This window comes from Myotis nattereri (assembly GCF_964212035.1).
Source record: "Myotis nattereri genome assembly, chromosome: 9".
Classification (NCBI taxonomy): domain Eukaryota; kingdom Metazoa; phylum Chordata; class Mammalia; order Chiroptera; family Vespertilionidae; genus Myotis; species Myotis nattereri.
In genome coordinates, this window is record NC_138084.1 from 4,960,913 (window position 1) to 5,235,570 (window position 274,658).

Sequence of the window (274,658 nt, forward strand, 5' to 3'; positions counted from 1 at the left end):
ATAAAGAGAGTTTCCTCCATACTGGGGGCCCAGAATTTGAAAGACACGTTTTTCTCTGGGCCTCCACAGAATTTAATGATGAAATGTAACTCCTGTAGTGGGCACTGCAGTTCAGCCTCAGCTTCGGCGGGGTGCTGTAACTGTAGTCGCTGGCCAGCTTAATAAAGGCTCCTAAATCTTAATCGGAGTCCCTGGTGGTCGTCTCCATGGGTCGCCCGCCCTGTTACACTAGTTAACCATTACCCCAGGATGGCCCTGCCCTCTGGCTTCCTCGCTCACTGTCAGGGAAAGTGAGGGGAAACCCTGCAGGGAGGGCCTGGAGCTGCTCACATCACCACAGTGTCTGTACCTTTCACCTGGAAAAGACCTCCAGGGGCATGACCTCCGCACAGGGCCACTGAGGCCCAGGGAGGGACCCCGGTGTCTCAGTAACACGGAGGCCCGGCCAGGACTCCGAGCCCGTGTCCAGACATCCCTGCCTGTCTCCTCGGTGTCACTGGTTTCCAGCACATCCAGCGCTGGCTGCTTGAGCAGGTTTGCGCTTAAATCCCATTCTTCCACCCAGCACGTGGCTCAGTGGTTGAGCATCGACCTATGAACTGGAAGGTCAAGGTTTGGTTCCTGGTCAGGGCACATGCCCGGGTTGGGGACTCGATCCCCAGTAGCAGGCGTGAGCGAGGCAGCGGATCCATGATTCTCTCTCATTGATGTTTCTATCTTCCTTTCTGTCCCCCTTCCTCTCTGAAATCAATAAAAATATATTTTTTAAAAAGTAAAATTGCCAAAACCGGTTTGGCTCAGTGGATAGAGTGTCGGCCTGCAGACTGAAAGGTCCCAGGTTCGATTCCGGTCAAAGGCATGTACCTTGGTTGCGGGCACATCCCCAGTAGGAGATGTGCAGGAGGCAGGTGATAGATGTTACTCTCTCATCGGTGTTTCTAACTATCTCTCTCCCTTCTTCTCTGTAAAAAATCAATAAAATATATTTAAAAAAAAAAAAGTAAAATAAATCCCATGGACTCCACCATATGGGAAGTGCCCTATAGAAGGAGGACCATGTGCTCCCAGTGAGGAGAATGAGGAGTTCTGTCTGGCAGGGACCATTGGAGGGGATCTTCCCAGGATGAGAAGGAATTTAGATGCAGAGGGCGAGGGACTTCGCTCCATGTTGCCAAATCCAGTTCCGTCCTCTTTTTTTAATTTTATTTTTTATATAAAAATCTTGCCGAAACCGGTTTGGCTCAGTGGATAGAGCGTCGGCCTGCGGACTGAAGGGTCCCGGGTTCGATTCCGGTCAGGGGCATGTACCTGGGTTGCGGGCACATCCCCAGTGGGGGATGTGCAGGGGGCAGCTGATCGATGTTCCTCTCTCATTGATGTTTCTAGCTCTCTATCTCTCTCCCTCCTTCTCTGTGAAGAATCAATAAAATATATTTAAATAAATAAATAAATAAATAAATAAATAAATAAATAAATAAATAAAATAAAAATCTTGGAGTTAGGTCTTACTCCGCTTTCTCTCATATCCTACCTTGGGCCTATGTATCAGTAAATCCTGCTGGCTGAGCCTCAAAAGAAACCTGGAGGTCATCCTGGCCCCAGCTCCCCATCTCGCCTTTGGGGAGCACCGGGAGGCGCGCCCCGGATCTGCAGAATGGATGGAAAGCCGACCTGAAGCAGCTCAGGTCCTCGGCACTGGGCGCTCACGCTCCAGCTGCCTGGGATTTAAGGAGTGTCCAGGGCAACAACAGGGATACAAAAGCACCCCTGGGAAGTAGACCCCAACACCACTGCAGCCATGGTGGGGCCTGCATCACACAGGTGCCCTCAGGAGACGAGGACGTGGGACCTCACAGGCCTCCAAGCAGACCTTTCTGACGGGTGATGCCATGGGATGGAGGGGATGCTGCCAGATTGCAGGGTTGGGCATCCTCAGGCGGGAATGGCCGGACCTTGAGGCTGGGCAGGAATGGGGAGCCTGCTGGGAGCACAGGTACCCCAACCTGCTTCCCCTGGGCCTCTCAGAGGTGTGGGTAGATCCACTGGAGGTCAGCTCATAATCGCCGACGTTCACTGAATGCTAACAATTCCCCCGGCTGAGGTTAGGATTCAGGGTAGGCCGCACCTCCTGCAGCCTCATCCAGGAGCTACACCACCTCGCGGACACGAGGCAAGAGAAAGGGTTCCATTCCACGCCTCACAAGAGAGAGGGGGCCATGGGGACACACAGGACGGGGTTTGCCAGCCCAGCCCTGGTGTCTTTTCTTTTCTGTTTTCTAACCCAGCCTCAGTGTCTTTTTAAAAAGTATATTTTTATTGATTTTAGAGAGGAAGGGAGGGGAGAGGAACATTAATGAGAAGAGAGAATCGTTGATTGGCTTCCTCCTGCACGTCTCCACTGGGGATTGAGCCCGCAACCCAGACATGTGTCCTGACTGGGAATTGAACTATGACCTCCTGGTTCATAGGTCAACGCTCAACCGCTGAGCCACACCAGCTGGGTGCAGCCCCAGCGTCTTAATAACAGAGGCCTGGGAGATCTGAGCCAAGCTTGTGACTGACACAGTAGCCTACTTTGACTAGCAGTTCTGGGAAGAGTGTGTGTGTGAGAGCGAGCGAGAGCGAGAGCGAGAGCGAGCGAGCGAGAGAGAGAGAGAGAGAGAGAGAGAGAATATTAAGAGACTGGTACTGTCCTAGGGCCCAGGGCCCAGGCAGCTTTGCTTTGGGAGCTCCCCTTGAAAGGGCCTTGCTGACTGGGCTGCAGGGCTGGTGGGACTGGGTGTCAGCAGGAGTGGCTGTTAGGGACTGAGCTCAGGGCAGTGCAGTGCTGGGGCCTGGGCCACTGGGCAGTAGCCAGGATGCACTTAGGGCATCTGTCAGCAATTTCTGTGGTTTAGAGACAAGTGGGAAGCGGGGAGGGGCTCTGTAACAGACTCCATTCCCTACAGCGGAGTCTTATCAATGTAGCCATATGGGCTTGCTTTCCCAGGCTGAGATGCTAGAGGTTTCTAGAGGAAGCAGCTCAAATGGGACCATCCTGATGCCTATGTATTGTTGCTAGAAGTCCTTAAGTGGTTAAATGTATTTAACCATTAGGCTGTTGGTCCAACTCTCCTCCCTCAATCTCAGCATTGGATGATTCCCTTCGGGAAAATGGGTCACTGGTCGGCTGGAACAGTGGTCCGGAACTGGTCAGGAAGTGATATGAGGGATGCCTGGGACACCTAAAGCCATCGGGCAAGGAGGGTGGGTCTTGGGAGGGGTGGGCCGCTAAGTAGAGCTCTGCTCGGCTCAGCCTGAAGCTGTGACCCAATCAATCCTTCACTAATCAAGTCTGTCATCAGTTACTGGTCTGGGCACGGTCATGGGTCTGGTTTAAGTCAGGTCTGAGGAGGGGCCACAAATCTGATTTCCATCCTCTTGGCTAGTGTCCCCCTGCAGAGGGTATAAAGCAGAAAAATGGTTACAGCCCTTTCCATGATGTACTAGAGGATTTCTTCCCAGTAAGTAATGTTACCCTTAGGGTTATAGGGCTTTGAAAAAACTACCCTATATGGTATTGACCAATTTTGTATCCAATTTAGCAATATTTCAGGATTCCTTCTTTTTCCCCCCGACTTGACTACATGTGTCAGTTTCTTGTATTCTCCTTTAAACTGCCTTTGTCATCTTGCTGTTATCTCTCTTAAGAAGTTGAAAATAAAAAACAAATAAAAAGATGGGAGCACAGTCCTTGTCTAGTTGTATGGGAATTATCGCTAAGTTTCTGAATATTCTACCTATTCTCTCTCTCCTTACACCAAGAATCATGGGGCTAGAAGGAAAGGCTCCCTGGGACTACACAGACGCTGAGGGCAGCAAGGCCAGTGGACACAAACCCTGAAGGCCTATGGATGACCAGGACACAGTGACCATAGCTGGGAGCTCAGGAAGCCAGTCCTGAGGAGGGTAAGGTGGCCCAGGACAGGGAGAGCCCTATAGATGAAGGGCGTGAGGTCTCAAGGGAGGCCCCAGAAAGCCCTGGCTGGAGGGTGAAGGTTGGGTGGGAGCGGGGATTCAAATTCCATTTGTAACTCCAGCCTGAAGGGTGCTGGGCCCCTGGGGAGCTCTTACTAACTGCCCGCCCCCCATGACATGACTGACAAAGGGGAAGAGACGGACCCAGTGGGGTCACAAGGTAGGAAACAGTTCTTCTCGCCCCTCCCTAGAATATCTGCCCTTTGGAGTTAGACCTGGTACCTCATCCTCCTCGCAAGGGGTGTGGCCCCTCCCAGTCCTGCCCCAGTGCTTATCACAGGTACATGACCTTGAGGCTGACACTAACCAGGCCTGGAACCTACTCAGGGTTGGGAGAAATTCAGCACCAGTAAACCACGTGGGAGACACAGGAGGGCATCCAGGAACCAAGCTCGGTCTGGAGCTGGTGGCCTCCTGCTCCACCCACTTTTCAGGGTCTCACACACACACAGGGGAGCCTCTGCTCAGCTCTAGGGAAGTTTATTGCTGTTGAGTGGCTTCCTGGCCTCGGGCCATCCAAGGCTGACCCTGGTTTCTGTGGTCATGGGCAGCCTCAGGCTACAGGGTGAGCAGGGCTGCCTTCTGGACGCTGGGTTGCTGCCGGCCAGGGGGGAGAGGTGTCCCCCCCTCACCACTCGCCGTGGGGCTCCCTGTCCACCTGGAACAGCCCTGTTCCCTGGATGGCCGGCTCTTCCTCCTGGGCGTCCTGCTCTTCCTCCTGGGCAGCCTTCCCTTCCTCCGGAACAGCCTTCAGTTCCTCCGTTAGGATGTTATACAATAAGCCCGGCTTGAACAAAGGGTTGCAGGGGCGAGAGGTGGGTAGCTGACCTGGGCAGGACCACCTGAGGCTCCCAGCAGGGAGCTGGGCTGGGAGGCAGGGAGGAGGCATGGAAAAAGAAGGGGGTCCTGGCTGAGGGTCTCACCAGGTTTTGCAGCTTCTCCCTCAGGGCCACAGTGCCTGCTTGAATAGTGCTCAGTGACTCCTGAAGCCTAGGGGTGAGAGATGCCCCCTGAGTCCCCAGGCTCTTGTCCGAGGCAGCCCCACCCCGCAACCCAGGCCTCCTGTGTGAGCTGGGTGACCTGGCACAGCCACCTGAGACCAGAATCTCACCCACAGTCCAGTCTTATTGAGGGGAACCAAAGTTTACCACCCCAAATATGCCTTTTGGGATATTGATTTTTAAGCTGGTTGTTAAGAGATTGCCCAATAAGCAGACATATGGGCACACAGTCAATTGCTGGGGAAGAGTTGTGGCCCCCACACCTGTAGGGCACCAACCTACAAGGACATGATGCTTGGGAGGAAAGAGACCCGTGGGCCAAGGAGGTCTCCAGAGTAGAACAGGGAAGGAGAGAAGAAAGAGGGGCAAGAAGGTGCAAGCCCGCAACCATCAAGCCCCGGGCCAGGACCTCCTTGGGGAAAAGTCCTGTCACCCTACCTGCCTGCACCTGCCTGCACCTGCCCAGACCTGGCTCACCTCATGCAAGCATTCTGCAAATGGTTAATTTCCTTCAAGGTTTGCTGGGTGCCCCAGTCTTCCTTATCCAGGAACCGGCTCTCCAGGATCTCCAAGTCCCTAGGATAGGTTTGCAGTGAGGGTAGGACTGGAGGACCAATAGGCTGGGAGAGAATTCGGCGGTCAGAGAGGTGGGGCAGCCCAAGGCCCAGGCTCCTTCAGTCCTATCTCAGCTTCCCCTCTGTCCACCCCAGGGCTGAGTCCTGGCCCAGATCTGAATGCTAATATGGGGGTTGGGAGTAGGGAGAGAAGCACCATGGGCCTCCCTCCCCTTCACACACTCACACAGACTTACTCTTGAGGTTCTTTGGGCTCAAGGGGCTCCACCGAGCTCAGGAGTGTAAACAGGAACTTGACCGTGGGTTCTGGTTGCAGGTCCAGCGTTGACTCTGAAGAAGATGGCTTTGGCAGAGAAGGTGTCATGGTGAACAAAGTGACATGGGGCTGACAGCCCCAGAGCTTGGGTCCTCCCACACCCTGGAGCGATGGCTGGGAGTTCAGCTCTCCACCCAGCAGGGAAAGAATTTCTCCAGCCCCCCCACCACCTCTGCCCAGCTCCCCACAGACCTGAGGGTCTTCCAGGTTCTGCTGCTCAACAGGTTGCACCACTGGCTTCTCAATGGGCTCAGAAAGGGCTCCTAGACTGCTCTGGGGAGACTGAGGAAAAGAAGCCCAGTTGGTGAGCCACATCCATCAACCCATGGGCTCCCCTTTCCAGCCTCATCTGGTTTTCTTGGGGCAGCCTCCAGCCTGGAGAGTCTCCATCACCAATTCTGTCCAGCAACCAGATCCCTGCAAACGCAAGGGATGGGGGTGGGATTTGGGGGCTGGGATGGCCCTATTTAATGGAACCCTAGAGAGACTTACAAAAAGTGGAGAATGCTTCTCATTTTTGGTATAGAAATCATCTATTAGTTGGACATTGAGAAGTAATTAATATGGCATTCAAGACCCTCTGTTATGAACATCATTGGTTCTAACCCACATAATACTCTGCTCATACCAGCCAGGAATCTCACTTCCGACACCAGGCCAATCCTTCCCCAGTGCCATGCACTTGCCCATAATGTTCACCCCTCTCCCATTCCCAACCCCTTCTGCAATGTGAATTCAGACCATATTTTTCTCTGCTGAGCAAAATTGCTTCCCCTGGGATTCCCTAGTTGGGTTGGCAGAGGAGCCGGAGCTAGGCTGGGCCTGAGAATGCTTCTGAGGTAACTTCACTTTAGAAACTAGGTCTAAAGAAATGACTCCGAAAGAAATAAAAATAATTTATACAGAGGCCCACAGTGGCTGATTTACACCAAGAAGAAAAACTGAAACTGGCCTAAAGGGCCCAAATATACGAAAAGGTAAACAAATTATGATGTACAAACATAACAGAATACAATTCACTCTGCAATTAATGGTCCCCAGTAAGCACTGGTTGACCAACAGGTCTGCAGGACAGGCCTCAGGCCGGGTACTGAGAACATAGATAGATGATCGTGATCTGGTTCTGCCCCAGAGAAGCGTCAGGGGATGCCAGAAGGCCCATGTTCACAGGGGATCCGATTGCAGGGAGATGTGCCATCAAGTGGCCTGGACAGAAAGCCCTGGTCTTGAGAGGAGCGGGCCACACACTTGGCTCCAGGCAGACTCCATCAGGGAGGTGCTGCTTGATCTTCAACAAGTGGGGTATCCTGGCCAGTGAAGGGCAATCCAGAAGGAACAGCTTGGGCAGGATGATGTTGAAGGTGTGGGGCACTCCGCTGGGAAACAGTGTGAGCTAGTTAAGTTTAAATGCCAGAAAAACAATGAACAATTTTTGTGTAAGCATGTCCCATGCAGCCAGCTCACTTATAGACTGAGACACTGGGCAGCCAAAACCCAGTAACCATCATTATGATAATGCATGAACAATGGAAAGTCACCAAAGGCTGTTTTTAAAAAAATTTACTGTGACAAAATACATAACGTAAAATTTACCATTTTAACCACTTTTAAGTGTACAGTTCATTGGCATTAAGTACATTCACATTGCCATGCAGCCATCACCACCATCCATCTCTAGAACTTTTTCATTTTCCCAAACTGAAACGCTATACTCATCCTATATAATAAAAGCCCAGCAACCAAATGACAGAATGACCAGAAGGACCAACCAGACCACCAGGGCACAGACACTCAACGCAGGAGCTGCCCCCTGGTGGTCAGTGCATTCCCACAATGGGAGCACTGCTCAGCTGACTGGGATGAGCAGCTGCTCCCACAGCAGCCAATCTCCGCAGGCCACACTCCCCACCAGTGCACGAATCCCGTGCACCGGGCCTCTAGTTAAATAACAATCCATTCGTCCTCCTCCATTCCCTGGCAACCACCATCGTTCTACTTCCTGTCTCCATGAGTTTGACTGCTTTCGGTATCTCTTATTAGTGGAATCATATTTGTCCTTTTGTGTCTAGCCCATTACACTTATCATCGTCTTTTCAAGGTTCATCCATGTTGTAGCATCAGAATTTCATTCCCTTTGAAACTGACAGAGCTGAATAATATTCCATTGTACCTACATACTGCATTTTGCTTATCCATTCATCCATCAATGGATATTTATGGTGTTTTCCACCTTTTGTCTATTCTAAGCCATGCTATGAACATGGATGTACAAATATTTCTTTTCTTTTTTTAATATATTTTATTGATTTTTTACAGAGAGGAAGGGAGAGAGATAGTTAGAAACATCGATGAGAGAGAAACATCGATCAGCTGCCTCCTGCACATCTCCTACTGGGGATATGCCCGCAACTCAGGTACATGCCCTTGACCGGAATCAAACCTGGGACCTTTCAGTCCGCAGGCCGACGCTCTATCCACTGAGCCAAACCGGTTTCGGCACAAATATTTCTTCAAAACCCTACTTCCAGCTAGAACCGGTTTGGCTCAGTGGATAGAGCGTTGGCATGTGGACTCAGGGTCCCGGGTTTGATTCCAGTCAAGGGCATGTACCTTGGTTGCGGGCACATCCCCAGTGGGGGGCGTGCAGGAGGCAGCTGATCGATGTTTCTCTCTCATCGATGTTTCTGGCTCTCTATCCCTCTCCCTTCCTCTCTTTAAAAAATCAATAAAATATATTTTTAAAAAAACAACAAAAAAACCCTACTTCCAATTCTTTTGGGTATTACACCCAGAAATGGAATTGTAACAAAAGGCTTTAAGCAGCCCTAGCTGGTTTGGCTCAGTGGATAGAGCAGCGGTTGCCAACCTTTCGGACCTCACAGACCACCAGTGATCCACGGATCACCGGTTGGCAACCACTGCTCCAAAGGTTTCCTTAAACCAGCGGTCACCAACCTTTCAGACCTCATGGACCACCAGTGGTCTACAGACCACCAGTTGGCAACCGCTGGGATAGAGCATCAGCCTGCAGACTGAAGGATCCCAGGTTCAATTCCAGTCAAGGGCACATGCCCGGGTTGCAGGCTCAATCCCCAGTAGGGGGCGTGCAGGAGGCAGCTGATCAATGATTCTCTCTCATTGATGTTTCTCTCTCCTCTCTCCCCTCCCTCCCTCCCGTCACTCTCTAAAAAAAACAATAGAAAAAATATCCTTGAGTGAGGATTAGCAAAAACAGAAAAAGACAACAACCAACAGAATAGCTGTCTGGTATGAATGAATCAAAATTACACTTTTTTTTTTGGTCAGATCAGCAAGGAATTTATTTTTTTGGTGTGCTGCAGAATTTTAGTAATTATGTGTCATGAGATGAAAAAGATTGAAAATCACTAGGCCAAGGTAATTGTCCAGTAGCCATGGGGATGGAGGGATGTTGCGATTGGGCTGAGGGGATGGGGTGAGGGAGAGTGTGGAGCTGCAGATGACCCCCAGTGTCCTGGCTTGTGTGACTGGGTCAGCTCGAGGTGATGCTAATGACATAGGGAGCACAGGAAGAGGCAAGCTGATGGATAAGCTAAGTTCGAGAAAACTTCTGAGTTGAGATACAGTTCTAGAATATAGTTCTAGATTCTGGTTTGAAGTTCAGGAGAGATATGGGTGGGAGGGAAAGATTGGCAAATCTTGGGCAACAAGGTGGCCTGGAGAGCTTGAGGTCTAGCAGATTGAAAAGGGTCCAGAAACTGATGAACAACAACAAAAAAATCCAGACAGAGAAGCATCGATCAGACCGTCAAACCTCAGAGGGAAGGGGTAAGGGGGAGAGATCAACCAAAGGATTTGTATGCATGCATATAAGCCTAACCAATGGACACAGACACCAGGGGGTTGAAGGCATGAGCTGGAGGTGGTGGGGGACAATGGGGGGATACGGACACATATATAACACCTTAATCAATAAAGAAAAAAAAAAGAGGGTCCAGGACTGAACCTAGGTGTCCTGACATTTCAGTGGAAGCAAAGAAAGGGGCCAGCAGTGTGGTGGCCCCAAGGAGGGTGCTCTTGGCCCAGGGTGCAGAGGCCTGAATCTGTAGCATTGCGAATTATGTGGTCACCGAGCAGTAAATGAGTGAGGGCAGGCACCTAGAGTACATGGGACAGAAGCAGCAATTTCCTAACATTTTTTTCAAGGAGCTTAACCTCAAAAGGAATAATGGTAGTAGCTAAAAGGAGAGGCTGGTCAAAACTTTTTTGGGTTAGGGTGGTTTCTAATAAAATGAACACAAGCCTGTTTAGGACTTGTGAGAGGAATAGGGCTCAGATGACAGAATTGGATCAAAAGCCAAAGTGGAAAGCTTGGCCTTGAAAAAAGGGACCTGCTTTCCTCTGGGTGAGGTAAGGAGGTAGAAGGGAGATGTGGGAAGGCTGTAGAAACTTAAAAATTTAAAGGTCTTGATTTGCTCGGTCTAGGAGGCAAGGACAAATGTAGAGACATGATAAGACTGGTTTGTGCCACCTGCATGGAAATGCATGGAAATCTGACTAGTTCCCCAGGGGCTTCTGCACCAGGCTGGGCCAGTGTGAGGAGCAGGCTCCTGGGGACCGGTAACAGGAAAACAAGGGCTTGACTCAGGATGGGGGGATAGGGTTTGTTCCCAGGCTCTGGACGAAGCTTTTGGCAGCCTCATCCTGGAACTCCCCTTGAGGCAGGTAGCCCAGACTTGGAAGAACGGTGTGAGCATCTGGACAGAAAAAGACATGGGGGATGGGGCAACCCTGTGACACAGCCCAAAGGCTTAGCTTCCTGGGCCTCACACCCTCAGCTCTGCCTCTGACCCAACGAAAGAAACACAATCTCAGAACAAACAAACGCTTCAACCGGGTTTATTAATAAAACAAAGAACAGATTTCCCCTTAAACTCCACATTCTTAGTTTTTCAGGAAGAAGTTTGCAGCAATGACATCAACTCAACATCATCTGGCTACTCCTGACTCTGCAGGACTAAAACAATTCTCAGGAGTCCTGCCCACCAGCCGGTGAGGACAAGAATTCTTCAGGTGTGGTCCAGCTCAAGGCCATCTGGCCCACCCTGACAAAGGGGCTTGCTTGCAAGATCTGACAAAGCACAAAGCGTTGAACAGGTAGTCTGGGACTCCCAGGCATCGTAAAGAGTTTCATTAGCGCCGTTCAGGTAACTGAACCAAGCATATCTTCCCTGACACTCTGCTATTCACTAGCCTCTACTTCCACAAACCTGTAAATGTGCAAAGGTTCAAAACATGGGAGGTGGAGCAAAGTGTGGTTGGGCAGCCTTTGAAAGCACACCTTTACCAGCATTGAGAAGAGAAATGGTGGGAGTGGGGTTCCCTGAAAGCACGAAGATGATCTTTCTCTGCCCCCTAGCTCAACTCCTAGCACCTGCCTCAGGCAGTGTCCTCCTGTGACAGGGCACTAAGGAAGCTGAAGGTTAACACTGCTATCAACCCCTGCCCCTTCTGAACCGTGAGAAAAGCTTCCTAGAACTTTACATGTGTAGCTGCAAAATGCTAGTGGGACTAGAACGGCTTAACTTATATGTTTTTGTTCTAGAGCTGAATAGACTGTGAACTTTAGTTTGTAAGAAACAGGTGTGCATGACAAGAGGGGTCACCTCCTGCCATGGGCCCCTTCCCCGCTGAGCCTCAGGTTCTGTAGAGGCTGGAACCTGTGGTACCTGGGGCCACACCCCCAAATGCACCCTTTGCCCTACACAGCCAGCACTCCATCAGCCTTGTTTTTAACCAAATACCTCAACAGCAGAACACAGGAATATAAAATACAGCTTCTAAGGAGCAAACGCCTAGGGTCCAAAGCCAACTAAGGCTTTCCCACGCTCCTAAACCCGACTCTACTGCCTGAGTGTCCAGCTTCTTCCTCACAGACAGAACTGTCCCAAATCCACAAACTCTCTCCTGGACCATCTACAGAATCTAAGAAAACCCAAGCCTTTTTACATAAATGGAACCAAGCCACCAACAGAAGGCAACTCAGGAGAGAAAGCCTGAGGCAGCTCTGGCTGCGGATGCCAGTTTCTCTTTTTTAAATATACTTTTATTGACTTCAGAGAGGGAGAGTTGGAGAGAGAGAGAAACATCAATGATGAGAATCATTGATCGGCTGCCTCCTACACGCCCCACACTGGGGATTCAACATGCAACCCAGGCATGTGCCTCGACCAGGAATCGAACCGTGACCTCCTTGTTCGTAGGTCGATGCTCAATCACTGAGCCACACGGGCTGATGCGTTTCTGTTGGGGCTGGCACAGGGCAGCCACACATCCCCCAGCAACAGGAGAGATGCTCTCACCCACAATCCCCAGCCCTGTAGCCTCCTCCGGCTGGGCTGGGGATTCTCCCTCCCAAGTCTGTAGCCCAACTGGAAGCTGGCCAGGACACTGCAGGAAGTGGGGAGGAGACGATGGTGGGTCACTGACTACAGCCAGGACACCGGCCAGGCGAACCCTATTTCCTACAGCTGCCACCACACAAACACTCAAGGGCAGACCTCACGTGCAGCAACAGCACATGCACAGGTAGCAAGGCCAGGGAAGGGGACCCCAAGTGTCTGTTCCATAGGAAGAAGAGGCTATGTACAGGGGGAAGGAGGTCTGGCTAGGTGCGCCCCAGTTTCATCTCATTCAACCAGGAGATCAAACTGCTCAGCAGCTTCAAACTCAGCATTCATGGCTGCAGCCCACTCATCCAGCTCCGATTTCTGGGGGAAGAGAAATGGGAGGCAGGTGAGTGGGGAAGAGGACACGTTGTCTGGAGCATGTCTACCCACACCCTGCACGCAGGTGCTGTCTTTCCCCCAAAACAACCAGAGCTGAGCCCCAGCCCAGCATGTGCCCGGCATCTCCCCGTTTGTCTGCATGACAGCAGAGGAAGGCCCCTGCCCCACTCACCAGGATCTCCGGCACCTTCTTCTTCTTCTTTTTCTCTTTCACGGGTGGGGAAATTCCGGGGAGAGTCGTGTCTGGGGCCCAAGGGTTCCCAGGGACCCTGGGGACCTCGGTTAACTTTGAACACACCAAAGGTGAGACTCCGGCCAGGTCTTCTGTCCCCAGCAGCCTCTGGAAGCCAAAGCAGGATGGGCGGCCTGGGGTGGAGGTGGAGGTGGAGGCACAGTGAAGGGGGTCCAGCCGGCTGTAGGACCGCCTGACTTTCTTGGACATTTCCAAGTCTCTGGTGTCCAGGTCTCCTTCACTGGAGTTTGACTGCTCTGGGCTTTGCACGGGAGTGGCAGGGACACTGCATTGCCGGAAGAGGTCCTCCTGAGCAGGCTCCGTGGTAGGAGGATTGTTTTCTTTTTCCAAGGAAAAAGCAATCTACCGGGACAGGAGAGAGAATGCCTCCCTGTTACTCAGACCTATTGCTTCCAGGAGGCCCGAGGAGATTTAGGGTGGAAGGAAAGAGCCACTGGACACACACTTTTAAAAGGAAAAGAGGAGACGGGTCAGGAGAGAAATGAGACTAAGATAGACGTGGGGAAGGGGAGAAAAGAACAGCCGGTCATTGCTTCTGAGGAGTGTGGTTTTGTGACTCAAAAAGACTTGCCGCCACCTACTGGCGCTGCCAGCTCTGTCCCCAAAATGTGACCGGGGAAGAAAACATAGAAAACCCGTCTCCATGGAGCAGTCTAGTGGAGAAAAGTAGACAATACGTAGGGGAGGGTGGGAAGAGATCAACCAAAGAACTTGTATGCACAGCCCATGGGCACAGACAATAGAGGGGTAAAGGCCTGGGGGGGGGGGGCTAGAAGGAAAATGGGGGAGGACACCAGGGTATCAAGACCTAGTAAGTCTAAGGAGGAAGCAAGATCAACAACGCATACAGATGTCCAAAGGCAAACTTTCAAAATACTGCAAACAGCGCCCTCCGCCGATGTGAGCGGACACCACGCCCCCTCCCAGCTCCAGAAGGTCCTGGACTCCACGCAGCAAAGCAGGTGAAAACGAACTCACCCGAGGGCTCCTCCGAGGCGAGTGCACAGACGGGATCTGTGGAGACAACGCTAACGGATCACACAGCCAGCCCCCAATTCTGCTCCCCACCCACAACCCCTCTCTCAGCCCTACCTTTACAGCATGAGCCACAATCTTCTTCAAGACGATGGGCTTTCTGACGGGAGTCGCATGAGGTGCCTGGAGAGGAGGGGTGACCATGAGTTCCACACTAGCCCAGGGGCCTCTGGGGAGGGCGGCGCCTGGGGAAGGGCCTGAGGAATCCCGGGCTCACCTTCGGCCAGATTTCAGGGAGGATGTTGGGAAGATCAGAGCCTGATTTCCGCTGAGACCTCCGCAGAGACTGCGTAGGAGGTGAGGCCCTTCGCCCTGGAAAAGAGAGACCGAGGTTCCCAAACAGGCCCGTCGGGGGCGCCCTCCCGGTCCGAGCCTCTTCAGGCGGTAGGGGGAGGGCCTCCCTCACGGAACGGCGTCCCTCAAGCACCTGGGCCCCATCTCTCCCGCGCGCCCTCCGCTCACCGGAGCCCTGGGCGGCCCCGCCGGACCGCGTCCGCCTCTCGGACATATCTTGGTCTCGACCTTCGCCGCGCCGCCACCGAGGGTGGTGGGGCTCGCGCCAACCGCCAGGCTCCTTCGAAGCAGAAACGTTCGAACTACCCGCCTCGCCCGTGAGGAAGCGGAAGTGACGCAAGGCGGGAGGGGGAAAGACGGTCCGCTCTCCGCGTCTCTTCCCGTCACCCACGTAAAGCGTCTCAGGGGCGGGGCCAGTGGCGTGCTGGCGTCATCAGCACGCGCCGCACCCGGAAGAGACGTGGCAGCGGAGGGATAGTCGGGGCGGCCGGCGCTGGAAAGAGCTGAGCCGGAGGTCGACGGGGCGCGGTGTCTACCCCTCGGACCAGCGCTCCCGCTCGCCGGGACCGGTGCCGCGGTGCATCAGTAACACTGAGAGTGGGGTCTGTGGAGAAAGGGGGCGGGGCCTGGAGGGGTGGGACCCAGGAGGCGCCCCTGGGGGCGGGGCCGGGGGTATCGGAGGGGCGCGGCTGGAGGAGCCTGGCCGGGGCGGGATTCAGGAGGAATGAGGGGGGGTCTTCGGGGGAGGGATTTATGCTGGGGGCGTGGTCCGGAGTGAAGAGGGGCGCCGGGCCGGAAATTGGGGCTGGCACCAACAGGAGAGTGTCCAGGGGAGTAGAAACGAACTTGGCTGGTGAGTGCCTAAGTGGCGGCCACCAGAACCTGGCTGCCTACCAACTCAGACCCCTTCTTCAGGGTGGACCATGGGCCTTTGCAAGTGCCCCAAGAGGAAGGTGACAAACCTATTCTGCTTCGAACACCGGGTCAACGTCTGCGAGCACTGCCTGGTCGCCAATCACGCCAAGGTGATTGAAAAGAGCGGCTGAGCAGGGCACTGGGAGGGCAGGTAGTAGTGGCTTCTTCCAAATCCATGAGGCGCCAGGCGCTAGAATGGAAGCTCCACGAGGGCAAGGACTTCATCTGATTCATTGCTGTACCCCTAGTCCTAAAGACATAGTCCGGCCCACAGTATGTGCTCAGTAAACCTTTATTGATTGAACGAACGAAAGAAGTCTCTGCGATGAGAGCTAGACCATTGGGTCTCAGGTAGCTGGGTTGTGGAGCCCCTGCTCAGTTTTGACCTCTCTCTCCCACTCCAGTGCATCGTTCAATCTTACCTGCAGTGGCTCCAAGATAGCGACTACAGCCCCAATTGCCGCCTGTGCAACACACCCCTGGCCTCGCGAGAGACGACCCGCCTTGTCTGTTATGGTGCGTCCTGGGGGTTTCAGGACAGGCCCAGCTTGGTGGCTGGGTTCCATGCCCTCCGCAAACAGCAGGACAGTGAGACTGCCTCGCTAAGGAGGTTGGAGCCCGAGCTCCCAGTCTTGCTGGGTTACTTACATGTTGTGTTTACTAAGGCAAGTCATTTTCCCTTCCTAGGCCTCGGTGTCTTTCCCTAAAAATTAAAGCTGCTAGCCCTCCAGTCTTGTGGGTTGAGGGAAAGTCAGTCAAACTTGTGGGTGTGTTTGTGTCTGTGAGCACTAGCTGGCCAGACCAGGCATGAGCTGAAAGCATGGGGCTTTCAGGCATTCAGGATTCATTACTGAGCTCTGGCCAGTTTTGCTCAGTGATTAAAGTGTTGGCCCAAGAACTGAAGGATCTTGGATTCAATTCCATCTTGGGCATGTACCTTGGTTGCAGGTTTGATCCCAGGCCCAGGTTGGAGTGCATGCTGGAGCCAACCAATCAATATGTCTCTCTCTTTTTTTATTGATTTCAGAGAGGAAGGGAGAGGGAGAGATAGAAACATCAATGATGAGAGAGTATCATTGACTGACTGCCTCCTGCATGCCCCCTACTGGGGATCGAGCCCACAACCCCAGGCATGTGCCCTTGACTGGAATCGAACCTGGGACCCTTCTGTCCACAGGCTGGCGCTCTATCCACTGAGCCAAACCAGCTAGGGCTCAATGTGTCTCACATCAATGTTTCTCTCTCTCTCTCTCCCCATTCTCCCTCCCTCTCCCTCTCTTAAAAATGAATGGAAAAATCCCCAGGTGAGGATTAAAAAAAAAAAGATTCTTTGCTGATTCCAAGATTGAACAGAGAAGAAATGAGTTTCCCACAGTAAAGTCTGCTGAAAGAAGTCAGCAAACGTGTCATGACATTGACCTGACTCTGGTCTAAGAGTCTTAGTTCCACTTTTTTTGTTGTTAAGCCTCATCCAAGGATATTTTTCTATTCATTTTTAGAGAGTGGAGGGGAAGAGACAGAGAGAGAGAAACATCGACGTGAAGGAGACACATCAGTTGGTCTTAGTTCCACTTTTTGAAGGAGCTAGTGCAAAAGAGTGAGCTCCACTTAAGTGTTTTTAGTGTCAGGATGTGGGTACATGTGCATGAATTTTATGTGCATGGTGTCTTCACATAAGTGTTAGTGTGTTCATTAGTACTTATACGTGAGTGGGTAAACGTGTGTGAACATGACTACAGGTGTGTTGTGGAGTTGCAGGAGAATGTGTGGGTGAGGGCGCTCAAGTGTTAGCAAACAAGTGAATGTATAGATGTGTACGTGTGAGTTGATGTGTCTGTAAGTACAGCCACCAGGATGGCATTTGTGTTTGATTATGTATCTATAAGCCCATGTATATTTGTGCCCATGGGTGTGTACAAGCACACGTGTGCCTGTGTGCATGTCTAGGAAGCTTTTCTGAAACTGTTGTTGATTGGCAAATTCTTCCCACCCAGACCCACGCCACAGTGGGCTGGGGAACTTTGTGGCATCTGTTTTGACTTAGGGCGATGGCGGTAGCCAATAAGGCTGAAGGCTTAGGGAACACTGATGACATGGACCTAGAGTGAGGATGGGAAGGAGGAGGCTCTGGGCTACACGTATGTGTGTGTAGATCCCTGCAGGGGGCTGGGGGCTGTTGCTGGGCGAGGAGCCTAAAGTGTCTTCTTCTTCATGCCTCTTCTCTGCTATTTCACGGGCCCTAAGATCTCTTCCATTGGGCCTGCCTCAATGAACGTGCTGCCCAGCTACCCCGAAATACAGCGCCTGCTGGCTACCAGTGTCCCAGCTGCAGTGGCCCCATCTTCCCCCCAAGCAACCTGGTTGGCCCTGTGGCCTCTGTGCTGAGAGAGAAGCTGACCACGGTCAACTGGGCCCGGGCAGGACTGGGCCTTCCTCTGGTGAGAGTCCCTCTGTCTGTCTGTCCATCTGTCTTGGGCCACATAAGGGAGTGGGGACCGCACTGAGCAGCCTGGTGAGACAGGTTCCTTCCTCCAGATCGATGAGGTGGTGAGCCCGGAGCCCGAGCCCCTCAACACTTCTGACTTCTCTGACTGGTCCAGCTTTAATGGTGAGTGGTGGTCTCCACCTACTGTTGGGGCCCTTGCCTCCCTGCTCTGCTGACAGCTGTCTTCCTGCCACAGCCAGTACCTCGGCACAAGAAGAGGTAGCCAGCACTTCCACTGCCCCCGCCTTCTACAGCCAAGCCCCCCGGCCCCCTGCGCCCCCCAACCGACCTGAGCAGCACACAGTGATCCACATGGGCAGTTCCGATCCCTTGACTCACGGTGAGCCAAGGATTGTCTGGGCCAGGGGATGGAGTAGGGTGGAGGGAGCTCAGGGCCCCAGAGACCCACCAGAGGGACCCTTCCTCACTCCAAGCACAGACGTTACCTACCCACAATTCTGAGATACAGTGTCAGGCTTCGAAGGGCCAGGATCTCCTGCCTCCCCTCGCACCCTGCGGTGGAGCAGTTCCCTGAGCCTGTGAATGCTCGTGGCTCTGCCCTTGCAGCCTCGGCCCCAAGGAAGGTGTATGACACACGGGATGATGATCGGGCACCAGGCCTCCACAGGGATTGCGATGATGACAAGTACCGTCGCAGGCCTGCCCTGGGCTGGCTGGCCCAGCTGCTCAGGTACACCGGGTTACGTGGGGTAGGATGCCAGGAGGCGGGAGGAAAGGCAGTGAGAGCCAGAGGCCCCGGGCACAAAGATTTCATGACAAAAGGGGCTTGACCGGGGTACCCAGTGTTGAGGCTGTGTAGAGAGGCTTCAGCTTGACAATAAAAGTCTTGGGTCTGCCCTCTCGGGCTCTCGCTTGGCCCTTACATATGAGGTTTGCATTCAGGCTCTCTGAGGCCCCTTCCTGCTTCAACACCATCCAATCTATGCCTGTCCCCATGCCTGACACATTCCAGTTTCCAGAACAGTCATCGCCTCAGCTGGTTCAAGCTGCACAGTCACCCTTGTAGTGGGCAGAGACAGGATGGTCATCCCCATGGCACACTTGAGGGAATGAGTGAGGCTCAGGAATGGTGGTGCTGGGGCCCGAAGATGAGCATCATGACCAGGGCTCTTCTCCGGGCCACAGGGCCACCAGAGACTGGGGCCTGGTCTGACTTTCCCCTCGTCCCCCCAGGAGCCGGGACGGGTCTCGTAAGCGGCCGCTGACCCTGCTCCAGCGGGCGGGGCTGCTGCTGCTGCTGGGACTGCTGGGCTTCCTGGCCCTTCTTGCCCTCATGTCTCGCCTGGGCCGGGCTGCAGCTGACAATGATCCCAACCTGGACCCACTCATGAACCCTCACATCCGTGTGGGTCCCTCCTGAGGCTGGGCCAGCCTAGGACCTGGGGCCCTGAAAAGGGGAGCTGGGCCGGTCTGAGGGCCCTTTGCTGCTCCTCTTAAGTCTGAGACACTAAGATCCCAGACCCAAAGCCGAGTCCACTAGAGTGGCTGTAGACTGGGCCTGGGGTCCTTGCAGATCAAGTGTCTGTCTTGACCTGCTTCCCCTGGGTCTCTGGCCTCCCACCCCCAACCCATGAGGGAGCTGACAGGTGGAAATAAATGGCAGACTTTATTCAAATTCCCAAAGCCTCCTTTTCCTTCCCCCTTCTCAACCCAATCCCCCAGCCTCAGTGGCTCTCCTCCCGGTACTGCATGGCCAGAAACTCCAGGGACAGACGGTTGAAGAACATGGTTCCGTTGAGCACTGAGCGGAGGAGAGAGCCCCCATCAGGCTTCCCTGCCACTTCTCAGGGTTCCAAAGGTCCCCGTTCCCTCACTCACTCAGGATGGTCAGGGCAAAGCTCCGAACAAGCTTGTAATCTTCCATCTCAGCGTAGAGTGACCCCATGGCGGCCCAGCAGATGCTGATCACCTTGGAAAACTGTAGGCCCCATCCAGTGGGATAGTGACCCCCTGGCACAGCCGGGGTTTCCATCAGCCCCTGGGCCTCCCCCAACCAGCCCTTGAGCCCCTGCCCTGGCCCACCATCAGGACAACTGTATAGCGGAAGCTCATGCGGTCGTAGCGGTAGGTGAAGCAGAAGTTGTACACGTCACTGGCGAAGATGCCCAGGTGCATGAGGAAGAGCAGCAGTGCAGCCACGGTGAGCATCATGCCTTTCGGGAGGAAGAGCACAGCAATGCGGTCCTGCCATCGCATCCTGGCGGCAGCACAGACGGGGCGGTGGAGCTTGAGCGAGCAGACGACGCCCAGGAAGAGCAGCTGACCCCTCTGCTTCTAGAGCGTGCCATCTCAAATAGCAGTGGGATTCTAGAACCAGGAGATCATTTAGGAGACAAGGTTCTAGAACACAGGCTGGTTTCAGCCAATACAGGAGTTTCATGGGTGGCCAGGGGCGCTCTGAATTGTGGAGGGGCGGTGGGCTAAAGGTATAGATCAGTAGGGTCTTGTGTTGAAGGGACAGCGTCTCCACATCCCATCTCTGCACTTTGCATGTCTTCTCTCCGAGTCCTCTCAACAGTTCCACTGAGGAGTTGGTGTGGGCACGCTACAGATGGAGGACTGCAGCTCGGGAAAGGGGGCGTGGGAGGGGGTCCCAGGAGAGGTGAGGCCTGGGCTCACAAGCTCCAGGTATTTGCTTCAACACCTAACAGAGAAGAACCGAGGGGAGGAGAGGGGTGGCAGATCTTCCATGGCTGTCCTGGGACCTTCCCCATGCCCCTTAGGTGTGGCCCTAAGAAAAACTGGTTTTCATCCTCTACCCACATGTTCAGGGACCTGATCTGACCAGCTTCCCCCTCTGCCGCCTTCCGGCACTCAGAGGTTTTCACACCCATGTCTCTCATCCCAAGAGTCCCATGAGAAAGCTGGGGCTGGTGGCATAAATTCTATTTTACACACAAATTGGGGGTACAGAGAGGGCTTGTTAGCTCAAGCTTTCACAGCTGATGAGTGAGGGAGTCAGAACTGAGACTACAATCTAATTCTACCTGTGGCTGTGGAATGAGAAGGGACAGTTAGAAGCCAAGAAAAAAACATTTCCTCCCTACATGTAAGAGGAAAAAACTCCCCTGACCAGTGTGGCTCAGTGGTTGAGCGTCGGTCTATGAACCAGGAGATCATGGGTTCAATTCCTCACATGCCTGGGTTGTGGGCTCAGCACCTAGTGTGGAGCACGCAGAAGGCAGCCAATCAATGATTTTTTTTTAAAATATATTTTATTGATTTTTTACAGAGAGGAAGGGAGAGGGACAGAGAGTTAGAAACATCGATGAGAGAGAAACATCGATCAGCTGCCTCCTGCACATCTCCCACCGGGGATATGCCCGCAACCCAGGTACATGCCCTTGACCGGAATCGAACCTGGGACCTTTCAGTCCGCAGGCCGACGCTCTATCCACTGAGCCAAACCGGTTTCGGCCAATCAATGATTCTTATTGATGTTTCTCCCTTCCTCTCTGAAATCAATAAAAATATATTTTTTTAAAACCAAAAACTCCAAGCCCTAACTGGTTTGGCTCAGTGGATAGAGCGTCGGCCTGCGGACTGAAAGCTCCCAGGTTCAATTCCAGTCAAGGGCATGTACCTTGGTTGTGGGCACATCCCCAGTTGGGGTGTGCAGGAGGCAGCTGTTCGATGTTTCTCTCTCATCGATGTTTCTAACTCTATCCCTCTCCCTCTCTGTAAAAAAATCAATAAATTTATTAAAAACAAACAAACTCCAAGACTGTCAACAAAGTCAGCCTGAAAAATGGCCAGAAATGGTGTAAAGGGACGTGTAAGTTCCCAGCAACTGAAGTAGAAGAGGGAGGACTTAGTGTTAAACGTGTGCACCCCCACTGCCACCCGCCTGTCTGCCCGGGACATCAGGTCCCAGGTCAGGTCATGGCCCAAAGTCTTCCGCCTCCAGTGGGTGGGGTTAGAGCCTGACCTCTCCGTCCATGCTTGCTGCCCAGTGGCACTCATCACGACAGCCCCTCAGAGCTCCCTCCTGACACGTTGAAGGGGCGATGACCCAATGCCCGGCCATGGTCCCACTGTTGAAACAATTGTTTGCACCTCAGTTCTCCTTTGAATACAAATAAATATTTTTATATTAGGGCTCCCAGCTCGGTGCCATTTAAAATGTACATATACATATATATGCTTTTGTTTATTTTAGAGAGAGAGGAACATCAATTGGCTGCCTCTTTCATGCTCCCTACTGGGGATCGAGCTGGCAAACTGGATATATGTGCTGTGCTGACTGGGAATTGAACCTACAACCTCTCAGTGCATGGACCACGCCGTACCAACAGAGCGTCCTCCCCTGCACCAAACGGTCGCGGTTCCATTCAACTTAGCAGGTCTCAGTGTGAACTAGTCACCCCCTGTCATCTTGAGCTCTTCATCTTGGTGAGCCGGCCTGCACCTTTACCCAAGTCAAACCTGAGAATTATAGTCGTCTCCACTCGACCCCTCACTCAGCACATCCTATCAGTCACTTAAGATCTAAACACGGTATATGTAAGCGCACCAGAATTCCCTGGGGACTTTTTAAAAAGGAGCTAGGTCTGGAGGAAGCCCAGTCTCAAAACACACCACAGGTCATTCTGATGCACGTCAGAGAACCAGGCTTCCAGAGGCTGCTCTAGAGGCTCCGAGTGGCGTACTGTAAGTGCATTTAACACTCGCAACTCCCCTGTGAAGAATGTACCCCAATTTTGGGAATTGGGGTGGCAATGGAACCCAGGCAGTGGCAGGAGGCCAGGCACAAGCTCTCTCTGGCTCTACAGAGAGCGGGTCCTGTCTTCGGGGTGGGGGGGAGAGCGGGGTAGCAGTGGAGTCGGGGGGCCGGGAAGCGGGGAAATGGGGGAGCCGGGGAGCGGGGTTGGGAGCCACTACCTGCCTTCCCTCCACCTGAGAAGCTGGGGTAACCAGGGCTCTCTCGGAACCTCTTCGCTCGAGGAAGAAAGATGCGGGGGAACTCTAATCTGGAAGGACCCAGGACGGCGGGGGAAGGTTTCACCTGAAGGACTACCTCGTTTCCACCACTTTAGGATTCCCGGAAGTGCCTCCTCCCAGGCCCCTTCCCAGCCTCACGCCGGGGGCTGCAGTGGGGGCGATGGCGGCTGCAGCCGCGGGGCCCGGCCCGGGCTCTGGCCCCGGGGACTCCCCGGAGGGGCCCGAGGCCGAGGCTCCGGAGCGTCGCAGGAAGGCGCACGGGATGCTGAAGCTTTACTACGGCCTCTCGGAGGGGGAGGCGGCGGGGCGCCCCCCGGGGTCGGACCCCCTGGACCCGACAGACCTGAACGGGGCGCACTTCGACCCGGAAGTGTATCTGGACAAGGTAAGTGTATGTGGGGGGAACCAGGCCCCGATATAGTGCACCCCCAGAACATGCCGCCGACTCTTACGGAGGTGAAAGAAGCAGGGGGTCGTGAAAGTAGCCGACCCTCGGCCAGGCAGCCGGCGCGAAGCTGGAGCCCGAGGGGGCGTGGGGAGTCTGGGTGGGTCTGAGCCCCCTGAGCTGACGGGCGGGTCGCGGGCGTGGCCCCGCCGCTCACAGCTCGGGGCTGGGCCTTGGGTGAAGCTGAGGATTTCAAAGGCTGACAAACCCCAAATATGGTCCCCCAAACCTGTAACTCCTGAGCTGTGCCACTATAGACGCCATTTCGGGTTCCTGACGGGGGTGGGGAAAGGGTTTTCTTGCACCGAAAGCCTTCCAGTTCGGGGCAAGGGTTGGGGACACGAGAACCCTCTGACCTGAGCACTACACACCCCGTTTCCTCCAGCTGCGCAGAGAGTGCCCCCTGGCCCAGCTGATGGACAGCGAGACGGACATGGTGCGGCAGATCCGGGCCCTGGACAGCGACATGCAGACCCTGGTCTATGAGAACTACAACAAGTTCATCTCGGCCACAGGTGAGTCCCCCGGGGGCGCGCTCCCTCCGTCCCACCTCCCCGTTCCTCCCCTGAGAGCTGTCAGGGGCTTTAGAAGGAGGAGATCCAAATTCCAGCTGCTCTCAGAGTGTTGTGTTTGTTTGTTTGTTTGTTTTTTTAAATATTTTTATTGATTTGAGAGAGGGAGAGAGATAGAAAAATCAATGATGAAAGAGCATCATTGACTAGCTGCCTCCTCCATGCCCCCCCACCCCCCCACTAGGGATCGAACCCGCAACCCAAGCATGTGCCCTTGACTGGAATCGAACCCGGGACCGTCTAGTCCGCAGTCCAATGCTCTGTCCACTGAGCCAGACCAGCCAGGGCCAGAGTGTTGTTTTGAGCACCCCAGGGGAGGAAGGAGAAAATGAAGTTAATGAATCTGCTGTACCTGGAACACCTGGCACTAAGGATGCCGCAGCCAGGGTTAGCTCCTTTCATTCGTGGGAGCTTTCTTCTCTGGTCCAGGTCTGTCCTGAGGAGGGGCTTGCCTCTGCCCTCCTTCCTTCCTTCTTTCCTTCATCCTGTCCTTAATTCCCAGAGAGGAAGGGAGAGGGATGGGAAGAGAAGCATTAATGGGAGAGGAACCTCATCAGTCGGCTGCCTCCTGCAGGGCTCCGACTGGGGAAACCAGGAATCAAAGCAGCAGCCTGTTGGTTCCTGGATCAGTGTTCAGCCACTGACCCACACCGGCTGGGCCCTTTCGTCTTTGTAATTAAGCAGAGAAACAGAAAATGTGTGCTATTAGGGGGCACAGAGCTGCCCTGGCTGGCTAGCTGTGTTGGTTAGAGTGCCTCCCCAATATGCCAAGGTTGCATGGTCAAGCCCTGGTCAGGGGAGGCAGTTCTTGCTGAGGACGAGGGGAGGGTGGCACAGATGAGGCAGAGGCGAGAAGGTGGAAGCGAGGCGGTCAGAGGACAGAGAGTCAAGGATGTCCCCCAGGCTCATCTAAGGGGTGTTTGAGTCCACAGGGAGGTGACTGATCAGAACCGAGAGGCATGGAAGGAGGACACAGGGACAGCAACGGGGAGGGGGATCGTTTGATGGCGTGGTCTTCAAAGAAGCAGGGGTCTTGCAGGGAGGAGTGGGACTGTCTGGGAGCGTTCGTGAAGGGGCCAGGCCCTGAGGTGCCTGGGTGTGGGAGGAAGAACAGCCTCCTTGGTCAGGTTTCTGTCGGACAAAAGGGAAAGACCCTTCCGAGAAGACCGACCATGCTCTGGAGGCAGGTGGAGGGTTTGGGAAGTCTGAAGGAGATAAAGGTGGACAAGTATTTATTGTCTCCTCAGTGCCAGGCAGTGCACTGGGCACGGAGGATGCCCCTGGGAAAGAGCAGACAGGTCTCTGCAGGTGCCCTGTGCCCTCCTTTGGCCCTGGGCGTCTCCCAAGGGCAGGAACTGTGAGTTGTCTCCCCACTGCCCCAGGGCTAGGGGCACACAAGGGGTGCTCGGGAAACACCTGCTGCGTTGACATGATACCCCTCCCCCACTTACTGTGACCCGGCACCATTGCAGCCGCATCACGCCAAACGTCAGTGCAGCCGTTAGTGCCTCAGGGCGGTAGTGGGCTCAGGGCCTTTGGGAAGAGGGCGTGTGTGAGAGCACCTGTGCTGTGTCCTCAGGCTGAGTGCTGCACCTGTCACTGCGCCCCCCCATCTCCTTTTCCCTCTCCTGCGCCTTTGCCCTGGCAGACACCATCCGCAAGATGAAGAATGATTTCCGGAAGATGGAGGATGAGATGGACCGGCTGGCCACCAACATGGCTGTGATCACAGACTTCAGCGCGCGCATCAGTGCCACACTGCAGGACCGCCACGAGCGCATCACCAAGCTGGCAGGTGGGCACTGCCCCAGAGAAGGTGCTCAAGTGAGCCGCCCTCAGGGCTTTGAGGCTGACACCACCTGCCCTCACCCCCCAGGGGTCCACGCTCTGCTGCGGAAGCTGCAGTTCCTCTTCGAGCTGCCCTCGCGCCTCACCAAGTGCGTGGAGCTGGGCGCCTACGGGCAGGCGGTGCGCTACCAGGCGCGTGCGCGAGCCGTGCTGCAGCAGTACCAGCACCTGCCCTCGTTCCGTGCCATCCAGGATGACTGCCAGGTCATCACAGCTCGCCTGGCCCAGCAGCTACGGCAGCGCTTCAGGTGTGGCCTCTGGGCCCCCATCCTACCCCTGCCCTGCACTTTCCCTTCTCCCCCAGCCCCACCCCAAATTCTGTCTTCTTGCTCTACCCTGCCATCTTCCTCCTGGTAGGGAGGGCGGCTCCGGTGCCCCTGAGCAGGCGGAATGCGTGGAGCTGCTGCTGGCCCTGGGCGAGCCCGCAGAGGAGCTGTGTGAGGAGTTCCTGGCACATGCCCGAGGGCGGCTGGAGGAAGAGCTGAGAAGCCTGGAGGCAGAGCTGGGGCCCTCCCCTCCTGCCCCTGACGTGTTAGAATTTACCGACCACGGAGGCAGCGGCTTTGTGGGTGGCCTCTGCCAGGTGGCCACAGCCTACCAGGAGCTGTTTGCGGCCCAGGGCCCGGCAGGTGCGGAGAAGCTGGCGGCCTTTGCCCAGGAGCTGGGCGGCTGCTACTTTGCGCTGGTGGAGAGGCGGTTGGCACAGGAGCAAGGTGGCAGTGACAACTCGCTGCTGGTGCGGGCACTAGACCGCTTCCACCGGCGCCTGCGAGCACCTGGCGCTCTGCTTGCTGCTGCTGGGCTGGCCGACGCTGCCACAGAGATCGTGGAGCGAGTAGCCCGGGAGCGCCTGGGCCACCACTTGCAGGGCCTGCGGGCGGCCTTCCTGGGCTGCCTAACGGACGTGCGTCAGGCGCTGGCTGCACCTCGCTTGGCCGGGAAGGAAGGCCCTGGCCTGGCCGAGTTGCTGGCCAATGTGGCCAGCTCCATCCTGAGCCACATCAAGGCCTCGCTGGCTGCTGTACACCTCTTCACCGCCAAGGAGGTGTCTTTCTCCAACAAGCCCTACTTCCGGGTATGGCCTGCCCCTGGGCACTTTCTTTTTCTGGGCATTCTTTTATTCATTCTGCAGATTGGTAGCCACCAGGGCACACAGTGCTTGCCCCCAGGCACTCTAGGTGTGGTTTCAGGCAGTTGTGAGGAATACTGACAGAGCCTGGAGGGATGGGGAAGGGCCAGGGCATTTAGATTTAGGGTTCCAGCAGAGGATCACTAGCAGCCCCTGCCTGGAAGAGGGGACCTGCTGTATACCCGGCCCTTCCTCCTCACAGGGCGAGTTCTGCAGCCAGGGCGTCCGTGAGGGCCTCATCGTGGGTTTCATCCGGTCCATGTGCCAGACGGCTCAGAGCTTCTGTGACAGCCCTGGGGAGAAGGGAGGTGCCACGCCACCCGCCCTGCTCCTGCTCCTCTCCCGCCTCTGCCTGGACTATGAGACGGCCACCATCTCCTACATTCTCACCCTCACTGATGAACAGTTTCTGGTGCAGGTGAACGGCCAGCTCATAGCAGGATAGGGGGTGGTGGTGCTGGGAAAGCAGGAGGCTAGGCAGTGCCCTCACGGTGAGGCCAGCTGCCTGTGCGCAACCCAACCTCCCCTGTGCCCAGCTCCTGGTTGGCAGTGGCCCCTGAGCTTCCCCCAGCACCCACTACCTTTTTGTCCTCTGCATCCCTGGCTCAGGACCAGTCTCCAGTGACACCTGTGAGCACACTGTGTGCAGAGGCCAGGGAGACGGCACGGCGGCTGCTGACCCACTATGTGAAGGTGCAGGGCCTGGTCATATCGCAGATGTTGCGCAAGAGCGTGGAGACGCGGGACTGGCTCAGTACCCTGGAGCCCCGGAACGTGCGCGCTGTCATGAAGCGGGTGGTGGAGGACACGACGGCTATTGACGTGCAGGTGCTGGTCAGGGGAGCCCGAGGGTGCAGGGCGAGGGGGTGTTGGGAAACACCCTCTGAGGGTCACGACTTCAGGGACCAGGCAGCACCTGCATCCGTGGCCTCATTCCTCCTCAGCCCCAGATTGTGGCATCATCACCCCCATTCCTATGAGGAAGCCGAGGCCGAGTCACCCAGAAAATAAGGGCCTCAGTGTCTTTATGTCTCGCCTTTACCCCACTCCACTACTTCTGTAAATAGAGACTGGGTGACAGTGAGGTACCAAGCCGGGACTACCTGTGATTCTGGTAACAAGTGTGACTTGTAGTAAGTGAGTGTAGCTTAGGGCATCCTTAGCCCTTGCCCAGGGCACCTGGTGAGCTGGAGGTCCCCTGTACTCTGGCCTCTTTGCAGTGTCTCCTTCCACCACCAGGTGGGGCTCCTGTACGAAGAGGGTGTCCGCAAGGCCCAGAGCAGTGACTCCAGCAAGAGGACCTTCTCGGTGTACAGCAGCTCCCGGCAGCAGGGCCGCTATGCACCCAGCTATACACCCAGGTCTGCTGGTCAGACTAGCCCCTGGGGGAAGGGACAAAGGTTAACGGGTGCAGGGTGGGCTCTGAATGCTTGTCTCCCCTCCCCCCCCATCCAGTGCCCCAATGGACACCAACCTCTTGAGCAACATCCAGAAGCTGTTCTCTGAGCGTATTGATGTGTTCAGCCCTGTTGAGTTCAACAAGGTTTGAAGTCACCAGTGAACCCCCCTTCCAGAGTCCCCACACCGGCCAGGGAGCCCTAGCGTTCTATCCCCCCAGTCTGTCTGAGGGGTGTTTCCGGGAGCGAGTATCCAGAGCCCCACCATCACCATCCCATGGCCCTTTGCCCCGGCCTTGGTGTGCTCCCCGCCTGGGTGTGGGTGCTGCTCAGCATGTCTCTCTGGCTCTTTGCTAGTTCCCACAGCGGTCCTGGGTCCTCCAGGGTTCCTGTTCACACCATGGTCTCAGTCCCGCCCAGCCCACACTCGGGGACCCCGTGTTCTTCTGACTCAGTAAACCCCCAGCCCCCCGTCATTGCTGACCCCCATCTCTGCCTATGGTTGCTGGACAGTCCCTGTGTTTCCCTCCAGATGACGAGGCTAATCTCGTATCCCTCCCTCCCTCCCTGGGCTTTCCATGCCATTGCAGCTACTGGCGTCTTACTGTGTCCCTGGCCCTAACGTGGGTGCCCTTCCCCCACACCCACGGTCCTGAGCCGCATCCCCGTGTCCCTTCCTGCAGGTGTCAGTGCTGACGGGCATCATCAAGATCAGCCTGAAGACGCTGCTGGAGTGTGTGCGGCTGCGCACCTTCGGGCGCTTTGGGCTGCAGCAGGTGCAGGTGGACTGCCACTTTCTGCAGCTCTACCTGTGGCGCTTCGTGGCCGACGAGGAGCTTGTGCACCTGCTGCTGGACGAGGTGGTGGCCTCAGCTGCCCTGCGATGCCCGGACCCAGTGCCCATGGAACCCAGTGTGGTAGAGGTCATCTGCGAGCGCGGCTAGGCCAGGCCATTGTCATGCACAGGCTGGCCAGCTGCCCCAACCCGCGCATCCCTGGACCTCCAGTCCCCGCGGCCCTTCCCCTCTTACCGCAAGACCCGAAAAATAAAGATGTGCCGTCTCCTCCCTCTGGCTTGCAGGGGCGGGACTTGAGGGGGTGGAGTTGTGAGGCTGAGACTCTGCCTCCGAGATGCTTGCGTCGGACTCGCCCCCAAGAGCCGATTGGCTCATCTGCTGGGCTCAGGATGGGCCGGGGGCGGGCCCGTTTAAAGACCTCAGGGTGGACATGCGCTGTGTCCGAGCGCCGCCCGGGACAGGTGCTGGCCACAGGGGACGGATTCGTCACCGAGTCCATCTGGGGGTTGGGGTGGAGGGTGTTCCCTTGGCGGATTTTTGTGAACCCCCACCTCCAGGCGGAGCGGAGACCATGGCCCCTCAGGGCTCCCGGGCCCCGCTGGAATTCGGGGGACCCTTGGGTAATGGGGCAAAGAAGGGGGGACCTGGAGCCAGAGGGTCCTCAAAGGGAAACTGGAGGAGTGAACTACGAGCGGGATGGGGCGGAATCGGGGGGCTTTGAGGGGTGTCGGGGGGCAGGGGGTTGTGGGAGTGTCTGGAGGGGGGGTCTGTGGAGAGGGGGGAGTCCGGAGGCGGGACCAGGCGGAAGTTAGGGAAGGGTGCTGAGGCTGGGAACGGGGTGTGGGCCCCGGCGATGGGATGCTGACGGGGTGGGGAGAGTTGGGGAGCGGGCCCCTGACGCGATCGGCCCCTTCCCCAGGCGCTGCGGCGCTGATGCTGCTGCTCCCCGCCACCATGTTCCACCTGCTCCTGGTGGCGCGCTCCGGGCCGGCGCGCCTCCTGGGCCTGCCCCCCCACCCGCCGGCGCCCGGGGCGCTGTGGAGCCCGGGGGCGCTGCTGCTGTGGCTCACCTGGCTGGGCCTGCAGGCGGCCTTCTACCTGCTGCCGGCGCGCAAGGTTCGGACCTGCCTCGCGGTCGCGCGTGGGAGGAGGGCGGAGGGTCGGGCTCAGCGAGAAGAAAGGCACCCTCAGCCCTCATCGGAGCCCCTTTGTGCCTGCAGATGGCGGAGGGCCAGGAATTGAAGGACAAGAGTCGCCTGCGCTACCCCATTAACGGTGCCTGGGGCGGGGCCTTCGCTGGAGTGGCGCGGGTGGGGTGGGGCTGCAGGTCTAGGGGATCAACCCGACCCGGGCTCTGGTGCCTGCGCCGCCAGGACAGACCTGGGGCCTCTCTCCTGCACACCCCGCCCCTCCACCCTTTCCTGCCGCATTTGCTGCTGCTCTCGCCACAGCAGCCGCTGACGTGACCTAAAAGCTAAGGTGTCAGCCAAATGGCTTGGGTCGAGGTCTGTGACCTCTTGGCTTAGAGCAGTGTTTGGGGGGGGGGGGGGGTGGGGGGGGGCTAGTCCTCAGGACTCACCCTGTGCTGGGGTTCAGGCTTCCAGGCCCTGGTGCTGACAGCCCTGCTGGTGGGCCTGGGGGTGTCGGCTGGGCTGCCCCTGGGAATGCTCACGGAAATGCTCCTGCCCTTGGCGTGGGTGGCCACCCTCACGGCCTTCATCTTCAGCCTCCTCCTCTATCTGAAGGCGCTAATGGCCCCTGCCTCCGCCCTGGCACCTGGAGGGAACTCAGGTGAGAGGGGCTCCAGTGGGGACAGATGGAGGCGGACAGGGGTGCTAGCTTGCAGCCTCACTCTCCATTGTTCTCCAGGCAATCCCGTTTACGACTTTTTCTTGGGACGGGAGCTCAACCCGCGCTTCGGTTCCTTTGACTGCAAATACTTCTGCGAACTGCGGCCTGGCCTCATCGGCTGGGTATGCTGGGCATGACCCAGTGGGACTTGCGCCAGCAGGAGGGGTGGGGCGGGTGAGCAGTTCCTGGGCAGGACAGGTGCAGTATTGCCCAGACATCATTCATTCATTCCACAAATATTTGTTGAATCTAATATGTGTCCTAGGAAATACTGTAGGTGCTGGGATATGAGAAAATTACAGGAAAAAAAAAAAAAAACTGTCCTCATGGAACCTACATTCTAATGGGAAAGACAGACAAAAAAAGTATATATAGCAAGTCAAGGGATGCTGCGTACCATGGAGAAAAGCAAGTCAGGAAAGAAAAGGTGCAATTTTTTTTAATCCTCACCAGGGCTATGTTTCTATTGATTTTTAGAGAGAGAAATACTGATGTGAGAGAGAAACATTGATCCGTTGCCTCCCGACCAGGGATGGAAACTGCACTGACTGGGAATCAAAATCCAAACTTTTTGGATGATGCTTCAACCACCTGAGCCACCCAGCCAGGGCGAGGTGCAATTTTAAATGAAGCAGTCAAGTGCACAAATCTACTTCAAGAAGGGAGAGTGGTCCTATGCTGCTTGCTCGTCAAAGTAGTGCAGAACTTAGATCTGAGCAGAGTTTAGCAACCTGTCCATCACTGGTGTCTTTGACTGACATACCAACTGTGTTTCTTGGTGATAGTCAGTGCTGGACTGTGGTCAGGGTTTCCCAAAGGTTCCTCATGTCACCCTGGAACCCTCACTCAGAGCCAGGAGGAATGCCAAGTGCCAGACTGTGTCCTGATGTATGACACGGGATAAAGAGCTTCTTCCTTAGATGATTATGAGGATTAGAAGGGGTAACAGCACCTAGCCTGCTGCTGCCAGATGGGGGTGCTCACTACAGGCTGACTGCTAGCCACCATTGTCGAGCACTTCCTGTGTGTCACTCCCATGAATCCTCAGGCAATTCTAAGGGCAGGTCCCTAATTATTTCCATTGCCACCATGAGGGTGGGGAAGGCGGGCTTTAGAGAGGTTAAGCAACTTGCCCAAGCGGGGACGCTAATTCAAAACCAGGTCTGTTTTAACTCTCAAGCCTGCAGCACCCGCCTACACCCCATGCTGCTCTCCCAAAGGGAACAACACTACAGGATAAGGCGAGAGAAAACAGCTGGAAACACCTCCATTGCAGGCTCTCTGGGAACCGGCTGGGTTCATTTGACAAAGAGCTGGAGAGTTAGTGGCTGACACTTAGATGGGGAGAAGCTGGCCACTGCCCCACCCGGGTGCTGCCCACTCAGTGGAGATGGGCTAGGGACAGACTGTGGGCTGTCTCCTCCCAACCCCCAGGTCCTCATCAACCTGGCTCTGCTGGTACAGGAAGCAGAACTTCGGGGGAGTCCCTCCCTGGCCATGTGGCTGGTCAATGGCTTCCAGTTACTCTATGTGGGCGATGCCCTCTGGCACGAGGTGAGCTTGGATTGCTCAGGGGAAGAAGGGGAAACTGCCTGAGGACCCTGTAGGGACTACAAGTGCGTCTGGGTCCTGTCCCTGCAGGAAGCTGTACTCACCACCATGGACATCACACACGACGGGTTTGGCTTCATGCTGGCCTTTGGGGACCTAGCCTGGGTACCCTTCACCTACAGCCTGCAGGCCCAGTTCCTGCTGTACCACCCACAGCCCCTGGAGTTACCCACAGCCTCAGTCATCTGCCTTGTCAATGGTCAGTCAGGAACGGGAAGCAGCCTGGGTGCATGCATCATTCTCCCTCCCCTTTCTTATGTTTTATATATTTTTATTGATTTCAGAGAGGCAAGGAGAGGGAGAGATAGATAGAAACATCAATGATGAGAGAGAATCATTGATTGGCTGCCTCCTGCACGCCACACTGGGGATAGAGTCCACAATCTGTGTGCATGTGCCCTGACCAGGAATGGAACTGTGACCTCCTGGTTCATAGGTTGACGATCAACCACTGAGCCATGCCAGCTGGTCTTTCATTGTTTATTCAGCACCCACTAGGTAGGTGCTAAGCATCACGCTCTTCTCTAAAGCCGGGGGCTGGGTCCCGGGGTCCAGGCAGACTGGGTTTAGGCTGTGTGTGGGGATGATCAGGGTCAGGCAGAAGCCTGTGGCCCTCAACCCTGACTGCCTGCTCATGCTTTCCCGCAGCTGTTGGTTACTACATCTTCCGTGGAGCCAACTCCCAGAAAAACACCTTCCGAAAGAACCCTTCTGACCCCAGAGTGGCCGGTGAGCTGTTTCTAGGTTGCCATGAGTGAGGTGGGGCAGCTGGGCTTCCTGGGGGTCACCCATCCCACTACCCGTCTTCCCCCAGGCCTTGAGACCATCGCTACAGCCACGGGGAAGCAGCTGCTAGTGTCTGGGTGGTGGGGTATGGTCCGCCATCCCAACTATCTGGGAGACCTCATTATGGCTCTGGCCTGGTCCTTGCCCTGTGGTGAGTAGGTTGGGTAGGTACTGCATGTGTGTGGGGGCAGATGGATTAGAAACCACAGGATACCCAGTCTGGGTGTAGAATGAATAGGGGTGCGCCTTAGTGGGGGGAGTAGTCAGGGGGCTGGAGATGGACTCAGGATGTGACTGGAATAGACAGACTGTTGACACCTTGCTGCAGACCCGGGACCTTTCACTATTGAGCCCTGATGCCCACGAGCTGTTAGGTATGGAAACCTTTGTGAACTGGGGGTCTGGCTGAGTGGTCACAGAGTGCCCTGCCCACAGGGGTGTCCCACCTGCTGCCTTACTTCTACCTCCTCTACTTCACTGCGCTGCTGGTGCACCGTGAGGCCCGGGACGAGCAGCAGTGCCTGCAAAAGTACGGCCTGGCCTGGCATGAATACTGCCGGCGTGTGCCCTACCGAATTGTGCCTTACATCTACTGAAGTGGCTCCACCCACCCAAGGTCGAAGCCCGCACCCACCCATCTGCCAGCACACCCTGCAGCAGGAGCCTGCACCGTCTGGGACTCTAGGACTCAAAAGCCCGCACTCAGTCCCGCCGAGTGCCAACAGGCAGGGATGACAGCCTCAGAGCAAGGAGAACATGAAGGCAGTACCCAAAACGGAGTGGAGGCTGCTCTTCCTTCTTAGATAAACATCTGGAACCCTTGGTACCTCTTCTCTCCCTTTCTGGGACAGGGGTGTTTCAATCTTGGCTGGGTCAGCCCTGATTAGGGAGAGGTTGAGAGGTTTGCGGGCCCAAGAATCTGCGGGTGGGTGGGCACAACAGCCGTCTCTCAGAAATGGGCACTCCCAACAAGGTCAGACCATTCACAGGTTTATTGATGACAAGGAGCCCACAGTTCAGCCAGGGAGTTCCTCAATGAGCGTCCTCGGGGCAGGTGGTAGGGGACCTCCCCAAAGCCGCTCCAGCTCCCCAGTGAGGGCTGCCACCTCTTCCGCCGCTACAGCGTGAGCTCGGTGGGCCCTGGCACAGTCCAGAGCCAGGGCTGGGAGGGCCACCTCATTCTCGTTGGTCCAAGCCATCAGGAACTGGCACTTCTTTCGGGCCCGGTAGAGGCGATCTCGCACCTCAGTAGCCTCGGCCCGTTTCCGGGCCCGGCCCAGAGTCTGCACCAAGTGCCCCAGGGCTGCCAGCGTGTAGCCCTTCTGGTTGGCAGGGCCCTCGCCCAGCAGGATGCGGGCGGCCTCGCGCATGGCACCCCGTGTGCCCAGGGGCCCCGGGGGATGCTCGCCCGCTTCAAGCACGTGAGCGGCGGCCTGCAGGGCTTCTTCGGCAGAGGCAAAGGCCTGCTGGGCACCCAGGGCTCCCGAAACGCCGAGCAGCGTGGCGCAGAAGTCGGTGAGCAGCGCGTCGTCGCCGCCATGATACAGGACAAGGGTGTGCGCATAGGCGAACAGCACGTTGGGCAGCTGGAAGCGTACGAGCGGCGAGACCCTGCCGCGGCTCAGGCTGGCCAGCGTGGGGATCCGGGCGGGCACAGCGGGCGTGCGGGCCCCCGGGGCGTCTCCGAGAGCCGTCTCCGCGGCGGCCGCATCCCTCGCGGGTTCCGGCGGCGCCTTCGCAGGGTCGGGCTCCAGCTCCGCGGCCTCCCCGCCCGCCGGATCATCCAGCTCCTCCAGAAGCCGTGGCCCGGCCCCGCTCCCCCACCACCACGGCCGCCACGGGGGCAGCAGCCGCCCGGCCTCGCCGCGGTTCAGCAGCTGCTCGAAGGCCGCCTTCTCGGCCGGGGATAGCCGCTCCCAGAGCCCCGAGAGGCCGCCGGGCGCCGGGCCCGGGCTAAGGCCTGCGTCCTGCGGCTCGTCCTCGGTCTCGCGTTGCTGGCGCAGCCGGCGGAGGGCGCTGGCTAGGCGGCTGGGAGAGGCGCTGCGGCCGCGGAGCTCTCCCAGCACCTGGTCCCGGTAGAAGTCTTCGGCGCAGGTGCCATGCGCCCGGTAGCAGCGCAGCGAGCAGTAGGGCACGTTACAGCGGGGGCAGACGTAGCGCGCCGGCTGGGCCTCGGCGGCCGGGCAGAAACCGCAGGGCCCGGCCGGCTCCATGGCAACTGGCGCCGCCGGCCGCCCGCGAACGCAGAGGCCGCAGCTCGGCAACCTCCGGCGCTCCTCGGTGACTTCCGCCTCTCGGTGGGGCCCACCGAGCGCCTAGTGAAAGCTCCCCGAAGACTCTCGGCAACTTCCGCCCACACTCGGAATCCAAACCCCGCCCTCGCGTCGCGGCTGGGCCGGCGCAGGAGGCGGTGGTGAGGTGGGAGCGCGGTACCAGCCCCAGCGCGGCCGCTTGGCGCTGCGGAGCGCAGAGGCAGGAGTCGGTCTTTGCCACGCACCTCCTCTGGGCCGTTAACTGTGCCGGTCCCCGCGCTGTAGGGACAGCCATTATACTAGACAGCCATAGAGAGGACGAAGGGGAGAGAGTGAGTGGAAAGGCCAAGGTGGGTACCTCGCCTAGACGGGGTGTGTGTTGGCGCCATTTTCCCTCTTCAAAACAAAGCAATATTTAACAAACATCTGAGCTCCTGTTTGATTTCCTCCTCCAAACCCATCGTTCATCCACGTTAAAGTGGACCACGGTGAGCAGAGATGCGGCCCCATCATAAACGAGCTTACAGGTTGTGGTAGAGTGGGGAGTTGGTCCAGGGCACCCCTGATAGTAAGCTCTGGTTCTTTAGTCCCTCATCTTACACATCCAATCCCAGCTACAGTCAGCTCTGCCTTCAAAATACCTTGTACTTATTTCAATATCAATCACGTTTCTCTACCAAGATCGAGATGGGTTTGATGACCTGCAAGTCTGTTTAAAGTGAGTTGATGAGTGAAGCAGTGAGACAGTCAAGCCTGTTCATTTTTTTACATCTCCACCACCACTGGTGCTCTAAGTTCCTTGCCAATCAACTGGATGACACCCCCTTAACTTTCTTGCCGGCCCTCCAGAAAATCAGCCAGTTTAAATGTTAGGTCACAAGTCCGTTCACATCAGGCCCTTGCTGAGAACCCAGCCCTGCCCTTGATGACTCTCCACTGTATTTGGACCTAAACTCCACTCCATGTCTGACTGCGGTTCTTTCCGTTAGAACTTTCACCATCTTACCATCTGATTAACAAGGATAGTGTGTTTACCCAACCCCCTTCATTACACTTACTTTATGAACACTTTAGTTTCCTCACTTTCTTCTATGTGTCCTGACCAGGGATCAAACCTGCAACCTTGGCTTATTGGGACAATGCTCTGAGCTACTTGGCCAGAGATATTGAATAACTAGAGGTCACGTGCATGAAATTCATGCACAGGTAGGGCCCCTAGGTTTCCTGCCTCCCCATTCTCTTGCCACCCACCCCAGGTTCCCCATTCCAGCCCAGGGCCCAGCCACAATCAGGTGATCGGGACCTGCCAGCCAGGGGGAGGGACCCAGGAAGTTGGCTCCTGGCTCTGAGGAGGGAGCTGGCCCTTGGCCCCCCTGGGAAAGGGGCCCTGTCTGCTGCCACCCACCCTCAGTTCCCTGTTCCAGCCCAGGTGCCCGGCCACGCTCTGGTGATGGGGGCCTGCCAGCCAGGGGGAGGGACCTGGGGTTTGGCCAGCAGGCCCCATTGCCAGTGGGGGCCTGTGGGCTGGGGTAAGCTCCTTCATTGAGTGTCTGCCCCTGGTGGTCAGTGCACATCATAGCAACCAGTTGTTCCAATCATTCCATCATAAAGGTCACTTAGGCTTTTATATGTATAGATATAGATTATAAATGGAGCAAGGATCGAAACTCAAGGCAGTCTAAGTCTAGAGCCCAAGGTCTCTCTTTACCCTATGGGCTCTATTCTAAGAAGCAGCAGGTTAAACAACCTTAGAATAAATGCATGTGTTGCTAGTAGGAAACCTTGTATCAGTTCAAGAGAACTCAACTTTTGGGAACAGTGAAACAATCAACTGACCAGCCTGAGTTCTGATTAGGTTAGCAAGACCAGTCATGCCATCAGAAGTACAAACAAGGTCACCACAGTGCCAATATAATCAGGATACTTTCCAAAGCTGGGCAAACCAAACTTCTGCACTGAGCCCCACTAAGGCCATAGCTGGTCCAAGTTCAGGAAAAGGCCAGATTGGCATTCCCTGACATTTTTTCTCCTAGAACTCCTCCCCTTCCATTGCTGCCTCTATAAAACACCCACAACAATGATTCCTATCTTGTTTAAAAGAATAGGAACAAAACAAAAACAAAAACAAAAAAAAAAAGAGAGAAGGATTTGGGGGAATTATCAAGTTATTTGGGATCAGAAGTTTCCCCAACTCTCCATTTGAAGGAAGGACTGGCACGTTTTCTTGGGAAGCCTTTTCTTGTACTTTACCACCTCCTTCTCACCTCCTCTACCCATCAAGGGCCTCTGCCTCACTTGACAATATCAAGAAACCAAAATGAGGCCTCGCTGTTCCAGTGGACATACCACCAGCCCTAGGAGCCTCCTCTCACCCTGAGGCCCTGCAAATTAAGATGAAATGAGATGACTGGGCTAAGTGGCTTTATTAGAGAAAACCAGATTACAAAGGACTTTAAGAGTTGGCATTGGGGCCCTTCTTCTTGCCAAAGGTGGGCACAACATTGACAAAACGCCGGTTGTACTGCATCCGTCGCTTGGCCCGACCAGTCTTCTTCTTCTTTTTCTCCTGTTTGGCCACCTGGGAAAGGGAAGGCTGATCAGACCCTGGTCAAAAGCCAAAGGTCTTAGCTTATCTGTGAGAGTAAAAAACTAAGTCCAGCCGAAACCGGTTTGGCTCAGTGGATAGAGCGCCGGCCTGCGGACTGAAAGGTCCCAGGTTCGATTCCGGTCAAGGGCATGTGCCTGGGTTGCGGGCACATCCCCAGTAGGAGATGTGCAGGAGGCAGCTGATCGATGTTTCTCTCTCATTGATGTTTCTAACTCTCTATCTCTCTCCCTTCCTCTCTGTAAAAAATCAATAAAATATAATAAAAACAAACAAACAAACAAACAAAAAAACTAAGTCCAAAGGACACCACTAATACTGCACTTACCTTGGGGGTCTGACCTCTTACTTTCCCAGCACGGGCCAGAGAACCATGGACTTTACCTGTGGTGGAAAAGGACAGCAAGGGGTTAGGAGCAAGAAGGCCCCACCCAGCAGAATTCTCTCTTCCTCAACTCAAGCCTTTAAAGGTGAGCTGGGCTCAACAGGAAATGAGAACAAAATTGCAGAGATTTGACATCTGACCAGGAATTAGACTGGCATGTTCTAGGTTTCACTTCAGGATTTCCTAGCCCCTTGACTTTAAGTAAGAACTGAACAGCACCTTGGGGATCTGGTCTAACCTCCTAATTTTAATGAGGAAACTGGGAAATAGGCAAAGATCTAGTAAGTGACTGAAATAGAACTACATTCTAGTTCAGTCTTCCAGGGACCTCTCAAGAGTTAATTCTGCCAAAGGACAGAGATAGTAGGGGGTCAGGGACATGTGCTGGGACGGGGAGGGGGGAAGCAGGCAGGGAGAGATCAATGTGGAGGAAAGGAGACATGTGTAATACTTTCAACAATAAAGTACTTTTAAAAAGGAGTTAATTCTGCCCTGGCTGGCATTCTCAGTGGTTAGTGCCAAGCCTGCACACAGAAGGGTCACTCGTTCAATTCCTGGTCAAGAGCATGTACCTGGGTTGCAGGTTCCATCCCTGGCACAGTGGGGCGGATGTGGGAGGCAACCAATGGATGTCTCTTTCTCACATCATTGTTTCTCTCTCTCTCCCCCACCCCACCTCCCTCCCACTCTCCTGAAAACCAATGGAAAAAATATCCTGGGGTGAGGATACCAAAACAAACAAAGAGTTAATCCCGAGGTAAACAGGAAGAACCACCCCGGATTAAGGACACTGATGTCATTATGTGCTTACAAGCAGTTCAAAGGACAGCCCTCCCCAGCTCACCTCCAAGCATGCGGGCGGCTACTTCCAGAGTGGACAGCGCCTCCACCCCACACTGGCCCAGGGTAGCCTCATCCTCCAGGGGTGTGCCCGCCAGGAGCACGACTTGATCTTCGGGAGCGATGCCCTCCAGCGAGGCTACATGAGCCTACAAGCAAAAACGAGGCTCATGAGCGTCCCCGCAGGGAGCGAGGTTAAAGAGCTCACGAATACGGCGCCCGCGGTGCACCACGCAGCCTTACCTTGATCTGGGAGACAGTCTCCCGGCCGGTCACCTCGAGGGTGTGTAGCTCCTGGGCGCGGACAAACAGCTGCATGTCGGCGACTGAGGAAAAGGAACGCTTGTGAGAGAAGGAATATTCTGGAAGGGCGGGCGTCGGGGAACGGTGGCGGGCCGGGGGCGACCGCAGGTCTCACGTGGGTAAGACAGGGCCGGCCGGCCTGCCCGCCTGCCAGGGAGGTCGGGTGGGGACAAGAACCCGGCCCACGCAGCAGCCTCTCCTCCTCTGTTCTTCCCGCGCCCTCTGACCTCGCAGCCAACCTGCTAGGAAGCCCCCCGGACTCAGCCGTGCCCCCAACTCTACCTGATCTGCGGCCTGTGCCGCTCCCGCGAAGATGGAGTCGAGAAAGAGGAAGGAAGAGGAGCGTACGCGTCCTAAGCGCTTGCTGCGTCTAACGTCACTGCTGCGCGCCGACGAGAACCTCGGATACTTATGCCGCCCACGGCGTCTTAACCCCGCCCCTTGACGCTCGCGTAGGCGTTTTTCCGGTCTCGCGGGGTGTGCGCGGGAAGCGTGGGGCTAGGCGGGTTTCGCGCGCAGGAAGCTAAACTGGGGGAGTTCAAGATGGCCGCGGCCGTGTTCCCGGCTTTGCTGCGGCGCTGGAGGGTCGGCGTGCAGCCGGGCGGCGCGCTGCGGCGGCTGGTGAGAGGACTGAGCATGGAGCGGGGGGCAGAGGGCTGGGTGTGAGGCTCGCTGTTCTTCCTTTTAACCCTGAAAATCGCATTCCCGTTGGGGCCGTCGTTTTCCCTTCTGATGAGGGAGACCTTTTCTGTAGCTGAGATGCAAGCTTGAGAAGGAAGGTGACAGGACCTGGTGCGCGCTTCCGGGGGTGGGGTTAGAACCTGATTGGAGGACAACCTCGGTGAGTGGGAACTGGGCGGGGCCGCGCTGCCTAACTCAAGGGGAATAACGGGTTCACAGAGCGACCCGATCATTGGCGACACTACTGGGAACCTAGAGCTCATGACATACAGGCCGCTGCACCCTGCTTCCCTGGCCTCATTGTCACCCGGCGCCTGTCAGGCAGGACTCCGGGGTATCTGTCGGGATAAGTGTCCAAAAAGGATCTGAAAGCTGCAGGATGGGAGGACAGAATTTGGAGTGTGACCTTAGGGTAGATTGCTGAATGTCTTGATCTTCCTTGGATTAAAAAAGTGTGTGATAAAATACGCCGCGTTATAGAATTAAATGAAAACAATACCTGCAGAGCACTTAGTATGATGCCTGGGCGTGCGTGTATGAGGCCGAAACCTTCCAGGTAGAGGAGGATCACGTGGGGTGAGTGTGAGTGGAAAACTATCAGGGTTGTTGAAAGTGCCTAACCCAGAACTAGATAGAATATTTCAGTAGAATATTTAAAAGAAACTTTCCATGTAGGTGCTAACAATGAAGCCTCTTTTGCAACCCAGAACTCATTGCTCAGTATGAGTTTTGATACATATAAGAAGGAACATGATACCTAAAACACTGGGTCCAGGACTGTAGGATTAATAATTTAAAAAGCATAGAATATAAAGGAAATATTAACCATACTGCTTTAGTATTTTAATTTTGCTGCTTTTTGTTTGTTTGTTTGTTTGTTTTTATCTTTAATTTCTTTATTGGTTAGGGTATTACAAATGTGTCCTCATCCCCCCATTAACCCCCAACCTCCCCCACCCCCACTCATGCTCTCATCCCCCTGTTGTCTGTGTCCATTGGTTTGGCTTATATGCATGCATACAAGTCCTTTAGTTGATCTCTTCCCTTTACCCCCACCCTCCCCTAATTTTGCTGTTGATAACACTATAAGTTCTTTTTTTTTTTTTATTATTAGGGTTTTATCTTGGAGAACACAATATCTGGATTTATGTCTTACTCTTTAGGTATTTTTGTATATCCTGAAGATCTGTACTATTCTAGGGAGTGATAGCTTAGGAGTGAAGATTTGAACTTACTCATGTTTAGAGGGTGTCTGAAATTAAAAAACCAGGCAGATCCATTTACTCAGACCCTAACGGCCGCCCTAAAGTAAATTGCTTGAAGAAATTAGTTCCCAACGATTATAGGACTGACTGAAATGACATCAGGATTGAGCAAAAAAGGGAATATGATGATTAAGACTCAAACTCAGGAGGAACTAAGGCAGTGGAAGAACTCAGAACGTGAAATTCCTTAAATAAAAGTTTGTCAACTTAAAAAATAAATAAATAAAAGAAACTTTCGATATTGAATTATGCCACATTGCTCAGATTTCCAGTTGTCTTTTTTTTTTTTTTTTAGATTTTCAAGGAAGGTTTTTTTTTATTAATTAAATCTTTATTGTTCAGATTATTACAGTTGTTCCTCTTTTTTCCCCCCATAACTCCCCTCCACCCAGTTCCCACCCCACCCTCTTCCCTCACTCCCCACCCACTGTCCTCATCCATAGGTGCATGATTTTTGTCCAGTCTCTTCCCGCATCCCCCTCACCCCTTTCCCCCCCAAAATAGCCAATCCACTCCCGTTCTATGCCCCTGATTCTATTATAATCACCAGTTCATTCTGTTCATCAGATTATTCACTTGATTTTCAGATTCACTTGTTGATAGATGTGTATTTGTTCATAATTTGTATCTTTACCTTTTTCTTCTTCCTCTTCTTAAAGGATACCTTTCAGCATTTCATATAATACTGGTTTGGTGTTGATGAACTCCTTTAGCTTTTTCTTATCTGTGAAGCTCTTTATCTGACCTTCAATTCTGAATGATAGCTTTGCTGCATAAAGTAATCTTGGTTGTAGGCTCTTGACATTCAACACTTTGAATATTTCTTGCCACTCCCTTCTGGCCTGCAAAGTTTCTGTTGAGAAATCAGCTGACATTCATATGGGTGCTCCCTTGTAGGTAACTGAGTTTCTTTCTCTTGCTGCTTTTAAGATTCTCTCTTTGTCTTTTGCTCTTGGCATTTTAATTATGATGTGTCTTGGTGTGGACCTCTTTGGATTCCTTTTGTTTGGGGTTCTCTGTGCTTCCTGGACTTGTAAGTCTATTTCTTTCACCAGGTAGGGGAAGTTTTCTGTCATTATTTCTTCAAATAGGTTTTCAATATCTTGCTCTCTCTCTTCTTCTGGCACCCCTATAATTCAGATGTTGGTATGCTTGAAGCTGTCCCAGAGGCTCCTTACACTATCTTCGTATTTTTGGATTCTTTTTTCATTTTGCTTTTCTGGTTGGGTGTTTTTTGCTTTTTCGTATTTCAAATTGTTGACTTGATTCTTACGATCCTCTAGTCTGCTGTTGGGATTCAGTATAATATTCTTTATTTCAGTCAGTGTATGCTTAATTTCTAGTTGGTCCTTTATCACAACCTCGAGGGTCTCATTAGATTTCTTGTAGGTCTCATTAAGTTAATCGGCAGTTTCTAGAAAATTCTTGAAAAACCTTAAAAGTGTGGTTTTGAACTCTATATCCAGTAGTTTGCTTTCCTCCATTTCTGTCATTTGTGTCCTTTTTCTTTGTCTCCGCATTTTTTATGCTTCCCTGTGTTGATACAGTGGTTTTCTGTGCTAAGTGTCCTCTAGGGCCCAGTGGTTCAGCCTCCCCAATTACCTGAGGTGGACACTCTTGGTGCACTCCCTTATGGGCTTTGTGCACAGTCTTGTTGTAGTTAAGCCTTGATTGTTGTAGGTATCACTGGGAGGAATTGACCTCCAGGCCAGTTGGCTGTGAGAATCAGCTGTGTCTGCAGTGGGAGAACTTCGGTGCTGGAGACACCCCTCCGGGGCAAGACTTGCTTCAATGGGGCTTTGGTGCTCACTGAGTGTGCCCCCTGAGTGTGTCCTTTATGGTTCCACGGAGCTGCAAACTGGATGGTCCCACTCTGACCTCTGGATATACTGGCTCCTGGATCTCTAGGGAGGTGCTAATCTAGCCTCTGCCTGAGGCTATCCAGCAAAAGCTTCCCTGCAGGGCTTGGGCAGGGTGGGTCCCACCGGATCAACAGGGCAGGGCTAGCAGTTATGGCTGCTCTCAGAGGCTCCGCTTCTCAGTGTCCTGGTAATCACTGCAAGCCCCTCCGAGAGAAAGCTGCCCTCGAGTTCCGACTGATGCCAGCCAGTCCCGCTTCTCCCGTATGAGTCTGGGTCCCCAGAGACTCGCCCAGAACTGGAGCTCAGAGCCTGAGACTCACTCCCGATTGAAAATGACAACCGCACCCTCAGCCGCCAGCCCGCTCCGCATGCACCTCCGCACCTTAGTATTTTACTTCCGCACTGCGCCTCCTCTGAGTCTCGGTATGCTTTTCTCTTTCCTCCTAGTTGTGGAATTTCCACTCAGCCAGCCTTTATATGGTTCTAGATGATGTCCGTTCCGTCTTTTAGTTGTATTTTTGAAGTGGTTGTTCGAGGCAGGAAACTCCGCTGTTTACCTATGCCGCCATCTTGGTTTCTCCTTTCCAGTTGTCTTGTTATTTGGGTCCCAGGAGGGACTGAGAGGCAGGCCTTCAGAATGCGTGAACTTCTTTTCCAGTCCCATCTGCATCCTGACAAACTGAAGTCTGGTACTTTCCTATCTTCAGACATTCATTTATACTGTTCTCTCTACCTGTAATGTTTCCTTTCACTACTTACTGAGGTTCTATTGTGGTGAGTGGGTGGGTGGTGAGTACGCTGATGGTTGCTTTTTGTTTTTGCCTCAGAGCCAGACCCAGGGGCCTCCCAGTTACCCCCGCTTCGTGGAGTCTGTGGATGAATACCAGTTTGTGGAACGCCTGTTACCCCCCACCAGCGTTCCGGAGCCCCCGAAGCATGAACATTATCCTACTCCTAGTGGCTGGCAGCCCCCCAGAGGTGAGCTAGATCATGGGGATGGCTTGAAGGTGACAGGGAAGTACCCCTCCTTGGTGGTTGGCCTGCTCCAGCTGCCACCGAACTCAGTGGTTTCAGGACTTGTTTTGAGGACTAGTACCTGTTTCATGTTCAAGGAAGGGCCCAGGAATGGAGCCCTGTTTCACAAATAACCATCCATCCACACTACTGGGATAAGGTCTTCCCATGCAGGAAAAGAAGCATAGAGAGAAGACCCAAGAGCTTGGACTCCTTCTCTCCCCACCTCCACCCCCACCCGCAGGAGTCCATGTACCATAATTGAGAACTCAGCTTGGGAGTTGGGCAGTTCTGGGTCAGCTTCTCCCAACCTCAGTCTCAGCAAAATGGAGATAATCTGCCCGGCACCATAAAGCACTTAGTGCAGAGCCCAGCATGTGGTGGTGTTCAGTACTTGTAAATCTCCATGCCTTTGTGCCAGAGATTCATATTAGTCTCCCTGACCCCAAGGAGAAGGGCAAGGATTGGTCCCACAGGGGGACCTGAATATCCAGGGAGGAATGGCCCTCACTTAATTTCTTCTTGAGCACCTTCCGGTGCCAGGCCCTGTCTGGGCCTTGGGCTACTAGAGTCCTGGCTCTAAACTTAGGGACGGAGCAGGTCTCCTGACCTGAAGTCTGGAGGTGGCTTTGCCGTAGACTTCTGCAGACTGAGGAGAAAGGCCTTGGCTGAGGTGGGATGAAGCCTGGGAAGACTTGGCTTATCACCATCCCTCCCTGCCCCAGATCCTCCACCCAACCTGCCTTACTTTGTGCGGCGCTCTCGGATGCACAACATCCCTGTCTATAAAGACATCACACATGGCAACCGTCAGATGACTGTGATCCGGAAGGTTGAGGGAGACATTTGGGTAAGTGTGTGGGTGGGTCAGGGTCTGAGTGTGGCCTTTTCAGGGCTGAAGGGATGGGAGTCCTCTAGAGGTGACGGGTCTCCTGACCAGGCCTGATTTGTCATCTTCCCCCAGGCCCTGCAGAAGGATGTGGAAGACTTTCTGAGCCCGCTGCTGGGGAAGACACCTATCACCCAGGTCAATGAGGTGACAGGTACCCTGCGGATCAAGGGCTACTTTGACCAGCAGCTAAAAACCTGGCTCTTAGAGAAGGGCTTCTGAGGCCTAGCTGAGCAGCCTGCATGACAGCATCCCCCACAGACTGGAGTCCAGGGGACCTCAGGAGGGATGCAGGTGTTAAAGCAACTAGGATTGGGGTACAGACTAGGGCTGAGGGCTTGGGCAAGGTAGAGTGAGGGCTAAAGGGCTTTGGAGCAGACCTTGCTTGCATAAAGCGGGAAACAGGACCATCTGCACAGATGCCAGACTGAGGGAGGGCTATCTTACATTGGAGACCCACTAGAAACAGCTGAGCTAGTCGGGGGCATTAGTTGCTGTCCCCCCTGCCCCTGATTTTGGTTTATTCCTGCTTTTTCTTCATTGGAGCTACTGGGGTCAGTTATTCAAATTCTGGAGGTTGTTGACTGCCCCTCTGGTGTTTCGGGGAGCGTAGCACAGGACAGAACCATTGGGAACTTTCCTTCCTTGGTCCTTAAGACTTCCTGCTGCAAACATTCCCAAGCTCTTCCTCTAGCCAGACCTGGCTTGTGGAGGCTACGGAGAACACAGATGAATGACATGGGTCCTGGAAGCCTTCAATTCCATGTGCAGTGCTGGGCATGGGGCACAGCCTGCCCTTGTCAGCCCCTGAGCTCATCTTTTCTACCTATGGTGAGGCAGAAGGCTCACTCACTTCTGCTCTATTCCAGAGTTAGGCCTGGTTGGGTTTCCAGCTCCAGTAATTAGTGATTCCCTGTAGCTGATCTGCCCACAAGGGGGTGCTTGCGAGCTCTTAGCCCAGCACATGGCATGCTTCCCAGCTTGATGACCTGGTATCAAGGCTGGACGGGGTTTGCAGGCACGAAGATGCTGGCCTTTTGCCCCTGCCATCCCCACCCAATGAACCTTCACACGTGTCCTGTCATGAGGGCCAAAAGCCCATCCCCACCCCAGTATCAGACTAGCTAAGTCAGGGTTCAGAGCCTAGCTCCCTCTGGGCTAAAGCAGGGTAATCTTTTTAGAGGTGTTTTTTCCTATGTAATATGGGTATATCTTCCTAATAGTTTAATAACAATGTGCCCAAGGACAGTGCTAGGTTATATAAACCCTCATCCCAGAAGATTCCAGGCCACTCTCAGGTCTACAGCCTGAGCAAGAAAATGAAGCCCAGCTCACTGATGCGGACAGCAGCTCTACCAATTGTTAATGCAAGCTTTTATTTGGCTGTATATACAATTCAAGCTATTAAAATTTGTACAATATTTACAAATTAAATAATCATCTGAAACTCTCCAGCAACTCACTTAACACAAAACCAAGGGGGAAAGACGGGCAGGCAGGCCGTGGCTCCCGTGTTCCCTACCTGCCCAGAGCCTTTTCTGACGGGAAAGACCAGGAGTCTGGGCTCCTGCTCCTCTTCCCTGGGGTCAAGCACTCAAATCCAAAGACAGATTTTAAGCCAAAGAAAATACAAGGAAGTTACTCCAATTCTTTAAACTTAAGACAAGTTCTGTGAGTTGAGAAGTGGCCTTCCGCAGTGGTTCCGGAGCAGACGCACGGGCCCTCAGCCTGGAGTGAGGCTGGGCAGTGGCTGCTGGGTGAGAGCAGGGACAGTCTCACTTTAGACAAGCTACAGGGAGAGGGGCCTTGTAGGCAGTGTCCCTCGGTGCTGCCCTCCTGCTGCTCTGCCCCCAGGCACTCCTTTCCCTGAGTTGTGTGGTTGCCAGTAAGACATGGAAATGTCACAGGGCGTAAGGGACACAGCCACCACCACAAAGGGCTTCCAGGGAATTGAGGGTAAAAAATGGACACCGGTACCAGTCTTGGTGGGCCAGGGAGCAAGTTCCCGGCCTGCCCCCAGACCCTCGAGTCCACAGTTAGGAACGGGAGCTAATACTGTCCGGCACTGCAGTGACTCCGCACACGCCGAGTGGGCTCAGAGGGCTGCCCCTCCTCCCAGAAACGGGGAGGGGGTCAGAGGGCTTCTTAGAGGCTGTGCTGTTCTGCCTTCATGGCCCCAACAGAACACAGGGCTGCAGGGCTGGAGACACTGGAACTGACTCCAGGTCCCCTTGGCTGCCCAAGGACTGTAAGGGCTGGAGTCAGCTGGGCCTTAGGCCTCTTTCCACTGGGCCCAGGGGATGCCACCTCCTTTGTCTCAGATGTGGGGTTACTTCTCCCTGGTACAGAGAGGGAGCTGGCACTTGGTGGCGGGACATGTTCCAGCAAGGGCTGCTCGAGAGGGAGCAGCGGCCGGGCCTGGAGCGGTGTCAGTGGGCGACGGGGGACTCCAGCTTCTGCAGGCGGCGGCGGCGGAGCTCCGCTGCGTCAGGCTCCCCGTCCTCAGGCAGCTCCTCGGTGCCCACGGACTCAGGACCTGGGGACAGAGCGGTCAGAAGTGGAACACAGAGAAATCCCTTGCCCTACCCCCCTGTAGGCTGCCCACAATTACCTGAAGGCTTTTCAGGTTCTGGGGCTGGTGGGGAAGCTCCTGTGGATGGGGTGGTGGCCTCAGAGCTGGGGATGCTGGTGGAGGAGGCAGCAGCAACTGTAGGGGCAGTCTCCTCAGTGGAGCTGACTGAGGTGGCTGGCCGGGGGGGCCTAGGAAGAGGAGGGACAGAGGTGAGCCCAGCTCTGGTACCTGGTATGACTGGCAGATGATCCCGTCCTTGGCAAGCCTTGCAAAAATAAGAGTCCAGCACTGTCCTAGCCGGTTTGGCTCGGCGGATAGAGGGTCGGCCTGCAGACTAAAGGGTCCCGGGTTCGATTCTGGTCAAGGGCACAGGCCTGGGTTGTGGGCTCCAGTGGGGGGAGGGGGGGCATGCAAGAGGCAGCCAATCAATGGTTCTCTCTCATCATTGCTGTTTCTATCTCTCCCTCTTCCTTCCTCTCTGAAATCAATAAAAATCAATAAAAGAGTCCAGCCTGACGTGTCTCTGCAGCTCAGTGACCACAAGACACGAGTGACCGCATGCAGGAATTCTTGTGACTACATCAGAGTAATCAGAAACCACTTGCAGGCAGGGACTGAAGGCCTGTTCACTTACACTGCAGTCTCCACCCCGGGTACCTTAAAAGGTACCAACTAACACCTCCCACTGAATCCAACAGAGCACTCGGGTCTCAGCTCCCCTCCACACCTGTGCTATCACTGCTGGGCGCCAGGCACTTTGTACATATGACCTGTGAACAGGAATGAGATCCTCTTCCATTCAAATAAGGTAATGGTGGCCACAGAGCACCCAAGTGTTGGTACCAGGATTTGAACGTGAGTCAGGCTGCCTCCAAGTGACTAACTTTTTTTTTTTTTTAATATATTTTATTGATTTTTTTACAGAGAGAAAAGGAGAGAGATAGAGAGTTAGAAACATCGATGAGAGAGAAACATCGATCAGCTGCCTCCTGTACACCCCCTACTGGGATGTGCCTGCAACCCAGGTACATGCCCTTGACCGGAATCGAACCTGGGACCCTTCAGTCCGCAAGCCGACGCTCTATCCACTGAGCCACACCGGTTTCGGCAGTTTATTTGCTGTCTCAGATCAGGAACACTGATTCCCAGTCACACTGTCACCACATATCAGGAGGGTACAGGTAATGAACTAAAACACTGAGAATTGTGAGAAATTTGACTTGAGAAAAAGATAAAGTAAGAAGATTCAAAGTCAGCTCTCTAATAATCCACACTTCTACTGTACTGAGATCCAGACAGGCCTGCATTGGAGGATAAAAAGGCACCAAGAGTGCCTACAGATAGGTGGCCTGAATCAACAGACATCTCAGGATGGCACAAGAAAAAGGGCAAAAACCACTCCTGGGAGCCTTCTGGCAGCTCCATGCCTCTGCTGCCCACCCTGGTTCCCTGTGCAGACGTACCCCAAGGAGGCGAGCACGGTGAGGTACTGGTTGATCTGCAGCATGGCAGCATCTAGCAGCGTGTGGATGTTGCGCAGGCTCTGCAGCCGAGCCTCCAGGTGCTGCCGCTCGTGGCCTTCCAGAGCCCGCAGCTCCTCCGGGGTCAGCCCAGCAAAGCCGGCAGGGGGCACAGGCATTGGGGGGAAGGCTGGAGAGAGAGAGAGGCTCAGCCTGGGTTGCCTGAGCCTGACACCCCCCACCCACCAGAACAACCCCGAGAGTCCCCGTTTACCAAAGGGTGGCGGCAGCGGCATGCCCATCCAGGGAGGGGGGAAGGGGAAGCCCGGGGTGGGAGCAGCCTCGGCGGTGGGGGCAGAGCCAGGTGCCGGGGCAGAGGCAGCAGAAGCAGCTGTGGTTGTGGCTGCTCCACTGGGCCGAGAAAGGGCTGCTAAAGAGCAAGAACAGGAAGTTGGTGAGTGTCGAGGGGCCTCTGCTTCCACTACTCCCGCCCCCCTGGTTGTTGCAGTACCCGAAGGGCTCACCTGCGCTGGTGGATGGAGGGGCCGCAGCCTCTCCTGAGCTGGGAGGAGGTGGAACGGGTGGAAAGGGGCCCATGGGGGGCCACAGAGGGAACATGCCTGGTGGAAAGGGAGGTAGGAGGCCCTGGGGGACTGCAGAGAGAGGACAGGAGGTAATGAGAAAAAGTCCAAATCACACGCAAGGCGCTGCTTGTTGGGAGCTATGTCCTCTGCTCCCACAGGTCCTCTCTGAGCTCAGCACCGACTACACATGACTGCAACCATCTATGTCTCCTCCCATGACCTCCCCATCACCACACCCAGACTGAGCTTCTAGTGGGCAGGGACTCTGATTTCCCATACCCAGCCCAAGGCAAGTACTAGACAAGTGTCAAATGGCCAAATGAGGGGTCACTCACAGTTGGGGGGCTGGGGCAGGAGTGGTGGGGGATGGGGGGCAGGTGGTGGTCCCTGATCCGCAGGTTCAGGGGGTGGTGGTGATTGGGTTGGCAGCGATGCACGAAGGACATCCATACGGCAAGTAGGGCAGGTCTGCTGCCGCTGGAACCAGGAGCGCAGGCAGCTGGGGGTTAAGACCAGGCAATGATTAGCAGGTCCCTAGGGACCTGCCCCCCAGAGCCTGTCCCCTGATGCGCAGACTCCCCAGGGCTCCTCCCACCTGGTATGGAAAATGTGGTTGCAGGGCAGTTTCTTGGCACCAGTCACCATCTCTTCTCGACAGATGATGCATACATTGTCCATTGCCTGGAGTTCCTCTGGGGTGGCATCTGGGTACCTGGTTAGAACAGGCCAAGGACATGTCAGGACCAGAGCTGGAGGCTGGAGGCCCAGAGCTGGGGCAGAGCTTAGGAGAGCACCTAGGCCAGGCCCACTTACAGCGTGTTCATGTTGCGGATAGCTCGGCGAGACATGATGGCGTCTGTCACAGCTTTCTTGAACTGCCTGAAAGGACAGGTTCAGTGGAAGTTGGGAGAGGAAGGGGTGGGATCAAATAGGGGTTAGGGGTGTGGCAGGGCCCGGCCCAGCTGGGCTCACCTCATGGCCAGGTACATAGGCCGGATGGCAAACAGAGGGAAGGTGTGCACCTTGATCATGATGGTCATGAAAGCCAGATAGAGCAGAACCTTGATGAAGCCTGCGGGGAAAAGTGTGCAGAGAGCAGGTCACAGGACCTGGGAGGCAGAGCTGGAGAAACTAGGCCAGGTCAGGGGAGGCCCAGGCTCCTCTCACCTGTAAACAGCTCTGTGTAGAGCATGTACACGGCCTTATTGTCCCAGGGGTTTTCGCTCTGAAGGTCCACGGAGTGCAGCACGTATTTGATGAAGATGGTGAGCACCATAGTCATCAGGATGGCGTACTGGAGGGAGGGGAGAGGGGGAGAAGGCATAAGCAAGCAGCCCCTGCGTGCTCCAGCCACACTGCTACCCCAGGCCTCTGCACAGCAGGTCCAATAGTACAAGCACAGGCTTGGACACGCCGGGGTCTTCCTAGCCCCTCCGCTCACTAGCTGGTCTGACTTTTGGCAACCCATAGACCTCTCTGAACTAGTTTGCTTGTCTGTAAAATGCCGGAATTAACTGTTCCTTCATAACAATGCTGCTTCGCTAATTACAAGAGAGGCAGGTCAAGTGCCCAGCACAGGCCCGGCATACAGTCAGCATTCGGCAAAGGGAGCTGTGGTCAATGGACACTCTTCCTCTGCCAGCGACACGCCTCCCCAGCTGCCCGTCAAGCTGACTCCTCTGTCCATCAACAGCCAGCTCTTCTGGCATCAACTCCCAGGAAGCCTTCCCTGAGCGCCAGGTCGGCCCCTCCTCCACACGCGCCTCTTTCTGTGCCTTCCCCTCTCCTGGGAGGGTGTGCAGAGCTAGGACCCACGCAGGCTGCTCCTTGGTGGCCGCATGGGGCTGGCCGCAGGGCAGGTGCTCATGAAGTTTGCTGGGTTATCAAGGCACATGCAGTGCCACCTCAGGCTTGTCCTCCCAACTTCCCGAGCCAGTTTACCTCAAAGCCAAACACCAGCTGCACAGAGGCCCCACGGGTCAGGATGCTGTGATAGGCATGGCTGACGAAGAGGAAGTCCAGGATACCCAGGAGGAACATAAGGGCTGTGGGGACCCCCACATGGGGGTTGGGGGGGTCAGCCCAGGGCCTGGCAGCCATTTCATGCTCTAAGGCAGCTCCCACCCTCAGGCCCACGATGGATGGCCCCAACCTCTAGTCAGGTGGGCACAGACCACTGAACCTGGCCCCCTGGGAACGCCAATCCTGCCTAGTGGGGCACTGGGGCAGCCCAAGCTCCAGGTGAGGAGGCAAAGAGCTAAGGGGCCAGGCAGCTGAGAAGCTCTGGAGCGGAACAGGGCAGAGATGATGCAAATTAATTTCCTAAATTATCTTTCCTGTACAGCTGGGGCTGAGGGGGCAGCCTGTGCTCTAGCGTACAGGTCCCGGTGCCTCGAACCCCCGCTCCCCTCCCCGGGTCTCACTCACAGACAATGCGGCAGTGAAAGAGCCAGGAGATGTTGGGGCTGCGTTCCATCTGAGGCAGAGCAGAGAGGGGTCCCGTCAGGGCGGCTGGGACTCACCCCACACCCCCAACCCAGCCCCCCTCCGTCCACAAGCCTGCCCACTGGCCGCTCTCTGCTCCAGAGAACCCCGGCCCTACTCACAAAGTCCACGCGGTCCTCGGCCAGCCAGTGGAAACACTTGAGGAAGAGGAGGAGGGTGAAGAGCGCCACGAAGCGCGGGCTGAAGTCGTCCCGGAAGACGGTGAAGGCCAGACAAGTCTCGGTGACCGCATACCAGGAACGTTCCAGAAGGTGCTGGGGGGGGGGGGGGCAGGGCACGATGTCCAGCGGACAGGCTTCCTGCCCAGCTCCCCGGCCCTCACCTCGGGGCCACACCGTCTTACCTCCATCTCCGCCGCCCTCAGCTGCCCGAAGAACACCTTGCCCATCACCTTGCCCAAAAGGAAGACAAGAACGAAGGCCTGGATGTACAGGACCTGGGAGCAGAGAGGCGAGGGTTTGGGCTTCGCTCCGCCCGACGCTCAGCACTCAGGGGCGCCCACGCCCCCTCGCAATGCAGTCAAGTCCGGCAGCTGGCGGCTCCCCCCTCTCCCCGCTCCAGCCCCGCCCCGCAGCCCCCCCCCCCGCCGCCCGTCCCCCCAGCCCTCCACTCACCGCCATGCTGGGGCTGGACTTGGTCAGGTACACCACCGTGGGGTAGAACTGGTGCTTGAGGTAGTAGGCGTGAGCCACCACGGCCCCGGTCAGCGCCAGGCTGGCCGCCATCATCACCGCGGTGCGGAACATCGCCCCGCCGGCGCCCTGCGCGGGAAGGAGTCACTGTGCGGTGCCATACGGCGCGGGCCGCCGGCGCCGAGGCGCCCAGTCGGCACCCAGGCGCGAGAAAAGAAAGCTCATGCCGCCCTGACACTCCTCACATGGGAGCAGCACAGACGCCCCCATCTCACAAACGGAAAACGGAGACTCCGAGCGGTTAGCCGATCCGCCGCCAGCCCCGCAGCCGGGTCAGTCCTGCGTCCCGACCCGGGCTCTGTCCCCGCCGCGCCCCCGGGGAGGCAGCGGGACAGAGCATCGCCGGAGCGGGGCGAACTGCCACCGCTGCCCCTGAGTGAGGGTGAGCGGTGGGCGCAGGAGGCAGGCACCTCCCGCAGCGGGAACGTGCGCGGGGCAGGGAGAGGCCGAGGCGCCGGGGCGCCGCCGGGCCGGTGACAGCTCGGCCGGGTGGGCAGCTCCGACCCGCGCCCTGCGGGAGCGGGCGGGTCCGTCAGTCTGGAACCCTGGTGCCCCCAACCCTCGGGGAGTGTCCACTCGGGGTCCCCGAGGAACGGCCGACCGACGGGATGCAGTGGCGAGGGTGAGGGGGACCCCGGGCGGCCCCGCGATCGCGCACCTGGATGCGCCCGGAGCTGCGAGCGTCGCCGGCGGGCCCAGCCACGGAGAGCGGCCGCGCGGCGCCGGCGGTCTGCCGCCCGCTGACAGACCGAAAGCGGGCGGCGGGGCGCCCGACCCGGAGACCCGGGGGGGAGGTCCCGGTCCCGACTCCAACCACACCCCGGCCCGCCCGGCGCACTCACCAGGAGCCCACCGCCGCGAGCCCGCTCAAACCCGCGACTGCGGAGGCGGCCCGGTTAACAACACTCCTCCACCCCCTGCGAGCCGGAACTTCGAGGGTGAGACACCTCACTTCCGGGAGCGCGGGGCGCGGCGTGGGCCGTACCAAGTGCTCACTTCTCTGGTCCTCACGGCGTGCCTTCCTCGGTGCCGGGCGCCGTCGTCCCCCCGCCAGGTCTGGGGTTCGTGCCCACGGTCCGAGCAAGAGGTGCAGTAGGTGGCCGGTGCGGAACAGGGCAGCCCGGCGGTGGCTAAAGCCCCCCTGTTTGTTAGTCACAGATGGTATCGCCCCGGCCGCCGGTGGCCTCTGCCTAGCGGAGGACTCGGGCGCTCCGAGTGGCTGGGAGGTGGGGCGTCCTGGGGGCCGTGCCCCTGGGAGTGGGGAGCAGGCAGGGGATAGACAGGCCTGGGACATAAAGTGTTTTGAAACTAATTCCAGGGGAGTCACAACAGTTTGACAAATAAGATGCTTTCTGGGAAAACTGCATTCAGAAGAGGAAAAACTCGTCTCCAAGTTCACCCCAAATTGTGTGGAAGTAAGTTGGATCCCCGTGGCTGCTTCGGATTGGTCGAGATGTAGTTACGCGGACCAATAAAAAAAAGAAAGGAAATGTGCTGGCCTATAGGAAGAGAAAAGCAGGTGAGCGGTTGCTAGGGGCGGAAGGCAGCGTTGCCTAGGACTAGGTCCAAGCCCAATGAGCCGAGAGTGGGGAAGGCGCTGCCGGGGCGGGTGGCGGGTGAGTCTGCCTTGGGGGGACGTTTGCTGCGCTTTGTAGGAGCGGGGCAGTCAGGTGTGCCACGGAGGGAGCAGAAGGCAGACCTGCAATGCCGGGTGGGAATGTCCAGTGAAAAGGCTTCACTGTCCTGGTATTGTTCAGTTCTGGGCCAGAGGCACAGCTCCCTCTCGTCTCGTGCTGCCCGGTATCCAGTTTGTGCCAACCCGGTCTGTTCATTGGCAGAATGAAGCTAACGCACCCACTTTGTGCCTTGCAATTTTGTCATCTCATTTAACTATCGATCATTAAAGTTTATGAGCTAGGTGGTGCTATCTTCATTTTATACGTGAGACAGTTGAGATCCAGAGATTTAACGAGACCTGCCCTGGGGTTGGCATGGAGTCCCGTCCTGTTGCCTCAGCCACCTTCCCCACCACCTGTTGACCTGGATTGAAGTACTGCTACATGCTACAACATTGACCTAGTCTGTTGATTCCCCATGAAGCCATCCATGACTTTCTAGCAACTATTAGAGTTAATAAACAAGTTCAGTAAGGTTGTAGGATAGAAGATTAATATGCAAAATTCAATTGTATTAAAAAAAATTCAATTGTATTTTTTATACACTCGTAATGAAAAATCCAAAAATGAAATCAAGGAAACATTTCCATTTACAATGCACACAAAAATGCTTATGATAAATTTAGCAAAAGAAGTATAAGATTGGTACACTGAATATTACAAAACATAACTGAAGTAAATTAAAGACCTAAATAAATACCTCGTATGCATAGATTCTAAGACTTAAAATTGTTTGATAGCCCTGACTGGTTTGGCTCAGTGGATAGAGCGTCGGCCTGCGGACTGAAAGGTCCCAGGTTCGATTCTGGTCAAGGGCATGTACCTTGGTTGTGGGCACATCCCCAGTAGGGGGTGTGCAGGAGGCAGCTAATTGATGTTTCTCTCTCACCAATGTTTCTAACTCTCTATCCCTCTCCCTTCCTCTCTGTAAGAAATCAATAAAATATATTAAAAAAAATTGTTTGATAGCAATATTCCCCAAATTTAATCTAAAAATTCAACAGTCCCGCCGATGCCGGTTTGGCTCAGTGGATGGAGTGTCGGCCTGCAGACTGAAGGGTCCCAGGTTCAATTCCGGTCAGGGGCATGTACCTGGGTTGCGGGCACGTCCCCAGTAGGGGATGTGCAGGAGGCAGCTGGTCGATGTTTCTCTATCATCGATGTTTCTAACTCTTTATCTCTCTCCCTTCCTCTCTGTGGAAAATCAATAAAATATATATTTTAAAAAAAAAAATTCAACAGTCCCTATCAAAGTCCCAGCTGCCTTTATTGCAAAAATTGACAAGGTGATCCTAAAATTCACATTGACTGCTCACTTCAGCAGCACATATACTAAAATTAGAAGATACAGAGAAGATTATCATGGTCCCTGTGCAAAGATGACATGCAAATTCGAGAAGCATTCCATAAAATTCATATTGAAATGCACGAGATTCAGAATAGAGAAAACAGTTTTGGAATAAATAAAGTTGTAGTATTCATACTTCTTGATTTTAAAACTTACTACAAATCTACAGTAATTAAGATAGACAAATAAATCAATGGAGTAAAATTAAGAGCCCAGAAATAAACACACATTTATGGTCAGTTTATTTTATTTTATTTTTTTTTAATTCTCAGCCAAGGATGTTTTTCCATTGGTTTTTAGAGAGAGGGAAAGACAGAGAGAAATATTAATGTGAAAAACACATCAATTGGTTGCCTCCTGCACGAGCCCAGGCCAGGACCCAGGCCGGGGAGGTGCCTGCAACTGAGGTATGTGCCCTTGACCAGAATCAAACCTGGGACCCTTGGGTCCACAGGCCAACACTCTATCCACTGAACCAAACCAGCCCGGGCGGTCAATTGATTTTCAACAGGTTGCTAAGACAATGCAATGGAGGAAAGGATAGTCTTGTCAACAAATGCTGTTGGGGCATCTACCCTACACCACACACAAAAATTAACTCAAAATGGATCAGAGACCTAAATGTAAGACCTAAAGTTATGAAAGTATTAGAAGAAAACTTAAGCATAAGTCTTCATAAGCTTGGGTTGGATAATGGTTTCTTTCCTATGACATCAAAAACACAGCAACAAAAGGAAAACTAGATACACTGGATTTTATCAGAATTTTAAAATGTTGTGCCGAAACCGGTTTGGCTCAGTGGATAGAGTGTCGGCTTGCGGACTGAAGGGTCCCAGGTTCAATTCCGGTCAAAGGCATATACCTGGGTTGCGGGCACATCCCCAGTGGGAGATGTGCAGGAGGCAGCTGATCGATGTTTCTCTCTCATCGATGTTTCTAACTATCTCTCTCCCTTCCTCTGTAAAAAATCAATAAAATATATTTAAAAAATTTTTAAAATGTTGTACTTCAAAGGACACCATTCAGAAAGTGAAAAGACAACCCACAGGATGGGAGAAAATATTTGCAAATCATATATTAGGTAAGGGACTTGTATCTATAATATATAAGGAACTCATAACTCTAATAAAAAGACAAGTAACCCAATTTTATGGGCAATGGATTTGAATAGAAACTTATTCAAAGGAGATCTAAAAATGGCCAATAGGCACATCATGGTTATGCAAATCAAAACCACAATGAGATACCAGTTCACACCCACTAGGATATTATAACTAAACACAATAACAAGTTTTAGGAAAGATGCCGAGAAATTGGTACACTTATACATTTCTGGTAAAAGAGTACAGATGCTTTGGAAAACAGTTCGACAGTTTCTCAAGAAGGTAAACATACAGTTTCCACATGACCCAGATATTCCACTCTTAGATACATATCTAAGAGATTTGAAAACATCTGTTCATAGTAACACTTGTACATGAATGTTCATATCAGCCAAGCAAGCTTTCAGGTGCCTGCAGCCCTGGGCAATATCTTGACTTCATGCAACCTCATGAATGACTGTGAGTCTCTCCCAGATAAGTTGCTCCTGAATTCCTGACCCACAGAACAACGAGATAATAAATTGTGTGTTTTTTAATTTAAACCACAAAATTCTGAAGTAATTTTTACACAACAGACAACTAATACATCTCTTTGACAGAGAAGATCAACTGTAGGTCAAGCTCCCACCTGATTATTGGAGAACCCAGGCTCTTTCTATCTTGTGGCTCTGCCATTTCCTAGGGGCCCTTGGAGTTCCTGGGAGATCTGCATTTGGCTGGAAGTCAGGGATATAAAAAGTGAGGTAGCTCATAAGAGAGGGAGGTTTTCAAAGGCTACACCTGGCAATTAAGAAGAAAAAATAATAAAAATGGGATGATGAAGTGACATTTTAGATGAAACCATAAGATGATTAGAGGGTAGGGTGGGTGGAAGGGAGAAAGGAATAGGATCAGTCAGCGGGAAGACCCTCTGGCCTGCGTGGAAAGTCCAGGTGTACATTAGGGAACAAAGAGAATCCCAGGGAGACTGAAGCTTGGTGAGTGAGGCTGAGAATGGCAGAAAATGAGCCTGAAGGTGAGCCAGATTCAGTGGGCCATGAAAACAGCCGCTGAATGACTTCGGGGTTTACACTAGGGTCAGTGGAAAGATACTGCCAAGGGCTAAGCAGGAGATGGCTGAGCATAGCTGCACTGGGAGATACTATCCTTGGCCTCAGTAGAGGGGGGACTGGAGGAGGGAGGGGAGTGCCAGTTGGAGCAGGAGGAATGGTCAGGAAGCTAATGCAGCGGCTCATGTAGGAATAAAGATAGCCTGCTCTGGGCTGGACAGGGTGGACGGAAGTGCCAAAGGTGTGGAGGGCCAGATTTCAATATCCGATTAAGCGTGGGGGAGAGGGAAAGGGAGAAGCGGAGGGGCCCCGTGTGGAGGATAAAATTATTCTCTAAGATGGAGAATCCCAGAGAGAGCAGGTTTGGAGGCAGCATGTTGAGTTCACTTTTTAAAATTATGACCTATGTGATATGTACAAAGTAATTAATATCAATTATACATAAATAGTGGAATGAATAATTAAATAAACCCCCAATTTGACAAACAGAACATTAACAATATCACTAAGTTTCCCTATTTCCTCCTCACCATCACATCTCTCTGTCTCCCACCCCAAGATACCGCACTCCCAATTTTATATTTCTCAATTCATTACCTTTTATTTTTCTCATAAACTCAGTGGTTATCCTGTATAATAAAAGGCTAATATGCAAATTGACAGAACAGCAGAATGACTGGTTGCAATGATGTGCACTGACCACCAGCTGGCAGACACTCAAGGCAGGAGCTGCCCCCTGGTGGTCAGTGCGCTCCCACAGGGTGGGGGGGGGGGCACTCAGCCAGAAGCCGGGCAGCAGTGCTAAAGATGTCCTAAGCTGGCAGTCGGACATCCCCCAAGGGCTCCTGGACTGTGAGAGGATGCAGGCCAGGCTGAGGGACCCCTCCGAGGGCACAAATTTCGTGCACCGGGCCTCTAGTTTTATTATAATTATAACTATGCTTATAAAAATGTTCCAGTTAAGAATGGAAAGGATTTGGTTTCTCAGTGCAAAACTGCACTCCAGAGAAAGCTGCCAATATCTAGATCCCATTTCAACAACTGGCTCAAACATTCTGCCCAGCCACTGTCTCTCCTTTTGCTGTTAGCCACTTGTCCCCTACTGGTGTATGTGCCCTTTGGGTCTGTCTCACTGGGCATGGCAACATGCACTCTGGATTCAATGAGATGGTACAATTTTTCTCCTCTAATCTGTTAAAGGAGTAAATTGCATTAATTACATTTCTCATCTCTAACCTCGGATTTTTAGAATAAATCCCACTTGGGCACAGTGTGTTATTTATTTTATACATTACTAGGTTCCGTTTACTGATAAGCTGTTTAGGATATTTACATCTATGTTTATGAGCCTGCAGTATTTCTTTCTCACGCAGTCCTTATTTTTTAAAATATATATTTTCATTGATTTCAGAGAGGAAGGGAGAGGGAGGTAGAAACAATGATGAGAGAATCATTGATCGGTTGCCTCCTGCACGCCTGCAACCTGGGCATGTGCCTTGACTGGAAATGAAACCATGCTAACATCTTATACAACCATAAGACTGTTTTAAAACCAGGTCAATGCTCAACCACTGAGCCACACTGGCCGGCCTCAGGCAGTCCTTGTTAACGTTTAGTGTCAAGCATGCTACCTTTATGACATGTGTAGGGGAAGTTGGAAGAATTTGTGTAAGATAGCAGTATTTGTTCTTTGAATGTTTGGATAATCTCACTGGTGGAGCCATATGGGCCTGGAGATTTTTTTGTGATAAGTTTTTTGTCTACTGATTCAATTTGTTTAATATTATAGGACTAACCCAGGTTTCTATTTCTACTTGTTTTAGTTTTGCTGAGTTACATTTTTCTATAGAGACTTGTCTATTTTCATATAACCTTAAATATAAGCATATAAAATTAATAAATATTTTACAAATCCTATATAATAAAAGGCTAATATGCAAATTGTCCCCTCAACCAGGAGTTTGACCAGGGGGTGGGGCCGGCAGGCCAACCGCCCGGCAGCCCCCTCCCCGCAGCCGGTCTGGCCTGATCAACCCCCAATAGGGGTAAGCTGGCCAGACCCCACCCGTGCATGAATTCATGCACTGGGCCTCTGATAAAATAGAATATAAAGTTGGCATAGGTTGTTCATAATATCTTCATATCTTTTATTGTTTAACAGGTGTAATTTTATCTTTCTTTTCATTTCTTTTTTAAAATATATATTTTTATTGATTTCAGAGAGGAAGGAGAGAGAGAGAAACATCAATGATGACAGGGAATCATTGATCGGCCGCCTCCCACATGCCTCCCGCTAGGGATCGGGCCCACATTGGGGATCGGGCCCATAATCCGGGCATGTGCCCTTGACTGGAATCGAACCTGGGACCCTTTAGTCTGAAGGCAGATGCTCTATCCACTGAGCCAAACCAGCTAGCACTTTCATTCCTGTTATTGTTAATTTGTGCCTTCTTTTTAAAGTATTATATCTGAATCCATGTTGCTAGAGGTTTGTGAATTTCACTGGTATTATTGAAGAAACATTTTTACTTTTTTTTAAAACATATTTTATTGATTTTTACAGAGAGGAAGGGAGAGGGATAGAGAGTTAGAAACATTGATGAGAGAGAAACATCGATCAGCTGCCTCCTGCACACCCCCGACTGGGGATGTGCCCGCAACCAAGGTACATGCCCTTGGCCGGAATCGAACCCGGGACCCTTCAGTCCACAGGCCGACGCTCTATCCACTGAGCCAAACCAGTAAGGGCAACATTTTTACTTTTTAAATTCTTTCCATTATATGTTTTCTAATTTATTAATTTCTGCTCTTTATCCTTTTATTCCTTCTACTTTCATTAGGTATATTTTTCTGTTCTTTGTAAAATATTTATTTATTTATTTATTTTGAAACAATTGCAAAAACTGTGCAGAGATTCCCTATACTCCCTTCATCACACATTTCTTAATGCTAACATCTTACACAACCATAAGACAGTTTTAAAACCAGGAAATTAACATTGCTATAACATTATCTGTTAGCTCATCTACAGACCTTATTTTGACTGTGCCAATGGTCCCACTAACATTTATTTCCTGGTCCAGGATCCAATGTAGAATTCCAAATTGCCTGTAACTGCTATATTAGTCATATCCTGTTGTGTCACAAATACCCTAAAACTTAGAAGCTTCACACAACAAACATTTATTATCTCATAGTTTCTGTGGGTCAGGAATTTGGGAGCTGCTTAGCTGGGTAGACCTTGCTCAGGGTCTCTGGTGAGGTTGCATTCATGACGTCAGCTAGGCCTGCAGTCACCTGACCTCTAAGACTGGGGAATCTGCTTTCAAGGTGACATAACGGCAGGGGGCCTCAGTTCCTCATGGGTCTCCCCAGACTGCTGCTTGAATGGCCTCGTGACATGGCAGCTGGCTTCTCCCAGGGAAAGCAAGGTTGAAGTTGCAAAGTCTTTTACGACTCGCTTCAGAAATCAGTGTCATTTCCACAGTATCCTGCAGGTACGCAGGTCAGCCCTACTCCAGGATGCTGGGATCACTGGGAGACCATCTTGGAGGCTGGCGGCAACAGTTGTCATATCTCCTTGGTCCCCTCCAATCTGGGATAGTTTCTTGGATTTTTTTTCTTCCATGAACTTGACATGTATGAAGAGTACTGTCCAATTATTTTGTAGACTATCTCTTGTCGATTTGGATTTATTTGATGTTTTATAATGATTACTTTGAGCTTACTCATTTGGGGCAAGGAGAGTAAGGAAGTGATGTGTTCTTCTCAGAGCATATTACATGGTACATAATGTTGGTATGTCTTCTTCTGGTCACATGAATTTTGATCACCTGGATAAGGTGGTATCTGCCGGGTTTCTCTACTATGAAATTACTCTCTTTTTTGTGTGACTAGTAAACATCTTGTGGGGAGATACATCGAGTTTACGCATATAAACAAGTAATAGATTTTGGGGTACAGTTTAGATTTACAGAATAATTGAGTAGATAATACAGAGTTCCATATCCCTTCCCCCACACCTCCACCTCTGATTACAGTTTCTTCTATTATTATTTTTTTAAAGATATATTTTATTGATTTTTTACAGAGAGGAAGGGAGAAGGATAGAGAGTTAGAAACATGGATGGGAGAGAAACGTCGATCAGCTGCCTCCCGCACACCTCCTACTGGGGATGTGCCCGCAACCAAGATACGTGCCCTTGACCGGAATCGAACCTGGGACCCTTCAGTCCGCAGGCCGACGCTCTATCCACTGAGCCACACCACCCGGTTAGGGCTCTTCTATTATTTTTTTTAAAACTAATTTTGTTCAATATTGGCACTTTTTTTTAACATGAAGATTTATCCTTTTGTGTGTGTGTGTGTGTGTGTGTGTGTGTGTGTTGATTTCAGAGAGGAAGGGAGAGGGAGAGATAGAAACATCAATGATGAGAAAGAATCGTTGGTCGGCTGCTTCCCGCATGCCCCACACTGGGAGCCCGCAACCTGGGCATGTGCCCTGACCCCTGGTTCATAGGTCAACGCTCAACCACTGAGTTACGCCTGCTGGGCTTGGTTGATTCTTGTATGTGTCCTGACTGGGGATCAAACCCACAACCTTGGTGTACCAGGATGATGCTCTAACCAACTGAGCTACCCAGGCTGGGCTTATTTGTTTTGTTTTGTTTTGTTTTGTTTTTAATCATAGCCTCTGTTAATTTTCTTCCTGTTCATTTATGTGATATTGGGGCATTTTACAATATTCCTAGTTCAATAGCACACTTTTTTTTTTTTTCCCCAATAGCACACTCATGTCAATATAGCAAAGACCAGATATTTTATTTTTTTTAATTTTATTTTTAATTTTTATTTTTTTAAATATATTTTATTGATTTTTTACAGAGAGGAAGGGAGAGAGATAGAGAGTTAGAAACATCGATGAGAGAGAAACATTGATCAGCTGCCTCCTGCACATCTACTGGGGATGTGCCCGCAACCCAGGTACATGCCCTTGACCGGAATTGAACCTGGGACCTTTCAGTCCGCAGGCTGACGCTCTATCCACTGAGCCAAACTGGTTTCGGCAAGACCAGATATTTTAGTGGATTTTTGTTTATTTGGTGAGAGGAGGGATTTGTGTCTTCCAATATTTTTGTTTCTCTTTTGTCTGGCAAGACCCTACATTTCCCCCCTTTTTTTTCCCCTCCCTTTATCACTCAATCGCCTCGCTGTACTTCTCTCTCAGTCTCTCTTTTCTGGCTTTTATCCCATATCCCAGAATTTATGCATTTTTAAGACGAATCCTTCCAATCCCACATGCCTTCTCTGTAGTCTGAGCTTTTCCTGGTATTTTAACTGCTGAAGGACCTCGTCTTTCCTACAGAAGTTCTAGATCAGATCAACCTTGGGCCAAGCTGCCAACTTTCCTGTTCCCTCTTCCGGTTTTCTTGGCACAAAACCTTGTGGCAGGTGGAGGTGAGGCGGCGCGTGAGGGGTCGGCACTGGGATTCGGTGTCTCTTTTCATTTACGCTTATTCTGAACTTCGCACGGTCTCCGCTTTCAAGTGTGCTGAGGCTGTGTTTCCGGCAGACTTTTATTCCCCATTCTTGTTCTGATTTGTTTTAGAAGGAAACGAAGATGGAGACTTAGGCAGCCGCTATGGCCCTCAGCTAATTGCGGCCCTCAGCTCCCATTTTGTGCCTTTTTAAGACAGAGCTTAGCTCATTAGCTTGAATTCTCTTTTTTATGATCCAATATTGTATATATTTGAGGTAACAGATTCCTCTCTAAGAACTGTTAGTGTGTCTCCCAACTTTGACAATCAATATTTTCATTATGATTGCAACCTGAAACACCACAAATCTATTATCTATTTTTTTAAATTAAATCTTTATTGTTCAGATTATTAAATTTGTTCCTCTTTTTCCCCCCTATAACTCCCCTCCTCCCAGTTCTCGCCCCACCCTCCGCCCTCACTCCCCACCCACTGTCCTCATCCATAGGTGCACGATTTTTGTCCAGTCTCTTCCTGCATCTCCCACACCCCTTTCCCCCCCAAGAATAGTCAGTCCATTCCCTTTCTATGTCCCTGATTCTATTATGATCACCAGATTATTTATTCACTTGATTCTTAGATTCACTTGTTGATAGATGCATATTTGTTGTTCATAATTTGTATCTTTACCTTTTTCTTCTTCTTCCTCTTCTTAAAGGATACCTTTCAGCATTTCATATAATACTGGTTTGGTGTTGATGAACTCCTTTAGCTTTTCCTTATCTGTGAAGCTCTTTATCTGACCTTCAGTTCTTAATGATAGCTTTGCTGGATAAAGTAATCTTGGTTGTAGGTTCTTGGTATTCATCACTTTGAATATTTCTTGCCACTCCCTTCTGGCCTGCAAAGTTTCTGTTGAGAAATCAGCTGACAGTCGTATGGGTACTCCCTTGTAGGTAACTGGGTTTCTTTCTCTTGCTGCTTTTAAGATTCTCTCTTTGTCTTTTGCTCTTGGCATTTTAATTATGATGTGTCTTGGTGTGGTCCTCTTTGGATTCCTTTTGTTTGGGGTTCTCTGCGCTTCCTGGACCTGTAAGTCTATTTCTTTGACCAGGTAGGGGAAGTTTTCTGTCATTATTTCTTCAAATAGGTTTTCAATATCTGGCACCCCTATAATTCTGATGTTGGTACGCTTGAAGTTGTCCCAGAGGCTCCTTACACTATCTTCGTATTTTCGGATTCTTTTTTCATTTTGGTTTTCCGGTTGGATGTTTTTTGCTTCTTCGCATTTCAAATCTTTGACTTGATTCTTGCGCTCCTCTGGTCTGCTGTTGGGTGTTTGTATAATATTCTTTATTTCAGTCAGTGTATGCTTAATTTCTAGTTGGTTCTTTATCACAACATCGAGGGTCTCATTAGATTTCTTGAGGATCTCACTACATTTATCGGCGGTCTCACCAGTCTCTTCGAGGGCCTTACTAAGTTTATCGGCAGCTTCTAGACAGTTCTTGAGAGACCTTAAAAGTGTGGTTTTGAGCTCTATATCTTCCATTTCTGACATTTGCGTCCTGTTTCTTTGTCTCCGCATTTTTTTATCTTTTCTTGGTGCATCCCCTAGTGGTCTTTGTGGGCAGTCTTGTTGTAGTTAAGCCTTGATTGTCGCAATACCAGGGGTGATTTGACCTCCAGGCTAACTGGCTTTGAGAGTCCGCTGTGTCTGCAGTGGGAGAGCTTCTGTGCTGGATCTCTAGGGCGGTGCTAATCTAGCCTTTGCCTGAGGCTATCTGGCAAATGGCTCTGCGCAGGGCTTGGGCGGGGTGGGTCCCTGGAGATCTACAAGGGGGCGGAACAAGCAGTTATGGTTGCTCTCAGTCCAGTCTGCAGAGGCTCTGCCTCTCAGAGTCCCAGCAACCGCTGCAAACCTTGGAGAGAAAGCTGCCTTCGAGTTCCGACCGAAGCCACACAGTCCTGCTTCTCCCGTTTGAGTCTGGGTCCCTAAAGACTCGCCCAGACCTGGAGCTCAGAGTCTGAAACTCCCTCCCTATTGAAAACAACAACCTCGCCCTACGCCGCCAGCCCGCTCCACACGCACACTCCGCACCTGAGTATTTCACTTCAGCACTGCGCCTCCTCTGAGTCTGGGTATGATATTCTCTTTCCTCCTAGTTGTAGAATTTCCACTCAGCCAGCCTTCCTGTGGTTCTGGATGATGTCCGTTCTGTCCTTTAGTTATATCTCTGAAGTGGTTGTTCGAGGCAGCAATTTCCGGCGTTAACCTATGCCGCCATCTTGGTTTCTTTGACAATCAATATTTTCATTATGATTGCAACCTGAAACACCACAAATCTATTATCTATTTTTTAAAAAAATATTTTTTCTTGATTTCAGAGAGGAAAGGAGAGGGAGGAAAAGATAGAAACATCAAGGATGAGAGAGAATTATGGATGGGCAGCCTCCTGCACACCCCATACTGGGATGGAGCCTACACCCTGGGCATGTGCCCTGACCGGGAATTGAACCGTGACCTCCTGGTTCATGGGTCGATGCTCAACCACTGAGCCATGCTGGCCGGGTGTCTACTTTCTAACTTATGTTGTGTGTTTTTTTTTTTACCTTGATGCAGGATTCCCCCTTCCCCACCCTAACCCCTAATTTACCTGTTTGTTGTCAATGTTTGACTTAATTGTCTTGTGGTAAAAAACAAACACCACACAGACGGAATGATTTTAATTTTTTAAAATTAGTTAAGTTACTTTATGGTTCAGAATTTGAGACTTTATTGGAAAATGTTCTGCATATGTGTTTTTCTGCATTTGTTGGGTATACTGCTTCTTATCTGTCCACTAGGTCATATTTGTTAACCATATTCTTCATACCTTTTAAATCCTTGCTATTTTCCCTGACTGGGTAGCTCAGTTGGTTAGAGCATCCACCAGATATGTAAGGTTGGGAGTTTAATCCCCGGTTAGGGTTCATACAAGAATCAACAGTGAACGAAACAAATCCACAGCCTTTTGGTGCATGGGACAATGCTCCAACCAACCGAGCCACCTGGCCAGGACTAAATACAGATTTTAAGTCACCTTCACTACCTCATACTTGTTAGGATAACTATTATCAACGAAACAGAAAATAACAACTGTTGGCAAGAATGTGGAGAAATAAGAACCCTGTGCGTTGTTTGTGGAACGTAAAATGGTTCAAACGCTGTGGAAAACAATTTGATGTTTCCTCAAAAAGTAAAAATAGAATTAGCAAATGATGCAGCAATTCCACATCTGGGTATATAACCCAAAGTACTGAAAGCAGAGTCTCAAACGAAATGTGGCATCTGCATAGAATCAGTATTATTTAGTCTTAAAAAAGGAAGAAAATTCTGACAAAGGCTATAGCATGAATGAACCAATTGACAGTGTGCTAAGTGAAAGAAGCCAGTCACACAAAGACAGATGTTGTATGATTCCACTTACACGAGGTGTCTGGAGTAGTTGAATTCATAGGGCAGAAAATAAAATGGTGGCCCTGGCCGGGGAGCTCAGTTGGTTAGAATGTCACCCAAATATCAAGGTTTCAGGTTCAATCCCTGGTTGGGGCACATACGAGAATCAACCAATAAATGGGACAACAAATCGATGTCTCTCTCTCTCCCCCTCCTTCCCTCTCTTCCTTTCCTTCCTCTCTTTCTCTAAAATCAATAAATAAAAATTAAAAGGAAAAATTATTTTAAAAAGACAAGAAAAGAAAATAGAAAGGCGGCCCCAGGGGCTGGGAGAGTCAGGGTTTCGTGGGCACAGAAATCCAGTTTTGCAAGATGAAGCGTTCTGGAGATGAATAGTGGGTGTTGATTTCACACCAATAGGAATGTACCTAAAACCAATAAACTTAAAAATGGTTAAGGGGGTAATTTTTTATTTATTTTTTTTAACCCTTGACCAGAATCGAACCTGGGACCCTTCAGTCCGCATGCCGACTCTCTATCCACTGTGCCAAACCAGTCAGGGCAAGGTAGTAAATTTTGTTATGTATATTTTACCACACACACACACAAAAGGAAAAAAGAGTGACCTGTCTAGGTATGATTGTAGACAGTAAATGAGCCAGTTAAGACTGAAGCCCAAAGGGCCTAATGCTGCTGGCCCAACGGGGTGGGGTGGGTCGGGGAGGGGTGGGCAGGGCAGCGGTAGCTGAGTGATTTTGTTTTTTGCTTTTTAATCCTCACTGAGGATATTTTTTCAATTGATTTCCAGAGAGAATGGGAGGGGAAGAGAGGAGAGAGAGAAACATCGATTGGTTGCCTCCCACAGACGGCCCTATCAGGGCTGGGGAACCTGCGCCCTTGACCGAAATCGAACCCGTGACCCTTCAATCCGTGGGCAGAAGCTCTAACCATTGAGCACGGTTCAGGGTGGCTTAGTGGTTTTGGGTAAAGGCCTCCTCTACCAGCTCTGGGCCATCGGTCAGGCTCTCCCTCCTTCTCTCAAAGGATCTTGGGAAGGGGATGTAGCCTCCTGGGATTCTCACCCAGGACCATCCGCTCTCTGGCTCCCAGGTTTTGGGATTCCTGGATCTGAAGAAAGCACGGGCACACCCAGCGACGCTGCCCCGGCGAGGCACAGTCAGTGGATTTTAACTCACACGTCACGGCCTCACCCCCCTGCACCTGGCTCTGCACCTGTCCGGCGGTGGGGAGGGGCCTGCCGCCCGCAGGCCCTGGGCTCCAGCTGGCCGCCTCTTTGCAGGTGGGGAAGCTTTGGAGTCTGTATCTTGGGCAGCTGGTGGAGGCTGGATGTGCTCCTGGCAGAGGTAGGCGGGCCGGCCCAAATCCCCACTCCCAGGAAGGGGCGGGCGGCAGCGAGCTGTGGGCGGGCCGCTCTGAGGCTCTATAAATGCAGGCGCTGGAGGCTGCTGGCCAAGCTGTAGGTAACCCCTGAGCTCAGGTGAGGCTTCTGGAGAGCGAAGGCGGAGGCTGGGCTGCCGGTGGGGTCCTAGCTGGAGGCTCCCGGGTTGACCACGGGGCGGTGGGCGCACCTTCTCCTGAGTCCTTTAGGTGGCGTCTCTCTCCAGAACTTGATAAGTTTGAGGTGGACCCAACTCAACTTGCTTAAACCCAAGCATTGGCATAACAGCATCCCTCCTTCTGGGCCTCAGTCTCTCCCTGTGAAATGAGGGCTGAGTGGTCCCGTAAAGTTGGCCACTTTGGTGCATGGTGAGAGGGTGGCTGTGAGCTGGGGAGCATGGGGAACAGCCAAACTCTTCGGTTTGGGGAGTCAGACTGGCTCCACTTTTAGGTGGCCATGAGTCTTCACACTTGTTTCCACGTTTGCAAAATGGGTCTTCGGTTCTGTCTGCGTACCAGGGGGAATAAGGTGATGCCCTCAACGCATTTAGCACAGCTCTAGGCACTTAGGGTCCCTCAGTGCTGCCTGCTGCGGCTCTTACTCTCTGGCCCAGCCTGGAGGGGCCTGGGCCGGGGGTGGGGAGCTGCAGCCTCCAGGATCTCTGCTCTTTTCTGGCCTCCCCACCCTACAACACCCCCCCCAGTTTCCTTCTCTTCCAAGCCCCCAAGTCTCCATCTTCATCTGTCCACCTTCTGGAGGGCCTCTCTCAGACCAGCCTCACCAACCCCTGACTTGTTGGGGGCGAGGGGAAAGCTGCTAAGTCCTGGGGCTCCTTTCTCTACAGGTCACCCGCCCCAGCCCCGCCCCACCCGCCCCCGCCCCCTATGAGATGAGCAAAGCCCAGGCCCCTGCCCATGAGGTTGCCATCCAGGTGAAGCTGTGGGGCTGGAGCTGTAAAGATGGGGGCAGTGGGCCTCTGGCTGCCCGCCAGCACCTGGAACTCCGGGCCTTCCTCCGCCTGCTGGGTGAGCTGACGGGACTGGCATGGGAGGGCCCAAGCTGGAAGCAGACATGAGAGGTGGGCTCTCCCTGCCCCTTCCCTTCCCTTCCCTTCCCTTCCTTTCCCTTCCCTTCCCTTCCCTTCCCTTCCCTTCCCTTCCCTTCCCTTCCCTTCCCTTCCCTTCCCTTCCCTTCCCAGGTGGCCCTGGTTTGGCAGGTGGGTTCAGTGGAGTCGGGCTTTGCAGCTTCGTGCCGCTCTTGTCTGGTGGGAGGTGGGTGGTAACCCCACTTAGCCTTTCTCCTCTCTGCCCGCAGAGCACAGCTGCCTTCAGGAATTCCTCGCCAGAGACCCCTGTTTCCAGGTTTCAGATAAGGTGAGGGGACACTGGGGGAGGTTGACTTGGTGGGGATCGCATGCTGCTGACTCACTGGGTCCCCTGGTCGGGTGGAGGGGCCGCCTGCTTTTTTAGCCCATGTCTCTGCAGGCCCCTCCCCCCCTTTAACCCCGGTTTCTCTAACCCCCACAGAACTTCCTTGGGTGCAAATAGGCCTGGCGCAGCTCCCCTTTCCCCCCAGTGCCCAACTCTAACCTCCCCCCCCTGCTGTGCCCGCAGTACCTCCTGGCCATGGTGCTGGTCTACTTCCGGCGCGCCAACCTGAAGCTCAGCGAGTACACCTGCAGCAACCTGTTCTTGGCACTGTGAGCGCGCCGGCGGGGGTGGGCACACGCTGCCCATCCTACTTGCTGTAGGATGGACAGGGCAGATGCTTCTAACCCCTGCCCACCCCCACCCCTGTGGCCAGGTACCTTGCAAACGATATGGAGGAGGACCTGGAGGAAGCCAAATGTATGATTTTCCCGTGGGCCCTGGGCGAGGGCTGGCACAATCAGGTGGCAGACTTCCTGCGCCAGAGGGACAGGCTGTGGGCGAGGATGGGCTTCCGGGCTTTAGTGAGCCGCCGGCACTGTGAGAAGGTGAGGCCCTGATGGCATCCTGGGGTGGGAAAAAGAGGCTGGGGACTCCCCCAACCCCCATTTACCGTTTACTCCACCTCTGCCAGGTCATGGCCATGGAGCCATCCCACTGGGCCTGGACTCGGGAACGGTGCAACCACCATGGCGGGGCTCATAGGAGCTACTCAAAGGCCGGGATCACCCTCCCCGGGGGCCCTGGCTTCTCACCACCCCGCTGCTCCCTCTGTGGCTCGCCCCCTCTCCACAGTCACTACTCCCACCAGCCCTGCCCCTTGCCTGTCTTACCCGAGAGTCCTGCCCCAAACCCCGAGTGGTACGGCTCTCCTTCCCAGGCCTGTCTCTCAGGGGCTGAAGACCCCTGGGCTGGGGGCTTCCTCATGGTCCTGCCCTCCCAGCTACTTCTGGAGCCAGGCACCTACACCCTTCACAGTGAGTTGAGGGCAGGAGCTGGGGGTGGGCTTGGGCGCCTGGGAGACAGGTGTGAGGCTGACCGAATGAGAGGAAGGGCCGGGACCACAGGTCTGGGCGCATGCCCCAGCTCTGCCAGCTCCTAGCTGTGTGAGCTGGGAAGTTTCCTCTCTGAGCCTCTCTTCGTCCTTCCCCCAGTCCTCTCGGAGCCGCTGCCAGTGCCCTAGGCGCAGACGGATGGACGGATGGACGGATGGACGGACGCTCGCAGGGTGAAGAGCAGCTGGCCTGCCTGTCCTGTGGCCCGCTGCCCTCCTGTCTTGTTGACTGCAGGCTGTCAGTGCTGCCCAAGCCCCCGGCCCCTCCTCCCGACCTGCAACTTGCACCCACCCTGCCCCTGCCCCCCTCTAATAAACTCATGTCCACTGTGCTTAGGCCTGGCTCCGTGCCCAGGGTGGGGGAGGGAGGGAGTGAGGCGAGAGGCGTCTGGCAGGTTCAGATCTGTGGTTGAGACCCATGAGCACAAGGTCTGTCATCGTTCTTCTCCTTCCCGTTGGTGGCGGTCATCCTGAGCCTCAGTTTCCCCTCTCTGGCCTCCCCTGTGGGTGATGAGATCTGCTGTGTGGATGGCACTGGATGAGATGAGGTGTCCGCAGCCCTGGGAAGAGGGCCTGGAGCCTACTGCACACAAACAGCTCAAATGAAAAGCAGCTCTATACTTGTCCGAAACGCCCGGGGGCAGGTCTGTCCAGGAATTAGATTAGGCCCTTGCCCTGGGCTGAAACCCAATAGAATGTCCTGGTTATGCTAGAACACCCCTCCCCAAAGGGTGTTTGTTAATGACCGGCAGGGCGGCTTTCCAGAGGAGGTGGGGTTTGAACTGGCCTTGGACAGTGTCAGGTTTGCATGAGGGCTGGCGAGGGGGGTGGTTCTGAGGAAGGGGGTTCTTAGAGAGACAGCCTATTGTACTGACTGAGTCTTGGCCTCTGAGCCAGGCAGCTTCAGATTCCAGGTTCCTGCGTGACCTGGGCACGTCACTGACCCTCCCCGACTGCCTCCTCTGTAAAAGGGGCATTGCACCAAAACGGGTTTTGAATGATCTAATCCTAGAAGGGTTTAGAACTGCCTCAAGAGTAGAGCGCAGCCCTGGCCGGGTAACTGGATTGATTGGAGCGTCGTCCCGATGTGCCAAGGTTGCGGGTTCGATCCCTGGTCAGGACACATATAAGAAGCAACCACTGAATGCATAAATAAATGGAACAGCAAACTGACGTTTCTCGCTCTCCCTCCCCACTCTCTTTCTAAAAAATAATCAAAAAAGGATGGAGCGCCGAAACCGGTTTGGCTCAGTGGATAGAGCGTCGGCCTGCGGACTGAAGGGTCCCAGGTTCGATTCCGGTCAAGGGCATGTACCTGGGTTGCGGGCACATCCCCAGTGGGAGATGTGCAGGAGGCAGCTGATCGATGTTTCTCTCTCATCGATGTTTCTAACTATCTCTCTCCCTTCCTCTCTGTAAAAAATCAATTAAAAAAAAAAAAAAAAAAAGGATGGAGCTCGAATATGTGTTACAGCCCTAGCAGGTTTGCTCACTGGGTAGAGCGTCAACCTGCAGACTGAAGGCCCTGGGTTTGATTCCAGTCAAAGACACGTGCCTGTGTTTCGGACTCTGTCCCCAGTAGGGGGCGTGCAGGAGGCAGCCAAGCAATGATTCTCCCTCATCCATTGAGGCTTCTGTCTCTCTCCCTCTCCCTTCCTCTCTGAAATCAATAAAAATAATTTTTTTTAAATCAAAGGAAAAATACCCTCGGGTAAGGATTTATATGTGTGTGTGTGTGTGTGTTACAAATAGAGGAAAATTCTGCCTACAGAACAGTTTGGGGCTGGAACAGAAGACAGAGAATAAAAATACATATATTTGGTCTTTGTCCCTGGTTCCTGGCACAGAGCTCCTTAAATTCTTAGAATTTCCTGAGTCATAGGAGTAGAGCCAGTCCCTTTGGACCACACCTGCGTTTATGCTGAGTGACTTAGAGCAACCTAGAGCAGCGGTTCTCAACCTGTGGGTCGCGACCCCTTTCGGGTCGAACGATCCTTTCACAGGGGTCGCCTAAGACCATCGGAAAACACATATATTGCCCTAACCGGTTTGGTTCAGTGGAAAACACATATATAATTACATATTGTTTTTGTGATTAATCACTATGCTTTAATTATGTTCAATTTGTAACAATGAAAATTCATCCTGCATATCAGATATTTACATGACGATTCATAACAGTAGCAAAATTACAGCTATAAGTAGCAACGAAAATAATTTTATGGTTAGGGGTCACCACAACATGAGGAACTGCATTAAAGGGTCGCGGCATGAGGAAGGTTGAGAACCACTGATCTAGAGGGTGCGGGAACTTTCAGCACCACCCCTCCCCCATGTCCAGCAGGGGCCGGGGACTGGAGAGCAGAGCCTGGGTTGGTGAACGCAGTGTATTGGGAGGTGGCTCGCCTGGAGAGGGCATGGAAGCTCTGCACCCATCCCCCCACACTGAGACCGGACCACCCAGGGGTCTGGGCTGCCTGTCACTACTGGAGCCAGTTATGCAGAGTCAGGTTTGAATCATAGGTGAGCGTTTATTGCAATAATGCCTGCATTATGGGAGAGCAGCAGGTCATCCATGAAAATCTGCTCCGCACCCCCCATAAGCCAGCTGCTGATATGGACTAGGACAAGGATTACATGGGGAGGTAGGCAAAAGGGATAAAAAATGGGTATAGGCCGGCTGGTGTGTGCTCAGCGGTTGAGCATCAACCTATCAACCAGGAGATCATGGTCAAGGCAGATGCCCGATGGCAGGCTGGATCCCCAGTAGGGGGCGTGCCAGAGGCAGCTGATTGATGATTCTCATTGATGTTTCTATCTCCCTCTCCCTTCCCCTCTGAAGTCAATAAAAACCTACTTTATTTTTTAAAAAATGACAGAAAAAATATATAAAAATAAAAAAATGACAGGAAGAAAGGTCATATTTTCTTTTAATGGATATCATGGTTACAGATGACAGGCATTGGGGGCTGAGGTGGGACTCCATTGTTGGGGCAACAAGGTTGTTAATCTTGCCGTGATAATAGGCAGTTTGGACCACATTCCAAAGTTGACTCCCAGGTCCGGGGGCGTACAACACCCAGCCAGGTTAGAATGTGCTTGCTTTCTTTTTTTATGATTAATATTTCTTATAACTAATAGCTAGTCCTCAATATTCTATTTCTGCCCCTAACAATACCTTGCCCCACGCATCTCTTCTGTTTGGCTGTTCCTGAGCTGTATCCTTTTTAATAAACTGGTAATAGTAAGTAAAGCACTTCCCTGCATTTTGTGAGCCTAAGTACTAAATCATCAGCCCTGAGGAGGGGGTGATGGCACCCTAAAATTTGTAGTTGGCCAGAGTGTGGGTCGCCTGGGCATCCCTTGTGTGGCTGGCATCCTGTGGGACTGAGTGTTTACCCTCCGAGGTCTGTGCTGACTCTGGGCAGTTAATGTCAGGACTGAATTGAGTTGTGGGTACCTAGTTGGTGTTGGAGAATTGGTGTGGGGAAACCACAGGTATTTGGTAACTGGGAAAAAAACACTTTTAGTGTGAGAAGTGGTGTCAGAAAAAAGACACCACAGCAAATACGCATTTCTGTCCCCCCCCCCCCTTTAAAAAAAAAACAAAAAACAACTGAGTCACACTGGCCTGGGTTTGCTGGACAGATTTTTAAATCTAGTAAGGTCAATTTTGTGTGGCTTCTGGGTTTTGTGTCATAATTAAAAAGATCTTTTCCACACTGAGGTGATTAAAAAAGCTTCTCCTTGCCGAAACTGGTTTGGCTCAGTGGATAGAGCTTCGGCCTGCAGACTGAAGGGTCCCAGGTTTGATTCTGGTCAAAGGCATGTACCTGGGTTGCAGGCACATCCCCAGTTGGAGATGTGCAGGAGGCGGCTGACCGATGTTTCTCTCCCATCGATGTTTCTAACTCTCTATCCCTCTCCCTTCCTCTCTCTAAAAAATCAATAAAATATATATTAAAAAAGCTTCTCCTTATTCCTGGCTATATTTGTTTTCATTTTTATATATATAAATCTCGAGTTCATCTGTAATTCATCGTGTACAAAATTTCCTCCCACTTTCCTAACAGTTTTTTATTGAAAACCTTATCTTTTTAAATATATATATTTTTTTATTGATTTCAGTGAGGGAGAGAGAGAGAGATAGAAATATCAATGAGAGAGAATCATTGATTGACTGCCCCCTGCATGCCCCTACTGGGGATCCAGCCTGCAACCCAGGCATGTGCCCTTGACCGGAATTGAATCTGGGACTCTCCAGTTCGCAGGCCGATGCTCTATCCACTGAGCAAAACCAGCTAGGTGAAAACTTAATCTTTTATTAAGGCATAGTTGACATGCAATAAACTACATACACTTAAAATGTACATTTTTGTTTTGACATGTATATACCCTTAAAACCATTACTGATCAAGATAATTAACATATCCATCATCCAATAAGTTTCCTCAAGCCCCTTGATAATCCCTCCCTCCCACCCATTGCCATCTGCTAGCACCTCCATCAACTACTGATTTGCTTTCTGTCACTAAATTGGCGTCCCTTTTTTAGAATTTTCATATAAGTAGAATTATATGAATATGTACTCTCTCCTTTATTTTATTTTATTTTTATTTTTTTCTCTCCTTTTTTTAGTATGTACTCTTGTCTGGCTTCTTACACTCAATATAAATTATTCTGAGATTCACCCATTATTGTTCCTTTTTACTGCTGAGTAGTATTCTATGCTCACAATTTGTTGATGAACATTTGGTTGTTGCTAGTTTGGGCCATTACAAGTAAAACTACAATGAATATTCATGCACAAGTCATTATACAGACATATGCTTTTATGGGTAACACTAGAGATCCAGTGCATGAATTCATGCACCAGTGGGGTCCCTCGGCCTGGCCTGCAGGATCAGGCTGAAACTGGCTGTCTGACATCCCCTGAGGGGTCCCAGATTGCGAAAGGGCACAGGCCAGGCCGAGGGACCCCACCAGTGCATAATTGGGGCCAGGGAGGGGCACGGGCAGTTGGCCAGCTGGGGAGGGACTGTGGGAGGGCTCCAGGGCATGTCCAGTCCGTCTCACTAAGTCCGAATTGGCTGGACCCCAGCAGCAAGCTAACCTACCAGTCTGAGCGTCTGCCCCCTAGTGGTCAGTGCACATCACAGCGAGCGGTTGAGTGGCCTAAGCATATCATTAGCATATTGTGCTTTGATTGGATGAACGGACGACCAACCAGACACTTAGCATATTAGGCTTTTATTATATAGGATTGCCTAGGAGTAGAATGGCTGGGTCATATGTATGTTCAGCATTTTTTTTTTTCTTTTTTAAAGATAGACTGTTTTTCAGAGCAGTTTTAGGTTCACAGAAAAATTGCTCAGCGGGGACTCTCTCCCCCTCCCCACGTGGGAGTCTGTACTTGTTCTCCAATAAATTGCCACTTTTACTACACAGTCTTCTGTCTGTGATTTCATTCTTCGACTCCAACAGACAAAGAGCCCAGGGAAAAACCATCCTGCCCAGGGGAACACCACGTGTTTCCAGTCCAGAATTTCCGTATCATCACGGTGCACAGGCCAGGAAATGCATACGTCTCCTCTCTTCACAGCGAGCAAAATAGAGCCAAGGTCAAAAGCTGAACAGACCTCGACAGGAAAAATTGGTACCAGAAGAGAAACACTTCGCCTGAGATCCAAAGACCCTGCCACTGTGGGAGAAGTGCCCTCTGAAACCAGTGCCCCGGCAATTGAGAAGGTTGATGATCATCTTGACGTGTGCATGGGAATTCGAGGCGTTGAATGAGCCACCACAATGTCTGAAGCTGGGAAGGGCAAAGGTGATCCAGACGGATTCGCTGTGGCACTTGACAAAGCTCTTGGAGACGTTACCTTCCCAGATGCATTTGCCTTTGATGTTTGGGGGCCGTTGGTGATGCCAGACGAGAAGGATTATGATGTGGATGTCCGCCACTGGAGAAATGAGCCATTGTTCCTGTGTGTGTATCTTTTAAATAAACCAAAACAATCTGCTTTTAGGGGAAAAAATTGCTCAGCAAGTAGAGAGAATCCCCATAGATCCCCTCTCCCTCTGACACACTGTTTCTTCTATTACTAACATCCCGCATTACTGCGGCGCATTTGTTACAACTGATGAACCAATATTGATACATTATTATTAACTAAAGTCCACAGTTTACATTAGGATTCACTCTGTTTTGTACATCACAGGGGTTTGACAAATGCATGTCATGTATCCGCCTTCACAGTATCATATAGTTTCACTGCCCTACAAATGCCCTGTGCTCCCCTATTCATTCCTCCTTCCGCCCCTGAACTCTTGGCAACCACCCATCTTTTTTAAAAAAAATCCTCACCCGAGAACACCCATTTAGTGATTTTTAGAGAGAGACATCCACGTGGGAGAGAAACACTGACCGGCTGCCTCCTATAAGCACCCAACCTGGGGTTGAACCACAACCCAGGCATGTGCCCTGACTGGGAGTCGAACTGGTGCCTGGACCAACTGAGCCACACTGGCCAGAGTGCACCCTTCTATTCATTTGCATTTCCCCAGTGAATAATGTGTTGGGCAATTTTTCGTGGCTTATTTGCCATTCATATATCTTCTTGAGTGAAGTGTCTATTCAAATCTTTTGCCCATTTTTATTGAATTATTATTTTTTTGTTAATCCTCACCTGGGGATATTGTTCCATTGATTTTTTAGAGAGAATGGGAGGGGGAGAGACAGAGAAAGAGAAACATTGATGTGAGAGAGACACATCGATTGGTGGCCTACCACAGGCGCCCCGACCAGGGCTAGGGATCCAGCCTGCAACCTCGGGACCCTTCAGTCCCCGGCCGATGCTCTAACCACTGAGCAAAACCAGCCAGGGCTATTGAGTTATTTTTAAGTGGTAAAAGTTATTTATGTATTCTAAATACAAGCCCTCAATAATTTTGACAATTATTTCCTCTTCATTTGTGGCTCTTTCATAATAGTACCTTCTAAAGAACAAGTGTTTTTTGATGAAGTTAAACCTTTTCTCTTTTATTGTTTGTGCTTTATGTACATATTTATGAAATCTTCGCCAAACCCAAGACCATTAAGGTATTTCCTAAGCTTTCTTCTAGAAGTTTCATAGTTTTAGAGTTTACATGTACGTGTATAATCCAGTGTGAGTTAAATTTTGATGGGGTGCATCCTAAATAGTCGTCAAGTTCATCTATTTCTCTCTTGTGCCCATCACCTCCCTGGTTTGAAACACCAGTCCCTTTCCCTGGTGTTTCAAACCTCTCTCGCCCACCCAGCCCACTCCCATGCATCCTCCTCCTGCATTTGTACAAATCTGAGCTCAAGTAGAATAAAATCTAAACTCCCACAGCCTACCCGGCCCCGTCATAACCTTTCCCTTCCTTTCTCTTTCTGCTCAAGCAACACTAAGCACATCCCTATACCTCCCCTCCCCTGTGCCCAGGCCATCCCCCCCACGCCCGCCTCAGCACCGATTCTCCTTCCAGTTCACTGAGGGGTGACAACTGAGTCATGTCTGCCTCCTTGGGGGGCTGAGGCCATGGTCTTCACCCTCTTACGCCCAGGCCAACACAGTGCCTCGGACACTGGGAGGTGACGAGTGCCATTGGGTGAACAATGGGTCACAGGAGGAGGGACAGGTTTGTGAAGGTGATTCTGGAGACGGTGGGACACACAGGTCGAGCCCGAGGGCTTTGGCGGGAGGGGTGACCTTTGGTACCTGCCCCCAGCATCCTTCCTCGTCAAGGTCCCTGTTCCCTGTGATCTGACCACAAGGCGCTGGACGTTCCCCTCATTGGCCGGAGCGGCCCTGGCCTCTGGACCTCTGCACCTGCAGCTTCCGGCTGGGAACGCCCTCGCCAGCACCTCCCCGCCAGCCAACTCCTAGACTCACGGGCTTTATCCCCGGACGGGACCAGCAGGGCCCCCTCCCCCAGCTGGGCTGGTCGGCCTTAGTCACGGGTCTCTGTGCAAGGAGCTGCCTGCCAGAGGGCTGAGTCACCGCCAACCGGACACACAAACGCCGAACGGTGGACGGTGAGGGGCGCTGGCTGCAGCTCTGACTCACCAGGTGAGGGAGCCACACCTGTCCGGCTGCAGTTTCCCTCCTTGGGAAACGGGAGTGACGGTGGAGTCCGATGAGCTGAGTTGCTGAGTTGCTCTTAACCTGCCGGGTGTCCTAAGATGCTAGGAGCGCTGTGCACTGTCCCCCCGGCCCCCCAATGCTGTGTGTGCACCCTACGGGCGCTGCACAGCCGCTGGGCTGGGCCCCCGAGGCCAGGGCGAGGACCTGGCAGAGGGATCGCCCCAGAGCCCCTCCCTCCTCCGTGGCCCTTCAACTCCTCGCTGTTCCGGAGGCCGGGGCTCGGGGTCCGGGTGGGCCCAGGCCCAGCTCGCAGCCTCGGCTGCCCGCTCCTGGGTCGGGTGGCACAGGGCGCTCCCAGGGCTGCGGGCCGAGGTCCCAGGGGAAAGGGCAGGGATGCCCACCGCTCGCAGCTTCCCGTTCGCGCCGCGAACCGGGAAGCCGAGCGGCCGGGGAAGGACTCATCCAAGGTCACGCCGCGAGCTGCGGCCGGGGGGCCGGTCCCCCGCGCCCCGCCCGGGGGCAGGGACCCGCCAAGGCGGGTGGAGGGCCCCGAGCCATTCCCGCGGGGCGCGGGGGTGGCGAGGGCGCAGAGCCGAGCTGGGCGCGGGCCGGGCCGGGCGGGGCGGGGCTGCCGGGAGCCGAGCGCCCCGCAGGGTCCGCTCCCCGCCGCCCCCCGCGCCGCCGCTGCAGCTCCGCCCGCGGCCCCCGCAGCCCCGCGGCCGGGACTCCCGTGGCGCGCGGGGGAAGGCGGGCGGAGGAGGGGCCGCCGCGGCTCCGCGCCCGGGAATGCCCTGGGGGCCCCGCGTCGGGGGGAAGGGGGGGGCGCGGCACCGCAGCAGCTGCCCCTGGTTAAAAATACCCCTGCCCTGCCCCCGCTGCCCGCTGCCCTTCGGCCCAGCCCCAGCCCTCCCCGCCCCGCCGGCCCGCCCCTCCCCGGCCCGCTCCGCCTTTTGCTAATTCGTCCTCGCGCGCAGCTGGCCGCGGGCCCGGGGGCCGGGGCGGGAAGACGCCGAGAGTGAGAGGCAGATAGTCGGGGAAGGCGCCCGGGAGATAAGGGGGAGCGAGGGGAAGGGGCCGGAGCCCAGGAGGAGGAGCAGGGGCGGGCGGGCGGAGGGCGGAGGGCCGCGGGGGCGGGCGGGGAGAGCGCTCTTCCTGGTTGGGCCCTGCCCGGAGCTGCCACCGGGGAAGCCGGCCGCGGGCACCGCAGCGACCCTGCCCAACTCCTCCTCCAGGTGAGGACCGAGTGGCGGGGCCGGGGTCCCCGATCCGGCCGCCGCGCCCGGCGGAGGGGCTGCCCCGGCCCCGGGCACGCGGAGCGCACAGCCCCGGCGCCCGCCGCAGTCAGCGCGCCCCGGGGCCCCGGGCTGGGCTGGGCTGGGAGGCCGGAGGGTCAGGGACGGAGGGCCAGCGCTGAGCGCCCGGCCTGTCTCGGGGCCTGGGGACGGACCCCGGGTGCCCGGCGCTCGCCGCCCTCACGCCAGGGAAGGGGCAGTGAGTAGGGCTGGCCTGGCTTGGGGAGGGTTGCAGGCCGACAGGGTCCGAAGGCCTTTCCTGGGGTCTCCCAGCTCCTTCGTCCCTGCGGTTCCTCGGGCCCCGCCCTGCCCCACCTGGCCGGCGGGCGGGCCGCCCAGGGCTGCAGCCGGCCCAGGACAATGGGCTCCGGGGGAAGGTGGTGGCTCTGTCGGGGGTAGCGAGGGCGTGGCCCGCACACCCCGGGCTGGGGAACTCCTCTCCTGGGAGCAGAAGGAAGTGGCGGAGCCCTGCGTTCCGTGAGGGGAGCGGTGATGTGGGTAACCCCAGGTTTGGGGAGGTCCCCGTTGTAGTCCTGGGGAGGCCTGGGTGCTGAGGAGGCCTGTCCTCCCGCAGGATGGCCGAGGAGATCATCACCCCCGTGTACTGCACCGGGGTGTCGGCCCAAGTGCAGAAGCAGCGGGCCAAGGAGCTGGGCCTGGGCCGCCATGAAAACGCCATCAAGTACCTGGGCCAGGACTATGAGCAGCTGCGGGCCCGGTGCCTGCAGAGCGGGGCCCTCTTCCGCGACGACGCCTTCCCGCCGGTGACCCAGAGCCTGGGCTACAAGGACCTGGGCCCCAACTCCTCCAAAACCTACGGGATCAAGTGGAAGCGCCCCACGGTGAGAGGGGCTTCCCCCTGTGGGGCTCAGTTTACCCCCATCCTGAGTGAGGAATGGGAACAGGACTCCAGGTCTCAGTAGGGAGTGGGCCTGGGGGCTGGGCTCGTTTCTGGGAGACAGGACTCTGGGTCTCTTGCAGGAGCTGCTCTCAAACCCCCAGTTCATCGTGGACGGAGCCACCCGCACGGACATCTGCCAGGGAGCCCTGGGTAGGCCCTAGCGGGTCCTGGGTGTTTTTTCCACAGGAGTTCCCTCTGCCCGTTCCTTCTGGCTCTGCCCCAACCCCTCCCTCCTGCAAGCTCAGACAGGCTCTGGCTGCCCGTGCTGGGGCTGGTTTGCCCAGATTCCTGGGGCTTTCTGCTAGTTGAGGAGTAGGCCACCCAGAGGACCCCTGGTTCTCCCCAGCATGGGCAAGCACTAGCAGAGCAGGTCTGACGGGGGTCTCCCATCCCAGGGGACTGTTGGCTCCTGGCTGCCATCGCCTCTCTCACCCTCAACGACACCCTCCTGCACCGAGTGGTTCCACACGGCCAGAGCTTCCAGGATGGCTACGCCGGCATCTTCCATTTCCAGGTGAGATGCAGGGGGCAGGGAGAGTGGCAGGAAACACCGGGGAGGCGAGGACAGGTGACCCTCAGAGCCACACCCTCCAGGGCCCGCCCTCCCTCTGGAAAGAATGTGCCCTCTCAGTGCCATCCGGGTGGTCAGCTGTGGAGCGGTGGCAGGTATTCTGCTGGCAGCGTTCCCGGGTGGCTGGCTGATTGGGGGAAAAAGTGCCGGGAAGGGTAGAAAGATCTCTGTGTCTGTGTTACGTCCTGTGGGACAAATCCTTTTTCCTTCCAGGGTCTCAGTTTCCCCTAAAAAAAAATTAATGTTCTGCTGGGTGAGGACAGACCAGCACACATGGCCATCCCCACCCATGGTGTCCACACCCCCGCCCCCAGCTCCTCCTGGCAACCCCTAGCCCCTGACAGCCCTGCAGACAAGAACAACTTGGGATTAAGTCTATTTAAACCAGATTTTCCTGACGTTTGCACACCAAGCCCATTTTTCAAGTCAAAGACTAATGAATTCTTAATGAGCTGGTGTTGGGAGAGACACCACCCCTCCCCCAGCAACCCTGGATGAAACCCTGTGGCCCCAGCCCTGCCCTGGGAACTCCCCCTCCTTCTGCCTAGTCAGGGAGCCCCTTACTGTCCTCCCTCCTCACCCACCTTGGGGCCCAGGAGACAGCCTACAGCAGCGGTCGCCAACCTTTCAGACCTCACGGACCACTGGTTGGCGTGGCGACCGCTGGCCTACAGGATCCCAGCTGCTGTCCACCGTGGCCAAGTGCCACACCTGCCCAGGCTGTCCAGAGGGACTTGGCCTCACCGTCCCTTTCCCCGCCCCCTTCCCTCTCTCTTCCATTCCGCTCCTTTCTGCCTCTTTTGGCCGGTCCAGCAGCCCCCCCCACTACCCGTGCTACTTGGGTGCACCAGTCCCCCTTCCCCCATTATTCTACACCTTCCTTCTCAGCAGCACGGGGCTGCTTCTGGCCAGGGGCAACCGGAAGCCTCCCTTCTGGGGAACCTGGCCTCTGGCACCTCTGAAGCAAGCCCCAGGATTGCAGGAACCCCGCCCATCCTGTGGTTGAAGGACTGGGTGCTACATTTTTGGTCCACGCCCACTTTGCATATGTATCCCCCACCCCCACCCACACACACACCCTGGTCTAGAATGCGGAGGGGAGAGGTGGGGGCTGTGCCCTAAAGGGGGCTAGTTCCCCAGAGCCCAGGGGGGAGCGTTCCAACCTCTCCACTGACGCCTGGGGCTGTTTCCGGAATAGGGATCGGTTAGTGTTCCTCGTGAGGAAGGCCCCGCGGCCCCCTTGTATGAACAGGGAAACTGAGGCTCGGGGGGCATAACTTGCTCTGGGACACCTGGTCTCGTAAGCAGCAGACGGAGGCGTGACCTCAGGCTTGGGGACCCCATAGCAGGTCTCACCGTGCCCCTTCCCCCCACAGCTGTGGCAGTTCGGGGAGTGGGTGGACGTGGTCGTGGATGACCTGCTGCCCACCAAGGACGGGAAGCTGGTGTTCGTGCACTCGGCCCAAGGCAACGAGTTCTGGAGCGCCCTGCTCGAGAAGGCCTACGCCAAGTGAGTGGGGCCGGGGGCAGCTGCGGGCCACCCCGGGGCAGTGTCCTCTGTGGTGCCCGAGCACTGACCCGGGGCCGCCCACAGGGTGAACGGCAGCTACGAAGCCCTGTCGGGGGGCAGCACCTCCGAGGGCTTTGAGGACTTCACCGGCGGCGTCACCGAGTGGTATGAGCTGCGCAAGGCGCCGAGCGACCTCTACCAAATCATCATCAAGGCCCTGGAGCGGGGCTCCCTGCTGGGCTGCTCCATCGATGTGAGTGCCCGGCGAGCCTCCTGTGCGCCTGGGCCGGCTGGCTCTGGCCAGAAGCGGTGTCAGGGTGCCCAGCCCCCCACCCTGCGGCATTGGCGGAACCCTCGGGCAGCCCCCTTCTAGCGGCAGCATCTGCACTTGGAGGTGTTGGGTTAGATGGAGTCGGGGTCTCTGCCTGCCGCTCCGTTCCATAACGGGGACTGTCCAGGACCCTCATGCTCGGGCTCACCTCTGCCTGGGGGTAGGGATGCTGACTGGGTCCCTGGAACCTCGCCCCTGACCAGAGCACCTGACCTTGCAGATCTCCAGCGTCCTGGACATGGAGGCTGTCACCTTCAAGAAGCTGGTGAAGGGCCACGCCTACTCCGTGACGGGGGCCAAGCAGGTACCCTGGGGCCTTCCCTACAGGGTGCTGCCCGCGTCTTTGCCTGACCTTGCCCCTCGGCCGAGACCAGGGCTGTGGGAGGGGCTGGCTCTCCTGCAGTCGCCCCTTATTTGCCTCCGGGGGACTCTTCTCCTGGGGCGTGTGTCCTGGCCTGCCTCGATGGACGGTCGTGTGCATACGTAGCTGCTTCTCCGCTGGGTCTGGTGCGCCTGGGTGCCGCACCGGGACCCAGGGTGCGGTCTGGGCCTCCTCCGGGATGCAAGGCTCAGGGTGACGTGGCGGGAAGGGGTGTCGCAGTGCGTGCCGGGCAGGTGCTGATGGGAGCTCTGGGGAACAGGTGAACTACATGGGCCAGATGGTGAACCTGATCCGGATGCGGAACCCGTGGGGCGAGGTGGAGTGGACTGGAGCTTGGAGTGACGGGTGAGGGGCAGGGGGCACCGGCTGGGGAGGCTGCTCAGTGCCCCTGGCATTTCTGCTCAGGGCGCTGCCAGCCTGGGGTGGGCTCAGGATTGAGCAGAGGGGCCCGTCCTCATGTTCCTGGGCCCAGGGACCAAGCTCAGGCCACCTGGGCTCCTGGGCCCAGCCTGTGAGCCTCATCAGGCCACCCCTGGAACTGGGATCTTGGGGCTTGACCTTGACCATGACCTGGGCTAGGGGAGGACAGGCCCCAGGGACAGAGGCCCTTCTCCCCACAGCTCCTCAGAGTGGAACAACGTGGACCCTTACGAGCGGGAGCAGCTCCGCATCAAGATGGAGGACGGGGAGTTTTGGTGAGCAGCTGCCTCCTCAGCCTGGCCCAATCGGGACCTTGCACCTGCCGCCCACACCCCAGGAGCTGCGCCTGCTGCATCCCCGGGGGTCCTGGCCGGGGACCGGGGCTCACCTCTGCACCCCGACCCCCAGGATGTCATTCCGAGACTTCATGCGCGAGTTCACCCGCCTGGAGATCTGCAACCTGACCCCCGACGCCCTGAAGAGTCGGCGGTTCCGCAAGTGGAACACCACCCTCTACGATGGCACCTGGCGGCGGGGGAGCACCGCGGGCGGCTGCCGGAACTACCCAGGTGACCTGAGCCCCCGCATGCAGAGCTAACAAACGGGGTGCGGTCTGGGCCCCCCTTCGGGCTGGAAGGCTCAGGCAGGGCGCGTCCTCGCTGAGCCCCAGGTCCTTGCGGGGCATGGGGATGCGGGTGCTGACCTCTCGAATTGCTTTGAGGAGTAAAACGTTGAACGTCCTTGTAAATCTAAGGAGCCACGCTTGCCTCCCCATCCTGCCTGAGTCCAGGCTGCGAGCCAGGGAAGAAGACTTTGTTGCCATCCAGCCAGCACTTGCTGTCACTCCTCCTTCTGAGACCTGCCCTGGGGCCCACAGTCCCCCCTGACCCCTCTGTCACCTTTCCCTGGGCTTCTGGACCCATGTGGGTGACCCAGTCCACTGACGGGCCCCTCAGTCCCTTGCCATCCTCGCCTGCAGCAGCCTTCTCCTTCCCTCGGTCCAGCCAGCACCCTGAGCGGATCCAAACCTCCCTCCCTGGCCTCGCCTTCAACCCTCTCAGCCCCTCCCTGCCGCCCTCAGCCTTGACCTCCCTGATCTGCTGAGCCCCCTGCTTTTGCGAGGTCCCCTTCCTCCCTCCCTTCCTCTCCTTCCCGGGTTAGAGTCATCAGGTTCGTCTTGTCCCTGCAAACTGTTTCCTGGCCCCTGGCTCCCTGTGCTCCTCTCACTGGGCACAGCCACCGTCCTAGCTGAGTCACCCATGTGGCTGGGGAGGAATCACACGGCCACAAACCTCAAATGAGCCCTTGGCTCGCCCCCGGCAATCCCACTGCTCAGCACCGACCGCTCTCCCTCCCTGTTACTCATCTGCACACCTGGCCTGGCATGTCATTGAAAGGCCTGATCACGCGGGACACCCCTCACATTCCCTTCCCACCCCACATCCCCCAGCCTGTCTGGCCCTGCGCCATCCTGACTGCTTTCCCTCCTGTGACCGTGGCAGAACTGTCCCTGCCCATGGGGACCCCGTTCCCCCCACCTCTGAAAGCCTTGCTCCTTCATCCATCATCTCTCTCTCTCTCTCTCTCTCTCTCTCTCTCTCTCTCTCGTCATTATGCAGACACCCTCCCATGGCCCCCCCGCCCCATCCCCAGCCATTTCTCAGGAATTGCCCCGCTCCTGTCTCCTTCCTTCTGGTCCAGTGTTTCACCCACTCCCGTCCAGCTGCCTCCTCGCCACGCTGCTGCCATTGCTCTATGAGGGTTACTCAGCCTCGGCTCTCCCCTGCGGTTCTCACGCCCTGCGTGCTCCCCGCTCTCAGCGCCCAGCCCTCTATTTGAAGCCTTCTCCCTCGTGGGGATCTGCTTTCACTTTTCCCAAATAGGCAACCGCTGTTCCCTGTACGTTTACTGAGACGCCTGCCCTTTCCTCCCTGCCCTGCAGGGCCAGCCCCTCACAGAGCTCCCGCAGTCGTCCGCGTGGGTCTGCTTTGGCCTCGCCGAATCGCCCCTTGGTCCGTCCCTCTGCCAATAGCACGCTGATGTAGTTTTGTAAGAAGTCCTGCTGTCCGACAGGGCGATCTCTTCTTCGGGAGTCTCTTCGCTATTCTTGCGTTTTTTATTTTCCTTGTGGATTTTAGAAGCAGCTTACCAAGTCCTCCGAAAAACCTCTCTGAGAATTTCATTGGGAACGGCATTATAGATCAATTTGGGGAGGATTGCCATCTTTCCAGTTTTGAGTCTTCTTACCCAAGAACGTGGTGCAGTAGTCCCTCCTCTGCGTTTTTTGTTTTTAGCAAGTTCACTTACAGTCAACCGTGGTCTGAAAATATTAAATGGAAAATTTCAGAAATAATTCATAAATTTGAAATCGTGAGCCATTCTGAGTAGCGTGATGAAATCTTGGGCAGGCAGGCCCAGGACGTGGACCATCCCTTTGATCCTCACCGGATCTGCTGCCTGCCCGTTGGTAGCAGCCAGGTCATCAGGCCCCTGCCGCACCCACAGAGCCGTGTCCCAGTAGCCCTGGCAGTCGGCTGCTGCTGCGGACGTCACAGTGCCTGCGCCGCCACTCACTTCATCTCATCACATAGGCGTTGTATCCTCCCCCCACCATAAAAAAGAGGAGGAGTACAGTGTAAGGTATTTTGAGAGAGTCCACGTTCACATAACTTTGATTACAGTATATTATTATAATTGTTCTATTTTAAGTGGTGGTAATTTTTGGTTATCTCTTACTGTGCCTAATTTATAAGTTAGACTTCATTACAGTATGTATTTATAGGGAAAAACATAAGACTATATAGGGTTTGGTACTCTCCGGGGTTACAGGCACCCATGTGGGTCTTGGAATGTATCTCGCATGAATAAGGGAGGATTACTGTATATCTCTATTTTGGCCTTCTTTAATGTCATGTGACAAAATTTTATAATTTTCATCATTACAGGGCTCACATCTTTTGAGGTTTATTCCTAGAGACTCTATCAATCATCTTTTTTAATTTTTTATTTAAGATTTTTAAATTGATTTTTAGAGAGAGGGGATGGGAGAGAAAGAGAGAAACATGGATTGGCTGCCTTATGCACTCCCCCTGCCACAGACCAGACGTGTTCCCTGACCGGGAATTGAACTGTCCACCTTTCAGTGCCACACCAGCCAGGGGGAGATTCTGTCATCCTGTTGCTATTGTCAATAGTATCTCTTTTAAAATGACATCTCCTGCCTGAGTTGCTGATTTGTTTGATCCTCAGCACCAATTGATGTTTCTCTTTCTTTTAATTTTATTGATTTCAGAGCGGTAGGGAGAGGGAGAGAGAGATAGAAACATCAATGATGAGAGAGAATCATTGATCGGCTGCCTCCTGCGTGCTGATTGGGGTATGAGCCCACAACCTGGGCGTGTGCCCTGACCAGGAATCAAACTGCGATCTCCTGGTTCATAGGTCTATGCTCGACTACTGAGCCATGCTAGCTGGGTTCTTCTCCCTTAAATTCATTTTGTATCCAGCAAACTTGTTATTAATTAATTTTAAGGATTTATCTGTAAATTCTCTTTGGTTTTCTAATTGACAGTATAGCATCTGCAAATAATGACGAGTTTGTTTCTTCTTTTCCAATTCTTATAACTTTATTGTTATGCATTCTTGTTTAATATGCTGGCCAGGACTGTGGAGTGTTGTTTGTCTGTCAAAATGGAAAATTACACTTACCACTTTTATAATACTAAATCAGCCTTACATTTTGAGATAAAAATCATTCATAGCATATCATTTTTATTTCATTTTAATTATTGATTGATTTTAGAGCTAGAGAGGGAGGGAGAGAGAAACATTGATTTGTTGTTTCACTTATTTATGCATTCATTGACTGATTCTTGTATGTATGTGCCCTGACCAGGGATTGAATCTCAACTTTGTCATATCGGGAGGACGCTATAACCAACAGCGCTACCGGGGCAGGGACCATCGCATAACATTTTTATACAACAGCTTTACATCTGCATTAATGAGTGAGATTTGCCTGTAATTTTCCTTTCTTATCCTGACCTTGCCTAGCGTTGCTGTTGGTGCTATATTTATATTTGGCTTCTAAAGTGAACTGGGAAGTGTCTCTGTTTTCTAGAAGAGTTGGCGAGATGGGGATGATTGGTTGCTTGAACGTTTGGGGGAACTGGTCTGTAAAGCTGTCTTCCTGTGAAGATTAACTTCTGATATTGCGAATCTTTAATGGTGATAGGATCACCCAGGTTTTCTATTTCCCCTTGAGCCTATTTCCATGAGTTGTATTTTTTTAGGAGTTTATCCTTTGCATCTGTTTTCAAAATTATTGGCATAAAGTTATCCTGTACGTATTCTGATACCTCATCTGTTGCTGTCCTCTGTTCATAGTTTGCTTATTTGCGCTGCCTCTTTTGTCTTTGTTAATGCTGTAAGGAATTTGTCAATATTAGACTTTACAAGAAATGTCTTCTGACTTTGTTGATCCGATGTATAGTATTTTTTTAAAAATATGTTTTTATTGAATTTTAGAGACAGAGGAAGGGAGAGGGATAGAGAGATAGAAATCGATCATTCCGTTGGCTGCCTCCTGCACGCCCCCTGCTGGGGATGGAGCCTGCAACCCAGGCACGTGCCCTGACGGGGAATCAAACCGTGATCTCCTGGTTCATGGGTCAACGCTCAACCACTGAGCCACCAGTCAGGCTGTTCTGGACAATATTACCAATATTATTTAATATGTGTCTAGTTTCTTTCACTTAGCATGTTTTCAAGGTTCCTCATGTTATGGCATGTATCAGTACTTCGTTCCTTTTTATTGCCAAATGATATTCCTTTGTTCGGTTATACCACCTTTTACCATCCATTCATCAGTTGATGGAAAATTGTTTTTTCCTACCGTATGGCTATTATAGATAATGCTACTAAGAACATTCACATATGAGTTTTTGTGTGGACAAATGTTTCCATTTACCTCGGATACATCCCTAGGAGTGGAACAGCAGGGTCACGTGGTAGCTCTATGTCGGCCCATCCGAGGGACTGCCGGGCTATTTTCCAAAGTGGCTGCGCCATGTTTACATTCCCAGCAGCTGTGCGTGAGGTTCTGATTTCTCCACATCCTTGAAAACACTTATTGTCTACCTTTTTTATTAATGTCAACTTTGGGGGGTGGTGGTGGTGCTGTGCCTTTAAAAAGAAATTTTGCATATTCTATCCAGCACTTAGTTGTTTTAGCCAAGGGGGTTGTTCAGGCAGCTGAATCACCAAAGGCCAGAAGTGCAAGTCCCGCCTTTGCAGCCCCGGGCCTCCTGTCAGACCCTGCTTTCCCTCACGCTCTTCTCAACCATTGGCCACGGCCGCTCCAGCCGCCTTTTAAGATCCTGATTCATTTTAGGAACAACAAATTCGTCAACACCCTTGTCTGAATTTAAAAATAAGTTAATTAAAAAATCCTAACCCAATCATGCCCCTTCCATGCACATCTGTCAGAAGTTCTTTTTCTTTCTTTCTTTTTTAAAATATATTTTTATTGATTTCAGAGAGGAAGGGAGAGGGAGAGAGAGAGAGATAGAAACATCCATGATAAGAGAAAATCATGGATCGGCTGCCTCCTGCAAGTCCCCCACTGGGGACCGAGCCCACAACCTGGGCATGTGCCCTTGACCAGAATCGAACCTGGGACCTTTCAGTTCACAGGCTGACGCTCTATCCACTGAGTAACCAGCTAGGGCAAAACCTATTGAAGTTTATTTTCAAAATCCTTGAAGTGACTTAAGGCAGGACACAAACATGCAAAACAATGTCTTCATTTTAGAGATTCACCACTATGGAGTTTCTGCTCTACAGAATATTTCATTTTCTTGAATTTTTGAAACAATGCTAGCCAAGAACAGTGAAAATGGGTCAAATCTGTCAGGAATAGATTTGACTTCATTAAACAAAACCTGGGGAAGCCCCCACCGCCGCAGTGTCTGTCCATTGGTTATGCTAATATGCATGCGTACAAGTTCTTTGGTTGCTCTCTAATACCCCCCCCCCCACACACACACACCTCCCCTACCATTTGTCTCTGGCTTTATTTTTGTTCATCAGATTATGTTGATCATTATATCCCACATATGAGTGAGATCGTGTGATATTTATCTTTCTCCAACTGGCTTATTTCGCTTACCATAATGCTCTCCAGTTCCATCCATGCTGTTGCAAATGGTAAAAGTTCCTTCTTTTATATAGTGGTATTATATATAGTAGTATTTTTATAGTAGTAGTCCATTGTGTAGATGTACCACAGTTTTTTAATTCACCCATCTGCTGAAACTTAGGCTGTTTCCAGATCTTAGCTATGGTGAATTGTGCTGCTATGAACAGAGGGGTGCATATATCCTTTCTGATTGTGTTTATGGTTTGTTGGGATATGTTCCTAGAAGTGGGATCGCTGGGTCAAATGGGAGTTCCATTTTTAACTTTTTGAGGGAACACCATACTGTTCTCCACAGTGGCTCCACCAGTCTGCATTCCCACCAGCAGTGCATGAGGGTTCCTTTTTCTCTGCATCCTCGTCAGCACTTGTCGTTTGTTGATTTGTTGATGATAGCCATTCTGACAGGTGTGAGATGGTACTTCATTGTTGTTTTGATTTGCAACTCTCAGATGATTAGTGACTTTGAGCATGTTTTCATATGTTTCTGGGCCTTCTGTATGTCCTCTTTCGAAAAGTGTCTATTTAGATTCTTTGCCCATTTTTAGATTGGATTATTTATCTTCCTTTTGTTAAGTTGTATGAGTTCTCTGTAAATTTTGGAGATTAAACCCTTAATTGGAAATATCATTTGCAAATATGTTCTCCCATGCAGTGGGCTTTCTTGTTTTGTTGATGGTTTCTTTGTGCAGAAGCTTTTTATTTTGATGTAGTCCCACTTGTTTTTTTTCTCTTTAGTCTCCATTGCCCTAGGAGCTGTGTCTGTAAAGATACTGCTATGACATGTCTGCTATTTTGCTGCCTATGGAGTCTTGTAGGATTTTTATGGTTTCCCGTCTTACATTTAAGTCCTTTAGCCATTTTGAGTTTGTTTTTGTGTATGGTGTAAGTTGGTGATCTGATTTCATTTTTTTTTTTTTTGCATGTATCTGACCAAATTTCCCAGCACCATTTATTGAAGAGATTGTCTTGACTCCATTGTATGCGCTTGCCTCCTTTGTCAAATATTAATTGAGCATAATAGCTTGGGTCGATTCCTGGGTTCTCTGTTCGGTTCCATTGGCCTATATGTCTGTCCTTGTGCCAGTACCAGGCAGTTTTGAGAACCGTGGCTTGGTGATATAGTTTGATAATCTCGTATTGAGATTTTTAAAAAATATATATACTTTTATTGATTTCAGAGAGAGGAAAGGAGAGGGAGAGATAGATGGAAACATCAATGATGAGAGATAATCACTGACTGGCTGCCTCCTGCACGCCCCCTACTGGGGATCCAGCCTACAACCCAGGCATGTGCCCTGACCGGGAATGGAACCCCGACCTCCTGGTTCATGGGTCTACACTCAACCACTGAGCCAGGCCAGCGGGCTGTCAGAAGGTTCTTTTGCTCTTTGGTTCAATCCACACTCCTCAGCACCGCTCCGGCTTCTGCAGACCTCTGCCACCTCCCTGGGTGCCCGGTGCTCAGTGGAACTTGGAGCCCCATTAGACACCGGCGCCCCTGGCCCCAGCTTCCCAGGGCTTCCCAGGGCCTCCCCTTCACTTCCCAGCTTAAACGCCCCCCCTGACCATCCGGCTGCGTGTTCTCTGGGATTGTTCTGTTCGCTGACCTGGCTTTGCCCCCCTGTCAGGAATCTGAGCTCTCCAGGGCGAGGACAGTGTGCCCGCTGCATGTCTGCCACGGGGGTCACTGTGGCACTTGGTTAAACGAGCGGATGAATGGAGAGGCACACGGGGGAGGACAAGGCTTGGGGGTCCGGCCTGGCTCTGCTCCTCTGATCCTCACCTCTTCCCCTCTGGCAGCCACCTTCTGGGTGAACCCCCAGTTCAAGATCCGGCTGGAGGAGACAGATGACGTGAATGAGGACGACTATGGGGGTCGAGAGTCCGGCTGCAGCTTCGTCCTGGCGCTCATGCAGAAGCACCGCCGCCGGGAGCGCCGCTTCGGCCGGGACATGGAGACCATTGGCTTCGCCGTGTACGAGGTGAGCGGGCGGAGGCGCCAACACCCGGCTGAGAGGCTGGCGCCCGCCACAGCAGGCGAGGCCCGCCAGGGGGCGCCGGAGGACAGCGTGCCCGTCCCGAGCCACGGGGTGCATCACGCCCCTGAGCAGGAGCCCAGGAGCCCAGGGAGGCACCTGCGGAGGCCCTCTGCCAGGCTTGGGGCGGGCAGGGGCCTGAAATTCATCCCGTGAGGCGGGGGGAGGGAGGAAGGTGTCCCAGAGGCTGCCCTTGGGAAGGGGGAGCTGACTTAGCTGACACCTGAAAGGCAGCTTCTGGGGCCAGACTTCGGCTCCGATTCGCTAACTCCCCCTGTCTCTCTCGTAGGTTCCTCCAGAGGTAGGTGTGGCACGCGATTCGCCCGGATTCACACGCCCCTGAACACACATGCCTGATGGTGCCCAGAGGGGAGCAGTACTGTGGCCAGCCCACACTAAGGAGTCACCTCGTTTTACTGCTCACCGAGTGCCCCCGACCCTCACCCACTGTTCCGTGGGCAGAGCAAACTGCTCTCCTGGGAGTCAGAGCAAGTGACACGTGAGGGAGCTGGATTGGAACCCTGGCCCTCAGAGCCCCCCCCCAACATGCACACCCCGGCTCTTCCTGTCTTCCTGTTTCCACTGCATGAGTCTTGGCTGCAGCCTTTGGGGCACTGGTTAGGAGCAGGGGGTGGATGGCTGAGCGTTCTGCACGTTGCTGAAGCTTTAAGCCTCAATGTCAGTGGCTGTGAAATGGGCACGGGAGCACCATCCCCCAGGGCTGTCATGAGCGTTAAATGAGGGACGGAGTCTGACACGGGGAAGCTCCGAGTGGTAATGAGAATGTTACTGCATGGTTGCCATATCTGCATCCACCTGCTCCCCGTGCGGCAGGCAGGAGCAGTAGCCCATTTTACAGGTAAGGAAACCGAGACAACATGACTTGTCAGGGTCATGCAGCCAATGCGTGACTGAGCCCTGATCCAGCTCTCCAGGCACTTGGCCAGGACTTGGGGCCTGGGCTCTGGGTCTGGGGGCAGCTCCTCAGGGTGGGCTGAGCCAGCAGCTGCAGCCCCCACCCCCTCCTTCCCCTGCACCAGCTGGTGGGCCAGCCGGCCGTGCACCTGAAGCGAGACTTCTTCCTGGCCAACTCGTCTCGGGCCCGATCGGAGCAGTTCATCAACCTGCGGGAGGTCAGCACCCGCTTCCGCCTGCCGCCTGGGGAGTACGTGGTGGTGCCGTCCACCTTCGAGCCCAACAAGGAGGGCGACTTTGTGCTGCGCTTCTTTTCGGAGAAGAGCGCCGGGACCGAGTGAGTCGTGGGCCCTGTCCTTGCCTCCCGTCCCCACAGGCTCCCTGCTGCCCCCTGACTGGCCCCTTTCTCCCCACCCTCCACAGGGAGCTGGACGACCAGGTCCAGGCCAACCTTCCTGACGAGGTGCGTGCCTGTCCCGTCTCCCCTCCAACCCCACCCCCCCCCGCCTTGCTCCTCTCCTCCGCCCGGGGGTGTGATGTGCCCTGTCAGGGTGCTGTCACCCTCGCCCTCAGCGGGAAGCTCGGGTTCAGAGAGGTTAAGGAATTTGCTCCGGGTAGCACAGCCGGAAGCCAAAGCTCACCCTTCATCACTGAGCTGAACTGCACCCTCCTCACTTAAGCCACAAGAATCCTGAGCAGGGGGTAGAGTGGGGACTAGACCCCCATCTTACAGAGGAGAAGAGCGAGGCTCAGAGAGGTGAAGTGACAGGCAGCTAACGGGGGGTCCCAGCCCTGCCTCAGTTGCTGCCCATGCGGGGGCCGGGCTGGGGGGTCCCTGACCTGCTCCCCCTTCTCCAACCAGCAAGTGCTCTCAGAAGGGGAGATTGATGAGAGCTTCAAGACCCTCTTCAGACAGCTGGCAGGGGAGGTAGGTTGGGGCGTGGTGGAGGGGCCTCTGGGCGTGGGGGGCAGCCTCTCCCCAGGGCGGGTGCCATCCTCCCTTCCCCCCCAGGACCTGGAGATCAGCGTCAAGGAGCTGCAGACCATCCTCAACAGGATCATCAGCAAACGTGAGCGTCCCGCCCCACCCCCACCCCACCCCGTTTCCGCCGAAGTCCACAACCCAGGCGTCTGCTCCCACGCTGAGCTGACCCCGGCCCCTTGGTCTTCGTGGGTGGGGAACCTTCCGCTACCTTCCTGAGCCCTGCTCACCCCCACTTTCCTCCCAAACGCCTCGCGCCGTCTTGCTGGGCCACGTTCTCTGTGCCTGAGCGTGGTGCCCTGTGATTAGAAGCTGAGCCGCTGCCAGCACCTTGGTGCCAACATACAGGACCCCTTCCTTCCGGAAGATGCACCCGGGCCAGGCCGAGTGGCTTGGGAGCAGAGCTGGCTCACCCCCCGATGTGCACAACTGAAGGCAGATCCACCAACCTTCCCTTTGCCCCCCTTCTGACCTCCAACCGCCAACCCTGCTGTTCCCTAGGCTCAGAACCCTTCTCTTCTCTCCCTGGAGCCTGAGGCAGACCCCTACCTGCTAGATTTTACAGCCAGGCGACAGGATGGTGGCTCCCTGATCCTGTCCCACCTGGTGGCACCGCCAGGCGACAGGGATCGTGCCTCCCTGATCCTGTCCCACCTGGTGGCACCGCCAGGCGACAGGGATCGTGCCTCCCTGATCCTGTCCCACCTGGTGGCACTGCCTCGGGCCGGGCCCAGGAAGCTCGCTGGGCCGGGCGCTGGAACTGCTTTTTCTTGCAGACAAAGACCTGCGGACCAAGGGCTTCAGCCTGGAGTCCTGCCGCAGCATGGTCAACCTCATGGATGTATCCTGCCGCGGGGCATGCGGTTGGGGTGCAGGCGTGGGAAGGGGCTGGGGGACTCGTCCCAGGAGTAGTGCAGAGAGAGGGACAGAGCTCTGTGCAGTGTGGGTGGACCGGTGCCTTCCTGGGCGTCATCCCATCGATTGGGAAACGGAAACTGAGTCACGGGCCTTGTGTCAAGTGAGAGGTGGAGCAGGGCCCGCATCCCCGAGAGACCCTCAGGCTGGTGCTCTTTCTGCACCTCCCCAGCCCACCCAGGTTCAGAGGGCAGGGCCGGCCTGGCCACGGCTGACTGTCCTCGGGTCCTGCTGCTCCTGGCGCTCTCTGCGGCCACTCTCCCCTTCTCCCAGCTGTGGGGTTTCAGCTGTGGGGTTTTTCCCTTAACGGCTGCCCAGCGGGACGGCAACGGGAAGCTGGGCCTAGTGGAGTTCAACATCCTGTGGAACCGCATCCGGAATTACCTGGTAGGTGGCCCCTGCCGGCTGCACCGCCGTCCCCCTCCTCTGCGGCCTTAGTTGCAGCAGGGCCAGGCCGGGCTGCCAGCGGACGGCCCAGGTCCCACCTCAGGCCTGGTTCTCCGGAGCCCACATGCCCCAGCAACTGAGCCACCTTTTTGGCCTCCGTCCTCCCCTCCACAATCCTCACCCTGGGGCGGACCGGAAGGGCTGGCTGTCTCGGCTGAGCCCTCACCCTCTGCTCCCCGCCCCAGTCCATCTTCCGGAAGTTTGACTTGGACAAGTCGGGCAGCATGAGCGCCTACGAGATGCGGATGGCCATCGAGTCTGCAGGTGAGGCTGGGGCACCTGTGGGGCCCCAGGCAGATCCCTCTTCTGCCCTTTCCCCACGGCTTCTGAGCTGGGTGGTAGCAGCATTTACGTTTGTCCTCGGCGCAGCTATGAGGGTAGAGGCTTTTATTGTTCCCACTGTGCTCAGAGGAATGTGAGGCTCAGAGAGGGAGAGTGACTGGCCCAAGGCCACACAGCAGGGAGAGGTGGAACAGCCTCGGTTGGAGAGACCTGAGGGTTCACCCTTCAGCCCTGGTCCCCTCCCTGTCCCCTGGGGCTGGGCTGTGCCTCCCTGGCTCTCACCTGCTCCCCTGGGCCAGGCTTCAAGCTCAACAAGAAGCTGTATGAGCTCATTATCACCCGCTACTCCGAGCCTGACCTGGCCGTGGACTTCGACAACTTCGTGTGCTGCCTGGTGCGACTGGAGACCATGTTCCGTGAGTGTCCCGTTCAGCTCCTGCCTCCAGGTGTAGACCCTGCATGGCATCTACCAGGGAGGCCAAGGTCTCGGGGCGGAGCCCCAGGGGCTGAGTGCCCGGAGACCTGTGTGTGTGTGTGTGTGTGTGTGTGGTCGGGTGTGTGTGTGGGGGGGTGGCTCTTGGGCAGCAGGAAGAGCCTCTAATGGCTGTGGTGGGTGAGAGCTTGGGGTGTTGTGGGGAGGTGGGGGTGAGGCAGGAGGGGAGGACTGCAGGAATGCCCCCCCCAGAATTCTCAGCCCCATGTCATCTTTTCTTAAACCACAGGGTTTTTCAAAACTCTGGACACAGATCTGGATGGAGTCGTGACCTTCGACCTGTTTCAGGTGGGAACCTCCTGGGCCAGGTCAGGGAAGGACCTCAGGGGGCGCTGGAGCCTGTGGCCTCAGAGCCAGCCCTAAAGGCCAGGCCACCCGAGTCCTGGAAGGATGGGGTGGGGTGTCGGGTCCTGGGAAGGGAGGCCAGGCCCCTGGAAGCCTCTGCAGGAGCCAGCAGCCGGCCTCCCAGGGTGGAGGAGGTAGAAAGTGGCCCTCCTCTACCCGCCAAGAGGGTCGCTCTCAGGGGGCTGAGAGATGGTGGTGCCTGAGCCATGGGGCTGGGAGGCTGGGCTTGGAGTGGCCCCCGCTGACCCGTCTCCTCTCTCCCCTCCCTCCACCGGCAGTGGCTACAGCTGACCATGTTTGCATGAGCAGGGGTGAGGCCCCGGGCTGCGTTCCTCTCCCTCGTCATCCGCCAAGCTCTGCCTTCCCACCGCGCCATGCCCGGCCATGCCCGGCCACGCCAGCTGCAAGTGCCTTCCTCGGAGCGGGCGGTGGCCTCTGTTCCCTCACCTCCCAGCCGCCACGGTTCATCTGCTCTGGGCAGAGCTGTGTGGCCCCCCTGCTCCTCGGACCATGGGCTCAGGTGGACGCCCCCAGCCCCTCCCGTCGCCAAGCCAGGAAGGCAGCTTTCGCTTGTTCCTGCCTCAGGGTGGGGCTCCTGGGGGCGCTGACAGCCCTGGCCTCCCAGCATCTTAATGTGTCCTCTGCCCTCACTCCAGAGACCAGCCACCTGGCCTCACCTGCGGACTTTAAACCATAACCACTAGCTCTGCACCGTCTGTATCATAGTGTGCAGAGCCCCCTCCCGGCCGGGCCCCCGACCCAGGGCTGGGAACGCCTGTCCCTTCCTGTGCAGAAGCCAATGTCCCCCTCTGCCCCGTGGTCTGGGCCCCAGCCTTGTCTGCTGACCAGGAGCTGCCTGGCCCAGGGGGTGGTCAGGTCCTCCCTTCTCCCCTCCCTCCCTCCTTTTTTATATCGGTGACTTTAAAGGGGACTCTGGTACTGGTATACTACTTATGGGGGTGCCAGAGGCACCTGGGCCTGGGTGTGTGTGTGGGGCTCGTGTTTCCATGCAGAGAAACCTCAAGTAATAAAGGAGAAAGGCCCCGTGTCTGTGTCTGGACTGTGTTCCTGCCCCAGGCTGCTGCCCCGGGACCTGGCAGGTGGCCTGCTGGCCCTGCCCACCCTCCTGGCAGCCCTGGAGGCCCAGCTCCTGCCTTCCTGGCTCGCTCCTGCCTGTGAGGCTCTGGCTGAAACCAAAACCCCTACTTAGCACAATCCCGACCCCCCAGGAAGCTCCCCAGAGCACAGAGCTTCCTTCAGGTCCTCCTGGGGGGACTCTGACCCAGACACCTGCAGCTTATGTAAGCTGCTCTGGCCCCTCTGGGAGCCTGGCTTTCCTTTCAGAGATAAGAGTGGTTGAGGGGAGGGGGTGGTGGGGGTGTAGAGGGAGCCACAAACTAGGACAGTGTGTGCGGGCAAAGGCGGACGGAGCCCAGGGGTGGGGGCTGCCCTCGGCTGCTGGGAGCCCCAGGTGGAGCCCCGAATGGCAGACGGCCTCGACTCCGCCCGCCATGGGCTGGCACAGGGCCGGGAGTGGGCCATCGCGGGCCCGCTGGTCCTTGCGGTCCCTGGGCCAGGCCCTCGGGGCCTGGGTGTCCTCAGCAGGGGGACTTGGCCCATCGCTTCCTGGGAGCCTGGCTGGTTGTGAGTCAGGTGGGGAGTAGGGGCAGGCGCGCCGAGTTCTCTGTATTGGGTTTTACTTGATGAGAACACCATGGGGCTGGAGGATCTGGGGGCCGAGCCTCTCGCAAAACCCCATTCAAAGGGAAGGGGAAGGAGCATTTACCGCTGGGGTCCTCTGGCGAGGGCAGCGGGCAGGGCGGCTGGGCCCGCAGAGCTGGGCGATGGTTGTGAGCCAGCCCTCGGGGACGCTCACTGTTCTAGGGGTAGGGGGGGTGAGAGATTGAAGAATCCGGGAGGAAGGGTCTGGAGGGGGCAGCGCTGCAGACATGGGGACACCTGAGGCCGCCTGGGAGGTGTAACCGGACCCTCTGAGCTGTGGGCACAGGGCATCTGTGGTCCTGACCCCGGGCCTGTTCTTCCACCTCCCAGGGCGCGTCCCAGCCCCTGTACATAAGGCCCTGCCGGCCGGGCTGGGTCAGGCCTGAGGCATGGCCTTCACCGACCTGCTGGACGCCCTGGGCGGCGTGGGCCGCTTCCAGCTCGTCTACACGGGCCTGCTGCTGCTGCCCTGCAGCCTGCTCGCCTGCCACAACTTCCTGCAGAACTTCACGGCCGCCGTGCCCCGCCACCACTGCCGGGGCCCCGCCAACAGCTCGGAGGCCTGGCTGCGGGCCACCGTCCCCCGGGACCGGCTTGGGGCCCCCGAGCCCTGCCGGCGCTTCACGGAGCCCCAGTGGGCCCTCCTGAGCCCCAACGCCTCGGCCCCCGGGGCCGCCACCGAGAGCTGCCGGGACGGCTGGGTCTACGACCGCAGCGTCTTCCCCGCCACCATCGTGACGGAGGTGCGCGGGCGGGCGGGCGGGCGGCGTGGGGAGCTGCTGCCGAGGCCCCGGCTGAGGCGTCCCCTGTCCCCCGCAGTGGGACCTGGTGTGTGAGGCCCGCACCCTCCGCGACCTGGCTCAGTCCGTCTACATGGCCGGGGTGCTGGTGGGCGCCGCCGTGTTCGGCAGCCTCGCGGACAGGTGAGGCTTCGGGGACCAGGGCCCCGGCCACCCAGCACAGGCCGGACCCTCCCCCTCGCCTCCTGGCTCATTTTCCTTATGAATGTTCATTCGTGTGCGTGTGTGTGTGTGTGTGTGTGTGTGTGTGTGTAGATTGATCATACCTGTGACGCATCCACATTCCTCCCCGTTCCAGAAGGCAGGAGGGAGTGTGTAGGGAAGGGGCCCTCGTCCACAGCCACCCCCCTCCAGCACCTTCTGGGGCTGCCTCACCAGAGACACTTTATGCAGCCCGAGCAGATGCGGGTACCTGTGCTTGTCCGCCTTCCTGCACCCATGGGGGCGCGGCCACAGGGCTCCACGCCGGCCTTTTCCTCCCCGAAATGCCCCTGCATGTTCCTTCAGAAAGTGCTTCCCCTCCTCCCTCTGCCCGCGTGCGGCCCACTCGGGGAGGAGGCAGAACTGACTGTGCGGCCCCAACTGTCCACTGCGGCCCCTCCAGGGAGACAGCAAGAAATGCAACCCGATGCGGGGCCCTGCCAGTCAGCTCCCGCGCCTCCTTCTCTGGGCCCCTTTCTCCTTCCTTCCTGTCTCTTCCTCCCCTCCGCCTCCCCCTTTCCTCTCCTCTCCTCCCCGCTGCCCCTCACCGTTGCCAGTTCAGGTTCTGGGGGGCCTCCTGGACTCCAGACCCCACCCTCCGGAGGGCGCTTCAGGCCCGCGGTGGGAGCTCTGGCACTGTGACACCACACAGCCTGGTCTTTCTGGATATGAGTTCGAGTATCTTATCCATAGTGTCTTATCTGTCACCAGTCCCAGCTGGGCCTGTCACTTAGAGGTGGGGGATGAACTTTTTTGCAACACAATGAATGAGTGAGCGAGTCTGTCATGGGGTGTGTGTGGAGAGGAATATGCAGCCGCTCCTGCTTGGCCTGCTGCCCTCCTGGACCCTCACAAATGGGGGTGCGATAACCCTGCTCCCCTGGCCTTGGACCCCTCTGTGGTGTGACAAGCCCCCCCAGCATGGCCTCCCCAGTGTGATCAGTTTAAATGAAGACTTGACCCTGGGGCCCCGCTCCCCCTGCCAGGCCCCACCAAGAGCTCACCGCCACCCACGGCTCCTGCCTCTGAGCCTTTGCAGAATCCCCAGCCCTGGCATGAGCTGGCTTGGTAGTGGGGCCAGAAATACTCCTCAAGTGAAGGAATGAAGGAGGGAGCACATTCTTCATTGTCAATTTTCTTCCACCCTGTGCTGCTCCCTCCCTGGCCAGCCTCCACCACCAGTGCCCAGGCCCCAGGATGAGGGTTCTGGTCTGGGGGGGCAGCTTCGGGTGGCAGGGGGCGGGAGAGCTTCGTTCACCCTCCTCCAACAGTCTCTGCGGGGAACCCTAACGCCGTGCCATGGCCCGGCTCAGGCTGGGCCGCAAGGGCCCCCTGGTCTGGTCGTACCTGCAGCTGGCAGTGTCGGGGGCCGCCACGGCGTACTTCAGCTCCTTCAGCGCCTACTGCGTCTTCCGGTTCCTGATGGGCATGACCTTCTCTGGCATCATCCTCAACTCCCTCTCTCTGGGTGAGTCCAGCCGAGGAGGGGCGGGGAGGGGGCTCGTGGAAGGCGGCACGGCAGCCCCATCGTCAGACATCTTACCTGTGTCCTCGTGTGGGATTCTCACCCAGTGACCTCCACTCAGAGCCGCCCAGCAGGGCCCTGAGCGGGCTGGGCTCCCAGCAGCAGCCCCGCTGGCCTTGACCGTGGGCCTGGGTTGTGATTGGCCATCAGTGAGTGAGCTGAGAGGGTTGGGTTTATTTCCCGTGTGAATTAGTCAACAATAACCACTTACTAAACACCTACTGTGTGCCAGGCTCTCGGTGTGGGGGCGCAGAGGTGAGGTGAGACCATGGTCCTAGGGCTGCAGGCAGCGCCGAGATTATGTGGATCCAAAAAGGCTGGGGTTCACCTGGGCTGCAAAGGTGCTGACTCATCATTGATGGTGGCGCCATGATTTCTTTACCAGCCCCCTGGGATGTGCTGGTAAAATGTAGGCTGTTTGCACATTTTACTATTTACAAAAAAAATCATGAAAATAAGAATCATTATATTTCCTTTTCTTTCAACTGTTCATGTCCTTTGCCTGCTTTTCTGTTTGTTTTGGTTGTTTTTCTACTGATTTGTGGGAATTTTTCCAATTTTAGGGAAATTTGCCCTTTATCTGTTGAGTTGCAATTTTTTCCTTTGTCATTTTTTTTTTTTTTTTTGCTGGTGTTATGACTTTGCGTATAGTGGGTTTTGCTGTTGTTTATCTTTTTATTTATTTTTTTAAATATATTTTTATTTATTTCAGAGAGGAAGGGAGAAGGAGAGAAGATAGAAACATCAATGATGAGAGAGAATCATTGACTGGCTGCCTCTTGCAAGCCCGCTCCTGGGGATCGAGCCCACAACCTGGGCATGTGCCCTTGATCTGAATCGAACCTGGGACCTTTCAGTCCGCAGGCCGACGCTCTATCCACTGAGCCAAACCCGCTAGGGCTGTTTGTCTTTTTTTTTTTTTTTTTAATATTTTTATTGATTTTTTACAGAGAGGAAGGGCGAGAGATAGAGAGTTAGAAACATCGATGAGAGAGAAACATCGATCAGCTGCCTCCTGCACACCCCCCACTGGGGATGTGCCTGCAACCCAGGTACATGCCCTTGACCGGAATCGAACCTGGGACCCTTCAGTCCGCAGGCCGATGCTCTATCCACTGAGCCAAACCGGTTTCGGCGGCTGTTTGTCTTTTTAATGCAGACACTTCTTATTTTTGAAAGATCAGACGGAGGCCTAAAACCAGGACTACAGGCTTTATTAGAGGAGAAGGACCTCCCGGACTGTCTCACCAGGGGAGGACAGCAGCACGTGCAGGGGTGGGCACGTCTTTTGAGGGGTGGAATGGGAAGGGGTGGAGGCTGAGTGTACTTGGCGCACACTGATTGGTGGCTTACTGCATTGTCCATATAGGACAAGGGCAGGTATGGATTGGTGGTCCAATGTATAGTCCATATAAGGTACCTGGTTAGTCACTCAGGTATTTCTGGGCTGCAGGTTACTTCATACCCCGCCCACCAGTTGGGGGAAGGGAGGATCTATCAATTTTTATGAAGTTGAGTTTACTGATCTTTTATTGCTTCTGGGTTTTGTGATATTCTTAGAAAAGCCTTTCCTGACTCTAAGATTGAAAAAACAACCTATCATGATTTCTTCTACCATGTTTGAGGTTTTGCTGTTTCATTTGGGGCTTTGGTCCACCTGGAATTCCGCCGGGTGCACGGAGTGAGGAGGGCGCCTTGGCCTGTCTCAGCGGGCCTCTGAGCTCCTCTCGACGACCACAGCGGGGGCGGGTGAACTCAGCAGCCTCCGGGCGGGCATGGCTGAGCCTGCGTGTTCTCCCCGCAGTTGTAGAGTGGATGCCCACCCGGGGCCGGACCGTGGCGGGCGTCCTGCTGGGCTTCTCCTTCACCCTGGGGCAGCTCATCCTGGCCGGAGTGGCGTACCTGGTCCGGCCCTGGCGCTGGCTGCAGTTTGCCGTCTCTGTTCCTTTCCTCATCTTTTCCCTCTATTCCTGGTACGTCTTGAGCAGAGTGGGGGGAGGGGGCGTGGGGGAGGGTGCCCCTGTGTGGCCGACCTGTCCCTCTGGCGGCCTGGGGTGTGCAGTGACTGGGACCTGCTGGGTGTGGTGGTGGGCGATGCAAAGGAAGGCGGGGCCGTGGGACCTCGGGCTCCCTCAGTGCGTCCCTGTGTGATGTGCTGTGAAGTCCCGGCTCTGCGGCCAGCAGGGCATTTCACCTTAAGGCCTGAAAGAAGGTGAATGAAGCCGTGTTTGCGTTTGGGGAAGAGCGAGTCCCACTCAGCCCTGGTCGCTCTCCATCCTCCTCCTGGTCTCAGGTGGCTGCCAGAGTCATCCCGATGGCTCCTCCTCCAGGGCAAGTCCCAGCGAGCTGTGCAGAACCTGCGGAAGGTGGCCGCCATGAACGGGAGGAAGGAGGAAGGGGAGAGGCTGACCCAGGAGGTAGGCGGGTGGGCGGGAGGAAGGGCAGGAACGGTTTGCGGTCGCTGGTGGCCTCCAGATGTGCTAGGATTTACGCAGTAGCTCCCGGGACTCACCCACCCTCCAGGTGAAGAGGCTGGGAGTAAACAGAGCGGCAAGAGGCCGTGCAGCAAAGGTGCTGACCATTGAATGGCGGTGCGGTCTGGGATAAAAATGTCAGCCGCTTTGTCCGTCAGACTACCCGACTGTATAATGGGGAGATTGCCATTCACACTGACACCCAGCCAAAATGTCAACAAAATGACAAAATGAAAAAATTAAAATAGCGATCATGAAGTAAAATTATTGAAGAATTGATAATAAAAGTACCATTTATTATAAATAAGTACCATGTATCAAGCCCTATGCTAGGCACTATGTATACTAAGGCCTTTTTACATACATGACCTCATTTTTTTTTAAAATATATTTTTATTGATTTCAGAGAGGAAGGGAGAAGGAGAGAGAGATAGAAACATCAATGATGAGAGAGAATCATTGATCGGCTGCCTCCTGCACGCCCCACACTGGGGATCGAGCCCGAAATCCCAGGCATGTGCCCTGACTGGGAATCGAACTGTAACCTCCTGGTTCATAGGTCAACGCTTAACCACTGAGCCACGCTGGCCGGGCTACGTGACCTCATTTAATGTCTCACTTTTGCCGATGAGGAAAATGAAGTTTGGGTGGGTCAGGTAATTTGCCTAAGAACACACCATGGAAAGGGGCAGAACCACTCAGAACCCCTGCTCTTCAGCATTGGCCACGCCTGTCTCAGAGTCTCCACCGAGGATGGGGCGTGGGGGCTTCAGCCTAAGCAGCAGGCAGCGCAGGAGCCGTGGGACTCGTGGGAGCCTCGGCTTCATCCCAAATCCCCGGAAACAGCCAGCGGAGGGCCAGCAGCCCCAAGACAGAGATAGCGTAGGACCATCCACCTTGCCAGGGCCTTTGACCTTGGCCCTCCTCCCGTGGGTGAAGGGATACCCAGCAGAGAAACATGGTCTCAGGTCCCTCCAGCCCCCTGATCGCGCTTTCCTGGCCCAGGTGGTGAGCTCCTACATCCAGAGTGAGTTCACGAGCGTCCGCACTTCCACCTCCGTCCTGGACCTCTTCCGAACCCCGGCCATCCGCAAGGTCACGTGCTGTCTCATGGTGGTCTGGTAGGTGACAGGCTCATGCCCAAGACTTTGACCCAAGTTAGAGACATAACTTTTGTCCCCACTATTTTTAAAAAATATATTTTTATTGATTTCAGAGAGAAAGGGAGAGAGAGAAACATTAATGATGAGAGAGAATTATTGATCAGCTTCCTCCTGCATGATACGGGGATCGAGCCTGCAACGTGGGCATGTGCTCTGACCGGGAAACGAACCATGACTTCCTGGTTTATAGGTTGACACTCAACCACTGAGCCACGCCGGCCAGGCCACTGACTAACTCTTAAATATGCTTAATGCACCGAGCAGGTGAGCCTTGTGAATCCGATCCTGCTCCACACCCTTCCTCCGGGCCCTTTGGCCTCCGCCGGTGCTGCGATGTGGCCATGGAGGAGACAGCCATGCTGACCCTGGGGCCCCACATCTGGGCAGCGCGTCTCACCTGGGTGGGCACCTATTGGAGGCATCTGGGCACCATGTCTCATTCTGCTCTGCCCTCGGGCTCTCCAGGGGGTCTTGGGGCGGAACCACTTTGGAAAACCACTTGTGGGTCCAGAAGGGGACAGACAGGAAAACAGTAATTTCCGTGAGGTATGACAAGTGTCCCAATAACAGTTCCCTTACTTGGGGCTGCCGAGGGCTTCACACAGGGGATGGCATTTAGGTGGGTTTGCAAAGACAGTTAATAGCCGGTTTGGCTCAGTGGATAATGTCCGCTTGTTCGATTCTGGTCAAGGGCATGTACCTTGGTTGCAGGCTTCTCCCCAGCCGGGGCTGTTGTCAGGGCACATGCAGGAGGCAACCAATCCCTGTGTTTCTCTCACATCAATATTTCTCTCTCTCTTCTACTCTCCCTAAAAATCAATGAAAAAATATCCTCGAGTGAGGATTATATAAATAAATAAATAAATAAATAAATAAATAAAATCAAAGGCAGTTAACAGAGTTCGCCAGGTGAGCAGGGAGAACTTCCTGACAGGTACGTAGATAGGCATAAAGCTGTGCAATGGATAAAAAATACGAAGGCAACCCCTACCTGTTAGCACAGACTGGAAGCTAGCAAATGCCGAGGGAAGGGGCTGATTTAAAAAAAAGAAAAAATTAAATTTGCCTGACTGGGTGTCCTGGACATAAAGATAATAGGGGTTGATATTGAGGAAGCGTGGGCTGCAGGCCATGCACTACCTGAGCTCTGGAGCAGACCAGGCACTGTCGGTAAGGTCGCCAGCTGGGCTCAGGCTGACAGGCCTCCTGTGCCTCAGTTTCCCCCTTGTGCCCCTGCCCCTGAGGTCCTCGTGAGGACGGAGAGTTGACCTGTGAACCCACCTTGGCCCGGGAGACGTTCAGGGGGAGAGTCTGTTCTCGTAGCTGAGGTGGGAGCGGCGCCCCCCCGTGTGCTGGGACCTTCCCCAGCAGCCTGCTCTGCTGCCTCCCCCAGGTTCTCCAACTCCATGGCTTACTACGGCCTGGCCATGGACCTGCAGAAGTTTGGGCTCAGCGTCTACCTGGTTCAGGTCCTGTTCGGGGCCATAGACATCCCGGCCATGCTGGTGGCCACCACCACCATGATTTACGTGGGCCGTCGAGCCACAGTGGCCTCCTTCCTCATCCTGGCTGGGCTCATGGTGATCGCCAACATGTTTGTGCCAGAAGGTGAGCCGCGGGCTTCTGCCATTACCGCCTGGGAGCCTCCGGGGTCTGGGGTCTGGTGGGCAACAGGTACAACAAGGGAACAAGGAAGAGAGAGATCTGGGAAGAAAGTGACTGTCCATCAGCAGGGGTTTCAATGAGCACTCGGTGCCTAGGGTCAGCTCCTGGTTGTAAATGCCCTCAGGGCATCTCCCATCTTGTCGGGGAGGTTCGACAGATGCATCAAACCAACCAAAGGGCTGGCTGGTGTGTGTCCACCTGGAGCCTGGCCAGGCAGCATTTCCAGGGCCGAGAAGTTCAAGTGTGACCCTCAGCTGCTGGCCCTGGAACAGTGGTCTGCAAACCGGCCTGGAGACCTTTGAAAACTCCCAGTGCCCAGGGGCCCCAGGCCAGTGCAGTTAGCCTCAGGAGGGGGACCCCACCCCTTAGGATTCAGAAGGCTGTCCAGTGATTCCAGCGAGAAGCCAGGGTTGGGTATCCCAGTCGGAGAGCGTGTGCTGAGCCGAGGCCTCGCTGTGACAACCGTGGCAGGCTGTCTGACTTCTCTGTGCTTCAGTTCCTCCCTACAAAATGGATCGATTATTACTATTGGCATTTGGACAAATTTCTTCCAATCTTTTTTCCTATTTGTTGATTTTGTATTTGATATAATCAAGATACTATTATATACATATGTAAAAAGGATTATATGTGTGTGTATATGTGTGTATATATTATATATAATGTATCCCTTTTCACATTGTATGTTGTCTAGAAACGTGCTTTCCCATGTTATGCTGCAACATAAACACTTTTCCATGTTAGGGCAAATGCTTCATGGCCCTAATTTGATATTGCTGTGTAATATCCCATCTAGACGGGTGATTTTCAACCCTGGCTGCCCATCAGACTCTCCTGGGGACCTTTAAAAAAATTACCAACTTGAGCCCAGCCCCAAGAGGCTTTGCAATCACAGAGATGGGCAGGGCCCAGGTGTGGGCATTTGATAAACTATCCCCTCCACTTGCAGTGTGCAGCCGGAGTGGCCACAAAGGATGTGCCACCGTTTCCCTGCCCACTGCCCATGCTGGGCATGGGCACTGGGGCTGAGCTTTTGTGAGCAGCAGCATGGGGAGCGTGTGATAACGGTAACAGCGAGCATGTGATGGGCGCTAGCACCTGCGCTCATGGCGTCCTGTCAACCTCAGGACAAGCCCGCGAAGCAGGTGCTGCGTTTTCCTCATTCTTCAGAGGACGGGGAGGCTCAGAGAGGTTGCCTGACAGTGACCAGGGTCACCCATCTGGGTCAGAGCCGGGATTTGAACCTGAGCCCAACTCCAAAGCTTGTCCCGGCTCCCCAGCAGGACCTGGTGACCGGTGGAGAGAAGGGGGGAAGGAGGCAGAAGTCAGAGAAGGGCCGTGTGGGGACTCTGGGTCCCAGGTGGGGACGTGAGGTGGTGGAAACCCTGATTCACCCCCTCCAGGTTCTGGGCGCCCTGCCCGCCCCGGCTGGGCCCACCCCACGCCCTATGCCTCCCTGTCTCCTCCCCCACAGCACCCCGTCCCATGGCCCTCACCCCCACCCCCACCCCCACCCCAACCCCCACCTCCTCTGCCTCCCTGCTCCCCCTTGGGCTCTGAGCCACCCCTCCCACAGCCTGTCTGCCCTGCAGGTATGCAGACCCTGCGCACAGCCCAGGCAGCGCTGGGCAAAGGCTGCCTGGCCAGCTCCTTCATCTGCGTGTACTTGTTCACGGGAGAGCTCTACCCCACGGAGATCAGGTGGGTCTGTAGGGGGAGGCGGAGAGCACCTGCCCCAAACTGGGAGCCCCGGTGCTCCTGGCTGACACCTACTGGACTTGCCAAGGCAGGTCCCCCCTCCTTCCTGCTCGGTCCCCCAGCACCCCCGCCCTCTGGGGGTCTAGGCCACGGCCATGGACCTGTCCACATTCCTCGCACAGGCAGATGGGGATGGGCTTTGTCTCGGTCAACGCCCGCCTCGGGGGGCTGGCTGCGCCCCTGGTCACCGCGATCGGGGAGTTCAGTGCCATCCTGCCGCCTGTGGCCTTCGGGGCCACCTCGATCCTGGCCGGGCTGACCGTCTGCTTCCTGGCTGAGACCCGCAACACACCCCTGGTGGAGACCATTGAGGTGATGGAGAGGAGGTGAGAGGCCTCTGGGCACAGCGGGGTGGGGGCGACCAAACAGGCTGTGGTCCCCAAAACAACTGAGGGCAGAGTGTCCTGTGGCTGCTGCTAAAACGTCACCGCTGAGCGAGAGCTGGGTGTCCCCATGCCCGGCTCCTCCATCGGTGGAGGCTTAGCTTTCACAAGAACAGACCCAACGGCGAATGGTGCAATAGAAAGAAGAATCCGCTGTAGCCCGGCCCGTGTGGCTCAGTGGTTGAGCGTCAACCTATGAACCAAGAGGTCACAGGTTCAATTCCCAGTCAGGGCACAAGCCCAGGTTTCAGGCTTGATCCCCAGTAGCGGGCGTGCAGGAGGCAGCGATTGATGTTTCTCTGTCATCGATGTTTCTATCTCTACCCCACTCCCTTCCTCTCCCTAAAATCTATAAAGAAAAAAGAAATGTGTCTGGGCTGGTTGCCTCTCCACCTGGGGCAACGTAGGAAGGGCCCGGCATGCCCAGCGCCCAGGTCTCTGCTGTGCCCTGTCCACGCTGAGTCCGGCCCAGCAGGGTGGTCTTGGTTGACTGTCTGGCGTTGGGTCCTCTTTGGAAAACTCTTTGACCAGCAGCTTTTCCAAGTCTGGCTCTTACTAACCAGGCCAGCCTCTGCCACCGTGAGACCTCATAGTGGAGCCAGGACGGGGCAGAAGGGACGGTGGAGACACGTCTCGTGCGTGACACAAACACCCTCGATCGTCACGCACGCATGCCCTGCCCCTCACCACCTCCCTTCCACTTTCTTTCCGCGTCAGTGTTCCATTTGCCTTCTCATTCCACAGAGCCAAGGGCCTCTCCAGGAAGGATGCGGGGGGGAGGAGCGAAGACATTTCCCTTCAGCAGCTGGGAGCTTCTCCCCTCCTAGAAACCATCTAAGGTGCCCAGGGCCCGGCACACGCTGGTCGTACCTCAGCCGGTGTCCGGCTTCCTGGCGCTGACCGGGGTCGGGGTTGGCCAAGGACCATGGTGGCCCCATCAGCCCATGTCAAAGAGCCACCCAAAGCCAGTGCTGGGGCTGCCGGCAGAAACCAGACCAGCAGCCACTGGCATCACAAATGGATAGAAATTGAGGAGAAGCCACGCCCAGGGACCGAAGGAGGGCCGTTTTCCTTCCCACCTCCAACTCTGCCCCTGAAAACCTCTCTTTTCATTCTTGTTCCACCTGAAAGGGCTGGGTCCTTGCAGGGTTAGGGTGACATTTTGGCCCCTGGTTGTCCCTGAAACGGCCCTGCCCACTTGTCCTTGAAAACTCACCGTGCTCCATTCCTGACACATTACTCTCTCCTGCCTTGAGGATTAAAGCTCTCTCCCCTGTGTGTGTGGCTTACCTCCTCGAGGGCACATGTCCCCATGCCAGAGCCTGTTTGCCCCTCACAGTGGGCCTCGCAGATGGTACCCGCTCAATAAATAGTTGATGAATAAACGAAGCCAGTCCCGGGCGATGGAGAGACCTCTACCCATGGTTGCCTTCTAGCGATATCACTTTGCAGAAGACATACAGAGGGTGAATCCCTGGCATAGCATAGCTCCCCTCTGACCTCAGATCATTTCCAGCCCAGATGTTCCATGTGTACCTGCATTCCTGACCCTGACCTTCACCAGAATTCAGATTAGATTCATAAGGGATTCAAATCTTGGCCCATCGGGTAGCCTTGGGCAAGTCTCCTTGTCTAACCCCTTCCTCCTAGAGTTTCCAGGGAATCAAACAAGATAAACAGCCCCCTACAGTCCGAGGGAAGAAGTAGGAATACCATAGTTTGGGCAAAAAACACCGCAACCTGACATTTCGCCGAGGTCAGTCTTTCAGCAGCCCCGCCCTTGGAGCAGAGCTGGAGTGAAACTCCGCCGGACGCTGTCCCAAGGCCCTGGCCTTCATGCACCAATCCCCCAGGCCCTCCCATAGAAGTAACCTCTCTTTCAACAACCCGATACATGAGCTTTCCTGCCTGAATTGTTCTCAACTCACAGCCCTCAGCAGATCAGTAAATTTGAAAGGCGGAGGGCTGCTGTGCCTGGTCATGCTTTAAGATTCACCTCTTCCAGGAAGCACTCCCTGACAACCCCTGCCTACCTCTGGGCTCCAGTCATGCTCCCTACATATCCTCCCTACTGTGTTGTAATGGATCCATTTACATGCTGGTCTCACCCGGTGGCTCCCTGAAGGCAGAGTTAGGCCATCTTGGCCTGGTTCTGTGGCCTGCACATAGTAAGTGCTCAGTTCACATTATTGGGGTGAACGAAATAGTCAGGACACTAAAAACAAAAGTGATCTGTCACTGCTGAATGCTGAGGAGGAGGTAGAAAAACTAAATGGAAAATCCGGGTAGAATAACAAGATTTTGTATGTATTTTAAAAACCAATCTGTGCCCGGCCGGCATGACTCAGTGGTTGAGCGTCGACCTATGAACCAGGAGGTCACGGTTTGATTCCCGGTCAGGGCACATTGCCTGGGTTGTGGGCTCAATCCCCAGTAGAGGGCATGCAGCAGGCAGTTGATCAATGATTCTATCTCACCATTGATGTTTCTCTCTTTCTCCCTCTCCCTTTCTCTCTGAAATTAATAAAAATAAACACATAAATAAAAATTAAAAATAAAAGGGCACTTTTTCAAGTGTCCTCAGTTTGTTTAAAAATATATAAATAAAAACAAATCTATTATAAACACCATTTTCTTTTTTGAAGAAAATTTAAATAGTGATTCTCAACCCTGGAATCGGCTGTGAGCTTTAAAAAAATATCAGTGCCAGTGGCCACTCCCGAGAATTCTGATGTCTTTAGTTGGGTTTGAGAGCCACTGTCTAGAAATAGTTTTCCTAGCCAGTAAAAGAATTAACACAACTTAGTCCAGTGGATAGTTAATTAAAACAATACCATGAAATCCTAGGACAAAGAGAACACATACCTTTACATGAACAAACCTGATTTTCTATGACAAACATTCTGACAGTGAAGTTTCCTACAACACGCATAAGTAATCTTGAGGTTACAGGTCACAGTCCCTGGGGTAAAACCACGGAGGCTTGACTACTCTTGGTCTTAGCACAAAAACACTAGCCAGCCGCGCTGGTGTGGCTCGGAGGTTGAGCGTGACCTATGAACCAGGAGGTCACAGTTCGATTCCCAGTCGGGGCACATTCCTGAGTTGTGGGCTCAATCCCCAGTGCGGAGCATGAAGGAGGCAGCTGATCAATGATTCTCTCTCATCATCCATGTTTCTTTCTCTCTCTCCCTTCCTCTCTGAAATAAATAAAAATATATTAACCCATTAAGCGCCCAGTCAGTCACCGGTGACAGGCTGGGCGCTTAACGTGTTCAAAACAAAAAACACTGGCCAGAAACTGTTACGTGAAGACAAGTTCGTGATGATGATGCATAGACTGCACTGCCTACACAGGATTCCGCTCGTCTGACGCTCCTTATCATCATCTTTCTGGCAAACGACCTCCAGACTTCTTTGCCTTGGTATCCTAAGGCACTGACCAGCTGGCACATTAGTTTTCAGGAGTGTTTGACAACCATCTTCCAGGCATCTCTACGTTTCTCATTAAGTATCACTGGGCCTTGTGGCTGCAGGGAGATGGCTGCCAAGGCGCCTGGGACTTCCATTTATCAAAGATTGCCCGGGCCAGGTAAGAGCCGCTAAGGCAGTGATGGCGAACCTATGACACGCGTGTCAGAGGTGACACGTGAACTCATTTTTTGGGTTGATTTTTCTTTGTTAAATGGCATTTCAATATATAAAATAAATATCAAAAATATAAGTCTTTGTTTTACTATGGTTGCAAATATCAAAAAATTTCTATATGTGACACGGCACCAGAGTTAAGTTAGGGTTTTTCAAAATGCTGACACGCCGAGCTCAAAAGGTTCGCCATCACTGCGCTAAGGGAACCGGGAAGGCTGATGGTGTCCTGTGCCTCCGCTACCAACTATGCACGGAACAGTGAACTCTGCTTAATGGGCAGAGGCGGGCTGTGCAGCTTACCTGGAAAGCAGCCCCGGGTGCACCTGCCCACATTTTCACTGACCCATGGGCCGTGTGGCCTGGTGCCTGGTGCCTGGTGGGAGGACTGGAAGACTGGGCGAGGCCCACAAACCCCCATTCGTGATCCACAGGCAACATCAGTGGAATCAACACGCCGATCGGACCCTGTGCTGCCAGGCAGCAGGTACCACCAAAAGATGGGCTTAAAGGATAAGCTGCAAAAGACAAGGGCAGTTCTGTGCAAGAAAGGATGACTACACAGAATTTAAGAAAAAAAGAACCACCAAAACCACAGCTTCAATAATGCTACCATTGTTATCGCTGCGGGACAGACTTTCGTCGCCGGCGGGTCCTGCGCCTGGCCGCTTCCCTCTTCAGCAAGCACGGAAGGGCAGCCCGAGGTCAGTTGTCACAGCCCACACCCAGCCCCACCTGAGCGAGAACCCAGCCAGGCCAGGGCGTTTCCTAGCACACCCCTCCCGTCTCCGGGGCAGCACCCGGTCTCAGGACTGGGTGAGGTTTTAATAAAGACCCAGGGAGCAGGAACAGAGCAGCTGAGAAGCCCAAGTCAAGCGGAGGGCAGCCGGCCCATGTGGTCCTGGCCCAGGGCTGGCTTCCAGCAAAAGGCCCCGCTGCCATTAGCCAGGAATGACTGTGAACACGGCGGCTTCATGGGTGTGCAACTTGTGCAGCTGCACCGGACCCCACGCTCAGAAGGGCCCCCCATTTGGTTCAATGCCCTGCTGTCATCCTGAAAATCTTAATCATTTCCATTTCGCACTGGTCTCTCCAATGAGGCAGCTGAGGTCTGCACAGAGTGAGTGGGAAGAGCCCAGCCCCAGGGCCTGGGTGCTCAGGTATTAATAAGGGGTGAGCGCTTGCTTGTTGCAGATACGTCATTATTCAGAGAAACTGATGACTCATAACAAGGGTTTCTGTGTACTCACTTTGCTTCACCATAATGTTGACAGTTCATTCTCTTCCCAAACCGTTGCCTAACTTGAGCTAAGTGGGTAAAAACTAAGACCTGAAACATTCCTTAATGTCCATTTGAAACAAAAATTTCAATGTTTGGAAGTAAATCCAATCAGCAAACTGGCAATTATACTTTTTCGTGCAATACATCACACAAGGTATTTTCTTTATCAGAAAGCCGTACCACATGCAGTACATTTCTGATGTTCAGAAAGCAACAAAGTGACGTTAGAACATAAGGGATATCTATGATTTTTTTTTTTTTGCCTGATTAGGAAAGAAGATATAACTAATAAACTGATTAAATACATTAGTCAAAAGAAAGCAAGCCTGGCCCGTGTGGCTCAGTGGTTGAGGATTGATCCCCAGTACAGGTCGTGCAGAAGGCAGTTTATCAATGATGAGGCATCCCTCATCATTGATCTTCCTATTCTCTTCCTCTCCCTTCCTCTCTGAAATCAGTAATACATATATGTATTTATTTATTTTATTTTATTTTATTTTTTTTTACATATATGTATTTAAAAAGAAAAAAAGGGACATTATCTTAGTGGACCTGACTAAAGCACCGGCCCTTTAAAGACGGAGTTTCTCTGGCTGTGGAACAAGCCCCTAGAAAGGAAAGCATCCTGGCCAATTCCTTGACTTCAGCCTTGCTGGGTGGAGAACCCAGACATGCTGTGCTCAGACTTCTGACCCACAGAACTGTGGACTAAGAAATGGGTGACGTTTTAAGCACTAAGTCTGTGATAAATTATTACATGGCAATAGAAAGCTAATACACCCTTTATTGCCTATACCCAGGTACCGCTCCCACCCTCCGCCCTTGGTCCCCGCCAGGAAGAGATTTTAGGGGAGGGTAAGGGTTTCCTCTCTCCACAAGGCCTCCCCAACTCCCTACCGTGGTGAATATGCAGACTACAACCAGCTCCACACTGCCCCACCGAGGCCAGGACAGGGTGTCTCACTCTGCCTGGCCCTGGTCTCTCATCTCACGCCCTGAGGTGTCCCCGGGAGTCTGGCTCCTTTGGCATAGTCTTGAGAATCATTGCTTTGGTAAAAACCCCTACCTTTGCATGTTCCGGAAGTTTCCTTTAAAATATTTTTTTTTAATATTGTAAATAAGGCCACGACAAATATCATTGTACATAAAACTTTGTCTGGACTTTGGCTGCTTTTCTTGGGATAAGAAATGTTGAGTCAAGGAGGAATAAACATTTTTAAGGCTCCTAATATATGTTGCCAAACTGTTTTCCACCAGCCTACCATCCCATTGGCAGAGTGTAATGCCTAAGGTTATTTGATCTAAGGTAAGCCAATGGAGATTTTGGCTCAAAGAATTAGAAGATGTTAGGGTTGGGGCTAACCCTAACACAATTGGCCAGGGAGCTCAGTTGTTAAAGTGTCCTCCTGATCATCCAACATTTCGGGTTTGATCCCTAGTCAGGGCACATAAAAGGAGCGACCAATGAATGTATAAATAGGTGAAATAATAAATGGATGTTTCTCTCTCAAATCAACCAATAAATTTTTAAAAATATATTTTTTGTTGATTTCAGAGAGGCAGAGGGAGAGAGAAACATCAGTGATGAGAGAGAATCACTGATCGGCTGCCTCCTGCACGCCCCCTACTGGGGACCAAGCCTGCAACCCATGCATGTGCCCTGACCAAGAATCAAACCATGACCTGTGTCATAGGTCGAGGCTCAACTACTGAGCATACTGGGTGGGAAATTTAAAATTTTTTTTAAGTTATAAAAAAGGAATTAGGAGATATTTCTGGGGGAAGGCCCTCTTTTCATTTCACCTCTAAACTCTCTTCACTCCCAAGCTCTCAGTCACGCTCTGGGTACGTCTACCTGGAAATCCCAAAGGCACCAAAACCTAACTTCCAAAACTAAGTCATTTGTCACCTTTCCACTCCTTTTCTACCAAACCGCGCCAGATCCAGAAAGCAGACCTATCACTATGGCTGGGACCAAAGTGCCAACTATGATGATAACCAGGGCAACCATATTCTCTAATGAAGTCGCCCGTTTAAGATGAAGGAGGTGCAGAAATGCCAGGACAGAGAAGGAAAGACATGCCTTCCTCTCCGGGGTAGGGCACAGAATGTTTGGGACATTTGGAGGAACACATGCACCATGGCACAGGCCTGAAGGCTGATGATCGTGCGTCATGAGCCTTCGCCGGAGGCTGGCACGGAGACGCGGTTCCGGCGCCAAGAGCGGGGTCCCGGCTTCCTAGGCTTGGGAGAGACACTGCGCAGCCGCTGTAGGACCCGCCCACCGCCCGGTTCGTGCGCGCGCAGGCGGGCTGGAGTGTGTGCGCACGCGCCCTCGGACGCGCGCGGAGTCCGGGAACCAGCAGGAAGCGGAGGGGAAGGGGCGGGGTTAAACCCTGGTCTCGCGCATGCGTGCGCTGCACAAACAGTTTGGCGGGTTTTTCCTGGCTGCTCCGGTGTGTTCCGGCTACAGAGATGCTCAGCGGGAGCTTTTAGGAAGGAGGCCGTTCTCCCCAGGGGAGCGACTTCTCGAGATTTCTGCTCCATTCCTTCGGGCTTCGGGGGCTTCCTCCACATTAAAAAAAAAAAAAGGTTTCTCCGTGACTGACGCCTGCGGTTTGGGGCTATTTGGTCACCTTCCGCCTCAGTCCCCTAGAGGGCGAAAGGGCCAGAGGGACCTCGTCCCGCTCATCCATCTCCCGTGGGTTTCTTGGCCTCGGTCGGAGCTGGGTGGACCCGTCCCCGCTCCTGGGTCACCATGGCCGTGTCCGTCCAGCAGCTGACAAAGGAGCTGGAGATCTTCGGCGTGGACTGCGAGGAGTCTGTGACTGAGCGATGTGAGTCCCTCGCCCCCTCCCCGGCCCCCAGCCGAGGTCCTCCCCGCTCGGCCGGCTCGGGGTTCCCAGCCGCCTAGGCCAGGCCCTAGGACCCAAAGGGAGCGCCTCCACGGCCGCCTCCCCTAGACGAGCCCCCTCGGGGCCGGAGAGACGAATTAAACTGAGTCTTGAGACGTGGAATGTGGAGGCTTGGCAGTGCTCACCGAGTACTGCTGGGACCCCCGGCTCAGAAATGAGAACGTGAAGGACGGTGTTGCGTCCCTGCCGTTTCCGAGGTGGATGGGGGCGAGCCGGGTTCACACTAGGCTCTGGGCATCTCCAAGTTTGGACATTGGTTAAGCCGCTAGGACAGCGGTTCTCAACCTGTGGGTCGCGCCCCCTTTGGGGGTCGAACAACCCTTTCACAGGGGTCGCCTAAGACCATCGGAAAACACATATATAATTACATATTGTTTTTGTGATTCATCACTATGCTTTCATTATGTTCAATTTGTAACAATGAAAAGACATCCAGCATATCAGATATTGACATGACGATTCATAACAGTAGCAAAATTACAGTTATGGAGTAGCCACGAAAATAATTTTATGGCTGGGGGTCCCCACACCATGAGGAGCTGTATGAAAGGGTCGCGGCATGAGGAAGGTTGAGAACCGCTGCCCTGGGACGAAGCGGGAGGTGTGGGGCTCTGAAACGAGGCTCTCTCTCCCTGGCTCCTCTCTTCCCAGCAAAGCGGTGCGTAGTCTGTGCAGATAGGAGTCCCCGGAGGTGGGTTCCTAAAACGGAAGGTTAGCTTTGGAAGGGACTTGGGGGGCGTGTCAGCCGGGGACAGACGGACAGACGGAGAGACAGACAGGAGAGGAGCAGCCCGAGCTGGTCTGTGGATCCAGCCCCCTTTCCCCAAACCTGGAGCTCCGTCCGGGGGGTCCATGGTGCGGTCCGGCGCTGGGCAGGGTAAGGACTCCATTGTAGCTCCTCTGGGGAGACGGAGAGTTCTCGGTCTTAGAAATGGGGTGAGTGCACACCTGCCCTAACCATTCATCAACACTTGGAACTTTTTAAACATTAAGGTGTTAATCTCTTACGAGAGACCACAAGACTCTTATGCCCCGTGCATTCTCTTCCTAACGGGAGACTTAAGTGAGAAACCCAATGATAGTCATACATTTATTATATGAGCTTTTTACTTTTTAATTTATATTTCATTGATTTTTTTTTTACAGAGAGGAAGGGAGAGGGGATAGAGAGTTAGAAACATTGATGAGAGAGAAACATCGATCAGCTGCCTCCTGCACACCTCCTACTGGGGATGTGCCCGCAACCAAGGTACATGCCCTTGACCGGAATCGAACCTGGGACCCGTCAGTCCGCAGGCGGACGCTCTATCCACTGAGCCAAACCGGTTAGGGCAGTGGTTCTCAACCTTCCTAATGCCGCGACCCTTTAATACAGTTCCTCATGTTGTGGTGACCCCCAATTTCATTGTTACAAATTGAACATAATGAAAGCATAGTGATGAATCACAAAACAATATGTAATTATATATGTGTTTTCCGATGGTCTTAGGCGACCCCTGTGAAAAGGTTGTTCGACCCCCAAAGGGGTCGCGACCCACAGGTTGAGAACCGCTGCGTTACTGATTTTAGAGAGGAAGAGAGATAGAAACATCAATGATGAGAGGGAATCATTGATAGGCTGCCTCCTGCATGCCACCTACTGGGGATCGAGCCCACACCCTGAGCTTGTGCCCTTGTCACCAGCTAGGGCAGTGATGGTGAACCTTTTGAGCTCGGCGTGTCAGCATTTTGAAAAACCCTAACTTAACTCTGGTGCCGTGTCACATATAGAAATTTTTTGACATTTGCAACCATAGTAAAACAAAGACTTATATTTTTGATATTTATTTTATATATTTAAATGCCATTTAACAAAGAAAAATCAACCAAAACAATGAGTCATAGGTTCGCCATCACTGGGCTAGGGCTATCATGTGAGCTTGAAGTCAAAACAAGAAAAAGGTTTCCGCCCAAGATGGCTTCCATCTCACATGGGACTGCCTTGGCCGTGGCGTTGGAATTCTAGGCTTGGAATTCATAGCCCCTAACCTCAATGGGACTCTAGTATTGCCTGACAGTTACACCATCTTTCCCTGGTGTGTTCCCTCTGAGTCTTCCCGGCGACTGGTTTCCACCTTTGACATCTTTCTTTCCCACTCTCAGTGGATGAATTTACTTCCTGTTTTGCTGAAAAAATAGAAGTTATTAGTAAACTTCAGTAAGTTACTATTCTTGCGTCTTCCTGCCTACCTTGCCTTCTTTCCTGTTAGAGTGAATATATTCCCCATGTTCCTGGCAAAAGCCACACCTCCCATTTGAATCCTAAATCCCATTCCTTGTCACCTTCTTAGGGACATCACTCCAGTCATTCTCCGCTCTAACATATTTTGTATTTTAATCTATATAAGATGTTTTCCCTAATAGCATAGAGATGTGGTTCTTACTACTGCCTTTAAAATACTCGATTTGAGCCCAGTGGGGTGTGGCTCAGCCGTTGACCCAGGAACCAAGAGATCACGGGTTTGATTCCCGGTCAGGGCACATTCCTGGGTTGTGGTCTCGAGCCCCAGTGTGGGGTGTGCAGGAGGCAGCTGATTGATGATTTTTCTCTCATCATTGATGTTTCTATTTCTTTCTCCCTCTCCCTTCCTCTCTGAAATCAATAAAAATATATTTTAAAATAAATAAATAAAATACTCTATTGATTCCACTTCCCACTTCAGTTCTTTCCTTCCCAATTACAGCAAATGTCTTCAAAAGGGTTATCTAGATTTGTCTTCGATTTTTTTTGTCCTTAAAAGCCAGCTTTTTCACCTCCGCCATTACACTGAAAATGGCTTCTCTCCTGGTCATCAGTGACTTTCACCTGGCTAAAGTCCGTGGTACATTTTCAGTCCTCATCTTGAGTTATCAGCAACATTTAACACTGTTCCTCATGTTTTCTTTCTTCTCTTAGCCTCTCGGACACACTGGCTGTTCTTCCACCTTGCTTACTGCTGCCATTCAGGCTCTGCAGATCCATCCCCCTCCGGTCCTGAGCCTCAAGATGCTCTTACTTTCTTGGTGGTCTCACCTGGTCTCGTGGCTTTACAGCCCTGGATTTCTGATGAGTTCCAAATTCATATCTTAGCCCCGACCTCTTGCCTGAACTGCAGGCTCGTCTGCCCAACATGATGTCTCCAATTGGATGTCTAACTGGCACCTCAAACTCTAGTCTTCTAAAACAGAGTTCCTGGTGTCTGCTCCCTCTCCTCAAAGTAGTTCCTCCTGTTGTCTCCCCCACCTCCCTTCCAGGTGCTCAGGCTAAAAACACAGCATCATCGCCTTTCTTCTTTCAGACCTCATGTCCAGACAGCAAACCCACTGGCTTTACTTTCAGGATGTTTCTTCTCCAGAGTCCCACCACTTCTGGCCACCTCCGCGGTCACTGCCTTCACTGTCACCACCCCGATCCAAGCCACCGTCATCTCTCGCCTGGATTTTGCCATGATTCTCTTCGTTGGTTCCCCTGATTCTGCCCATGTGCCCTTCAGTCAGTGGAAGTCAGATCATGTTACAGTTTTATTCTTGTCAGACCCTCTCGCGATTTCCCAACTTGCTCAGAGTACTACCCAGAGTAGTTGTAATAGCAAACACTCTGCACCCCCTTTACCCTCTCAATTCTGCCTCCTCCTCCCAGCATTCCAGTCACGGGGCCTTGCTGATCTTGCTGGGCCTTGGGGTGTTTGCCTGAAAGCTCTTCCCTTAAACACTGGCTCACTCCTTCACTTCCTTCAAGCCTTTACTTAAAAGTCTTCTTCTAAATGAAGCCTTCCCTAATCAGTGTATTTAAAAGTGCCAAACCTACCCTCGCTGGTTTAGTTCAGTGGATAGAGCATTGGCCTACGGACTGAAGGGTCCCGGGTTCGATTCCAGTCAAGGGCACATGCCCGGGGTGGGGGCTTGATCCCCAGTAAGGAGTGTGCAGGAGGCAGCCGATCCATGATTCTCATCATGGATGTTTTTATCTCTCCCTCTCCCTTCCTCTCCGAAATCAGTAAAAAAAATATAAAAAATAAGTAAAAGTGCCAGGTCCTTCCCCATCTTCCTGATCCCTCTCCTGGCTGTACTTTTCTACATAGCACATTTAACCCTCTGATACACTACATATTTTATTTATTTGTTCCTTTTCTGTCTCCCACCAATAGTAAGCTTCATGAAGACAAAGATTCTCTGTTTTGCTCATTGCTGTATTCTCATGCCTCGGACAGTGCCTGGCACTAGTAGGTGCTGAATAAATATGGATTGAGTAAATAGAGGGTTATTTTCTCTTTTCAAGGTGAAAGCTGCAAGAAATAAACTAAGTTTTTACTTGTCCAATGTTCCCTCCACAGTGGCGGAGCTGTGTGCTCGGTATGAACAGAATGAGGAGGAAATGGTAGGCGAGTTCGTAGCCTTCCTCACCAGCACACAGAAAGACTGCCTTAGCTCAGAGACCGTGGACTCTTTTGAGAATGAGGTAAGAGCACAGTGTAAGGGACTCATCGTGTAATTCTCCATTTCTGCCTTTTAGGGGAGGCAGTATGACATATTGAGAAGAGTGTGGGCTTTGGAATCGACCTGGCTTCCAGTCCCAATGTGGGCTTGGACAGACCAATGTCTCTGAGCCTTGCTTCCCTCTCTGTCAGTGGTTCTAGTAATGCATATTTTTTAGGATTATTGTCAGAATTACATGAAAATGGCTGTAAATCACTTAGGACTATGCCCAGCAGGTGGTGGGTCTTCAACAAGTAATTGGTGTTATTACTAGAATTATTGTTGTAGAGAAATTGTCACAAAATAAGTCTTTATTTTTAGTTGAACATGTGTCTTCTTAATTCTTACTTTGAGGAATTTCATATCTTTATTTATATTTTGAATGCCAGTTATCGCGTGACTGTGGAAAATACCTCTTCTAGTACTTGACTTTGGAGTAATAATATATTCAACATCTTTTATTCCTCAGTTTCTGAACAAAAGATTGTCCAAAGCCCATCACAGTGCCTCCAAGGACAGTGGGCATGCGGGAGCCAGAGACATCGTTTCCATACAAGAGCTGTATCCTTTCTGTGGAAGGTCTTTGCCTCAAGCCATATTCTATTTTATAATTTATTTACAGTTGCATGTGTAATTTACAAACAAAAATAAAAAGTCCCTTCTGTTCAGATTTCTATTTAATCAACCCTTGTCTTAGATTTTGAGAAGTTTATTATTGTTTTTCTTAACCAATATTTTTAGAATTGAAGTGGAGGAAGAAGAGGAGATCCTCTTGAACTCTTACACCACGCCCTCGAAGGTGAGCTTACAGTGTTTGGAACTGCATTCTGCAAATAGTGTTTTTGTCTTTATTCTGAAAACATCATGACATTTGAATTTCCGAGAGAAAATTAACCACTCATATAGTTTCCACGTATTTCCTACCACATTTCCTCTAATGCATCTTCCTTCCCTTATGCATATGTGTTTTTACATAGTGGCAGTTCTTGTGAACATTTAATTATCCTGCTTTTCTCAGTTAGCGTATCATAGATTTTTTATAAATACCATTTCTCCGTAACTATTCTTTTTAATGGTTGTATAGTTTCATATCTAAGTGGAGGTACTATAATTAAATAATCTAATTCTAGTGTTGGATTCAAGCACAACAGAGAGTAGGGTAGTGGAAAAGTATTGTCCTCAAAGCCTGAGTCAAAAGGCCTAGATGACCTTGGGTAAGTTGTTAGCTCTCCGAGCTGCAGTTTCCTTACGTATACAATTAGGATTCATTTTCATCTACTGAGCGGCTACTGTGTGCCAGGTGCTACACAATGAATGAAACGGGTGTGGAGGGGCTCTGCCCTCCAGAATCTATCTCAGGGGGGTCAAGAGGGGAAAAAGAGACATATGTAAAACTTTAGACAATAAATAAAATAAAATAAAATAAATAATAATAATAATCTATCTCAGAGGGCTTGAAGATGAAATGAATATGTAAAGTGCCAAGCCCAAAGCAAGGTATTCAGTAATAGTAGTTACCATTTATACAAAATAAATTTATATTGTAGAATTGTGCCTCTGAAACTTGTATACTTTTGTTAACCAGTGTCACCCCAATAAATTCAAAAGGGGAGGAATAAATAAATTTGTGGAAATACATAAACATGGAGTAAGCCTTAATTTTTCAAAGTAAATACATTGTAAGAAAGAAAGTAAATAGTTTAAGTGTGTCTGTGGAGACCAAGAAAGCTAAAAATGTACTTTGTAAAGTTGCTAACAGCCCTGACCGGTTTGGCTCAGTGGATAGAGTGTCAGCCTGCGGACTGAAGGATTTCAGTCAAGGGCACATGCTGGGGTTTCAGGCTTGATCCCCAGTAGGGGGTGAGTGGGAGGCAACCGATCAATGATTCTCTCTCGTCATCGATGTTTCTATCTCTCTCCCTCTCCCTTCCTCTCTGAAATCAATAAAAATATTTTTTAAAAAGTTGCTAACACAAAACCAAGTGCATATAATATTAAATGGAGTAATGAGATTTCCCTTAGAGATTATAAAATCAATACTTGATCTTCCCCTTAAAGATGGTTCTCTCCTAGAGTCCACATCTCAGCAAAAGGTACCTCCATTCTTCATTCGCTCAGGCCAGGAACTTTGGAGACCTCCTTGAGACGTTCTTTCCTCTCATACCCACATGCAACTCATCCGTCAGTCACATCCTTCCAGGATCTGGGCCCCTCTCACAACCTCCACCGCCACTACCAGGCCCCTGGCTTCACCGGCTCCTTCTGAATGAGTAGGACAGCCTCCTAACCGGTCCCCTGGCATCTGCCTTGTCCATTTCCAACCAGTTCTCTACACAGCAGCCGGAGTGCTCCTTTCAGCCCTAGCCGGTTTTGCTCAGTGGATAGAGCCTCAGCCTGCGGACCAAAGGGTCCTGGGTTCAATTCTGGTCAAGGGCACGTACCTCGGTTGCAGGCTCCTCTCTGGCCTGGGCCCTGGTTGGGGCTTGTGCAGGAGGCAACCAGTCGATGTGTTTCTCTCACATCGATATTTTTCTCTGTCTTTCCCTCTCTCTTCCACTCTCTAAAAATCATTGGAAAAATATCCTCTTATGAGGATTAACAAAAACAGAGTGCTCCTTTCAAATGAAAGGCCAGGTTTCCCTTGTTCACAGCTCTCCACCAGTTCTCCATCTTCCCTGGTAACTTAGCAACCGCGTAAATTCAGAGTCTGAAGTGTGAGGTTCTGTCTGAGCTGGCCCCTATTCCTTCTGGCCTCCTTCCATGCCCCTCGTCACTCTTCAAACACACCAGACAGGTCCACCTCATATGTCCCTTTGTCAGAGGGAACAAACTTGGCTAAAATTGTAGCACCGTCTTTTTATTTTTATTGATTCAGAGAGTAAGGGAGTGGGAGAGAGAGGTAGAAACATCGATGATGAGAGAGAGTCATTGATTGGCTGCCTCCTGCACGCCCCTTACTGGGGATTGAGCCCGCAACCAGGCATATGCCCTTGACTGGAATTGAACCTGGGACCCTTCAGTCCACAGGCTAATGCTTTATCCACTGAGCCAAACCAGCTAGGGCTCTTTCTTTTCTTTTTTTTTTTTTTATATATTTTTACTAGATGCCCAGTGCACAAAAATTTGTGCACTCAGGGGAGAGGGGGTCCCCTCAGCCCTGCCTGCGCCCTCTCACAGTCCGGGACCCCTTGGGGAATGTCCACCTGCCAGCTTAGGCCCACTCCCTGTGGGAAGCAGGCCTAAGCCACAGTCGGACATCCTTAGCGCTGCCAGGGAGGCAAGAGAGGCTCCCACCCACCGCTGCACTCCCAGCCGTCAGCCTGGCTTGTGGCTGAGCGGAGCTCCCCCTGTGGGAGCGCACTGACCACGAGGGGGCAGCTCCTGCATTGAGCGTCTGCCCCCTGGCTGTCAGTGCACCGTGTCAGCGTCATACTGTTAGGGTTAATTTGCATATTACCCTTTTATTATATGGGATGGATTGTTTTAGAGAGAGAAAAAAACATTGATGTGAGAGAGAAATATTGATTGGTTGCCTCCAATACGCACCCTGACCAGGAACTGAACCAAGTGACCTTTTGGTGCACGGGACGGTGCTCAACCAGCTGAGCCACACTGGCCCAGGCCTCTCCTTTATTTTATTGCTTTATTTTTCTCCATAGAACTTACTACCATGAGACATGTTATATGTTTGCTCTTTGGTTTAGTCTGTCTCTCTCCATTAGAGTGTAAGCTCCGCGAGGACAGAGATTTTGCTTTAATCACTGCTGTTCTCCCAGTGCCTGGCACAGCAGTGGTTGTTGAAGTACAGACCGTCTAAAAGAGGACAACTGGGTGGCTCTCCAGGTAGCATCAAGCAGAACTGTAATACCTGTTGGGGCCACCATCCTGTTGATCTGATTGACAGCTTCGCAGCTCCAGAATGTATCTGACTTGCCTGTATATCCAGAGTTAACCATATTCTTGGGAATTGACTCGTGGTAACCCAGCTCTCAGTATTCCGATGTGTAAGTCGGATGCAAATTTACTGTTGAAGTGTGTACCCTCTCAAAGACTGAGGTGCCACATGGGGACACCCATTCCTACCATAGAGGTACTTGGGAGACTCAATTATAAATCAAAATCTGTGACCATGGAATCAGAGCTCAGTCAGTGGATTGAAATGCGCAAACAATTTGAAATACACGTCTGAAGCTCAGAGAAGATACAATATGGTCTGGGCTAGAGATATGTCATATGCTGAGAACAGTACCCATCTCGTGGAAACTGCTCAATCACTGTACACCATGCATCAGTAGTTCCACACAGTCAGTGCCAGGTGAGGTTGCCTGACCCTTGTCAGGTCTTGGGCAGGTGTATTTCATTTACAGTGGTGAATGTCAGTGGGCTTGCTTATCGTCATTAAATATTTGATTTGTGCACTTGGCAGCTCTTCTTTTGCCTACATGCTCACCATAAATCTTGTTATAATTTGGGTTTCCACATGTCCTGCCTGACAGGAAAGGGTGTATTAACCTAAGAATATGAAGTTCCCATACCATTGGCATAAAATTTCTAGTAAATTAATAAACTGGCATCTTTGGTATAATTTGGGTTCCCGTGTGGTGTGAGAATGTGCTTATATGAGGATAGGGTACCCACTGTATTTCTCATTACAAGTGAATAACTGGCGTGTAGTGGTAATAGTGAATCTCATGACCTTGGGCAGAGTGAGCACATCCCTGAGGAGTATGAGGGCAGTTGACTTGTTGACAATCAGGTTTTATGACAAGGGCTGAGGATGAGAGAAATGAGACGACTGGCAGGGCCGACTTTTCCCAAAGTACCATCCTCTTGCCATGTTCTGGGAGGCAAACTCTCTCTTGAAATAATCCCTGCACAACATTAGCCCTAGAGTCCTACAGAGGATTGCATATTAGAAATATCTTTTGGGAAAATAGTTTGAGAAAAATAAATATCAAAACTATAAAATCTTTTCTATCTTTGACCCAATAATTCTTCCTAGTAAGACTCTCTCCTAAGGAAATAAACCAGATTATGAGAAAAATCTATATGTGTGACAATATGAATCTCAGCATAATTTATATTCACCCCAAATTATAAGCAGCTGATACATCCAGCAATAGAGAAGTCATTATGTAAATTATTATATACTAGAGGCCCGATGCACGAAATTTGTGCATGGGTAGGGTCCCTAGGTCTGGCTGGCGATCGGGGCCGATCTGTGGGGCGACCGGCAGGCCGATCAGGGGGGCCCCCACTGGCACCTGCCTTAGCCACCCGCTCGCCGGCCCTGCCAGTCGTTGCCTCCCTCTGTGGGGCAACCGGCAGGGTGATTGCGGGGGGTGGCAGCTGGCACCTGCCTTGGCTGGCCTGGGGCCTGCGGGCTGAGGGCACCTCCTGCGTTGAGCATCTGCTCCCTGGTGGTCAGTGCGCATCATAGCGACCTGTCGTTCTGCCGGTCAGTCAATTTGCATATTAGCCTTTTATTATATAGGATAAGTTCATTTTAATCAATACAGCTACTAAAAAGGATAAAGATTGTAGCAATGGCCCTGGCCAGTTTGGCTTGGTGGTGAGAGCGATGGCCAAAGGGTCACGGATTAGATTCCCCTGTCAAGGCGTGCACATACCTTGGTTGTAGGTTCCCCGGCCCCAAGAGGAGCATGTGCAGGAGACAACCAATCGATGTCTCTCTCTCATGTCGATGTCTCTCTCTCTCTCCTCTTCCTCCTTTCTACTTTCTAGAAATCATTGGAAAAATAATGTCCTCTGGTGAAGATTAAAAAAAGATTGTGGCATTGTGGGAAAATTCTGGTAATTAATATAGACCAAAAAATCAGTATACATAGTACTTAAACAAAGGTTTATATTTAAACTAAAATGGTAACTATTAGAATTTGTATTTTTAGTTGGAAAAATATTAAAATACAGGAAAGGAATATTAAATAATGGTTGTTGTAGTGTCCACCTCGCAGTTGCCACAGGAGGCAGCTTTGGTGCATGACTCAGATACACAGCCAGGAGGAGCCCAAGGGCAGACTAGCTGGCCTCCTGGTTGCAGTCTGGGCAAGGGCTTGCCTTAGCTCTGTCAGTCAGTTATCCCAGACTTTGGGGAGCAATAGGTCTCTGGACTACGGGTTTCATCTCCATTCTGGGCATATCCTGGGATTCTTGCTGATGAGCAAAAACCAAAAAATGACCATCAATGAGGTGTTTGCTAAATACTCTCCAAGTATGAGCTCAACCATGTTTTCTGCCTTAGTCATTCCCTTCTCTAATTTTGCAAATGGTAGACTTTGCCAAAATAAGTAGTAATATGGTCCCATCCCTTCTCAGGAAAATGGGTCCATGCAGGTCAAAACCCATGCGTTGTTAAACTCACAGCTGTTCTAAAGCAGTTAGAGGTGGGGAAGAAGGTGACCGCATGCATGATTTGACAGGACAGATGCCTGCTTGGCAGTCCTTTTGGGAAAGGTTGGCACTTTTTCATAATTGCCTTCAACATGGGGTCAGTATTCTGATAAATGCTGGCTTACAATTGCTGAAGATTTCTATATGGGATTGTGCTTGGCTGATGGGACTTTAAGACCCAGTCCTAAGGAACTGTACACTTAATTAGTAACTGAGTCTAGAGGGATTGGGATTTTGTTTTCTATTTTGTTTCTAGGGTTCTCAGAAGCGAGCTGTCACCACCCCAGAAACTCCCCTAACAAAAAGGAGGGTGTCTGCCCGCAGCCCCCAGGTGCTCCTCTCACCATCGAGTTTCTCTCCAAGGTAGGAATTAATTCGGCTGCCAAAAAGCCTGCCAGCCCTCCCCTTTCTCTGGTTATCTGGTGGAGGCTAACCCCACCATTAAATCAAATGGGGGGTAACTTATTGAATGGGGTGGACAGACACCCGCCGCCGTGAACTGGCTGGGCAGCCTCTTGTCCTGTGCCCTCCCTGCGTTCTCTTCCTGTGTGGAAAATTACTGTTTCTTACAGTAATTCAGGAAACTCACTTTACACCCACTTTTCTGGGGCTCGTTTCCTAGATCAGGAACTGATATCTTGACTGGAAACAACCTGTCTATTCAGGAGTCTGAGTCCTCCCAGTCCGGCCAGCGGAGGCGCAGCGCCTTTCACCTGCTTCTCTGTTAGTCCGTGTGTCGTTGGGTTTCTTTTTCTTTTTTTTCCAATCTAAAGTAGCTACTTGTTTTTAAAAAAGAAAAGCACGTTTCTTTGTTCATAATGTTGCATAACCTGTTATTGTGCCACCTCAGGTTACAGCTGGCTTCTGAGAGTTTTCTTGTCACTGTGGATCCGCACTGACTTAATTGGTGTTTTGTCCCTGCAGCCACTTCTGCGCGCGAATCCACAGAGATCATACGTGATTTTTTGAAATCCGTAAATGACACGTCTCATATGAGAGAATTCCGTAGGTGAGGGCTGTGCTGCATGGAAGAAAGGTTTGTAGGATGAGGCTGAGGAACAGAACTGCTAACCGTCTAGGGCAGGGCTGGGGAACCTTTTTCTGTCAAGGGCCCTTTCGAGGGCCATACAAAATTATCAACTTAAAAATGAGCCTGCTATATTTGGTCAAACATTTAATTAACTCACCCCTAATGCCTTGGCAGGGCTAAATGCTTTTGCAGGCCTCATATGGCCGGTGGGCCAGACGTTCCCCACCCCTGGTCTAGGGAACTGCTGGCTGCCAGGGTCACCACCTCAACTTTGCATCACTTCTAGGCAAGCAGAGCTTAAGATTCCTGTTGCTGTAGAAAGGAGGTGATGGCAGTCGGGCAAGATGAGCCCTCACTGGGTTCTAAAGGACAATTGGACTTTCATGTGGTCCACTGCTGCTTTGGGGAGTTGTCAAATTTTTTAGAAGCGAACTTTCCAGACTGACAGAGGCGCCTGTGAAACTTGGTGTATAGAAGTGGTTCTCGTAGGTGGGCCAGCACCACTACAGGGGTCGTATCTCTGAACAAGCAGTCCTCTGAAACCTGTAGATCTCTGTACAGCTGACCTCGTGTGTTTCAGCACCTTAAAGGGCCGGCGGTCACAGACATCCCACGAGCTTCGCAGGGAGGGGCTTGGAGAAGTCAGGGATACGCTGCCTAGTCATTTTTAAATGCACGCTAATAAAGCCGACATCAGAAACTGGTTCTGTAATTTATGAAAGTAACTTCTAAATTATTCAGGTGGAGGCAGCCCTGGAGATGGAGATAATTAACTGAGTCATTTTCTGTAGCCTTTCTGTGGAAAGACGGAGCGATGGCCCCGCTTGCTGTGGGGCCCACGTATAGCTGGTTCCTGCAGAGTTTCGGAGCATTCAATAAGCCTGTTTTAAATAGACCTCTGCAAGTTATGTTCACAGCCAAAGGATTAGAAGGCCTCACTGTCATCTAAGCGGGTAACACAGTCAGTGTTCTTGGAGGTGTACTTTACCCCTGGGGAGTGGAAATGTGAGAGCATGTCAGTTGAGCCTTGCAGAATGGGAATGTGTTCACCAGCTGACCAGATTCATTACATCTCCACCGCCATGGACACTGGGAAGCTGGTTCATTTCACTTAACTTCATTTTGTTGTTGTTTCCACCTTGAACTATATGGCGAGGGAATATATACATGCACAGCAACCTTTGGCTTGTCCAAAGTTCCAGGCTCTGACAATGTTCTAATGCTAAATATTCACAAGAAGGAAAGAAAATGGTACTCGAAGTTTGCTTTCTAATCAGTTCAGAGTTTGGGTTTCGTTTCCTTTGTTTAGTTTTAAGCCAGGAGAACGACCTTATAAAATATCTCTCTGTCTCTAAACTTCTCTAACATGGTTGGGATTGCTCAACTTGGTCTTCCTCAGCCCCTCATTCCTGAAATTCCTTTAAGGTCTGGGTATGTCTGACCCCATTAAGCTGATTAGATTTACAAACCCCAGCTTGATACCTCTCCAATCCCCATTTCCAAAAGGCAGCCTCATTTTACTACCCTCTCTTTACAGATGAACACAGTAATGTTCATCTCTTTTGCTTCCAATTAGTGCTACTCCCTCCCAGAAATATAACTCGAGAAATAACCGTGGAGAAGTGGTTACCTCCTTCGGCTCAGCACAGGGAGTGTCTTGGTCCGGGAGAGGAGGAGCCGGTATCATCAGCCTGAAGGTCTTGGGGTGTCCAGAATCACTAACTGGGAGCTACAAGTTCATGTTCCAGAAGCTCCCAGATATTCGAGAAGGTGATTGTTTTTCCCTTTGAAATTCTGGAGGATATAAAACCACCTGGAAGGGTTTAGAGTAAGGAGCAAAGTGTCAGCTAGGCTGCAGAGCAAGTTCCAGGGTTGCCTTTGAATACGCAAGTTCATAGGTGTCCTCTGGGGCCCCTATTAGTGCAGGGACATGAGATGACTCTCAGTAATTCTCCCAAGTGACTTCCGTTTGCTAAAGAAAAGTGCTAAAGGAAAAGCACATAACCATTTCCCAGTAACAACTACTTGAACTATGTAAAGGAAGCCAATTAAAGTATTAAAGCAGAAACATTTATGGCTTCTTCCTGGTAAAGAATGGGCGACTGTCCAGGTTGGCTTGACTTGCCCTGGTCCTCACGGATGACCTGAGTAACAGGAAGGCTGTGGGTGGGGACCATGCTGCCCCTGGGACTGTGCCACGAGACCCCCTGTGGCCAGGAGGAAGGCCAGCTTCAGCAGCAAGTATCAGGCAGCTGGCTAGGGCTTTAGAAAGCATAAACTGGCCGGATCGCCTAAGCACCCTTCCTGCTTCTGTAAAATGACTGGCGTTAATGTTTGACAATGTGCTGTGTTTTCTCTTTTTGGCAAGTGCAATGTCTTAAACACAATATGTTTTCCCCTTGGGATTTCAGTTCTGACCTGTAAGATAGAAGAACTTGGCAGTGAACTCAAGGAACATTACAAGATTGAGGCTTTTACTCCTGTTCTAGTTCCAGCACAAGTAAGAATTGTTCCAATAGTCCTTCCTAACTAATACTATATTGTTTAATCCCTGGTGAAAAGCATCCTCTTGTGTTCCCTTTTCACTTCTTGTCTACATGCTGGTTAGAACATCTACCCTGGTTCGATTTGGTAAAATGGGTCCTTTTGAAGAAAGACTTACAAATCCTCTCTGGTTTATGACGCAGTCATTGTCTTTGCACTTGGGTTCGGATCCTGCACACAGAAAGATGGAGGGCCTTAAGCATTCAGTGTCAGACTGTGAGGACAACAGCGAGGATAGGAGTTCCAGAAACGGGTTTCACAGTCTCTTCCTTGTTTGGTCTCTGTTGTTACGAACTAGCTGCTGCCAGTAGTGTCTTTACATCGTGGTTTAATCTGGCATATGTGCCAGTGCATTCGAAACAGTGGTTCTCAACCTTCCTAATGCCGCGACCTTTTAATACAGCTCCTCATGTTGTGGTGACCCCCAACCATAAAATTATTTTTGTTGCTACTTCATAACTGTAATTTTGCTACTGTTATGAATCGTAATGTAAATATCTGATATGCAGGATGTATTTTCATTGTTCGCGACCCACAGGTTGAGAACCGCTGCTAGAGGGAGCTGTGTTCTAGAAGAGTCTCTAAGGTACCTCGGTCATGTTTTCGTTCTGAGAAGAATGACCAGTTGGAGAAGATAATGTGAAACCATGTGATATGAGGAAGTTTGGGAGGAACTGGAAGGAAGTAGAGGAGGGGGGACAAGGATGCATGATCTTGTGGGAAAAGATTAGACTTCCTCAGTTTGCCCCAAGGAATGGGAACAGGACAGAAAAAGCCACAGGAAGAGAAATTTCAGCTCAATTTAACGAAGAACTTCCGGTTAAGAGGCAGTAAGCATAGTGTGTGGTTAAGGATATGACTGTAGAGCAGGGGTGGGGAACCTTTTTTCTGCCAAGGGCCATTTGAATACTTATAACATCATTCACAGGCCACACAAAATTATCAACTGAAAAATTAGCACACACCCCTCCCCCCCCCCCCAAAAAAAATTAGCCTGTTATACTTGGTTAAGCATTTAATTAACTCACCCCTAATGCCTTGGCAGGGCCAGACCAAATGATTTCGCGGGCCTCATACAGCCCATGGGCCGGATGTTCCCCACCCCTGCAATAGAGCCAAACTTCCAGGCTTCAAAGCCAGGCTTCACTCACTGTTTAACCGTGACTAAACAATCTAGTGTCTCTGTTGCTCAGTTTTCTCGTCTGTAAAATGGGTGCAGTAATAGTATCCCCCTCGCAGCTGTTGTGAGGACTAAATGAGTTACTACACGTAAGCCTTTAGAACAGTGCCTGGTATTTAGTACGCTCAATACATGTGAGCTATTATTAACAGCTATAGCTATGCGGAGATGCAGTGGGCTGCTCTCGGGGTGTGGGGGCAAGTTCCCCTTCATAGAGATGCTCAAGCTTAATGGTGCCACTTAGAGGGTCTCAAGCATTAGGTGGGCAGACTGGACCCCTTTAAGAGCTCTAACACCCCTGAAGAGTCGGTGATGACGCTCATCACTAGCGAAAAATGATACCCGCCAAAATAAGGTGTGTTGTTAAGTGGGTTTTGCTTTGCTATTCACCCTGTTGACTTCAGAAGATGAGCTTCTGTCCCAAAGATTGTATCGTTCTTTTGTTGCAACCTTCCTTCCGCAGGAGCCTGTCACGCTGCTGGGCCAGATTGGCTGTGATAGCAATGGGAAGCTGAACAACAAGTCGGTGATTCTGGAGGGAGACCGAGAACATTCCTCTGGCGCTCGAGTTCCAGTGGATTTATCTGAGCTCAAAGAATATTCTCTGTTTCCCGGGCAGGTGAGACGGGACGCGGCATGCTCTTTCTTCTGCAGTCTGTGTGCTGGGCTGTGGCTGGAGGAATAAGCTTTTCATTGCTGGCCTCTGCTCCTGGCTTTCAGCCTCCGCTGCCATGAGATGTGCCTGGGGCACAGGCCCAGCAGCGGACACCGGTGAGGGGAATCCGAGGCCCAGGTTCAGATCCCAGCTCCACCCCGTGAGGTGTGTGATTGTGGCCATTTTACTTAGCCAGAGTGGCTTCATCTGTGAAAGAGGAATACTTCTTACCTCATAGGGTTGTTGTAAAAGTTAGGTCATCGTGTAAAGCATAATTATTATTACTAATACAACCCCCTCAATTTGGTTTCTACAAAAATACTGCCAAGTTTACAATTACAAAATGAGAGTAGCTGGACAATACTTTTAATTACATCAAAATAATTTATTCCTGACCTCTCGTTTATCTCCCCTGTTTTGCTTCTTGCCTTTCAGGTTGTAGTTATGGAAGGGATCAACACCACTGGTAGACAGCTTGTTGCCACTAAACTCTACGAGGTACCATGGTCCCCCGCCCTCCCTCCAGGTCCGCCACGGGCACGGATGTGCAGTTTGTCCTTCTGAACAGCCTATTTACTTGCTTCTCAGTTCTCTCTCCGGAGTGGGAACCTGCTTCTACGCCAGGGGTAGTAAACTGTTTCTGGAAAGGGCCAGAGAGTAAATATTTAATAACCACAGCCATAGACAACGTGTAAACCCATGACTGCCTGTGTGCCTATTACAAAATAGGTGGGAGCCAGATTTGGCCCAGGCCGCAGTTTACCGGTCCCTGCTCTAGGCAATAATCTTCCGCAGATTTTCATAGGATGCAGGGAGAGTAGCAGACACCCCGCTCTCCCCTCCTTCCTTAGGACACTCCCACTTTGCTCCCACTTTTTGCTGGGTGTCCTGTGAGTTTGCTGTGACCTCCCATTTTCTGGGTTTCTTTGTCGCTCTGAGCAAATATAGAAAAGCAGCAGATAACATCAGCTCCGTGAGCCTTTAGCCCCGTGGAGCCAGACAGCTGCAAACATGCCCCGTTCGGTGCCCACCCTTTTCCTTTCCAAGGCGATGCCTGGAGCACGACCTCAGTTTCGTTTCTCCTGTTTTTAAGGGCGTCCCACTTCCATTTTATCAGCCCCCCGAAGAGGACGGAGGTAAGTTTGGGTTCAAGCACTGTTGTGCCAACACTGACGGGGTGGGCCAGGGCCCAGGAGTGCAGTGCCGCGGGGATGGAGGAGGAAGCCGCAGCGATGGCGGCCCCGTGGGAGGCAGGGGTCTGGCCACCTGGGTTCTGAGCACGGAGGCGTGTCGTTCAATGCTAATGTTAATAGGTATTTGAAAGTTGCTCTGAAAAGGGAAAACTAGGAGCTATTTAAACAAGAATTTCTTTAAATGTAATGTGGTCCCCTAGATTGGATCCTGGAAAAGGGACGTTACTGGAAAACTAGTGACATCCACATCGAGTCGGGAACCGTTAGCAGTGATATATCGGCGCTAATTCCTTCCTTTTGACAAACGTAGGAAAGATGCCGCCATCAGGGCCACTGGGTGAAAAGCATACATACAGCAACTCTGTACTGTCTTTGCTATAAGTCTAAGGTGATTCCAAAATAAAAGTTCACTTAAAAAATTAGATGAATTTCTAAGAGAGCCTAGAGTTGTTTGGTAACTAAACCAGATGGGAAAAGACAAAACTAAATTTTAACAAACTTTGCTTCAAAATATTTTAAAGCATTTTTTAAAAATATTTTTTTATTGATTTCAGAGAAGGAGAGAGAGAGAGAAACATCAGTAAGAGAGAATCATTGATCAGCTGCCTCCTGCATGCCCCTACTGGGCATCAAGCCCGCAACCCAGGCATGTGCCCTAGACTGGAATCGAACCCGGGACCCTTTAGTCCGCAGGCTGACACTCCACTGAGCCAAACTGGCTAGGGCTTAAAACATTTTTGTAAGGAAAGAAGACTATTAAGGATTCACAGTGAGATGGCCACCACCCATACACATTAATAGTGTATGAGGTGGTTCTTGGCGACAACATAGAATGAGGAATGAAATTTAGGAATTGATGATACTGTGCATTTTATCAGAAAACGTGTTTATGGCAGTATGACTAGCATGGTGGTGTTAGGTCAGCTTCAGAGAATGAAAAGAAACGAACATGGTTGCCCTACCAGTTTGGCTTAGTGGATAGAGCGTTCGCCTGCGGACCAAAGGGTCCTGGATTCAATTCTGATCAAGGGCATGTTCCTCAGTTGCAGGCTCCTCCCTGGCCCGGGCCCTGTTCGGGGCTCGTGCAGGAGGCAACCAATTGGTGTGTTTTCTCTCACATTGATGTTTCTCTCTGTCTTTCCCTCTCTCTTCTATTCTCCCTAAAAATCAATGGAAAAATTTTCTTATATGAGGATTAGCAAAGAAGAAAGAAAAAGAGAGAGGGAGGGAGGGAGGGAGGGAAGGAGAAGGGAAGGGACGGGAGGGGAGGAGGAAGGAAGGAGGCTGAGATGCCCAGAGCCTGAGCTGTGTGCCAGGGAAGCCTTTGGAAGCAGCTGAGTGTGGTGTCAGTGATGTTGTGAGCAGGGTATGGAGCAGGGCACTCCTGGACACAGAGGAAGATGTGGGTCTTGCCCTGCGGGCACGTGCTAGTTGCCCTGGGTTTACATCTCCTGCAGGCACCGCAGAACCAAATTTAACTTTGCCGCCTGCTCTGTATGAAACTTACTCTTCCCATTGAGTTCTCTGTCTCAGTTCATGGTATCGTTACCTGTGAATTTGTTATTTCTACGGCAGAAGGGGCTTTACAGATGTGAACAAGTGAAGGCTCTTGAGCTGGGTTTACCCTGGATTATCCAGGGAGGCCCAGTGTAGTGACGGGTCATTAAGAGGGAGGGCAGAAGGCTCAGCTTCTGAGGCTAGAAATGTTAGGCTGCTGGCTTTGAGGATGGAGGAGGGGCCATGAGCCAAGGAATGTGGGTGGCCCTGGAAGTGAAAAAAGTCAAGGAAACAGATTCAGACCTCCAGAAGGAACACAGCCCTGCCAGCACCTTGATTTTAGGACTTGTGACCTCTAGAACTGTGAAATAGATGCGTGTTGTTTTAAGTCACTAATTGTGGTAATTTGTTGCAGCTGCATGTTAAGAATTCCGGGATCTTTGCATTTTGTTGTGTTTTTGTTTTTGTTTTTGTTTTTTAATATATTTTATTGATTTTTTACAGAGAGGAAGGGAGAGAGACAGAGAGTCAGAAACATCGATGAGAGAGAAACACCAATCAGCTGCCCCCCACACACCCCCCACTGGGGATATGCCCGCAACCCAGGCACATGCCCCCGACCGGAATCGAACCTGGGACCCCTCAGTCCGCAGGCCGACGCTCTATCCACTGAGCCAAACCGGTTTCGGCGCATTTTGTTGTTTTGTTGCAAGCTACCGAAACTGGTTCAGACCACCTTAAGAAAAAGAGCATTTGTTAGAGGAAGTCCAGGTAGCTCACAGACTGGGCAGGCGGCTAGAAATCCAGGCTAGAACCAGAATAGGAGCTAGCAACTCTAGGTGTCCAGGTAGCAGGAATTCCCCACTGTCTCATCCGGTCACCTCTGCTGGAATAGGTCAGCTGCAGCCTTTTTTCTCTCCTTGGATCATTCACCTTGAGATTCCAGAACCTGGGAGGAGAGTAAGAAGGGCTGGCACTGGGTCACATGCCTGTCCCGTGGCCAGAGGACAGTGCACCTAATTTACAGCCCCTCCCTCCCAAGACTGCTTTATGGAGCAGGCAGCTGGTTCTCCAAAGCAAAGCAGATGCTGTGAGGAAAAGGGCAACACAGGAGTGGCCAGAGCACAGCACCCCTGCACCCCATCCCGCAGCAGCTGCTCATTCCCAGCCTTGCCCCGCAGCCTGTTCAGGGACAGTTTCAGTTTTACAAGATGAAGAGTTACGGAGACGGGTGGTAGTGACGGTTGCGCAACATTGTGAATTTATTTATTTAATACCACTGAAATGTTAAGATGGTTAAGATGGTAACCTGTGTTATATGTATTTTACCACAATAAAAAAATTAGAGGGAGCCCTTGCCAGGTGGCTCAATTGGTTGGCGCATCGTCCCATACACCAAAAGGTTGCAGGTTCGATCCCCATTTGGGGCAAGAGAGGCCACCAATCAATGTTTCTCTCTCACATCAGTGTTTCTCTCTCTCTGTCTTTCTCCCTTCCTCTCTCTCTAAAAATAAATTAAAACAAAACACCAAACAAACATCCTCGGGTGAGGATTAAAAAGAAAAGTTAGGGGGGAAGTATAAGCACATCTCACTTTGATCAGTACTCTCCTGGCTGCCGCTTTCCTCCCGCCACTCCCGTGCGCTGCTAGGAGCGTGCCTGTCATGTGGTCCAGTTATTTGCATACCCACCTGTGCACCTGCTGGTGGAGGATTCTGTGAGGATAGGAATGTGGTCTTACTCCTCTTGGGTTTCCCGAGTTGCACACACAAGGAGACTCGATTGATTGAACCCTGTGGCATTTTTCCCTAATTGACCTTTCTCCCACCGTCCCAGGATCTTCTACTCCACTCCTTACCATCCTTTCTCTCTTAGATTTTGAGCAAAAGATGGTCCTGGTGGCCTGTGGACCATACACCACATCCGACAGCATCACGTATGACCCCCTGCTTGACCTGATCACCATCATCAACCGTGACCGGCCGGACGTCTGCATCCTGGTAGGAGGCCCTCCCGGGACAGCTTCGCTCAGACAGGCACCAGTGGGAAAACGAGCAGTTCTTCAGAAAAAGACCCAGCGCGGGTCTAAATTCTTAGGAAGCGTTTCGGATTCTCCTCCCTTTTTTTTTCTCTCCTCCCTTTTAAAAAATATTTTTTAGTTCTTCACCTGCATCTTTGGAGAGGTGTACATGTCCACAGGCCTTAATTTAATCTAAAAGCCCAGGGTCTTTCCATCCTTCCTTGTCTTTACAGGATCCTGGCCTCTGTGTCATTACTCCAAGCTCTGAACTGTCCTCTTTTTAAGTGCAAAGCACTGCTGTTAGCAGCATGGTAGGTTTCCCTTGCTAGGTTTTAGAACAGTGGTTCTCAACCTTCCTAATGCCGCGACCCTTTAATATAATTCCCATGTTGTGGTGACCCCCAATTTCATTGTTACAAATTGAACATAATTAAAGCATAGTGATTCATCACAAAAACAATATGTAATTATATATGTGTTTTCCGACGGTCTTAGGCGACCCCTGTGAAAGGGTCGTTCGACCCCCAAAGGGGTCGCGACCCACAGGTTGAGAACCGCTGGTTTAGAAGGTTAGAAAAAGCCCAGTATGGTAGGAGGCTGTACCCTGGTTATGGGGCCATGGCGACCTCCCTGTTTCCAGGGCTCACGGCCTCTGTCTGATTTTGGCTGGGGGCACCCACCCCATCTGCTAACTGTCCCAAGCTCTACACGCAGCCTTGGCAGGACAGATGGGCACGGAGAAGAATTGCTGGGAGGGGTTATGAAGGCGCTCACGGACGCACGTGGTTCTGATTTGGTTCTTTCGTTTCTCCCTCGCCCTCATCTGTAGTTTGGCCCTTTCCTGGATGCTAAGCATGAGCAGGTTGAGGTAAGTGACTGGGATGAGGGGGAGGGTGGTGGATATTGCATTCAATTGTGCCCTCAGTGTTAGTCATCTCTTTTTGTTTTACTTTATGTTTTTATTGTTTTTGTTGTTAATCCTCACCCGAGGCTATTTTTAATTTTGTTTTATTTTTTAAATATATTTTTATTGACTTCAGAGAAGAAGGGAGAGAGCGATAGAAACACTGATGAGAGAGAAACATCATAGATCGGCTGCCTCCTGCCCACCCCCTATTGGGGATCGAGTTGGGCATGTGTCCTGACCGGGAATCGAACCACAACCTCTTGGTTCCTGACTCGAGGCTCAACCACTGAGACACACTGGCTGGGCTATTTTCATCTCTTGGCGTTACCCTGCACCTAATCCCTATAGGTCGTCAGAACGACATTGTAGTGGGAATTTAAATAAAGATATGGAATGTGTTTCACCAGAATCCAAGGCCATTAGGAAGCTGGGGGAGGGAAATACAAATACATGAGTCCTGGTGTTCCTCTGTGACGCCTGACACCAAGGCCAGAGGGCGTCGGCACAGATGGAGGGAGATCCCTTACACCACTTCCCTCAGCTCCGTGGCCCAGTCCTGCTGTCCCTGATGCACTAACACAACTGGCCCTTCCCGGACATCTACCCAGACGCTCATCCTTTTAGTGTTTCAGCTTATATTCAAGAGGATTAATTATTTCCCGATCTCCTTTCCTGTCCCCACTAGACCCTGCTCCTTGAGGACAGAGAGCTGCCCTTTGCACCCCCTTCAGCTCTTAGCTCAACAGCTGGTACGTGGGGTCATCTAATGTTAAACAAATGAATCATCGCCAAATGTCCACCCTCTAAATCTTTTCTTGCAGAACTGTCTCCTGACAAGTCCATTTGAAGATGTTTTCAAGCAGTGTCTACGCACGATTATTGAAGGGACACGAAGGTCAGAATTTAAAAATGCTGCCTTAAGCTGCCTAGGCTTCTCCTGGGCCTCCTTCCCATTAAAAACTGAAATTGTTCAAAAGGAGGGGTAGTTCTTATCCTTTCATCTTTTGAACTAGGGATCAGATAGAACTCTTGAACTTCAAGTGCACAGACGCTGCATTGAGGCGTCTTTGTAAACCACAAAGATAAACACACTTGATGTTGCTCTTCCCTTGCTAGTTCTGTACTTCCTTCCTTTTCTCACTCCTGTTCGAATACACTCATGTTCCACGGAATCTTCCCAGGATGTTCCTGGGAAGTGTGTGATGACTTACACAGCAATATCCCGAGAGGCCCAGCCCTCTCATTGTGTGAGTGATTGTTGGGGTGAGCCCGAGTCCTTCCCCTGAGTCACTGCTTGCCCACATTTTGTGGGTATCGCCGGTGGCCAGAGCAGCCGTGGTAGAAACTCAGGGTGGGGATCTTGAATCCCTGCCATAGACCCGGGGAAGGAGCTGTGGCAGGTCACAGGGTGACGAGAAGAATGTGCAGCTCTAAGTTGAGAGAAAAGGTGCTATTCCAGGAACAGTCACTTCCTGTCCCTTTTCCTCTGGTGCTGGGTTTGGGAGAGATTGGTGTAAGTGATAGATCGTCTCTGGGGATTTGCTTGCCTGTAGCTGAGCTCATAAAAAACCAGCATTCCTGAGGATCAGCTTTTAAAAACAAGTCTGTAACAAAGGTAGATTTTAAAACAAGATGTTTACTCTTCCACCCCTTGACCGAGTGAACTGATCACAGAGTCGATTAGCCTGAAAACTACCTTCCTGTACCGGCAGCACCATGGCCGGTATGGTAGGCCTCGTGGGTGGGGCAGGGGCAGGGGGGGGGGGCAGGGGCGGGGGGGGGGTGGACAGCCCCTAAATGACCCAGAGTTGGGGGACTTGAATGGTGCAGTGACAGGCTGCGGCGGGAACTGCCTCTTCTTGCCTTCCTCCCGTGAAGATGACTGTGCTTCCCAGGTTTGCTGTGGCCCTGAGAGTTCATCAGACCTGGAGAGCTCGGGAAATAAACCCCGACAAACAGGAGCAGGGTGCTGTTCCTGTGCTGTCAGCCGAGGTCTCCTTGGGGACAGGCAGGGCTGTGTAGCACGGCGCCCGGGGCTGGGTGCTTTCAGTGTGAGATTGGCTTGTTTGGGTTCCTCGCCCCATGTGGTATTGACAGCAGCGGTACAAACAAAGAACAGACCAGGCTTTGTTACCCTGGGGCAGCGCCCAGCACCACCAGGCACTTTGATCTGCGGCCAGGGTGTGCCCGCGGGTAGGGAGGCTGCCTCACCTCCCCCCAAACAGTATATAAACAGTCCTCGTTTGGGGAATTTCCTTTTATTCCTGAGCAGTCGGAAATGCAGAGCATTAGCTGATTTATCAATAAAGACCAGAACCAGTGAGAAAGCACCTCCTCCCTCACAGGAGCCGAGCCTGTGTGAGGGCCCTCCCACCGTGATGTATGAGGTTGTGCAATCCTCAGCATAGTTGGAATTTTCTCTCTGAGCCCTCCCCCTGCAGCCAGTCCCTAACCATGAGCAAGAGCTGTTTCCTCCTTAACTATTGCTCTTCCAGCACCTACACTGAAACAGCAGTTCCACCTCTTAAAGCCCAGCTGTACCTTCGTGTCCATCAAGACAGCCCCTGGGGCCTGGAGCACAGGCTGTCCATTCAGGTTCCCCGGCCTGCTTGCTAGACTCCGGCACCAAATGGGTAGTCTTGGATAATTACAGTGAATTTTTCAATGTCAAGGGGACTGTAACTAATATGTAAAGTTCCTTCGGTCTCAAGATTCTGATTTTCTGTTGCAGAAGTCTCAGTTCACATGAGCAGGGTGACATGCAAGGGACAAGTGTGACAACAGTCACCAGCACCTTTATCCTATACGAGGCAGCTTTGGCCATTAGCTGCATTTGGGAAGGCCACCCTTTAGTGTAAGAAGGAGATGGCAGTGAGAGTTCCTGGTGGGCTTTAAATAAGCCCGAGTCCGCTTTACGCCTGTTTGGTTTATAATAGGCCCTTCTGCCACGCACCGCTGAGGGAGCCAAGGAAATGGGGCTTTTTCCTCTTTGTGTGGCTGGGGAGGATAACAATTGCTCCCAGAGTGAAAGGTTTTTATATCGCTTATGCGTTGTAACCCTAGGGATTCTCCTCCTGCCTCCATCAAAGGAAACATCTGTCAGCTATGCTTTTACTGTTGCTGTTAAAGGTCTTTCCTTTTTACAAGGCTGTCTGCTGAGAAATAGAACTGAGCGCATCGCTTCCCCAGGGAAGAGGGGAGGGGCTGGCCCTGGGAGAAGCCAATCAGGCTTCCCTGTCGCTCTGCAGCCCTCTCCATCCTGGTCCTGGATGCGGCTCTGTGACCCAGGGCTTGATCAGTAGGAGGCTGTGGTCTCCAGGTCTGATTAATGTGCCGGGTCGCTCCCCAGGCAAGAGCTCTGTCCCGAGACTTAACGCCTTTAAGCCACATCGTGGTTTCAGCTCTGGCTCTGAGGCTCTGATCCTTTGGTCAAATCCTGTCTTTCTAGATTTTCTCGATCCTAACTTCTCTACCAAAGAGTAGTCCCATCTTCTCCTCATCACAGAGGGCCAAGAGAATGCATCCTGGGTGACTGCTCCAGGTCAAGGTGGATGTGTGAATGAGCACAGTTGTCCCACGGGAAGTGGCATCTATGTTCGTAGGAGAGTTCGGTTCTGAAATTCTTCCCTGGAAGCAGGGTCTGTACAGCCCTGATGTCTTACTGTCGTCCAGTCGTCCTCACTAACCTGCGCTCATTGTTCTCCCTCTTCTGATCATTTTATGACGAAGTAGCTCCGGTTCCCACCTCATCTTTGTCCCCTCGTTGAGAGATGTGCACCATGAGCCTGTGTACCCACAGCCGCCTTTCAACTACGATCTGCCTCATGAGGACAAAAAGGTACCAGGTCCCCTCCTTGACCAGCAGGCAGCCAGAATTGAATGTGCTGCAGGTGACCAGCTCTGTCCCCAAAGTGGAGGTGAAGATGCCTTTTTGGGGCATGCACAGGGCCTGAACCTTAAGCTACTACTCTTTAAAAAAATATATATATATATATATATATATATATATATATATATATATATATATTCCTATTGGTTTTAGAGAGGAAGGGAGAGGGAGAGAGAGATAGAAACATCAATGATGAGAGAATCATTAATTGGCTGCCTCCTGCATGCCCCTGACTGGGGATTGAGCCTACAGCCCAGGCTTGTGCTCTGACCTGGAACCAAACCATGACCTCCTGGTTCACAGGTTGACGCTCAACCACTGAGCCACCCCGGCCAGGCTTAAGCTATTGTTAGCAGGCACTTGTGCTCATAAATTACTGTGCGCTGGTTTGGGCTCCCTAAGCCCTTGGACACCCCCAACTTTCATAAGAAGTTTTGAGCTTGGTGTGTAAATGTGCATCTCAACCCCTTCTCATTTTAGCGAGTGCAGTTTGTGTCCGACCCCTGCAGCCTCTCTATAAATGGCCTGGTGTTTGGCTTGACGTCCACCGACCTGCTCTTCCACATGGGGGCCGAGGAGATCAGCAGGTGAGGCCCGCATTCCACCCCCAGGCAGGACAGCTGGCCCTCCACCACACCCTGGGGCCATGGGCTGGGAGCCGTTGGAGCCTTTGTTTCTATTAGCACTTGTCTCTACCGTGTTTGAGACCCCAGAGAACCTTGTTGTCTGCATTTAATTTATGGTGATAGAAGTTTATCTGCTTTTCTCCTCCCACATTTGTGACCTAAATAAGGGTGGGCGTCCCCGTTGGTGGCGGATGACCTGTGAACTTTGGAAGCTGTTCCCCACCAGAGCAGTGTGTGGCTCTGCAGAGAATCAGCTGCAGCCAGATCTGTGCGCGTAGCTTCTGCAGTCGTGTGAACATGGGCGTGTGCTTGTTGGCGGAGAGTTGAATTGTGAGGGTCACCCCGGCTACGCGCTCCCTCGCTGGTGCAGACGCTGCGTGCTCTTGCACAACCCAGCACTGGCTGTCATGGTTTTGATCACAGGGGATTCCTGCTCTTTCCCTTCTTAACCCAGCATCCTGCCCCTCGTCGTGTGGGAAAAGACCGAGCTACTTGTGGGTGGGTCTTGAACCTTCCCCAGAGGGACCCTCTTGCCTTGGCCATGTAGTCTCGCTGTAGTTTATCAAATCCTCGAGTCCTCCCGAAGAGAAGCAGACACTGCAAAGCAAGGCTCTGCATTCCATTTCTTTCTTATCTGCCTTCCCCAGTGCTTCTGGAACTTCAGACAGATTCAGCCGAATCCTCAAGCACATCCTGACGCAGAGGAGGTGAGCTCGCTTCCTGGAACCATGGCTGGCCGTGGGGAGATTGCTTTGGGCTCATGCAGCTCTGGCAGATTTGATCATGAGAGCCTTCCCCAGGCCACTACCAGGGAGCTCCCCCCTGTGATGATAAGCCTGTGTTCTGTCCCCCAAACACAGAGAGGCAAGGAAAAGAGTGATGATGTAGGAACCCGCGACATAGAGCCCTCCATGTGGGAAGGGGGTCCTGAATCTGGATCAGCTGCTCTGACTGTTTCTCTCCATCTCTGTAGCTACTACCCACTGTACCCTCCCCAGGAAGACATGGCCATTGACTATGAGAGTTTCTATGCCTATGCACAGCTGCCCGTCACCCCAGATGTCCTCATAGTCCCCTCAGAGCTCAGATACTTTGTCAAGGTAAGATTGGACTCTGCTTTCCCCAGACAGGCCAGAAGCAGTCTCTGACTTTCCCTTCTAGACCACCACACCCACTCTTCATGGGTCTGCTGACAGGGACGGTGGTAGGACTAGAAAAAGAATCTGTTAGTAAAACACTTCAGTAAATGACATCCCCGTGCTCCCCTCTCCCCCAGAGCTTGGTGCTCAGTCAGCCCAGCCTGGGAGCTCCAGAGGCAGGAAGTATGGCCCTCAAACAATAGTCCTCAGGGGGCCCTGCCGGGGTGGCCTGGGGACCGGTTCACACATGCGCTTGCCTGCTCCACCCCTGAATTCTGGTTTGACCTCCAAGTGGCCTCAGCCCTGAGAACTTGGAGGTTGCATCAGGGTTCTCATCTCTGCCACGGAGGCCCCGCCCACCTGGGATTGGACCCCTGGGATTTGGGACTCCCCCAGCCAATCCCCCTCTTGTCAGCCTCACATCGAACTGGCTCTGGGTTGGCAAGTGGTAAACTTTTTCACGTCGGAAATCAGCCAGGTCACATGTTTCTCCAAGTTTGGGAGCTGCTGGCCATCTGCCTAGTGACCTCCGTTCTGTTTCAGAGACTCCAAAGGAATTCAGTTTTACAGTAAGAAGTTCACATATTTGACTTAAGATGTGTCTTGTTCCATTCCTTTCCATTTTATAAAACCGTTTGACATGTGTTAGATAATTCCAACTTCGTCACAGCAGTCCTAGTTTTGGCCTTTCCAAACCCAGTCTCCTCTCCTTTCCCAGGACGTCCTCGGCTGCGTCTGTGTGAACCCTGGGCGCCTCACCAAAGGGCAGGTGGGGGGCACCTATGGCCGACTCTACATCAGGAGGCAGACCATGGACGGGGAGGGGAGGCGGAGTCCGTGTGTTGCCGCCCAGGTGGTGAGGATCTGAGGCCTGGGGTGCTTTACCGTCCCCCACTGCGCGGGCCCTCGTGTAGCCGTAGCCGCCAAGAGCCCAGGAGTGGCCCTCTGACAAGATCCCAACTGTTGGAAGGTGAAGGAGCAGAGGCAGCCAACTGCAGGGGAGAGGGCCCGGCAGGGAAGGCGTGTGCGGCTGCCCGGGCCTGAGCGGCTCTGGGAGAACGCTTTTGTTTCTGACACACGAAGCCCAGAGCGAACTGGCTGGGGCTGCAGCACGCTCAGGAAAAGCAAGACGGCTGGTGACTTTCTACCTGAATCAGACACAGAAATAACTCTTGGAGAAATGAAAGTAAATTCTGAGTGTAACTTCTGGGTCTAATCTCTCGCCCACTCTTTCTTTTTCCTGGTGGTGAATAAGAAGGTTGCCTCCTTGACTTCTGTCCAGAGAAGACAGTGGCTGTCACCCTGGCTTTCTGGCCGGCCCCAGCCTGGGTCCTGAGCTGCTCCCAAGGCCCCCATGGCTCTTGCTGACGAGGTGCGCCGGCCCAGGCCAGGAACGGGGCTGCAGAGCGAGCAGCTGGCTGCGGGCCTGGCCCTCCCGCCGCTCTCACATGCATACTGTGGTCCCAGCCTGACCTCTCCATCTGGAGGGGGCGGCCTCCGGAGCTGTGCCAAGGCTGGATTCCCCGGAGCTGGCTCCGCCAAGCTGCACAGAGGCGCTGCGCCCACCTATTGCCCAGAACACGGCAGGCCAGGCCTTGCAGGATCCCCAACACGACCGCATGCCGTGGTCCCGGCATCGAGGAAAGGCTGCCTCTGGCTAAACGTGGAGTGGGTTTCTGCCCTAAACTGGCAGACGGTCCTGCCTCACATGCCAAAGCCAAGACAGGACACCCCCAGCTGCCGGGCCGAGGGAGCAGCGGGGCTAATGCCTGTGCCTTGAGTCAGAGATAAATAGGTAACCCAGCAGTACCAACCTTTGCCTCCCCCCTCCAGCGGAATCGATGACAGATCTGACGGACTTGGGAGAACTGGTCTCTCTTTGAAAACAAGCAGCTGCTGTTGTGCCTCATTCGTTTTCTAGGCGCCTCCTCTGCAGACAAGAATCGGAGACAAGCCCCAGCTTGGGGAGCTGATCTCCCTCCCAGAATTCCCCACGCCCAAAGCTCCCGGCTGCGATCTGAGGGGCAGCGTGACTTGTGCTCCGGATGTGGCATTTTGGAGCTCAGGCCCCTCCTCCACAACATGATACAGTTGCCCAGTTCAAGAATGTCATCTTATTTCCACCAAGCCCCATGTCCGCTCAGCACGCCCCCCTCCTTGGGAAACCCTTGCTTGGGAAGATGAAGCAACAGGCCCTCAGCCATGATAAACAAGCCCTATCACGTGCGACCGTGTGGCTCTTGGGGAGCCATGGCTCTTGGCAGATATTTTCATGCTGCTGCTGAAGAAGCCTTGAAGGGTAACATCTTGGTTCCCACTTGGCAAGGTCCAGAGAGGCCCCGTCTCCTTGACCGACTCAGGAGGACCCAGAAGCCTGGTGGGATGGGGGCAGCCGGCAGAGGGGGAGGAGAGAGCTGCATGGGGGAGCGGGGGTGGCGCACATGCAAGGCCCAAGATGCCGGGTGTGCAGCCTCCCGGGAAGAAAGCTGGAGCCGCCTGGAATGAATGGGATCGAGAGCCGTTGCCTGGATACAAGTCGTGTGACTTGGAAATGATCCGGGAAGGTCAGAGTAGGCATTTAAAACTTAAACAAAAAGCAAGCGAGAAAGCAGGGTGTGAGGCAGAGAACAGCCAGGTCTGGCGGAGGTGCGCCTCTGCCACCAGATGGTTCCCTTGTCAGGAAGTCCGTGCCCGGCAGCTGCCAGGCCCCTCCAGCTGAGTCACTGGTTTCCTAGCGTCATCCCTCTTGCTCACGGGAGCTCTTGCTCCCACCTGGCGGGGACACGGGCCCTCTGGCTGAAGTTGGGGGGTGGAGGAAGCGAGGAGCCTGGGCTGGGCTTGGACTCCTGGGGCCACTACTTCAGATTCTTGGTAGACTCTCCCAGGTCCTGGTTGTGCCTTGTGTCCTTGAGACACAAGCCGAAAGGTGAAGCTCTTACCAAGTTTCTCCTTCCATACCCAAGCTCCAGCCCTGCCCTTTGCCTCTTCCTCACTCTGGTGGGGGAGCCTGAGGGCAGGGGAGAGCTGACAGCTGCATAGAAACCTAAGTGGGTGCCCAGAACAAAGCTGGGGAATTGAGGGAAGGGGCTCTAGGGGTGAGGGCAAGGGCAGGGCCATGTCCGCTTCTCGGGCCCTCCATTCTGCTCTGCCTTCTGCAGCCTCTTTGGACTTGGTGTTTCCTTTCGCTGCCTGACCTTGGGTCACCCAGCCTGCTCAGCTGGGCCCTGTCGCTTCCCCTGGTGCTGGGAGTGGCCATGTGGGCTGGTTCACTTCTCTCTTTGGGACACTAACTTTCCTCTGACCTGGGGCTCCTGGCTGAGCACCTGAGAGCCACTCTGGGGTGGACAGTCCTGGATGGTTGCCCCCGGACTGCGAGCGCTCTAACTACAGAAGCCCTCCACTGACTAGGATAGTTAGATTTTTAAAATATTTTTAAGTTGATTTTTAGAGAGAGGAAGGGAGAAGGATAGATAGAAACATCATCGATCGGCTGCCTCCTGCACACCCCCTCCTGGGGATGAGCCAGCAACCTGGGCATGTGCCCTGACCTGGAATTGATCCAGTGACCTTTTGGTTCCTGGATCAATACTCAACCACTGAGCCACACCAGCTGGGCAGATTAAAAAAACAAACATTTAAAAATTGTTATTGAAATATAAAAAGAACATAAACTTCACCATTTTAATGTGTACAGTTAAAGGGTTTTTAGTATATTCACAACATAGTGCAAACATCGCCACTGTCTAATTCCAGAATATTTTTATCACCCCAAAAAGAAACTCCATACCCATTAGCAGTCACCGCCTCCTCCCCACCCAGCCCTCGGGAACCACGATTCCACTTCCTGTCTCTATGGCGGGGCCTGTTCGGGGCCTGTCACATACCGGGAATGGCACAACGCGTGGTCTTCTGCCGCTGAGCGGCCACACCTACCTGCTCCCTCTGGGACTGTCCTGGAAATAACGGCCCCAGGTGCCCAGGGGCCCGTCTGTCCTGGACACAGCTGGGCCCAGGGCCAGCTCCAGATTTTTCTACCCAGACCCTCCCTTCTCCTCCGGCTCCTCCATGCCCAGAGCCTGCCTGACAGCTGAGGACCCTGCAGCTGCCCGGCCCAGGGGCCTCTCAGAGGTCTGAGGGACAGCTGCTGCCCGGTGACCCTGCTGACCTCTGATCCCTGCACACTGCTCCCTGAGGGCCCAGGCGTCAGCCCCCAGCCTTCAGGTCCCAGCTGAGCCTGTCGCCTCTGCCTGCTCCCAGGTCTTCCAGGGCCCCGTCAGCAGGCCCCACCCCAGAGGAGTGGGAAAGGGGAGAAGCAGGGTGGCCAAGGTGGGCTCCAGGCCCGCAGCCCCGCTGAGGCCGTGGGGGTCCCAGGACAAAGCCGGCAGCAGCAGGAGGCGCACTGGGCCAGGGACTGGAAGGCAGGTCCGTTCCTGATCCCGGCAGCCTTCTCGTGAGGCCCTTTCCCCTGAGCGTGCAAGTCCCCTTCAGATACTCTGCCCCTTAGGATGTTTCTACCTCTGGGGATGGTGCCAAAAGGCTTCTTGGTCATGTCCATTCTCATGTCCTGTGTGAAGTCTTTTGCCATAAGCATGGATGACTTTAAAAGAAAGAAAAAAACACATGTACATATACAGCTCCCCGCCCTCCAGCTCTGCACATCCGGTCACGTTTGTAATGCGCTGCCTGGGAGTCTGGCTCACAGAGCTGCTGTTGGTGCCTCACAGCGAGGCCGCCGGCCACTGACTCCAGGCTCTTCTACCTCCTGAACCTTTGTCTCCCAGAACCCCCTTCTCGCTGTCCCCAGCATCCTGCCATTCACTCATTCACGGGACACCTGCTATATGGCACACGCTTTGGGGAAACTGGTGGTTACGGCCCAGTGGCGGGTGCACATGGGTCAGTGACAATGGCATAGAGAAGGCAGTGGCCCAGGGTTCCTCCAAGGGTCTCTGACGGGACTGCGGGTCTGGAAGGCTTCCTTGGGTGGGAGGCGGCACGGCCGAGAGCTGCAGGACGTGCAGGAGGTGGCCAGGTGAGCTGAAGGGAAGAGTGATGCAAGGGGCTGGCACGGCTGGTGGGCCGGAAGGCCGCTGTCTGGAACAGAGGGAGTGGAGAGGTGGCTTGAGGCCGCAGAGGCCCGCAGGAGCCCTGCCCAGGGTGTGTGGCACGAGCGTGCAGCACGGGCCCGTGGCCGGCAGGGTGCTGTGCATCAGTCACAATTGGGGAACGGGCAGGTGGCACATTCTTGTCACCCCCAGAATCCTCTATGTCCCTTGGTGCCTCATCCTCCTTGCCTCCCTGCCCACCCTCATCACCCAAGTCATCACCCTGGACTGGGTCTGACCCTCCTCCTCCTCCATGGTTCTGGTCTGTCACCAAATTCTAATATTTTGATCTTATGATCTCCAACCCTGGCTTTTACACCACAATCCAGAGGCAAGTCCTGTCTCTCTGCTGAACCAACTGTCCCCAAAGTGTCCCCTGCCTCCAACTGGGCCTCCGCCAGGCCGCCCTCTCCAAAGCGACCAACTCATGGAAAGGAAGTTCAAGTGGCCCCGAAGCCTCTGACAAGATGGCCAAGCTCACCTGTCACGAGAGGCACAAACTGAAACTACACTGAGGTTCCTCTGGCTCCGTTTAGTGTTTACCTTTCAGACTGACGGGAATCAGAAAGGCTGAGAGCCGGGGGCTGCGGAGGCTGCGGGGAAACGCCCTGTGGCCCATGCTGGAGGCCTGGCACTTGGCACATCCCACGAGAAGGACAAGCAGACAGATGACCAGATGGCAACTGAATGTGCCCTTTGACCCCCGAGCCCCTCCGAGCTTATTCCACAGCTATGCTCACACGTGTGTGAAACAGCATTTGTGCAAGATGACTAACTGTGGCACAGCTTGTCATAGGAAAAGGCTGGGAACAACCGAAATGTCCACCAGCTGAGAACTACTTATGTAAATTCCAGTGCACGGGAATACTATGCAGCCATCAACAAGTGAAACCCAGGTCAGCCAGGGTGGCTCAGTGGTTGAGCATCAACCTATGAACCAGGAGGTCCCAGTTCGATTCCCGGTCAGGGCACACACCTGGGTTGTGGGCTCAATCCCCAGTATGGGGTGGGCAGGAGGCAGCTGATCAACGATTCTCTCTCATCATTGATGTTTCTATCTCTCCCTTCCTCTCTAAAATCAATAAAAATATATTTATTTTAAAAAGTGAAACCCAGGACATACTCTGTGTACTGACAGGGAGTGGCCATAAATATAAATAAACTGAAAAAAGTAAGGTGCAGGACTCGTGAATAGCAGAGGCTCAATAAAATGAGGTTTCCACGCCCCTACGAGTAAGTCCCACTGCCCCCGACCATGGGCCTGCTTCCTTCCATGCTATCAGGGCCTGCAGGACTCTGGGGCTCTACTTGTTTAAACATTGCCATTTGTGTAAAACACCCGGGAAGGGCTTTGCCTGCACATGCAAAGACTATCTTAGAAGTGTTTACAAGAAACTGATAATGCTGCTTGTCTATGGCGAAGAGAACGGGTGCCTGGGGACAGAGGGAAGAGAGAGACTTTTTGCCTCTTGTGGCTTCTGAATTTTGAACCACAGGAAAGCATTGCCATGTCAAAAATAGTTTAAATGGAAAACATGCAATTCTTTTTTTTTTTTAAACATGCAATTCTTATGTTGCACCTCCACACAGACCCTTAATTCCCTTCCCATGGCATTCAGCAGTTTTCATGAGCTATCGCTTGCCTTTAAATTATTCTTTAAGGGGAAAGATTCTCAGTGGCAAATGACAGAAGCCCAATCCCAACTGGATTAGAAAAAAATTATAATTCCTTGGTCCATAGAGTGGATTCTGCGTCAGGTATGGCTGGATCTAGGACAGCCGTGGGCAAACTACGGCCCGCGGGCCAGATCCGGCCCGTTTGAAATGAATAAAACTAAAAAATAAAAGACCGTACCCTTTTATGTAATGATGTTTACTTTGAATTTATATTAGTTCACACAAACACTCCATCCATGCTTTTGTTCCAGCCCTCCTGTCCAGTTTAAGAACCCATTGTGGCCCTCGAGTCAATAAGTTTGCCCACCCCTGGCCTAGGATCACAAGCAATGTTACTGAGATTCATTCTCTTGGCTCTGCTTTTCTCTGTTCAGGCTTTATTCTCAGACATACTCTTTCCTTGTGGTGGCAGATCTGGTCACTGGCAGTCCTGGGTTTGTTTGCATCTTGACATTTGTAACCCTAAGAGTCCCAGCAAGTCCCCGGCTGAAACTCATTGGCGTCATATGCCCATCCCTATGACTCAGGTTGGCGAGGCCTGGGTCTCAGGCCCACTTTTAGAGCTTGGGGGTGGGCTCAATCAGACTGGAGATTCTGGTAAACTGAGGGACGTCACCACAATAAGAGGAATGGAGGCTGGACAAGGAACACAGCGCTCACTCACTACCCTCCTGGACTTTCCCTCTCCTAGGCCATGGTCTACTGGACACCTCTTGTTTCCTGATCACGCCGTGCATCCTCTCGGACTCCCCTTGGCCTCTGCCTCTGCTGCTCCCCAGGAACAGCCTTCCCTTTATCTGCCTAGCAAACTCCTATTCACCCACTAACAGCCTACTCCAGTGGTTCTCAACCTTGGCTGCACAGTAGAATCCCCTGGGAATCATTTTAAAATTCTGATCTCTGGGCCTCATCCTCCGGAAATTCTGTTTCTTTGTTACTCATGTTGTGGCCCCACCCCATAACAAAGAAACAGAATTTCCGGAGGATGAGGCCCAGAAATCAGGATTTTAAAAAGATTCCCAGGTGATTCTAATGTGCAGCCAAGGTTGAGAAACCACTGCCTTACTCAAGTATCACCTCCTTCTGAAGGCTTCCTAACTCTCCCATCTGCTTCCCCACCCTAGCAGAACTAATCCTCTCACTGCTGTTCTTTTTGCTTTTCATTCAATCCACAGTCACTGACAGCCTTGTCCATGCCAGCCTGGGGCACCCAGGGGTGGATCAGGGCGGCCTGTACCCTCACGGACCTCCATCCGTGTACAAACATGCTGCCTGAGAGCTGGCGTTTCACTCGGAGCTACCTGTTCCCTGAGAGCTGGGGCCCAGCCGTGGCCGTCTGTGTCTTCTCTAGTCCAGCACAGCCCTGGGCACAAGGTGGATGCAAACAGGAGTTTTCACGGTGAGTAATGACAAGGCGCATTGCGGGGTGGGAAGTGCTGAGGAGGGCCTCTGTGGACTCTGCTCCCCAGGCCCAGGGACAGCAGGGGGGCTGGGGTGTCCCAGGGCCTCTGGGAGGAAGTGTCTGGGCTGGTCCCTGCTAGTACAGAGCTGTCACCACTCTGGAAAACCCCATGGCCTTAGCCTGGGGCCAACACCCAGACCCAAAGGAAAGTCCCCCAGCAAGTCCGCCCAGCTCCCAAGGTGGGGTCCAAGGCAGCGGCAAAGGTTGCTCCAAGGGGACACTCGTCTCAAAGCCCAGCCTCTGATGGATCAGAGCTCTGGGGGGGGGGGGGGGGGGGGGGTAGCGGGAGTGGGGCAGCAAGGAGGGCAGGGCTGGAGTTGGCAGGAGCGCAGCGGAGGAAGGAAACAAGAAACAATCAAGGAAAAATTTAACCCAGGCCTGGGGTTGGCTCAGGTCACGGAGCCTTGCAGGCTGAGCTCAGCCTGGGATGGAGGAGGCTTCCTAGGGGTTTCAGGTGGTGGTGGGGGGAGGAGTGTGAGGAGGGGAGAGCTGAAGGCTCTCTACAGACCTCATCTCTCACTGACCTCCTAGCTGCCCCCTTCCCTGGTGACCCCCTGCTCCCAGACCTGCCCCCCGACTCCTGGTCCCCATCCTCCCACCTGCTTCTCAGGGCGCTAGGTTCCCAGGTGAGTGGGACCACAGACAGCTGGCTCCAGCCTGGGGTCCTTCCCCGCCAGCCCCTTCCTCACCCCCAGCCATCCTTGGAGAAGGGGCTCTGACTGGTTCCCGGACCCACTGGGGGGTTGGGCCTGCTGACGCGAATGATTTCCAGGAAGAAGAGTCTGGGAGGGGAAGGAAGGGCTGAGTCAGTCCCCGGGTGGTGATTACAGGGTCCTGTGGGGGGGGGGGGGGAGTGGCCGTGGGGTTGCGGGGAACAGAATGGACTGGGCCCATCCCAGGGCCAAGGAGGGGCTCACACTGAGGAGTAGGAAGTTGAATACCCCGTTCAGGGCGTTTCGCCATGGCAGCCTTCCTTGCCTCTAAACTCTCCCAAACATCCTGCAGGGTCCTCCCCCTCAGCCACCAGGCTGTCCAGGAACCCTTCCAGCAAGAACAGTGCAGGCTCTGGCCCAGGCATCGGACCCGGGCCCTGAGCATGGGGTGCAGGCTGGGGGCTGGGGAGGGGGGCAGCAGCTGGGGCAATTGGCCTGTGTCTGTTGGGTCAGAACAGCAGGACACCCCAGCCATCCCCTGGCTCAGGATCCCAGCCTCCCTGCCCACACTCAGGCCCTGCACACAGCCTGAGAGGTTACGTAAAAAAACCAATTTTAGTAAATGAGATTCTGGTTTATAAATGCTCCTTAATTGCAGGGCTCCCTGGGCAGCTGGGCGTGTACACAAAGGTCCTGTCCACTCAGCACATCCAGGAGCAGCGGGCAGCAGCTCCCCGGGCTTCCCTGGCCCCAGCCAAGGGCTAGAACCTCACCTGTGAATGGGGAGCGGGAACCACCTACCTGAGCGCTTGCAAAGCGCAGACCCACGGCCAGGAACAAATCACGCCTTGGATGTGGGCTTGGTGGGGTGCCCTTGCTCCGGCCGATGGCACTAGTCTACAGAGCAACAAGGGGACCCAGCACTGAATGGAAGCCTGTCACACCCAGGGGTCCTTTCTTAACGGTCCCCGAGTGCAGACGGTAGGTCCTCTGGCTTCCGGCCCTGGCCTGGCGGCCAGGCTGGACTGATCACCAGGCCCTGAGCAAGGGGAGCAGGGGCTTGGCCAGCTGGTGTGGCCAACTAGGCTGCTCTCTAGCCATCCCCCACCGCTCCCCAATCCGACCCCTGAACCTCTCCAAAGAGCTCCGGGGTTGGTTTCGGGCTTTCTGGGGCCTTGGGTGAGTGTCTGCTGCGCTAAGCTTCCATCCCTGCAACTGCGTTTTGTCGTTAACTCTGGATGGAGCTTCTGGCTCTTCCTGACCCCCTTCCCCCAAAGGCGGACTCTCAGCGAATGAGCAGGGGGCTGGGGGCTGCACCTCAGGCACATTCCCGCAGGTCCAGGGGCTTGTCACTGGAGTCATTCCGGGGTAGGGGCCAGGTCAGCCCGCTTCCCCGAAGCTCCTGTTAACATCGTGTCCATGAAGCTGGCGCCTGCCGGGGCTATGTGTTTCCATCAGCAAAACACACACTCCCTCATCTTGTTTGGGGCTCACTTAACTCCCGTTTTACAGGCAAAGAGGTTCAGAAAGGGACTGTCCTTTTTTAAATATATTTTTATTAATTTGAGAGAGGAAGGGAGAGGGATAGATAGAAACACCAATGAGAGAGAGCGACATCGATCGGCTGCCTCCTGCACATCCCTTACTAGGGATCAAGCCTGCAACCTGGGCGTGTGCCTTGACCAGAAATCGAACCTGGGACTTCTGGGTTCAGGGGCCACTCAACCACAGAGCCACACCAGCTGGGTAGGGACTGTCTTTTATCTGCAGCCACAGAACACGTCAGCAGCAGAGCCAGGGCTCCCTGCCCACCCTGGGCCCAGGGCTCAGGGGCCGTGCTCAGGGCTGGGCAGAGCTGCCCCACCCCAGACTGTGTTGTGGGAGGGAGGGGCAGGCAGGGGTGACAATGGCTAGGCAAGCATCCTGAGCGGGAAGGAAGCCCGAGTCTGCGTGTCTTGGCACTTTTAGGCCAAGCAGGTTACTGTCAGTGGCCCTGGCTTTGGTTTCCATTTCTGTAAAGGAGGATAGTGATGCTGGCTCTGCCCACCTGGTTGGGCTCTCAGCGGTAAGGGGCACAGGCAGGCCTGGTGCGTGGCTGCCTGCTGAGCCTGGATGGCAAGAGGGGGAAGAGGTATAACTCTTACCCACCTGCATCACAGTTTGGCCCAGGGCCACCATGTTCCCTCTCTCCACTGCCAGGCCAGTTTTCCTCTGAACCACCAGGCCAATTCCGGCAGAATCTACCTAATGAATGCTTCCTGGAGAATTGAGGGAGGAGCCGGGAAGGAGCCTGAAACTTCCCTTTATTAGTTTTCTATTGTTGCTGTAACAAACTTGGAGGCTTAAAGGGACACAGATTTGCTAAGGTGCAGCTCTGCCGGTTAGAAGTCCAATATGGGTCCCACTGGGCTAAGATCGGGGTGTCGGCAGGGCCATGGTCCTCTGGAGGCCCCAGGGGAGTGTTCACTCGCCTTTTCCAGCTTCTTGCAAGCATGTCAAACTCGCGGCCGAGGCATGTAGCCCACCAGCTGCGAGTTTGACATGCTTGTGAGCAGAGGCTGCCAACATTCTTTTGTTTGTAGCCTCCTCATCCATCTTCAAAGGCAGCAACAGAGCATTTCTCTGGCCCATCATCCATTTCCATAGCCCTTTCTTGGACCCTCCTTTTCTGTCTCCCTCTTCTCCTTTTAAGAACTCTTGATATTACACAGAGCTCACCTAGATAATTCAGGATAATCTGCCTATTTTTAAAAATTATTTTTATTGATTTTGAGAGAGAGGCAGGAAGGGAGAGGAAGAGAGAAAGAGAAACATCTATGTGAAAACGGCTGTTGGCTGCACACCCCTGCACTGGGGATGGAGCCCACAACCCCAGACATGGTCAAACCAACAACCTCTTGGTACATGGGACCACACGAATCTGCCTATTTAGTCAGTTGGTTAGCAACTGTAATTACATGAATTATGATTTGCCATGTAATAGAACCTATTCAGAGGTCCCGGAGGCTAGGACATGGACATCTTTTTTGGGGGTGGGGGAGCATTCTTCTGCCTACCACTTCTCCTCATCCTTTCCTCCCTCCTGACTTGGCTCACCCCACCCCCTCTTCCTGCATCCTTCTCTACTTCAGGATGTTTTGTTTTCCCGCCTCTCTAAGAGTCCCTCCCACATTTGCAGTATGGAAACTGTCACAACTGTCACCCTCCAGAAAACGAGGTCCCTTCACCCCATTACCGTCCAGTCTTCCTTTGCCTCACTCTTCTTAGCACTTGCCCACCTAGAAGGGCATCATGGTGCACCCCGGGGACTGGAGTCCCTCCATCTCACTTCATTGGACTGGAGGTCCCCATGCAGAGGGCGTTGAATCCCCAGCGACAAAAACAGCACATGGAACTTGGTAGAAACTCAACAAGTATTTGTGTGTGTGTGTGTGTGTGTGTGTTTTATTTCAGAAAGGAAGGAGAGGAAGAGAGAGATAGAAACATCAATGATGAGAGAGAATAACTAATTGGCTGCCTCCTGCACGCCCCCCACTGGGAACAGGACCATGACCTCCTGGTTCGTAGGTGGGCCCTCAAGCACTGAGCCTCTCCGCCCGCAACAAGTATTTGTTGAATAGCAAAACGGAGCAAGGGGACAGCTTCTTTCCATCTATTTCCAGCACCCTGTGCAGGGCCTGCCTTTCCATAAATGTTCCTGGTACTGTATGAATGAAAGAGTGCATGAATGGCCCTGGCTGGTTTGGCTCAGTGGAGAGTGTCGGGCTGCGGACTGAGGGGTCCCAGGTTCGATTCCAGGCAAGGGCACTTGCCGAGGTTGCCGGCTCAATCCCCCAGTGGGGGGCATGCAAGAGGCAGCCAATCAGTGATTCTCTCTTATCATTGATGTTTCTATCTCTCTCTCTCCCTTCCTCTCAAATCAATAAAAAATATTTTTTAAAAAGTGCGTGAATGAATGAAGAATCAAGGTTGTAACAAGGCTAAGTATGGAGCCCACCCCTGCTTCCCTCCGAAGAAGCCACCTAGCCTGAACCGCAAATCCGGGCCCAGGCCGCTCCACCTGCCCACCGCAATGCCCTCTCCTTTTGGGGGCAGGAAACTCCTGGAGGCTCTCGACAGTGTGTAATATTATAATGCAGGCTCTTCAAGGCCTCATTCATTTCCAGAGCATCACTGAAGACACTTGTGCAGACGCCTGCCTGACCCAGCCCTCCAGGGAAGGAACCGGTCCAAAGACGCTCTTGGGATTCTGCAGAATTCACTCTTCCAACTGCCCTCCCCCCGGCCCTCCTAGAGCTGAAACATTTAGGTTCCGACGGGTACCGCCGGAGTCCACGGAGTCCAGCCAGGCACTCGATGCCGCCTGGCCCGCGGCCTCCAGAGCTGGACCGATCCCCAGGACCGCTCCTGCTCCCGGGCGCGGCCGTAGGAGAGGGGCGGGGCGTGGGCGGGGCCTGTCCGGGGAGGCCCGGGCATTGGTTCCGCGGGCCCGGGGCGGGGCTTCAGGGACCAGGTCTGCACAGCAAGTTCCCAGCGCGAGTCGGCCGCCGGGTCCAGGTCCGGAGCTGCCGCCGCCCGCGAGCCCGCCGCCCGCGCGCTAGAGGTGAGTTCACGCTGGGCTTCTGCAGTCCGACCGGCTTCCGAGGGGTCGCCCGAGAGGCCCATCCTGTGGCGCTCCGTCACCCCGGCTCCCATCTCACCTCCGCGCAGGTTCTTTCCCCGGAGCCGCGGGCTCCACGGTGTTTCCCGCCCGCGCCTCGGTCACAGCGGCCACACCCGAGCCCTCTCCGCCTGTGGGGCGCCGTGCATCCCGAACCCGAACCCCCGATCCGCCCTCCATCCTGCGCCTGAGCTACCCTCGCCCCCCCGGGGCCCCAGAGCGCCTTCCTGCCGCCCCGTGTCCCCACCCGATGTTGTTGGGAGCCTGTGTGCAGGGCTAGGGGTCGTATTTTTAGCGGATGGTGAGGTGTCCTCCTATCTTTAGCCACGGCCGCGAGCGTCCTGAAACGGATCCGGGCTGGGCTGGGCTGGGCTGCGCCCCGGGAGAGGGCGGGGAGGAATCGGCGCCGGAACCCGAGCTGGGGCTGAGGAGCGGGGCCCGCGGGAGCCAGGGGCGGGGGCCCGCACGCCGAGCTCTGGCCCTGCGCCGAGTGGACACTCGGACGTCGCCCAGGCCGGGAAGCACGGGGGAGGCTCCTCCCAGAGCTGGGAGACCCGCGCAGGGTCCCGATCGCCCTTTCCCCCCGTGATTGTCTGATTGTGCGAAAGAACCCCCCTGTACCCCCAAGAGGAGAGGATCCCGCAGACCATCCGCATCTGGCGCGCGAACCGGAGGCTCCTTGGGGGCGCCCGCCGGGAGCCGGAGGCGCGCTGGAGACCCCGGCTCGCGCCCGGACTCCTCCGGGACTCGGAGGCACAGACAGAGCGCGCGCGCGCCACCTAGCGACCGCGGGTTCCAGCGCCGCCCCGGGATCTCGAGAGACAGGCACCCCCCCCACCCCCACCCCGGTACCCCCAGCCTCCCCAGGCCTGCGAGGGGGATTCTTCGCTGGCTGTGCTGGGCGGGCGAGACGAGGTGGACGCCTGGGGCCAGGGGCCCTTGGTTTTTTATCTTGTCGGGAGCACTGTGTCCAGATCACAGAAGTGCTTGGGGGAGGCCCCACAGCTGTTTGCCGAATCAAAGGCCTGGCTGACGGTGACATTGCTGCTCTCAATTGCAGTGTAGCTGTAGGGTCTCCAGGTGCCCGCTGGTGATGGCTTTATTGTCAGCCCATTTTGTGGATGGGGAAGGTGAGGGCCAGAGAGGAAAGGTGGTTTCCCAAAATCAGAGTGAATCCTACCTGGAGATGGATTTAGGTGGGTCTCCTGATCGTAAGGTCTGGCTGCTCTTAGAACAGCCCTGGTCGGGGGCAGGGAGTGGTCACTATTCCTTGTGATGGGAGGTCGTTTTCTCTGAAGGAGAAGCCACTCAGAGTGGCTGGGTCCCAGTGCCCACCCTCCCTCAGCGAAGTTACTTAATGTCTCCGAGGCTCAGCTTCTGCCTCTGACAGGCAGTAACGACGCCCACCCGGGCTGTGTCTGGGAGCTTTAAACTGGAAGCTGTGCAAGGGCGGCTGGAGCCGGGGGTCTTGTGGTTGCCAAATTTGAATTCTTGGGGCTTGATGGTTGCAGTTCCCAGCTCTCCCCTGGGTGGCTGATGCTGGCCCAACCCTTCCTCGATAGCCTGTTCTCCCCACATCTGGAATTGGGCGGTATCTCTGGCTCTGAGTGAGACAGCTGTCGGGGACGCCCAATTTGTTGTGGAAACGCTCAGGCTGTCTTGGCACCCCTGTGTAAGGGGGGGGGGGGGGCTGGCCCAGGCCTGAGCAATCCCACCAGTCAGCCCCACTCTCCATGAGCAAAGAGGAGGGAAAAGCCACCCAGGACTTCTCGCCTGCCAAGGAGACAGATAGAATGTGTGTCAGCATGCGCCCTCCCCCGCAGGCCTGGCATGGTGGGCATCTGGGAGGTGACTGAGGGGACTCTAAGGCCTCGAGGCACCCACTGCCGCCCCCTCCCCCCCCAGCTCCTTCCAAGCTTGGCTGGAATTCCCACACTGGAGATTTAGTCTTTGTTTCCTGTTAAGCTGCAGGTGCTCCGGGAGGGGCAAGCTGTCCGGTCTCTGTGGCTCAGCGTGACTGACCCTGGGTGTCCGGTGCTGGGTGGGGTTTCCTCAGTGAGAGCCTGGGCTGAGGGGGTGATTCTGCCACATCTGCATCCTCCTGCCTCCTTCCTGCCTCCTCCTGCCACCCCTCATCCTCCCCTCGCCCTGCCCAGGATAAGGGGGCAGAGCTGGCAGGGCTCCCTGCTGCTCAGCCCCTCCCTGGCTGGGTCCCACTTGCTCAACCTCTGCCGGCCCCAGGCCAGGGCGGGGCAGAGGGAGACGGCGAGGTCATGTGGGCGCCCGCTGGATGACCTTGGGCACGTTCCTTCCTTTGCCTTTTGTGCTCTGATTCCACATCTGTGTCCATGTGTCAGGGCCACTCCCTCACCGTGGGAACCAGAGCGAGCGCTCGGGAGGCTTCCTCTTTCTGTTAACCCAGCGAGACACCCCTTATTTTTTCCACATTAAAAATAGCTTTATTTTTCTGATTTTATAAATAATATAAGCTTATTAAGAGCCTGAGTTTAAGAGAAGCATGGAACAGACTGTCAAATTACAGCGGGAAGGCTGGGGAGTGTTGGGGGGGAGGTAAGAGATCAACCGAAGGACTTGTGTGCATGCACATAAGCATAGCCAATGGACACAAGACACGGGGGGGGGGGCGTGAGGGCATGTGCTGGGGGGTAGGGGCGGCCGGGGGAAGGTCAATGGGGAGAAAAAAAGGAGACATATGTACTAGTATCTGTAATACTTTAAACAATAAAATAAAATTTAAAAAATTATACTATAAAAAAATACAAATGCTGTTTGGGGCGGGGGGGGGGGGAAGACCCTGAGTTTATAAAAGTATGAACAAGCAAAGCAGAGTCACCGGAAATATTACCACCTTAGAGAAGTACCATCAATATTTTGACTGCCATTCTTTCATATTTACATATTTTACTTTATAGTAACAGTGCTAAATATTAGATGATTTTTATTGAGGACACCTTTCCTCTCACATCACTGACCTCACATCCCACCCCTGCCCCCCACTCCAGTCTAGGTAGCACATATGACATCTAGTGCTGGCCTTCCATATTCTTCTCTGTGCACACATCGAATAAAATTCTACGCAGATTGTACGTAGGTACATGTGCATGTGTACATGGGGAGTGGGAGGGGAGTTGGTCAAGGCTTCCAATAAATGGAATCTTCTATATTACATTTTTGCATTTTGCTTCTCTCCCTCTGCAATGCCTTGTGGGAATTCCTCCAATGTCTTATAGCTCCAGTTTTTGTCTGTTTGTTTGTCTTATCCTCACCTGGGGATATTTTTCCATTGGTCTTTTAGAGAGAGTGGGAGGGGGAGAGACAGAGAAACATCGATGGGAGAGAAACACATCGACTGGTCGCCTTTTGCACGTGCCCTAACCAGGGCCCAGGCCGGAGCCTGCAACCACGGTACATGCCCTTGACCGGAATCAAACCCAGGATCCTTTGGTCCACAGGCCGGCACTCTATCCACTGAGCCAAACCGGCTAGGGCATAGCTCCAGTTTTTAAATGGGGATGATAGGAGGGTGGTTGTGATAACTAAATGAGATGTATTTGCAAAGAACTCAGCAAAATGGCAGATACAGAACAGAGACCCCCCCCCCCAACTGGTCCCCCGCATCCATCTTCCCGTCAGGTGCCAGGGCAGGGAGCGGGACAGAAACTACATGAGACTCAGCCCCTGCCCATAGGAACTCCTGACCAGGAGGAGGAGAAAAGAGAAATTCTGAGGTGACCTCACTTCCAGGTGGGATGTGATTGGGCCAGATGAAGGCCGGGGAGGGAGAGGGGTATCTCAGTTACATGGCTCTGCCAGCTGAACACCTACTGTGTGTCCAGCCCTGTGCCAGGTCTGGGTGGGTGAGACAGAGGTTACAAGATCTCTGTCCTCTGTCAGGCAGGGACCTGGGACCAGTCTCCGAGAGCCCCAGGCAATTTAGCACCTGCCTGCCATTTCTTGGGGCGCCATTGATGTGCAATAGGGGCCACGGTGATGAGCAGAGCCAGGGTCCCAGGGCAAGAGGCCAGAGCCAGGAATTTTTTAAAAAATCCTCACCCGAGGATATTTTTCCCATTGATTTTTAGAGAGAATTGAAGGGAGGGAGGAGGGGGAGAGAGAGAAACATCGATGTGAGAGAGACACATTAATTGGTTGCTTCCTGCTACGTGCTCTTGACCAGGAATCGAACCTGAGACCCTTCAGTCTGTGGGCCGACACGCTAACCACTGAGCAAAACCGGCCAGGGCCAGAGCTAGGACTTTGTATGGGACTTCGGGCCTGTCATTCAGGTTCCCCGGCCTCAGTTTCCCCTCTTGTAAGAGAGAGGCTTGGCGTTGGTGATCCCGGCCCTAAGGTGCGGCGGGCCTGTGGCTGAGCACATGCTCCCTCCAGCAGGGCCCCTGCCCTGGGGCTCCCAGGGCTGGCACAGGGGGCCCAGCAGTGAAGTCCTGTCCCTGACCTGTACCCTTGGTGTGTCTTTCAGCTCCTCAGCCCGGGACCCGGGAGCCGCTCACAGGGCAAGGCCAGGGAGCACCGCGGCCTGCAAGATCACCTTCTGCTGCCAATTCCAGTTCTCCACCCTTTGGGGCGAGTGTGACTTTCGTTATCTCAACCCCCTGACTTCAGCCACAGTTCATCTTTCTTTTTCTAAGCCCTTGGGCCAACTTGGCGACCACGCCCCATACCCGCTCTTGGCCCTTGGCAGGGTTTTGGTGCCTGGGTGTTTCCGGTGGCGGGAGGCGGCAGCAGGAGCCTGTGGCTCGGCGCGCGGACGGTCTCTGGCCTCGGCAGCCAGGCCTGGGCAGTGAGTCACTATGTCCACCAAGGCGCCCATCTACCTGAAGCGAGGCAGCCGCAAGGGCAAGAAGGAGAAGCTTCGGGACCTGCTGTCCTCAGACATGATCAGCCCGCCGCTGGGGGACTTCCGCCACACCATTCACATCGGCAGTGGCGGCGGCAGTGACATGTTCGGGGACATCTCCTTCCTGCAGGGCAAGTTCCACCTCCTTCCGGGGACGGCAGTCGAGGGACCTGAGGAGGACGGCACCTTTAACCTCCCCTTCCCCTTCACGCCCGCCACCCTGTGTGGGCAGGAGCTCCCCGAAGGGCCGTCCCCCCTGCTCAAGAACGCCATCTCCCTCCCAGTCATCGGAGGGCCCCAGGCCCTCACCCTGCCCACCACCCAGGCCCCACCCAAACCCCCGCGCCTGCACCTGGAGACCCCGCAGCACTCCCCACAGCCCTCCCCGCAGGAGGCAGGGAGTGTGGACATGTGGAGAATTCCAGAGGCTGGCTCAGCCCAAAATGGCCTGACCCCTGAGTCAGGGGCTGAGGAGCCCTTCCTGTCCCACGCCAGCTCCCTGCTCTCCCTGCACGTGGACCTGGGGCCGTCCATCCTGGACGACGTGCTCCAGATCATGGACCAGGACCTGGACCACATGCGGATCCCCACATAGGACCGAGGCGAGCCAGGCTGGAAGCCGAGGCTGGGGTGAATGCCGGAAGCGGGGGGACATGGCCCTGGCCTACAAGTCGGGATCCCAAGTCCTGCTCGGGTGGTCACTGGCCAGAGATGTCTCACTTTGAGCCTTGTTTGCCTCCCTCCCACCCTCTCCCCATGGACAGAGTACATCTCATTGCTTTCCCATGAACCCATGAGGACACGTGCAGAACAGCCCAGAGGGCCCCCACCACCACCTGCTCCTCCTTCCCCCCCGACCTCTTGGGTGAAGGCTCTGCAACAATGGACTCCCCTTTCACCTCCCTTCTGCCTCAGCCCCCTCGGATGCCCTGATTGGGGGGCAGGAAGGAGGCGGGGCACAGACCTTTGGTGTCATGTCCCGGACGGACGGGAAGCATGGCGTCAGTGACCGAATACCCCTCTACCCCATCCCCTCCAACATGACCAAGGGTTCTGGTCGCAATAAAACTTGCTGCTGCTCATAGTTGTACTCCCTGTACCCTTGTCCCTGACGACGGGCCAGTCTGCAACCTGGGCTGACCCTGGGGGAGACCCCAGCTCCTGGCTTTGGGAGATTTTACCTGATTCTGAGGGCCTGGCCTGGGAGGGACCCGACAGTACTCTCGATGCTGTTTATTGAGCACCCGCAGTGTACTTGGCCTGCTCCAGGCACTGGGGACACAGGCAGATGTGATCCCTGCTCTCCTGAAGCTAATGTTCTAGGAGGAGGAAGATACTAAATTTGTAAGCAAGTAAGCTGATTCCCAATAGTGTTGGACACTATGAAAAACCATTGCATCGGAAATGCCTGGGGCAAGGGGTACGGGGGTGTCCGGGCACATTAGGGTGACCACATGTGATTCGAAGCCAAACCTAGGGCACTTATTCATAGGTACTTGTTCCCTGCAGGTATTCTTTTTTTAAAAAAATATATTTTATTGATATTTACAGAGAGGAAGGGAGAGGGATAGAGAGTTAGAAACATCGGTGAGAGAGAAACAGCCATCAGCTGCCTCCTGCACACCTCCTACTGGGGATGTGCCCGCAACCAAGGCACACGCCCTTGACCGGAATCGAACCTGGGACCCTTCAGTCCACAGGCCAACGCTCTATCCACTGAGCCAAACCGGTTAGGGCCCCTGCAGATATTCTTATGCCTGTCTTTGCCTTCTTTAAACACAGTAAGCAGTGTTACTTTACGGCCATTATCAGATAATTCCAGTATCTTAAATCTTTGTGGGTCAATTTATGTTTCCTGTTGTTTGTATCACTTCTTGTGCAGCGTTTCTTATTTCTTTGTGTGCCTGAGTACCTTTGACTACGGGCTGAATATCATATCTGAAAAATTGTTTTTAGAAGTAATTTGAAGCCTTGGGTGACAGTACATTCCTTTACAGAGGGCATTGCTTGGTACCAAATATGCTTGCTCTGCCAGGTGACTAGGGGCATGATAAGGATGGGTCCAGTTTAAGCCAAGTTCAAGGCTTAAGAGTCCCTGGACCACCAGGTAATATGATTCTGGGCTACATGTTCATACAAGTGGGGGTCCCATCTTAAAGTGTGTGTGTGGGTGGGGTGTCTGACTTCCTCCCTTGGGCAGGCTCTGGGTTTTGATTTTTTTAATATATATTTTATTGATTTTTTACAGAGAGGAAGGGAGAGGGATAGCGAGTTAGAAACATCGATGAGAGAGAAACATCTATCAGCTGCCTCCTGCACGCCCCCTACTGGGGATGTGCCCGCAACCAAGGTACATGCCCTTGACCAGAATCGAACCTGGGACCCTTCAGTCCGCAGGCCAACGCTCTATCCACTGAGCCAAACTGGTCAGGGCTGGGTTTTGATTTTTGGCCCTCCCCACCAAAGACTGCCAAACAACAGCTCGGTTTCACAGTTCTATCTTCCAGATCGGTACATGTCTCCAGAGTAAAAATTGCTTTGAATTCTGGGCTTCCCTCTCTGGGTTTGAGCCTCCTAAATGTTGGCTCAGTGATTCTTCACTATATGATTAGTGTTTCAATGCTTTTAAGATTTTTTTGTTCACTTTCTCTGATTTTTCATTTTTCTTTAGTGGGAATGTTGGAATTAAACACCTAACCAGGAGCCTGTCTCTAATTAACTGAATGTAATATTAAAAAAATCCCCGCGCTGCCTCCTTTGTCCCTCCCTCGTCCCCAGCGGCCCTCACCCTCCTCTCCCCTCCCGCTGGGGAGGAGGGAGGGACAAAAAGAGGCAGAGATACTCATTGTAACGCTCAGAAAGGGTGCTCCCTATTCCCTTGTGTCAGCCAAAGGCCGTGACTAGAAACATCTCCCAAAAATGTTTACTAGCTAAGAACAAACTTAATATAAAACTCTGCATACACTAATTAAATGTTTAGGTGCAGTTATCTGGCAGACCAACTCGCACTATTATTCTGGCTTATTCCACTAAAATGTGTATGTTGTGTAAGTATTTAGAGTAGGTCTTACTGTGCAAACAAAAAAGTCCTGCAGTTATCTTTCTGCATGGCCTGGCAAAGTCTGGGCCCCTGCAGCTCATGGAAGCAGTGGAAAGAAAAGGGCTTCAGAATTACAGGACATCACTCTTAAAAAGGGGGCTTTGAAAACTGGGGCATCAAGAAATTGCTTTGCCATGGCCCCATGTCTCAGTTGGAGCGTCCCATACACCAAGAAGGTTGTGGGTTCAATCCCCAGTTGAGGCTCACATAGGAGGCAATCTCTCTCTCTCTCTCTCTTTCTCTCTCTCTCCCTCTCCCTCCCTCGTCCTGGGCTACATTCGAACCTCAGGCCCTTCAGTCCCTGGGCCGATGCTCTATCCACGGAGCCAAACCAATCTACACTCTTCTCCTCCCTTTTTTTTTAGGGCCTAAAGTAGAGGGTTTCAATCACCTTCTTTTCCATGGTAGATTCAACTAAGACCACGTGTGGAGGTTAAACCACTCACATTTGCCTCTTGTTGATCACTGTCAGAAAAAGAATTCTACAGGGCCCCTGTAGTTCAATTCTGAAATACCTACATGAGGAGAGAGAAAAGGAGAATATGTCATTTTTTTCCATGTCTCTAATATTCAGAAATATTCCCCGGAGAAAATTGTGGAGAAGAGACAGGGAATAAGGTGATGTGTATGTGTGCCTAGCTCCTGATAAGCCTTCTCAAACTCTGAAAGAACAGGATAACTCCCTGTGGATTATAAGGCATCTCTGGTCAGCCTCGGTCTTGAAGAATGTCTTGGCTAAATAGTCCTTTTCCAGAGAGCAGGTTGCCTAACTTAGTGAAGAAGTTGCACCATGGGTATGTTTTCCATCCCATTCCTCTGACCTCATCCTCTTAATTTTCTTCGCAAAGCCAATTTAACAGTTGTATCTCAGACTGAGGCTCAAAAACCAGGCTCATCTATTTGCTTTAACATAACCCCTCAATTGAAAATGAAAACAATTCAGGAAGGAAGACTTGCAACATAAATGGCATCTGTGAATGCTCTGGAAATTAATCCGTTATACACATCATTCTTTTTTGAGGTTGTTTTATCTTCCTTCTAAAGAACTCAGAAACTCAATGGCAACTTGAAACAGAACCCAATTTAGTCCTGTCATTAGACCAAGAGGGTTTTATTCTCCCTGGTCTTCGGTTTTATTCCCCTTCTCATCAAATACTGGAACATATTCACCTACAGCAAGATCTCACTCTTAAATGATGTTCTTGTATTTCAAGAGACCTTTTACAGGGGAAAAATAATAGCTCCCCTCTACACAAAGCTCATGGCTGGAAAGTGAGTCTATTTATCTCCAAAGATTCAACAAATTCTTACAAAGTGTTGGGCCCAAATTCTTGGTGGCTAGAGGTGGAGGTGGGGTTCAGAAGGGGGACGTGACTTGCTCAGTGTCACATAGCTAGGTTAGTGTGTCACCTGTGTGCTTTCTTTTTTTTATTTTTTATTGTTTTATTGCTTAAAGTATTACAAAGAGTATTACATATGTCTCCTTTTTTCCCCCCGCCCTTGACAATCCCCTGGCCTCCCCTACCCCCCAGTGTCTTATGACCATTGGTTATGCTTATATGCATGCATATAAGTCCTTCAGTTGATCTCTTACCCTCCCCTCCTGCCCTCCCACCCTCCCCGGCCTTCCTGCTGCAGTTTGACAATCTGTTTGAGGCAGCTCTGCCTCTGTATCTATTATTGTTCAAACGTTTATAATGGTCTCTATTATCCATGAATGAGTGAGATCATGTGGTATTTTTCCTTCATTGACTGGCTTATTTCACTTAGCATAATGCTCTCCAGTTCCATCCATGCTGCTGCAAATGGTAAGAGTTCCTTCTTCTTTACAGCAGCGTAGTATTCCATCATGTAGATGTACCACAGTTTTCTAATCCCTTCATCTACTGATGGGCACTTAGGCTGTTTCCAGATCTTAGCTATGGTGAATTGTGCTGCTATGAACATATGGGTGCATATATCCTTTCTGATTGGTGTTTCTGTTTTCTTGGGATATATTCCTAGAAGTGGGATCACTGGGTCAAATGGGAGTTCCATTTTTAGTTTTTTGAGGAAACTCCATACTGTCTTCCATAGTGGCTGCACCAGTCTGCATTCCCACCAGCAGCGCACGAGGGTTCCTTTTTCTCCACATCCTCTCCAGCACTTGTCATTTGTGGATTTGTTGATGATAGCCATTCTGACAGGTGTGAGATGGTACCTCATTGTTGTTTTGATCTGCATTTCTCGGATGATTAGTGACTTTGAGCATGTTTTCATATGTCTCTTGGCTTTCTGAATGTCCTGTTTTGAAAAGTGTTTATTTAGGTCCTTTGCCCATTTTTTGATTGAATTGTTTATCTTCCTTTTGTTAAGTTGTATGAGTTCCCTATAAATGTTGGAGATTAAACCCTTATCTGAGATAACATTGGCAAATATGTTCTCACATGCAGTGGGCTTTCTTGTTGTTTTGTTGATGGTTTCTTTTGCTGTGCGGACGCTTTTTATTTTGATGTAGTCCCATTTGTTTATTTTCTCTTTAGTTTCCAATGCCCTAGGAGCTGTATCAGTGAAGAAATTGCTTCGGCATAGGTCTGAGATTTTGTTGCCTTTTGATTCTTCTAGTATTTTTATGGTTTCCCGTCTTATGTTTAAGTCCTTTATCCATTTTGAATTTATTTTTGTGTATGGTGTAAGTTGGTTGTCTAGTTTCATTTTTTTGCATGTATCTGTCCAATTTTCCCAACACCATTTATTGAAGAGACTATCTTGACTCCATTATATGTTCTTGCCTCCTTTGTCAAGTATTAATTGAGCATATTGGTTCAGGTCGATTTCTGAGCACTCTCTATTCTATTCCATTGATTTATATGTCTGTTCTTGTGCCAGTACCAGGCAGTTTTGACAACAGTGGCTTTGTAATACAGCTTGATATCTGGTATTGAGGTCCCACCTACTTTGTTCTTTCTCAGGATTGCTGCAGCTATTTGGGGTCTTTTTTTAATTCTAGATGAATTTTTGGAGAGTTCGTTCTAGGTCTGTGAAATATGCCTTTGGTATTTTAATGGGAAGTGCGTTGAATTTATAGATTGCTTTGGGTAGTATGGACATTTTAATGATGTTGATTCTACCAATCCAAGAACATGGTATGTTCTTCCATCTGTTTATGTCTTCCTCTATCTCTTTTTTCAACGTCTTGTAGTTTTCTGAGTAGAGGTCTTTTACCTCTTTAGTTAAGTTTATTCCTAGGTAGCTTAATTTTTTTGGTGCGATGATAAATGGGATTGCTTTTTTAGTCTCTCTTTCTGTAAGTTCATTATTGGTGTATAGAAATACCCTAGATTTCTTGGCATTAATTTTGTATCCTGCTACATTGCCGAATTCATTTATTAAGTCTAATAGTTTTTTGATGGAGTCTTTAGGGTTTTTTATGTACAATATCATGTCATCTGCAAATAAGCACAGTTTTACTTCTTCTTTTCCAATTTGGATGCTTTTTATTTCTTCTTCTTGTCTAATTGCAGTGGCTAATACTTCCAGTACTATGTCGAACAGGAGTGGTGAGAGTGGGCATCCCTGTCTTGTTCCTGTTCTTAGGGGAAATGGTGTTAGTTTTTGTTCATTGAGTATGATGTTGGCTGTGGGTTTGTCATATATGGCTTTTATTATGTTGAGGTATGATCCTTCTATTCCCACCTTGCTGAGAGTTTTTATCAAAAATGGGTGTTGGATTTTGTCAAATGTTTTTTTCTGCATCAACTGATATGACCATGTGGTTTTTTTCTTTCAATTTGTTTATGTGATGTATCACGTTTATTGATTTGCGGATATTGTACCATCCTTGCATCCCTGGGATAAATCCTACTTGGTCATGGTGTATGATCTTTCTGATGTACTGCTGGATCCGATTTGCTAAGATTTTGTTGAGGATTTTGGCATCTATGTTCATGAGGGATATTGGCCTGTAATTCTCTTTCATTGTGTTGTCTTTATCTGGTTTTGGTATTAGAGTGATGCTGGTTTCATAGAATGAGATTGCAAGTGTTCCTTCCTCTTGAATTTTTTGTAGTAGTCTGAGGAGGATAGGTTTTAGTTCTTCCTTGAATGTTTGGCAAAACTCCCCTGTGAAGCCGTCTGGTCCTGGGCTTTTGTTTGCTGGAAGTGTTTTGATGACTGCTTCAATTTCTTCCATAGTTATTGGCCTATTGAGATTTTTAGATTCTTCCTGATTGAGTTTTGGAATGTTGTATTTTTCTAGGAATATGTCCATTTCTTCCAGGTTGTCTAGTTTGTTGGAGTAGAGTTGTCCATAATAGTTTTTAACAATCATTTGTATTTCTGTGGAGTCTGTTGTTATTTCGCCTCTATCATTTCTGATTTTGTTTATTTGGGTCCTCTCTCTTTGCTTCTTGGTGAGCTTGGCTAGAGGTTCATCAATCTTGTTTATCCTTTCAAAGAACCAGCTCTTGGTTTCATTGATTTTATGTATTCTTTTTTTGGTCTCTATGTCATTTATTTCTGCTGTAATCTTTATTATCTCCTTCCTTCTGCTCAATCTGGGCTTTTTCTTGTTGCTCTCTTTCTAATTCTTTGAGATGTAGAATTAGATGATTTACTACCATTTTTTCTTGTTTTTTGAGATAGGCCTGTAGAGCTAAAAACTTCCCTCTCAGGACTGCTTTCATTGTGTCCCATAGGTTTTGGATTGTTGTGTTTTCATTGTCATTAGTTTCCAGGATGTTTTTAATTTCTTCTTTGATCTCAATGGTAACCCAATCAATATTTAATAACATGCTATTCAGCTTCTAAGTGTTTGAGTATTTTGGGTTGTTTTTATTGTAGTTTATTTCTAATATTATGCCATTGTGGTCTGAGAAGATGCTTGGTATGATTTCAATCTTCTTGAATTTGGGGAGACTTTGTTTGTGACCCAATATGTGGTCTATTTTTGAAAATGTCCCATGAGCACTTGAGAAGAATGTATATTCTGTGGCTTTGGGGTGAAATGTTCTGAAGATGTCAATTAAGTCCATCTGACCTAGTGAGTCATTTAGGATTGCTGTTTCTTTGGCAATTTTTTATCTAGAGGATTTATCCAGTGATGTCAGTGGTGTATTAAAGTCCCCTATTATGATTGTATTGTTGTCGATCTCTCCCTTGATATCTTCCAGGAGTTTTTTTTATGTATTTCGGTGCTCCTGCATTGGGTGCATATATGTTTATCAGGGTTATATACTCTTGTTGTATCAATCCCTTTAGTATTATGAAGTGGCCTTCCTTATCTCTTGTTATGGCCTTCACTTTGAGGTCTATTTTGTCCGATATAAGTATTGCTGCCCCAGCTTTTTTTTCCATTTCCATTTGCCTGAAAGATATTTTTCCATCCCTTCACTTTCAGTCTGTGTGAGTCCCTTATTCTAAAGTGGGTCTCTTGTAGACAGCAAATATATGGGTCATTTTTTTTATCCATTCAGCCACTTGATGTCTTTTGATTGGAGCATTTAGTCCATTTATGTTTAAAGTTATTATTGAAAGGTACTTGTTTGTAGCCATTTCTATTTTTTTGTGCCTGTTTTCTTTCTGAGCTTTTTATTTCTTCTTTTTACATTGGTCCCTTTAGCATATCTTGTATTGCTTTCTTGGTGGTGATAAATTCCCTTAGCCTTTTTTTGTCTGTGAAGCTTATTATTTCCCCTTCAATTTTGAATGATAGCCTTGCTGGATAGAGTATTCTTGGATTCAGTCCTTTGCTTTGCATCACTGTAAATTTCCATCCATTCTTTTCTGGCCTGATGTGTTTCTGTTGAGAAATCATTTGATAATCTAATGGGAGATCCCTTGTATGTAACTTTCCGTCTCTCTCTTGCAGCCTTTAAGATTCACTCTTTGTCTTGAATATTTGCCATGGTAATTATGATGTGTCTTGGTGTGGCTCTTTTCAGGTTCACCTTGGTTGGGACTCTCTGTGCTTCTGTGACTTTTCTCTTCCCCACCTCAGGGAAGTTTTCTGATATGATTTCTTCAAATAGGTTTTCTAACCCTGTTCCTCTTTCTGTTGTTCTGGCACCCCTATTATTTGTATGTTGTTTCGTTTCATGTTGTCCCATAGCTCCCTTAGGCTCTCCTCCTGTCTTTTAATTTTTTTCTCCAATTGCAGTTCAGTTTGGGTGTGTTTTGCTTCCCTGTCTTCTAATTCGCTAATTCGGTCCTCCGCTTCTCTTAGTCTACTGTTGAAACTTTCAATGGCGTTTTTTTTTTTGTTTGTTTGTTTTTTTAAATATATTTTTTATTGATTTTTTTACAGAGAGGAAGGGAGAGAGAGAGTTAGAAACATCGATGAGAGAGAAACATCGATCAGCTGCCTCCTGCACATCTCACACTGGGGATGTGCCCGCAACCCAGGTACATGCCCTTGACCGGAATCGAACCCGGGACCCTTCAGTCCGCAGGCCGACGCTCTATTCACTGAGCCAAACCGGTTTTGGCTCAATGGTGTTTTTTATTGCAGCTATATTACGCTTCATTTCTTCTTGGTTCTTACATAATTTATTGATTTTTTCATCCGTTTCTTTTTGATTCTTACATAAGTTGTTGATTTTTTCATCCGTTTCTTCTGGATTCTTGCATAAGTTGTTGATTTTTTCCTCCATCCTGTTTATGCATTCTAGGACCCTTAATCTGAATTCTTTTTCTGTCATGCTGCATGCCTCTGTTTCACTTAGCTGCTTTTCTGGCAAGTCCTCCTTTTCTTTCCTTTGGGGGTTTCTTTGTCTACCCATGTTTGATCTCACCGACATATCTAGATGTTGAGTCGTTCAAGGGCTGCTCCTTGGGTGGCTGTGGCTCCTTGGGCTGTGGTTGCTCCTTGGGCGGTTGTGGTAGCAGCTGCTCCTCAGTTGGCAGCAGCTCCTCTGGTGAGTGCTGTTCACAGCTGTGGTGGCTCCTCTGGCTGGTGGGGGGAGGCTTCACACACAACTTTTGTTCCTCAGACAGAGGGTGTGGTCATCAGGAGGCTGCTGTTCCTTGGATGGGGGCGGGCTACACATGCAGCTGCTACTCCTTGAACTGGGGCGGACTGCTCACGTGGCTGCTGATCCTTGGATGGGGGCTGGATGCATGCTGCTGTTGTTCCTCTGATGTGGTGGGCTGCTTGTGGGAATACTGCTCCTAGGACTTGGACAGGTTGATTGCAAGTCTGCTGCTCCTCGGAGGGGGAGGGGGCTGCTTGCGCGGCTGCTGCTCTTTGGATGGGAGTGAGCTGCATGCGTGGCTGCTCCTCCTCAGACAGGGACGTGCCACTCACTCGGCTGCTGCTTGTCAGACAGGTGCAGGCTGTTGTGGCTCTGCTCCTCGGACCGGTGCGTGCTGCGCAGGGCTGCCGCTCCTCGGACATGGGCGGTCTGCTCGTGTGGCTGCTGCTCCTCGGACCGGGGTGGGCTGCTGCTGCTCCTTGAATGGGCCCGGGCCGCTCGCAGAACTGCTGCTCCTCGGATGGGGGTGGGCTGCTCACACAGCTGCTGTTCCTCGGATTGGGCAGGCTGCTTGTGCAGCTGCTGCTCCTCGGACTAGTGCAGGGTGTGCGCAGTGCTGCTGCTCCTCAGTAGGAAGACTGCTCATGTGGCTGCTGCTCCTCAGACAGGTCGGACTGCTTGCGTGGTTGCTGCTCCTCCGAAGGGGAAGCGGGCTGCTCACACAGCTGCTGCTCCTTGGACAGGGGCAGGCCACATGAGGCTGCTGCTCTTAGGCTCAAGGCAGGCTGCTCACGGGGCTGATGCTCCCTGGACGAAAGCGTGCCGCTCACATGTCTGTCCTAGGGGAATCCTGTTCCAGGGGTTCCCAAATGTGTGGACGGAGTCAGTGAAGACTATCCACCCTCTTCCTACGGTGGAGTCCTATCTGTCCCGAGTGTGGGGGAGCTTACCTAGGGGAATCCTGTTCAGGCGTCCAGGCTTCAAGTCCCTGTTCAGGTGCCATCTGTTGGGGTCCAGCCCCAGCAGGTCCAGGGGTTCCCAAAGGTATGGATGGAGTCGGCGAAGAAGGAATGACACGGAGACAGCGTTCAGTTGATCAGCAGCCTAGCCAGGTTCTCTAGCCAGGTTCTAGCCAGGATCTCCAGCCAGGTTCTGTGTCACCTGTGTACTTTCTTTCTTCTCATAGCTATTGGGTACTTTCCCTCAAAGTGAGACCCAGACTCTGGTTGGAACAAGAATTCCTGTCCTATGCTCCTCTGAGATATAGCACCCAAGGCAATAAAAATGTTCAGCTCTTGCCATTGTCTGGTGTAAATCTCTCTATATTCACCTGTTTCCCTTGGGAGAGAGTGACTCACTGGACCATGGCTGAAAACCCCACATAGTCCAAACCTTGGTGATCTGTTTGGTTTATTCTCTCAATGGACCTCTTCTCTGTAGCTACACACACCCTCTGTCCATTCCTTGTACTGTTTATAGTACCTCCCATCACAGGCTCTGTGCACATTATTTCCCACATTCAATCGTCCTAGCCCACCCTACCAGCCACTGTTCACCCGCCTAATCCTCTCTCATTCTTTAGGTCTTATTTTAAATGTCCCCAAGGCAACCACCACCAACCCCTGACTTCTCAGACTATCAGAAATATAGCTACCTGGACCATTTATTCATCACACTGATCACATTTGTGATTATTTCATTGAGAGTCGCTCCCACTTCTCCATAAACTTCATGAAAATGGGAATGGAGCTAGTCATTCTCTTCATCGCCATAGATGTAGTCATGTGTTGACGAACTAGCCAAAGTGGCCTTCAGGCTCTGGGGTGGAGGAGAAAAAGCAGGTGCTTTCATTATAAAGGACAATGGGACTGGCAGGAATTTGCTTGTCCACTCTCCTTTATGATGGGCCTTTCAAAAGGCTTGTTTAATCCCACAGGTTCCCACAGGACCCTATTAAGCTCCTGGATTTTGTAACTGGCATCAAAGAAAGCAGGTCTCTAATACCCTCACTTCATTTACAAGCTAATCTTCAAAATCTTTCTCCTTAGGTCTCCTTATGTTCCAGGACAGCTTCTCACCTCTGAGAGTCTTCTTCTCTGATTTCATTTCCCCTGCATATAACGCTGCCTCAAAAGAGTTTTGCCTTTCTCCATCCCCAACCATGGTTGGCGCTCCATCCTTCTTAGCTGAAGATGTGCCTTGTCCATGTTCTGGTTCACCCCAAATGCAGCGCTATGGACACTCCAGCCTGATTCGTAGCCTTTCAGTTTCTCAAGTCCTTTGCTCCCTCAACCCCCAGAGTTCCGCATATGCTTTTCCACTGCCAGGACTATTCTTCTTCTTACTCTGCTCATTTGGCTAACTCAGGCTCATACTTAAGACAACACTACAAATAAGAACCCTTCCCTGACTCTTAGCTTCTGTTAACACCATAAACAGGGCATTTATAAAAAAATATTTGGAGCAGTTTATAAGGTTGTATTTGTGAGATTATTAATGTCTATCTGTTCTAGACTTTAAACTCCAAAAAGTAGTCATCCTCTGCCCTTGACCGGAATCAAACCTGGGACCCTTCAGTCTGCAGGCCGATGCTCTATCCACTGAGCCAAACCAATCTACGCTCTTCTCCTCTCTCTTTTTTTTTTTTTTTTAAGGGATAAGGCAGAGGGTTTTCAAGCTGTACCAAAAGGAGGGATAAAGAACTCTACTTCTCTACTTGGACACAGAGCAGTCCAAGTAAGACCCCACAGGCTTAAAATAGTGTACAAGTTAGGGAATTATGATGTGTTCCAACCATACAGTGAAAGAAAGGATGGAAGGAGATGAGGTTTGAGACAGGGGTCCCAGGCTGTCTTCACATGGACATCATTACAAAGACCCTCTTTCTCACATTCCCTCTTCACTCTCTTTCTCTCTTTCGCCAGGTTCACCTATTTGCTTTCAAATAACCCCTCGATTGAAAATTGAAAACAATTCAGGCCTTAGTCTGGATTTTTACCTTTATCCTGAGAACAATAGGAAACCATTTGGCAGACTTAATTAAATGAGTGGTCAGAGCAGGTTTTCTTTTTAAGTTTATTCTCGTTGCTGCATTGAGAATGGTCTGAGAAGGAATGGACAAGAAAGATTTGGACAGAGCAGTCAGGTGGTGATAGGTAAGAGAGATTACGGTGAACTGAAGTGGTGGGAGCAATAAGATAGAAGGAGTATTGGGCAGGTGCGGAAAGTACTTCTAAGGTAGAATTGATAGGTCTTGCTGATGGGTTGAATGATCTTTTACCCTCTCTGCATCCACCCCCTTGGGCATTTAACTTTGAAGTGTCCTCTGCCTCTGTCTCTGGACTTGACCATGTGCCCGGCTTTGGGTAAGAGAATGAAGCAGAAGTGCAAGTATGGTGCTTCTAAGTCTACAACTCGAGAGGCCTTGCTCTTTCTTGTGTTTCTGTCATCTCCATGAGGCCAGTCCTGAGGTAGCTACTGGCATGGGACAGATACGGGGCAGAGACTTGAAGTGCCCAGTCAGCCCAGTTGAGACTCGTCTAGATCAGAGGTTGGCAAACTCATTAGTCAACAGAGCCAATTATCAACAGTACGATTGAAATTTCTTGAAAAAAAAGAAAAGAAAATCCCCTGGGCTTCATTTATATTTCTTTCCCCACTGGATAATAGCAGTCCTTTTACCACTTATCAATTAGTAACAATCACCCCAGCTGATAGTAGCCCCCCCTTTTCCTTTCTTGCCCAGTGGATGTAGAATGCAAAATGACCCATTGGTAAGCTCAGCTCCTAATTTAGAGAAACCATATTGTGCCCCCTGGTGGCAACATAACTCCCTTTGGTCCTTAAAGGCTCTGGATCAGCCAGAGCCAGAACCGACTCCAGGCACAGGAAACATTTTGCAAAAGTCTTTAGTTCAGATGGCAAGTGGCTGCACTCCCTACTCCCACTCCTTGGTTTCTGTCTGCAAGAGAAACACTGTATGACTGGTCGCTGGTTGTGAGCATATAGAGTATCTATTATTCAGTGAGATAGCGTTTCTTTCTTTCTTTTTTTTTTTTTAAATATATATTTTATTGATTTTTCACAGAGAGGAAAGGAGAGAGATAGAGAGCTAGAAACATCGATGAGAGAGAAACATCGATCAGCTGCCTCCTGCACATCCCCCACTGGGGACGTGCCCGCAACCCAGGTACACACCCTTGACCAGAATCGAACCCGGGACCCTTCAGTCCGTAGGCCGACGCTCTATCCACTGAGCCAAACCGGTTTCGGCGAGATAGCGTTTCTTAAAAGGACCCTAAAAGAACTGAAAGCCATTGATGCTGGGCTCATAAACTACCTTTCCAATGAGATAGAACTAGCCTACTTATTAATACTAATACTTTTCATTTAAAATTTTTTATTGAATTATAAATGCAGAGAAGTGCACAAATCTTGTGTAGTTCAATTAATTTTTACAAAGTGAACAATCCTATGTAACGAAGAAAAGGAACATTACTAGCACCCCAGTAGCCAACTCATGCCCCTCCTTGTCCCTGTCCTGTAAAGGCAACGCTCTCCTGACTTGTAGCCCCATAGTGTGTCTGTTTATGTAACTTTATATAAATGGAATTGTACAAGATGTCCTCTTTTAAAATTGGTTTCTTCTATTCAGCATTAAGTTTTTGAGATTGATTCATGTTGTTGTATAGCAACAGTTTGCTCTTTTCATTGTTGTTTAATCCATTCTGCTGTTGTGGGCATTTGAGACGTTTCCAGTTTAGGGCTATTACAATGAATGCTGTTGTGCACATTCTTGTATTTTCTTCTTGGTGTGTAGATTCACAATTGGAAAAGATGAATCATAGACTATGTGAATGTTCAGCTTTATTGATAGCATACTGTTAGTCAGCTCAGACTGTTGTAACAAAATACCATGGACTGGGTGGCTTCAATAACAGACATTTACTTCTCACAGCTCTAGAGGCTGGAAAGTCCAAGATCATGGCGCCAGCGAATTTGGCTCCTGGTGCGAGCCCACTTCCTGCCTTGTTGACATCTGCCTTCTGTGTGTCTTCATGGAGAGAGATATCTCTGGCTGCTTCTTCTTCTTCTTCTTCTTCTTCTTCTTCTTCTAATAGAAACTATCCTAATATATAAAAACTCAGGGTCCATAACGTCCAAAATGACTGAAAAGGTCAACCGACTGGAAGTCAGTCCTGCAGTCAGTGCTGGGTTGCCGTCTATCTATCTATATATCTATACTACTAAAGGGGTAATATGCTAAGTAGACCAGGTCTACCGGCCATCCGACTTCCTTCTGGACAAAGCCATGGTGGTGGGAGCCAAGGCAGAGGCTGTTAGGGACAATCAGGCCGGCAGGGGAGGGCAGTTGGGGATGAGATCAAGCCGGCAGGGGAGGGCAGTTAGGGGCAATCAGAAAGGCAAGCAGAGGCAGTTAGGGGTGATCAGGTAGGCAGAGAGGTTAGGGGCAATCAGGCAGGCAGACAGAGGCAGTTAGGGGCGATCAGGGAGACAGACAGGTGAGCGGTTAGGAGCCAGCGGTTCCATATTGTAGTTGGACACCCCCCAAGGGGTCCCCAATTGGAGAGGGTGCAGGCTAGGCTGAGGGACCCCCCTGCATGAATTTCGTGCACCAGACCACTAGTATATTTAATACAGCAACATCTTTTATTTTCCTCTCGTTAATCCTCACCTGAGGATATTTACCTATTGATTTTTAGAGAGAGCAGAAGAAAGGGGGAGAGACAGAGAAACATTGATGTGAGAGAGACACATTGATTGGTTGCCGCCCACATGGGGCCAGGGATAGAACCTGCAACCGAGGTCCATACCTTTGACTGGAATGGAACCGGGACCCTTTAGTCCCCGGGCTGACTCTCTATCCACTGAGCAAAACCGGCTGGGGCTCTGTCTTCTTAAAGGGGCACTAATCCCTATCATGAGGGTTCTACCCTCATGACCTTATCTCCACCTAATTACCTCCCAAAGGCTCTACCTCCAAACACCATCACGTTGGGGTTAGGGCTTCAACATGAACGCTGGGGGGGACACAAGCATTTAGTCCATATCACATACTTTTGATTCCTGGGTTGGAGTCAACTCTTGATACCCTTTGTCCCCACAACCATTTGGCTCTCAGAGGTAGAAGAGTATATCGAGCTCTGACAGCTATTCTGCAAGTTTGGTTCAAGGTAGATAATGACAAATATCTCACAGCTTCTCATTTGCCACGCAGTTTTAAGGCACCATGATGGTAAGACATGTCCTGATTCTGAAATATTAAAAATGGGCGAGAGGGCAGGTGCATCTTGGAATTGATGAAATAGGTATATGACAAGGACCAAAAACCAAGCTCTGATAGTTATAGGTGGAACAGAGGACAGCGAGTCAAGAAAGTAGGCTGCTGGGCTGACAGTGTGGGACAGCCTGGTGCATGCTTAAGAAACCTGAAGCACAGTTGGAAAAAGGAGGGATTGGTCCTGGTGCCATGGGAGTTGACAGGCTCTTGAGGACAGAGAAGAGATCTCTAAATTGTTGAAATGATGACTTTGTTAGGAGCTGTTTCAAGTGACTTGGTGGGAACAAAACCCCCATTCAATTAGGCAGAAAGACTTGGAAATAAGTCAACAGAGATAGGAAGTATAAACAGAACATTGGCTATGAAAAGGTGAAAGAAATGGGGTGATAACTGAAGACAGACATGGGCTCAAGGAAGGGCTTTGCTTTTTTTTTTTTTTTTTAAAGGATACTAAGCCATGTTTGTACACGCATGTGCATGATTGGACAGTGCAGGAGAAATGAGTGGTACAGAAAGGCGGGTAGGTGCAGGAGGGAAGCTCAGAACTTGGTGGAGGGGGCGAGAGAAACATGGATCAGCTGCCTCCTGCACACCTCCTACTCGGCATGTGCCCGCAACCAAGGTACATGCCCTTGGCCGGAATCGAACCTGGGACCCTTCAGTCCAGGCCGACGCTCTAACCACTGAGCCAAACCAGTTAGGGAAAGGGCCTGCCAGTCTGCACCAGCCACGCTTTCTCCTTTCTGACCCGGCCAGACCCTCTTCCCCTCTTTCCTTCCTCCCCTCCTCCCAATGGAGAAGGCGGGGATGGAGCGGGCAGCTCGGGGCGCGCGCCGCATCCGTTGCGCCTGCGCGTCGGGCTCCTCGGCCCCGAGAGCCCGTCCTCCGTCGCTGGCTCTCGAGGGCGCGCGCTCGGACGGCGCCTGCGCAGAGGGACTAGGAAGCTGGGTCCCCGTTAGGTCCCCGCGCCTGCGCTGTGGCTCGGGCCTCCCGGCCTGAGGGAGAGGCGCAGGGAAGATGGCGGCCGTGGTGGAGAATGTGGTGAAGCTGTGAGTGGCCGTTTCTTTCTCTCCTGGGCCGGGCGGTCCTGGAAGGGGCCGGGGAGGAGAGGGTGGCGCGGGAAGGGACGAGGCGAAGAGAGGGACGTGCCGGGAAGGCCGGGTTGCGACTCCCCCGGGGGAGGGCAGCAGGAGAGTCCGGAGAAGACGTTGCGCCTCTTTGGAAACTTGTGGAGGCCCCGAGGGGCACTCGGGAGCCCCCCGCGGGCAGCCGCCCTTGGCGCGGCGGGGCCGTGCGGTCTGTGCATTCCTTCAGCCGGCGGTTTGCAGAGTGTGGCGCCCGTGTTGTGTCCGAGAGACACTGTCCCTGGGTCGCTCCCGAGACGCCGCAGCCCGGGGAGCCTGGCGAGGGCGGCCCGGGACCCACCCGGTCCCCGCGGAGCCGGTCACGGGTCCCTCCCGCTGGCTGCCCGCAGCCGGCTCGGCAGCTCTGCGCGGTTCAGCATCGCGGGACTGTTTATTTTTTCTTTCTCTGAACAGCTGCGTGACGTGGGGGTGGGGGTCTTGGGTATCAGGTCCCCAACACCAAGAGCATCCCCGGGAGGAATGTGTGGAAGAGCCGGGGACGCGAGGGCAGGAACTCAGGGGAAGGGCTTTGCGCCGGCGCATCCCGGCATCGCACCCGGGCTCTGGACCGAAGCGGTGCCGCCTGGAGCGGCGATGGGCCGGGGTCTCCGCGGTGGGCAGCCCCCTGTGCGGGGCAGGTGGCGGGCAGAGTTCAAGTTCATCGTCGCTGGGGAAACGGAGGAAGGCCGGGAGCTGCGAGTGGCAGATGCGCTGGGACTTGCTTGGACCGGCCTCCTCCCCGAGGAGGAACCTGCATGAGTGTAGAAAGGGGTGCACGGCGGGGCGGGGCGGGCGGAGCGGCCCCCTTCAGCGGGGCTTGGTGCCGGGCCGGAACCCTGAGCGGGTCCAGGTGTCTAGCCGGGGCTTTGGGGTGCCGAGTGGACGGATGGCCGGGGAGAGGCTGGGGAACTGTGCGGGGACTCACCGCTTCTGCCTGTCTGTCTGCCTGCCTGTCTGTCTGTCTGTCTGTGTCGGGGGGCCGAGCCACTCTCCCCAGGAGCCTTTCAGTGAGAGGAGCTGCCTCTCCTCCCTCCCTGCCTGCCTGTCTGTCTGTCTGCCCGCCTGTCTGTCTGTCTGTCTGTGTCGGGGGGCCGAGCCACTCTCCCCAGGAGCCTTTCAGTGAGAGGAGCTGCCTCTCCTCCCTGCCTGCCTGCCTGCCTGTCTGTCTGTCTGTGTGTCTGTCTGTCTGTCTGTGTCGGGGGGCCGAGCCACTCTCCCCAGGAGCCTTTCAGTGAGAGGAGCTGCCTCTCCTCCCTCCCTGCCTGCCTGCCCCGAGCCTTTTCCTCCGAATGCTTTCCCACTTCCATTAAGCTAAGTGCCTCCTCCTCCTGTGGTTTTGTGTTTTGGTTTTTTTTTTACTTGCTTTTAGCTGGATCCCCCTGCTTTCAGCCATCCATCCTCCCAACGTTATTGTCTTTCTCTCTGATCTGCCCGCTCCGGTTCCCCGCTCTCTCTGGACACTGACATGTCCCTCCATGTAGCAACGATGCTGTTGATCTGCCACTTGTATACTTATTTTTCCTGATTCGGATGTTCGTTCTTTCTTTGTCTGCCTTTCTCTTTGTTGACTCCCCCATCCCATGGTAAGGGGAGGTTTTACACCGGTTTCGTGCTTCCCGAAAAAATACAGCTAATACCTTGGAAATCTTACTATACTGGGGGAATGCCAGGCTCGCCTAGATTTTGAGAGTTATATGTAGTGAGATTTTAAACATATATATTTTTTATTTAAGAGAGGAACGGAGAGGGAAAGAGAGATAGAAACATCAGTGATGAGAGAGAACCATTGATTGGCTGCCTCCGGGCATGTGCCCTGACCAGGAATCGAACCCTGACCTCCTGGTTCATAGGTCGACACTCAACCACTGAGCCATGCTGGCCAGGCTGTAGTGAGATTTTTTTATGGTGAAAGGCTTTCTTCAGGGAAATAGGGTTGCCAACCCTTTTGTGTAGTGTTAGAAGTAAGGGGTTGCCCATTTAAATAGAGCATGACATCTTCTTTCTCTTTCAAGAGCTGTAGAGATTGGGAGGGTCACCAGCCACTGGTTCCTGAGTACCAGTAATGGGAAACCAACATTGTCTTCCTTGGTTCTAGTTGCAGAGGGCTGTGGATCACAATACATTTTCCTACAGAACTTCCCCTTTATAAGGGGCTTCCATTCTTTCAGTACCATTCCCACCTGGAAAAAAATGCTTTTCCATAGCTTTTCTTGATCATGGTGTGCCTAGTCTTCTGATAGCTGAGGTTATACATCAAGGTTAGGACTACTAGCTCATCTTTTCTAGCTTACATCTTTAAAAAAAAAAACAACAACTTAAATTTGATTTTTAGAGAGAGAGGAAGGGAGTGGGAGAGATAGAAACATCAATGTAAGAGAGAAACATCAGTTGGCCACCTCCTGCATGCCCCCCATTGGGGATCGAGCCAGAAAACCCAGGCAAATCCAACCTGAGACCATTGGGTGCACAGGGCGATGCCCAACCAACGGAGCCACACCAGCTGGCTCTGACTTACATCTTGTTCTGGGGGAAGAATTTTCCTATTTATAAATTCTGTGTGCCTCCAAATGTGGTGTCATAATTGAAACAATCTTTAAGGTATTTACTAGCGTAAAGTAATAGTAGTAAACATCTGTGGCTGCTGACTAGTTTTGAAACCTGTTAGGTAACAAGATTAAGAGAATTAAGTTAGCTTGAAATTTCTCGCGATAGGACTCTTAAGTTTTTAGAGCTCGCTCATTCTCTCTTGCTCTGTCCTGATCGGGTCCTCTCTCCCCCCAACTTGTTTTATTCCCACCTCTCTTACTCACAAGACACTTTGTCCCACCTTCTGAAATTTCACTTAACTCATAAGAACTTTGGTAACCATCTCTCACCCATTCCCCTCAAACTGTTCCAGCCTCCTTGCTCTGACTTTGCAGCTCTCAGCCAGCCTGGCCCTTCCTTCCATTTGACTTGCAGTGTCAGTATCAATTCCCATCAGCAGGAACAAAGGGGCTGCTGCGCTCAGCCTTGTTTATCCAGTTTCCCTCTGTATTATGAGGACGTGGCTGCCTCCTAAAGGCCAGCAAATGTGAGCCTGTTTCATTCCTCCACTCCAACACGAGGTTTATGCCTGCCTCACATTACAGCCACCACAGCTCGCTGAAGCACGCCAGGCTGTCCTGTGGTGTCACTGCCTTGTGTGTGGTGTGACTTTCAATTGCTGGCAACATGCTAAGCTGAGCCTAAGTGGTCGATTGCAGCTGCTCAGTGAAACCCCCCTCAGATTCCAGAAGGGTTTGTTGATGTAGCTCAAGATAGGGACATAAGCAACACAGGCTTACTCTGTTCAGCTTTTCATGAGTCTCCTCTCGTGGAATATGTTGGAACTTACCTAGTCCAGCTTCCCCTGTCTATAGCAGAGGAACTGGAGATCCCATGGTTTGACTCAATGTTCACATTTGATGACTTTTAGCCAAGTCAGGTCTTTTTACTCCCAAGTCAAATCAAGATGCCCAGACATCTTCATTGGTACTGGAGATACTTTGAGAAAGAAGTCATCTCTGCCCTGTTTATTTTAAGATTGATCAAATACATAAATATGAATTGTTATCGTTTAAGCTCCAGGGCTAAAGTGCTTATTAAGCCCTAAAGGATGAGAACAACATTGTTTCCATATATATGCTTAGAACCAGATAACCCCTGGCACTGTGCAGTATTCTAGCTTTTTAGACCACTTAAAGGTTTACCCTTGATTACAGTTTCAAATTGAGCCCAACCAGTGTGACTCAGTGGTTGCGTATTGACCTGTGACACAAGAGGTCAAGGTTTGATTCCTGGTCAGGGCACATGCCCAGGTTGTGGGCTCCATCCCCTGTGGGGGGCGTGCAGGAGGCAGCCAATCAAATGTATTTTATTTTACTTTTAATATTTTTATTGATTTCAGAGAGGAAAGGAGAGGGAGAGAGAAAAACATCAATGATGAGAGAGAATCACTGATTGGCTGCCTCCTGCACGCCCCCTGCTGGGGATCGAGCCTGCAGCCTGGACATGTATGTGCCCTTGACTGGAATCGAATCCAGGACCCCTTCAGTCGCAGGCCAACTCTGTATCCACTGAGCTAAACCAGCTAGGGCTCTAAGCACATTTTTAAGGAACATGTCCCAATGTATCATATTTTAGGAACAGAAGCACCATTACTATTTACTTTTAATTTACTACACCCATTTTTAAAAATTTGTTATGTGCATATCTCCTAAATTTATATCAACATGAATTAATGTGGGTTTAACAATTCCTTTATAATTTTGCAATATATAATTTGAGATAACTGAGTGTTCCCTGCAAAAGTAAAGTTGATCATTACTTTCTGCAATTATATGTTCAAAAACAAAGTACATATTGGATGTTGGTAAATTAAAATAATAGCCTTTAAAAAAGAGAGAGAGAGTAGTTTTCAAGGAAGTTCAGGTTTTTTCAGGTGTTTTTCATGGACCCTAAACTCAGTATACAGAATTAATAAGTCCCCTAGTCACCTGGTTTTTCTCCCTGGAGGCCTACAGTTTCTTTTCCTCCTCTTGGTTCCATAAATGGTAGCATCCTGTAACACTTCTCAACACCTTACCTTGCTTTTTTTTTCCTTTTTCTAGTTGTCTTGGAGATTATTCAATATCAGTACATGAAGAACTTTCTTCTTTCTTTATGGCTAAATAGAATTGCATTTATAGATACACTGTAGTTTGCTAACAATGTTTTAGTAGGTCTCCCAAACCTTGTTGAACTCTTTTCTGCTTTTATAAAAAGGAGCTAACCACAGCTTCTCAGAGTATAAGGGTTAAGAGAAATATATAGCATTTTTTTTCTTATTTCTTTCTTGACCCCTGTTAGAAATAGCATCTTGAGTGCCTCCAGGTTTGGATTCAGGAAAGGCCCAAAATAAACATTAGTTTGTTCTCTTTGTGAATTACACTTAAGTCTGATTAGACACATGAAGAAATCATGTGTTCCCAATAGTAATTTATTTGTAAAGTGCCTTTTCTTGTAATGGCTTAGTGAAGGGGCTTGGTGTCCCATGAGGCAGAAATGGAGGCAGATAGAACCAAAGCAACAGTCTCCCAGACCCTTGAGCCTCTGGAGAAGCAAATGGGAAGGGTGAGGGATAGTTCAGCACCTTGTGCCCTGCCCCTCACCCCCAACACACAGACACACTCCTGATGGTTGTCTTTCCTGCAGCCTTGGGGAGCAGTACTACAGAGATGCCATGGAGCAGTGCCACAATTACAATGCCCGTCTCTGTGCCGAGCGCAGCGTGCGCCTGCCTTTCTTGGACTCACAGACCGGAGTAGCCCAGAGCAACTGTTATATCTGGATGGAAAAGCGACACCGGGGTCCAGGTGAGGGTTCAGACTCAGGAGCACAAGGAAGAAGCAGCTTCCTCATTTTAGGGGTGAGCCGGCTGAAAGGGTTTCCCTCCTGCTTTCCACATGGATGGATCTGGTCTCCCCATGATTAGAAGCCCAGAGAGGACGAAGCAGACAGGTTTATACCAGCATCTGGGTTTTCTGCAGGACTGAGGCTGTTATCGGGCTTCTGCAGAGTTCTGTGTTAGCCAAGGCCCCTGAGTTCACATCTGTTTTTCTTTTCTATAAATTACCCCCACGCACCCCCGCCCCCGGCATTGCCCATATTCTTCCTTTGCTCTTGAACTCCTGGGGCCTATTCATGTAGAAAGTGTTCGCTATTATTTTCTAGAACTGGGTTAGGGCTTGACTTCTCTCTCTTCCTTCCACAGGATTGGCCTCTGGGCAGCTGTACTCGTACCCTGCCCGGCGCTGGCGGAAAAAGCGGCGAGCCCACCCTCCTGAGGACCCAAGACTTTCTTTCCCATCTATTAAACCAGGTAAGCCAACTCCTTCCTGAGCAGGGGCATGGCCTGCTGCATGGTAGGCCTGCTGATCTGTTATATACCAGTCCTAATGCTAGACTGTGAGGATCCAAAATGAATAAGATGTGATCCTTTCTTTATAGAACTCGGTCTAATAGAAGAGACAGATAAACAGATAACTTATGGTGCCAAGTGAATTAGGGTGTCTTGGTTCCTGGGCAGCCAGAGACCAGAAGACAGTGACTGGCCTGTGGCTGGCCTAGCACTCTCTAGACCAGCGCGGTCTGCTTTCAGCCCTTCTGAGCCTTGCCTCATCCTGACCTTGCCTGCAGACACAGACCAGACCCTGAAGAAGGAGGGGCTGATCTCTCAGGACGGCAGTAGTTTAGAGGCTCTGTTGCGCACTGACCCCCTGGAGAAGCGAGGCGCCCCAGATCCCCGTGTTGATGATGACAGCCTGGGCGAGTTTCCTGTGACCAACAGTCGAGCACGGAAGGTACAAAATTAACACTTTGGCTAAGGGAGCTTTGATGGTACGGAGCCTTCTCATGAGAGGCATAATCAGAATGTAGGCAAGCTGTGGGCCAGGAGGCAGGCCCCGGAGTTCTGCTGAGTCCCTAATTAGTGCTGGGTACTGACCAGCTTCACTGCCTTTCCCGCTCCTTTCCTTCTAAGTTCAGACTCTCCCTCATTCATCTGTCACAAAAGTTTTTGGGTGCCTGGGGTTACATAAGTGAAATAGACCTGGTCCCTGCCAACAGGCACATAAAACTATACATAAAAATAATAAGAGCTAAAATTACTCCAGGCACAGTATTAAGTGCTTTTCCATCATTTTCTCCAATTTATACAACCTTATGAAGTAGGTACTGTGGTCCCCATTTCACACAGAGAGGCTGAAACAGCAGTTAACAAAAATCCCCCGTAAGTCCACACAGTTAAGAAGGAAGGCTCTAAATCTAGTAAGGGGACCACCGATAAACGTGCTTCCGGGGCAGCAGATCAGAGGCAGGAGAGGGCATGGTCACTTGGGGTCTCGGAAATCTGTATGGAAACATGGTGGGAAAGGCATTCCAGGCTAGGGGAACAACATGAGTGGCACAGAGGAGGGCGAGCCCAAAACATTGAAGGGAGAAGGGCAGGATTATAGGGTGTTGAGGGGTAGCAGTGAGAAATGAGGCTAGAGTGGAGAGACCAGGTCACAAAGGAGGTTCTGGTAGCCTTGCCACCGCCATTGTGGGGGAGCTTTAGGACGTACATTATTTCTGCCCACCCTAATCCTAATCCTCCTATCCACTCAGCGGATCCTAGAACCGGATGACTTCCTGGATGACCTCGATGATGAGGACTATGAAGAAGACACTCCCAAGCGTCGGGGCAAAGGGAAATCCAAGGTGAGGGGCCAAGGTGCTGCCTACAGCCTGGGGCAGGGAAGCCTGTGGATTTGAGTGAGATTAGCAGCCACTTCCAGGAGAGTTTAAACTCCTTAGGCCCAGACACCTTAGTAAGAGCATCTTTTTGCTCTTTTTGGCAGGGTAAAGGTGTTAGCAGTGCCCGTAAGAAACTGGACGCTTCCATCCTAGAGGACCGAGACAAACCCTATGCCTGTGACAGTGAGTGCCTCCTGAGTGGATGGGTAGTCCTTGCCTTGGACCCAGCTCCTGCTCAGGATGTGAGAGGAGGGAGGGCTGTGTTCTTGCTCAGAGCGGTAAAACAAGCCTGGACTCTTGTCCTGCCTGCTGACTGATTTCCTCTGGGACCTCAGGGAGGCCTTGCATTCTGCTACCGGGTGGGTGGGACCTGCATGCTCTGGGAGAGACTTCTGCTATCCCCTGGGGGGGAGGGGGCTGGTGAAGGGGCCACACACAGCAGGCAGAATCAGCCTCTTGATAGATGGCATCCAGGTCTGCTGGCCCCAGTCAAGCCAGGGCCCCAGAAGTCCAACACCAAGTTTTTCAACGTCTGTTCTCTCTCCCCCTTTGCTCTGACCTCCCACTTCTGTCCCTCCACCCTGGGAGCACCATCGCCGCTGAGGTTTCTCTCTCGTTTGCTCCGCTTTCCTGCTGCTGCTGCTCCTGTCTCAAGTATATCAAGGCCTTCTTCTCATGACTTTTCTTTCTGTCTTTCAGATAGTTTCAAACAAAAGCATACCTCGAAAGCGCCCCAGAGAGGTAGCTCTCTCAACTTTTCAGACTTTTGGTTTTCCTATCCCTTTTTCCCTCCTCCCTTGTTCCTCTTGCCTTTCTCATCTCCTGTGATGCTGGTTTAAAAATCTCTGGAATGGCTTGGGGATGGGAGCAATGGGCTTCTGTTGTGCTCCAATCCTCAGTCCTGGAAGCTGCCTTTCCCACTGCTTGTGTCCCACAAACTTGCTGCTAGGGCTGCTCAGGCCCACTGCATGGGGTGGCTTCAAAAGCATTATAAGAAACCTGTTACAAACAGATCCCTCTGCTCCCCTTTCCCCCAAACAGCCACTTGGTGGTGAGCTAATGTTCCCATCATCCTGCCAACTCCTCCTCCCATCCTCTTCCCACTCCTTTCCTGCTGGCTCCCTGGCTCTTCTTGGTATCACTGCTCAAAAGTACAAGGTGCCTCGTGGAGATCGCTTTCCATGCTGGTTGGTGGGGTTGGGCAGGCACTGATTGGTTGGGAGTGTCTTTGAATTTCTTTGGGGGCCAGCTGCCTTGCAGACTCAGTTGAAAGGTTATCCCCAAGAGACCCAGGCCCTAAACCTTTATCCACTGGGCAGAGATGGGCTCCGTGTTATATACGGGGTATATATACGAGCCTCCCTCATTTACTAAGAGGCGGGGGAAAGTTTGGATTATCTTTCTTACCTTTCCTCTCCTCCCTATCATATTGCAAGACTATAGAAATTCCCTTTCCTTCCTGACCTGGAGCTCCCCAGACTATTCCCAGGGCAAGTGGTGATGGGGCCCAGGCTCAGTCTCACAGACAGCTAATGTGGAAGAGTAGAGGTGGCCATGGATTGGGGTTTAGCAGGGAGAAGAGCCATGGAAGCTGGAGCGCCCCAGGGCCCAATGCTCCTGACCAAGGAGAAGCAGCCGCCACTAAAGGCCTGTCCCAGAACAGAGCTGACTGGGGTGGGGTGGTTGTCTCTGCCACGGGTGGAGCCCACAGCTTAGAGGGAGAGGGATGTGGCACTCTGGGATCCTAATACCTTCCTCTGCAACCTTCTCCCCACGCAGTCTGTGGAAAACGTTACAAGAACCGACCAGGCCTCAGCTATCACTACGCCCACTCCCACTTGGCTGAGGAGGAGGGCGAGGACAAGGAAGACTCTCAGCCACCCACCCCCGTCTCCCAGAGGTCCGAGGAGCAGAAATGTAAGCTGAGGTGTCAGAAGTGGGACAAGCAGGAGTCGGCCTGGTTATGAAAAACCCTCCTTTTGGGGATGGTGAGAGACCTCAAGGCCCCCAGGGGTATCAGAGTTCTTTCTTTCTCACTGTAGCCAAGAAGGGTCCCGATGGATTGGCCCTGCCCAACAACTACTGCGACTTCTGCCTGGGGGACTCAAAAATCAACAAGAAGACAGGACAGCCCGAGGAGCTGGTGTCCTGTTCTGACTGTGGCCGCTCAGGTACTTCCAAGGGCAAGGGCTGCCACAGCCAGCACCCAGTCCCCAAGAGGCTCTTGACTTGTCCAGTGGCTGTCACAGTCAGCCAGGTCACCTCGCCTCTCCCCCATTTCTAGCTCCTGTTTTACTTGCTCCTCCCCCCACAGGGCATCCGTCTTGCCTGCAGTTCACGCCTGTGATGATGGCAGCAGTGAAGACCTACCGCTGGCAGTGCATCGAGTGCAAATGCTGCAACATCTGTGGTACCTCCGAGAATGACGTGCGTGTCCCTGCCCCTCCAAGCACACTCCTCGGCTCTTACTGTTTTTTCCACAGTTCCCTCTAAAGTGAGCTTTCCAGTAAGAGGGGGCAAACTCTGCATGCCCCTCCCCAGCGTCCTGGGTGGAACTTTGTTTGGCAGGTGTTTACTGACAATCTACGTGGTGTCAGACACTGTTCTAGACACTAAGCACACCAAACAAGACAGGCAAGGTCCCTGGTTTCATGGAATTTATATTCTTGTGGGAATAAGCAAGGAAACGACATTTTTGTGATGTGCCATGAAGAAAATGAAACCAATAATGTGGCAGAGAGAAACTGGCTGACTTGGATAGTCAGAGATGGCTTTTCAGAGGAGGTGATGTTGGTTTTGAGGTTTGAATGATACCAAGGAGCCAATCCAAGAAGATTTGAGGTGGGGCATTCCCAGGAATGGAACAGCGAGAGCAAAGACCTCAGGCGAACAAACCAGTGTAGCTGGGTGGAGCCTTCTTGCATTTGGAGAGCAGGGAGAAGATGAGGTTGGAAGGCAGGGTCACCAGGTCTGAGGGTTTAATCAGGGCAGTGATGTGGCATGTCTTATAAAGATAACTTTGCTGCTCCGTGGAAAATAGATTGTAGGGGACACTGGGGACCAGGAGATCAGTCAGGCAGCTGATAGGGTAGAGATGGGCACCAGTGGTTTTCTATGCAGAGATGCCCATGTCTGTCCTTACCTGCCACTTACCTCATCTTTCTGGGAAGTAGCAGCAGTGTCTACATAGCTCTCCTTCCTATCTGTCCTCAGTGGCCTACCTGAGGCCCATCAGTCATTCACCTCCTCCCTTCCTCTTCTGTCGTGCCTTCTCTAGGACCAGCTGCTCTTCTGTGACGACTGTGATCGTGGCTACCACATGTACTGTCTTACCCCGTCCATGTCTGAGCCTCCGGAAGGTAGGTCGCCTGGATCTTTACTCAGAACAGTTATTAGTAACCTGGACCATCACCTGTATAATAGATGAGTTCTCTTATCAGTAATACATCCTTCCAAATTGGGGAGGAGGCACTTTGCCTTCACTCAGTTTAGAATGCTTTCCTAGGATTTCAACTTCAAATGTGTCATGATTGCACATTATCACCAGGTAAGTGTGCAGACACAACATCAACAATCCGAGAGAGAGCAGACACCGAGCAGAGAACAGTTGCCACAAGGAGTGATTTGTTTTCCCCCAGTTAGTCCAGGAAACTCACTCCATGGCTTGTCTGAAGTGATGTTTTGGTACCAGCTCTTTGAACCTGACAAATTGGAGTGTTCATTTCTACCCAGTCTGGAAGGGACTTGAACCTGGAGCCTGAATGGGTCCCTCTGGGCCTTCAATAGTTTGCTTAATAATGCTCCACGTTTATGGAAGCTCTTTGAAGAAACCAGTGATGGCACCAAAAAGTGGCTACGTCTCCACAAGGCCCCTTCCGGCCAAATTTCTGTGCTAAACCCTCCTTTATAGAAACTCATGAGCTTACTCAGATGTGAATGCCCAGAAGCTGTTACTGTGCACAGAGGATGTGGGCCAGCATTCCAGGCAAGAGAGTGACTCACTATGTGATGTAAGCTAACTTGTAAGGTCAAATAGTGTTCCTCCCCTCCCCCCAAGAGAAGCAGGCCACTAACAAAGTCTGAGTCTTTAGCAGCTGCTCTTGACATCTGTCATGCTGAGTTTAGCAATCTACTTTGGGGAGAAGTAATGAATTCTGTGTTTTACTTTTTTAACCATAAAGTATCAATTTACTGATAAAATTCTATATTAACTGTAGAAGGCTTTCCTTTGAAGAGCTGCACACAGCAAGGGGTAGGGGGGCGTAAAAGCCAACAGATGGCATAGGTTCTAGGTCAGGGGTTGGCAGACTACCCCACAGCCAAATCTAGCTGCGCCTAGTTTAATTAGCTTTCAAGCTAAGAATGATTTTGTTGTTTTTTTATTTTGAGAGTATGTTTATTAAAACGGGAGACAGTGACACAAAGGAAGTGCTTAGGATAGAAGAGGCAATAGAGCGAGCCTAGGTGCTCTGCATTGGCTCGCTAGAAATGTTATGGAGAAGAAGTGACCCACAGTGGGGCTGCGAGAACTCACTGAAAAGTCAGAGAAAAGGGGGCCTTGGGGACAGAGTGAGAGGGTTAGCCCAGATGAGCTGCCGCTGCCTGTTGCCCCCCTGGTTAAAAATGACTACCTCTCCACAAGGCCCCTTCCGGCCAAGTTTCTGTGCTAAACCCCTCCTTTATAGGAATTCATGAGCAAGTCTTGTGTGGACCTTTAGAGTTTAGGAGAGAAAAGATGCACACTCGAAAGGGGAGAAAAGCATGGGTGTGCTCCAGAGCGAGGAAGGGAGAGAGAGAGAGAGAGAAACATCAGTGATGAGAGAATCATTGATTAGCTGCTTCCTGCACGCCTCCTACTGGGGATCCTGGGCATGTGCCTTGACTGAGAATCGAACCGTGACCTCCTGGTTCATAGGTTAATGCTCAGCTACTGAGCCATGCTGGCCGGGCCTCCAGGTGATTCTTTCATCGCCATTGAGAATTATTTTTCATGGTATTTGAAGACCTAGCAGTTTCTCCCAGTTCAGGATAACTATGAAATTTTGCTATGCAGAACGTCTCCCATCCTGCCTGTAGCCAATCCTGATACCAGAGATGTTGTGTGGGGATTGGAAGGACAGCAGGTTAAGATTGTGTGGGAACCATCCTAACCCCATTATGCTTCTCTGTAGGAAGTTGGAGCTGCCACTTGTGTCTGGACCTGCTGAAGGAGAAAGCTTCCATCTACCAGAACCAGAACTCCTCTTGATGTGGCCAATTCCCCTGTTCCCCCAAACATCTAGGGCTGTTTCCTCCTCTCTTATTTTTCATAACCATTTTCCCTTCCTCCTCTCTTTCAAAAGTCCAGAGAACCTGGGGGGTGGTGGTGCCAACTTGCCTTTGGCAGCAGCAAGCTAAAGTGACAGCTCTGACTGCTTCTGGCCCCAGGCCTCAGGGAGAACGGAGCAACATATGCCCCAAGGTGTACCTGTGGGCCCAGCTTCTCATGGCTCTCCATGAAGTGCATTCACTTTGCCTGCCTTGGGCCCTGGCCCTGATGATCACAGGTTCACACAGTGTCCACTGAGAAAGAGTGGGAGGAAACAGCTCACTTCTCTCTCAGCTTTGCCTCCACACTGGTCTCCAGGGTTTTCCCTTCCCCCAGGGGTGAGTCAAGCTGGGACCTCTTTACCAGGAGTATCTGGTAGTGAGCAACTGAGTAAATTGAGGAAGAACTTGCAAGGAGCTTTCCATGCCCTTCCTGCTGCTTAGCCTCACCACCCCCTTCCCTCAGAGTGGCTCTCTGCAGCCTTCTGTTCCTGCTACTGAGGATCCTTTGCCCAAGCCAGTAGGTTCTTGGTCACCCTCTGCGTTCTGCCCTGTCCCATCCGGGGGGAGTAGCAGCTTCACCCTAATTCTTGTGCTTACCTGGCTTACTCTCAACAGATGGTCTCTAGTGACTGCAGCATTCCCCACTCTTGGAATTTCCTATCTTCTGCTTCCCTTCCTTATTCCCTTTGGCTTTATGGGGAGAGGAAGCATCAGGGGTCCAGGCCAGCCGCTTGGGGGTCACAGGGAGATGTTGGACAATGTGCCTGTTTTTTAACTCGATAAAAAAGCCTACCTCCGTAATCCCCTTTTTGTTCTTCCTGGACCTGGGTATTCAGCTCCTGCCCTTAACTGAATTGAGAGTCTCTGCCTCCTGTTCTGTGGATCCTGGGTCCTGGGTCACAGGGAAGCCACATAGACATCCCTTTCTTCCCTTGCACGCTCACTAGCAGCTGGTAAGGTCTTCACACCCCGATAACTCGGTTTTCTGCTTGGTAACACGTAGTGGGAGGGATACTCCATGCTAGGACACCCTGGTGTGGCCTTCCCCTTGGCCATGGGCAGGCCCTCATTCACTGTTGCTTTGGAATTGTGTCTTTTTTCTTTCTTTAGTTCCCGTATTCTAAACATTAGTACAAATAAACATTTTTACACAGAGCCTTCTACTGAATGGTTTATCTCCTGAATCCCTTTCCTGGTGATGAAGGCCACTTCATTCTAAAACAGTCGTGGGCAAACTACGGCCCACGGGCCGGATCCGGCCTGTTTGAAATTAATAAAACTAAAAAAAAAAAAGACCGTACCCTTTTATGTAATGATGTTTACTTTGAATTTATATTAGTTCACACAAACACTCCATCTATGCTTTTGTTCCGGCCCTCCGGTCCAGTTTAAGAACCCATTGTGGCCCTCGAGTCAAAAAGTTTGCCCACCCCTGTTCTAAAACGTTCTTAGGACTGTGAGGTCTTTTAATTTTTTTTACTTTATTGATTTTAGAAAGGAAGGACAAGAGAAAGAAACATCGACATGAGAGAGAAACATTGATTAGTTGTCTCCCGTATGCACCCTGACCGGAGATTGAACCCACAACTTAGGTATGTTCCCTGACTGGGAATTGAACCTACAATCCTTCGGTGCACAGGAGGACACTCCAACTGAACCACACCACCCAGGGCAGGACTGTTTCTTAATGTTTTGAAATACAGCTTTTTCTCCCAAATTAAATTTTTTTTTTTTTCCAAATTAAAATTTTTGATGAACTCCACTCTGTAAAGCAGATAGAAAATTGGGTACTTTAATTTCTTATTAAAGTCAGGTTATAACAGTTCCTTGTTATAAAGAACAATGAATTGCCCTAGCCGGTTTGGCTCAGTGGATAGAGCCTCAGCCTGCAGACTGAAGAGTCCCAAGTTCGATTCAGGTCAAGGGCACATGCCTGGGTTGTGGGCTTTATCCCCAGTAGGGGATGTGCAGGAGGCAGCCAATCAATAATTCTCTCTTATCATTGATGTTTCTATTTCCCGTCTCTGAAATCAATAAATATGTTTTAAAGAAAAAAGTTGTCAAGGTTCATCCATGTTACATGTAGCATCTATGAGGACTTTAAAAAAAAAATGAAGTTGTTTTGATTAATACAGAATTTGTAGCCCTGGCAGGGTGGCTCAGTCAATTGGAGCATAGTCCCATACACCAAAAAGATTGCAGGTTCAATTCCTGGTCAGGGCACATATCCTTGGGTGAGGATTAAAAAAACACACAATAAAGTTTGGGTTTAAATCAACTTTAGCATTCTATTTACTTCTGTATTTTGGTTGATTTGGAGGAAATTCAGCTAAACTTATATACACAAGTGACAGGTTTGTAACAGTTGACCTTGCAATTTGAGATACTTAAAACGGGGTCCGGAAGCTTATGATGTAAATGAGAGAATGACACAGGAAACCTATTGATATCACGATGGGACACATGAAAGCTTTTCATAGGAGTAATGAGCATGAGCAGAGGCAGCTCAGCCACACGTGCCGGTTCATTTGAGTGCAGTGTGCATGAACTCAGCTGGGATGCAGGACTGCAGCCTTCCTCTGGGCATGGTTATGTGCACAGTTTTCTTTCCCTGAAGCCAGCATGTAGACAGCTTCCATAGTAGATCTTACTAAAGATTTGAATCAATCTGTTACGAACCCTCAAAATATCTTTAGGGTTTCCTGGAACAGTCTGAAAGCCCCTGTTACCTAGTACAGTGGCCTGGGCCACTGCCGTTAGTAAGGCTGCCCTGGGCTGGGAATTGTGTTAGGACAAGAACGCAGCCTCTGTCCTCACGCTTTCACACGGAAGTAGGCCAGAAGTAGAGGGACTAAAGCAATGATCTTTAGTGGCTGAGCAGCCTAAGGGGCAGAAAAGAAACGGGGGGAAAAGGGGGACTTGACTAGTATAGCAAGCATACTAGTAAGTGAGGAAATTCGGAAAGGGTTTGCAGGAGATGGGTTTCCTGTGTCATTCGCTTACATTTAGGATGGGACACGGAAGGATAGGGGCAGGATTGAGGTGGGGAGGAAGCCTATGAGAGGAGAGAGGGGGACTCCGCTGTGAGGGAAGGAAGGGACGCTGGGAAGCAGGTGAGCTCCAGAGCCGGGGCCTTGGAGCCCAGGTGAAGGTACCTACATGTAATTGCATAGATCAGACCCAGGCAGAACTGCAGGTTACTAAGGAAGGGAATGCTCATACATCTTGGGTTTGGAAACTTGAATCTTGCCAACAGGTACCCAAACTAGTGAAAATTAGTCCTTACACGCCCTCAATCAGAACTGGCCCCAGGCAAATCGTTTCTCCGTAGCCGGGTTGCGACTGAGGCTAGCGCTGTCCATGGTAACGGCTCTTAGTGAAACGCTTGCTTCCATTTTCTCAAACCACTTCGTGAGGGTCATCCGTCCTGTTTGGTAGATGAGGAAGCTGAGGCCAGGGAGGCCTTGGGACACCGAGTCTGCTCTCCGGCCCCCACGCTGCCCCGAGGCCGTCAGGCCCCGAGGGCCGGGTCCCAGCTGCTGGAGGAGCCGCGAAGGCTCTCGGCCGAGCCGGCCCTGTCCCCCGCGCGCTGGAAGCCCCGCCCCCCAGACGGCTCGACGAACCGCCACTTCCGCGACGTCCAATGAGACTTAGCCGGAGGCGGGACCGGTCGGCGCTGAGGGCCAATCTGATTGGTCGTGGGCGGGGCTGGGCGGGTGGGAGCGGGCGGCCGCACAGCTGTCTTCTCAGCCGGGAGAGCCCGGCGCGGGAGGCGCGCATGAGGTCCTGCTGTGCGCGCGCCCGCCGCTCGCTGGCCGCGCGGCCCCTCGGCCCTCTTCGCCCTCCGGGTCGTGGCACCCGTCCCTCCCCTCCTCTCCCGTCGCCGCCCGGACCGGGACTGGGGAGACGGGCAGGGGCAGGGCGGGAGCCGCGCGACGAGCGCCTGAGGTGGGTGCGGAGCGGGAGGCGGGGAGGCCCAGCGGGGAACTCCGGGTCTGGCCGGAGGACGGACCCCGCGTCGAGGCGGGAAGAGGCCGGCCAGGTTGCGGAGCCTGCTCCCGGCCGGCCTAGGTCTCGGGCGCTCGAGCCCGCGCCCAGATACCCTCCCCAGCCCCCCCCCCCCCCATTAATGACACCCGCCCTCCAGCTGCCGTGGCCTCATCACCCCTCTTGCCCTTTGTCGTCTGTGCACCTGCCCTCTCGGCCTTGTGCTCCCATTTACTCTCCAGACCGGACCCCCGCCCCGCCGAGCTCCTCGGGACCCAGCCCCATCCCTCTCTCTCTTTGTCATCTGTACACCTGTCACCTCAACGCTGTCCCTCCACTCCACCACCCCGTCTTCCAAGGTCTTATCTAGAGCCAGCCGGGGCCGTCACCCGCCTTTTCCTCCCCGGATTCCTCCCCCAGCCCTGACTGTCTGACCTACAACTGCCCCACTCAGCCCGAGCCCCCTGTTCCCCCACCAAACTCCTTTGTTGGCTCTGCAGCTGTCCCCTTGGCCCTACTCATCTTCGTCCCCCAATTATACCAAACCCCAGCCCAGACGCCCCTCCCCTGACCAGTGAGCCACCCCCTCGCCAGCTGTGCTCTGGCATTCCTCGGGGTCAGTGCCCAGCCCACTGCTCGCTCAGCCTAGCCATGTCCCTTCCTCCTTCAGCCCAGCCCTCACACCCTCTCACCCTTTCCCAGATGGCCCAATTTTCTCCCCCCCAGGTGCCCTGGAGAAGCCATGGAGTTGAGCAGCAAGAAGAAGCTACATGCCCTATCCCTGGCTGAGAAGATCCAGGTGCTGGAACTCCTGGATGAGTCCAAGATGTCCCAGTCGGAGGTGGCCCGGCGCTTCCAGGTCTCCCAGCCCCAGATCTCACGCATCTGCAAGAATAAGGAGAAGCTGCTGGCAGACTGGTGCAGCGGCACAGCCAACAGGGAGCGCAAGCGCAAGCGGGAGTCCAAGTACAGCAGCATCGACGAGGCTCTGCTCTGCTGGTACCACATTGCCCGGGCCAAGGCCTGGGACGTGACGGGGCCCATGCTGCTCCACAAAGCCAAGGAGCTGGCTGACATCATGGGCCAGGATTTCGTGCCCAGCATCGGCTGGCTGGTCCGCTGGAAACGCCGAAACAATGTGGGCTTTGGGGCCCGCCATGTGCTCACACCTCCGTTTCCCCCCGAGCCACCTCCTTCAGGCCTCACGTCCCAGACCCAGCTGCCTCTTTCCCTGAAAGACTTCTCCCCAGAGGATGTTTTTGGCTATGCTGAAGTGCCCTTGCTGTATCGGGCAGTGCCCGGCACAGTGGGTACAGGTGATCAAGTACAGGTGCTGCTGTGTGCCAACACCAGGGGCACAGAGAAGCGACGGGTACTGGTCACTGGGCTCCAAGCTGCACCAAGGTGCTTCTTTGGGGTCAGCAGTGAGGCTCTGCCTGCCTCCTACCACCCTGACCTGGGCATCCCCTGGTCAGAGTGGTTGGCACAGTTTGACCGGGACATGGGGAGGCAGGGCCGACAGGTAGCCTTGCTGCTGGCTGCCCAAGTGGCGGGGAAGTTGGCAGGCCTGTCTGGGCTCTGCCACGTGAGGCTCCTGCCTCTTTCTACCGCTAGCACCACACGTTCCCTGCCCAACTCTGTGGTCCGGGCCTTTAAGGCCCATTACCGGCACCGTCTGTTGGGCAAGCTGACAGCTGCCCAGAGCGAGAGGGCTGGCACATCGCTGGCCGAGGCTGGGGCAGGCATCACAGTGCTGGACACTCTGCACATGGTGGCGGCTGCCTGGGCCAAGGTGCCTCCGCAGTCCATTGTAAGCAGCTTCATTCAGGAAGGCCTGGCTCCCAGCAAAATGCCCCTGTCCCTGGACAAAGCCTCTGAGCTGCCACCCGTCCCCTGCGGCCTGAGCCTCGAGGAGTTCTCCCGCTTTGTGGACCTGGAGGGTGAGGAGCCCATACCTGGAGTGTGCAAAGAGGAGGTGGACACTAAAGATGAGGGGGCTGGTGAGGACAGCTTCGAGCCCCTGCCCACCAAAGCCGACGCGCTCCGGGCCCTGGGCACACTGAGGAGGTGGTTTGAGTGCAATGGCACCTCCCCGGAGCTATTTGAAAAGTTCTATGCCTGTGAGGAGGAGGTTGAGCGGCTCTGCTGCCTGTAAGGCCCTGCTGCTCCCCAGAGCCCCTTCCTCTCCTGTTTCCCATGGAAACGCCCTCGCAGAAGGCAGGTTGGAGGCTGGTCTGTTTCCCATGGAAATGGAGCTTTTGCGAAAGGTATAGAAGGAAGACAAGTTGAGACACCAAGTCTAAGCTCTGAACAAGTTATCCAAGCCCAGAGAAGCGGGGTCCAGGGGTGGGTGGCGTTAGGGGCCTGAAGCTAGGCTACGTAGTTTCTGAACCTCTAGGGAGGCTGGGACGAGGGAAGGTGGAATCTGGACTTTACAGACAGGCCGACGCCTTGAACTCTCTGTTAAAAACAGTTCTGCTTCTGCAAATAAAGTTTTTAATGAGAAAAGAGGCCAGGGTGTAATTTTCAGGGGAGAAGGATGGAAACTTTCAACTCGGATTTTTATTTTAATCCTCCCCTGAGGATATGTCTATTGATTTGAGAGAGAGTAACATTGATGTGAGAGAGGAACATCGATCAGTTGCCTTCTGTGCTCGCCCTGACCGGGGATCAAACTTGGAACCTAGGTATGTGCCCTGATGGGGAATCGAACCCGAAACCTTTTGATGTACAGATGGGACGATGATCCAACCAACTGAGCCACTTGGCCAGGGCTCAGCTCTGATTTTTAACTTGACTGCTGAGGGTTGCCACCACACAGCTCTCTGGAGCTGTCTGCGGATGACCATAGGGGTCCTCTTCTTCCAGCAGGAGGGAACCCCTGGGCAGGGGGACTCTCATCAGCTAGCAGACAGATCCCAAGAATCGCTCCACACTTTCTGCTGCTCTGCTGACTTCACTCTCAGATTGCGGGAGGGGAGGTGATGTGAGGAAGGAGGGAGGCAGGCTAGGGACTTCCTAGGGATACAGAACGGAGCCAGAACTTGGAATAGTCGTCGGTTCTTTTTCTTTTTCTGTCGTTCATTTGATCATTTCACAACATCTCTTCAGCAAGACCTGTGTGACGGAGGAGGTTGCAAAGATGATGTCCCTGCTGGGCAGGACCTTGCAGACAATGACAGTGGAGTGTGATTATATGCAAAGTGCTGTGGCCCTGTAGAGCCTGGGAGACTCCTGGAGGAGGTGAGTGCTGAGCTGTAGCTGGAAGGGCAGACAGGAATGGGAAGGATATTCCAGGCCAAGGGGCGGGGGCACGGAGTCAGGCATTCCCACCAGAGCCACGGGGAGGCCCCGAGAGCAGGAGGGGCAATTAGCCCACCAGGCTTAATGGTGGGGCACCCCAAGGGTTTCCGTTAGAAAAGAACAGGTCGTTTGTGGGGTTCTAGAAAACAGACATGGAAGGTGGGTCAGAGATGTGAGACCCAGAGGCAGAGAGACTGACTGGTCCAGACGGGGAAGCCTGAGCCAGATCGTGAGAGTAAGATGGCAAGAGGATGCTTTTACCTGGAAGGGATGTGGGCTTTGAACGCAGACAGACTCTGACCGGTGAGAAGTCCAGCTCCAGGCAAAATCCTCCATGTTCAGGCCGACCACAGGCAGTCACAACTGTGCATGCAAGTTTGTGGAGGGTATTGCAGTCAGGACTCAGGCCGCCCAGGGCAGCCCGGCTTATACCTGCATTCACCCAGGCTCTTCCTTCTCTAAGGAAGGCCTCTGTCTCCACTGTCTCCACTTTGGCCCAGTACCTTTCATTCCCAGCCCTTCCCTCCCTTCCCCATCCATGGTGCATAAAGAGGCAGGAGCCTTGTATTCAGGGGGCTCCTGGCAGGAGACCGTCCTGGTCTGCCTGGCATCTCATTTGACCCTCGCCTGGTGCGGTTCCACTGGGGGAAAGGGAACCCGGAGGTGGCGCCTCTGCCTCTTGCTTGCACCGTCACAGGAAGTGAGTAAAGGCTGATGGATCCTTCCAGTGTGACTCATCCCCACTGACCACAACACCTGGCAGCTGGACAGTGACAGCGACTCACTTTTAAACAGTTCCGAAGCCACCTACTGGCTTCCTTCTCTAGCCTAAATTCTCAAGTCATTTAGCCTTTCCTCAGATTCTATTTTTTTTTCTACCCTGTATTCATTTACATTGTCCTTTTTCTGAAATCATCCCAGTTCTGACATACCTTTTAAAATGTTACACCAAAATTATACAGGCTCTAAAACCCTGACCAAGGGGATAGATTAGCTCTCAGTTCTTGGGTGTCGATTTCCTCTTACATGAGCAGCATCATGTAACAGCGTTTTATTGCTGACTTCTTCCCAGAGCTTTCTTTGAAAGCCACAAGTAGTCTCTCCCTTTCTGGCACTGATATCACATATCACACTTGCCTATCTGTAGGCAACGTTGGTGGCTCATTCAAGCAGTGCTTACTGAATGCCTTGCTTGTGGGGCAGGCCCTGTTCTAGGACCATAAGCTCTTGCTGAACAAGACAGAGAGGACTCCTTCCTTTCCGGTAGAGGGAGAGAAAGATGCAGGCAAACGAATAAGCGCAGTGATTTTAAATGGGGATGTGTGCCAGGGAAAATGAAGAATGATGCCACAGCCCTAACCGGTTTGGCTCAATGGATAGAGCGTTGGCCTGCGGACTCAAGGGTCCCAGGTTTGATTCCAGTCAAGGGCATGTACCTTGGTTGTGGGCACATCCCCAGTAGGGAGTGTGCAGGAGGCAGCTGATCGATGCTTCTCTCTCATTGATGTTTCTAACTCTCTATCCCTCTCCCTTCCTCTCTGTAAAAAAATCAATAAAACATATTTTTTTAAAAAAGAATGATGCCACAGAGAGTGGCTGTGAGAGGTGAGTCAGGGAGATGACGTTTGGGCCAAGTCATAAAAGATAACAAGGAAACAGTCATTGTTCCGAAGGAAGAGTGTCCTCTGCAAAGGGAACAGTAGGTACACACCTCGAAGGCCAGAAACAGCTCGACAGGTTTAAGAAGCAGAAAGACGGCGCTGTGGCTGCAAGTGAGAAAGGGCCAATAGGAGGAGGGTGGAGAGGTGGTCAGGGGCCTCTGAGCCAACAGTATTTACATTTTATTCTAAATAGACAGGAAGTGTTAATTTGGGGGTGGAGGGAGATGGAGACAAAGGAAGAACATAATATATTTTATATTTTAAAAAAATCTAATTCTAGTTGCTGTGTGAAAAACATGGGACGGTGGGGAGCAAATGTGGAAACCAGAAAACCAAGTCAGGAAGCTGCTGAGTTGGTGGGACTGCCTCATGGATAGAGCATCAGGTATGAAGGGGTGAGAGGAGCCAAAGAGGACCATTTCCAACAGATCAAGTGTTTTAAAATCAAGGTCAAGGCAGTCCTATTCAGTTTTGCAGGCACTGCCACATGCAAAGTAAGGGGTGGCAAAAAATAGTATGTACATTATTTCAGTTTCCTTACAAGCCTGTAACAGACACCCTCTATGTTCAGAAAGCATACAGGCGCCAGGGCAGCAAAGAATGAGGCACAGCGCCTGTTCCTAGGTGCTCACTAGAGGGAGGGATAGCAAGTGACTGACTATACAGGTCAGTCGTGTGGATTAGACACATTTATAAAGTGTTTTCTACTTGCCAGGCACTATTTTATTTTATTTATCTTTATTGTTGGGAGTATACCAGGTACTATTTTAATCACTATGCATCGTCATCATCAGTCTTGAGAAGATGATGGACTGGATGCAGAGTCCAGAGGCAGAAAGATGGGTCCCGTCTTCTGATATCTCTGCATTGTGCTCGAGTTCCTTCCCATCTACCTTCAGTTCTCTTCAGCTGTGACAGTTCTCTGGGTGTTTTTTGTTTGTTTTTTTCAAATATTTAGAATAATTTTTATACTGTCTTTTATTTATTTTTATGCATTTAAATATTTTATGCATGGTTACTTTCTGTATCTGATAAACCTAATATCTGAAATGCTTGGGGGGGCTAAATCTGTTGTGTGTTTTTTGTACTCATGCTTTAATTCATGGTGGCTTATTTTCCCTGTGGGTCTGGTAATTTTTATTGTGGGAATTTTTTTAAAATATATTTTATTGATTTTCTTTTTAGTGTGGGAATTTTTTTTAATTGGTTGCACTTTATCTCTGGAAAACCTCAAGACCCTGATTTAGACTGCTCACCTATAGAAAAAAATTGTAGTTGCTCCAATCAGGCACAAGGGGGCGCTGACACCATGATAAATTAATTTCTGGGAGGAAGGCGTCCCAGACCTGAAGGTGAAGGAACAGGCATGTGGTTGGTTCCTGGTTCACAGGGGAGCCGATCTTATTGTTAATTTTCCGCCACCACACACACAGAGGCATATTTCTCTGTGGGCTCCCTTTACTGGCGGGTGGAAGTTTTCTGGTCTGTGCTTTTGCTAAAAGGGTAGCCCCTTCCAGATCCTGACTTAACTTGTGAGACTTGGTTCAGCTGGGATCCACAGTCTGTGTCGTCTGCTGTTGGTTCTTTAATCTTCAAGGTCAAGGTGTTAGCATTTGCCCCAAGGGCAGCTTTGGAGACAACCTGGTTTACACTCTTGTTTGAAGGGGTCCTTGTGAAGTTCCCTCACTATTGGCAAAGTTAGTGATGGTTCTTAAATTCTGTTTGTTGTACTGGATCTAGAGTTAGCTGCTTAATGATAGGCGGGATCTACATAAAGTCTAGAGCCCTGGCCTGACAGAAGGGAAGTTGGGAAGAGCAGTTTTCTTTCATTCTTTCATTCACTTGTTCAAAATTATTTATTGAGCACCTCTGTATGCCACCTGGAGTCAAAGTCACTGCTTCATGGAGCTCGTAGTTTAGAGAAGAGACAGTTATAATCAAAGTCACACAAATGAAAGTATATAATTACAGAATGGAAGGACAGACAGCTAAATCTGTTGTGTGTTTTTTATTCTGATGCTTTAATTCGATGGTGGTTTTTTTCCCCTGTGGGTCTGGACATTTTTGTTGTGGGAATTTTTCCCCTGTGGGTCTGGTAATTTTTGTTGTGGGAATTTTTCCCCTGTGGGTCTGGTAATTTTTGTTGTGGGAATTTTTTAAATTGGTTGCACTTCATCTCCGGAAAACCTCAAGATCCTTGTATGCTAAGCAACCAAGAGAAGGTGAATGCTCAGAGCCTTGTGGACTGTGGACGGAGCTTGCCCAGATTGCTCAGAATAACAGGAAGCTATCAAGGGGGACAAAGGGGTAGGGTAACTTGATCAAAATTGCATTTGAAAAAGTTGAGTTATTGTCCAGACTCAGGGCAGGAGCAGGGCTGTAGTACAGGCACACCTGGCTTTATTGCCTTTCACGGATGTTGCACTTCTTACAAATTGAAGGTAAGACCCTCCACCAGCAAAAAGATTATGACTTGCTGAAGGCTCAGATGATAGCATTTTTTTTAGCAATATGGTTTTTTTGGTGGCAGCGGTGGGATCAATAGGTGTTTTAAAATTAGGGCATGTGCATTGGTTTTTAGGCATGATGCTATTTCACACAATAGACTACAGTATTATGCAAAAACAACTTTTATATGCACTGGGAAACCAAAAACCTCATGTGACTTGCTTTATTGCAGTATTCCCTGTATTTCAGAGGTCTGGAACCACGTCCACAGTATTCCTGAAATATGCCCTTGTTAGGATTGGAAAGAAGGGAGTGAGTCCTAGGAAACTTCAGGTTAACAAGAGTTGGAGGCTCCTTTGAAGCAGGAGGGGAGGGGAGGGAGAGCTTCTTTGAGAAGGGGCCTGAAGGCTTCCCTCTGCCACAGGGCACGGCAGCAGGAGCAGGCGCCTTTGGGTGGATGCTCAGGGATCTGTGACCAGAGGTGGCAGTGTGTGCCTGGAGCTCAGGACAGTGGTCAGACAGAGACACCAATTACGAGTGACTCCTCTTTTTTTAAAAAAAAATATTTTTTTATTGTTTTCAGAGAGGAAGGGAAAGGGAGAGAGAGATAGAACCATCAATGATGAGAGAGAATCATGGATCGGCTGCCTCCTGCATGCCCCCTACTGGGGACCAAGCCCAGAATCCAGGCATGAGCCCTGACTGGAAATCAAACCATGACCTCATTCATAGGTCAACACTCAACCCCTGAGCCATGTCGACCAGGCTAAGAGTGACTCCCCTTAAAGAAACTACAGCTAAACTCTGCTGTTCAGTGAGTCTGGCAATAGTGACGTATACCAGAACCATTCTCACCCTGTCATTCCCCCTTTACCTGCACGTGTAGCCTTATTGTCACGATACGCATAAGTTAGTCTCCTGTAATTTCTCCTACGTGTTTGCCAAGTTATAAGCCCTTTACATGCGTCCCTCAGACACCACCCCCATTTTTAGCCCCAAAGCAGTTCATTGACTATGTCCTAATTCTTAGGGATTCCTTCTACCTAAATGAGTCTCCAGAATAATGATGGCCGCCCAGCTGGCGTGGCTCAGTGGCTGAGCATTGACCCATGAACCAGGAGGTCCCCGGGACTCGATCCCCTGAGGGGAGCGTGAGGAGGCAGCCAATCGGTGATTCTCTCATCACTGATGTTTCTATCTCTCTTCCTTCCTCTCTCTGAAATCAATAAAAACATATTAATCTAAAAAAGAATAATGATGATCTCTAATAACATCTGTTAATTCCTGAAGGAATTTAATGTGCATATTATGAGACCCTGCTGATGTAAAAACATCTAGCTCTTAAAAATATCTCCAGCCATTTCCTGCCTGACTCTGTTTGTCTTTCCACCCTCCATTCCAATACTGTTGTGAGTTTTCTCACTGCTCATGCTATGCTTACCCTCCCTCCCCTGCCGCTATGCTTACCCTACTCACTGCAGCTCCTGCCGGCCTAGGGGGAGGGGCTGCGTGGCCACATGAGGCTGCCACTCTCTGGTTCTAAAGAGCTCAGAGCAAGGGAGCTTCAGCCCCTCCCCCACAAGATGCCTCTGGAGCAAACCAGAGAAGGAAAACGGAAGTGCAAAGGCAGGCTTATGGGTGAAATTAATACCCCAAAAAGGATTTCATTTTTAGAAAATCATACACAAGGATTTTAATATCTTAGTCTCTTGCTAACTGGTAATGTGGTGAGAGATGGCAAACTTCAGAGGACTACCCTGACCTCTTGTCTCTTCTTTTTTTATTTTTCTTAATTTTTTAAAATGTACTTATTGATTGTTTAGGGAAGGAGAGAGAGAAACATCGACTTTTGTTGTTCCACTTATTTATCCATTCATTGGTTGACTCTTGTATGTGCCCTGACCAGGGATCAAACTCACCACCCTGGTGTAACCGGATGATGCTCTAACCAACTGAGCCACCCGGCCAGGAACTCCTGTCCCCTGGCCTGGGTTATAAGAGCCACCTCCTCTTTCACATGCTCTTGGCTCCCTCCCAGCCTCAGACTTCCCTGAGGTCTTCCCATGACTGTCGTGTCCAGCCCCAAGTCTCTGGCACCGCGGCAGTGCTGCACGGCCACCGGACCCACAGGCTGACCAGCCGGAAGGAATTTGGGGGGAAACAGGCCCAGGAAGGACAGTGCTGGCTCAGGCAGACCCCCTTGTCCATCCCGGGAAGAGGCTCCCTGAGGCTGGGGGGAGTGGAGGCCGCCAGCACTAGTTCAGGTCACTCCCGACTCACAACTTGAAAGGGCAGCACGCTTCTGCTGTTAGGAGCAGCCAGACACCGTTACGTGTGTGGAGTCACGGGAGAGTGTCTCCCAACACAGGCTCCTGCGCCCAACCTCAGCTTCTGCATCGGGCAGGCCCGGGTCGGGCTGGGAGTCATTCTAACCGACTCCTGGAGGACCTATGCCGCTGCTCCCGGACCACACTGGGACCACCGACCACGGAACTGCGGGCCCTCACCCACTGTGTGAGGCGGCGTGAAGGCTAAGCAGTCCCCCTGGTTCCGGGCCAGTGGGGCGCCTCCTGCACCCTCAGCAGTCCTTCCAGGGCCACCGACAGGGAGGAACTGCCTTGTAAGCAAGTGAGGGGCAAGGTGCACGCGTCACCATTTCTCTAGCAAGAACCACGCACAGGCCCCACCGAGCTGCAAGGGAGGTTGGGACACAGCCCGGCTCAGTGGCCACATGCCCCGTGGCCGTGCTATGGCGATGGGAGGAGGGAGAATGACTTGCAGTCTGCGAGCCACCACCTGGTGAAGGACAGCTCCGATAAGCACCTGTCAGGGCTGATGCTGGCAGGCCCACCAGGTGGACTTGAACTTAGGTGACTCAGGGGAGACTGTCATAGTGCCCAGGGAGAGCAGGGTAGAGAGTAACCGAGCTCTGGATGCTCTGGAGATGCATCCAGGAGGCTGTGTGATGCGGCGCACCAGCTGTGCAGCCTGGGACGAGTTACCTAGTGTCTGAGCCGAGGCCACCTCTGTCACGGTGGTTCGAGCGCTTGATTGTCTTTCTAGGCAGCGCGCGGGAAAGGGCAGGGATCCCGGCATTCAGGTCACCACGAGGGGGGCCCAGGTTGATCTCAGACAGATTAGTGGGTACAAACCCTGCTCAGCTTTATTGCCAGTGAAATGAACCCTCTGCCAGTTTTCATGCCCACTGGGCAACTGAGATAAGTAAAGAAAGCTTGTGCCACGGATGGGAAAGGCTAGGCAGGCACCCTGCTGCTGGCACACTCACAGCTCTCAGTGAGGGGCTGGCGGGGGTGGGGCGGGGGCAGGACCACGGAAGCAAGTGGGGTGCTTGGAGTTAGCGCAATGCCACTGCCTTCAGCAGCCATTTGCCAGGCTGCTCTGAGCACAGGCTCCGAGCTGGGAAATGATCAGATGTGCGACCCCTGCCTCGAGGAGCTCCCCGTTTAATGGGGAAACTGAGAAGTCAATCGGCCACAAGGACACAGTTGGGGCTGTGGTCAAGGTGATCTGCAGACCCCAAAGTCAGCCTGGGGAGCCGAGGAGGGACCAGGAGACAGAGCTCAGTCTGGGTCTGGGAGGGGCCCAGCCAGAGGGATGATGGAGTCACCCCTTGGCAATGCCCAGTGTTGGCCGGGAGGGACTAGACCTTCCAGGCTGGGGGTGATGAGGGGCACAGCTTGTGCTGGGGCAGGGCTAGGCTGCCGAAGCTGCTGAGGGAGAGGAGAGCTGGTGGAGGGAGGTGCCCCATCAGGAGGGGTGGAGTTCGGGCTTTTCCCTGGAGGGGGTGGGAGCCACTGAAGGACGTGGACCGCAGGCGGTGTAAAAGCCACACTTGAGTCAGGGGGAAGAGGTGGGGAAGGAGATGGGGTGGGAGGCGGCTGAGGGCGCCGCCCTGGAATCCAGGGGAGAGTTGGCAGCCTGGCAGGTGGAGGGTAAAGTCACAGGGTGGCCGGGATGTCTCCAGCACCACGGCTTAAGGTAGCTGTTTACGAAGGAATTAGGACAGGGGCGGGGCCTGCTCCTCACCACCTCCCAGCCCCATCTGCACCTTCCAGGCCGCGCGGTGCCTGGACAGGAAGGCTGAGACTCTCGCATTGAAATCTCAACCTGGTGCTTTCCACTTGGCCTCCGACCTGGCAGGCGGGTGGCGGTCCGTCCCACCTGGGGAGCTGCGGGCAGCGCCTGTGCAGCCTCATCCCCACAGGTGGAGGAGGTACTCGTAGCTGAGGAAGGTGACGGCGTTGACCGGAAAGGCGCGGGCACTGTTGATGGTCAGCCCCCGGAAGAAGACGCCCAGGCCTTCCTGCCGGGCGCTGCTCACCATGCAGTCCAGCAGCCCCTGGTACTCCCTCCGCTCCAGCCCGGCCATCTGCATCCGCGACTTGATCACGTCCAAGGGGGTGGCGGTCACCCAGGAGGTGATGCCGGCGAAGCCCCCTGCCACCAGCACTGTGGTTGAGCCTGGGGTCGCGGGAGGCCGGGGCAGGGTCAGACCCAGGAGCACCCTCGCCTGCCCTCGCCTCCCCCCTCCTCCTCGCCGGACCAGCTCCCCACCTCACTCCTCTGCCCCCCACCCTCTCACAGCCCCTCACTTACTGGGGTTCTGGCCGCCTGGCGTGGCTTGGCGACAGAGCCATTCATAGCTGACGAAGTAGATGCCCAGTGTGGGGGTGTCCCTCAGCGTCAGAGCCCAGGCTCCCCGGAACAGCCCCCGCGGCCCCTCCTCCTGGAAGATGGAGGCCGCACAGTGCACGGGCCCCCGGTACCGGGGTGGGGGCCCCCCGTGTCGCGCCCTTGGCTCTGTCTGGTTTTGTAGCCGAACTTTGATGAGGTCAAAAGGGGCCAAGCAGTAGGCCTGCAGGGAAAGAAGGGTGAAGGCCCGGGCGGGGCCAGCTTGTGCTGAGGAGGAGGAGGAAGGCAGAGGGCATCTTCCCGCAGGACCTCCCGCTGCCAGCGCTCAGCTTCTCATGCTCAAAGCTGGGGATGGGCCAGGGGTCCTCCCCGAACCCAGGACTGAGCAGTGACTGGGTCTGAAGAAAGCGTGCAGTCTGCCCACGCACAGGGTAAGTAGGTCACCGCGTTAGTGCTGGGGTCTCAGCCCCCAGCCCCTGGGCACACCTCTCAGGTGGCAAGCGCTGGGTCAGCCCTTCCTGCCTCTCGCACACCCTCAGCTACTGGTGCCCAACAGCACGGGGGTGGCCGTGCGCCTGTAGGTCCTAGAGCTCTTATCACTGGCTGAGGCACCTGGAACTCAGAGTCGGGGTGGTACTGGCACCTAGGTGGGTGCTGGACATGGAGGGTGGTTGGGGGAGGGGCTGGGGTGTGAGGGAGTCAACCAGGTCGAGATCAGTGAGGAGAGAATAGAGGCCATAGGGAGGTTAGCGCAGCATTTGGGGGCGACATGAGTGTGTGTATGTGTGTGTGTGTGTGTGTGTGTGTGTGTGTGTGTGGAAGGTGCGAGGGCTCAGTCCCTCAGCCTGGAGATGGCTGATGGCAGAGGAGACTGGCGAAGGCTCTGGCAATGATCTTTAGAGGGTGGAGGCCAAGTTGGCCGGCTTCCTCCCCTGCGAGAGGGGCCCTGATGTCGCAGGCTCCTGAGCCCTCGGCTCCAGAAGCTGAGGGGAAGGCTGGGCCTCAGGTAGGGTGGCAGGTAGGGCCCACCCTCCCCACCCTCCCCACCCTCCCCACCCCACGCCGACGGGGACAGTGGGGACATCAGGCTCTGCTGCCCCCACTGTGTGACGGGGTCAGCCTTCGCCAGCCCACAGCAACCCTCGTGCCCAGCAGAGGTTGTCAGTGTGCCCTGTGCTAACCCGAGTCCTGCCCAGCCTCCCTCCCACCTCCACACAAGACACACTTTCTGCCCCAAGACTGAAGTCAGAGGCTCCACAGCCAGCGGCTCCGGTTGGTCCCGGACCCAGTGCCCATCGCCACCCCCAGCCCAGGACTGTCATCTGTTCTACTTTCCAAAGAGCGGGGGGGGGGGGGGGGGACGGGGGGGGGGCTGGCTCAGGCGCTGGGCCTGGAGCTGCAGTTCTCTTCCTTGCTTCTGGGGGTGCCAGGTCTCCGAGCGTGGGAAATATGCAGGCATGCGCCCTGCAAAGAGGGGCAGGAGAAAAGCCAGGCCCTTTGGGGGTCTCATGAGTTATTAATTCACCTCAGTGAGCCCGCGGCCTGTTCCTTGTCCTCGCTCTCTGCCTGTGAGTCTGTCAGGAGCCTCAGGGCAGATGCCAACTAGAGGGTGACCTGAGGCGCCTGGCGGGTGTGGGCGGGGGCAGGCACACATCCTCTGCCGCTATGCTCGGAACCCCCATTCAGCTGGGGTTCCCCTGGGTGCCTGGAGGCCCCTCTCCCCCCCACCCCACCCCTCAAAAGCCCAGGTACTTAAGTGCTGAGAACAAAGACGGAAAACAAATGGTCGGGGTTACTTAATGATTAATTCCCGGGACCTCTCCCAGCGGGACCTGTGGACTGGGGCCCGGTGATCCCAACCACCCAGGCTGCAGGCACAGGGGCTGAGCAGGGCAGGGCGGGGCTCCCCTTGGAGAGACCCTCCCTGCAGCTCTGAGGCGGCAGACCCCCCGGGGGGTGGGCAAGCCCTGTCCACCTCAGAGTGGGGCGAGTGGGGCGTCGGCTGCTCTATGGTGTCCTCTCGGCACCATCTCCCCCGCCCACCCCCTGAGCTCTCTCTCTTTGGCCGCCTCTGTTCTGCACCCGCCCTCCAGGCCTGCAGGGTGGGAGGCCGCTGGGAGCAGCAGGAGCTGCCATTTCCCCTCCGCCTCTCACATTCCGAGGGGACAGCCATGGCCTGCAGCTGTGGGTCCGCAGATGGGGCTGGGAGGGGCAAGACCGAACTGCCCACCTCTGCCCCCGCGTGTGCGTGTGCGTGTGCGTGTGCGCATGCCCCTGCCGCCCTGACCTGGAGGAAGCCCCCGGTGCAGCCGGCTATGAAGACGTGCGTGTAGCTGGGCGGCTGGAGGCGCCGCTCGTGGTGGGAGGTGGCCGTGAGCGCCAGCAGGGCGTTGCTGTAGACCCCGAACAGGACCGAGTTGACCACGGCTATGCTGGCGATGGGGAAGCTCATGCCCTTGAAGAAGCCCAGGATCTGCAGGGGGAGGACGCACTGGGGTGGGTGGGGGACCCGGGCCTCCCCTTTGCCCTTCCCCGCCCGGCCAGGCCTCCTCCAGCTGGAACCACCCAGCCCCAGCGGTAGCCCCAGGCTTACTGCGGGAGTAAGTTCTCTGGTCTTCTCTCTCCCAGGGCAGAGCCCCGCCTAGGAGGAGGGAGCTGGTACCGACGCTCAGATGCCTCCCACCCCAAAGCCCCAGAGAAGCAGGCCACCCACCGACTCATGGCGGTAAGTCTTCACCGTACAGTCGATGATGCCTCGGTAGGTGCTCTGGGTCTGTAGCCGCACCTGGACGGGAAGGACGGACAGCGGGACGCCCGAGGGGCAGCAGAGGCAGGAAGGAGCCTGTCAGCCAGGCCCTGCCCTCAGGGCAGCCTGCCCTTCGGTTCAGGTGCCCTCTTTCCCCCTCGGGCGCCTCCCCTACACTCACCTTCACAGTGTCGAAGGGGTGTCCCAGCACCAAGCCCAGTGCTCCTGTAGTGACAAGAAGGTGCTATAAGTGAGGCCAAGCGCCAGGCTGAGGGAGCAAGTCTGCGCTGAGAGGAAAGAGGGGTTCAGGCAGGAGAGAGGGCAGGGCCTTCCACAGGCTCCACAGAAACCCTGCTGGCCCCGTGCGCCTCCGCTCCAGGCGCTGGGCTGGGAGGGGGCGGGACCAGGGGACAACAGGAGGGCGCCCCAACCTGGCCTGAGGGCACGCTTGCAGAACGGAGAAGCCAACCACAGACTTGGGGTCCTCACTGGGCGCCCACACCCCAGTGTCTTGCTGGCTTCTCTAGCCATGACTCTGGAGGGGTGTCCATCCCTCCTGCCCCCCTGACAGCTTTCCTCCTCCCTCCCTGTTTCTCTCCCTCCCTCCCATCAACTCACAACCACTGTCCAGTTTGGGGCCTTGGTCCAGACCAGGCCCTGCCCCACCGGCGCTCTGCCCTGTCCGCCTGCAGTGCGTGCTTAGGGGAGTCTCGCTGGCCCCAGGGGCGGAGGGCACAGCCCGGCATCTCCCCGCCTCCTGGTCTCGCCCTCTGCAGCAGAGGCTGGTCCTGGAGCCTTGGGAGAGGCTGCATCCCCCAAGGCAGGTTCAGAAAGTCCCTCTATGTCTCCTAAGAGAAGTGTCCCCGGAAGCTGAGCTGGGCCTACAGCACAGCAGGCCTCAGGTCCGCGCCTCCGTTCATTGCCAGGTAGGGCACAGGCCGAAAGGGGGACACGGGACAGTGGATGAGGTCAAAGGTGACCTTCTTTCTGAGCCCCACACTGGGAGAGCGGGGTTCGAGGTGCAGGTGCTGTGGGTGCCTCCGGGAGACGCTCACCTTGGCTCCCCCTCTTGGCAGGTGTCAGGCAACAGGGCCTTGGGACAGCACCCTGCCACCTGTGCCTTCCTGGCCTCTTCCCTCACACGACTCCCAGCAGGCTCTGGGACCGCTGGCCCCGGACACTCGAGGAGCCAGGACTTTGGCCTCAGCTCCTCCTATGTCACCTACCTTCCCCAGGAAGTGGCCCACCACTGGGGGGACATGACAGAGGGAGAAAGAGGTCTCACCGGAGATCCAGCCGGCCACAAACTCCTCCACAGGCATCGTCCAGCCCGGTGGGGACGGTGGCTCCCGCAGAGCGGACGCGGTGAAAGTGTAACTACCTTCTCCCGCCCCGAACCCGGCTGATAACCTCCCACTAATGTTTAACCCAGGCCTTGGGCACCAGGAGAGGGGAGCAAGCCAGCCTGGGTGGCCCTGACGGCCTGGGAGGCGTGCAGTGTGAAATCTCATGGGGCCCGATGACGGCCACGGTGACCTGCCAGCCCTGCCAGCCAAAGGTGGCCTTGAAGTGTGAGCAGGACTGGGCCCCTCCAGGCTGCCTCCGCCAGCAGTGGTTTAATGAGTGTACTGGGGACAGGCCCTGCCTGGCCCGCACTCCCATTGGTGTCCCACAGCAGACAGCAGGCGGCCCGACTGAGAGAGCCAGCATGGCCACCAGGGGGCAGGCCTGGGCCCGGGGTCTTCCTGAGCCTTGGGAAACAAGGAAGCTGGCGGGGTGGGGGAGTGACTCACCCGGCCTGGAGCCAGGCCTCCTCCCCGGGTTGTTTACCGCTGCCTCCCGTGGCTCCTCTTCCTGAGCCTCATGGGGGATGGGGGGACTGAGTGTATAAAGGGTGGAGCACTTCTCTGCTTTGGAGGATAAGGCTCTGACTGCCACTGCTCTTGGAACAACTACAACCCAACTGACAGGGCAGGGACCCGACTCCCTCTTCTGCAGGATGAGGGAGAAGAGCGGCCGGAGAGGAGGGGGCTCTTCTTCTTTTTTTAAAAAAATATATTTGTATTGATTTCAGAGAAGAAGGGAGAGGGAGAGAGATAGAAACACCCATGATGAGAGAGAATCACTGATTGGCTGCCTCCTGCACATCACACCCAGGCATGTACCCAGAGGGGGATTGAACCATGACCTCCTGGTTCATAGCTTGATGCTCAACCACTGAGTCACACCAGCCGGGCTGTTAGTTATCTTGAAGGCTTCGAACAATGTGTGGCACAAAGTAGGCACTCAATAAATATTCATGAAAGAACGAATGAGCAGACGAGTCCGGGGCAGCATCAGTGGACAGCCCTGCACCAGCCCTCAGTCCCAGTTCCCGCCCCCCATCTCCAAAGGGCCTCTAAGAATGTAAAGGCCCAACCAGACCCCTCCTGCCCCTCCAGAACTGGTTGCAGCTCTTGGTTTCCCATCAGATGTTCCAAGGACCAGTCCTGCTCGCCCTTCTCTCCCTTCGCCAAAGCTGATTCCATCCACCCACTACTTTCTCGTGCGGGGAGAGGTCCTAGGAAGCAGGGTTTCATCTCTGACATCCTCCCCCTGGAGCTGCCCGGGGCTCCTTGGGCTGCCCAAGACCTTCTGGCGCACTGGCCTCTCACAGAGGCTGGGCTGCAATGCTCCCTCTGCTGGTTCTCTCTTGAGTGATGGTGGAAAATCCCTTCTGTGGGCCTCAGGCTACTTAATGCTTGCAAAAGTAGGGGACCAGCCTGCTGATTGCTGAGTCTAAGGCCTTGGCTCTAAAGGTGAATGCTCCCCAGCGCCTAGCAGAAGGACAGCCGCCAGTCCTGACTAGGTCTCCTCCAGTCCTGCAAGTCCCACCAGGTTAACCGTCCGCCTGGCAGAGCAGAGCTCTGATCTCGTCACTGCCAAATCCACCACACTCCCCCACCCTGGTATCTCCCCCCGCCCCCAGGGTGCCGCCTACTTCCCAGCCTCACCTGCTGTGCTTTGATTGCCCAGGGCTTCCCTGGTGTCCAAACCTCCCCCTGCAGCTCCCACTCCCCGAAAGCCCTAGCCAGTTTGGCTCAGTGAATAGAGCATTGGCCTGCGGCCTGAAGAGTCCCGAGTTCGATCCCAGTCAAGGGCACATGCTCAGGGCTTGATCCCCAGTAGGGGGCATGCAGGAGGCAGCTGATCAATGATTCTCTCTCATCATTGATGTTTCTCTCTCTCTCCCTCTCCCTTCCTCTCTGAAATCATTAAAAAAAAAAAAAAAGGGAATCTCTGCTCCTCCTTACCCTGCCTGGGTTTCAGCTTTCTCACCACCACACCTATGCCAGGCCTTAGCTTTGTTACTTAATCTTTTTTATTCTGTTTTATCATCATAAAATGGAGATATATACTCAGTGTGTTCTAAGGATTAAAGCACTTAGGCTGGGTCTGGCATATCCTATATGCCCCCCAGAAGGCAGCTACTGTTACTCTGATTTCCACTCCCAGGGCCATGAGGAGTGGGAGGGGGCCTATGCACAGGAGATGCCCAGGAATTGAGGACAGTTCCCTTCCTGCTTGTGGCATTTTATAATTTTTAAGGCAATCTTGTCATCTTACGTAGTTTTATTTATTTATTTATTTATTTAAATATATTTTATTGATTTGGTACAGAGAGGAAGGGAGCGGGATAGAGACTTTGAAACATTGCTGAGAGGGAAACATCGATCAGCTGCCTCCTGCACACCCCCCAATGGGGATGTGCCCGCAACCAAGGTACATGCCCTTGACCGGAATCGAACCTGGGACCCTTCAGTCCGCAGGCCGACTCTCTATCCACTGAGCCAAACCAGTTTCGGCATCTTACGTAGTTTTAAACGTGTTTCTATTTCACATTGATGTTTCTCTCCCTCTCCCTCTCCTCTCTCTCTAAAATCAATAAAAATATATTTTAAAAAATTTTAACACTTTAAAAAATAAATAAGCCAGAAGCTTCCGTGTCTCACCCAGGTCCCTCTCCCCTGCTAGCCGGCCCGCAGGCAGTGAGCGCTCAGCTGCACCGAGCTGTTGCTCACTTTGCGCCAGCAGGTTAGGGAGGCCGCCGAGCCGGCCCGGGCGGAGGGTCAGAGCTGAGAACCAGGACGGAGATGCCGGCTCCCACTGCGCCCGCTTCTCCAGCTCACATCTGAGCGTCTCTGGGTCCTCGGCTCCTTCTGCAAAGGAGGGCATTGTAATGGGCTCGAGTGGGTCCTGAGAGCCGGCTAAGAGCTGTTCCAAATACCGAGGCAACGAGGCCCGAGCTAGGAGCTGGGGCTGCCCCTGATGCCAGGGAAGCAGGGCCTGGTGGCCACTCGTCCCCGCTCCGCAAACCCCGCTTGGTCTGCCGATCGCCACGTTCACTGTGGCCACTTGGAACAACCTCCTGTTCCTCTGGTCAGGAAGGCGCCCCATGGACCTGTTTTTCTCCCCGAGATCCACCCCTCAGGCGCACAAGCTGGCATTGCCAGGGCATGTTGGCGACGTGGCCCTGGGGACAGGCGGCTCACACCTGCTCGTCCAGCCCCAGCGCCTCTCCCGGCCTCGGGGAGGCCTCGCGGTCTCTGAGCCCGTGTCTAAGGCGGCAGGCGCGCAGGTGCCCGGCCTGGCATATAAGCGGCAGGTTCTTGGAGGGCATCCCCCTTTCACAGACGAGGAAACAGGCCCGGAGGCGAAGGGGCTTGACCAGGAGGAGTCAGGACAGGGGCGAAGTCTCCTGACCACAGCGAAGGGCCCGTCATCCCTCACGGGTGCTGCAGCACAGGCGGCTGCCTGGGTCACCTGCACCCAGCACCCATCACCCAGCACAGTGTGAACCCGCCGCGTCCCAGGAGGGGAACAGGCCCAGTCACTACGCCCAGATCCCCGATTGCCTGGAACCTCCCACACCTTGTTAGAGGCCATCGGTGTGGGGGCCACTCGGCCTTGGTCACAGGGGTTCGCAGCGCGGCCATCCCAGGGTGTGACCCAGGCTTGCCAGGCCTGCGCATGCGCAGGACCGCGGGCGGCCGTGGACGCGCGGGCACCGGGTAGGGCGCGTGCGTGGCGGCCCCGGGCTCCCATTGGCTCCCGCGGGCCGGGGGGCGGGGCTTGCAGCGCGGCGCTTCCTCTGCCCGGGCTTCCGCGTCGCAGCCCGGGAGCTGGAGCCCGAGGCGGGGAGTCGGAGTCCTGGCGGGCGGCCGAGCCGAACCGGAGCTGGGGGTCGGAGTCCAGGCAGCAGCCGGGGCGGAGGCGGCTGGCACTGCGTCCCTGCGAGGTGAGAGCGCTGCGACGCCCGTCCCCGCCCCCGCCCCGAGGTCGCGCGGTGCCCTCCCTGCCTGGGCTGCGGGCGAGCCGGGCTTCCACCCTCTGCTGCCCGCCAGGGCCCGACCCTCCCACCAGCCCCGACCTGGCGTTGGCTGAGGACCCGCGTCCGCACCCCTCTCCTCTGCGCACAGCGCCTCCAGCCGCCGGTGTTCACTGTCGCAGATCCGCCCGGGACCCCTTCCTTCCTCAGCGAGAGCCCCAACCCGGACCCCCAGTGACTGCCCTTTCTCGTTCCCCCCGCAGATGGACGGGACAGACGGCAGTGCCGGGCCCGGCCCCGCCGAGCGGTCCCATCGAAGCAGTGTGTCCTCCGTGGGAGCCCGAGGTGGGTTCCTGTCCCCGTCTCCCCGCTGTCCCCTTCTAGGGCCCCAGCCCGGAGGGGTGGCCCTGGCTCCTCATCTGCTCCATTAAAGAGAATCTGTGTTCATTAACAAATAAGATACGTTGAGGTGTGGAAAAGTGACCCAAGTCTATCCGAGGTCCTGGGTACTGTTACTAGGCTACAAGTTGGTTACTCTTTTTTTTAAATATATTTTTATTGATTTCAGAGAGGAAGGGGGAGCAAGAGAGATAGAAACATCAATGATGAGAATCATTGATCGTCTGCCTCCTGCACGCCCCCCATCGTGGGTGAGCCCACAACCTGGGCATGTGCCCTTGACTGGAATCAAACCCGGACCGTTCAGTCCAGCAGCCGACAGGCCGACGTTCTAGTCACTGAGCCAAACCAGCTCGGGCTGGGTACTCTTTTTTAAACAAAATTTTAAATTGATTTTTAGAAAGAGAGAGACATTGATTTGTTGTTCCACTTATTGATGCATTCATTGTATGTGCCCTTACTGGAATCAAACCCACAACCGTGGCGTATCAGGATGACACTAACCAACTGTGCTCCTTGGCCAGGTCCGGTACTTTTCTGGAATCTCCCTTTCCTCCTTTGTAAAATGAGCTTGTTACGCGTAGCTGTGAAATTCAAGTCTTATGAATGAAAAGTGACACGGTCACTTTCTTTGTTGGATTTCTTTCACACAAACACCCTTTTGAAAGCAGGGGTCATTATTTTCATCTTATAGGAAGGAAACTGGGCCCTGGAGAGGTTGTGTCACAGGATACCAGAGCCTTCGGTGACTTGGTTTTCCCTGCCTGAGAGTGGGTCTGAAACTCAGCCTCCTGGAGATTATTTTATGATTCCCCAAGAAAGTAAAGGGTGTCCCAAAATTCATGCAAGAATGTTGATAGAAAACACAAGTTTATAATGAAAAATTGTAAATTTTTTATTGATTCATAAAGTATACAGTATAGGAGTATGTATGGAATAGCATATCGGGTAAATGGATTATCAAGTCGCGATAGCGAGCACCATTAACTGTTATTGCCTGAGCAGCCGCATTTTCGAAGAAGAATGGTACGATGATGCCTCCAGCCCAAAATCCGCAACAAACAGTGACATGTTGTGGATGCATTTGTTTCTCAACAATCACTCGTGGATTTTCTGAACCCCAAATGCGACAATTTTGTTGATTAACCAGGCCATCAAGATGAAAATGAGCCTCATCGCTGAAGATGATTTTGTTCGAAAAATCAGCATCCACTTGTTGTTGTTCCATAATCCATTCAGCGAACTCTCTTCGCTGTGCGTGGTCAGTAGGCTTCAGTTATTGAGTCAATTGAACTTTGTAAGCAGGAAGATGCAGATCTTTTGTGAGAATACGCTGTAGAGAGCTTCTCGAAATGTCCAATTCTTGACCACGGTGCCGAATTGATGTCCCTGGACTCTCAGCTACACTCTCACGAGCTGCTTCGATGTTTTGTGTTGAACGACTTGTTGAAGGACGGCCAGGGTGTTTAAGATCACTAATAATCCAGTCTCCCTAAATGTTTTAATTAATCTCTTCACAGTTGATGAAGTTAAATCACTATCCCGACCATATTTTGCACGAAAGTTGCGAACTGTAGCTGCCAAACCTTCATTATTTTTAAAATATTGCTCAACAATGACAACGCGTTGTTCTTTCGTGTAGCACTCCATTTTTAACAACCCTGAACTGTCAGCTGTCATGCTACCTTTTTTTTTCGTTGGCAACACTTTACGGCACAAATGGCGTAAAATTCAAATCTTGCGTGAATTTTGGGACACCCTTTAGCTGCTGCCTCCAGGGTGGCTCGGTGGTTGAGCATTGACCTATGAACCAGAAGGTCACAGTTCCCATTCCTGGTCAGGGCACATGCGGGGGTTTCGGGCTTGATCCCCAGTAGGGGGCGTGCAGGAGGCAGCGGATCTATGATTCTCATCATCGATGTTTCTATCTTTCCCTCTCCCTTCCTCTCTGAAATCAATAAAAATACTTTTTTTTTTAAAAGAAAGTAGCTGTTGGGGAACAGACTGGGGATCTAAAAAGCACCTTCCCTTGTATTAATGATAAGCTACGCCCTCACCTTTCACAGGCTTCAACTCCACTCTTTGATTCACAGCCACTCTTTGAGGGAGGGGTCTTAGCCCAGCTTTACGGGTGAGGCAGCCTAACTCACACTGACCTGCCGAAGTCAGCCAGCTAGCCAGGAGCCGGCCGAGGACTTGAACCGGAATATACTGGCCTCCACGCTCAGTGCTCCTTCAGGGCAGCTGCGGTTCCAGGGATGGGGGTTTGCATCTGGCTGCTCTTCCAAGGGTCTCCCTGTGGCTCTGGGCTCCAAATAGGAATCCCAGAGGCTGTCACAGGGAAGGCTCAACTTGTCCTTCCCCTGGCCTATCCTGAAAGCCATGGTATTGCGTTCTGAGGCTTGAAGAGTTCAAAGGGAGCTGAGCCCTGGGTCTTGCTTTGCCCTGGACTGGCCTTGAATCCTCAGTTCCCATCTTAGCCTGGGCCAGAGAGAGACAGCAACTTGCCCTGGGATAATAGTGGGTCCCCAGCTCTCCCCCTCCCAACCTGATACACCAACTGCTGTAAATCTGATGGATTAAGCCCATCTGCCTCCATCCCCACCGATGTTCTCCTTCATGGAGGAAGCACAGAACAGCCCTTGGGGCTGCCAGGGGAGTGTGTGTGTGGCCAGCCCTAATTTGAACCTTCGGGGGTTAGGGACCAGTCCCTGGGGCAGAGTTGCTGGGTTTCTGGGTGGTTTGAGCATCTTGAATAAATCCTAACAGAATTCTTCACAGGGTCCTTTGGAGACTGTCTCTGGAGTGTAGCCTAGGTCACCCAAGGGTGTGGAGTGGGGGCTCCAGCCCCAGTGGGACATGCCTGTGCCTGAGCACTGGCCCAGCTGACCCTGCCTGGCTTCCACTGCAGCAGCTGACGTGCTGGTGTATCTGGCGGATGACACTGTGGTGCCCCTGGCAGTGGAGAACCTGCCATCCCTCAGTGCCCACGAGCTGCACCGCGCCATCCGGGAGGTCCTGCAGCTCCCGGACATTGCCCTGGAGATCTTCGCGCTCTGGCTGGTGTCCCCTCTGCTGGGTAAGGCTTGGCCATGAGAAGTCCAGGCGGGAAGGTTGGAAGGTTACTGATCAGCTTCCAGAACCTGTGGCCACTTTTCATCAGGGAAAGGCGGGACTTGTGTGGGTCCTGGAGCTGTCTGTCCACCCTTTTGAGGGCCCAGAGCCCTGAGAGGATGCCTGGCTCCTCTGCCCCCACCTCCTTTCTGCTGGTGGCAGAGGAGGGGCTGAGCTGCTCGCAGCCTCAGCAGTCTGGAGCCTGGGGCAGGAGGAGTAGGGCTAGGAGACAGGGAGGGGAGTGGTCTGCACGCCCCGAGCACATGGTCTGTGCCGCCACCTGAGCTGGCATTTCGTGAGCAGAGTTTCACCTTATCCTCCTGGCCCAGATTGAGGTTTCAGGTGGTGGGACCAGCGAGAGGTAGGACCAAGGTCAGAACAGAAGCCTGGGTGGCCCACAGCTGACCTCTTTGAACTGCGTCTGCTCTTGAGGGCAGGGAGGAGGGTGGTACCCAGCCCGGGCAGCTGCCACCGCTGACGATGAGATGTTCCCTGAGCATGGGGAAGGCAGGATGAGTGGGAGCTGACTTCGGTTTCTGGCCTGTGACCACCAGTGTCCTGCCCTTTCAGGCTGAGGTTCCCAGGGCGGGGATGGCATGGGATTGAGGGCAGTGGCTCCCCAGACGCTCAGGCCTGGGAGGAGGGGCTGGGGGTTCCCTGGGGCCTCTGAATAGGGCCTCCAGCCTCCGGGCTTGGACAGGGGGAGGGCCGGGGGAAGGAAGCACCCCAGCTGGAGCCAGGGCCAGGCATGTTTTCTGAGCTTAAACTTTCTCTTTCCTTATAGAGGAATAGGGACAAGAAGGGGTGACTGGTGGGGGTTGGTGGGGGGGACACATATGTAATACCTTAATCAATAAAGAAAAAAAGAAGGGGGTGACTGATCCCTGGGGTCCCTAGTGGTTGGGGTTTATGCCTCTCCCCTGGCGGGGGTCAGCTAGCCTGGTGGGAAAGTGGGTGCCTGTCCCCCCCCCCCCACCCTGCCCAGCCGTTGGAGCTTCCTGCCCAGCTGCTGCTCTCGCCCACCTCTTCCTGCTGACCAGTCTCCTCCGGCCGCTCCCCCCCAGCCCAGCTGCCCCTCCGTCGCCCTCCGTGCTCCTGGCCGGGACTGCGGGCCCCTGGGCTGGTGTTTTTGTAAAGCTGGGGGTGGTGGTTCCCATGGCCGGCCCTGCCTCGGGCTCCTGTCCCTACAGCTGGACACGGCTTGTTCCTTCCTCCCACTTCCTCTGCCCCCTCCCTCCTCATCACATTCCTGCTCCCCCTCATGGACGTGAATGGACCGCCTGTGTGGCCCTGCGGCCTGGTCGCCCTGGGGCCCTGCCTCGCAGGAGGAGGGTGGCCAGAGGCCCCCGCAGGAAGTCAGTGCCCACTTTGTTCCCTCGCTGGGCTGAGGGGGACCGAAAGGCCACTTGAGCTTTGACTCGGCCCTCAGAACCTTTGCCCCACCCCCTCCCCACCCCCAGAGCGGGTGAGCTCACGGATGCCCAGGGCTGTGAGGCAGGGAGGGGGCGCCGTAGGCCAAAGCTGCTCTTCCTGTGAGCTGGATGTTTGGAAGGGTTTGGCCTTCTCAATGCCGTTGTCACTCTACATGGAACAGCGCTCCAGGGACCGTGTGTCTGTCTGGGTGACAGTTTCCAGGCAGAAAGGCCCCATCTGGAAATGTGTCGGACCCTGGGGTCAGCAGAGTCCTGTTCTGAGAATGGAAGTTCTCTGAGCTGCAGGGGCTGGGAGTTTAAGGCTGGTCAGGGCTGGGCCATAGGCAGAAGGAAGCACCCTTGCCTCAGGTCCACTCCTCCAGTGTGTCCACGTTCGCAGCTGGTCATTCGTCTCACCAGTGAGTGCAGAGCCCACCCCTCGTTCTGGGCAGCCGTCTAGATGCTGGGATTACAGTGGGAGCAGGATCGGAGGTGTCCCTGCTCCCAGGGAACCTGCAGTCTAAAGTGTGGGGTCCTAGCCAGTTTGGCTTAGTGAATAGAGCGTCGGCCTGTGGACTGAGGGTCCCAGGTTCGATTCCGGTCAAGGCCACATGCCCTGGTTGTGGGCTCGATCCCCAGTAGGGGGTGTGCAGGAGGCAGTTGATCAGTGATTCTCTTTCATCATTGATGTTTCTATCTCTTCCCTTTCCCTTCCTCTCTGAAATCAATAAAAATATATTTAAATAAATAAATAAATAAATAAATAAAAATGTGGCGCAGGAGGCTCAGTGGGCAGAGCTCTGTTCTAGTTCAGCCACTAACTCTGATGGCCTTGGGCAGGCCCCATCCCTCTGGACTTCAGTGAGTCCAGATCGAGCTGGGAATGTTCAAGTGATTGACGGAGGCCTGAGTGGGAGAGGGAGCGAGAGAAGGGGATGAGGGGAGCTGGGCGGCCTGGCATCGTGGGCACGGAGGCCAGGAGTGTGCAGGTCAGAAGGTCAGCTGGAGCTCCCCGGGGAGAGGCTGGAGGTGGGGGCTGTGGGGGAGACCAGGCTCTGCCAGGGCCAGGGGAGGGCAGCCCCTGGATTCTCAGTTACCAGCTTCGGGCTCTGCTTCCTAATGGCAGTGCCCGGTCCATCTGCACTGCCACCCACACCTGCCCTCGGCGCAGCCTCGGCTCGGCCTACCCAGGCAGTGGTAGAGAACAGTCAAGGGCTGCCTCTGCTGTATGACTTTGCACAAGCAACCTAACCGCTCTGAGCCTCACTTTCTCTCTGGATGCAATGAGGATGGGGCATTGCAGAGCATACCCCTAAATGGTTCTGGACTTTTAGTACCTGCTCTGTTGACATTGACCGCGACTCCATCATGTTGCGGAGGGGCGGGTGGCAATTGCGCTTGCGTGTGGGGCGGGCGGCAGTTGCGTGTGAGCTTGCGTGTGCCCGGGCCGTGCGCTCGCTGTCCCGCCGCCCTGGCAGAGGCTGCACGGTCGCTTCCCTCTCGCCTGCAGAGGTGCAGCTGAAGCCCAAGCACCAGCCCTACAAGCTGGGCCGCCAGTGGCCAGAACTGCTGCTGCGCTTCACCGACGCCCCGGACGACGATGTGGCCACAGGTGAGCGTGCTCCCGGCCCCGCCTCAGGGCCACCTGGGTTGAAGCACCGGCTCCCAGGCCCCTCAGCCTCTCCTGGCAGCGGAGCCCGGGGACCTGAGGGGAGCCCAGGAGAGGAGGGGCTGGAGGTCAGCGAGCTTGTCGAGATCAGCCACCCCCCCACTCTGCACAGCCCTCAGGCTTCCTCAGTCGTGGCTGGAGAGCCGGGGGGTCGGGGACGGGCCAGTCGGGAGAGGGCTGGGCAGTGACCCCAGCCTCTCCCCCCAGACGAGCCTTCCCTGCAGTTCCGAAGGAACGTGTTTTTCCCAAAGCGGCGGGAGCTCCAGGTGAGGCCGCGAACCCCAGGCAGGTCTGGTGCCCTGTGTCTAGCCTCCCCTTGTCCCTGCATCCCTGGACACGGGTGCCCTGACCTAGCTGAGCAGCCCCCCCTGCCGCACAGATCCACGACGAGGAGGTCCTGCGGCTGCTCTACGAGGAGGCCAAGGGCAATGTGCTGGCGGCGCGGTACCCCTGCGACGTGGAGGACTGCGAGGCCCTGGGCGCCCTGGTGTGCCGCGTGCAGCTCGGGCCCTTCCAGCCCGGCCAGCCCACGGCCTGCACCTTGAGGTGAAGGCCAGCGTGGCCTGGGGCCGGGGTGCCGGGTGGGAGGGTTCGCCCCAGAATCCTGCTTACAGTTGGTCTTAGGTCTTGCAGGGTCCTGGCGTCAGGAGGCCTCAGCCTGAGGGCTGGCCCTGACACCAGCTGGGTGACCCCTCCTCACGCCGCCCTGCGGCCGGGCCTCTCCCCCCTCCCGCCCCCATGGCTGGGCTGTGGTCCTCCGGAAGCCCCAGCAGAGACCCTCCCCTCCTCATCAGAAACGACAGCTGCAGGGATGTTTGTTTGACACATGCCAGTGCCCTTCCGTGGGTGCAGACACCAGCGTCCTTAGGTTAGGGGTGGGAAGCCGAGGCTTGGCGAGGGCGCTCAGCGCGCAGACACCGAGGCCAGACACCAAGTGTGGCTTACGCAGAGCCACCAGTGTGCGGCCTGGAATCGGCCTGCAGTCGCTGGGCTGCCCGGGGTGGAGGGACACAGTCACGCCCAGATTCCTTCCTCCTCTGTGAGTAAGTGCAAATGCGCTTTCTTTCACGCACCTGCACCCATGGATTGTAGGTTGGTGTCTTCTTACATCCCTCTTTGGCAGAATAAAACATTGGTAGCTCTGGGTCACTTGTACCATTTTTGGTTGTGAAAGTTCCACTAGTTCAGGAATCCAATCTTCCTTACTCACGACCCAGACGTTGTGTGGAACCCTCCAGCCCAGCCTGGTTCTGGGGCGGGCCTGGTTTGAGCTCTTCATCTCCTGACTTTTCCTTCAGGCCTCCCGCCCGTCAGGTGTGCTGTTGAGATGGCAGCAGTGGGATCCCTTGGCGGTTCGTGTCTGCCCTCCCCTCCATGGGCACGTCAGCCCCGGAGCTTCATGCTGAGCCTCATCTTCCTTCCTCCACAGGGAGAGGCTGGACTCCTTCCTCCCCGCCCACCTGTGTAAGCGAGGCCACGGGCTCTTCGCTGCCCTCCGGGGCCGTGGGGCCAGGGCTGGGACCAGCGAGCAGGGCCTGCTCAGCGCCTACCGCCAGGTGAAGGAAGCTGTCAGCAGCGACAGCGAGTGCGAGGCGTCGCTGAGGACCCACTACCAGGCCTACCTCACCAAGTGCCACGAGCTTCCCTACTACGGGTGAGCACCGTCCCGGCAGCCACAGCCCGGGCCTCCTCTGGCCCGAGACGCTCGCTGGACACCCAGGTGGCTGTTCCGAGTTTCTGGGTCTGGAGTTTGGTAGTAACTGGGGAGTCATCAGCACGTGGATGGTGTTTGAAATCGGGACCAAAGGGACGGTCAAGGAGGTGAGTGGACGGAAGGAGGACCCAGCCAGCAAGGCGGGAGGGACTCTGCAAGCCAAGCAAAGGGCGGTGTCCAGGACCAGCCTCCCGTGCTGCTGCTTCAGGGTCAAGTTCGACACGTCCTGTGTGGCTGACAGTGGTCCTTGGCCCCAGCATCGTGGAGGAGGCGGCGGGGAGAGTGAGTGTAGCCAGCTTCCCCAAGGAGCCGTGCTGTGGAATGAGCAGCGTGTGCGTGCGGTGGGGACAAAGTTTTTAATTCAGTGACAGGAAGTGTGTGCTGATACGGTGGCCCAGTAGAGTGAAAACTTGAGGGTGGTGAGTGGCCCCTCCTCTGGTTGCTTCAGTTTCCCCCGCCCTCGGCCAGGCCTGTGAGGTCTCCCAGGCATGAGACTGCGGGGCTGACAAAGGCTGCGCTCAGTAACTGCAGGTGGTGAGCGCTTGTCTTCAGTGCCGCCCACGGTGCCAGTGCCGGCAGTCACAGAGGTGGGACTACCAGGACTCTGGCTTCGCCAAGGGCAAGCGGGGAGGGCCAGGGCAGCCACGGGCGCGGAGAGGACACGGCGGGCAGGAGGGAGAGGCTGGCAGCTCAGTGGGTGGCACCCCAAGGCCACTCACCCTTTCCCCTTCTCCGGGTCAAGCCCCGAAGCTGCTTCCCTGGGCAGTTCCTGCCCCTCGTGGGCCCCAAGCAGGTGCAGCCTTGACCCCTCTCTGCTGCTGAAGGGGTGGGGGCTCTCCCAGCCCTGACCCGGCCTGGCCACCTCCAGCAGCCTCAGCCCTGGTCCTCGGGCTCCTGGCGGCTCCCTTAACATCACCTGCTCTGTCCACTCCTGGATTCATGCTCTGCCCTCTGCCTGTGGTGCCCCTTCTGTGTGCCGCTCAGTTCCACCTCCTGCCTGCTCACCTCCCGTCCTGCACACCGGCTCCGATGCCACCACCTCCAAGCCTTCTTCCTCCCCTGGGGCGCGTTTCCCTTTAGCCTTCAGTCACCGAAGGGCCTGGCCAGAGCACTCGCTGGCGGAGGAACCACGCGCTGAGCCGCCTGCTTGGTGCTGGAGGGGCAGGCTGACCCCAGCTCCCCTCCCCCAGGTGTGCCTTCTTCCACGGCGAGGTCGACAAGCCAGCGCAGAGCTTTTTGCACCGGGGCGGACGGAAGCCGGTGACTGTAGCCATCAGTCTGGAGGGTGTGCATGTCATCGACAACAGGGAGAAGGTACCTCCGGCTCCTCTGCGGTGGGACCTGGGGTCTCAGTGGCGAGGAGGGGAGTGGGGTCCTTACCCAGGCCTCCAGGTTTCCCTGGGCCTGTGGTTGGCCCTGGGGCAGGGTGGGTGGCCGTCCGAGAGGACCCCTCCCTCCCTCAGATGTCCCTGGGCTTCACTGTCGTCCAGCGGGCTTTCCTGGGTCTGCCCTGGGTCAGCCCGGTGTGCGGGGCCGTGGCTGCCCAGGCAGGGAGGCTGCAGCTGGGACGAGGCCTCTGACGGGAGGGACTCTGTCAGGCCTGGCTGTTCCACCCTCCAATGGCGGGCGACCAGCTGCTGGTTTTCCAGAAATGCCCACGACCAGGAGCCCTCCTGGGCGGTCCGAGTCCTGCTCTCACCTGCATTGGCTGCCTGTGGAGAAGGGGGTGTTGGCAGCCGCCCTGTGGGCAGCTTCTCTACACCTGCACAGGAGCCCCTCCGCAGCCAGCAGAGCAGTTCGGCCACCTCTGGGCCTCCCTCCCCCTCGCCTCTTCCCCCACGTGACTGCCCTGCTGGGCTTGGCCCACGGGAGCCGCACTGTGGTCAGGGTGTCACCCGCCCTGGACCCGCCCCCTCCAGGGTCTGAGGGAAGCAGGGACCCCTCTCCCTGGAGAAACTCACGAATTCAGACTCAGCCTTAGCGTTAAACAGCCAGGAGTCCCCTTCTGGTGGCGCCGAGGCAGGTGGGGCAGGGAGCAGACCTCTGCCCAGGGGTCCACGCTCTGCCTCTCCCGCGGACCAGCACGTCCTGCTGGGCCTGCGTTTCCAGGAACTGTCTTGGGACCACACGTCCCCCGAGGAGGAGGAGTCTGTCCTGTGGCTGGAGTTCGATGGCAGCAATGAGGGCACCCCCGTCAACAAGCTGCTCAAGATCTACTCCAAGCAGGTAGTGGGGTGGCCTGCACTGGGGGTGGGGCCGGGGGAGGCTCGGGTCAAGGGGTCCCAGCCTATGGGAGACTCCAGGCTGGCAAGGAGGTGAGAGGGCCGCTGAGGTCCAGGGGACCAGGGCGCTGGCTTCTACTGGCCTGGAGCCACCCTCGCGAGTTAGCTGGGCCTGGTCTGGAGTGTCACACACACCGGTGGCGGCTGTGTGTTGAGGGCTTCCCAGTGCTGTGCGACCACCCCCGCCAACTCCCTCTGTCCTTGGGCCCCTGAGGGTTGGCTGCTCTGAGATGAGGGGCAGACACAGAAAGGTCAGGGCCCTCTGCACCTGTAGCACCTTCATCTACTGTCCAGTTCATTCAGCACCGTCATCCACCTCACCCCCAACCAGCCCCCTCCCCTCTTCCGGGAGAGCTGCCCTCCCACAGGGCCCGTCAGGATGGTGTTCCTCTTCCCTGTCCTCTCAGCCCCTCTGCAGGTAACAGCGCCCAGGGACTGTCCCTGAAAGCACACATCCCACAGCCGCCTGCCGCGCCTGGGGCCCCTAGACCCTGCAGGCTTTCCACTCTGAGTCTCCCTTCCCGTCCCTCAACCCTTTGCAGCCAACCTGCCCCCTGCCCTCCCCCTGCACCCTGCCCTCCCCCTGCTCCCTGCCCTCCCCCTGCACCCTGTCCTCCCCCTGCTCCCTGCCCTCCTCCTGCACCCTGTCCTCCCCCTGCACCCTGTCCTCCCCCTGCACCCTGTCCTCCCCCTGCTCCCTGCCCTCCTCCTGCCCCCTGCCCTCCCCCTGCTCCCTGCCCTCCCCCTGCTCCCTGCCCTCCCCCTGCACCCTGTCCTCCCCCTGCACCCTGCCCTCCCCCTGCTCCCTGCCCTCCCCCTGCACCCTGCCCTCCCCCTGCTCCCTGCCCCCTGCACTCTGCCCTCCCCCTGCACTCTGCCCTCCCCGTGCTCCCTGCCCTCCCCCTGCACTCTGCCCTCCCCCTGCTCCCTGCCCTCCCCCTGCACCCTGCCCTCCCCCTGCTCCCTGCCCTCCCCCTGCACTCTGTCCTTCCCTGCTCTAAGCCCAGCAGACTCAGCCTTGCCTGGGTGGTGCACAGGTGTCTGTCTTCCTTCTCTGTCTCAGCTTAACTCTGTGCTCCTGGAGACCCCTCTCCTGTCCCCTGCTGCAGCTCCCCGACCTCTGGCCTCCTGTCCCCTGCTGGCCCTCCTTTCCGGGGCCTCTCCAGGGACTTCTCTCCCTGCTTATGTCCAGGAGCTCTTCCCTCTCACGGCTTTGACCACTTCGCTACCCCATCTTTATGCTGATGACCGTAATTTTTACATTACTACTTCAGACCTCTTTTTTAAGTAAATATTGTATTGAATTATAATATACATACAGGAAAGTGCCCAAACCCTAAGTGTATAACTCAATAAATTTTCCCCAAACAAACCCATGTGCCACCTTTCAGATTAGGAAGTAGAGCCAGGACCCTAAGAGACCCCTCAAGCACCCTTCCAGCCCTTTCCGCCACTGAAGAAACACCCCCCAGTCCTGCCTTGTATCATGCCAGAGTCATTCTGTCTGTCTTGGAACCTTCTAGCAGTGGGTTCCCCCAGGGTGTTCCTGTGGCTGGTGTCTCGCTCAGCATTGAGTCTGTGAGCTTACCCTGGACTCCTCATTCTGTAGCTGATGGGCACTGGTTCTGGTTCGGGACTGTGGCAGGCAGTGCTGCCTGTCTGGGTCCACGGGAGTGCAGTGGCTGTGTCACAGTGGGCCGTGCTCAGCCTCTGTGGACACTGCCAGTTTCCAAAGCAGAGGCACCAGTCTGCACTCGCGGGGGTAGATGAGAGCTTGATAAAACAAGCTCCAACCCCTAGTGTTACCAGTCTGCGGGGGGGTTGGTTTTAAATTGTTATTGATTTAGAGAGTGAGGAAGGGGGAGAGGGAAAGAGAAAAACATTGATGTGAGAGCTAAACATTGATCAGCTATCTCCTGCACACGCCTTAACCGGGGATCGAACCATGACCCAGGTATATGCCCTGACCAGAAATTGAACTAGCCACCTTTCAGTGCACAGGGCAGCACCCAACTAACTGAGCCATATGGGCCGAGGCTAGCAGCCTTTTTGTTTTCATTTTAGCCGCTCTGGTGGGTGAGTAGTGGTATCTCCTTATAATTATTTTCTTTTGTTTTTTTATTCAACTTCATTGAGGCATAATTTACCATAAAATGCATCCATTTTAAGAGTGAGTTTTGACAACTACCACCACCACAGACAAGCTATGGAGCAGCTTATTTGCTGTTTATCTTCCTAGAGGTGAAATGCCTGTTCATATTTTTTTTAAGAGAAAGAGAGAGACAGACAGACAGACATTGCTTGGTTGCCTCCTGCACAAGCCCCGACTGTGGATTGAACCTGAAACCTGGGTATGTGCCCTGACCAGGAATTGAACCCGCCACCTTTCGGTGTGTGGGATGACACGCAGACCAACTGAGCGGCACCAGCCATTCACATCTTTTGCCCGTTTCTTATTGGCCTTATTTCTGTCACCCCCAAGCTCTTTATGGCTTCAGTTGGCATTCCCCACCGCCCCCGTGAGGGTGCTCAGCACCTTTTATATCTTCACTCATCATCTGGACAGACTCTCCGTTGAAATCTCTCACCAGTTTTCCTTTGGAGTTGCCTTTTTAAAATGGTTTTGTACATTCCTCTTCTGATTGCAGAGTTATCTCTTCCGCTATTTGACACCTCCCCTTAGCTATCCCTAGAGTTTTTCTTTCTCCAAAATGTCCTATAAATACATTTATCATACAGTGCCTACACATTCTACCCAAGAGAAACGAAGATGTTTCACAGAAAGACTTGTAGTGTTCAGAGCAGCTTCGTTTATAATAACCAAAGAATTGGAAACAACACAAATGTCCATCACCTGTGAATTGATGAAAATAAATTGTGGTACAGCCCTACAGTATCCACACTGTCTGCAGCCTTCTGAGCCTGGCCGCTCCCGAAGCGTCATGCTGTGAGATTCATCCCCATTGCGTTCCTTTCTGTTGTTGATTAGTACTGTGTGGACGTACTGCAGGTGAGCTCTTCACCCGTGGGAGGATGCTTGGGTTGTTTCTAGTTTGGGGGTTTTGTGAATAAAGGTGCTGTAAACATTTATGCACAGGCTTTTGTGGGGTCTTATGTCTTCATTTCTCTTCTGTAAACACGTGGGTGTGGATCGCTGGGTTATATGATAAACATGTGATTGGCTTTACTAGACACTATCAGACTATTTCCTAAGTGACTGTCCTATTTTGCGTTTCCACCAGTGTCTGAGGGTTCCAGACACTTGCGTCCTTGCTCAGCACTTAGTACTGTCAGTTTCATTTGCTTGTTTGCCATTCTCATTACTTTGTAATAGTGATGTGTCATTTATGTGGGGGTTGTGTGTGTGTGTGTGTGTGTTGTGAATCCTAACTAGGGATATTTTTCCATTGATTTTTAGAGAGAGTGGAAGGGAGGGAGGGAGACGCATTGTGGTTTTACTTTGCATTTTCCTAACGACTAATGATGTGATCATCTTTTCATGTATTTATTTGCTGTCCATACGTCTCTTTTGATGGAGTGTCTATTGAAATGATTTGTCCTTTGTTTATTGAGTTGTTTTCTTACTGAGTAGTGAGCTTGTTACATAGTCTGCATACCAGTCCCTTATCAGATGTGGGTTTTGCGAGAGTGTTCTTTCAGTCTGTGTCTTGACTTTCCGTTTTCCTAACAATGTCTTTTGCAGAGATGTTTTTAAGTCATCCAGGTCATTTATTTGTATTGTCTCCACTTATTGGTCTTTGATTTCTTCCACTAATATAGTTTTTGGCACATACATCTTGTACGTCTTCTATTAGATTTACCCCTATTTCTTTTTCTCTTTTTTCTTTTTGGTGCTATGCAGCTTTTTGAAACTGCATAGTAGGTGGTGTGTTTTAAACTTCAATAACTTCAATTTCTAGATATTCGTTGTGGTATATAGAAATGCAGTTGCTTCTGTTACCCACACGTCCTATGCCCTACAAGCTTGTTAAACTCACTCACTAGTTCTAGTAGCTTTTTGTAGATTTTCTCTGTTGACAGTTTTGTCGTCTGTGAGTAGGGACAGGGGTATCTGACTTCCCAATCTGCATGCCTCTTGCCTGGCCTGATGGCAGTCACTCAGGCCCCAGTAGAGTTGAGTCCCTGCGAGCAGACATCCTGAGTTGCTCCTCATCTTAAGAGCGTTCAGTCCCGCTCTCATACGTGTGCTGTTAGCTGTGGGTGTTTCATAGATGAACAGGAAGTGCCCTCTGTTCCTGGCTTGCTGCATTTTATCGTGAATGGATAGTAAATTGTGTTGAATGTGGCTGTTGTAATGGCTGTCGCCCTGAGCTCAGGAGCCTCACGCTGTGCTAGAGGAACTTGGAGGGCTTTCCTTTGTGCTGCAGCTCAGGGCCCTCTGTCCCGCCTGCCCAGCCCACTGCCCACTCCCTTGATGGGGAAAGGAGGCGGGTCTGGAGAACAGGACGCTGGCTCTTCCTTCTGGACCATGCAGGGTTTGGGCCCAGGGTGGGTTGTGTTGCTCCGAGAGGCTCGGGCTGCACTGTGGGTAGGCAGGTCTGGACCACACCTGTCACCAGGGGGCTACCCTGCTCCCCACAGTGGGTTCTGTTCTTGGGAGTCCCTGCTGTGTCTCACTGCCTACAGCTGTGCCTGGCACAAGGTGGGCCCCCAGTAAACGTGTAGCCTGACAGGGACACCCCCCACTGACAGCTTTCTGGCTGTGGATCTGTCAGCCCCTGACATCCCTGCCCTATGCCCAGACTGTGCTTACCGACATTTGAGCACTTTTCCTTTGATAACAACACTAGTGGCCTGGTGCATGGATTCGTGCACATTGAAAGGCAGTTAATTAGAAGAAATGTTTTAATATCGCTACTCGCCCTTTCTCTATAATAGAAGTGTCAACCAAATTCACGATCGACAATAACAGATCGAAACACACATGTGTGATTGGCGCCAGCGAGAGCTTTATATGTATTGTGCATGTGCTAATCAACTTAGCCTTTTATAGATATAGAATAAACTTGCTTAATTAGACCTGCTTTCTGACGTAGCTAAACATTTTGCAGTCCAGTGAAGCACCCCAACTTCTCTTTCAGATAATTGTCAGCAACACAGCAATAAATATCAACACGAAGCAGATTATTATTGTAGATCATGCAGGGAGAACAAAGGGTAAAATATTTAACTGCAGCAGTGTTTGACTATATTCTGCACAGTGAGAAAACCTGAAGTCATTTTCAAGGTCCATCAGTTCTTACTTCTTTTTAGTTGGGTCCAGTTTCTAAACTTTGTAAATCTCTGTTTTCCGGCTAATGAAAAGAAACTAGGATTCCACTGAGTCTCCTATCTACCTACTCCAGGGCTTCTGAGAGGATCAAATGAGATGAGGCACGGAAAACGCTTCAGAGGCATTTGGTTACAGTGTAAAATGTTTGCACCTGGTTATAAAACAAGTTGTGTTCCTGGGTTAAAGAAACTCCAAGGAGGCTAGTTGCTAGGAAGAGGAAGCCAGATGTTACTATGTGACATCACTACCTGGTGCCCACAGTGACCGTTCCCAGGCTGGGCTGGGCTGGGCCGTGGGCCACATTTTGCGCTGTGGGGTCTCGGCAGTGTTGGCTGTGATTTGGTGGCTGTCACTCCAGAGTGGTGGTGGGGCCTGTGTCCCACTTGGGGGAAGCTGAGTGTTGCTTGTCAGCGCCAGGTCCACAGTGCTGTTTCTTTGTAAATGGCCAGTGCACGTCACGGCAGCTCCTGCGCTGAGCGTCTGCCCCCTGGTGGTCAGTGTGCATCATAGTGACCCGTCGGACGGTTGGAGGGACACTTAGCATATTGGCCTTTTATATATATAGACTAGAGGCCTGGTGCATGAAAATTCATGCACTTGGCGGCGGGGGGGGGGGGGGTCCTTCAGCCCTGCCTGCGCTCTCTTGCAATCCGGGAGCCCTCAGGATGTCCCACTGATGGCTCCCCAGGGGAAGCGGCCTAAGCCGCAGTCTGGCCTCCCTCTGTGGGAGGTTACCAGCGGGCCAATTGCTGCCTTCACCAGTGGCCTCCCTCTGCAGGAGGTGACCGGCAGGGCAATCGGGATGAGCAGCTGGCCCCGCCCCCCAATTGCCCCTACGCCGCTGCTGGTCACCGCCGGGGTCCTTGCTGGCCCGCGATCGCCATCCCCTCCCTCTGCCCACTGGCACCCATCTTGGCTGGCCTGGTGCTGCCTGCTCGCTGGCCCTGCCCCCCACTGATCTGTCTTTCCACCATTCGGTTGATTTGCATATTAGCCTTTTATTGTATAGGATGTGTTGTTTCACATTTGTTGAGAAGGCTTCACTTTTGAAGAATGTGCTCAGAGGGAGCCACCCACCCCTCCCCTGTGACCTCACTGCAGCCTTCCTCCCCTCATGGGCCTGCAGGCTTTTCCCGGCCAACACACATGCAGTTCCTTCAGCCCAAAGGCCTGCCTGGCCCCGTCCTCCCCTCCGCATCTCATCTTCTCCATAGCAGCCGGCTTCTTTCCCCGCCTGCCCTGACCACTGCGGCCGCTGCCTTCCCGACCTGTGCCTCCGAAGTAGAATGTTCTCTTTCCCACCCACCTCCCAGACCTGGGACCCCTACTCATGCCCCAGGACGGACCCCTAACATCACCTCAGGTGGGACGCCTGCCCTGCCTGCAGGCCCACAGAGCTCCTGCCTCCACTGGCTTTCTTGTGTGAATGGTATTTGCTTCCTCACGTGCCTCCCCCACTAGAGAGAGGCAGGGACAGCCATCTGGCTCCTCTCGCTCTGCAGGGGCTGAAAGGCTGGGCCTGGCCCTGGCTCCCCCTCCAGTCCTCACGCTGGCCTCTCCCTTCCCCAGGCTGAACTGATGAGCAGCCTCATCGAGTACTGCATCGAGCTGAGCCAGGCCTCAGAGCCCACTGCCCCCCAGGAGGGCGCCTCCGGCCCCTCCTCCGCCCCCGGCTCCTTGCCACCTCCCACTCAGCGCCCCCAGCTACGCAGACAGGGCAGCGTGGTGTGCAGCCGGATCCAGCACCTCTCCACCATCGACTATGTGGAGGAGGGTGAGTGACCTCTTCGTGTACAAGTATGCAGGCCCCGGGGAGCTCGAGGGGAGGGCGGCCGGGAGCCTCTGGCTGAGAGGCGGGCTGGGTGTGAGCGTCACCGCTGAGCTCTGCGATCCTAACAGAGGCCTCTGGGGTCCTGGCGGTAAGAGTCCTGCTCTGCCCCTTCTCAGTGCTGCGTCCACAGACGTTCGCACAGGACTGTCCAGACGGGAAGACTAGGAACTCCCAGTGTCTGCAGTGGACAGGACCCTGTGGAAGGACTGGCGAAGTCTGCATTGCCACTCGCAGATGAGGTCGTCGTTTCTGCGCCCACACCTGGCGCGCGGGCACTGGGAGTTGCTAGGCTTTCACGTCTGGGAGGTGGTAAATCCAGGTGTTATTGTCCAGGGAGAGATGCGTGTGGGTTGCTGTTTGAATTCTAGTGAAGTTGGACCATTTTTATGTGCTTGATCATTTATGTTTTCTTTATGAATTACTGTTCACTTATATTGCCTGTTTTCCCTTTTTTTTGCTTGATTTTTAAAAATTAACATCTTCCATTAACATGGCATATATATTGTAATTGATGAACCAATATTGATATTGTAGTTTGTTTTTATTGATTTCAGAGAGGCAGGGAGAGGGGGAGAGAGGTAGAAACATCAATGATGAGAGAGAATCATTGATTGGCTGCCTCCTGCACACGCCACACTGGGGATCAAGCCTGCGACCCAGGCATGTGCCCTTGACTGGAATCGAACCCAGATCTTTCAGTCCAGTCCGCAGGCCGATGCTCTGTCCACTGAGCCAACCCAGCCAGGGCTGATTGTATTATTAACTGAAGTCCTTAGTGTAGCCTCATGTCTTCTATTTCATGAACCATCTGGACCCCACACTGCGCTCAGGTGTCAAGTGTATTGGGCTCCTCTTGGCTGTGACCGTTTCTGACTCCATTTGATGACCTTGGCAGCTGGGGGGGGGGGGGGGTCAGGGACATTGGAGGATCCCCTTCACTGGAGTTTGATGTTTTTCTCAGAATTAGGCTGGGCTTACGGCTTAGGGGGAGGAAGATCACAGAGGTGGAGTGCCTGCCGCATTTCTACCGCTTCCTGTCACAGGTTCCATAGCAGCATGACTTACGGCTGTTGGTGTTGACCTTGGCCACCTGCTTGAAATTGTGAACTTGTAAGAGTTCTTTTGCCTCGTTGAGGCTCACCTTCAGCCGCCCTGCAGGTGGCAGGTGCTTGGTTTCTTCGGTCTGTTCTTGAATAGGTTTTAGCAAAAGCTCCTCAGGTACCACGGCTGGCCCCGCATCCAACTCAAACACTGATTTGCCTCTGATTGGGGGCTGGTGACACGTCCACCCACCCATCCTGTCAGGTGGAAGAGTGGGGCTGGGGGAGTGAGGCCAGAAAGTTGGCAGATGTGAAAGTTGGCAGATGTGAAGCCCAAACCAGGCTTCCTGGGGGCTGGGCCCTCCCTGGGAAGCCCTCTCCGCAGTACGGTCCTCACTCCCGGGTCCTCACTCCCCGACAGGCGAGCAGATCAAGCCGGTGAAACCGAAGCGCACCACGTCCTTCTTCAGCCGGCAGCTCTCCCTGGGCCAGGGGAGCTACACCGTGGTGCAGCCCAGCGAGCGCCTGGAGCAGAGCTGAGGCCGTGGTGCCAGTGCCGGCAGGAGGAGGGCACAGGAGGGCAGGGCCAGGAGTGGCCCTCGAGTTGGGAAGAAGGCTGCCTCGAAGCGTGGAGCAGGGACTTCTGTGCTTGGGGTGGTGCCTGGGCTGTGCCCAGCTGGCTCAGGGATCCCCACGGTCCCTCTCCTGCCTGCCCTTCTGCACTGTGGGCCCCGCTGCCATCTCAGGACCATCTGATCAGCCCCAGTCTCCCCCTTTCACCCAGGGACTCACCTGTGTGCCCCTCTCAAGATGGACAGTGTCCCCTGCTCTGAAGCCCCCACTGGCGGCTCCCATGGCAGGAAGTCGAGGAATAGGGCTTGGGACCTGCAGGTCCAGTGTGTGTCTTTGGTCTATTCCCTGGACTTTGGTGACCACATCCCCGCATTTCATCGGTCGGCATTCCACGTATGCTGCCAGGCGGGCCGTCCCTGTCGGGGTGGGCCAGGGCCTCCAGAGCTGAACCATGGCAGGTGGCAGGAACGGGAGGAGAGGCCCGCACTCATGCCCTCCCTGGCTGGCTGGAACGAGGGAGCTGGCAGGGCCCAGCTCAGCAGGACCTCCCTCTGCCGTTCACTCAGGCCTCTCTGTGGGCAGCAGACACTGACCAGCAGGAAAGTGCCTCTTTGCTAGCTCTGGTGATGTCACTGCTGCAGGGGCTGTCCGGGACCAGCAGGCCCGCCGACCCCCACGCCCACCCCCACCCCCACTGGAGAAGCTCCCAATCCCCGGGGCTTCAGGTTTGTTTTGGCTTTTAGTTGTCTGCTTTGGTTCCTTGAAGCCTGTAAACTCTGGGGCAACTCAAGAGAACCCCACACCCTCAGAGCCCGGCCCCCCTCAGAGGTGACCATTGGGCCTGGCCCCGGGGACCGGCCATGCAGGAAGTCCCACCCCAGCAGCCGGTCTCTTTCTTGGGAACAAATGGCCAAGGTGAATGTGGCGCTGGGCACGGCCAGCCCAGGAGCTCCTCCCCGGCCCTGGGCTCCTCTGTGGGGGGCCTGGCTCAGCTTCCTGGGACTTTGCGCAGGGAAGAGGCGCCTGCTCAGCCAGCACAGGGCTCGCGTTGTCTCCCCTTCCTGGCGGGACGTGGGCGAGGAAATGCCAACCGCCTGTCTCCAGATGCCAGAGCCACCTCCTCCGTTGATGACGTTCGATACTCCAGGTGTGCGAGGTGGGCTTGCCTCGGGCAGCAGGGACTTCCTTATTTGTCATAATAAATAGATGCCCCAGCCTGGAGTCACTCACCTCTCCGGCTGCCCGCCGTCTGGCTCCCAGCCCTCTGGCCCTCTAGTCCCACACACTGTTTTGATGCCAAGTGAATTCTTATCTGATGGGCCCAGGGGGTGTGTGGGTGTGACAGGCGTGTGTGTACACAAATTACTTGTTTTTACTCCTGTCTTTCTCCTGTTTTCTAAGCATCCATTGTGTCTTAACCTTTTCTGCCTGTCCTTTGGACAAAGCCTTTTACTAAATGTCCTTTGAATATTCTGATTGTTTTGTACCATGTGACTTATTAATAATAAAATCCGTTTCCAGCAGCTTTGGTATTTATGATGTGAGTAATGCGAGTGTGCGATTACAGCCTGGGAGCTGATCACAGCTGCGTGTTGGCTTTTTATTAACTATGCGCCAAGGGATGCAGCCCTCGGGCTCCCTGCTGCACCCACGGAGCAGCCAGAGTGCAGTTTTCCAATCTTGGTGGTTGGCCAGAGTAAGAAGGTCCAAGAGAGGTTTGGGGGTCGTGGTGGGAACCAAGGCAGGAGCTCTGCAGGGAGGCAGGGAACAAGGAGTGACAGAGGCTGCTGGGCCTTTGTCCCTGTCCTGTGGCCCTGAGCCCCCTGTCACCAGGTGCCTCCTCACAGCCGGGGATGGGGCCCAGGGCAGTGTCTCGGGAGATGGCAGAGAACCCAGGAGGTTTGGGCAATTCTCAACCTTCCCTGAGGGCTCCCCATGCCCAGGGCCAGGGCAGAGGCAGTTTGTTTCCCACAGATCCTGTTGGGCAAGGACGGCGTCAGGCCGGCCCTCTGGAGCGCTGTGGACCCCACAGGAAGCTGCACAACAGGATAACCTGGCGTTGTTCCTGTGGGTGAGCATCGTCTGGAGGTTGGGGAAGTCCTGTGCCGGGAAAGCTGGGAAGAGAACGGGACTCATCTGAGAGGCTGCGCCTGCCGATGGCACAAACACCCCATCCTGGTGGTTCAAGGAGCACCATCGACCTGGGGCCTGGCAGGCCTGGAGCCCTTCCTCTACCCAGGCCCTCTGCCCTCTCCACTAGGTTAATTTCCTGTGGCTGCTGTAACCAGTGCCACAACCTTGGTGGCTCAAAACAGCACACTCACTGTCTCAGTCCTGGAGGTCAGAAGTCTGAAATGAACTCACTGGCTGAGATGAGGGTGTGGGCAGGGCTGCATTCCATGCTCTAGGCAAGAACCTGTTTACTGTTCCAGCTTCCAGAGGCCGCCTGTGCTCCTTGGCTCGTGGCCCCTCCCTCCATCTTCAAGCCGGGGAAGGAGACGGGGGTCCTCAGCCGGCACTCTGACTCCCCTCTGCCTTCCACGTCCAGGGATAAGGACCCTTGTGATTATTACTACACGGGGCCAAGGTGGAGAGTCCACATCTCCCTACAGTTAGCCAGTTAGCTACTTAATACCTCTTTGCCGGGAAACTTACAGCCTGGGAGCTGATCGCAGCTGTGTGTTGGCTTTTTATTAACTGCTAGTGGCCTGGTGCACAGATTCGTGCACATTGAAAGGAAATTAATTAGAAGAAGTACTTTAATATCGCTATTTGCCCATTCTCTATAAAGAAGTGTCAACCAAATTCACGATCGACAATGACAGATCAAAACACACGTGTGCCATTGGCACTAGCGAGAGCTTTATATGTACTGCGCATGTGGGAGTCATCTTAGCCTTTTATAGATATAGAATAAACTTGCTTAATAAGACCGGCTTTCTGATGTAGCTAAACTTTTTCCAGCCCAGGGAAGCACCCCAACTTCTCTTTCAGGTAATTGTCAGCAACACAGCAGTAAATATCAACACGAAGCAGATTATTATTGTAGATCACGCAGGGAGAACAAAGGGTAAAATATTTAACTGCAGCAGTGTTTGACTATATTCTGCACAGTGAGAAAACCTGAAGTTATTTTCAAGATCCACCAGTTATTACTTCTTTCCAGTCAGGTCAAGTTTCTAAACTTTGTAAATCTCTGTTTTCCGGCTAATGAAAAGAAACTAGGATTCCACTGAGTCTCCTATCTACCTCCTCCAGGGCTTCTGTGAGGATCACATGAGATGAGGCACGGAAAACGCTTCACAGACATTTGGTTACAGTGTGAAATGTTTGCACCTGGCTATAAAGCAAGTCCTGTTCCTGGGCTGAAGAAACTGCAAGGAGGCTAGTGGTCGCTAGGGAGAGGAAGCCGGGCGTTGCTATGTGACAGCATTACCCGGATGGACAGTTAGCATATTAGCCTTTTATATGGAGAGAAGATGCGCCAAGGAATGCAGCCCTCGGGCTTGGGCTCCAGTACTGAATGCCACGGAGCAGCCAGAGTGAGGTTTTCCAATCTTGACGGATGGTCAGGGTAAGAGGCCCAAGAGGGTCCTTAATTCCTCTTTGCCTGTAAATTCTGATTCACAGGCTCCAGGGATTAGGACACAGGATCTTGGGAGCCTTGCTTCTGCCTACCACACCCCCGCTCTCACTGCGCCCCCCCCCCCCGCTTTGTGCACATTCACCTCCTCTCTGCCCATCTCTGGCCAGGCATCCGAGGTCCTTGCACCCCCTGCGCTGGTGGCCAGCTGAGCCGAGTGGCTGCGTGTCTGTGTGAAGGCTCAGGCTGACGGGGACGCCCTCCCAGCACCATGGAGGAGCTCCTGCTCCAGACACCCTCTCTGACTGTGGCTCACTCTGCCGAGGCCTCCTCCCTGGACCACAGCCCGGTCTCCACTGATACCCAGTTGTTTTTTTGGGCTTAAGTTCAGAAAGTGTGTCTGCACGCACGCACACATGCACCCCATTCCAGTCCTCAGCGGGCTCCTCCACAGAAGGGCTTTGTGCTCTCTGTGCCTCCCAGCACCACAGGGGAGAGGCCAGGACAGTGCCCGCGCGCCCGGAGCACCTCAATGCATCCTCCTCTCCTGCCCCAGCCCCGTTCTAGGCTCAGTTCCGCCTTCACTGCTCTGCTTGCATCTGCCCATGGCCACATGCTCCAGGCTCAGCTGGAGACCAGCTGACCCCTAGGAACCACCCAGTGTGGCCTGTAGAGGGAGCCAGCAGGTAGGGGGAGAGGTTGGATTCTGGGGGAGGCCTCTCGGTTTGTGATCCCAGTTCCAGGCACCCTGAGGGGCCAAAGGGAGTGGGAGCCCAACTGGGAGGGGTCCCCCGGGAGTCACTTCCTAGTCTCTGAAGCGCTCTGCCTGCATTCACACTGTGTGCTGCCTTCTCTCACAGTGTGCTGCCTGCACTCACACTGTGTGCTGCCTGCTCTCACACTGTGTGCTGCCTGCACTCACACTGTGTGCTGCCTGCTCTCCCAGTGTGCTGCCTGCACTCACACTGTGTGCTGCCTGCACTCACACTGTGTGCTGCCTGCTCTCACACTGTGTGCTGCCTGCTCTCACACTGTGTGCTGCCTGCACTCACACTGTGTGCTGCCTGTTCACACACTGTGTGCTGCCTGCTCTCACACTGTGTGCTGCCTGCACTCACACTGTGTGCTGCCTGCACTCACACTGTGTGCTGCCTGCTCTCACACTGTGTGCTGCCTGCTCTCACAGTGTGCTGCCTGCACTCACACTGTGTGCTGCCTGCACTCACACTGTGTGCTGCCTGCACTCACACTGTGTGCTGCCTGCTGTCACACTGTGTGCTGCCTGCTCTCTCTCAGTGTGCTGCCTGCTCTCACACTGTGTGCTGCCTGCTCTCACAGTGTGCTGCCTGCACTCACACTGTGTGCTGCCTGCTCTCACACTGTGTGCTGCCTGCTCTCACACTGTGTGCTGCCTGCTCTCACAGTGTGCTGCCTGCACTCACAATGTGTGCTGCCTGCTCTCACAATGTGTGCTGCCTGCTCTCTCACACTGTGTGCTGCCTGCACTCACACTGTGTGCTGCCTGCTTTCACACTGTGTGCTGCCTGCTCTCACACTGTGTGCTGCCTGCACTCACACTGTGTGCTGCCTGCACTCACACTGTGTGCTGCCTGCTCTCACAGTGTGCTGCCTGCACTCACACTGTGTGCTGCCTGCTCTCACACTGTGTGCTGCCTGCTCTCACACTGTGTGCTGCCTGCACTCACACTGTGTGCTGCCTGCTCTCACACTGTGTGCTGCCTGCACTCACACTGCGTGCTGCCTGCACTCACACTGTGTGCTGCCTGCTCTCACACTGTGTGCTGCCTGCTCTCACACTGTGTGCTGCCTGCACTCACACTGTGTGCTGCCTGCTCTCACACTGTGTGCTGCCTGCTCTCCCAGTGTGCTGCCTGCTCTCACACTGTGTGCTGCCTGCACTCACACTGTGTGCTGCCTGCACTGAGGTCCGAGGTTGAGCCCTGGTTTACGCATCCCCACGAGGCGGCACCAGCTGAAACCCACGCTCCGAGCAGCTGTTTGGCAACGTGAACTCTAGGACGCCCACCCGCCCCTGTCCCCAGCCCTCGGCACTCAGACTGAGTCACCTGCAATGGGAGGACCAGCCTCAGGGCCACCCCTCTGCAGGAGTCCCTGCCCAGGCCCTGGAAGGACTTGGCACTCTGTTCAATGGTTTTTGTAGAATTTGCAAAAGTAGGATTTAAAAGTTACTTTTTCTTACAGAGGACCCTACAATTTATTGAAGTCCTGGGTTACCCCTCGCCCACAACATACTGGCTCCACCTGTTTCAAGAAAACACCTGCAATCTTTCACCTCTGGCATCCTCCACCGCCTCCCACCTTGGCTGCCCAGCATAGCACCTGTCCACATTCCCTTCACCCTTCGCAGGGACGGCTGTCCCCTGGGAACAGACTGGTCTCTCCTGCAACACACCTTCTCTCCTGGAGGGCCAGGACCTGCTCATTGTTCAGCTTTCCTCTCCTCTGCTGTGTAGCCTTAAGCAAGTTCTACCACCTGCCTGGCTTCCATTTCCTCTTCTCTAAAATGAGGATGGTCGCCCCTGCGGACCGGTGTGGCTCAGTGATTGAGCATCAGTCTATGAACCAGGAGGTCACAGGTCGATTCCCAGTCAGGGCACATGCCTGGGTTGTAGGCTCCATCCCAGTGTGGGGCGGGTCCTGCAGGAGGCAGCAGATCAATTATTCTCATCACTGATGTTTCTATCTCCCCCTTCCTCTCTGAAATCAATAAAAATACATTTTAAAAAATACATAAATCAGTAAATAAAATGGGGATGCCTGTCTAATCTGGCCACACCCCAGGGGCAGAGCACCGTGTTTGCACACATCTGTAACTCGTTTGCAGGGGCGGGAGGCGGTTGGCAGGTGCTCCTGACTGGAATCAAACGTCAGCCCTCTGAGCCCCGGTTTCGTCATCTGTGAAGTGGGGACATTGAGTGACAGATGTAAAAGCATCTCTGGCCTGCGATGGCTGCATCTGTCTGTGGTTACGTCAGGTTCATTCATTCACTCATCCCACTTGATGGTCCCCAGGTCATTTCATGCCCCCTTTGTTCCCGCCTGCACGTTTCCTGGGGCTGCCTCAACAGGATACTATACACGAGGGCGGGCGCTTAAACAACAAATGTATTGTCTCAGTTCAGGAGGCTAGAAGCCTGCAAGGTGTCGGCAGCCGCAAGCTCGCTCTGAGGCTGTAGGTGTAGAGGGTCCCTCCTGCCTCTCTCAGCCTCTGGGGTTCTGCTGGCAGTCTATGGTGCTCGTCATCACATGCCCCCCCCCCCACCTGTGTGTGTGTCTGTCCTTACAGGGCCTTCCTCGAAGGACCCGTCATAGCGGACTAGGGACCCACTCCCCTTCTCTTCATCCCGACTACACCTGCAATGATCCTATTCCCAGGTGAGGTCACATTCTGAGGCACTGAGGGTTAGGGCTTCAACATAGCTTTACCGGGGGCACACAAATCAACCCGTAACACCACCCTGATGGTTTATTATTTTGGTCTTGGGGCTTTTAAAAAATATCAACTGGCAGCTGGTAGCTCAATTGGTTGGAGCATCGTCCCATGTACCAAAAGGTTGCAGGTTCAATTCTCTGTTAGGACACATACCTAGGTTGTGAGTTCAATACCTGGTTGGGGCTTGTGTGGGAGGCAACCAATGTTTCTCTCACATCGATGTTTCTGTCTCTCCCACTTCCCTCTCCCTCTCTCTCTAAAATCAATAATAATAATAAAACATATCTTCAGGTGAGGATTAAAAAGAAATCTTTAAAAAAGTAAGTAAATGCAAAATGCATCTAGGGTTGTTTTAAAATACCAGCTGCCTTGTTGCATGGAGAAGCAGGCGTGGTTACCCCCACCAGCCTGGCAGCTCTGCCTGGCTCAGCCAGCACCTGGCTCTGGAGGCCCCTAGAGATTGCCGATGGGGGTCAGTGCAGGGGGACAGGGTCTTCGTGGCTCCCAGACACCCCTTAACTCCTCAGGTAACAGGTCACTGAACAATCAACACAGGCAATCCCACTGTCGTCTGAGGCTGGGGCGTTTCTGGGTCATTCTCCACCACTGACATCACCACCTACAGCACCTGGGAGCTGCCTGGCACTTGTTCCCTGTCCAAACCAGCCCCAAGTTTCAGAGAAGGCGGGCAGATTACCCAGCCTCAGCCAGGACAGGTGGCAGGGCAGGCCGGGTCACGACTTCAGTTTTTAAAAAGGTTGGTGCCCCGCCCTAGCCGGTTTGGCTCAGTGGATAGAGTGTCGGCCTGCAGACTGAAGGGTCCCAGGTTCGATTCTGATCGAGAGCACATGTCTGGGTTGCGGGCTTGATCCCCAATAGGGGGCGTGCAGAAGGCAGCCAATCAGTGATTCTCATCATTGATGTTTCTTTCTCTCCCTCTCCCGTCTTCTCTGAAATCAATAAATATATGTTTTTAAAAATTAATAACAATAATAAAAGTCTGGTGCCCCATGGCTGGCTGCTTTTGGTGCCCTGACCCAGCCGCACCGGGTCGGGGTGCGGGGCTGGCCCCGAGGGTCGGCCAAAGTCCTTGCCTGCAGGTTGCTGCTCCCACTTCGGCCAGCAGGGGGCAGCTGAGCCCGTCCTTTCCTCCAGTTCAGCTGCAGAGGCTGCAAGATGGCACCGCCCACACGCCCTACGCAGCTGGAAAAACAAGGGGCAGAATCTGGGGGGCTTGTCCACATCCTCACTGAGCAGGTGCCCTGGCTCCTGATGCCACCACCTTCCTCCCGTCCATGATGGGGGAGTCCCTGAGCCCTGATCTCCATAAAGGGGGGTTTTTAGGTTCCTCATTTGGGGATGGGACCCACATTATTCAAAGATCAGGATCCATGTCCTGAAAATAGATTCTGCTTTGGGATTTTTAAAATTTTCCTGTGAAGTTTTCCTATTTAAAACCAGGGTTATTTGGGGGAGTCCAGGGTGTGGGTGGGCACACCCTGAGGCTACTCATCCCCCTCCTGCTTCGCCCTGTGCCCACAGGAGCTGACTGCCCCAGGTCCCTCCCCTTCCCAGCTGTCCAGGCCCATCTCTCAGCGCCTCCCTCCCCCACCCATACTGAGCCCTCCAGCTATTTTAAACTACTTGTCACAAGCGGTTCCCCGATCTGCCCTAGGACTTCTGTGTCTCCTGCCCACTTGACCTTGGCATTTGGTGGAGGGGGTGGTGGTGACTGTTGACTTTCTGGGCCAGTGAGAGCACAGGGCTCCCTCCGTGTCAAGGTCAGCAGCCTCAGGGGCCGCCGGAACCTTTCAGACGGTTTCCCTCTCCCTGTGAACTCAGGGAAGCTGAGGGAGGAGGGTCAGGGGGGCTGGGGCACTGAAGGCCGATGCACAGGAGTTGGGGGTGTTTGTGGCAGGGAATCCTGGAGATCTGGGTGCAGGGGACTGACACCATCAAATTTCCTAGAGGCCTGGCCCTAGGAGGGGAGTGGACCCCAACTGGATCTGCCCCGGCAGTGGCCAGGAAAGGCCACCAGGGACCCCGAGCCCACAGGCCCTGTGGCCCCCAGGGGGGACATGGGTCAAATGTGTGCGAAGTCCTCTCCTCACTTAGGATGCCCTCCCAGCCTCCCCTGCCCCTGTTGGCCCACGTGGGACAAGTGTGGCATGCAGCGGTCGGCTACTCCTCGGCCTAAGAAGCCAGGGTCTGGGGAGGTCAGCCCCCCACACCCTCTCCCTCAAGCTGCTACCGGCTTTGGTTCCCTTGCCCACCCCAGGCCTTCCTGTGAGCTCCTGGCCCGGCCCACCGGGAGCAGCCCACCCTGTCTCCTTGGCTGCTGACCTGGGAGCACAGTGCTGGGCAGGCCCCCGGGTCCGGCCCGTCGTGGAGTTTGTGGGGCTGATGCTCCCGTCAGCCCACAAATACCACAGATGCTCTCAGAGACCCCCTCAGAGGGCAGAGTGGCCTTGACAAAACATAGACTGTTTGCTCAACACGTTTACCAGGGTCCACTTTGTGCCGAGATCCAGGAGGACAAAGCACACACAGAGCCCTTCCCGAAGGAGCCCAGGTCCGGTGGGTGGGGAGCCCCGGAAGGTGACCGCGGGCCGAGGCCTGGGGGAGCTGAGGGAGAGCTGGGCCAGCCCCCACCGCCCCCCCCCCCCCACACACACACTCCCCAGGGAAGAGCCTCCAGGCAGAACAGCACTCAGGATTGGGAAATGCGAATGCGGAAGGAAAGCAGGGCTGCGAGGGTCGAGGGTGTGCTCAGGGTCATGCTGCTGAGGGGGGCGGGGGGGGGGGCAACTGAGCCCAGCTCCCCGTCGGGCAGGGGAGGCGGCTGGGGGCTGGCGTGGGTGCAGGTTGCTGTGCTGCATGGGCTGCTGGGAGGCACGCAGGCAGGAAGGGCTTGGCGGGCAGCCAGCACGGGTGACTGTGCAGTTTCCTCACTCAGGCCCGGAGCCACGGAGGGGCCTCCCGGTTCACACGGCCGCACAGCTCAGAGGCGGCCCCGCCGAGGGTCCCTGTGAGGAGACGGCCCAGGTGCCCGAGGCCATGGCACTGGGGCTGGACCGTGGGGGGCTGGACCGTGGGGGACCGGGCAGAGTTCTGGCACACCGAGTGTCGGCTGCAACACTGTCCTTGCCCTGCCCTTGGTGTGCCGCGGAAGTACCACCCTCCCCACCCTCTTCTCTCCTTGTCCGGGGCTGCCTGGGAAATCTGGGTCCTTCCCTGGGCTGGTGTGTGTTTGGAGACAACAGAGCTGAGCTGACTGCAGAACAAGATGGGGAGGGGAGGCGGCCATGGCCGTGAGCAAGGACGGAGCCTGAGCGCTGACCCTGAAATCCGGGCGTTGCCCAAGGGCCCCTCCCTGTTCTTCCCCCTCCAGCCCTGAGCCCCTGAGTGGGCTGCCAGGAAGGTGCGGCCTTTGCCCCGACGGGGTAGGGCGGGCCCACCTCCACCCAACCCCACCCAGCACCCAGGCCCTGTTTACTGCGGTTTCCTGGAACAGCTTGTTTTGATCTAGAGAAATCTGCTGACACACTCGCGCCCTGCCCTTCCCCTCCCCCTCCCCCTCCCTGGCCCGGGCGGAGGGACCTTTAGCCTTATTTGTAGGGAAGGGGGCAGACGTCTGAGGCTTGCCCAGCACACTGCGGGCTGCCTGCCTGCCGCCCCTGCCCCCCCCCCCTCAGGGCAGGACAGAGTCCCTGTGTGGTTCTCTATCCTCATTTCATCTCTCAAACACATTCCTTTCCCCAAAGACAACCCGCCTTGCGCAACCGGGAGGCCAGGAGAGCTTCTCAACAAGGATCCCCTGAAACTGGGCCGCTTTGTCCTCGAAAATGGGGGGCTGGGCGGCTCCAGCATCAGGCACCAAGGAGGGTCCTGGTTCCTTTAAGACGGAGAGCTCTAAGCCTGGTAGAAGGCTAATGCCACCCCCTCCTGCTCTTTTGAAAAATAAAATCTAAGACGGTTTCCGGGACGTGGGGTGATGTGGGGGGTTTTTGGAGCAGAGGGAACAGCTGAGACATCGGTGGGGCCCAGGCAGCTGCCACAGCTACCGCCTCCCTGGCGCCTGGTAGATGAATAAAGGGCTGACTCCCCAGCCTGAAACTGTGACACCGCAGGGAAGGCAGGCACTTGCTTGGCATTACACATACCTCCCAGCTTTCCAGAACATTCTGGCAGGCAGTTCCCTCCTTCCACACTGTTCTTTCCAGCCATGTCTCCCCAGCCCACCGGTGAACATGCTGCCAGGACAAGACCTTGGAGAAGGGTGAACCGCCGGGATCTCCCTGGCAGGGAGCCTGGCCGAGGGGCGGGGAGAGCAGGCCTGGGCTTGCTGCACCCAACCTTCTGGGCAGAGGTCACGGGTCATCGTGTTTTCCGAGAACCACCGGGCGGGCCCAGCCCTGCCTGAGATGCCATCTTGCAGAGACAAGGGGGGAATCTGCCCCGGTTCCCCCTGGTTGCCAAGGGGCTTGTTGTCGGGCGGTTTTGTTTGGGGTGTGGTGGTTACTCTGGCAGTTGGCCCAGAGGACGTTCTCAGTTCTGGTTATTCTGATTGTGTCCTTTGTCCACCCTAATCTTCAGGGGGCCAGGCCTGGCCACAGGGGGGTCCCAGGCTGTGGCTCCTCCTCCTCACTGGCCCCACAGGGGCAGTTGGGGCGCAGGAGATGCCAACCGCCCTTTCCAAAGTCCTCACCAAGGCTCTGGACCTGCCAGCCTCGGGGAGGGGCACCAGCTCACCCCGGAGACGCGGGCAGGGGGCCTGCTCCATGCGGGCGGCCAGCGGGCAGAGCCCCCGGCGGGCACCAAACCGGCCCAGAGCTCCACCACAGGCTGTAAACTGCCCTGGACACATTAGTTTTTTGTTTGTTTTTTAATTTTCCTTCTCTCCCACTTTCCGATCCAGAAATAAAATGGGCTGAATTACCCTTTTGGTCTTGTTGCCACGCAATCACAGATACTGTTTTGTGCCCCAACGAGATCTTACTTTTTATTACTTTGCACCTGGCATTTTCCATTTAATACATAACCAGTATCTACCCCGGCAGGAAGCGCTTCGCCTGTGAAACACTTCCGACCTCCAGGCCCCTGGTCACCGCGGAGCAGAGCCGTGACGCACGGGGCCCCGCAAGCGACTGCGGCGACTCGGGGCTGAACTTTCAGACCCACTTGCTCCCGAACACTTTTTCCCCTTTTTTCTTTTTTAATTAAATGTAGCCCAACCATTTACACAATAAAATCACAGCTGGGTTTCTTAACCGGTTAGCGCGGCTCTGGGTGCGGCTCTCCAAGGGAGCCTGGCCGCCCGCCCCCCGCCCCGCCCCCACCCCGCGCAGCGCTGACGTCAGCGGCTCACGAGGCCCGGCCGCCGCCCGCGAGTCACGCGCTGCCGCCCGAGTGATGCGCCCTCTGCAGAGATCCCTCCGCCGCCGCCTGGAATTTTCCAGACTCTTGGCCGGCCCTTCTTTCGGGCTTCTTGGGGCGGGGTGACCTGAGGCGACCCGGGAGAGCAGACCACCCCCCGCCCGCCCCTCTCCCCCTTCCGCTCTCAGGGGACGGTCGGTGGGACCCCACCGACTCTAAAGGAAGAGGGGACTCACCCCCGTGGCCCCCGCCCCCCGGGTGTGACCTTGACATCTGCGGGTCACTGCAGAGGGCGGTGGCCGCGCCGGAGGCGCCACGTGGGCGGGGCGGGGGGGGGGCGGGGGGACTCTTTTTCCGGGTGGCGGTGGAGGAATCGTCCCGTTGAGCGGTGTCGGGTGACCCGGCCGGGGCTATAAAAGCCAAAAGGTGGTGGCCTGTCCGGCAGGAGCCAGCGGCAGGGAGGGCCGCGCGGGGCAGCTGTGCGGGAGGAAGTGGCCAGCTCAGGGCCTTAGGGGAGCCTGAGGGGCGGGAGGGGGCGATGGCGGGGTCAGACGAGGCGGGGGGCCTGGGGGCCCCCGGAGGAAGGTTCAGGGGGCGAGTAGGTGTGGGGGGAGCCGTCCAGAGGGGAGCTTCGTGGAAAGGAGCCGGTCACGAGGCGGCCGGCGGCGCCCGTCCAGGCCTCGCTCTGCCTGTGGGCGCCGGGCACGGCCTCGGGGAAGGAGGTGCCCCCCGTGGGCTGAGTGCCCGCGGGGCCCGGCTCGGGAGGGAGGCAGAGAGGACAGGAGGAGGCAGGGTGTTGCCACCCTGCGGGAGGCCAGGCGGGACCGGGTGGCGGGTGCCCTGAGTGTGGGGAGGAAGCAGTGGGTGCCGGGCCCAAGTGGGCCGGGCGGGCTGGCCTTGACCTTGTCACACCAGCAGCCCCCTTTCTTCCAGACCAAGGGTGTGCACCCGCCCGGGGATGAGGCCTGGTCTTGTGGAATTGAACTTAGCTCCGCGGGCCGGCGGCTCGGCCCAGGGTGGTATGTAACGGGCCGGCCAGGCCCCGGCGGCGGAGCCCAGGTCTGGGTGAGGCCAGGCCCCGGGCGGCCGTGAGGGTGGTCAGGAGCGATGGAGGCGGCCAGGTGCCACCCCCGGCGGCTGCTGCGCCGAGGCCGGGGGCGTGGACAACACTGACCCTCATTTATTTTCCAGGTGGCAGTGCTCCCCTTGGACTTGCCCTGTAGGTTCGGTGCTAGCCGCTCCTGTGAGCTCGCTCTGCCCCTCCTCCCTTTACCTCTCTCGAGGTTTCCCTTCACTTAAAACCTTGCTTCTGGTGACCTGGTAAGCCCGGGAGGTGCCGAGGGCCCTGCTGGAGTCGGTATTGCTGGTAACCTCATGGAGAGGCTGAGGCTGTCCCTGCCGAGACGGGTGGGGCGGGCTGGTGTCGCTGGCCGGTGGAGAGGGCGGGGTTGCACGGGCACCCGGGGCTGGGCCCGCAGCGGTGGGACCAGCTGGGAGTCCCTCATGGACCTGGTTTGTTACCATAGTGTTCTTCACGGCGACCAGATGGCACCAGCAGACATGGAGCCCCTGGCCAGTGTGAGTCGTAGCAGAGGAGAGAGCTCGCCTAAGTTGATGGCTGCAGATTGAATTTCCAGTCTTAGGAGGAGGAAGTTCTCCAATGGCATGTTTCCAGGCCTTGCTCAGGAAGCCCTGTGTTCAGGAGCCCATCAGTTAAGGTTTCAGATGAGCTTCTGAGGGGGGCAATCTTAAAGTCCAAATCAGATGCTCCGGGCCACCAGCAGATGCGTTTATTTGAATCTTGATCTTGGAGCACCAACCTCCCGGCCCATGAATGCCAGCAGGCACCCCTCCTTTTTTGGGTGGAGGTTTTCAGATGCTGCATCTTCTGTATTGAGCCTCCTGTCATGCTAGTTCTCTGCTACGAACCTTGCTTCCAGAAGATTCTTAAGCTGTAGAACATTTTAACGTTGATGTCGCAACGGAGAGTGATGCCTTGTAGATGGAACTTTCAGATGGAGCCCAGTGATCCTCTCACCCGCCCACCCGCCTGCCTGCCTGTGCTGTGGTCGGAGGAATCCTTAGTGTGATGATGGAACTGTGGGAAGTGCCTTAGGCAAAGGCTTGGATGAAGCAAGTTGGGGTGGGGATGATTGGAGTGTGTGCAGCCTGGTGGGGTACAAGTTGGTCATGTCCAAATTCTGTTAGAAACGGCAGGTGTAGTTTGGGCATTTCCATTGCATCGCAGGTTACAAAGAGGGGAATGGTCGGGTACTGGTGGTGATCTTTGGTTCATCTTGCTGTATTTTAACTTGAATTCTACTTGATTAGATTTCAAAATAATCTTGGTATTCAAGTGGGATCCTCCCTGAGGTGAGGGTTGTAAGAGGGAAAGGGTACAGCTTGACACTGGTGGTATTGGGGGGAGTGAAGAAAGGGAAGAGGGGTGATTAGCTCTATGGCAGAGGGTGGGGCTGTAGGGATTCTGGGGGAAGGGAATTCTCTGGGGAAAGGGAGGGCGGGCTTGGTACTGGAAGGGTGGGTTGGAAAAAAGGAAGAGGATGGGTTATATTGCAGAGGGTGAGGGTGGTAGGGAATGTGGGTTGAGGGGGATTTTCTGGAGAAAACATCAGTAGGGAGAGCTCTGGAGAATTTAATAGCTGGTGGGTAAAGAAAATACTAAATATTACTGAATTGTTCACGCTAGTTGAATTGTTGCTTGGAAGCACAAAAGTTCATTGGAAACTTGCTAAAGCACTTAGAACTCTCGTGCAGAGGAGAAAGCAAAATTGTTTTGCATTGCTGCAAGGTGGGGAAGGCCCAAGACCTGTGTCAGTGGCTTTGAAAGATGGGTGTCAAAACCTTGCAGCAGGGTATTAACGTCCTTCACTGCTAAGTGGTTTATCTGAAGCTGTGAAGCTGAGTCCGAGAAAAGGCTTTCACTGCTCAAATTGTGGGCTTTTAAAGTATTTAAATTTTGGGGGAAAAAATTTGAGATTTTGGTGTACACTTGAGATTAGACGTACGCTTTTGGGGTTACTCTTCTGGGTTTGTAACTCGTTTTTGGTCACAGATTTTCTGACTGAAAATTCTGAGCAAAGTGAAAAATGATTTCTAAAGGAATTTTGTATGTCAATATTGTACCTTATAAACAAATCGCTTGTCTTTTGTAGTCAGTATTAAAAGTTTTTGCTTACGATTATCTTTACATAGTCATTGTAACAAGGAGAATCAAATAACCTTTTGTGGTCACTGTAAAATTACTGTAATATTTGGTAACAATTCATGTACCAAGGTTAGATCATCTATCATGTCTTCAGTTTGAAAGTTTGCTTTTTAAATGATCCAGTACTACAGGGGAAACTTTCAGCGAAAATCAGTTCGGGGAGTGAGAACAAAAATGTGCTGGGAGGCTTTGCTAGGTGCGGTGTAGCACTTGTTGGAGATGCATCTATTGGTAAAGTAACCAGTGGCTTTTTGTTACCATGTCTCTCTTCTTAAATTTCACCTTAGAAATTTTAAATCCCCAATACTTTTGACTTTGAGATTGTCTTCTGGATTTAAAAAACTGTTTTCAAATATGTTGGCATGATAGTTGCATTCTTAACCAGAGACTTGGGCATGACACAGTTACTGACTGTCCTTGGAGTTAAGCGTGTTATGCATGTATGGGGAAGTAGGTTGGGTAAGAACTAGTACTGTTGCCTCATGTATGTGACTAATCATTTTTCTTCCCCATTTCAGCACAAATAAAGGTTTGAGCTCTAAACTCATTAGAATCGTTGTATTGCTATATTTTTTTTTACCTTTATCTTTTCTGTAAACCAAGTTGCCTTCGCAATTAATTTGAATGTATCTTCATATTGTAGATTTAGGCTTAAATTCACTTTCAACAGCTCCAAGAAATTGAGGTCATTCGATAGAGTTTGGTAACCTCAATAGAACTAGTGTGTCATGATGGGTGGGTCTGAAGCCTGGTGGGCAGGGCGGGGCTCTGCTCAGCTCACTTGGGAGTGTTTTGAAAAGTGTGCCAACCACTCAGTGAAGGTCAATGTGTGTGTGTGTTGGGGAGGGGCGGGGGATGGGGAGTACGTTGCAATATCCTGGAATTTTACCTGGTTAGGTTTCCAAATGCTGTGGTCAACAAGAGGACCTATTTTTCTTTCCATTTGCTTAGGGGAAACGGTCTAAGAATAGAATGGACATGTACTCTGTGTTTTCCATATTTGGGTCTTTGGGAGACTGGATTGCATCTGGGATTTGGGTCTAAGCACATACATGGTTCTCATCTTACTAAAGAGTTTGGCTTTGGCTGACATTATTTTCTTTTGCTGAATGACAAGAGTTTGGGCGTAGTTGTGTAAGTGCTGTTACTGAACAGCTGGCCATACAAGGTGTGGTTAGAAGCCGATTGTGGTCCTGGGTGGGGAGTGGCGGCAGCATTTCATCTTGGGAGCTAATTCCTTGTTCTGCTGGGCTGTGACCAAAACGGGACTTCAGAGAGCAGCAGTGGGACTGGCTGCTGTCCTCCTGTTCGCCTGCCTCTCTGTCCAGGTGACCCCTCCTGTGTATGCCACTGTCCACCCATCCAGGGCTCAGCTCTGTCAAGAGCTGCCCCATTGTGGGCAGGTTCAAGGACCCTTCCCCTGCTCACCACCCCGTTCCTGTTACCCAGGACAGCCTAGGCCTCCTTTCCTACCTTTACCCCTTTCCGTTCCTTTACCCTCGCCCTCCTCCACCTGCTTTGCCCTCTTCGCAGAACGTGTTTGTCCTCTCGTGTTTTATAGGATGATTACAAAACTTGCTTCCAACCTTAAAGGGTAACTGCGATAAATACCTCTGTAAATAGTGCTGTTGCTTAGCAACTGGCAGGCTGATCATTCTCCATAGGGTATAAATGTTTGCCGTTGGGAGAGGTTTGAAGTGGGGCTTGTTAACAGGAGGAGCAGGAAACAGGGCAGCTGACAGCTGTGCTGACTCCTCTGGCCTCCCCCCAACCCAGGGGGTTTTGGACTCAGTTATCCTCGGCTCAGGTGGGAGGGGCGCAGGTGTTGAAGACAGTGTTGCATCCTAGTGCATAGATCTGATTTCTGAGCTCCCAGAGGCAATGGATGGTAGAAAATGGTGATCTGGTACAAATTAAGAGTAATGGGGCCTAAGCATAGCAAAGGTTGAACTTGGAAGTTCTTCTAAAAAGGAAAATAGCAATAATAATAATAAATATGTACTGAATGAAAAAATGAGCATTTTATCTTAAAAAAAAGAAAAGGAAAACAGCCTGAGTGAGTTGGTTGAGGCTCCATGTGCCCCAGTGGGACACACTAAACTGCAGGAATGGTACGTGTTACAGAAAAGACTTGGGTCCTAACTGCCCCCCACCCTGTGGGCGCCCTTGGGTTTTCTTACTGACCATGCCGTTAAGGGACGTCATGCTGGCGGCTACCCTCTGTGTGCACCTGTCTCTGGAGGAAGTGGTGGCCCCTGGTTGAGCAGTGCTTGTCATTGCAAATGAAATGCCAGAACAGGCTTCCAGATACGTGCGGCATGTTTTGAGTGTTTATATTTAATGCACAAGAATACACTGCTGCAGCCTGGAGATGGCACGAGGAAGGCAGCAAAATAAGAAATGAAGTTGCGCGTCCCGCGAGTGTGCCCTTGACCTTCCGTGGGTGAGGGCGCCTGCTCCACCCACCACCTTACCTATGCCCTGCTGCCTAGGGGCCTCCGCTCTGCAAGGACCCTCAGCTCTGTACCGCCTTCACTTTCTTCTAAGTAACTCTTCATTCAGTTCTCGTGTGTAAAAATAGTTCGTTGTAAGGTTTACAAATAAGTAAACTGACAAGCAGTAATCTTCCATTAACAATTGTCATTGGCATATTTGCTTCTAGTTTTTCCCATGCTAGAATATATTCATTTTTATACAAAAAAGGTTATACTGAAAAAAAAGGGGGGGGTTATACTGTAAATTCTGTTCTGCAGCCTTTTCCATATAATATAAGTGGACATCTTTGGTCATTTTGAAGCATCTTTTGTAGCGGTGACAGAATGTTCCATTGTATGGTTGTATCAATTTAAACACCCTCTTTTAGAGGACATATATGGCATCTTTCGGAGTTTTTTTTCCTCTTGGGGAGTTATGCTGTGATGACCTTCCCTGTAGCTCAAACTTGCTACATTCGATGTTATTTCCTTGGGTGACATGAATGCATTCCTGCCTGTGAAATGCCTATGTCAGGCTTTAGGTTCCTGTTGCTAATTCACCATCTAGGGAGGGATTTCTAAATTAGCCATCTCACCAGTGAGGTACCTGGCTCCCCTTTTTCTCAGAACAGGTATCACATTAAACCCTTTGCTCTGCCTGGCCGGTGTCGTTCAGTGGTAGAGTGTGGACTCGTGCACCAAGAGATCACTGGTTTGATTCCCGGTCAGGGCATATGCCCAGGTTTCAGGCTCGTGCCCTGGAGGCAGCTGATCAATGTTTCTATCTCCCTCTCCCTTCGTTTCCCTAAAAATCAATAAGAAAATATTGAAAAAACAAAACCTTTGCTCATTGTGCGTCTAGGCTTCCGGAGGGTGGGTGTGAGCACTGCTTTGCTGCCAATGAGGCTAAACATATTTGCAATTGTGTGTGTACGTGACTCCACCTCTTCATCGCTCATTTTTTCATTGTTTAGCAAAAGCGATTACATTAAGAATATTAGTAATCCTTTGTTATATTGATGCAAATATTTTTCCTAGTTTGTATAGTGCCTTTTCATTTTTTAATGTGTCTCAGACGCAGAAATTAGTTTTTTCTGAGGTTAATATGCCCTTCTTTCTGGTTTCTTCACCTGGCGTTAGCACTTAGGTTTCTCCCTCCCCAAGAGTATATAAATATTAATAATTTCTGCGGCACACATGGTTTCATTTTTTACATTTGAATGTGTGATCCAACTGGAGTTTGTTGTGAAGTCTGTTGATGTGTTGGGGTGCGGGGTCAGCAGGCCTGACGCCCTCTCGGAGCCCCCAGAGCGTGCTCCCTCCCAGTGACGCCCCCCTGTGGCTGGATGGAGGGGCAGCGTCCTGTCAGCCCCGAGGCTGTCATAGTGGGGCAGGTCACTGGAGACCTCTGGGCAGGTGGGTTGTCTCCCAGTGGGATCCTGGTTGTTCCTCCTCCATGGCTCCCTTCTCCCCGTCCGAACTGGTTTGGACCTGTGGCAGCTGGGATGGGAGGTTCTACTCCCTGACTGCCACTTGCAGCTTTAAGACGGAGCAAGTACTTACCTCTCTGAGCCTGTTGTTCGGGTCTGTGACGTGGGGGCATGAGTGTGCGTGGGCACAGCCACTCCTCATTGCCCAGCCTCAGACCTGGGCCCCTCCTGGTTCCCTCGCCCATCCCCCCCGCCCGCCTTCCTCCGATCCGAGCCTTTCTTCAGTGGTAACAGTGTGCACGTTCTAGCTTATTCGGGTTTTACATTGAATTTTGTTTCTGTTAACGTTTCCCTGCAGCCCCAGAGTCCACAAACGTCGGAAGTGGCCTTTTCTCCGGTTGGTTCTTACATGAGAATTCCCCGGCTGGGTTTCTGGCCTGTGGATGCTCTGAAACTGCTTGTTTTTCTGTGGAAAACGCAGTCCCACCGAAGGGCCCGTGACCTCAAGGTCGTGAGTGGATGGCTGCGTGGCTCCCTCCCACTGAGCTTGCGCACGGTGTCTGTCCGTGTTAAGCTGTAAGCAGGGACTTTGTGCTAAAAGACAATAAAAGGTGTCATATTAACCGCTGTAAGTGTACAGTTCAGTCGTGCCAAGTATGTTTTCATTGTTGTGACTATAACCAAGCTCTAGAACTTCTTCCTGTAAAACTGAAATTCAGTGCCCATCAAACTCCCCATTCCCTTCGCCCACCCCCCACCCCCCGCCGCTGGTACACACCATTCTCCTTTTGTTTCTGAGTTTGACTTCTCTAGGTACCTCATATTAAGTGAAATCATACAGTATTTGCCCTTTGTGACTGGTTATCTTAGCATAATGTGAGGTGTTCATTTATGTTGTAGCCTGTGTCAGATTTCTTACTTTTTAAAAGACCTGACTAGCCTATTGTGTATCTATACTATTCATCCGTCACTGACCACTTGATTCGCTCCTCACTGAACGCTTGGGTTGCTTCTACCTTTCGGTTATTGTGACTAACGCTGCTGTGGACATGGGTGTACAAACACCTTATTGAGACTCTGCTTATTTATTCTGGAAAGGTACCCAGAAGCGGAATGCTGGATCATGTGTGTTCTGTTTAACTTTTGAGGACTTGTCATACTGTTTTCCATAGCAGCTGCGCCATTTTACACTCCCAACGGTTTTCAGGGGTTCTGATTCTCTACATCCTCACCAATACTTGTTATTTTCTGTTGCTTTATTAATAACAGCCATGCTAATGGGAGTGAGGTGATATTTCATTGTGGTTTTTATTTGCATTTCCCTAATGATTCGTGATGTTAAGCGTCTTTTCATATGCTTGTTGGCCATTTGTATATTTTTGGAGAAATGTCTTTTCAAAATCTTTTGACCATGTTTTAAATAGAGTTATTTGTGTGTTTTGTTGATTTGTTGGAATTCTTTATGTATTATGGATGTTAACCTCTTATCAATTACACAATTTACGAATATTTCCTCTCATTCTGTAGGTTCCCTTTTCGCTCTGTTGATTGTGTCCTTTGATGCCCAGAAGTTTTTACTTTTCATGTCCAGTTTATCTATTTTCACTTTTGTTACCTGTGCTTTTGGTGTCATGTTCAAGAACTCTTTGCCAAATTTGATGTTAGGAGTATTTGTTGCTACTTTAAAAAGTACTTGAGTAATCATAATTTGCATTTCTGTAATTACTGGCTAGTCTGATTTTACCACTTAATTTACAATCTGCATTTTGCCTCTTTAACCACTTACCACATGAAATCTTCCATTTTGATTTTTTATAACGATCATACATTTTTTCGTATAGTTGGGAAGGTAAGTGTTCGCCAGTGAGGTTGTCAAACTTATTCTCATTTTTTCTTTTTATTGCTGGAGCAAAAGGTATCTATTATACAAGGACTTTTAAGAAATTAATCTAATAATAACAATAAAAGTGTTGGGTTTTGATGACTTTCTTTAGTAGCTAAGCATGTGTATACTACCACGGTCAGTACTCTTCTCCATTTAAGGAATAATGTGAATCTAACCCAGGAGCAGATCTAAATTATTTATACTCATAAAGTTGAAATATCAGAGTTTTATTGAGTAAATACTGTTTTTTGCTCTTTTACTCCAGGTCTTAAAATTATCTGCCTTAATCTATTTCTGGAATTTTTAGTCTGTAGTTTTTATTTTCAATCAAATACAGTGAACTTTAATGACTGTCATTGTCCATTATGTTTTAAAATCTACTAAGTTGAAGCTGTGATACTCTTCTCAAGGCAAGAATATTCTCTCCTTGTTAGAGCTTGAGTACACAGAACTGGGTTAATCTTTGGTTCATGATATAACGTGCTCTTTTATTTGCTTCCTTGATGTTTGTACTGGTGTGGTCAGCATTTCTGAACCTAATAGTCAATATAAAACCTAGAGCTTTAGACAGTAAATGCCTCTACTTTCCTCCCTGCCTCCCTCTGGCCAAGGCCATCATCCCCTCCATACTGGTTCCTTTTACTTCCTTCTTTTCACCTGACTTTAAGAAAATTCTTCCCTAATGCGTTTTGTAAAGTACATGTTTTAATTGTAGTTGCTTTTTACTTTATAGAAAAGGTATTAATGTTGTGCATAATCTCCTGGACTTTTTCTCATTTAATATAAGGTTCATACCGTGCCCTGTGTGCAGCTCATCCGGTTTGTTGCTGGGTAGAATCCATCATGTGGCGATACCACAGTTAAGTTGGTGACTTTTCCATTGCTTCTCTGATTCCACTGAGCGCAATGATACAAGTGATAGGTGGTTGCTGTATACAAATTACAGCCTGACCAGCAAGGTAGGCACTACCCACCCCACCCGTGCCCAGTGTCTCCCGTTGGCTGTGTTTCCTGCCACACCTTTATCTCATGATTTAGATCCATATCTAAATGAGATTGTGTTCTTTTTCTTTTCTATGTAAGTGGGGAAAATACTGTGTATTGTATATAATTATTGACTTATTTTTTCCATTTAACAATAGGGAGACTCACTTGATCTGCTGCGTGGTATTTCTTAACATGAATGTGAGTTATTTAGCTGTTCTGATACTGACGGACATTTTCAATCTTTTGATGTTTCAAACAATACTGTGCTATCATCACCATCCACACCCGCTACTGCACAGGCTGGAGTGTTTCTCAGGGCAGGGACCAAGAAGTGGAATTCCTGGGTCATAGGACGTGGGTGACAGTGTTCTCTTCTGCCCTGTTGCCTGCCCTCCAGAGAAATGTACAAGTTCCCATACCTGAGTATGCGATTATCTGTTCATATGCTCAACACCCTGCAGAGCAAACTGCAATTTCTGCCAGTTGCCTTCTTTGATGTGTCATGTATTCACAGTGACTCAGAGACTTTAATGGGTTCAATGGGTTCTTGGCATCTGTGCGCTGAACATTTGTGGGCTAAATGCTGATAGGCAACACGAGGTCCAAGACACACTATACTTTTCTTGAAGTTTAATGTTTTAAATTACTCGTGTCATGAGGCTGAGGACACCCAACCATAACTCTCATGTCCACATCACACGGTGGCTTTGTTCCCTGCTTATCTTTGCATTTCAGCAACTCTTCTGAAGGGACCAAAATTTTGCAGTTTTAGGTAAAACTGCAAATGTTACTGTATTGTGTACTGTTGTATGGATGGGGATGTGGCAAGTGTGTGGCATAATTTATTTTAATCCCTTTATAAATTACTGGTCTTGTATTTAAAAGTCAAGCACTACAGAAAGACACAGGCAGAAGATGAAAGTCCTTCTAGACTTTCTCTCCCAAGATAACTACTGATGACAATTGATATTCCCTCAACATCTTTCCTCCATGGCCATACTACACTGTACCTGTTGTTATCTGCTCTAAAATGGAGCCATACAAGATAGACTGTTCTGCAACTACTGTATTATTTTCCTGGCTCCGTAATGTTTGATCTTGCACATGTTGGTATACAGTACTATACTCTTATCATTATCTTAGAGTGTACTCTCTCTACTTACTAAGTTTGCTGTAAAACAGCATGTCATGTTATACCAGCGGCAGCACCTCACATCTTCTGTTTACCACAGCTCTTGATTGCATCATGTTCTGTGCTTTTAACCTCTTGTTTTATAACCGGAGTGGAGCCTAAGTGTACAGAGTGTATAAAGTGTACAGTGGTGGACAGTAAGGCCCTGGGTCTTCACATCCATTCACCCTCACTCACTGACTCGCCCAGAGCAGCTTCCAGTCCTGCAGGCTCCATTCATGGTAAGAGCCCTGGAGAGGTGCACCATTTTTTATCTTTTATGTCATATTTTACCATATCTTTTCTATGTTTAGATCTACAAATACTTACCATAGCGTTACAGTTGCCTAGAGAATTCCGTACAGTAGCATGCTGTACAGGGGTGTAGTCTGGGAGCAATAGGCCATAGAGCCTCGCTGTGCGGTGGCTGGACCGGCCAGGTGTGTGTGAGTGCCTCTGATGTTCTCACAGCTAGGAAGTCCCCCAACGGCTCCGTCCTCCTCTCCCCGCCCCCCTCGTGCTGTTGGGGTTCAGTCTGGGGAGGTGGGCTGAGAGTTCCTCTGCGCAAATCGGTAAGGCTGGCCTCCGAGCGTGCCGTGGCGGGCAGCGGACACCGCTCGCTGCCTTGTCCACACCAGAATTTGGCATAAGCTGGTGTCTGACTTGTTTAGCACAAAGCAAGCCCAGAGTCTACTTCCTGGTGTCTTTCCCCTGTGAAGGTTGAAAAACAAACTATCCTAGGAAAGCAGTTGTGACATTTGCAAAAAAGTGCCATTTAGTTCGATCTTGTGTTTGGTCTGTTGAAATCTCACCTGGCACCTGTGTAAGCATGCCCAGTCCCGAGTGGAAGCGTGCGGGTGGGCGGGGCACCGTCTGCTCCCTGCTGCCCTCAGCACAGCCCTGGCTGCTCTCTGCCTTCAGCGCGGCTCCCTCCCCCCAGAGGCCACCCAATGCCGAGCACAGTGTGAACCCCACTGTCTTACTCAGCTCCTGGGGTCACGGGAGCTCAGTGTCAGCAACGGCTGGGCCGAGGATCCACCCGAGTCCTCTCCCCTCAGCCTCTGGGTGTCAGTGTGCTGTCCCCCTTGCTCTTTTGTCGGTGTGACAACTGGGGACCCACCGTCTGTGTCAAAGCAAGGTCCCATCTGCCTTATGCTGACCCCAGGGCAGAGGCTCTGCTGATTTTCATCCAACTTATTTAAAGGTGTAGACAGTGTTCAAAGGAACGCCTACACCTGTTACCTTCAAAGCTGTAGAGGCACAGGGCCATCTTTCTCTCACCCTGGGCCCCTTCCCACAGAGGCAGCTGTTAGGGCCGGTTGCTGGAGTCTTTCTAGAGAATCGTGCACATGTTTAAACCCACAGTGGCTCTGCTCTGCCACATACCCTGTCTTGCACTTTGAATTATTTCGTTAACACACATCTAGGTGCTCACAGCATATCTGTATTTATGGTTGGCCTTAGGCTTTTCAACGTTTGTGTTGTAATCCATGTTTTAATTACCCATTTCTCTTTTGGTGAGCAATTAGGTTGTTTCCAGCAATTTCTACTGTATATAAGGCTCTACTGGGTATTTGTATGTGTTTGGGTTTTTTAAAAATATATTTTTGTTGATTTCAGAGAGGAAGGGAGAGGGAGAGAGAGAGAGAAACATCAATGACAAGAGAGAATCATTGATCGTTGACCGGCTGCCTCCTGCACACCCATACTGGGGATCGGGCCCACAACTCAGGCATGTGCCCCTGACCGGACTTGAACCTGGGACCTCTCAGTCCCCAAGCCGATGCTCTATCCACTGAGCCAAACCGGCCAGGGCTGTTCGTATGTGTTTTTATGCACATGGGCAACCATAGCTACTGGAGGAAGTTTCCTGTCGGGCATTCGCAGCCCCAGTGCCTTTCTAAATACAGGCAGTTCTCAGGTTATGTTGTTTCGTGGTTACGTCGCTATCTCCCATTTATTTATAAAAAAAAAAAAGTTCCGTCATTTCGACGTATGTACATATGTGCTTTATGTTTATTTATTTATTTACCACAAGTAAAGGTCAGGAATTATCTTTCTCTTAAATTTTTTTACTGTTTCACTTCATTACTGCTGTGTATGTGCTCCATGTGAGGGACGTAGGTGGGTTCCGATTTACAGCAAAAATCGCATTACATGGCTCCGTAGGATCGGATCTCCGACGTAACGTGAGGACCTACTGTATGCTGGCCGCCCCACTGCATGCACTTTAGGGAAATGGTTCGCGTTGACATTTCCCTACGTCTTTACCGACCCCGTGCTCTTGGACTTGACAGTTTGTCAGTGTGAGAAGTGAAAATACATTTCATCGTAGTTTTTTGCAGTTCTATTGGATTGTGTACTTAATTACTTTTAAGAGCTCTTTATATATTAAATAAATTAGCCCTGTCAAATACTTTCCTGTTTGTCATTGACTATTAACTGTTATGCTAAAATTTTGCTGTTCAGAATTTTAAAGATATACATACTCATCAATCCCTCTCAAGATTACTTTTTGTTAAACCCATGTTTCATCCTGTTTTTTAAATTTGAATCTGGGATCTGTCTGGACTGAATTTGGTGTAATGAGTGACTAAGGGACAGTTAGCCTATTGTCTCCACGCCGTGTACTGACTCATACCTCTGCTACCATTGATCTGTCTATTCATGTGCCGGCTTCGGTTTTAAATACTGCAGTTCTGTGCTCCAGTGTATGGTACGGGTGGCCAGGCCTCATTACTGTACTTCTCCTTCCTTAAGATGTGCTACTGTGTTCTTGTGCAAGAATACGGTATGTCTTTCCATTTACTCACGGATGTTTGCTTTGGCCTTGTGCTCGATGGGAGGGTGTGGTCAGAGGTCTTGGTCCGTGACGGTGTCTGGGCCTCCTGCCCTAGTGACCGTCGCCGTCACAGAAAACTTCCCTGGGTTTTGCTCCGCCTAAGAGCGACTTGTTGCTGTGGAGCTGGCCGTGTCCAGTTCAGCGGACTTTTGGATGCACTGCTTCTAAACACACTGTCCTGGTAGCCATGCCGACCTGTTTACCCAGCTGGGGAGGAATTGGGCCTGCTCTGGGATGCTCGCATTGCCCCGGTTTCATTGAGATGTCACTGACGGAGCAATTCTGATCCTCTGCCGTGTGGCTGACTCCTGTTGTGGGCAGTTCTGTGTACCCGGATGTGTGAACAGAGTCCAGTTCTGGTGCCAAGCGCCTGACCCCAGGCTCAACCCTGAACCGCCTCTCCTGTCCACACCTGCTGGAACAGTTGCCAGAATGCATTGCGTGCTTTCCTCCGTGTCAGAGATCACGCAGACCAGGATCTGCTGGATCCAGGCTCTCGAGGCCGCCGTTGTGAACACCCTGTCCTGTCTGGGACACGGTGGTTCTTTGGGGCTGCCAGGTGGGGCGAGCTCGTCCCCTCACTGACTGCCTTCTGGTTAGGGGCCGAGTCAGGGCCAGCCGCCCCTCCTTTCCTGGGGTCATTGTGCCGCAGCGGAGAACTGAAGGGGCCTGAAGCCAGACGCCAAGCCTTTCCTCCGTGATGCATTTTCTGCGCAGAAGTCGGGCCTGCGCCTGCTGGTGGGGCTGGTTTTCCGTCAGCGCTGCTCTGTGTCCTGGTGATGCCTTTTCTCTGACTTACTGTTGAAACTGGGTGCGATTCTTTTCCCTGTTTCCTAAGACGTTGCTGTGCATGAATCTGATTATTTCCTTAAGAGAGTTCCTTAGCGGTGACGCTACTGGCTCAGAGGGTGTGGCCAGCATGAAGGCGTTGGACTCGGGTTGCCCGGTGCCCCCCCTACGGGGGCACAGCTCAGCTCTCCCAGCCCCCCCACAGCAGCCGTCCCACAGCCCTGCTCTCCCCGGTTTGTTTCCATCTTTGCTGATTGGGAGGCAAAAACGGTCTCGGCGTTTTCATTTGCACTTTTGACGGTGTGAGCTGTGTTCACTGTGTCTGTTAGCCGACTCTGCTTTGTGCGTCATTTAAGCTTCCAGTTCCCAGGACCTCTGTTGAGGGCGGCTCCCCTTACATATCACAACAGCTTTCAGGTTTGAAGTTTGCCCTTTAAATTTGCATGTTGGGTCTTGCCGATGGTTTTATGTTTTGTAATCAAATCTATTTTCTTACTAGTTTCATCCTTTGGTATTATGCTTATTTCCTTCTGGTTCCCTGGTGGTTTTAATTTTGACGTTTAACTCTTTAATCCGTCTAGATGTTAATTTGCTGTACAGTATGAGGTAAGAATCTAATCTAGTTCTTTCAAAATGGCTAACCAAAGTTCCCAGCACCATTTACTGAGTAATTCTTTCTCTCTCAATTTGAAATGCCACTACTTCATTATTAAGTTCTGTTTCTGAGCTTTCTAGTCTGTTCCACTGACCTGTCTTTCTGTGGGCCAACCCAATGGTTTAATTATTTTAGCTTTATAATAAAATAGGTTTTTATTGGAATTGCATTATCAACATAAACATCATAATACCGAGACTTTCCATTTAGAAACTGGCCTCCGTGTGCATTCAGATGGGAGGATTGTCACCAGGCAGTTTAGACTCGGGGGTTTTAGGCTTCGCATATACAAGCTGTGCACGTCTATGGTGTTCTTAGGACTGCTGTTCTGTATCGTGGTTGGATCTGTTTTTCAAGTAAAAGTTCAGATGAGCTTTGCACATTGGCAGCGTCGTAGCCAATGAGGTTTATCCGAGGTACAGTTATTGCTCATAAAAGAAAAAAAGTTCAGATGATGGAAACATGGTAAAGTGTGTGTGTGTGTGTAGTAAATTATGCTGAACTTCAATGTTAGGGCCAAATAGAGGTAATGCAGCCTCTTGGCTAAAATTGTCAGCTTTCGAATCCGATCACCTGCTCTCACACTGGACCCGCCTCCATCATGGCCAGTCTCCTGCCTTAGTTTCCCATATGTTAAAAAGTATCATCATATTATTTACTAAGAATATGATGAGGGTTAAGTAAGCATTGTGCTTATTTGGTGCGCTCTTGAAATGGAGTGGCACTGTTGGTGGGGTGTCCACGTAAGTAGCCAGTCATCTTTAATACGTGTATTATCATGTGACTTACTCCGTTTTTCATGCTTCTCTCACCTTCTAATTACCAATGAGCTGTGAGCATCGTGGCCTTGTTCCCCCCTGACCCTCTACTGGGACCTGTGAGCAAATAAAAGGGGGCCAGGCAGGGCCCCGGGAGGTGCACATAGGCCCCAGAAGCCGCATCAGGTGGCTGAGGGGTGATTGTCCTGCCGGTGGTCCTCAGGACAAGCTGGGGCGGCCTGCTGGTGGGCATTTTAAATTCTAATATTTACGTATTTATATTGTATTTATATAACATGTATTTGAAAAACCACTGGTTTTCTATTTATGGTGGTAATATAGTTTCCTTTTAAAATAAATTTATTTTTTCTTTTTTAAATTGAAATATTTACACAACATAAAATGCATGCTTTTAAACCGCAAGTAAGTGGGTTTTAGCATTTCACTATGTTGTGCAACCATCACCAATGTTCATTTCCAGAACTTTTCCATCATCCCAAGCAGAAGCTCTGCGCCCGTTGAACAATAACTTCCCGTCCCTTCCTCCCTAGTCCCTGGTGGCCTGTTTCTATGAACTTGCCTATTCTTGGTATCTCGTATAAGTGAAATCAGCCTGTCCTTTGTGTCCGTCTTATTCCACTTGGCATGAAGAATTCGAGGATCGTCCATATTGTGGCATTTAACAGCTCTGCGTTTCTTTTCATGACGGAATCATGTTCTGTTGTACGGATGCACCACGTTTGGTTTAGCAAATGTCAGTTGGACATTTGGGTTGTTCCCACTCCTTTAGCTATTATAACTCTGCTATAAACATTTGTGAGGAAATTTTTGTATGAACATAAGTTTTAAATTCTCTCTGATTTGATATCTACTTGGGAGAGGAATTACTGGGCCATATAATAACTCTGTGTTTAACTTTTGGGGGAACTTCCAAGCCTTTGCAATGTAGCTGTACCGTCTTACCTTTCGCCATGATCTGTGAGGGTTCCATGTCTCCATTCTCGCCAACACTTCCTCTTCCCTGGCTTTATGGCAGCCCCCATGGGGCCCGGGAAAGCGGGATCTCGTGTCGTTCCGTCCGGTGCCTCTTCATGTGCTCACTAGCCGTGTCTGTATCTTTGGAAAAGTATCTACACTGATCCTTTAACCACTCTTAACTCGGGTTTTTGTCTCTTCATTACTGAGTTACAGGAGTTCTGTATGGAGTTTGGGTACGACCTCCCTCAGATATGTGATTTGCAGATAATTTCTCCCATCCGGGAATCTGTGATTCCATTTTCTTGATAAGTTCCTTGGACATAAAATAAATTTACATTTAAAACGTGAATTGAGAGATAAACCAAAGGACTTGTATGCATGCGTATGAGCATAACCAATGGACACACACAGTAGGGCGTGTGCTGGGGAGTGCGAGCGGCTGGGGAGAGGTCAATGGGGGGGGGGGGGACATATATAATACTTTAAATAATAAAGAATTTAAATTTGAAAAAAAGGAATTGATATAATGGGGATGGGGGGCACTGCTGTACTCAGATGTGGCAAAAGTCTCCCAGTGCTGTGGGAATGATGAAAGTTTGGGAGGGAGGGTGTCCCGATGAGACCACCGGTGTCTGGAGGCAGGAAAAGGAGTGTGATCCTTGACCGTGAAATGGGTGAGCGCTGCCCCGGTGCGTCCCTTCGCGTGTGATGTCCCCTGGCATCGCGTTAGGTGTGCTGGCGTCTGGGTTGCTCAGAAGCGTTTGTTTTTTTCATCAGTAACATGTTGGGTTTATTAAAATGTCTTTTCTGCGTCTTGAGATGAGACTCAGGTTTTCTCCTTTCATTTTCTAATGATCTTAATGGAATATTAAGGTTTGTATTAATATTAATGGGATCGTTTGCTGTCCTGTGATTTCTGAAACAAACCATTCCCTGGCCTGGAGCTTTGTTTTGTCGACACAGAAATCAGTCAGAAGGTGCACGTCGACTTCAGGGCGTTGTCAGGCAGAACGCGGAAAGGCACGGTCAAGAGCAGCGGCTAAGAGCACAGCTCTGACCACGTGGCCTCTGTTCCCTGCTCTGTCACTGAATAGATCTGACTTTGGTCAAAATTCTTAATTTCTTGAAGTCGGTTTCCTCAGTGATAAAATGAGGGCAAAACGGTCTTAGAACCTATCTCTTGGCCTGAGCGAAGCTGGTCACGGGGCGTGGGCACTGGGTGGGTGAGGGGACAGCTGCCTCCTGCGCGTCAGGAGAGAAACACTGGACAGAGGCCAGTCCCAGCCTCGGCCCAGGAGGAAGCGCGGGGGCTGCCGCCACTCCTGCTCGAGGGTCACTGGTTCTTTGGGAACTTTTTCCATTTCTCCTGAGTTACTGTGCTAGTCAATATTTCTATTTCATCATAAGTTAATTTTTCAAAGTTATATTTGCTAAGAAAATTACCTTTTTCATAAGTATTAGTGTAAAGTATGCTTTTACATTTTAATATTCTGAGTAGTTTTCTCATTTTATTCTGATTCCTAGTTTTTCTTGTTTTTCTTTATCTTTAGTAGACTTTCAAGAAATGCATTTTATTGACCTTTTCAAAGAAACAGCTTTAGATAAACAGTTCTGCTTTCATTTTGTAATTTATTAATTTCTACTTTTATTGCATTAATTCCTTCTGCTTTCCTTGGATTGGTTTTGTTACCCTTTTTCTAGTCTTCATTTATGTTCAGACCCACAGACTTTGAACAGTAGGAAGGGAAGGTGCAGCCTCGGGAGGGAGGCCCTGGCGCGAGGTGGTCCTGCTGCAGCCGCGCCAGCCGTCACCCTGTGGTCGGGACAGGCCTCAGCTGCTCATCCTCCCGAGAGGGTGTCGGGATCCTGTAGGTGGGCAGGGCCCGGCAGGCACGTGGGGGCCTTCGGCAAAGGGAACAGAACTCTTGTCTCCTTCCTCAGCGTCCGCTTCTAGCAGTCCCTCCAGTAATGCCCTCCGTGGCAGACACCGAGCTGGTCCCACAGACACAGCACACAGGACGGCTGGCCCTGCCTTCATGGCGCCCCGTCCTCACAGGGCACAGGCCTGAGGTGGGGATTACACAGACTGTAGGTTAGCACCGCTGTGGCAACAGCCACAACGGAGTGAAGTGCAGCCCGAAGCCCTGGTGGGTAGCTCAGTGGTTAGAGCCGGCCCAGGCAGGGCACATACAAGAACCAGCCCATGACGCATCAGTGAGTGGAGAGACACATCGATGTTTCTCTCCCTCTCTCTCCCCTCTCTCAAAGAATTAAGATTTTTAGGAGCGTGGCCTGAGAGTAAGGACAGAAACCCTCACTTGGAGGAGGGACCTGTGAGCTCCCCTTTGGGAGGGGAGGGCCTGTCTGAGGAAGAGCATTTCCAGCGGAGACCAGGGCATGGCAGCCCCTGAGCTGTGAAGGGCCCTGGCTGGAGCCACCTTGAGATTCGGATGTGACTCCAGGGGCCGGGAGGCCTCCCAGCTGTCCTTGGGGAAAGATCTGCTGTCCTCATGTCCTGTGTGCTTTGTGGTTTCAGCTCTGCCATACAATTTGACTAGTTATTTAAAAGCATGCTTTAAAATTTCTAAGTGTTTGGGAAATATTTTTAACTATTGTAATCTACTTGTAATTTAATGAATGATTGGTTACCTGAGCAAGCAGCCTGTACAGTTCCTGCTTTTTGGAGTCTATGGTTCCCTTTTTCATCGCTTCAGGTATGATAAATATATAGATTTTTGTTGTTGTGTTAATCCTCACCTGAGGATATTTTTTCCATTGATTTTTAGAGAGAATGGGAGGGAAGGGGAGAGACAGAAATACTGATGTGAGAGAGACACATTGATTGGTTGCCTCCCACATGTGCCCCAACCGGGCGGGGATTGAGCCTGCAACTGAGGACCAGAGTTGAACCCAGGACCTTCAGTCCGCGCGCCGACTAGGGCCAGGTATGATATTTTGGTCACGTCCCCTGGCAGTCCGAGGTGCTCCGTGTCACGTCCCGCTCTGGACCAGCCACTGCCTCGGGTGTTTCTCCGTCCGATCCAGACCCGCTGCACCCAAAATGAGAAGTGGGGTCACAGCCCCGCTACTCGCTGCCCTCACCTCTCCGAGGCGGCCTACAGTCTGTTCCCGTGTTTCCCTGCAGTGTGACTGGAACCTGGAGATTCCCAGCAGCTCAAACCGCCCTCCTCTGTGCGGGGCTTTCTGCTTGGCATTCACTGTCTGATGTCCACAGGCCAGGCCTGCACCTGCGCCCACCCCACCCGGCCGCGTCCTGTTTGCATTTGACCGAAGTACCTGTCGGGGTTATTTTCATCCGTTGAGGTGTTTTTGAAGCTATTTTTACTTCTCTTTTCTGCTCATCATGCTTCATTTTACACGGTTGTGATGAGTGGTTATTTTGCTTTTCCACTTCAGGTTATGTTATGGGCACAGTTCCGCCAGGCTGGCACCCTCTGGGCACTCCAGTGTGTGAGCCTGTCAGGGCCACCTGTGAGCCACTTGGGGGGGGGGGGCGGTGGTTACGGCATTTTGTGGTTACAAATCACGCTGTCACAAACGTCTTTGGGCAAGTCCCTCTTTTGGTTTGCGGCCCAACTGGCTGAAGGAAGGGCAGTTGCTCTGTTCTCCTTGCTCGCTGCCTGTGCCCTCCAGATGGTTCTCAGGGGCGGTTATGTACACTTTTCCCCACTGCCCTGCAAACGCAGCCGTTTTTATTCATGCTCATGGACTGAGTGCGGAGTGGTTCCTTGAAGCTATTGTAACTTCCGCCCTATTAGCTCATTCTTGGGGGTTCCCACAGTACAAGCCTTGAGATCTGGTCATTAACGTGTTACATTAATTCTTTGCTCATGTTACAGAGTATGTTCTGCCTTCCCACATTTCTGAGGCCTTCTAAGGCCAGAGCTTTGTTACTTCATCGTCAGGTTGGGACTTAGATGGCCGTTCATGGTTCCTCTCCTGCTGCAATCAGTAAGTGCCTCTCCTTTGTGGTGTGTTTGGGTTCAAGCTGGAGGGAGGCTGTGAGGCAGATGGGCCAGGAGGAGGGTCGGGTGGAGGGAGCCGGGTGAGAGGTTTGGGGGCTGGGCCTTCAGGACTGGCTCTGAGCCCATCTGGTCGTCCACAAACCGTGTGTGTGTGTGTATGTCTGTGCATGGCTATGTGTACGACTCATGTATGTGTATGACTGACAGTATGTCTGTGCATGACTTTATGTATGACTCGTGTGTGTGTGACTGTATTACTGTAACAGTGTTTGTATGAGTGTGGGTGACTACAGGACTCGTGTGTGTGTGTGTGTGTGTGTGTGTGTGTGTGTGTGTGTGTGTGTGTGTGAAGTGGGGCTGGCTCAGCTCGCATTCAATCCTCGGAATGCGTAGAAAGGACCCAGTTCTCCACTGTGCGTGACCCTGAGCAGGATTCATCCCTCTGTGAGCCTCAGCTTCTCACCTGGCCTCGCTGGGGAGGGACTTCTGAACTCCTCAGGGCTGACATGAGGGGCCAGGAACCCTCCTGGTGAGAGGCGGGGCAGGACTCCTGGACTAGAACTGCAGAGCTAGTGGGAGCTGCTCCCACCAGACCCGCCGGGGGCCCAGGGGTGCAGAGCCTGGGCTGGGAGCAGTGGGTGCTGCAGGCAGGGGGCTTGGAGGGTGGCCTGGGGCAGATACTGGCTAAGGGTCCAGATTGGGCTTCGTGGATCTTGGGCCCTGGTGACTTGGACCCGTCCTCCCCGGAACTCAGACTCCGGTGGGTCCGAGGAGAGGAGAGAGGCCGGTGGGGACACTGAGCTTCCAACTTCATATTCAAGTAACGGCAGTTCCTGGGAAGGATCCACAGCGGCGCTGGAGAGCGGTAGGAGGCCTGCCAGCCCGGCAGGTGGGCGTTTGTGCAACCCCACGTGGCTGGGGCACAGCAGACCCGGGTCACCGCTGGCATTTGAGCTAGGCCGGAGTGCTCAACCTGCCCCCAGTCCTTAGGTTTCCTGTTCTGATGAAAAAGCTTAAGATTTTTACCTTTAAATATAAAAGTAATCTGCATAGAGTTGAACATCCAAGCCCTGGAAAAGATACAAAATGGTAGTAAAATCCCCTTCCCTCACCCATCCCTCCAGTTCCTTTGAATCTTTCTGGACATTTCTATGCACATCACAGCTGTCACTGCTAGAACAGGCAGGACCATATGCAGTTCGTTTGCCGTCTGACCTCATGGCTCCTGCAGCAGAAGGAGCACCAGCACAGCAGGCAGCGTGCGCCTGAGGGGACGTGCGTCCCCCGGCCGCACCTGGCAGGGCTGTCGGGGCAGAAGGAGTGAGCCTGGGAGGGGGAGGCGCGGAGCCACCGCAGGTGTTTCTTTTACTGGACGCGGCTCATGGCCGCGTTCAGGTTTTGCTTTTCACCTTTGAATCTGTGAGAAAATGAGCAGGAAAAAGCAAAAGGCACTGGTGGTGGCACACCCAGCACTGCTGGGTCAGGGTTCGAGTCCCTGTGGTGTCCTTGCTTCCTTCCAGCTCCCCCTCCAGGCCCTTCCTCCCCACCCCATCTGGGACATCATTCTCCCCAAGGACAGATGTCGGGGTGGGGTGCCTCTCTCCCAGGAGCCCTCCTGTTCCACTCTCCCTCACCTCACGCAGGTCCCCCCGCCAAAGGGATGAAGGAGATGGAACAGGCCTCACCCCTCGAGGCCAGGGAGGACAGTTCCGCCTTCTGGGCTCCCACTCCCACACTCGTTGGCCAGATGTCTCCCCTCTTTTCACCTGGAGTTGGTATGGGTGGTCCTTGTGGACAAGGTGGAAGATGTTGTACATCTGAAAGTACACCACAAAGTAGGGTCGGTAGGAAAGCATTGGGTTCAGTTTGCCGGGAGTGCAGACTAGTGGGGTACAAGGCTGGAAAAAGGGTTGGGCTCTGAGGTGTCTGCTTTTCCCACATGTGAGTCTCAAGTGAGGAGATGCACTTGAAAAATTCCGAAAAAAATGTTTGGATCTCAAACTCAAGATGATATTTATTTTATTTATTAACAATAATTTAGCCTGGCTGGCATGGCTCAGTGGTTAAGTATCGACCTATGAACCAGGAGGTCACAGTTCAATTCCCAGACAGGGCATATATGGGGTTGTGGGCTTGGTTGGGGGTCCAATCCCCAGTGGGGGACATGTAGGAGGCAGCCAATCAATGATTCTCTCATCACTGATACTTCTATCTCTCCCTCTCTGAAATAAAAATATATTTTAAAAAACAATAATTTATGTTTTACTCTGTGCTTGACACTTCTAAATGCTTTATAAATACAGGGATGGGCAAAAGTAGGTTCACCGTTCTATTATGACATTCTTTTGAGTTAATAAAGCTATTGTAATAATTATAACCGGCATGTCTTTTTCCATGTAACTGCAAAACTACTTTTCCCCACTCTGTATATTATTTAATTCTCACATGAGTAGGTTATTTCCATTCTCAAATAAGAAAAGTGAGGTAAGGGACTATAAACTACGGAGCTGGAATTTGAACTCAGTCTGACTCCAAAGCCTGAACAATATACCAGGCCAAGATCTAGAGTTTTCCATACTTACAAGTCTACCTTTCCGGGACAGGCTTTTCCCAGTTTTGATTTTATAGACACACCCAACGCTATGTTCAGTGAGAGTCATACATATATCTTGCAATCTCACAAGCTAGTAATTCTTTTTACACAACTTCACGGAAGAGAAGAATTAGGCGAGGACCGGGTAAATTCTGAGTTAGCATTCAGACCTGGAGTCCCCCAACAATCTGTGACGTAACTCCTCTGCCTTAAGGACCCACTCGGAGTATTTCTCTTTCCAACACAGCACCCCAGTGCTGGAGCAGGCCGCAGGATGACAAAGCAAGAGGGGCTGCCAGGCGGCTCCTTGTAGCTGGGCCACGTGGTACCTCCCCAGCCGCCTCCTCTGCTCCTGGCCGCACCTCCAGCCCCGTGAGCCCCTTGCACACTCTTCGCGAACTCTCTCGCTTTCACCCTTTCTGTGTCAAGGAAAACACGAGGTTCCAGCAGAGAACTCGTTGCTCCGAGGTCCCGACAAATAGCTGGGCTCCCACCGGTGCTAGCTAAGCGGCTCCCATCACCTGCCGCCTCCCACCGTCCGCAGGGGCCCGCTTTGCAGAGCCTGGACGCGCCCTGGACGGGCGGCGCATGCGCAGCGCGGGGTGGCGCGGAGGGCTGGGCGGGCCCTGGACGGGCGGCGCATGCGCGGCGTGGCGCGGAGGGGTGGGCGTGGCCTGGGAGGCCGGCGGGAGGCGGTGACGCAGGCGCCCCTAGTGGCGGGTGTGTTCACGCCCTCACTGTCGCCTCCGGATTCCGTTTCCACGGTTACGGCGGCGCGAGGCGGTGCCACAGGTAAATCGTGTTTCAGTTGAAAAATGAAACCTGAGGGACCGAGGCTGCAGGACGCGGGGGACCGGGAGAGAGGGAAGCGGGCCTGACCCGGACGCGGGAGGAAGGCCGGCCCCGCGCGTGCCCTCCTGCGGCTCTAGTCCGTTCCGCCCACCATTCCCGTAGGATGTTGCCCGTCCACTAGCGCCCTTCAGCCCACGCACTGGCCTGGACCCCCACATCCTCCCTTGCCTCCGCCAGCTGCCGACCTCGCTCTTCCCTGCCCCAAGTGGCGACCTCACTCACACGCCTGAAGTGACTGGCCTGGAGGCCGCTGCCCAGATGGAGGTCAAGATGATCGTATGATCCTGAGCGTCCCTAACGCACCGCCCCGTGGCTCCCCACAGAGCACTTGACTCCCCCTTTCCTCCCCAGGCCCCTGTAGCCTCCCTGGAGGGCCTCGCACCGGAGCCAAGGTCGTGCTTCCGGCGGGTTCTCCCCTAAGGATGCAACCACCTTGGGCCAGTGTGGGGTCGAGGCCTGACGACCCGGAAGTAGTTGGCTGCATGCTAGGAGGTGAGTGGGGCTACAGAGGCCCCAAACTGGTGCGATTCATGACCTGTAGACTTTTATTTGCCTTTCACAGTGTCTAACATTTTCTAATTTAACTTACATATCTGAAGGTCGGCTGATTTTATGTTAAAATTCAATGTGTGGTTTTGCTTCCAAAATTGGGGAGAGTCCAGCCGGTGTGGTTCAGTGATTGAACTTCGACCTAGGAACCAAGAGGTTCCGGTTTGATTTCCAGTCAGAGCACATGCCCGGGTTAGGGCTTGATCCCTAATAGGGGGCGTTTCTCTCATTGATGTTTCTCTTTCTCTCCCTCTCCCTTCCTCACTAAAAAATCAATTTAAAAAACATATATTTTTTTAATTGAGGCGATCTGGGGACAATGGGCCCGTGTTCCCACTTACCAACAATCTGCCATAGCTGAGAAGTGGCTGATCTCTATGGAAGGCTCTACAATTTGCTATGGTCCTCAAAGCCAATGTCAGTTACCATTTATCATCAGGCTTGAGCTATTATTTCTTATCTATACTAATAAAAGGGTAATATGCTAATTAGACTGGGAGACCTTCAGGACATCCTTCCGGACAAAGCCATGGTGGTGGGGCTGAGGCAGAGGTGGTTAGGGGTGATCAGGCCAGGAGGGGAGGGCAGTTGTGGGCGTGGGGGCGAGCAGGCTGGCATTGGGGGCCATTTGGGGGCGAGCAGACCAGCAGGAAGAGTGGTTAGAGGCGATCAGGCGGGCAGGCAGGTGAGCAGTTAGGAGCCAGCAGTCTTGGATTGCGAGAGGGACGTGGGATCCGGCCTAAACCGGTAGTCGGACATCCCCTGAGGGGTCCCAGATTGGAGAGGGTGCAGGCTGGACTGGGGACATACCCCCCCCCCCCGCACGAATTTCATGCACCGGGCCACTAGTAGTAAATAAAGGTCAACTCTCTTTTTGCAGTGATGAAAAGCTTAATGAGCCCTAGCTGGTTT

The 274,658-nt window shown here is 52.9% G+C and overlaps 18 protein-coding genes across 29 annotated transcripts; 12 read left to right on the forward strand and 6 right to left on the reverse strand.

Annotated features, from left to right (window-relative positions):
• Positions 1-10,771: 10,771 nt before the first annotated feature.
• Positions 10,772-14,571, reverse strand: CDCA5 (cell division cycle associated 5; the record flags this gene model as incomplete). 2 transcript variants are annotated; one of them, XM_081100199.1, is made up of 6 exons in its annotated part: positions 10,772-12,658; positions 12,849-13,271; positions 13,908-13,943; positions 14,022-14,087; positions 14,182-14,276; positions 14,427-14,571. In XM_081100199.1, 6 exons carry the CDS (start codon positions 14,470-14,472, stop codon positions 12,578-12,580), a joined length of 747 nt encoding a protein of 248 aa, XP_080956325.1. In that variant the 3' UTR covers positions 10,772-12,577. The 2 variants fall into 2 exon arrangements, with proteins under 2 accessions (XP_080956325.1, XP_080956324.1); XM_081100198.1 differs by having other exon boundaries at positions 13,908-14,087; positions 14,427-14,472.
• A 127-nt stretch (positions 14,572-14,698) lies between these two features.
• ZFPL1 (zinc finger protein like 1) lies at positions 14,699-19,294 on the forward strand. The gene is made up of 8 exons (XM_081100380.1): positions 14,699-14,860; positions 15,174-15,283; positions 15,578-15,689; positions 17,418-17,611; positions 17,709-17,781; positions 17,855-17,998; positions 18,226-18,349; positions 18,853-19,294. Exons 2-8 carry the CDS (start codon positions 15,182-15,184, stop codon positions 19,037-19,039), a joined length of 936 nt encoding a protein of 311 aa, XP_080956506.1. The 5' UTR covers positions 14,699-14,860; positions 15,174-15,181; the 3' UTR covers positions 19,040-19,294.
• A 49-nt stretch (positions 19,295-19,343) lies between these two features.
• On the reverse strand, positions 19,344-19,875 carry TMEM262 (transmembrane protein 262; the record flags this gene model as incomplete). Its single annotated transcript, XM_081100381.1, has 3 exons — positions 19,344-19,420; positions 19,498-19,597; positions 19,702-19,875. 3 exons carry the CDS (start codon positions 19,873-19,875, stop codon positions 19,344-19,346), a joined length of 351 nt encoding a protein of 116 aa, XP_080956507.1.
• A 2,872-nt stretch (positions 19,876-22,747) lies between these two features.
• On the forward strand, positions 22,748-29,078 carry VPS51 (VPS51 subunit of GARP complex). The gene is made up of 10 exons (XM_081099184.1): positions 22,748-23,005; positions 23,451-23,580; positions 25,286-25,432; positions 25,514-25,733; positions 25,843-26,560; positions 26,817-27,032; positions 27,224-27,442; positions 27,854-27,975; positions 28,070-28,157; positions 28,695-29,078. Exons 1-10 carry the CDS (start codon positions 22,781-22,783, stop codon positions 28,953-28,955), a joined length of 2,346 nt encoding a protein of 781 aa, XP_080955310.1. The 5' UTR covers positions 22,748-22,780; the 3' UTR covers positions 28,956-29,078.
• Positions 29,079-29,103: 25 nt separating this feature from the next.
• TM7SF2 (transmembrane 7 superfamily member 2) lies at positions 29,104-33,880 on the forward strand. 2 transcript variants are annotated; one of them, XM_081099185.1, is made up of 10 exons: positions 29,104-29,428; positions 29,728-29,924; positions 30,029-30,083; positions 30,405-30,599; positions 30,678-30,781; positions 32,094-32,213; positions 32,301-32,469; positions 32,919-32,999; positions 33,085-33,207; positions 33,492-33,880. In XM_081099185.1, the coding sequence occupies exons 1-10, from the start codon at positions 29,143-29,145 to the stop codon at positions 33,650-33,652; spliced, it is 1,491 nt and encodes a 496-aa protein (XP_080955311.1). In that variant the 5' UTR covers positions 29,104-29,142; the 3' UTR covers positions 33,653-33,880. The 2 variants fall into 2 exon arrangements, with proteins under 2 accessions (XP_080955311.1, XP_080955312.1); XM_081099186.1 differs by having other exon boundaries at positions 29,211-29,269.
• Positions 33,881-34,033: 153 nt separating this feature from the next.
• On the reverse strand, positions 34,034-35,304 carry ZNHIT2 (zinc finger HIT-type containing 2). Its single transcript, XM_081099187.1, has one exon. It carries the CDS (start codon positions 35,267-35,269, stop codon positions 34,073-34,075), a length of 1,197 nt encoding a protein of 398 aa, XP_080955313.1. The 5' UTR covers positions 35,270-35,304; the 3' UTR covers positions 34,034-34,072.
• Positions 35,305-37,712: 2,408 nt separating this feature from the next.
• Positions 37,713-39,863, reverse strand: FAU (FAU ubiquitin like and ribosomal protein S30 fusion). 2 transcript variants are annotated; one of them, XM_081099815.1, is made up of 5 exons: positions 39,724-39,863; positions 39,382-39,464; positions 39,143-39,287; positions 38,242-38,297; positions 37,713-37,886 (listed from the first exon to the last, which is right to left on the reverse strand). In XM_081099815.1, exons 2-5 carry the CDS (start codon positions 39,454-39,456, stop codon positions 37,761-37,763), a joined length of 402 nt encoding a protein of 133 aa, XP_080955941.1. In that variant the 5' UTR covers positions 39,457-39,464; positions 39,724-39,863; the 3' UTR covers positions 37,713-37,760. The 2 variants fall into 2 exon arrangements, with proteins under 2 accessions (XP_080955941.1, XP_080955942.1); XM_081099816.1 differs by having other exon boundaries at positions 37,713-37,957; positions 38,208-38,297; positions 39,724-39,861.
• Positions 39,864-39,958: 95 nt separating this feature from the next.
• On the forward strand, positions 39,959-46,596 carry MRPL49 (mitochondrial ribosomal protein L49). Its single transcript, XM_081099814.1, has 4 exons — positions 39,959-40,062; positions 44,077-44,227; positions 44,989-45,113; positions 45,228-46,596. Exons 1-4 carry the CDS (start codon positions 39,985-39,987, stop codon positions 45,372-45,374), a joined length of 501 nt encoding a protein of 166 aa, XP_080955940.1. The 5' UTR covers positions 39,959-39,984; the 3' UTR covers positions 45,375-46,596.
• On the reverse strand, positions 46,506-53,888 carry SYVN1 (synoviolin 1; the record flags this gene model as incomplete). Of its 2 annotated transcripts, XM_081099812.1 has the most annotated exons (16): positions 46,506-47,688; positions 47,764-47,912; positions 49,188-49,374; positions 49,459-49,614; positions 49,709-49,837; positions 50,104-50,267; positions 50,364-50,480; positions 50,582-50,647; positions 50,741-50,840; positions 50,936-51,062; positions 51,710-51,813; positions 52,196-52,244; positions 52,375-52,527; positions 52,617-52,709; positions 52,888-53,034; positions 53,808-53,888. In XM_081099812.1, 15 exons carry the CDS (start codon positions 53,017-53,019, stop codon positions 47,582-47,584), a joined length of 1,833 nt encoding a protein of 610 aa, XP_080955938.1. In that variant the 3' UTR covers positions 46,506-47,581. The 2 variants fall into 2 exon arrangements, with proteins under 2 accessions (XP_080955938.1, XP_080955937.1); XM_081099811.1 differs by lacking the exon at positions 53,808-53,888 and having other exon boundaries at positions 49,188-49,614; positions 52,888-53,019.
• A 270-nt stretch (positions 53,889-54,158) lies between these two features.
• On the forward strand, positions 54,159-72,353 carry SPDYC (speedy/RINGO cell cycle regulator family member C). Of its 2 annotated transcripts, none has more exons than XM_081099817.1 (8): positions 54,159-54,380; positions 68,168-68,421; positions 69,301-69,481; positions 69,771-69,829; positions 70,070-70,155; positions 70,260-70,431; positions 70,518-70,860; positions 71,038-71,270. In XM_081099817.1, the coding sequence occupies exons 1-8, from the start codon at positions 54,311-54,313 to the stop codon at positions 71,064-71,066; spliced, it is 1,194 nt and encodes a 397-aa protein (XP_080955943.1). In that variant the 5' UTR covers positions 54,159-54,310; the 3' UTR covers positions 71,067-71,270. The 2 variants fall into 2 exon arrangements, with proteins under 2 accessions (XP_080955943.1, XP_080955944.1); XM_081099818.1 differs by having other exon boundaries at positions 54,164-54,484; positions 71,038-72,353.
• A 7,882-nt stretch (positions 72,354-80,235) lies between these two features.
• On the forward strand, positions 80,236-98,118 carry CAPN1 (calpain 1). Its single transcript, XM_081098141.1, has 22 exons — positions 80,236-80,280; positions 80,915-81,182; positions 81,322-81,391; positions 81,637-81,755; positions 83,189-83,322; positions 83,407-83,575; positions 83,874-83,957; positions 84,295-84,380; positions 84,656-84,730; positions 84,864-85,024; positions 92,455-92,636; positions 92,980-92,991; positions 93,731-93,942; positions 94,029-94,068; positions 94,468-94,533; positions 94,618-94,675; positions 95,364-95,428; positions 95,821-95,889; positions 96,135-96,213; positions 96,531-96,647; positions 96,954-97,012; positions 97,348-98,118. Exons 2-22 carry the CDS (start codon positions 80,916-80,918, stop codon positions 97,372-97,374), a joined length of 2,151 nt encoding a protein of 716 aa, XP_080954267.1. The 5' UTR covers positions 80,236-80,280; position 80,915; the 3' UTR covers positions 97,375-98,118.
• A 1,062-nt stretch (positions 98,119-99,180) lies between these two features.
• Positions 99,181-109,598, forward strand: LOC308524964 (solute carrier family 22 member 20; the record flags this gene model as incomplete). The annotated part of the gene is made up of 10 exons (XM_081099623.1): positions 99,181-99,534; positions 99,611-99,714; positions 101,106-101,260; positions 103,122-103,290; positions 103,611-103,734; positions 104,797-104,912; positions 106,348-106,562; positions 108,212-108,320; positions 108,500-108,703; positions 109,505-109,598. 10 exons carry the CDS (start codon positions 99,181-99,183, stop codon positions 109,596-109,598), a joined length of 1,644 nt encoding a protein of 547 aa, XP_080955749.1.
• A 6,493-nt stretch (positions 109,599-116,091) lies between these two features.
• POLA2 (DNA polymerase alpha 2, accessory subunit) lies at positions 116,092-146,289 on the forward strand. 2 transcript variants are annotated; one of them, XM_081098838.1, is made up of 18 exons: positions 116,092-116,524; positions 120,955-121,079; positions 121,566-121,657; positions 121,838-121,895; positions 127,764-127,870; positions 130,114-130,307; positions 130,949-131,037; positions 132,725-132,880; positions 133,352-133,414; positions 134,010-134,052; positions 137,482-137,606; positions 138,456-138,494; positions 139,355-139,428; positions 142,263-142,371; positions 142,903-143,009; positions 143,696-143,755; positions 144,022-144,148; positions 144,906-146,289. In XM_081098838.1, the coding sequence occupies exons 1-18, from the start codon at positions 116,446-116,448 to the stop codon at positions 145,053-145,055; spliced, it is 1,797 nt and encodes a 598-aa protein (XP_080954964.1). In that variant the 5' UTR covers positions 116,092-116,445; the 3' UTR covers positions 145,056-146,289. The 2 variants fall into 2 exon arrangements, with proteins under 2 accessions (XP_080954964.1, XP_080954965.1); XM_081098839.1 differs by having other exon boundaries at positions 142,266-142,371.
• Positions 146,290-157,603: 11,314 nt separating this feature from the next.
• CDC42EP2 (CDC42 effector protein 2) lies at positions 157,604-163,797 on the forward strand. The gene is made up of 2 exons (XM_081098840.1): positions 157,604-157,687; positions 162,246-163,797. Exon 2 carries the CDS (start codon positions 162,577-162,579, stop codon positions 163,216-163,218), a length of 642 nt encoding a protein of 213 aa, XP_080954966.1. The 5' UTR covers positions 157,604-157,687; positions 162,246-162,576; the 3' UTR covers positions 163,219-163,797.
• A 16,160-nt stretch (positions 163,798-179,957) lies between these two features.
• On the forward strand, positions 179,958-193,859 carry DPF2 (double PHD fingers 2). 4 transcript variants are annotated; one of them, XM_081099820.1, is made up of 13 exons: positions 179,978-180,023; positions 185,313-185,473; positions 185,872-185,979; positions 186,297-186,460; positions 187,266-187,358; positions 187,499-187,577; positions 188,094-188,135; positions 189,174-189,311; positions 189,437-189,565; positions 189,709-189,821; positions 190,672-190,753; positions 192,566-192,677; positions 192,981-193,859. In XM_081099820.1, the coding sequence occupies exons 1-12, from the start codon at positions 179,992-179,994 to the stop codon at positions 192,640-192,642; spliced, it is 1,218 nt and encodes a 405-aa protein (XP_080955946.1). In that variant the 5' UTR covers positions 179,978-179,991; the 3' UTR covers positions 192,643-192,677; positions 192,981-193,859. The 4 variants fall into 4 exon arrangements, with proteins under 4 accessions (XP_080955947.1, XP_080955945.1, XP_080955946.1 ...); XM_081099819.1 differs by having other exon boundaries at positions 179,967-180,023; positions 192,566-193,859; XM_081099822.1 differs by lacking the exon at positions 188,094-188,135.
• A 2,787-nt stretch (positions 193,860-196,646) lies between these two features.
• On the forward strand, positions 196,647-198,990 carry TIGD3 (tigger transposable element derived 3). The gene is made up of 2 exons (XM_081098067.1): positions 196,647-196,652; positions 197,418-198,990. The coding sequence occupies exon 2, from the start codon at positions 197,434-197,436 to the stop codon at positions 198,844-198,846; it is 1,413 nt and encodes a 470-aa protein (XP_080954193.1). The 5' UTR covers positions 196,647-196,652; positions 197,418-197,433; the 3' UTR covers positions 198,847-198,990.
• Positions 198,991-208,316: 9,326 nt separating this feature from the next.
• SLC25A45 (solute carrier family 25 member 45) lies at positions 208,317-212,824 on the reverse strand (the record flags this gene model as incomplete). Its single annotated transcript, XM_081098827.1, is given in 7 exon segments — positions 208,317-208,585; positions 208,721-208,979; positions 211,044-211,229; positions 211,470-211,541; positions 211,684-211,727; positions 212,729-212,770; positions 212,773-212,824. Coding segments are annotated over 7 exon segments (924 nt in total).
• A 3,798-nt stretch (positions 212,825-216,622) lies between these two features.
• Positions 216,623-237,662, forward strand: FRMD8 (FERM domain containing 8). Of its 3 annotated transcripts, XM_081099823.1 has the most exons (11): positions 216,623-216,780; positions 217,074-217,155; positions 220,121-220,288; positions 223,246-223,347; positions 223,612-223,670; positions 223,784-223,950; positions 224,834-225,058; positions 226,309-226,432; positions 227,201-227,344; positions 234,263-234,467; positions 235,986-237,662. In XM_081099823.1, exons 2-11 carry the CDS (start codon positions 217,074-217,076, stop codon positions 236,102-236,104), a joined length of 1,395 nt encoding a protein of 464 aa, XP_080955949.1. In that variant the 5' UTR covers positions 216,623-216,780; the 3' UTR covers positions 236,105-237,662. The 3 variants fall into 3 exon arrangements, with proteins under 3 accessions (XP_080955949.1, XP_080955951.1, XP_080955950.1); XM_081099825.1 differs by lacking the exons at positions 234,263-234,467; positions 235,986-237,662 and adding an exon at positions 230,140-230,499; XM_081099824.1 differs by lacking the exons at positions 234,263-234,467; positions 235,986-237,662 and adding an exon at positions 230,287-230,499.
• The last annotated feature ends 36,996 nt before the right edge of the window (positions 237,663-274,658 follow it).

Bases quoted from the DNA above. Each gene is read 5' to 3' on its own strand.
- SPDYC (XM_081099817.1), top strand. From the start codon at position 54,311: ATGCTTTCTGGGAAAACTGCATTCAGAAGAGGAAAAACTCGTCTCCAA. The intron at 54,381-68,167 runs GTAAGTTGGATC...TCTGGCTCCCAG, and splicing joins TCACCCCAAATTGTGTGGAA to GTTTTGGGATTCCTGGATCT. The intron at 70,156-70,259 runs GTGAGCGCGCCG...CCCTGTGGCCAG, and splicing joins AGCAACCTGTTCTTGGCACT to GTACCTTGCAAACGATATGG.
- VPS51 (XM_081099184.1), top strand. From the start codon at position 22,781: ATGGCGGCTGCAGCCGCGGGGCCCGGCCCGGGCTCTGGCCCCGGGGAC. The intron at 23,006-23,450 runs GTAAGTGTATGT...CGTTTCCTCCAG, and splicing joins CGGAAGTGTATCTGGACAAG to CTGCGCAGAGAGTGCCCCCT. The intron at 25,433-25,513 runs GTGGGCACTGCC...CTCACCCCCCAG, and splicing joins GCGCATCACCAAGCTGGCAG to GGGTCCACGCTCTGCTGCGG.
- CDC42EP2 (XM_081098840.1), top strand. From the start codon at position 162,577: ATGTCCACCAAGGCGCCCATCTACCTGAAGCGAGGCAGCCGCAAGGGC.
- ZFPL1 (XM_081100380.1), top strand. From the start codon at position 15,182: ATGGGCCTTTGCAAGTGCCCCAAGAGGAAGGTGACAAACCTATTCTGC. The intron at 17,612-17,708 runs GTGAGAGTCCCT...TCCTTCCTCCAG, and splicing joins CAGGACTGGGCCTTCCTCTG to ATCGATGAGGTGGTGAGCCC. The intron at 17,999-18,225 runs GTGAGCCAAGGA...CTGCCCTTGCAG, and splicing joins TTCCGATCCCTTGACTCACG to CCTCGGCCCCAAGGAAGGTG.
- ZNHIT2 (XM_081099187.1), bottom strand. From the start codon at position 35,269: ATGGAGCCGGCCGGGCCCTGCGGTTTCTGCCCGGCCGCCGAGGCCCAG.
- MRPL49 (XM_081099814.1), top strand. From the start codon at position 39,985: ATGGCCGCGGCCGTGTTCCCGGCTTTGCTGCGGCGCTGGAGGGTCGGC. The intron at 40,063-44,076 runs GTGAGAGGACTG...TTTTTGCCTCAG, and splicing joins GCGGCGCGCTGCGGCGGCTG to AGCCAGACCCAGGGGCCTCC. The intron at 45,114-45,227 runs GTAAGTGTGTGG...ATCTTCCCCCAG, and splicing joins AGGTTGAGGGAGACATTTGG to GCCCTGCAGAAGGATGTGGA.
- DPF2 (XM_081099819.1), top strand. From the start codon at position 179,992: ATGGCGGCCGTGGTGGAGAATGTGGTGAAGCT. The intron at 185,980-186,296 runs GTAAGCCAACTC...CCTTGCCTGCAG, and splicing joins TTTCCCATCTATTAAACCAG to ACACAGACCAGACCCTGAAG. The intron at 190,754-192,565 runs GTAGGTCGCCTG...GCTTCTCTGTAG, and splicing joins CATGTCTGAGCCTCCGGAAG to GAAGTTGGAGCTGCCACTTG.
- TM7SF2 (XM_081099185.1), top strand. From the start codon at position 29,143: ATGCTTGCGTCGGACTCGCCCCCAAGAGCCGATTGGCTCATCTGCTGG. The intron at 30,600-30,677 runs GTGAGAGGGGCT...ATTGTTCTCCAG, and splicing joins GGCACCTGGAGGGAACTCAG to GCAATCCCGTTTACGACTTT. The intron at 32,470-32,918 runs GTCAGTCAGGAA...GCTTTCCCGCAG, and splicing joins AGTCATCTGCCTTGTCAATG to CTGTTGGTTACTACATCTTC.
- CAPN1 (XM_081098141.1), top strand. From the start codon at position 80,916: ATGGCCGAGGAGATCATCACCCCCGTGTACTGCACCGGGGTGTCGGCC. The intron at 94,534-94,617 runs GTAGGTTGGGGC...CTTCCCCCCCAG, and splicing joins TCAGACAGCTGGCAGGGGAG to GACCTGGAGATCAGCGTCAA. The intron at 95,890-96,134 runs GTAGGTGGCCCC...TCCCCGCCCCAG, and splicing joins ACCGCATCCGGAATTACCTG to TCCATCTTCCGGAAGTTTGA.
- FAU (XM_081099815.1), bottom strand. From the start codon at position 39,456: ATGCAGCTGTTTGTCCGCGCCCAGGAGCTACACACCCTCGAGGTGACC. The intron at 39,288-39,381 runs GTAAGGCTGCGT...TTTTGCTTGTAG, and splicing joins AGACTGTCTCCCAGATCAAG to GCTCATGTAGCCTCGCTGGA. The intron at 37,887-38,241 runs GTAAGTGCAGTA...TCCCTTTCCCAG, and splicing joins TAAGAGGTCAGACCCCCAAG to GTGGCCAAACAGGAGAAAAA.
- TIGD3 (XM_081098067.1), top strand. From the start codon at position 197,434: ATGGAGTTGAGCAGCAAGAAGAAGCTACATGCCCTATCCCTGGCTGAG.
- FRMD8 (XM_081099823.1), top strand. From the start codon at position 217,074: ATGGACGGGACAGACGGCAGTGCCGGGCCCGGCCCCGCCGAGCGGTCC. The intron at 225,059-226,308 runs GTGAGCACCGTC...CCCCTCCCCCAG, and splicing joins CACGAGCTTCCCTACTACGG to GTGTGCCTTCTTCCACGGCG. The intron at 234,468-235,985 runs GTGAGTGACCTC...ACTCCCCGACAG, and splicing joins CATCGACTATGTGGAGGAGG to GCGAGCAGATCAAGCCGGTG.
- POLA2 (XM_081098838.1), top strand. From the start codon at position 116,446: ATGGCCGTGTCCGTCCAGCAGCTGACAAAGGAGCTGGAGATCTTCGGC. The intron at 121,080-121,565 runs GTAAGAGCACAG...TTTATTCCTCAG, and splicing joins TGGACTCTTTTGAGAATGAG to TTTCTGAACAAAAGATTGTC. The intron at 131,038-132,724 runs GTAAGAATTGTT...TTCCTTCCGCAG, and splicing joins CTGTTCTAGTTCCAGCACAA to GAGCCTGTCACGCTGCTGGG.